Consider the following 288,358-nt stretch of genomic DNA (forward strand, 5'->3'; position numbering starts at 1 on the left):
GTTTATCAGCACATTTCTCAACCCGCTGCAAGTTGTTGAGCTGAAATTTGAATTTGTTTAAAAGATATGAAGAAATGTATCACAGCTAAAAATATTCCAGTGAAATGATCAGTCCCTTCAGGGGCACCTGTGGAATACCAACCTATCCTGAAACGCTGTGCAGACACACCCCCAGATCTCTCAGCCTCGTCTTACTGCATGTCGGGTTTGTGTCTCTGCAGAGTTTGTGGTTCAGTTTGAGGAGGACCGCTGGGAGCCCGGCAGGTGGCAGAACCTCTCCAGCTATCCCGGAGACCTCAACTCTGTCATCCTGCAGCTGGCTCCCTTTGTCAACTACCAGTTCAGGATCATCGCCATCAACAGCGTGGGTCCGAGTGAGCCTAGCCTCCCCTCGCCACGGTACAAGACCAGTGGAGCTGGTGAGCAACACCCAGATCATACGATCAACTGATACACAACTGATCCATAATCACACACATTTTTATTTTAAATTATATTAAACCAAATGGTAAATTTGCACTGGAAATTCTGCAACCAATGTTTTTCTTTTTTTTTCTGTTGTTATTATTGTTACTGTTGGTTTTTTTTTTTGCTATTGTTGTTTTTGTGCCCCCCCCTGTCTTCCCTATCCAGTCCCTGTTCTCTCTTCACTGCTGAATAGGACAGGTTTAAAAAAAAACAAAATCATACGAATACATCAAATATTATATAAATTCAAACTTTTTTCCTCCCAAATATCATAGGTGCACACTACATTTGAACATGTCGTTGTTTGGACCAGTGTCCAATATAAGAAACTTGTGTTATTTCCTCCATCAAGCCCCAGATGTAATTCCCAGAGGCCTTCGTGGTTGGGGTTCCAGCAAAGACAATATGGAGATCACCTGGGAGGTAAGACCAGTGCAGGGAGGCATATCCTACAGCATCCATCATTTATCATAGGATCACACAAAAATCCTACACTTACTTTGATTGAACTAACTGTGATAGCAGTGTCCCTAGTCTACACAGATGCATACACCTACTGAATACAGAAAGTGATATGAAGTCCTTCAAATTCTGTCATAAATGTCATACAGGTGTAGCTGCAAAACCCCACCGGTCTTTTGACTCTGCTTTAGCATTAAGAATGCGAAAGCGTAGCAATCGCTTGCTTCGGCTGAATCTGTTTTTATTATTCATTTGTTTGATCAAGCTTTAAGTTTGTTGTGGAGAGGGAGATCATTCCCAGCAAATGACAACAAAACTGAAATGAATACATTCAATATACATTTTTCATTTTCATTTATGGGACCAGAAAAACTGTTTAGAAAAAAGTTCTATTTTTTTTTCAACCTATGAGTCATGCATCTCTGATAGACAACAGCATTTTGATAGACTGGTGGTAAAATAAACATGTGGCTTTAAGTGTGGCACGTTCCAACATACTGTACTTGCACTTGTTCATGCTTCTTTTTGTATAAATGAAAAAAAATCCAATGTCAAAAATGCACAAAAACAAATTTTGCAAATTCTAATAGCACAAAAAAGTAGAAACACGACCAGCTTTAATGGATGAGAAAACTAAAATCTTTATCGCTTGCACATGACATTCATTGGGTAAATTTAATTTAATGTCTGTGCCTTCCATCTTCTTGTGAGAAACTGCTTTGACGTTCCCATCACTGCAGTTTTTTTTTGTTTTCTCATCAGCCCATCAATGACCTGGAGAGAAACGGCCCAAACCTGCACTACAAGGTGTGGTGGAGACGGAAGGACTCGGCCGACGAGTGGAGCAACGTGACCACCGTCGGCACCAAACATGTCGTCCAGAACACAGAAACCTATGTGCCCTATGAGATTAAAATCCAGGTCAGGAATGAGTTTGGATCAGGACCTGAGTCGAATGTGATCATCGGATACTCTGGAGAGGACAGTAAGTCGATACGTTAATAGCAGATGTCAATATTATCCACGCAAAATAAGTTCGTATGTTATTAATTATGTACTGACAATTAAGTTTATTTACTCCCAAATTTGGAAAACCCATAAATCATATATTAACTGCATTGTTGATGATGAGCAAAATATACAGTAAATACACACATACACACACACACACACACACACACACACACACACACACTCACGCACAGACACTTACTGTATATATGTATATATTTACTGTATATTTGCTATACTATTTCTCTTCATTTTTTTCCAGAGCCCACTGACCCTCCCACTGAGCTGCGGGTGTCAAAGGTGGACAGCACCAAAGCTAACATCCAATGGAAGGCTGTGGACCCGGCGTCTGTCCACGGAGAGTTCAAGGAGTACAGAGTGAGTCTGGATTCTGTTCTGTCCTTCCCTGTCTCTCGTTGAAGATCCTTCTCACACTTCTCTCCCCTTTGTCTCTCCCCTTCTCCCTCCCAGCTGCACTACTGGCGTGAATCCAGTTGGGTTCCAGGTCTGGTGGTCAGTAAGGAGAACAAGACCAAAGGTTTCTACAGCACCGTAGCTGAGCCGTCCGGCATCCTCAGTGACCTGGTGCCGTACTCACGTTACAAAATGTTCATGGTTGTGGCTAACAATGGCCATGAGGGTCCCCCTAGCAACATGGTGGAATTTAGCACCAAGGAAGGAGGTGAGGATGCTGAAATACTGCATATATTAATATTATATTTGTTTGTTTTTTTACAAACAAGGAAAAATTGTACAATGAACCCAGAAAGTGTCTTAAACTGAGTTCATCCTGATTGGATTTAGCTCCTCCTGCCCTCTTTGACATTTTAATATTGGAGACACAAAAACAAAATTTAAAGGAGAAGAGTTTAAAGTTTGTCCCTAATTTCCTATCTTTTGAAGTCTAAACGCTTAGTAGGATCTCAAAGGAAAAGGTTCGGTTTTGACCAAAAATGCTCGAACCAGCATCTGTGAAAGAACAGCAGTGGGGCCTATATCATCTTCAAACTCCGTCCACTAGAAGAGGCCGTTCTGCCACAGTTTTAAATTCTTATTCTAAGTCACTGGTGCGAATCTCAGCAGAGATACAGCTCTGCATAAAACAAACACCTTTGGTGGACACACGTAGACAAATGCAGGTTGACCCCTCTGATTTGACTCCTCTGCCCACACCTGTGTGTGTGTGTGTGTGTGTGTGTGTGTGTGTGTCCGCAGTGCCAGACGCTCCAAGGTTCTTCAGGATTAACCGTAGGAGTTTTGACACCCTCCACCTAGAATGGGATAAACCACTAGAGCCCAACGGCATTCTGATTGGATACACACTCAAGTACCAAACAGGTGAGTTTCCAGAAAAAATGTGCTTTTCCTGAATAACATTGATGGATAAATAACCATAAAGGTTTCTGTCAATGATCTAAATTAATACTTTGTATTAATCGTAAAGATAAGAGCGTTAACAGCTTCTTTCATCTGCTGCATTTACCCCTTGTGTAAATGTGTGTGTGTGTGTGTGTGTGTGTGTGTGTGTGTGTGTGTGTGTGTGTGTGTGTGTGTGTGTGTGTGTGTGTGTGTGTGTGTGTGTGTGTGTGTGTGTGTGTGTGTAGTCAATGGTTCCAGGGTGGGTCGTCCCCAGCTGGAGACATTCTTCCCCAACACCACTGAGTTCACGCTCCGCCTGCCTGACCGATCCACCCGCTATAGGTTCTACCTGTCAGCTCTGAGCCAGATAGGAGCAGGGGAGGTGTTTGCTGAGGAATCCCCACACTTCTCCAATGAGGGTAGGTTACACTCATAGAAAAATCACTCATTCAGACTTCAGACAGCATTGTGGTCTGTTTACATACTTTTTGGCTCATGCATTTTCTATATACTTCTGAATACTTGTTGTTCCTATAATTCATTTATTTATTTAAAATTCCATAAGCTGGGAAAGAACTTGTATCTCGAAGTAACATTTATGAAATCCTGGGGTTTTAAGACACCATTCCCCATTTTCTAATGAAACTTAATACCTGCAAACTGTGTTTGATTAAGTAAGTAAATAAGGAAAATGTTATTACATTCCACCTTTCACAAATACAAATTCACAAAATGCTTTACAGCAATGAAAAACAAAATGAGAGAACAATATAAAGTTAGATAACAGTATAACTGCTGGCACTCGTCTGGCAGACAACAGCAGCGAACAGTCACCTGGAAATACAAGAATGAGGGAATAGTCTCATGTAGCCAGTCACCCCTCGATGTTGCCGTGCCAGCACAAGTGAAACGTCCGACTGAACTTGTCATCATTCTGCTGTTGTAGAAAAAAATGTTCTGGTGTGCTTGTATTTCTGTGGGCTAATCATCGGCATCATCATCGTCACGGGCAGTGCTAACCCAGGATACAGCAGTGCCCCTGCAATAAATGTCTGGACAAACTGCTTTCTAGTCAAGAAACATATTTATTCAGATTTGTTGTATATTTTTACAACCATTCGCCAGAACAACGCAGCAGATCAACCTTATTTTATGATCCAAATCTTCATCATAACTTGGCATCATAGGCTGTTACATGGTTGATTCACAGTGAAACAGGAACAACAGGTCGCGCGCAAAAAGTGGAAATGACTGGAGAGTGACTACAGAAGTGACCAGCTGATGGAGATGCTTCTACAACAGTGTTGCTCTGTTAAACTGGACTAATAAAAATAACACTGGACTCATCTTTTACTATTTAGAAGTCAATTATTAGCTTGGAGCAACTTAAAACATCCTGACTGAAACAGTCAATCCAGCCAATAGTTCAAAAGATGGATCCAGAGTTCCTGATGTTTACCCTCCCTACAGTGTGTTGGAAGTCTACTCCAAAATCATGACACTAAGCGACAAAGCAAAAATTTCGCAGGACACCGATTGAACCTTCATGTTATTCTCTTGAAGTTCCAAAGAACTTCCCTTTCTTCTTCGCTGTATGGGAACTGTGTAGGTTTGTGTACGTGGTGAACAACAGGAGTAAATAGAAGGACAAGGATTGTACTGTAGAAAGAGTGAGGGCAGACAGGCCCCTTTGTCCCAGCGTCACATAGAGCTTGTCTTTTCTCTGACATTATCTCACTTTCACACACACACACACACACACACACACACACACACACACACACACACACACACACACACACACACACACACACACACACACACACACACACACAAGAATACATACACACGAACACACACACAATGAGTTCCAGCATGACTAGGTCCTCGTATCGCTTCATAATTAATGACAGTTCAGCAGCAGCATACACAGTTTAACAACCCCCCAAATGGTCACTAAGATTAATTTATTCTGAGCATTAGACACAGACAACTGCTGTGTTCAAGCGGCACGTTTCTCCAAAGCTTACAGATCTAGACTGAATAGACCAACAGAGATCATGGGAGGTAGAGTCAAGCAGCCAGAGGACACTGATAAAATACTAGACCTTTTGAAGGAGATGTGCCAGTTCGTGCTAAACTCCAGTGTACATATTTTTATGATATGACCACAAACAACCAGCGAGGAGTCAGATATCAATGTGTTGTCATGTTTCGATGCTGAACTGCTCTCTCGTGGATGTATGCCTCCACACAGATGTACAGACACATGAGGGAAGTTAAAGTTTCATCTGATGAAATTGTTTATTCGTGAATGGAACATAAATGAGCCTTTACAGTAGATCAACAGCCAAAAAGATTCAATAAAATCTGAACCTTAATAATCTAAATTAACAGGGGTTTTTATTATTCTGAATTAGTTTTGTGTTTGTGTAACTAATGGATTGATTTAGTGTGTATCCCTTCAACAGTCTACCAGTGACTCTGGATAATCCTAGTGTGTTCAGGCAGCTGGGAATTGGGAAATTTCCCAGTTGCAACATGGTCGCCCCGAGCAGAGCTGCATGATTTCTGCTGCCACACCGCAGACAAGTGACAATCATCTTTGTCCTCAATTAGTTCAACTAGTCGATATTTCAACTGCTTTATGTCAGGACTGAGAGGTAACGTTATGTGATGAAGGCAAACTTTTTCTTAACTGATGTGTTTGAATACCACAGTACCAATAAGTATACTTGCTGTTGACAAAGAATTATTTTGGATGGAGGAGGTATATTTCTTATCTGTTACTGCTGCGTGTCGAGTGACATCAAAATTCTCGGAGCTCTCAGAAATGACACACATCCACACAGCGGGATGTTTTGTTGTTTGACTGGTGTTGTTGTAACATTCCCACTTCCCAGTTGCTCATGAAGACAAAGTAACACAAAAAGTGCTTCTGTAGTAGAGAAGAGTTCCAATGAACACAAGTAGAGGAGAGCATATCTGTTGAACCATGCAGTTCATGTTGTCACATTCTTTCCTTTTTTTTTGGCAGAAAACTTTACTGACGCTACAGGTCTAGGTAATGGGGGAACAAAAAGCACAAATATGTCTGCCTGTTGCCCTCCCTCCCATCCTCCATGTCTCAGTCTGTATCTGTCCATTTTAACACTTTGCAGCAGTGCAGTCCACTTTTATCTACCTACGTAGTCAGTTTTATACGCAGCTCACACTGGCAGGCAGCAGAGGGTGCTGCTAACCTAGTTTAAATCCCAGCAGGATTTGATACATGAAGACTGCCTTTGAGCTGCTGTCATATTTATTAAAATTAGAATCTTTCAACATCAATTAATTACCGTTATAATTAGTCCTCTGTGTGGTTGACCGCAGTGAGCTGTTCCATGACAGGATATTCACTTACCTTGGAGGTACAATCCGTGATGTCTGAGCAACCACCTGTTATTGGAAGCCATTACTTTGAAATAGAGGTTAACGGCATGACAAAAACAAAATCTACAGTAGGTGAGAACCTCTTTTTGAACCTGCTAAAGAGCTGACAAACAGATGTATCGCATATGGTTGTTCCTTTAAAGAGAACCATATCTTGTCTTGAGCTTAGTGGCATTTCTATTGTTTCTAGATTCAGCGAAGATGAAACTCATCTGACAATGTCAAATATGAGTATCGATGTCCTTCAGTTACCCAGTCTTGTTCTTCGATGTAGATGTTTAAAGGTGTAAGGTGAAACCAGACAAGATTGTGTGGTTACAGTTGGACTGAACTGCTGTCTCTGCTGTTTCTCTCATCTGTCCATCTCTCCTGCATCCTCTCTTCATTATTTGTCCGTGCATGAGGCTGCTGTTTATCTGCTGCCATGTGCTGTCAGAGGTCGAGTACGACCACTGACAACGATCCGATTCTCACTCATGCCATTTGGCCACCTTCTAATGAACTGGTACCTGATGGTGCGCTGTTCTACTGCAGTCTCACAGCATCACTCTTCTCTCTGTCTGACACCAGTTCGCCCTCTGTACTGCTGTAACTAACTCGTTGTCACCAAATGCAAACTCACGATGGCGCTGCTGTCGGTCATGCCTTGGGTTAGAGGAGACAGAGGGAGCATTTTTGTTAAATGGCTCCAGTGGGCTGTGCAGGACGAGCAAAAAAAGCCCATCAGCAGTTGACCACCTGACTCACTCTCTGAATGGCTTGAGCATCTTGCTTCGGAGCTTTTCCCAGAGTCACGTCACTCTGCCGTGTTTGTCCAACCCTTCTGTTCTCTGGGTCAGTCGTCCATGCTGGGGATCACAGGTAAGATGGCTTGAAGCATCTGGCTGAACTAGCTTCTTCACCAGGCTGCAAACCTTTCCATCATCACGTCCTACTTCTTTTGTCCCTCACACGGTGGGTTTCGGGCATGCTTGGGGTCAATGATACAAACATGCCGAATGGGTTCCGGGAGTGTTACATGAAGGCCAGGGGGGGCCTTCACTTGCTGGCTACCTGAACTTCAAGGTAACTTCACCGAAATGGTAAATGGTAAAAAAAATACAAAAATGTGCTGAAATTTTGCTACAGATTCCAATCCAAAATCACCCAAACATCTGCTTTGAAGGATAAAGACATCTTCTCTCTCATTAAATATTTGTTTCATTTCACAACAAAAATTAGTCACAAAAATGTAAAAAAAAAAATAAATAAATAAAAATTAATGCTTGCTTTCAGTACAAATTAGTTTTCAATCCTGTGTGTTGCTGACATCTTTGGTTAACCTGAGCACAAATTCTTGTCCTCACCAGAGACTCCCTCTCACCACCTAGATAGGCACCGCATCAGGAAACTAGAACCAAAGCACATTTCAAGTTAATACAAGCAGTTCACCCCCTAAGAGTCATCCATGTTCAACTCTGTCACATGGTGAAGTATGAGAAACATGCCTGAATGCCTCCTGGTAACACACAGCAAGCCTGACCAACGACTCATAACCTTCATAGCTGGTACTATAGCCAAAGAATAGTACTCTTTTTCCTCAAGCACGTAAACTACCCTTTGCCGGGAAAGCAGTGGTCTGTCTCTTTTCATGCAACAAATTTGAAAGATGCTGATGAAAATAAAAAGTAAGATTGCTACTTTGACTTTTCAAGTCCCCTGAAATATAATAGCTTCTCAGTTGCATCTTCTTCAGGGTAAAACCACCTCAGTTTCCAAGATGTCTTGCAATATCAGTATTTGTCCTCTGGGTGGCAGCAGCACCCAAGTCTATGTCGGGTAATGATGAAAATGAGTGTGACGATCCCTCAAAGATGAGGAAACTATACACTGACTCATAATAACTTCAGTCGGGTTTGTGAGGATGAAGGCAGAGTGTGTGTGTGTGTGTGTGTGTGTGTTGATAAAGGTTCCTGCTGCCTTGTATTTAACTCTGCCCTCTCCCATCTCCTCCCTTGTAGTTGAGCTTACGGATGCCTCAGTAGCCTCAGATTTCACTCCTACTCCCACTCCTCCTCCTCTTGCTCCTCCTCCTCCCACCACCATCGCTCCTACAACCATTAGTACCTCAACTACCACCACTCCTTCAACTACAACCTCTACAACTACTTCTACTACAACTACTTCTACGACAACCACCTCAACGACCGAGGCCACCACTACCACCAAGCCTCCTGTGCTTGTCACCAACAGGCATATCAATACGAATGTGTTGGGTACATGCTGTTGTGGTTTTCTGTTGTTTTAATGTTCTTACTTGACCTTGAAACTACGTCAGGACTAAACTCTGATGAACTGTAGAGTAACTTCTTTTGAACAAAGTGGGTAGCAACTATCCTGTATGTCAGAAAGTTAGAGGCCAAACTTTTTATGGCATGCTTGATTTGGCTCAGATGTAGTGAACGGCCATGCTTGTCATTACATTTTTAAATACTGTTATCCTGAGATTATAAGTGAAATTTTTTGACATTTTCTTCAGATAACTTAGCTGGTTTCCGTGTCATTTTTATTTTTACCACAGGAAAACAAAACATCTCTTGAAAATTGGACGGATGATCTTAGGCAAAATCATTTTTTTTTAAGATAATCAATCTGTAATAATTACAAGTCTGGGTAACCTCAGCTTCCATATTTTGGATTGAGCACCCTTTAGAACTTTAGGGGTGCCTTCTTTTATGAATGGGACGATGATGATATGAACAGTGTTCACACTTATTCAGAGGTAAACATTGCAGTAGGTGTTGAATTCAAAAATCCTCTGGAATTTTTCTGTAAGTGATATTTTTGCTCCATTAACACTGAATTCACTGGTTGATGGAATCAGTTTTGATCCCAAAGATCATTCTCGGAGGAAGACTTCCTCAGTCCTTAAACCATACACAGGTCATGAAAAGGGAGCCGTGTTTGTGTTTGTTATAACTATGCCCTCTCTGACCCTGACCCTTTACCCACCATCCTCCTTGTGTAGCTCCTGGGTGGGCGATCTGGAATCTGACGGCGGTGCCTAACAATAACTACACTAACTTCAGCTGGATACACAACTTCCCGGCCAGCAGCAGCAAGTTTGTGCTAGAGTTCACACTGGACAGTAAGAAACCAGATCAAGCCCACCTGGGGCAAATGAACCCAAAGCTTGATTTGACCTCAAACATTAGAGATTAGCATCAGCTTTGTTAGGCTGTAATGGAATGAATGAAATTATAGTTGCTTGCAGGACTTGGATAGTAGGTAATATGTTTGAAAGCAGATCCAATATTTGTAAAACTACTTACATTGTCACCCAACAGACCCCAATTTTAGCTTTATTATGGTTGAAGAATTCACCAGCTCTGATTTAGAAGCTGCACTGATCGATATTTTTACACGAAAAGTGTGTGAAATGACCATTCGATGTGGTCACGTTGATGGATAACGAAGCTAGTTTTCTAGTAAGACTCAACGGCATTTAAAAAATATAGACACACTCAGCCTGTGGATGGTTGCTGAACGTTTGAAAGGTCACCAGCCTGTCGTTTGTGATTCTGTTGATAATTGCAAAGTCACACAACCTATGTTTGGGATCTCATTGTGTTTTCTGGTTAATACGTCCCAGGCATCTGCTCATATAATGTATCATAATGAAGAGCAGAATCTAATTTACTTCAGGTATTGCGAGGTAGTGTTTAAGGCAGTTTTTACTGATTACTGGGACCAATCTTATCACCATGTTTTCTTTTTTGGACCATTTCATCACCAAATTTTCTTTTTGAACCAGTCCCATCACCAAACTTATTCATTATCAGTGCAAAGGTAGAATAAAACAATAAAGCCACCCGTTCAGAAATAGACAGGTCAAATTAGCAAGTAGTTGATGAACATTGAGCAGCTTTGAACCAAAAAGTCAGATCATTTAGTCGGCAGAGACCAAAAGAAGAGTCATTGTAATGGTGCTGTGGTGCTGCTAGCTATGACGATCGATGACCCTGTCTGGGAAAATGTCAAACATTCGGGTTTTCCTCCTTCAAGTGGTTACAAAAAAGATTAGTGGAGCTGTAAGAAAGGCAATGAAATCAGAGCTGGAGAATGCTGTAAACGGCTCGTGTGAATGACAGCGTGATTCGTTTACAGGAACTCTTTGGCCCACTTTGTACATCTCAGCTGGGCAGAAATATGTTTGAGCTAATCAGTGTCTCTGGGTGGACATACAGTCCTGTTATTAACACAATTTTGTTGACAAAACCAGTTCATTCAGTGCAATGAAAATACAGCATGATGACTCATTTGACTTATTTATGGCTTTTCTACGTTAGCCCAAATTTCTGCTCTCCAAGGTTTGATCCTGCCTCATTCATTCCTAAAACAGCCTCGGCGGAGGGCCCTGTCAGCGAGCCTTTCAGCAACAAGACCAGCTAATAATGAAAAAAATAATCTGTTGTGACTAAAACAAAGATGGAGGCATATTAAATATTAAAAACAACATGGCATCACAGTTCACTGATCAAACACAGAAATCTCCAACCAGAGAGTGCGTTGGGTCGTAGCGGCGGCTCCGTTGGCCTGGATGAGATTTCATCTGAGGTTTGATAAATGTTGTTTACACAGTAGAAGGTACACCATGTCTGTAAGTGTCCGTCTGTGGTCTTCTCTGTTCATCGTGTCCCAAACTAGTGCACCTGCACCATGGTTTTCTTTAACGCACTATTCGCCAGGCTGTGGATGACTCTTGTTGAAGCAGCACTGATGTTTGAATGTGTCACTTGTTTGGCTTCCCCCGCTTCCATAACCACCTCTTGCTTTTGCTTTCAATTGAGTGCTATGCACTCTTGCAGTCTACTGTTTCTTTTGTAATAACACATCATCCCTCCTTTTCTGGAAGGACCAAGCTGGTTGAGATTCGATATTCTGCATCTTTAGGATCACTGGTCTTGCTTATCACCAACACTCTTGCTCATTCAACACTCTGGTATTTGATGGAAAGAAGGGTGGATGTATTTTTCATGTCCTCGGACAGTGGCTTTAATTCGTAATGATGTCTGAATGTGCATAGGCAGAGAAAAGGAGAAACGTGGGGGGGGGGGGGCATGGGAGATGATGAGACTGATCTAATGGTGTTCACCCCTCCCACTTCTCCTTAGTTCTGCAAGGTCAAATCTGAAAGCTTTAACGCTAAGAGGGAGTAGCCGTGACCCCCCCACCTCCATTCATCACCGACACATCTCGTCATCCTACCTCGCTCTTCCTCTGCATGTCTGTGGGAAGACGGATTATTATTTCAGCAGTTGTTGATTCAAAGAATGAGCATCTTAGTCCAGGCAAACTGTAAACCATATCACTTTAGTCAATTTAAACTGTCAACAGTCTAGTTGAGTCTAGTCGGGTTTGAAACATTGCTAATGACATGTAAAAGAAATGTTTATTCATTTTAGTTGCATTTTAGTAATTTGATTATTTCCAATTTATCAAATTTGATTCGTAAAGCCCAAACTCAAAAATCAGAATTTGCTTTGAGGGGCTTTACACAATGCAACATCGTCTGTCGTCAGACCCTTTTACCAGTAGTAGAAAGGGGCAAAAACCTCCGTGAGAGTCATAGGGATTGGATATTTTAGTTGCATTTTAATCTGTAAATGTGTAGTTGGTGAGCAGTTTTACTCTTATAGATTAGCCTGACCTCACTATCTTGATATATACTTAATGTATGAAGTTCAGCTTCAAGCCTTTTAGATCCAGATGAACCATTAGCATGTCATTCCATGTGATTAGATTAACATGTACCCATGTGAACGTTGCATTTATCCTAACCAACATACAGGTGAGGAGACTCTGGAGCTCCACATCTAGTAAATGAGACCAAATGTTCCGTGCAATGAGTAAAGCAAGATCAGAGGAAGTTTGACTTGTTAGGCAGTTGGTGGTGTTTAGGGTGGAGGGACCACCTGGGAATGGTGCTGCAGCTCTAGCAGGTCAATAATATATGGCAATGATTTGTTCTCCAGCCTTGGCCTTACTCACACAGAAGTTCTAGGGTGACTAATCCTAGTCTGGCATGTCTTCTCTCGTTACTGCACTAGAACCTTTGCTTGGCTGTTTTAAGGACTGGTACTGACAGCATGGCTTTGTAATAAAAGCTCTCGGATGACATCAACCCAGTGGAGTGGTTGATAGCATGGTGCATGACGTCACCACCTCTTTCTTCACTGCCTCCTCAGAGTCATGCTCATAGCTTGGCCATGTCATGACGGTCATGTCTTTCCGCTGGAAAGATGCAGGTTGTTGTCGCTATACTTTGTTTGTTTTTTTTTTTTGTCCTCTTGGAAGGACTCATGGGCCTGCACATAACTGAGACAAACAATGCTTTGCCACTGAAGCCCCTGATGCCCCTGACCGACATAGAGAGTTATGTAGTATTGCCCGGTGGAAACCTAGTCTGATTGTGATGTCCACAGTTGAGTGGTCTAAACTGAAGGGACCCCTGCTCTTTATGCCCACTTTTTTTTCTACAGTTTTCTCTAAAGAATTGTCTGTGAGAAATGTAAATGAGACAAAATAACTGGAATGTTGACCTGAGCTCGCCTCATTTTTTAGGTATAATATTTTAAGGCATTACAGGGCATCACTAGTTAGCTTATTTCAAGTCTATCCTGTAGAGGCAAATGATGGGGCGGTGCACTGCATTGTTATCAGTCTCAGTTCACTGCTATTACACAGAGAAAATAGTCCCCCTTCAATGTATCGTGATTGTGTGACCTTTGCTCGAAAGCACAGCCAAGCATCAAAAGCCACACCCCCTGGAGTGTGATTGGTCCCTTTCTTGTGTCTCCAAGGCGACAAGACTGTGAAAATTGTGCCGGTGACACGACAGCCCCCCATTACAGTGGCGGATTTGGTTGCAGACGCCACGTACCATGTGAGGGTTTATTCCCATGAGCTCAACAGCATCAGCAGCGGCTTTGTCACCTTTAAGACCAAACCAGGTGAGACCACACCTGGCCAGGTGGAGTTCCAGTCCCAGCCAGGTGGGCTACATGGGCTGCAAGTCAGTAGTCATATCTGCAGTAACTCAGCCAAAGCTGGGTGAGTTGTTCTTGTCGAAGTGTTTTCATACCATGAATGTTCTTGCTGTTCAGGAAGAGTAGACGCTTGGACTGTATCAGTCTTCTTTAATGGGCAATTTGTGTCTGGAAATAAAAGTTTCATTCGTTTGAGAATGGACAGCCGCAAAATGGTGAGATATACAATTTATAAGGCTTAAGTTGCATCCAGCACATCTTCATGACCAAGAGACGTTTGAGAAATTGATTAGAAATGATGACGGAAACAGATTCACTTTTTGTGACTGTGCCCAAAAATCATCAGGTGTTATTCTCAAAAATGTGCACAGAAAGGTCCCTAAACATTGTCACAAAGTGACTTGTTCGGTGTAGTTTTATTGACGCTGAACTAAATCGGAGTTAATTGTGCTTTGTATTTTTTTAGGAATGCTATATTGCAGTTAGCTAACAAGCTATGGCGGTTTGCAGATGTGTCAGGGCTTGTTGGGGGTCCTGGCTGAATTATCTGGGTAACTCTCAGTATTTTCCATGGACTTAGGAAAAGTGATACTTCACCCAATTTTTGCCTTTCCACTACTTAAAAATACGATGTGTTCACTGCATCACTTCTTTTGTGACTCAAGAAAACAGAGTGGTAGCTGCATACTAAAAAAAGCACAAATGTCCATTTACAAACTCTCAAGTGCATCGTCCAGTATAATCCACGTCTTCTTTATCCAGCTGAATGCTCAGTAATCCACAAACACTTGATTTGAGCCAAAAAACAAGCTTTCAGTTTGGCACTTGTTCACCGTGGCTCGACCGGCTTGGGCGTTTAGCGCCAAACTAGAGGTGCTTGAATCAAATGGTTTCAGGATTACTTAGCATGTGGCTGGATAGAAGTGCTGTGGATAATACCAGATAATGTGCTTTAGATTCATTGATGAATATTTTTGGACAGTTTTGCCTTTGTTAGTTGGCCGAGTGAGTTGCCGTTAGCCTCAGGTTAAATACTCTCGGCCTGCGCTTTGTGAATTCTGGAGTCACAAGGAAATGAGTGGGCTTCTCGCACTTATTTCTGAGTACTTCAATGACAAACATGCTTTTTAAAAAATTTTTTAGGTGAAGTATCGCTTGGAATCGCTAGCAACATTAATGAAAATGGTTAAGCAACATAAAGTGGTAGATTTGGTGAGGACGATGAGGACAAAATGTGAGTTTGGGCAAGCATTAAAATAAGTGGATGTGACCTTGATGTGACAAATCACCTTAAAGTCTATGGACATTCAGTATGGTGAATGCTACATTAGCTGACTGAAGCTGGAAGGCACAACACTGTTCTGCTTGGAGATGGATCAAAATATGTCAGACGTATTAAACTACTGAATATTTAAATCTGTCCTGTTGATTTGCGCTGTTGTGATTTTTATAAGTGTTGGTCCAATTCAACGCTAAACCCGTGACCTTTCCAGTAGCTGTCGTCTGATGTATTTGATTTTCAGGTTGTGTTCAGACTTCTCTGGAGGTGACTGTTCCTTTTGCAGCTGAAACTTCTGCCTCCTGCATGTCTCTGATTAAAGTTCACTCACTATGTACTTATGAAAGAGACTATGACTGTACTGTTATAGACTGTCTTTTTGTACATCCTGGACGTGACCTTGTGTGCTATGTTGTTGATTATTTTGGTTTTGTGTTGCTGACTTCAGCCAAGGCCTCTGGGCTGTAGAGAGATTGTCTGGTGTGATAGCGCTGACCTGCTGTGGCCTGAAAGAAACACTCATGGTGTCTCCCTTGTTTCTTGTGTGTGTGTGTGTGTGTGTGTGTGTGTGTGTGTGTGTGTGTGTGTGTGTCCATCTGTCTGTCTGTGTGTATGCATCCAGCCTACATAGACCAGGTTGATATTGCTACCCAAGGCTGGTTCATCGGCTTGATGTGTGCCATTGCCCTCATCATACTGATCCTCCTCATCGTCTGCTTCATTAAAAGGAGTCGTGGAGGCAAATATCCAGGTAAGACATAATACCTGCACACTGAGGAGTGTGCAGGCATAGAGATCACGTTGTGATTCATGTTAGGCCAAAAGCACACCTGATTATTACAGACTAATGACATCCCCTTTGTGCCTAGTGAGCGACGTTGCACCCAGAATATCATCAATCAGCGAATTTGAATTGATTACCCAAAGGCAGTTGCGGCGTGATCTTGCTCTTTAAATCAGTTCAATAGAGTCTTGAAGGTGTCTGTATTTATCAGGTGCAGTTTTAACCGTCACCACAGATGACAGTTTACACAGTGCATACGTTTTCTGTGTAATATCTCACCAAATGACATCAGATGCATATATAAAATGTACTTTGTTTATATTCTTAATTTAATAATTGTATAGAGTGTAATTAACGCCACATTTTCCAAGCAAAATAAAAACAGTCTTCATAGATTACTGTTAATGTTTTGCAGTTTCTATAATGTCTAGGTGGCGGTTGCCTGACTGGTTTCACAAAGCGTCTCGGTAGGTGTTGCTGTCCAGTTGTGAAGCGTTCGCACTAACGGTGGTGACTGTAACACAACAACTGAAAACAACTAATGAGAGGAGTCCACCTCCACACGGGGACTAAAACGTGATACTGACAGAAGCTCCTTCCAGCCCAGCTGGGAGCTCAACAGCTGATATATCCTCCCAGTATAATACCATTTAACATACTTGCACTGCACTCCATCCAGGACAATCCAAAGTAATGAATAAATGTAATAAATTCTTACACTGGACTACCTGCTTACAAAAATGGCTGCAGTATTCCAGTACTGCAGTTTACAGCAGCAAACTAATACTATTGTGTGCTTTATAATATTTGAGGTACATTTTAATAAAAAAGAATTAATATACAAATTTGAAATATATAGAACTAACTCAGCAAATGAGGATTAACACAAGTTTTTTTTAATTGTTTGGATTAACTCCAGGATTCTCAGGACTCACTACGATGACGACATTATAATTTGTTTACTTCTCTTCTCAGTCCGTGATAAAAAAGATCTCCCTTTGGACGCGGTGGACCAGAAAGAACAGGACGGATCCTTTGATTACCAGTAAGTATCACCAACAGGCTCTGTGTCTGACTTAAATCTACAGCGCCTCTCATTAAAACAGATTCAGTGGTTGAAGGAATTAGTGCCAACTGGAGGAGTCATGTAAAGTAGCTTTGCCACGTCTCCTACTTCATAAAGACGTCTGCACACACAGAGTTGGTTTCTACTCGGGTCATTTTGTCTTAAACTCACCGTGGATATGATACAAAATTACAAAAAAATACACAGAAGTATCAGTATTCACACGAAGATGATATTGCGTTCTATTTTAGGGCTTTTTCCAACACAGGTTAGCCATCCTGTTGGAGAGTGAGAGTTTGGAATAAGAAATGTTCCTGGTATGAAGTTCAGAGTCGCAGAATTTTGTTATGGAAAAAATTGTCACCCATTCTACTGTGGGTTTTTTTTCTCCACCATTTAGTGAATTGTGTGGGAACAGAGAAATAAAGGCTACCAGATATGAGGTGGAAAACTCACCGAAGCGTGTAATCAGAAAACCCCTATTCCACTGCACAAGAAATCATTTTCACATATTTTGTGACAAAATAGACAGGTCCAGTGTAAATGTGTACAGAAGAACAGCCATCATTCAAGACCTGCGTGATTCTGTATGAATGTTTAGTTTGAAAATTCAGATGTGGTGTGCAAGTTTGAAGATTTACAGTTGTGTGATCAGCAGGGGACACTGATTAGGGTCCTGAGCAGGGCTGCATGATTTTGTAGAAAATATCTAAATGAGATTATTTTAACTGACATTGGGATGTGATTTATGATTCCAGATCTTAATTAATGTAAATTAATGTAACTTGTTTACATCGTTAATGTAACAAACATTGAAAAAAAAATTGTAGGGAAATGCATAACCCCCCCCCCCCCCAATGTCTTAAGTCTATAGAATATAATGTTTGGAAAGGACATCTCTGCAGTAACCCTGTATTTTATTTAAAATGGTATTTTGACACACAATTAGCTTTTCACAAATATCGTGCCTTCCTGTGGTTTGACAATTGCAGTGAGCCGTGCTGCACTTTTGATTAAATTTCAACCCTAGTGCTGATCATTGAAAACAGACTGCACGTAGTGCCCCACACTAGCGTCTGACTTGACAGTTCTCACATTAACTTCTGCATTCACCAGTTTTCTGGTTTCAGTTCAGCAGCTTAGAAAAACTTAATCGGAGTTCTTTATGCTGCCTGTGGTTCAACCATCACACAGAAGCTTAGTGTTCAGGCAGACTTTTTATTTCTCAGTGAGCAGACGGCAATGAGAGGCGTCAAGCCAGTTTTTGTTTTCCCCTCTGATGTGGGCGGAACTTAAATGCGCTCAGTCTCTATATTGCTGTCACCTGGGTGAATATACAGTAACACTGTCAGTGACGTGTCTTGTGCTCCTTCCAGGTCCAACTGATTGCTGAGGCTTCATTCTTCTTTGAGGAGAATGACTCTGTCTTTTATTTTCAACCTGCCCAGTTTTGACTAAAATCAGTTTAGCATGCTTACTAAATATGAGATGTACATGTTCTAATTCAGCAGTGTGAGAGTGCTACTAAAACTCTGACCTTTAATAATTGTAGATCGTTGCAGAAAAGTCTGCATCCTTTTTTTTTTAAGTGTAAATCATACTTCAAATACATAGAGTATCAAATATATTTACAGTATAGTTTTGTTGTTGTTGTTAATGGCAATGCTAGCAGTAGAATGTGTTGGATTGACATGGCAGTGCCTCTGATGGCATTAAGATTCAACAAACAGCTCTTTATCAGTGTGAAGGGCGACATAAACGAGGTACAAGACGCATTTGTTATCACCTGCGTGGTGCATGTGTCGTCCTTGATAACCTGCAATAAGTCTAACATTAACAGCCAACCCCTCTCTTCCAGCAAGGGTCATTGCTTTCCTCTATTTCAACCCAGACCCATCACTGGTGCTAATCCCTCATGTCAAATCACCTCTGTGTGTGCGTATGTGTGGGTGTTAGCGTGCTTGTAATAATGTACGTGCATGTATCATCTGGAGCTCCTCTATCCTTCCTCCAGTCTTTCTCTCTCTTTTGCTGTCTCCCCCTGTCTCCTCACATCTCCTCCCTCTCTCTCTCTCCCACGCTGAAATGGGCCATCTGTCCGTGACAGGAACGAAAACGAGAACAGGTACTTTTGGTTTCGGCACAGCATCTCTCTTGGCCTGCGCATGTTGGGGTGGGGATGGGGGGTGGGGGGGGGGGTGCATTGTTGGCTCTTTGGTCCGTCTGCAAATACTGCACTTTTTCCATTGATACAGTCCAGCTGGCTTCCATAATTTTCCAGCCCGATTGGACTGATGATGGTTGCACTGGTGACAACATAGGAAGTAGTTGACATCATACTTATGAGCACGTTGATGGACAGGCTGCACCACTGTGCTGGGATTTGGTTCCTTTAGAGGATTAAACAGTCAATATAACAACAACATCACACTCTGTAACAGCCTACTGGTTTCAAAACTTGGCTCATTAAATAGAAACTGTGCTGATAAGACTTGTTTCCTTTAAAGTGAGTGGGCACAGTTAACACCTCAATCATCAAACTATATTATTTCCCTCTAGCATACACACTCAAAAATAGAGGTACTGGTATGTACATTAGTCAAAATGTGCATTTCTGGCCTCATGAGGTCCTTTGATCGAAACATTCTTCAAAAATGTACTTGTAGGTTCAGAAATGTTCTTGTCTAATATTTCCATTTTTGCGTGTGTATGAAAGTACTCAATCTCTAAAGTTTTGTAGCATGATATGATCTATGAAACTTGGTTATTTGTGGATTACACGTGTTTATGGTTCGAAGAAAATATGGTTTGCTGATCTGGGATACATTCTATCAGGCCTTACTCATTGAAACTTTTGTAGCCGTCAATTTGGTCTTGCGGGACAGAGGGCAAATTTCTGATGGCTGTTTGTAACTACGTTCCCCCGACATGTATTATGTGTATGCTCAAAAATTTGCAAGTCTTGGTGATTGCCAGGTACAAGAGGTACACTATGCTGTAAATGTCAGGGGAAGTTGTTAAAAAAGCTGTAGGGGTTTGCTTTCCAGTCTTCATGCTTTTTTAGGTAAAATATCATTAGGTGGCAATCCACTAAAAGTAATTACGCTAAATTATGAAAGCTAGACCAAACACATCAGTCGATAATCCGTCCATGCACATGCAAACTGAAGCCAAAGTTTGGCAGCTTTCATTGACACATGTCATTCTACCTCACACTGCATTGTTTTTATGTCTCATTTATAGGATTGTGGTCCATTGAATCTCCTTATTTTTGTGGAAAGTCACATAAATGTTAAGGTGGTCCCTCATCTCCCTCCAACGCCACTGTATCTGTCTCTATATCTGTTTGTTTAGCATCATCTAGCTGTCTCACCACTCTTTGTATTCTACCCATCCCACCTTCTGTCTTTGTCCTCTGTCTCTTTTCTGGTTCATGTTCCTCTTTGGTCCAAAGGTCTCTTAAAAGGTACGACTAGATAAAAGTCTCCTGCATCAACACCACCACCTCATATCCCATTGCTTACGTGCCGTGCTTTTATTAATCAGTTAATCGTAATACGTTTTAACATGGTCGCATTTTCATGACTTGCACCATTAATCAAAGAAAACATCAAAGCTAAGTCCATAAAATGAGTTGATAACTTTAGAAAGATGACAGGAAAAACACCATCAAGCATTTTAGTTTGTGTGACATGAATTTGATAAAAAGAGGTCCTCCTGCACTGATGTGAAGCATCTGCATTCATCCATCATGGGATGAAAATTCTCCGGAGGTGCAGTGGCAGTCTAGTAATGAGGAAGTAGTGGGTTTGATCCGTGTTGCATGTCCTTGAGCAGGATGGGGAACAAGACTTGTAAAAATTGTAAAATCAAGTATCGTGACTGGAGAAAGACCCTTTAAAAATGCTCTCAACTCATGCAAGTCCACCAAACTAAGCTGAAGTTTTAAAATGTTGACGTTCCTGTGAGTCCGCGCGAGTTGTTTCTGTTTCTTGAAGGCTGCAGGTGGATGAGGTTGCGTATTGTTATACGAGGAAGGTTATCTCCTGAAAAGTTTCTTTCACCACCTTTGCTCTTGTCCACAAAAAATATCACCTAATCAGATAATTGGATCATTCCCCACGCTGCCCTCTTTCATTCTGAAGACAGTTTGAAGTCACTGAAATAAAAGTCTTTCTCTTAAAAATCTTCGGCTCACTGAATTCGCCGGAGCAGTTCGGTCGACAAATGAAGCTTGGCAGACTCAACCAGGCCAGTCAGTTTGAAAGGGGCTCTTGCTCTTGGCCAAATGTATTTAATTAGCTGGAAGAGATGTAATCTTGAAGCATTTCAGCAGTATTGGAGCATAGAGATGTCCCTCTGATTTACTCCTGGCAGTCTCCAAAGATATCGAACGTCACAGACAGCTTTTATCTGCCGGCTGCTCACTGTGTCTGATGAAGTGATGCCTTACAAGAGCATCCTTGCCTCCACCTACAACTCACAGCCACTCTCGACATTTTTAGTGTCCGTCTCCTCCAGATGGGTTCTGTGGCACTGGCAGCACCAACAACCTTTATTTTGTTGAGTGCTTCTGTCAAGTGTTTATTGTTGCTAGGTTACAAAACCCAGCTTCAAGTAATGCATCCTGAAGGCGTGAACATCAAATCTCCACACTTAATCAAAGTACAACTAGGCTTGATCCGATTGACCATCAGAATGTTCATCAGTGATCGAAGGAATGGATCACAATCATTTTTCCCAAAGACAATCACTTAGTAACATTTACTAGGAATGTAGGAATTTAGTAGGGGTCGCCTATTCTCGACAAAGTAAAATGGAATGACTCTTTTGCTAACTATCCTGCAACTCGGCGCATCTGGTGCTACCATGCTTGCATTTTACACCTTTACCAAAAGCTGCCATTCATGAGGACAGGGGCTTGACAAGGTTAAGCAGCCTCGGAGGGACGATGAGTCTGCTGCATTAACTGCTATGTTACTATGCGACTGTAAGCGTCATTGGCTTCATATCAAACCTGACTCTAAACGGCAACCTAAAGATAACACATTGAAAAGTACAGTCAAATAGCGACTTTGAAAGTTTTATAAAAGCAACATTTAATCTGCCTGTCCGCTGGTAATAACGAACCACTGTAATCCACACCAGTTATGGACTAGGGCCCCTTCCATTGTGGCGTTTTCATTTTTATCATGGCTTCATCGTGGTGTTTTTCTTTGCCACTAACTCAGCCTCTTCGTCCACCATGTCTGCTGTCTGTCAGTGTTGTAACTCCTCTCACCCTTTGTGTAACTGGATCATAAATCCGTGATCTACATTAAACGCAATTGGACGATCTGAAAATGGAATGGATCGCCCAGTCCTAAGTACCACATGATGACTACTGGTCTAGCTTGAATTTCTTGAAGACATTTCACCTCATCCAAGAGGCCTCTTTAGTTTTTCAGTGGTCTTATAATAATAATAATAAGAAGAAGAAGAAGATATTTGCCTGATGAAGACAATATTCTGGATGAAGTACTGCCATGTAAACACATTTTGTGTTATACCCATGTATTCATCTTAACCACGGAATTTTGGGACAGTCAAATGCAGGGCCCAGCTCCCGGCAAGTGTTAAAAACTGGATTCTGAGCACATTTTTCAGTACCATTAGCGAGAAAAGGAAAGGAAAACACTCAACACAAACTCCTTAACTAAAATATTGTCTTTAATTAATTAGAATACGGTCAGTAGTCCGATTATTGGCATCCATGCAACCCTAGCCTGTGACAGCCATGATCTGTGTCCTCTCCACTATTGATGACAGTCCCGCCTCTCGATTTGATTGGTCAGTGAGAGGGCAAGACAAATTTATAGGGTCATGGTGGACAGAGGGCCTTAAAAGCAACACTTCTCTCTCTTAACTACTAGTTTTTGTTATGCCCTGACTGTGCTTAACATATACATCTTACATTTGGGATTTTTTCACAAGTTTTTTCAACAATAACATTACCTGGCCTTTTATACACAAATCTGTACTGTCAATGTCACAAAGCATATACGCTTCTAAATATTTGGATATTATTTTTCATGGCAGTAAGAATGTAATGGTTTGGAGGCAGAAACCAAAACTGCATTTAAAACCACTAATCATTGAACATAGAGGCCAAAGCAAAGAGGTCTTGTAAAATTCTTTGCTTGCTCAGTCAATCACAAGGTCTTCAAGTTACAGTACCTCTTGAGATACTATGAAAGGTAAAAATCTGTGACGGAACAGGCAGCCAGGAGGCCAGAATGTGAGAGCAAAATCAGGTGGCTGAGTCATTTCATGACTGGAGTTGTAAAAGCCGATGATGGAGGTCAACCGCTAAAATCCTGCACTTTTCAAATATAACACTGTGGGATGACTTGGCGGCTATTCTCGAACAACTGAATATTTCTCCAGCAATCATGTCGGTGCTTCAGGAGCCTCTGCTCAGCACCTCTTCATCCCATCATCATATATAAGCCTTTCGCTCTTCTCTAATTTTATGGATGGAAAAAGATCAATCCTGATGTTTGGGACAGAGCAGCGCTCCATGCTGTCTATACACATGTTAGATGTCTAAACCTTCTGTTGTGACCTGTCTGGGTCTTGTCATGTTTCACCATGAGAATCTGAGAATGAGAATTCTGTCCTTGTCTTGGGAGTCTGACTATATAGAATTAATTTGCAGTGCAATGCAAGTAGACGACCAGCAAAGGGAAATCCTTCTGTTTTGCATCTTTCTGGATGTTCAGATGCATTGTGAGTGCTGTTATGCTACTGGCTTGAACTCAGACGAGGAAGCCCTTCCTCACCTGGAGCTCTTCCTCCCTGTGCATGACGTTGTCTCTCCTCCTGAAAGAACAGTGGTCGTAGATGTGCAGCCATGTTCTGAGCTGAGATCTAGAGAACCATTGGATCTCATGTCAGAACATGGCCACCAGCAGCATGAGGATGCTTGAAGGTATATAGACTCTTTACATCTGTCCTCTACTTTGATCACATTATGGTCCATAAAACGGAGATGTATCCTTGGTTCCGGAAAACATACCTTACACAACAGCACACAACAGCGCACAACAATAACACATTCAGATGAAGTCAGTACATGTACTTACTTGCCTTGCCAAATACCTTTCGGATGAATGAAATTGTTGCCTGGATAATAGTGTGACATCATCAGGAGGAGGCCATCAGGAATGGTTCAAGCTCAGGAATAAAGGAATTGGACCCAGGACATCATGTCCCGTGTGTAACGAGTTTAAACTTTGGGCGAACAACATATTCAAAGCACTAACAAGGATGTTTCCCTTTTTTTTCATGATTCAAACACATCCGTCATCTTTCTATTTAAGTTTATTGTCATAAATACAAATGTAATCCAGGCAGCATAACATTTATCTGCTAAAGTTTTTGTATGAATGAAGATGGGACACTGATGGTCTACAGCTGTCCGTGATATCAAATGTTGCAGTTGTTCACAGTTTTTTTCTAAGCATATTACTGTGTTCGCCATATGAATGTTGACAGAACAACTGGTTGCTCTAATAAGCTGTTGGTGATGAAGCAAAACCCTCGTAATGTGACTGCACCGTAACAAAATGGGGCACAAAGTCCACAGCTCTCTAACATGACCCTGTAGCAGTGTTAGTTAGTCAAACCACCATGTTCTATGGACTATTTACAAACCAACCTCTTTGAGTACTATGTACTGGCAGGATCAGACCACTCAATGATTTCGTCTGTCACGACTGCCACTGTGTCAGATTAGACAGTCATAGAGGAATATTGGTCAAAGTATTAAAAGTCTCAAAGTCAGTGGGGTCTGTGTTTAACACGAGTTTAAGATGTTTTAACATTTGGTCGTAGCAGAGCGTGCATCAGTGAATACTACGCTCATATGTGTTCATGCGTCATCCTTCTGTTCTTCAATTATGTCAAACTAGAAGTGAGTAGGGATGGACACGAGGAATCTTTTCCCAGCTGAAGTAAATGCACAAATTACTCAAGAAGGACAGATTACATAGGGAAGTCTATTTTTAAACCTCATTCTAAAACACATGGGAGCGAGGCACAGTGTCAATTCTCAGCTGTTGGTCCGTGAGAAGGGATGAAAAGCATAACAGGTTTTTGTTCGTCAAAAAGTCAGAGGCAATTAAAAACTGGGCATATATATGTAAGATAACATGAATTAATCTGTGTCAAACCCCAAATTTTAACAAGGTACTAGGATATGGATCCTGAAGGCTGAACCAGTTCTATATCAGCAGTGGGAGAGTCATAGAAGAACATGTAGTGAGACTAGATAATATTGGAGGTGATGCAACGTTAGTTCCAGGCACAATTTTTCAAAAACCATAATCACAATAATAATAAAAAAAAATCTTTCCTGCTTTTATTTTGAAGGCAAGATCAGTGCACTAGAAGTTAAAAAGGTATCATACTTGACAAAACAAGCAAAGAAGAAAAAAAAGAGCTTACTCACAATTGATTTTCAGGGTTTAATGAAGATCAAATGAATGAATGAAAGAAAAATCGAGTTTCCCAACTGACATCTTAGGTGTTGTCAAAATGAGGCATGGGTTCCTCACACCCATTCTGCCGTCAGTCGCTCCAAACGTTCATACTCTGGCCCGATGCTGGGAATGTTTGGAGACGTCATCATTGGAGCTTGTGTTGTCTGATCCCGCCTGAGCAGAAATGAAGAAACCCACTTTGATATTTCAGCTGCATTTAAATTTATGGAGAGAACTCTTGACATTGTCCCCCATCTTTTTACTCTGATGTAACATTATGAAGAAATGGCTTTACGGCTGGTAGACCAGGAGGAATGATGGTGGCATGTGAGTTTGAATCAGTAACAACTTGAAAGCCTTTTCAAGAACAACATAGATAAGAAATGAAATTTAAAGTGCTACTCTACAAAACCCGACCTTAACTTTACCACAAGTTGTCTCTTCTCTTCCCCTTTTAACCCTGAACGTCCCTCTCTCCTGCTCTTTATAAAAATCCTGGCTGGTTTTAACCTCTAATTCTTATCTTCTTGAACATTTGCAGCAGTGACGAGGACAACAAGCCTCTGCAGGGCAGTCAAACCTCACTGGATGGCAACGTGAAGGAAAGTGACGACAGCCTGGTGGACTATGGTGAAGGTGGTGATGGCCAATTCAATGAGGACGGTTCCTTCATCGGCCAGTACACAGTTAAGAAGGACAAGGATGAGACGGAAGGCAACGAGAGCTCCGAGGCCACCTCGCCTGTCAATGCTATCTACTCCCTGGCATAGCACTCCAGCAGCACACAGGGGACTCTGTGGCAGCCTCTGGTTTTGACGGCGCCATGACAAACCACAACAGCAGACACACAAACACATACATGAATATATGAAACAAGTTCAACCGATGGCAGCGGGGCCTGTCTGGAGACTGTAGGCTCTCGTCTGCAGAGATAGGGAGGGAGTCCAGGGGTGGAATTAGACCTCAAGCCTTTATTTTATGTTTCCAGATTGAAGAGATTGGGCCTGCTGAGGCGACGTTTGGACAAAGTGAACAAGTGCTCGTTTTCCTATGCGCCCAGCCTGCCCTTTACCCACACAGACATAAAGTGTGCCTTCGGGGTAGCTTTCAGCAGTTGGAGGCTTTTTGTTTTCATTTCTGCTCTGGACATTTTCAGCGTTCCTGCACTCCTCCTTGATTCTCTCCTCTGTGTAGCATCCCAGTGAAGAAGACACAGAGGTCACACAAACACACACTCTGACCCCATCCTGTAACATATCAGCTTCCAACCGTCAACCAGATGTCGGCAGATATGTTTATCATATTGATATTTACGCAATGAAAGATTTTAGTTCCTCCACAGCTGGTAGATGAGTCATTGAATCGTAATGAATGCTGTATACAGTGCTGGCACACCTTTTAGTGCCCCGCAAAACTATGCACTATCACCTCCTCCATACCATATCCGGTTCAATCTGGTTTGTTAAGAGTTTGTTTCTTTTTTACCTCTTGAAGGGTAAACCACACGCTTCTATTCACTTTGCCTTGTACAATGTGGTAGAACTGTTTTTCGTACCTCTACTTCAATGTTGTAGTGCTGATGTTCAAAATGGTCACCTCAAGAAAAGCCATTTCTGCCACAAGCAACCAGCTCTGCAGTTAATGAATCCCATTTAAAAATAAGGATCAAATGTAACTGATGGTGGAGCATGGTAGTACAGTAGTGCAAGAAAAATGGGAAGGCAAAAGAAGGTTTAGGTAGTTTTGCTTGAGGAACTTGAGTAGACTGTAACACAGTGAGCTCCTTAGTTAGCATGCTGGCTAATGCTGCATTCATGTCAGACGAGGAGTTACAATGTTAAAATGTTCCACTTGATGATTGATAACTGATGATGATTAAGTTTGTAAAAATAAATAGGTACTACTTACATGACATGGCAGCACCATATCAACACAGCCATACATATTATAGCTCCTGCAAACTGAGCTGTGTTCCAGTCATAAGACATCAGTTACACGTTTTGGACATGAATGCAGCAGGAGAAGCTGGGATCGTCAAGGTGTGTTCAGACTAAATTTTTGCATCACACAAATTTCAGCACTGCATTGTTTTGGTTTAGTTCAAACAGATGCTACCTGCAAGCTAGCTAGCTACATATGCCATAACCTGCAGTTGCCCTTTTTTTTTTTCCCTCCGCACCTCTCCATAGCTTTATTACTTTTAAGCCTTGATTGGGGTATTTTAGTTGAAATATGTCATCTCACACAAACACGCATCCACCACATTGACAGATTTCCTTCAGCTTTGGTCTGAACCCACCTTTTACGGAACCAACGGCTTGCTGCCTCCCTCTAGTTTTTATATACTCCATTTGTAAACAATACAGATGAAAAATCTTTAGGGACATGTAGATTACTTTAAAAAAAAAAGCATGAAAGGCCAACCCACCTTTGAAATGAAACGTATCCGAGCTCCTAGTTTACTCAAAGCAAGAAAGTAAAACGAGAGTTTTTAGGAGTATGTATACTAAATATCTACTTGTCCCACAATCACTTGGTCATGTGGTCATTCTGTGAGCAGACTGACCCTCAATAATTTGCTTGAGCTATTTTGTAAACGTCCACTGAGATTTGGCACAGTAGTGACCTGCTACTCCACACTAGCACTACGAAACCCTCAGTGCTAGATCAAATAGATCACATTTTATGTCATAAATTTATTTTATATCTCTATTTATTACATTATTGTGAATAGTATTAATATATTAGTCCCTAATTTAAGAATGGTTATAAACACATTTTTCACCAACTTATTTTGTTGTTTCACACCAGAAATAGCCAAAACAAAGATGTCTCCGGAATCCTGAGAGGCATAAATCACAACAGTATGTTCAACATATTTTTGTAGCAGCTGGCTCTTCTGCTGTTAACAAACTATTACTAATACCTGTCATCATACATGAAAAAGTCATGTCGATCCTTCCATTGTGCTGCTCTTCTCGTACTCATTGTATTACTGTTATTCTGTGTTGTTATTCAGATTTATGTAACATAATGTTTCCACCACAGTAAATCAATATTATTGCTTATTATTTATTTGGCATATATTCTGTACATGTACATCCTGAAAAAAATAATCCCTTTGTAAATATTTAAAAGTTTCCCCTCCCAGAAAAATGCTTTATCTGAATAGGGAACAGAGTCACACATTTGTACCTGCCAAGAAAATGTGCATCTTTAGTCTGTCATGCACCTTTGTTACTTAGCTTTGACTAACATTTGCACTCGGAAAAAGTTCAAAAGAATCATCCCGCACTCCACGTTTCCCTTTGCTTTGACGTTGTAAAATACAGAACAGGAGTGGTTGTCCCAGTCCATTCGTCACCTGAGTGCTGGTGGTTTGGATTCTCCATCATGAAAGAAGACCAGGCTCAACTCTCGACAATGTAAATAAGACATAAATGATCCTGCAATATAACTTTTGTAGCATTTGTCGCACACAAACTGCTTGTAGGGCTAAAAAAACAAACAAACAAACATGCGTCCACTGAGGTTTTTCTTTTCACTGTTTTACATCGGTCACGTGTCAGGGTGTGTTCGAAACGGGTCACATGCTGTCATGCTTGTCAACACGACAACAAAGTGGCATCCAGGATGGTTTGAAACATCTATTTCCTGCATACTGTGATGCCTTCAAACTGCCTCCAGAACAGTCTGTATCCCTGATCTTGCTGTGCAACAGATCTCTCAGCAACAAACATGGCGAAACAGACTCAAGAAAAAAGTCAATTTTTATTGAAATATTTGTAAAGTTTTAGGGGCTTTTTTCAACTAGCTAACGTTAGAGGGCTAGCTGATGTTAGCCAAGCATGCTAGCGTCACAGGCGTGCTGATGCTATCACTATAGCGTAAATACTATCACAAAAATGCTGTGTCAAAGCAGCTTTGTAGAAGATGCCTTATGAGGTGATTGTCCTCAGACAGTGAGGCAACAAGACGGCGACCCTCGGTTTCGAACGGACCCCCACCAAAACTTCCTCACTGTTTATTTCACCAGCTAATTGTTACATGCTGTATTCCAATTCAGGTTGACCCCTGAAATGGGCTAGTACCATTTCAAGCAAAAACAGAGCTCACAACTACCTTCCTCTTATTTCACTGCAGTAGGAAAGTTTAGCGGTGCTGAATACTACAGTTTTGTGATACTTGAGCTTTCTCCCAAACATGACGTCAACACATGTTAAGCTCTGGAATGTGAATATTCTAAAGATCAAGAGCAAGAAGTTTGCAGCCTCCATTCATGGGTCCTTCTCAGTTATAGTTGACTCTGGAATATGTTGGGGTTAATTTGTATGCTGAAATGGAAGGCAGCATCAGTGACAGGCAGCCATTTACAGCTCTGGCCCTCTAACACTAAGAGATGTCTCTGTTGTGTTTCATCTTCTAAATACAACAACTTATGTCGCTCTCTGTTGGACGGCAAAGAAACATCCACTGAGTTTTAATCAGCTGGGTGTTTTCTCTGATTCTGTTGTTTTACTATGTGGTCCTGCCGAGCCGTGGTAGTTTGGGCCCTGACATCTTCACGAAAACAGGAGCCGAACTCAAAGAAATCATCATCGCTATTGTTTTCTTGAAACCTGCCTCCCACCCCCCTCTGGTGGATCATGGTGGGAAATGATGTAACCTGGCAGCATAGAGCGAAGAAAAAGCATAACATGCATATTTACTGGTATACAGTGCTTTTTCTTGTATTTTTTGTTGGTATTGAGGCGTCTCTTCACTGTCTGCATTGTGTCGGCTCACCTCTCATGTGAGAAAAGAAAATGTCAGTGTGTAGTTTTACAACTTCTGTGTTGTTCCTCATTTCAAAATGCTGCAAAGTCTAGGATCTTGCCGATGCACATGTGCAACAACTGGATTTTTTTATGCTGTTTGGCTTTTTTTTTTTAATGAATTGTCATATTAGCATCTTCTTTTTATCATGTGTATCAGAGCAGCAAAGTCTTGCTTCAACACGCAAAATAACTGCTTTTGTAAGGTAAATCTACTCAACTGAAAATGGCATAAATATATTCACCATGTATGCGTGTATGATGAGATGTTGCAACTTCTGCTAGCGACGCCTTCTTTATAGTAAAGCTATCTCCTTTTCTCTACCTACTGACTGCTGCTCTCTCATTTTGTCCAAGCCTACTATTTCTTCAGTAAACAACGAATTACGGTTGTGGCAGTAAACCTGTTTTCCATACTGTGGTATGAACATTGATGGTGAAAACCAGAGCGGTCTCACATCTAAGACCAACATTTGGTCAACTCTTCCTGAAGTCCACAGCCGACGTTGAGGGTACGTTGAGGGTACCCCCTCTGCGTCGCTTGACAACGTAGAGGGCAATGATAGATATAAATGCAAATCCCTCATTTTTGGATTTTGATGAAAAGGGATTAGCCATCCAGGCAACACGGTGTCGCCCCTATTCCCAAGCACTAACCCTTAACTACACAAAGAATATTAGATAAGCAAATTGGACCAGGCAGAATACAAAAGTGTAGGACACAGTCCTGCGTTGCTGTTTGAAAGGGATGAGAACTTTAGAGACACAACCATGGGAGGGGAACCCTCAATGTCGGCTGTGGATGTCAAGGGGAGTTGACCAAACGTTGGTCTTGACGAATGGGGTTGCGACCATGTTATGAACACTGGAGTAAAGTTCTTGAAACAGTTGGGCTCTGGTGCAGACATGCATGGTGAGTGGTGGTTACATCAGCAAACATACAACGCCTGATAAACAACAAAGCAAACCATGGAGTTGATTTGACGTGAGCATTTCCCTTAAAGTGAGGTTTCCGTCACCGACTGTAATACTAAAACTGCATGTTGAACTTGCATCCAAAAACTGCAGACAGACTGATTGGTACACTGACCATCTCAAGGTTACAATCAAGTATATTGCATTAAAAGATTCTTGTCATTACAAATAACTAAGGATATATAGTATAATACCTATAATTATATTAAAAAAAATTGCCACAGGAAGAACTTTTTTGTCTTTCAGTGGAATGTCCTCAAAATATGGCTGAATGAGCGTTGTGTAGCGTTACTTTTTAAAGTAAAGTAGTTGCATTTCTACTTTATCATAATTAACAGCAACCTGTAAAATTACAGCGTTGTCTACTGAGAAAAATAACTTCGAGTACTTCTGTGTTACAGTGGTAGGATCTGAAATTAGCTGTTGCTATCTCAGAAGTGTAACTCCTCCTGCAGGGGTGTCACCAGTCTCTAACATGTTACCCGACAACACCGACTGGTTGCATGTAACATAAATATGAAAAGAAACATTCTGTCTCCAATCAAAATCTTCTTGCTCAGAATAAGGGGAATAGCCTCATCATACCTGTCTGTGTAAATATAGCCATTAATTGATTGATTTAGGATTCCCCCCCCCCCCCCCCCCCCCCCAGTGTGTGTGACCAGGAACGCTGTGTGACCAACACTCAGCCTTCTTGAGGGTACTTCACTGTCTGAAGGTGCAGAGATGAATGTGAATCAGGAAAGTATTGCTACAAGTTCTCTTGCAGGCCAGACGTGTGCTCAACTATGTGCAGCCATATCTTCCAGCTCAGATATACAGTTCTCCTTTTCCTTGCAGGCTTCTGTTGGGTGTTGCCATCCACTGCTTTTCCTCAAAATTACTCACCCTTTACTGATTACTTCGCCATCAAAACAGTGTTGGAAAAAAACACAGTTTAGTGTCTCATCTCATCTGCATTAGGGACAAGCATATCATTTTTTTCCTGTCATGTTTCAGCCCAACGCTGGAACCAAACCACAGTTTTATTGATTTATCCCTCATGCCCTGGGATAAAGAGGATTACACCATTCCCATTAAACTGCCATAACTGTGCCTCTTATTTTTCATGGATGACACATACACACACACACACACACACGCACACACGCACACACACAAAACAAGCTCAAAGATGAATACATTTCCCCATGAGTATAAATCTTGTTTTGTGGTCATGACAGAGGTAGAGAGGAGGTAGTGACTGGCATGACATGTTTTATGGAAGATGGTCTTCTTGACCCCTTCTAGGCTGGTAAATATTAATGTCTCAGCTCTGTATAGATGCATACACACCCACCGTCTCCCTCATCAGTGAGGGAAAGCCATTAGCAACCCAATATATGAGGAGCAGCCGTGGCCCGGCGTCTCATAGGAGGCGGTGGTTAATTATTACATTCTGCTCCACACAAAAGATTCGGGTTTCTGCATCAACTCAGCCAAAGGTTGAGCAAATAAATCAAGACCACTCAGTGATGTCAGTGGAGAGCAGCGATATCTGAGTCACGGCGTCTCACATTTCCATCCTCTTTTCTGCTGCTCAGTGAAGATGTGATAATGAACTTTGGCTCACATTTTTACCACGGCTGAGATCCAGAAGGTTATCGCCATCTTACAGTACATTGATGTGAGAACTGAAATCGTTATTCAAAGGCACCGGGTGACGTAGAGCTACACAGTGAAACTTCTCTTCATATTCTCCATGGATGAGCTGCTCATCAGCCACCACAGGTGAGCTGCTAGAACACGATAGTATCTGCTCCCCCGGGAAGCCTCAGGAAATCAACCCTGTTTGAAGGAAAAAAGTTGCACCTCAACCAATGTTCCCAGTGCTCCTGACCAGTGTGTGCCAAACTGCTGTCTGTATGATCAGACCCTGGTGAGACCCCACCCCACTCCGGGGTGTGTCAATATTCAACATACCTACAACTTCCTTGTTGATGGTCTTTTGAATACAAATTGTTTATTTTGAAACGTGCATTATTATGTTAATGTTATTAACTGCAGATAGACGCCACAGCTGCTCTGCTTGTACTAATTCTGACCCAGGTGTTACGCTCATGTCTATCTTCTTGAGAGTTTTATTATTTTCATTTGTGATAAATGTCCTTCACAGCTTTTATTGAGTGACTTCATTATATTTTGTCATCGTTTTATTATGAATATTTACTTGAAACTTTGTTTCACTATTTTTTACTTTGAGTTTAATCTGATTTTAATTGGTTTTATCATGGTTTTAGGAGGCAGCTCATAAAACTTCTAAATTAAACACTACTTAATGAATTGGACAGGACAGCTGTGCTAGTTGTTTTGGTAATTGTTGTTTACTTTGCCGTGACCTAACAACATATTTTCTTTTTAGCGTGCTTCTCAGGTTGTCATGGTTACCAGAGGCTTCCGGTTCCTACTCACATATTAACCTCAGGGTTCGTTTGACCTGATCATTACTCTCACCCCTCAGTGTGAAACGTGAAGTAATTTACATTAATCATCTACAAAAGAGTATTACTGACAGATTATCACGCACTCACAATGAACTGATTCACCCAGAGCAGCAGTGTGGACCAGTGATGTACTGTCATCGTTTTTGTGGAACTGCAGAGCTCCAGGGTACAGAAACAAAGGGCGTACTAGGATCTTAACACACATATTGTTCACCATGACAAATGAAGAATACTGAATGAGACTTCCCAGCTGTGAAAATAAACCCAGCGCTGCAATCACTCCTTGTCTGAGGTTCCATCAACATCATTTTTATATGCATTTTCAAGTATGGCATTAGAACAGGCTGATGTAAAACAACAAAATTCAGGAAAAACTCCCTCAGTTTGGCAAAAAGCTTTTACCCTCATTAGAGGTTTTTTTTTTCCCCTCTTCATGAAACGAGTAAAACAAATAAAATTAGATGGAATCCTCTTTTTGGAATAAACTCTGACATAGTGATTCGTTAATTCAGGTGATCAACTGTTTCTACCACAGATAATCCCAGACTGGTTTAGTCTCTGGACAGAGCAGCAACATGTCCAGTACAAGGTGTGACTGAAGAATAACTACAGCCTCCAACCAAATTCCTCATGATGTGTTTCCTGTTTGTTAAAGTTCCTGTATGTTACATTATGCACCCCAAGTTCATTCGCATCTGCACGATAGTTAATTTGAAATCCAATTATAGGGATGAGCCCATAATGTCACACTCCAGTGTGATGGGAAAAAAAGGTGTTGCAGGTTTCTCATTTCCTCTTGCGGCCAAAATGTTCCAATAAACACTGACAGATGCTCTGTCGGCAGTGCACACCTCATGTCACTTACCCAATCACATCATCCACCTGTCTTGGGACCACATACACACACACACACACACACACACACACACACACACACACACACACAGAGTCAAAAACAACCAGTGGAGTGGCTGATTTAATCAGCTGGAGTGCTAAGGTCGACCGCCTTTCGTTGAACACAGAATCTCATTGGATTCATGGTTAGACAGTGAGGTCGCTCCAGCTCTCCCTCCTGACCTGCTCATCCAGTAAATGTGTCTGGAGAACACTTGTGTCTCCTGCTGCAGACCTTACTGAGAATGATCCGTCCATTATTATCAGACTCTTATAGGAAAGGACGTGCCTGGAGGAGATGAAAAATAACACTGTTTCTTTCCCCTCAGGAAGACAAACAATGTACCAAACTTGTGACCCCTGTGACTTGGTAATGAGCCCTTAGGTGCCGGTTCGAAGGATATAGGTGGATAGGACAGGAGCCACAACATTGAGGTATAGAAAAAAACAAGAACAAAAACACAAACATTGATAAGTATTTGCTGTATGATTCGCACCACCCTCTGGAATACCAGCTCGGGAGTCATTAGACGATTAAACCACCGGGCCAAGAACATACATACAGAGACAGCAGGGAAAGAGAACGAACAGAGACACATCCAGGAAGCCCTTAATACATGTGGCTACCCCAACTGGGCCTTTGTCAAGACCTCCAAGAGATCAAGAGCAGACCAAGAGGAGGGACAGAAAGGAACAGCATTGTCATTGCTTCTGTGGCAGAGAAACTCACGGGGATCTTCAACAAACACCAGTTCACTTCAAACCAGGCAAACCTCTGCGACAGAAGCTTGTCCACTCAGGAAAAAAAACAACCCTTCCACAAGCAAAGCGACATAGTTTATGTGGTCCAGTGGAACCAAGATTGCACTGATCTTTGCATCAGGGACACAAAACAACACTACTCATTTGGATGGCACAGCACAGGAGAGCCAATACCTCAGGTCACAACTCTGCTGTCCACTTACACCTGAAGGTGAAGGGACATTCTTTTGAGGACAGCAAGGTTAAACACCTTGGCCAGAGAAGACAAATGGTTTGAAAGATGAGTTAAATAAGCCATCTACATCAAACTGGGACCGTCATCCCTGAACGGAGGAGGTGGCCTTCATCACCACCTGTCACCCACCTACAATCCGGTCCTGAGCACCCTCCCTCAACACTCATTCACACCTCCATGCCCCTGACCCTAACAACCCACATGGATAAAGGCTGGGACAACGACTCTCACGCGACCTTAATGACCCTGAGGATGGTCACACCCACGCAGATTTTAAAGCCTGCAACTCCCCATCAATGACTTAGAACTGAAGAAGCCTGAAGAAGGAATGTCTGGAAAAAACTACAACAGTCCAGTTGACTATGACACAGCAGCAGCAGGGTGACTAAGAACCTTCACCTACGGATGAAGGTACACGTCCCCTATTGTCCCATCAGATCAGATGATGATGATGATGATGGTGATGATGACGAGTCAGTGAGTCCAGATCATAACCCACTCAGCTGTTTGCCAGTGTGTGGTGTCTACGCTGCAATCATCTGCTTCTGGTTCATTGGAGGTTTCCAGCACCAGCAGAAAGAAGCTCAGTGATGGAGCCTTTGTCAGTTACGCCCCCACTGCCCATAGATATCAGGGAGGCCAGCTCGCTCGAAATCTTCAAAAGAAAGCTTAAAACATTTCTTGCAAATAAAGTTTATTATTATTATTATCATTATTATTATTATTATTTCAATTATTGTGACACACAGACACCACAGGCTTTCAGTTAAGCTCCAGTGAGAAGGTAACTGTTGAATCGGGGTCAACGGTGCTGAGGATTCATCCTTAAGTCACCGCAGCCATAGCCTGGTCAATGTTTATATCTCTCCACGGATGTACAGGTTTGGGAGGCTAATCTAAACACTACAACCTGGCTTCTAGATAAGCAAAGACGGAATTCTGATTCTCTGATTCACATATAATTAATGTCGAACAAATCACTCCATGTTCAGATGTGACATAAAAACCATTCTGTGGCTGGATGACTGGGTCTGCCATCAGCTCTCCCGACACTCGTAGCACAGAAGAACATTTCTATCATTATCTACACTATATCAGCTTAAGCCCCTTTCACACTGCACCAAAAACATGGGTCAACACAGGTTTTTCAGCACTCTCAAAGGGTCGACTCAGCATTTCGACCTGCGTTGACCGGCTTGCCAAGCAACCCCGGTGTTTAGCGGCTCGGCTCAGCTTGGCTCTACTTGCCTGCAGTGTGAAAAGGCAACCCAAGTCGTCTCAGGTTTCACGCAACCTTCCTGTCATATCCTGATTTTGTCACTGTGCTGCCTGTCAGGCTTCGCCTGTAGCTTCTTCGGCTTCCTTCCAGACTCGCCAAAAACTCCATCTTCCTTCACTGAGTCAGCGACATTTTCCAATCTGCGCCGAGTTTGTATGCTTCGCCAAAGAGACAACATTGCAGTGCACGCAACGACAACGCTAACGTTCGACTCGGCAACGTCCATGTTGTCGTTTGTTTACATCTCAGTGTTCCAGTGCACGTTTATGTGAAATGATGACGTTGTCAGCGTGATGATGTACGAGAGAGAAAAACACAGGCACGCAGCCCTCACAGCAGGAGTTCAGACCCGGGTCTTCTGGAAGCTTGAATGTACCCTAATGCTGAGCAAACGCGGGTCCAAAAACCCGCACTGACACGTGTTTTTCAGGGTGAAAAGGGTATAAGACGGTGCTCACTGAGAGAACCTGCGATACCCACTCTTTCCAGAGTAAAAAATTCTGCATGAAACACAGCAGAAAGACTTGTGTGGCTGCACCAGAACCAGGGGGGTAGGAGGCCTGCAGCGTGGACTTCGCATCAGGCTTTAAATCACTCTGTCTTTTTATGTGTAAATGACATAAAGCCTACAGATTTTCTAAATTTCCATCAAGTAATAAGAACTGACTGACCAACAAGCACTGCAATTTGTCGTCCTCACAATACAAAGACATCATAGAAGTGAGTTAGTGTTTGAAAATATTCAGAGCGAGAGAGAGATGAATCGCTTCATGTTTGCATACGGAGTCGTAATGAGTTTGAGGCTGTTCTGGGAGCAGCTCAGAGGTGCTGCATGACAATGGAAGCAAGCTGTAAAAGGCTTCTCTGCTTTTCTGTAAATAACAGCAGTGTGATGATGATAAATAAAACATATTTAATGCTTCCAATCTGACCTCATCATGTTTTATTCAGCCTCCACAACAGGAATGTACGCAGAGTTCAGTTTGTAAAGGGACTCATTGTTTTTTTTTTTATTTGATAATAATTCATTCAAATACCTGTCTCTTGTCTTACAAGTTTGTGCCGTGCTGCCATGATCTCTTGTTGTATTTTAATCTATGAAATGTTCCTATTCATCTTACGGAAGATGCCACATCACTCATCTGTGTTATATTTCAGTCAATTAGCTGTCTTGTGTCATCCATTTGTTTCAAGTCCAGTACGTCTCTGTCAATCGTTCTCCAAAAACACACTTCTTCCAGCTTTGTAAATCTGATTAGCTGGATGTGAGCTTGCCTTGGTTATTAATGTGTCTGCCCACCTTTCAGCCATCAGTCTGTGTTATTTGTCACTTGTTGTTCATTAGTCACATGGAGAATAATAAAACGTCTCACAGCACAGCATGTAAAGCCATTAATGTTCATTTGTCATGGGGGGAGCTATTTGAAGATGGTGTGCTGGCAGCACTAGCGGTGCTTAAAAGCTCCTAAGCCACCACAGGCTCAATCTGTCAGTACTAAATTATTCATGTTGCTTAAGACGTCTGGTCACAGACAGGATGAGAGAGGTGAGACGAGCCGCCAGGGCAAACTTCCAGCAATGTATGTTGTCTCATTTGCATCTGCAGAAGTCTGGCTGCTGAACAACTTTCGACAGACTGAAAGGAGGGATTTGCTTTAAGCATCTATAAAACTTTTGTATGCTTTTGCCTGAAAACTTTCTCAGTCCAAACCATGAAGTGACTCCCGTGTGTGAATTTCAACAGGGCGGTGATGTCGCAAATGTAAATCCCATCAAATTTTAAGACTGATCCAGTTTTGTTTTGTTTTTTTGACATTGTTCTCTGACAGCTCAACTGCAAGCATACTGAAGTAAAAAACAGTGAAATCTCCTTAGCCTTTCCAATGATGCAGGCTGCTCATCTGTGAGAGGATATGTTAGTAAGAAAAAGAATGAAGAATTGAAATCAAATCAAACATGGATAATCGGTATCCAGCTCTGCATCTACCCCTGCCTCATAAATGCTTCACAATTTATTTCACCCCCATCGCGATGATACTTTCTGGTTCTTTACCATGCAGACAGAGTGTGAGCAGTGGCAGGGAAAAGCAGAATCCTCTAAAATATTTCATCTGTTCTGGAGGCACTTTTGGAGGAAATTGCTTTGCAGTTCCATTCAATAGGGTTGCTGCTGAGGTCACAGATTCTGGTCAGAGAAGAAATGTTTAATATGAAAATGGTTTGAAAATATTTTCTCCTACCCCAGCTTGAACTCCTAGTGCCCTCTACTACAGAGGATCATGCTTCTAAAACCTGCTCTACCGGGTGAAGTCAGGGGTGCCTCCAGGTCAGCACCCTTCCCGGACCCATTCTCGTGTCATTACCATCTCATGCTCACAGCCAGTCACAAGTGGATTCTCTGCTATGGTTGCTGTGGACTCCCTGGACGGATGTAGCACCTGTTGGGCCTTCATTAGTTTCTCTTTTAAGTCAATCAAGTACAACCCTCCAGATCAGTCCCATCTATCCAGTTCAATACGTCACTGAGGGAAATGAAGCTGTTACTGTTTAGGATCTAATGCTCTTGATTGAATGACTTATGAGTTGTGCTGACTTTAAATGGCAGACTTAGCATCACACATTGAAAAGTACATTCACAAAGTGACATCAATAACAGTTTTATAAAAGCAATGTTTCATCCACCTGTCCATCAGTAATCATGGTCCCCAGTAGCCACCTTTTGTTATTACTTGGACTGCTTTTGTTGCAGCTTTTTTTCGTTTGCAATGTCCTTTTTACTTGCATTGAGGTGTGCTTCTTGGCCACTAACTCAAGGTCTCTGTAACTCCTCCCACTGCTGGCATGATTGGATCGTTCATCACTAATCTCCATGAAATAGGATTTGAGAGTCTGAAAATGTATCGAATGTAAACCAGTTCAACCATGAGCACCGAACTCCTCCAGCCTGCTGAGACCCGCTGCATCAGGAACCATCAGAATAGTCTATTCAGGTCAGTTCTTCTATTCAGGTTCCAGCTGACTGTCCACTTCAGCTCCTTCTCTCTGAAACGCTGACATCATGGACATGGAAGCTCACTGTTCAAATATCTGTGTTCAATGTTGTTGTTTTTTTTAACCGGATTTGTGAAAAGACAATTTCATTAAATAAATCACAAAACTATGGTAGACAATTACAACCAGTGGTTAACTGTTGATTAAGACGGTGCTGGAACCCAAAGTGTATGAGCGCGGACAGACGAGGAAGAGGGTGCAGGTGATGGAACACACAGAAGTCTGCAGGACTGAGAACATGCCATGAATGCAGACTGAGGCTTATGAAGCTTCTGGGGCTGACATAAGCCTCAGTTTCAAACAATTTACATGACAAAACTGTTATGGCAATTATTGAATTCAGTATTTTAGGCATTCTTTTATCTTTGTATCTGTCAGCAACTCCGTCTCTGTGCACCAACGATTACAGTAGACCCCCAAAACGTTAAAGAATGAATTTAAACCATAAGAGAGAGTGAAATCGCTAAAAAACTATCATTAAATTTCAATAAATGTTTTCATTTTACTTTTTTTTTTTTTTGCTTCTACATAGCTTCCACATCTGCAGAAATGGGATCCGGAACACAGGAAGTCTAAAACAAAATGTGACAGAGAAGGACTTAAAGGAGTAAAAGCCCAGGATTTCCTGTTCACTAGACAGGCACTTTGACAGACTAAGCCAAAGCACACTGAGAGTTGTAGCCAGATACCTGGAGAGAACCCACACAGACACAGGGGGGGAACATGCAAACTCCACACAAAAAGACCTCGGCTCAAACCCAGAACCTTCTTGCTGTGAGGCAACAGTGCTAACCAGTTGCACCACTGTGCTGCCACAATAGAAATCTACATTAAAATAAAAATTGATGAGTGGCCCTAATATCATTGCATTTTACTTTGAGTGATGCAGTTGAAGTCCAAAAGACACTTTTCAAATTCAGCATTATAGTATTCAAAAGATGGAACTTGACACAGACGTATTAGAAAAAGGGACTGCTGGGATTTGAACCCAGAATTCCCTGTTTGGCACTTTGACCAACTAAGCCACGGTGCCAACAACTTTTAGGAAAGGAAATTGCCTTTTTTTTTAAGGCCAGTTGGATGACTGACTTGGCTCAAAGAGACCATGTCATCCCAGAGCGGGCTCAAACCACCGTCCTCTCGGTTAACAGGTAAGCACACTGGCCGATTGTGGAAAAAAAGTTTTCCTTTGTGGTTCTCATGATTCAGGCAGGTTCAACAAGATTGCTGGTGGGTTTTTCAATTTTTGGAACATGTCATGTTGCACATAGAAACATTCTATGAGAAAAAACATTAAATAAAATTAACCACAGTAAGGAAAATTTCATTCATGCCAGGAATGAAGGGAACCTCCCCAGTAGCTGCATTGTACTTTGGGTGTTTAAGTTAAATACCAAAGCCACTGGCCAATTTGGTGTCGTAAGGTTCAACGCATTGAAGACAAAAAATAATTCTGGGATTCCTACCAAGGATCTCCATCTCTTCGACCAGCATTCACATGAGCTTCAACACCAACACATATGTAACAAACTCCACGTTTTGGATCAGTAGAAGACGAACCGTGGAGTGAAGGTAGAAGTTCAATATCTATTGTCATTAAAATTTCATTGGGACAATATCAGATCATATTTTTAGATTTGTAGAAGCCAAAGGACAGTTTCAGGTGGATTCGGTTTTTAGTAATGCTGTCGTTACTTTTGCATGTCTTTTAAAATTCAGATCTTGCATGGAAGAAAACAAGGAAACAATTGGAAATACAGGAAAAACGTTCGTATCAGCACATTCAATTTCATGAAAGCCCTCAAAGACACCTCAGTAGAGTTTAAAGATAAACATTTCCAATATATCCGATTTTTTCAAAATTTCATTTTCTACCGTACATAAATGGTGATACAGTCTTACCCGGAAGAACTTATTACATTATTCATCATTTATTTACTAATTTATTGGATCTCTGAAAGCTCCTCCGGGGTCCCTGAAGGTCCATTTTATGTCTCACTGACTCAAAGCTGTTTGTTCCATATAAAATGAATTGCATTTTATATTTCACATTATTAATGATATTATTCAATTTCATATCATAGTATTGAGAACAAGTATTTTTTGTGTAGAGTTTGATTGCTATTCCAGTAGATAGATACATCTATCTGTTGGTCCAGTCTGGAGGAGAGAGGATGGAAGGGAAGGCGGGGTCATGGGGCTTTGTGTGTGTGTGTGTGTGTGTGTGTGTGTGTGTGTGTGTGTGTGTGTGTGTGTGTGTGTGTGAGAGAGAGAGGTGGGGGGGTGGAGGGTGGTGGGTGTTGGGGGCTCTGTGATATGAGTTAATGGCTGTCCACTGGCATCTGGCTAGTGTGTATACATGTAGCTCATTAAAGAGTCAGGGAATAAGCCCCGAGAGAGCCCAGGGGGTGGGTTGGGGGCATCACACTGCGATGACAGCAGCATCAAATTAGCTCCATTTCCTCCTTCAGTGGGACGTCTGCTCACATTGATTCTTGTCACATTGACTTCAGTGAACACTGATATTGACTGTGAAAATGATTCAGGCTGTTTATTGCTTTTCATATCGCTGGAAACTAAGCAGTGGCAGACAACACACACACACACACACACACACACATGCGTACCTTACTAATAGTGGCCTCTCAGCCATGACTGGCCAAGAGGGGACTCCTATTTCTGGTCATTGTAATAAAACAAAAACATTACAGAAAATTTTCTTTTAAGGTCTTTTACTATAATGTTACTTGAAATGTGACTTTTAATGTTTTTTAAAGAAATTGCCAAGAGGGGACCTGGATCCTTGAGTGAGATCTACCTGGGTAACAGGGGACTTCCATATAAGGCAGTGGAGCTGTCTGACCCATTCACACTGCTGAGGAGAGCTTGTTCACCACCACGACCGTCTCTGTGGCTTCAAAAGTGGCTGATTTAACCTACATGTGATCATTATTGAAACATTTCTCTCTGGAAAATATTTAGAAAATAAATGGTTTAGTTTAGTTTAGTTTAGCTCATTGTTCATTTAGACAGGATAGTGTACATTTATGGACATGTTCACAATACAGAGTACCGGTACTCTAAAAATGTAGATATACTGGAGTTAGCGTGCAGCTAAAATATATCCGTAGTCCTCAATGAATAATAATGGGTCTCAATTCAATCAAATTGAGACCCTTGTAAACACTCTGATTTTCACCACTATCCAGTAGTTCTTTGTTTTAAACGATGTGATAAACTAACTACTGAGTCCCCTCTTTGTCTGAACAGAATGACAAAGGTGCCCTGTTGAATGGTGGGGAGTGACACTCCCCCTCCCAGAGGGTAACGACTGACTCTTGTCCCTCTTTCACACAGAAACACTGTTAAAGCAGGTTTTTGTGTTACGTTTGCTCGCCATCAGGGCTCATTCAAGCTTCCAGCAGACGTGAGTCTGAGCTCCCGCTGCGTGCCTGTGTTTCTCTCTCTCGTACGTCATCGCGCTGACAACGTCATCATTACACAAAAAAGTGCACCATGCCTCAAAATGCTGGTGATGTTCCTATAAATCGCCATGTCCCGTACAGTTCAGATTTGCCGCCGGATCTCCTCTACACCCTGGATGATGAGAAGCTCGTGACTTCACCATCTTGCCAGTGTGCTGCCATGATTAATAAAAAGATGTACAAGATGGCGGTACAAGTTGTTTACCAACACGGTGGCGCCTGCTCAGGTCACGTTAGGGTTCCCGGTTGGTGGGAGTTCCCAAGCAGCGATTAATTCACGTAAGATCAAATACATGTAAAGTGTTAGAACAAAAGGAGTGAAGTGGCGTCTCAGGACATCAACAGAAGACTGATCTCATGGCAAAGGCCTAAACTTTATTGAGAGAACAAACAGAGCATGACAGAGGTTCCCTGTTGGCTGGGAACTAATGACAGAAGTTCCCTCTTAGATGGCGTGGAGCGACTGCAGCACTGCTGAAATCCATGCCATGATTTTATCTTTGACTTGCTTTGTGTTTTAAGAGTTCTTTAGGAGCTCATGAGAAATGAAATATTGAAGTTTGTGTTACTTATAATGATATTCTGGGGCACTAAAGACTCTGCCAAATATTTTAAACCCTCTATTGCGCTTACACACATAGGGCTCTATTTTCAAACCTGCCCCCTGCGTGGCACAGAGTTCCCACCCCTCGCGGTGGTCATTTTGAGCAGCGCAGCCTGGCACACAGCCAGATTGGCATTTTTGTCTGCCGATGTGCACAATTACACCAAGATGGGCGTAGTAGGAGGAGGAGGAGTCGGCAGAATCTGCCTGCAGATCCATACTTTCGGTCTCCGCTGCTGCTCGCCGATGGCGCAACAGTGCGGCGAGAGATTGCCAGATCGGACCTGGTTGAATCAGTGGCACAAAGCTGGGCAAGTGGATTTTTGTGAACCGGCATTGCTGCGTGTCACGTCACCAATACTTCACAGGCAGGTTTCCAAGGGGACGGCACAATTTCAGTAAGATCGATGTAGCCAGCTCCTTCACTAATTATTTTAGTACTCTTGAGTATTTCAAAATAATAGCCTATAAATTATATAAAATAATAAAAATAGAATAAAATAAAATAATTATTTATACTATTATTACATTCCTAATTCCTTTAAATGGGCAAATTTAATCCATATTTATGGTTACATATATTGTGCAATATGAACTGCCCCAGCACACCGGCTGGATGAAGTCCCCTCTTTACCCGACCAAAATGACACAGGGGCCCTCTTGAATGGTACTGAGCGACACTCACGCTTCTAGTTTTATGTAATCAGGACAGAAGAAGATGCAATCATTTTTATTTTAGAACATTTTAGATGATATAGCTATTGATTTGATTGTTAGGCCTAAATAAACTCATCAGACTGACTAACCTACATTTTATTACTATGGTGAAGGGTTTCCCTACACCTTCTGAAACGAGCCTCTTCACTCGAGCTGAGCTGAATGGAATTTACCTGCTACTTGCACGTTTTTCTTTCTGGTGAAAGTTGTACATCACTGTGAAAAGGTGTGTTTGCAGGGTTCCTGCAGGATCAACATATTAAATTTAAGAATCTGTAAGACAATACTGTTCGGTAGCAACTGGACAATTGTCACTGGTTTCATTATACAACAATATGTGGCAATATTATGGCGTCAGATAGCTGTCAAAATCACAAGAGCGCAAATACAAACTAAACGAGCACAGGATCAGGAATTGAGGGCATCAGAAACATAACATTGAGAGGTCAAAAATAATCTTGTGGCAGTTAAAGTTTAGTCTCAAGCGAGTAAATTGTGGCCCTCCAGGCCCTCCAGGACCCTTTGGTCTTGCTCATGCTCTTCATCCTCATCCCATTGCTCAGCATCAGTGATGCTCACTTCCTGCTCAGCTTCCTTCAGGACCTGCTCTGACTCATCACACTCTGCATTCTTGTCCTGCTCCTCGTTCCTCCACCGGGCCTCAAGGACCTCCAGGAATGCCTTCATATCCTCAAGCTCAGCCTTCCACACAGTATTCGTGGCCTGCCACTCGGCATACACTTCACTGTTCTCCATCTTCAACTTGAACATCAAGTCCTCACACTCTTTTTTTCCACACATCGGTGTACTGGACCCTCACAGGCTCGTTTGGCTTATTCTCCACCATTGCTCTCCTCTTGGCCTCCCGGAGCTTTGCTTCCTTCTTCCTCCTTGGAGCCATCTTTCTCTGGGATCAGGATCGTTGTTCAAACACAAGGCTGAATGTGGTCTTCTTGGTTGGATTATTGATCAGGCGCGAACAAGCTTGGGATGTATTAAATGACGACTTGTACTGTTGACATATACATCCTTCTCTGAATTGTGTCATCATGATGATTCAGAATATTCTTCTGACATCAATGAAGGAGACTATAAAGACTACAAAGACTATAAAGACAAGAAAATATGATCAAAGTGAGAGAGTCAGAGATGAAAGACAGAATTCCGTGATCAAAATGAAAGCTCTAAGATCAGAGTCAGAGGTGCTCTGTAAGATCACAGAACCTTCGACTGCTCAAGCTCCGGAAATCCAGCCCCTGTGTTTGTGGAGATTTAAAGAGACATGACATTTTGAACATAAGAGCCCTAAAACAGGCCAGAAGCATAAGATGATTTAAATACCAAAAGAATAAAAACCACAACACATCACATGCAATTAAGAGTGAACAGTAATACAATTTATTGAAAAAATTTGTTTTATTGTGAGATTCTAGCTGACAGACAGAAAAGAGATAAAAATCTCTCTCCAAAACGTCCATGCTTCACTTCCTTGTGTCGATGTCCTTTCTTCATGCGTTTAGTTGTGCTGGCTTGTGGCACCGCCTCTTGGGCCTCTGCTGTCTCCAGAAGCTCCTCCCCCACCACCTCCACCACCTCCTTGGGCTGTTCCTCACCCTGAAGCTCTTTGTTCAAGGCCATCAGCTCCTCATGCCCTTCCTCTTTTCCAGGCAGGTGGGTCCCCTGGACCTCCTCTTCCTCTGTATCATCTTCCTCCTTGATCTGTTGCTCCATATCCAGGACCTCCTGGGCCTCCAGGATCCTTTCTTCCTTCTCATTGCCTTTGTCCTCCTCCCACTGTTTTGCATCAGAGATGCTCACATCTTGCTGAATGTCCTTCAGGCCCTTGTCCTTAGAAAAGACGGATAAAAACCACTCTACTACACGTCCATGCTTCCCTCTCTTCTGCCGGCGTCCCTCCTTCATGAGTTCGCTTGTCCTGACTTCTCGCACTGCCTCTTGGGTCTGTGCTCTCTCCTGAAGATCCTCCCCCACCACCTCTTCGGGCTCTTCCTCAGCCTGAAGATCTTTGTCCAAGACCATCATTTCTTCCTCATGCTTCTCCTCTTTTCCTGGCAGGTGGGCCTCCTGGACCTCCTCTTCCTCTGCCTCATCTTCCTGATTCATCTGTTGCTCCGTATCCATAAGAATCACCTCCTCCTCATGCTCTTCCTCTTTTCTTGGCAGGTGGGCCTCCAGGACCTCCTCTGCATTATCGTCCTGATTCATCTGTTGCTCCGTAACCATAAGAATCACCACCACCTCATGCTCTTCCTCTTTTCCAGGCAGGTGGGCCTCCTGGACCTCCTCTACCTCTGTATTGTCCTCCTCTTTTGCCTGTTGCTCTTTATCCAGGCCCTCCTGGGCCTCCAGGCCCTCCTGGGCCTCCAGGCCCTCCTGGGCCTCCAGGCCCTCCTGGGCCTCCAGGCCCTCCTGGGCCTCCAGGCCCTCCTGGGCCTCCAGGCCCTCCTGGGCCTCCAGGCCACCCTGGGCCTCCAGGCCCACCTGGGCCTCCAGGACCTCCTGGGCCTCCAGGACCCTTTGGTCTTGCTCATGCTCTTCATCCTCATCCCATTGCTCAGCATCAGTGATGCTCACTTCCTGCTCAGCTTCCTTCAGGACCTGCTCCGACTCATCACACTCTGCATTCTTGTCCTGCTCCTCGTTCCTCCACCGGGCCTCAAGGACCTCCAGGAATGCCTTCATATCCTCAAGCTCAGCCTTCCACACAGTGTTTGTGGCCTGCCACTCGGCATACACTTCCCTGTTCTCCATCTTCAACTTGAACATCAAGTCCTCACACTCTTTTTTCCACACATCGGTGTACTGGACCCTCACAGGCTCGTTTGGCTTATTCTCCACCATTGCTCTCCTCTTGGCCTCCCGGAGCTTTGCTTCCTTCTTCCTCCTTGGAGCCATCTTTCTCTGGGATCAGGAACGTTGCTCAAACACAAGGCTGAAAGTGGTCTTCTCAGTTGGATTATTGATCAGGCGCGAACAAGCTTGAGATGTATTAAATAACGACTTGTACTGTTGACATATACATCCTTCTCTGAATTGTGTCATCATGATGATTCAGAATATTCTTCTGACATCAATGAAGGAGACTATAAAGACTACAAAGACTATTAAGACAAGAAAATATGATCAAAGTGAGAGAGTCAGAGATGAAAGACAGAATTCCGTGATCAACATGAAAGCTCTAAGATCAGAGTCAGAGGTGTTCTGTAAGATCACAGAACCTTCGACTGCTCAAGCTCCGGAAATTATGAAATGCAATTCAAAGGAGAAACAACTAAACTACCAGAACGACAAACGAGGAGTGTAGTTGATTGACATTAGTGACGCCACTTCTGCCCAACACTGCTGCGTGCACACACACAGACACACACACAGACACACACACACACACAAGAAGTCTACCATTTCAGATTTTTTTAATCCGTGGGATACAATCAATCATTTTACAATACTGGTAGGATCCTTTCTTGCCTGAGATGTAAAAGCAGCTCCAAAGAGTCATGGTTTTGCACATTAGCCACTTCTACTTTAAATCCCTAACAAATGCAATCTTCCAGTGTAACTACTTGAACTCCAGGGCTGGTCCAGGGCTGTCTAGCCTCTCCTCTTTTACCTCCGCCCTGCTGGTGTGCTCAAGCCACTCTCATTATGTTTCCTTTCATCTGGTAAGTGAATACTCCTGAAAACTCTGAAAATATTGCAAAGACCAAAGAGTTCATAATGTATTTCCCATCACCCGGTTTGGAGAGAATATAATAATTAACACAATGCTGCTGGAAGATGGAGTTATGGACAATGTCCTACATGGATGCCACTAAAGGGAGTATTAATAGTTGTAGAAGAAGAGCTACTGGCAAAACACAGAGCACGGTCTTTCTTCAGTTGGACAGGAATTAATGAATCTTATTGGACATCAGTCGTTGAAGACAGTGGTGGTGGAAACAGCTCATCCAGTCATCAAAGATACTTCAGAGCTCATTCAATAAAGGGGTTTCCATCTCAGGTTTTGTGCATTTACTCTTAAAATCCAAATCAAGCATATATGTGAAATTGTAATGTTTTTGTGAAATTTTCTGTTCAGCCTTTTCTAATGTGATTCTTCAATGTCGGAGGAAACCTAACTACTTCGACATTGTAGTGGAAGAGTGCCAGAGAGCAGCAGGAGCCAGGAGAGAACCAGTTTGTGAGGATCATGGATCAGATGATGAAAGCAACTGTAGCACTGGACTAAAAGACCCAGGGCTATCAGGGGAGAGAGGACGGACCAGGAGCGGTTAGATACAGGATCCAAGAGTCCAAGAGAAAGGCCACCAGCTGGGGGGAGGCAGAATTTTATTCAGATTTTGATTGCCTGTATGATCCTCCACATGTATGTTGATTCTTATATACCAGCATCTCATCTTTGTTAGCATGATAGCTCAAGAACCCCTTGAAAGAATTTCTTAACATTTTGCACAAACATCGAATGAGTATAAAGAATTCAGATATGACCAGATCGATTAAGGCCACTGTAACCTCCCAGGGTCATGTTGAGGCAAAGTCTTCACGTGCAGAACGAACATCCAGTGGGACGCAATGATGACCTGCAAAGATTTTGCTGGTAGTAAAAGGTCAGAGGCCACTGTTGGAGGGATTTCAGTTTGTCCTTCTGGCTCAAATGATTGTTGTGGTAAATATGAGGTGTTGTCAGATTCATGGGGTTGTTTGACAGGAGACAACCAACGGCTAACAAGTCCTGTAACTTGCTTGCGCTCATGGCAGCTTAGGTCTGCAAATCTAGCTTTATAAGATAAAATAGAAAACAGAAGAAATGAAATAAAATGGCAGCAAATTTAAGGGTTAAATGAAAGAATTAAACACTCACACTCTTGCCTGAAATTCTTCACATGCCCATGAAGAGAAATAATACAACAGCAGCAGCAGTATTAAAGCAGAGGATACTCACACACTTGGGTATAGGTTTGGGTCTGTACAGCAGAGACAGATCCCTGCCAATATTACCACTGTCCATCAGTGTCCAGCGGAGTGGAGTTCTCCTCTTCTCTCACACACACTCACAGCCTCTCAGCCCCTGTTGGGCTAAACTCTTCCTCTTAAACGATCATCTTAAAAAAAAAAACTACGAACTGAACAAAATGACATTTGAGCCAAAACATCAAAAGCACTTTTACAAAAGAATAAGAATTTGTAAAAAAAAAAAAAAAAAATTGGTTTCAGTAGCATTTTATCATTTGATGGAGCTCATCGACACTTTTAAAATGATTTATAAAATTCATTTTCAGCCAAGATGTCACATGCAAACTTTTTGCACCAAGCCCTCACAGTATAGACTGAAACCTGACCTTCATGTCAATTCCATGAAGATTTTTACATGCGCTATGATTGTTTGCTTGTTCCATCAGCTCTAGATGATGTGAACTTGTGGTCATAAATGCCCAATATGTCAGGTTTCATGGAATGCTTTTATGTCCCCACCAGTGTCAAAATCAAAGCTATGGTGACGATCTTGAATGATCCTCTGGCCAAACTCAAACTCGAGTGAAATTAGCTGAATATTGTTTCATGATTGGTGGTGACACAAGTTTAGGAGAAAGACTAAACACACTGAATAATTTAGCGGAATTAACATTATAAAATTTTAACTTGGGCGGTACAGTCGCCTCGCAGCAAGAAGATTCTGGGTTGGAGCCAAGCCTCAGGCAAGGGTCTTTCTGTGTGGAGTCTCCATGTGCTCAGTTGTACCGTATCCTGCTCAGTTGTACCGTATTCTGCTCAGTTGTACCGTATTTTAATTGCCCCTCGGGGCTAAATAAAGTAATCTGAATCTGAATCTGAATCTGAATGTTCTCCCTGTGCCTGCGTGGGTTCTCTCCGGTACTCCGGCCTCCTCCCACAGTCCAAAAACATGCAATTGGGGACTAGGCTGATTGACACTCTAAATTGACCGTAGGTATGAATGTGAGTGTGAATGGTTGTTCGTCTCTCTATGTTGGCCCTGCGATGGACTGGCGACCTGTCCAGGGTGTACCCTGCCTCTAGCCCGTTGACGCTGGGATAGGCTCCAGCCCCCCCGCGACCCTTAATGTGTAGGAATAAGCGGAAGATGACGATGGATGGATGGATGGAAATTTTAACTTGGGCGGTACAGTCGCCTCGCAGCAAGAAGATTCTGGGTTGGAGCCACGCCTCAGGCAAGGGTCTTTCTGTGTGGAGTCTCCATGTTCTCCCTGTGCCTGCGTGAGTTCTCTCTGGTACTCCGGCCTCCTCCCACAGTCCAAAGACATCAAGAGGGGACCAGGTTAATCCAGACTCTAATTGTAAATTGACTGTAGGCGTGGCTGTTAGTGTGAATGGTTGTCTGTCTCTATGTGTTGGCCCTGTGATGGACTGGTGACCTGTCCAGGGTGAACCCCACCTCTCACCCAAAGACTACAGGGATACCCTCCACCCCCCCGCGATCCTTAACAGGATAAGCAGTAGGAAATTGATGGATGGAATGTTAACTTGAGTACATTTTACAAATGGTCACTTTCATGAAAGTATAAATGGTGTTTTTTGTCCTATTTCCTGGAAAACATCTGTGCAGTCTATCCTTCTATTATTGCACTGATAAAATGAAAACCTCAGAACTCTGCGTGTCACAGTGGACAGCAGTGCACTTTGTCCAGCTCCACCTGGTCAGAGCTGTCACCCTCAGCCACTGACAGGTTTCCTATTGAGTAGGATACAAAGGCACTGCAATAAATCCCTTTGATAGCTATGCTGCTATAGGCTTAGGCTGCTGGGGGACACATCTGGTTACATGGAGCCCTTCCCTCCTCTCCTCTCCTCTCCTCTCCTCTCCCCCTCTCTCCTCCTCTCCTCCCTACACATTTTTGGAACTGTCATTACCACTACTTGTTGCACTTTGTAGTTTGGCCTTGGTGTCTCACAGTCTCTCTGTGTTTCCACAGATCCACCAGAGCCCCAACCGCCGCCTGAATCGCCCCCCCCCACCCCCCCTCTTATTCCCTACTGTTACACCGGCCTGCGCTCCCCTTCCATGAACCAGTCTGCCATCCAGTCCCCCCATCAAGCTGGCTTGCTCTCCCTGCCTCCCCTTCCAGAAGCTTCCTTCTTCAGCTGTTATTAACATTTCCATGTTGCCCACATTTTGTATTGTAAACTGTTTTCTTGTCTGTAACAACATCTACTGCACGTCTGTCCGTCCTGGGTGAGGCATCCCTCCTCTGTTGCTCACCATGAGGTTTCTCAGATTTTTCCCTGTTAAAAGGGTTTTCTATGGAGTTTTTCCTCAGTCGATGTGAGGGTCTAAGGGCAGAGGATGTTGTTATGATGCCATGTGAAGCCCTTTGAGACAAACTGTTTGTGAAAACGGGCTATACAAATAAAATTGCCTTACCTTGCCTTGCCTTTTTCATGAAGACGATATTGTTCAGTTTCCACTTGAATCTCTGAAAGGATTTAATTATTTTAGCTGTCATTTCGGAGGCTGTGATTTGTGGTGGTTTTGAAATTAACAGTGCCAGAAACTACAGCCTTTAAAATGGCCATTATCAACTCCTACCTAAAACAGATTCAATAAAAATTATAATTTTTAATTTTCATTAAGGGACGATTTAAACTCCGTAGGACAGCTGTCGATGGTTTTAACATTTTGGCTGATGGGCGTAAATCCCCCCCCCCCCCCCCATCTAAACAGAATATTTGCTTCTGTGCATCTTGTAAAAGACAGATTTTATTTAAAAAAAAAAACAAAATACTAAAAATAGTGAACTTAAATACTGTGTGAGCTGATTCTTGAAGGTGTTTATCTTCAGTAGAAGCCAGTTGGCCCGGTTTGGGTCTTTTGTTGACATAAGATAAATAGAGAATGGCCTTCAAAACTTCCAACCCGGTCTTCCCTCCAAACCCCTCTCCTCCTCCCACGTCCGCTCACATCCCTCCACCCCTCCTGCTCCTCCTTCCCCCTGTCAAGCTCCTCTGTGCCGCATGGCTAGCAGTGCCTCATGGAGCAGACGTCCAGCCCAAACATTCAGTCCCAGCTGGGAATTTCACTGTGTGCTGGCTGTCTCCTGGAGACAGGATGGAGGTGTGCGAGGAGAACAGGCGCAGCAGGGAGTGGAGGTTAAACACATCTTTTATTAATTTGGGGGAGCTTTCAAGTCATCTTTATTAATCATTCACGTTATGTTTCACTACAGCCGCTATCTCTTTAGGGTTAGTTTGGTGGGGGGGGGGGGTAGTAATTAACATTCATGACACGGACTATTATATCTATCCAGTTTGTGTGCCACAAAAACATACAAACCTGCTGAGATGGTTCAGGTTGTGGTTCCCTTTGTGAGCTGATGCATTTGTTTGCCTCTTGTTTATTGTCGCACCAAATCTCCCCTTCTTCTGCTGCAGTCTTTTGTTCTTATCTTACACAGTTGACAGCCTCTGAAGCCTTTTTTTTCCATTCAGTAGATCCTGTTCTGTTAGTATGATGGAGTATTAGGGACAGGGAAGAGGAATAAAAGTAAGAGGGGGAAGATTTGTTTCATTATGCGCTTGGAGAAAAAAGTCAAATTGCACTGAAAAAAGACAAAATGTCAAGAATAAAGGCAAAGTAAATCAGAAGAGAGAGTTTTCTCATTACTGTGCATTTTGAGAATAAAGTCAAAATGTTGGGCAGAAAGTCAACTCCTGTCCATGCAGGGAGCACAATCTGAGAGGGCCATTGTGCTGTGGGACAGAAATTTCAAGTATCTTGTCAAAACTACGTCGTTGTTCTTGAAAATCTTCTTCCTCTGAATTACTTTCACTTCTCGACATTTAATCCTTTTTCTTGATATTTGGATGTTTTTTCTTGAAGTACATAATTTTTTCCTCATCCCTGGCCACAATACTCCATCTACTCCAAAACTGATTCAGCAAATCAACATTTCTTGTTGCTCCTGTGTCTCAATGTCATATTCTGAAATTACACTTCTCTTATTTTTGTTTGTCGGTTGTTTTGTAGTGTGCAATACGTGATAACCAACAAGTCCAACACTCACAATTAAAAAAGTCAGTTGGTCCAAACTAATTCTTGGTTTTGCTGGTCTGGATAGATTTAAACACAAACACTCCTAGTTCAGGTTCGGTTAAGAGAAAAGAGAGGATGTTCACAAACGGATTTAAATGCTCTTCAAAACCTTAAATACCTTTTTGTAATTGTGTGTATTTAGAAGTAACTTTTGGAGCGTCTACAATAATTTGCGGACATGGCAATGACTAAAGAAGATCAGGCTCTTCTAGGTCCCTTCCATCCATTTTCTTCTGCTTATCTTGTTAAGTGTGTGTGTGTGTGGTGGGGGCTATCCCTGCAGTTTTCGGGCAAGAGGCGGGGTTCACCCTGGACGGGTCACCAGTCCATCACATGGCCAACGCATAGAGACAACCATTCACTCTCACAGTCACACCGACAGTCAATTTAGAGTCTGGATTAATCTCTTCCCCTCTTGATGTCTTTGGACTGTGGGAAGCCGGAGTACCAGAGAGAACCCACGCAGGCACCGGGAGAACATGGAGACTCACACAGAAAGATCCTGTGCTCCAGCTGGGACTTGAACCCGGAACCTTCTTGCTGTGAGGCGACAGTGCTGACCACCGCTCCACCGAGCTGCCCCTCCTCTAGGTATATGTATTTTCACTATGATCAAGATTTATAAGACTGTGCACACCCAAAGCTTTAAGAATCTAATGCAAAGAAGGCAAATGCACACAATTCTGCAATTGCGTGCACAAACTGATTCAGTGGTTCAGAGTGTGATACATCTGTCCAACTTAAAAATACATATAAATGAGTTCAATTTGACAGTATTTTTTATTTCAACAACATTTGGAAAAGCCTATTGCTTATTGATGCTTCCCTCTAAACAGCAATGAGTAAAATAAATGAAACTAATCCTGATTTGCCTGCATGGGTTCTCTCTGGTACTCTGGGTTCCTCCCGCCATCCACAGACATGCAATTGGGGACTAGGCTGATTGATACTCTAAATTGACCATAAGTGTGGCTGTGAGTGTGAATGGTTTTTTTGTCTCTACATGTTGGCCCTGTGATGGACTGGTGACCTGTCCAGGGTGAACCCCACCTCTCGCCCGTAGCTGCTGGGATAGGCTCCACCCCCCGCAACCCTTCATAGGAATAAGCAGAAGAAAATGGATGGAGGGATGGATCCTGATTTGCTTGAATGATATTAATATTTGCCATTATACTGATAAAGCTATTATACAAAATTTAAAATATCTGCCAATACTGGTGACAAGCTTGTGCATTATTATTCTACAACCCTACTGCATCTACATTCCAAAAACAAAACCACTGGTTACTAAAACATAACATATAAAACATATACTTGGATTTCATCATATATAAGTATCTTAGGAGAGATAAGTAAAATAACCAAAAACAAAAATCAATCAATCAATCAATCAATCTATTTGTCTATATGTATACACACACGCGCATATATATATATATATATATATATATATATATATATATATATGTATATATATATATATATATATATACACACACACACACACACACACACACACACACACACACACACACACACACACACACACACACACACACACATTATATCTGTGTCATCTTTGTTTTGACCTTTTTTTGACTTTGATCCCTCCCCAGACAGTCTGTGTTTCCAGTGAGCAACCATGGACACATGTGACTTGTTGATTTCTGACAGGGCGTAACATGATTGGGAGACACGTCCCATGTTACACACACACACACACACACACACACACACACATTTACAGACACACCTTTTTTGTAATACATTGAATGTAAAATGTACTTGGATGGATTCCAGCCGGTAGTCATGGCAATTGGAAATTCTCCATCAGACTTTAATTGACTTTAACCGTCTCAGGACACAGCGATCACACCTTATCAACAATTGTACAGCTGAAACTAACATAAGTCAGGGAAAATATCATCAAAATTAATAATTATATTAGTTACCATGGTTAAATAATACACATCCATATACAGGCTCAGAACAGAGCGTCTCCCCAAAGCTGTTAGACTGTCCATCTCGAGCGGTGCTTTGTAGCCCGCCATCCGCACCAGCCCACACACACACACACACACACACACACACACACACACACACACACACACACACACACACACCTATCTGCACTATGAACACTTTAGCACTTAAGTAATAAGCAATAATGCTGGACCACCTAACGTATGTAGCAGTGCTTAATTCGTCTTCCTTATTTTTTTACGTTGCTTGTACTTGTTTTTTTATGTTTGGCCAAATGTTCATATTTCTAGGCACATAAGGTCTCTTCCTTTTATCCTTTTCTATATATTGTTTTTCTAAGACTGGACTTAAAAACTGGATCTTGAGGGTGAAATTTCTTGTATGTACTCGTATGACAAAGTTTCTGGAATGTTATAATAAAATGGAAATTATACATAAATAATAAAAAAAAACCATTCTATTTTACTCAGAGGAAACTCTGAGAGGGATGCCCATGTTTGCAGGAGTGACCCTCACTTTTGCCCCTGAATGGCAGTAGTAAGGGCAGGTTCAGCACTTTCCCCACCCAAGTGTAACCTGCCGGCCATGGGGATTGAGCCAGTGACATTTGTATGACCAACATACACTCACTCAAACACGAAACTCAAGGAATACATACTTTTTTTTTTGTTCAAACCTCTGAAACAACATAAACATCTGTTTCCTACACAACTCAACATGATGCTTCAAGGAGTGTCAGAACCATCTAGTTTGATTGATGGAAAGATCACGTCTAATGTTCAATGAGGCATTTTTGGGGCAGCAGTGTTGATACACACAGACACACACATCTTCAGACATGTCATTCATATCAGTGGTAAAAACCAGGTGTCTGAAGTGGTCAGACATCATGTCATGATGTTTTAACCTGTCTCTGTCACAGGCCATCATTCCACCCTGCCTCAAAACCTCCACCATCATCCCCATTGCCAAGAAGGCAGCAGTGGACAGCCCCAATGACTACAGGCCTGTTGCACTTACACCTGCAGTCATGAAGTGCTTTGAGAGACTGGTCTCTCAGCACATCAGGGCCTGTCTGCCTTCCACCCTGGACCCCCTCAGTTTGCCTACGACTGCATATGACATCATCAAGTTTGCGAATGACACCACCATGGTCGGGCTCATCTCAGGGGGGATGAGTATGACTCCAGAGATGAGGTCAACAGACTGACAGGGTGGTGTTCAGTAAACAACTTCCAACTTAACACCACAAAAACTAAGGAACTAATTCTGGACCTCAGGAAGGGCAGAGCTGATCCAGCCCCACTCCATGGGACTGTGTGGAAAAGGTCCATTCTATCAGATTTCTGGGCGTGTAGATATCCGACTACGATGACGACCTCTCCTGGACTGTTGACACCACGGCGGTGGTAAAGCAGGCCCGGGAGCATCTCCTGTCACCTGAAGTAGAAGCTGCTGGTGACCTTCTACAGGGCCACCAAAGTGAGCATCCAAGCGTACCGCATCACAGCCTGGTATGCAGGGAGCTCAGCAGCGGACAGGAGAGCGCTGCAGAGGGTCATTAGCACAGCCTAGAAAATCACTGGTTGCTCCCTGCCCACCCTGGAGGACATGGCCAGCTCTCACTACATCAGCAGAGGCATCAACACCATCAAGGACTCCGTTCACCCCAGCAGTCACCTGTTGGAGCTGCTACCCTTGGGCTGGCACGACAGGTCACACAAAGTCAGGACAAACAGACTCAGAGACAGCTTCATCCCTCGATCTACAGGTGCAGTCAACAACCACAAAACAAAATGACCTGCCTCACTTCACTACACACACACACACACACACACACACACACACACACACACACACACACACACACACACACATATATATATATTGTATATGAAAAGTTATTGGTATTAGGATGTACTCCTATACTGGTATTAGGGTGTATATGCCATCTACATCCAAACTTCTTGACTTTGTTGAGTTCCCTGCAATGTGACTTCATGGCAGTTTCTCAATATCTCATCTCATCTGAGAGCTTCACATACTGAATTCTAGGGAGACGAAATGAGGAGAGAGCAGAAGCATCAGTGCCAAGAAGGAGGAGTCGGAGATAAAACTTCATTAGTGTGATGATGGTGATGTTGGATGCCAGATGCTGCTTCTTTTCTCTAAAGGAGGATGCTCCTTTGAACTCTGAAAAACTTCACAAAGTAATGACACCTGCTAATGCATACAGCATAGTAAGCTCCTCTTTCAGCATGATTCCTGGTGGGGAAGCTGTTCAGGTGATGGAGCTCAGACTTACATCAGCACTGCGAGGTGAAGTCAGGTGCAATCTGTCCAAAACCATCTCAGGAAATGACAAAATCTGGCTTTTGCAAAATAACTGACCACATCATTCTCAGGTGTATATCCTTATAGTTTTACATGTCATTATGTTATATTAGTATTACCACAATCAAGTTGAAATTCAGTTATATGTTTTTGTGACCGTCAAACGTCAAGAATTATAATTTGTCTCTTGCTGGATTTGGATCCAGCAATTTTTCGAAGAAAAAAGACAAATTTGGACACCTTAAGTCATATTTATTATTTCATCAGGAAATATTACATGAACCTTTATTTGAAAAACAAATAAATATTTCTGATATTATATAAAACGCCAGCCATGTTGATGATTTGTATTATTGCAAGGGTGGACTTGGAGGTCTGCGCTCTCTGTGTGCGTTTCATCACTGACTGACGACCACTTTGAAGCGCTAGTAAAATATTTCTTGGTGACATAACATATCCTGAGTCAAGGAGATAACTTGAATGCATCAGTAAGTATTCTTACTGCACAAGGTGATGAAACCCAGGTATGAGGTGGCCTGTTTCCTTAGGTGTCTGAGAATGTTGGTTCCTTTGAAGTCATCGTGCAAACCCCTGTAGACTGAGGAAGTCAATATGGACCATCTTCATTCGGCATTAAAGAGGCAAACCAATACATTGCGCCATAATCAATCACCCCTCAGCACCCCAAATGTCTGAATCCATCCACTCACTTGGAGAGTGACTGCTCCTAAGCAGCAGCTAATCCTGTTAGCCCCTTGACCGCTCCACTGTGTCCACCTCCCCAGGGATGCTGGACCACCAAGACTCCTTTTACTTTGAGTAAAATGAACTGACGAGTCAATCATGACTCTTTGCTCCTGCCTGCATCATGTATTTGAAACTATCTATTTTTATTTTGGAAATTTAATTCCCAGCTGCAAACAAACATTAAGTAACGAAAGAGATAAAACACTGTCTGCGAAAACTCATGTTGGCTGTGCATATTTGTTTGGACTGTTTAACCTGTGCAGCGACCCAGAGAATGAATAGAATATCAAATATGTATTCCTTTCCAAGGGAAAAGTAAATGAAGGCTGTTCTGGATGAAGCGAAAAGTTTGGCTCTGTTACTTAGCAACATTCCTACAAAATACCAAGCAGAGCTGGAGACAACCTGCGTACCCACTCCTAGTTTGTAGGACATTAATCAAAATCAAATCAATTAAAAGCCTTTATTGTCTCTCTAGTATACTCTTATACAACTAAATATATATACTAGGTTCTGGGCATAAAAAAGATGAATAGAAATAATTAAAAAGAAAGAAAACTATAAATAAATGTGTGTGTGTGTGTGTGTGTGTGTGTGTGTGTGTGTGTGTATATATATATATATACACACATATGTATATATATATATATATATATATATATATATATATATACACACACATATATATATGTCATCATGCATAATGTATGTATATATATATATATATATATACGGTATATATATATATATACACACACACACACACACGCATGCACACACACACGCACACACACGGCGGCACGGTGGTTAGCACTGTCGCCTCACAGCAAGAAGGTTCCGGGTTGCGGGTGACCTGTCCAGGGTGAACCCCGCCTCTTGCCAGTAGACACTGGGATAGGCTCCAGCCCCCCCGCGACCCTTAATAGGAACAAGGGGAAGACAGTGGATGGATGGATGGATATACACACACACATATATATATATATGTATATATACTTGTATATTAGTGCTGTTGGGCGATTGAAAAAATTAATGACAGGATTTGTCATGAATTCATCTAATTAATCGCATCTTAATCTCATGTCTATTTAAGGTCCCCAAATAAAGAATTCAAATTCTAGGACATTACAAAATTGTAGTGCATGACTAATCAAATGAATACACTAAGAAGAGAAGATCTGATGTCCACAGTTTTATAGGTGATTGCATAAAACCTTATTCAAGGCATCTTAAGGCGGAGTCTCAAACAGGCACTTTGACTTGCAACGCATGTGTGAGGTGACCAGCCACTGCCAAGTACAGGTCCTTCAATGGGCCAAGTTTAAAATGCTCGTGTCTGGGTAAAATTCACATTGAATTGACGCTCAAGTGTGCTATAATTAATCTTGCATTAATTTGCGGTGTTATTAATGAATGCATTATATATATATATATATATATATATATATATATATATATATATATATATATATATATATACATATGTACACACACACACACACACACACACACACACACACACACACACACTGTTATACTGCAGCAATGTGTTCATTCACTTGGTAAACTAAACAACCTACTAACCACCTTGGTGATGATGTTACTGTTGACAATGTTTTCTACTTTGGTCTGTGTGTGTTTTGGATGAAAGCTGGTCAACATGATTAAAAAATATGAATGATACGGTAGTAAAATAGGATTCGATCCAAGTTCTGCCTGATGGATGAGTACACACGTTACTCACTCCTGTGTTTGACCGGAGATGCTGCATTGTCCACGCCACCAATCAATGCATTGCTCTCACTCTCTATGCAGATAATGGAGGGTATTGTAGGGCTGGTCTCCTGAGACCCATCCTCTAGCAGTGGAGCAGTGGAGCAGTGGAGCAGGAGTGGTCTGGGACTGGGTGGTTATGTGTTGGTTTTGTGACAGTAACTCTGTCATAATGAAATCAGCATATTTGATTGACAGGGCTACATGGCAGTATTAATCAGAGTCAGGTTACTCTGCAGGCCATCTGTACATGGACCAAGACCTCTGTCACTCTGTACAGGAAAATCAATATGCGAGAGAGTCAGTGGATTGACACGGTGTCCTCACAGTCAAATTAGAACATCCCTACAATCTGAACCAGTCTGCAAAACACACACAGATTTCTGTCTAAGTTAAACAAACTCCAGACAAAACATGATGAAAACAAGAACAATAACTAGTTGATCTCATACTAAAATTTACTATCATATGTATATATGTATTTATTTAATAAAGACATAATACAATGTATAATTTCTCCCTCCCTCTCTGTCTCTCTCTCTCTCTATATATATGTATATGTATGTATATATATATATATATATATATATATATATATATATATATATATATATCGAAGAAGCCAAGAAATTCCACGAAGGAACCCCTTACAAGGCATACCTGTGAGGTGAAAACCATTTCAGGTGATGACATCATGAAGCTCATTGAGCGAAGGACAAGGGTTTGCAGCGCTGTCAACAAAGCAAAGGGTGGCTACTTTGAGGAATCTAAAATATAAAACATCCATTTTCTTCCACTTATCCCTGTTAAGGGTCACAGGGGGGTGGAGCCTATCCCAGTGGCTACGGGCGAGAGGCGGAGTTCACCCTGGACAGGTCGCCAGTCCATCGCAGGGCCAACACATAGAGACAAACAACCATTCACACCTACGGTCAATTTAGAGTATTCAATTAGCCTAGTTCCCAATTGCATGGTGGTGGGAAGAAGCCGGTGTACTGGAGAGAACCCATGCAGGAACAGGGAGAACATGGAGACTCCACACAGAAAGATCCTGTGCCCAAGCTGGGACTCAAACCCAGACCCTTCTTGCTGTGAGGCGACAGCGCTGACCACTGCACCACCGTGCCGCCAATAAAAAGCATATTTACAGTTATTTAACCATTTTTTCTTTGCTACACGATTCCAAATGTCCTGCTTCATATATTTGATATATTCAGTATGGATCTGCAATGTAGAAAGTATTAAATGTAAAGAAAAACGTTGAATGAGAAAGTGTGACCAAACTTTTGACTGGTAGTGTAGATTTTTTCTATATATTCCAATGTAAAGAGGTACTTTTTTTTAAACATGGAAACAATTTTTTTTGTTTTCTAGTCTGGGTGAGTGATTGTAATGTGATGGTTACTTGAGATTATGAGTGACAGTAAAACAACCATTTTTTAAGTTGCTGTTGAGTTGTGAGCTCCTATGGGGAAACTCGCTACTGCCAAAATACACCCACTTAAAGTGACTTTTTCCAAACTGAAATTGTAATTATATTTTTTTGGACAACTTGATACTGTCATTAGTAACATGCATCAAAAGCTCAAACCCTGTGGGTAAATCACAGAAGAATTGGTGTGTAGCATGAAAAAGTTTCAGAATCAAGATTCACTCTGTCAAAACTCAACGTCAACGAGTTTCAACGTCTCAGAACGTTCCCTCAGCATATGGAAAACTATTTTCTGAGCTCTATTTTCAAGGTTTCATAAATGAAAAAAAGTCCATGCGAGAAACTCTAACAGGCCAATATTCTGCGACCGAAGCAAATGAGGTTAAACTCTACGGCTCTGATGTTATCACAGTTGTGATGAGACACACTATTTCTGTCACTTGTAGATTACGCATAATAACACAGTGTTCGATGTGTTACAGAGTTGTGGGTCATTTCAAACCTTCAGTCGTGTCGTACCCCACTGCTGGTCAGGTGGCCCCACACCACTAAAGCTCACGCTGGACCACTCAAGGTGTCTGGTCACAATGTGAGTGCCTCACCTCTCTCCACAGATCTCCTTCCATCACACTGAATATTTACTCTCATTTTAAAATCACATTGAGAGTCACTGGAAAAAGCAATTGTTCATTTATTATGTGTACATGAATCATACCATATTTATGTGTGCCTCGACTTCCAGAACCTGCCAGATGGCATGTGGCCTTCATCGTCACACTCTCAGACGTTCTTACACCATGTGTCCTGGTTTCCAGATGTCCCTCACCCACCTCGCCCACCCAGCATGTTGATCAGACATCAGTTGACAATTGAAAATCGGTCTTATAAGAACATGCAGTCGACTGTGTGGGCGTTTGTGTCTCAACCTTGCTCTCCTGGCTCTCATACAGCTGCCTAGACTGTGGGTCCCTGACCAGCCCCTGCAGCTACAGCCCTCCTGTGCCTGGAGTCCCTCAGTACAACACAGCAGATTTGAAGATGTGACTGAGTCATGCTAGAGGAAAAAAATTCAGCAGGAGATGGAGGTCATCTTCAAGCAGCTGAAAGTTGGAATGGCCTTAAGCCTGCTGCTATTTAGTGCTTTTTAGCATTGATTTTAATTAATCTGCATCAATAAAAATAACATTCCAAAGATATTTGAAGCACTAATTTGTGGGTATAAATGATATTTATGAAAAACACTTGAGATTTGTTTTGACTGAACATATTTGTTATTGCCAATGAGCCTGGTGAGGAGGCATCTTGGCAACGAAAATGTGGAGAAGAAGGCGTTTGGAGTGGAAATGTTTTTATAGTGTTGCACATCACGACAACGGTAACCACAATTATTTCATATTTTGTAAGCTGCCCTGGAACTTCTGCAGCCTGGAAATATGAATATTTAAAAAGGAATAAAAGGACAGAATGGAATGCCTTCGTTCATGTTTTGTCATGCAATTCCTTAAACCCCTCAAAAAAAAATAATCTTTTTAAAAAATTGTATTCTTTTTCTGTGCAAATTTTCTGTATCAGTCTCTCGGAATTAAATTAGTGCACATACTGTTGAGTGTGGAACTGGGCCTGTTTTAGATTCAGATTCAGATTCAGATTCACTTTATTGTCATTGTAATGAGTACAATGAAAGATGAATGCATGACATACAGTAGATATATTGCACTTATTTCGTGGAAGAAGCATTTAAGGCTCTGACAGCAGTTGGGAAGAAACTGTTTCTCACACTGTTTGTCCTGGTTTTAATGGCCCTGTCTCGTTTGCCTGACGGCAGTAGCTCAAACAGTGAATGTCCCAGATGGAAAGAGTCCTTCAGGATGGTGTTGCTCTCCTGAGGCAGTAGGAGCCGTGAAGGTCCTCCAGTGTGGGAGGGCACCCAGTGACCTTCTCAGCCATTTTGGTGACCCTCTGGAGCTCCTGTTTGCCCTTGTGCCACGTGGCAAACCATGTACAGAGGCAGTATGTGAGGATGCTCTCCATGGTGGAGCGGTAAAAAGACACAAGCAGTCTCTGGCTGATGTTGCTCTTCCTGAGGGTTTCTTTGAGGGAGTCTTTGCTGTGCCATCTTGACCAGCTGTGTGGTGTTCTTATCCCAGGTCAGTTTCTCCTCTAGATGGACTCCGAGGTCACTGACTCTTTCCCCTCAGGTCCCACCGATGAGTTTGCATGCAAATGGATAAGGAGAATTCTGATTTTCTTTCGTCCTTCTTTTGGGCCTTATTGGTCAATTCAACTCTGTGAGTAAATTTGGGGAGCTGGGAGTGGAAACTGCACTTTAGATGGCTCTTTACACGTTCATATATGAATGATTGATATTCAAGGACGAGACACTATTTTTGTCTAGATGCAAGGTAATTAAACAGTGCAGCTTCTATGCAGACTCAGGTAAGTTCCAATGACATGGAAAAGCTGTGCAGGCCCGCTGGTTTCCACACAGAAAATGGATCAGTTAGGGAATCAATAAATAATCTGACCAATGAGCGGAATCAGTATTGGTATCAATCAAAACGTATCAATTCCCATTGCTAATGATAATGTTCACAAAAAAAACAGCAGGCTGTTAGTGGTGGATTCAGTCCTACAGCATGTCTACAGAGCTGAGGGCACATTAATTAACAATTTCTTTGTGAATATTGAATATCTTAGTTGTTGGTTCTGTCCACAAACAGATGCTATTCTGTGCATGCTTGATATACGTATAGCTGTAGACACAGATACAGCTCAAGAGCATCCCCGAAAGAAACCTTTGGCTGGTAGTCACTTCTTCCACTCAACTTAATTGTAAAGCGCTGCCAAAAATCTAATTTGGGAGAATGGAGGGCCAAAGTGGATTATGTCCAAAATAAATTTACAATTGGCAGAATATCCCTTTTCTGTCAGGATGAGAAGGATGAGGTTAGTGGCCATTTGGCAGATGAAGAAGGAGACAAAAGAAAAAAAGAGCACATGGCCACTTTTGGGTAAGTCATGATCGGTCTGTCGTATTCTTCCACCTCAGCAGAGACAGACAGGCCGCAAAGTCTCAGACTGCAGCAAACTTTTCCCTTCTCACCTCAACCTTGAAACTGTGTCCCGCTTATGTTATAATTCTTTTATGAATGTTTACAATGCCTGGCTGAGCCTCTTCTCTACTCTACACTTGAGTGAACAGTGCATACAGGCATACAGTTTAAAATATCGGATCATAATAATTTGTGAGAAAGACTGAAAGATGATGTTCATTTTGTAAATAACAGTCCCATTTAGAGTAACTAGATGACAAAGTATAGCATGATTTAGAGAGGCTACGCCGTGACTGACAGGGCTTTCTGTTTCTTCACTCTTCCTCCCAGCTCCTCTTACTATAATACGTTAACCTTCAAATGCTAACAGCTAAGGGTCGAAACTACTGTGCTACACTGGTGCACTTATTGTGGTGTAAGGATGGTATTACTAAACAGGAAGAAGGATGTACAAGACAGAATATGAATCCCATCTCATAATGAGGGATGTAGCAAGTGATCCACAAGGATTTTCGCAGTGGTGTAAACAGGCATTCAGGAGGGCAGATGCGTAAACGGGCGCTTCGGTTAAAGAGGCAGTTTTTTGTTTGCTGAATTATTGGCTCACAGGGAATTGTTGGACCTCTTTAAATGAATTGTTGTTCCTGACCAGTTCCGTTTTTAGTCATGAGATAAGTTGTTATGACTCTGAACAACATAAGTAAATGTGACCTGACCTCTCAAACAGCAGCCCATCTTGTGCTCACTTCCATAAAACTTCTTCAATATTCATAAACTCTTGCAGATGTTTGAATCTTTACTACTCAAAAGATTACTTCACACAGACACGATGACCTTCAGCTTTCAGTATTTATACTTCCACTTCACAAGGGAAGACATCAATGAAAACAACAAAGGACCATTGCCTTAATGTAGCTAATACATTTTGTAATACCAAATACTAATACTTCATTTCTGATTTTTTGAATCACCAAACCATAATGTGTAGTTAAAATAAATTATTGGCCTATAATTACAAATTTCAATAGAAAATTTAAAATCTGACACTGGGCTATTGTATTGACATGACAATACGTTGGCTTGCCTTCCAATAAATGTTGTATCACAGGAGTTGTCTAAGAAAACACACACTTAGGAGCATCGCAGCCCCCCCAAAAATACATAGGGGGGTCCGGGGGGTCAGGGGGGTGAGGTCTCCCATTGAAAGTGCACCGGATCAGTCTGCAAAGCCTAACATGAGAGGTGATGGTGGTTGCAGTCAGCGGTGGTAACTACTGGAGCAGCTGCAGTAACCACATCCATTGTATGAGACACAAATGTCATTGCAAATTTTCAGCAAGATGTCTGTTTTTCTCATCGCTCAGTGATAATGTCTTCCAAGCATTTAAAATGACAGGACTCGGCTCTGGTCGGCTCCATGCATGTCTGCAATGCCTGTCAACCTCGGTTTTTGTACCTGGACTCATTAAGCATTAAATCCATGATTCCATAACAGCAGTGCTAATTAGACCCTCCTCCTCTGTCAGAGTTGACTTCTTTGTGTATTGATTATTGACGACTAAATGTCAGTACAGTTCAACCCTCTCATTGCACCCTGTGGTAGGTGGACATGGAGGACTATGGACCAGAGGAACAGTTACTAGCCTTCACACAGTGACCTCCCTGTCCCTCCCCTATCTGACTCCAATCGTGACTCTGTCTTAAGCATAGCAAAAGCCTCCTCATCTTGTATATGAGGAGAACCTGCTATATTGATCAGTTATGATTTTTATTTTTTTACTTGTAAGGGGCTAGAATGCACTCACCAATAAAATATGTGGACAACCCTTCACTTCTTTATGAAAGCAGCTAAAACAAATGAAAATAAAGGTTTGTTTCAGAAAAAGAAAAGAACAACGTTGTTGATTCCAACAGTGTCGTATGAACATGCTTGAGTCTGCAATCATTATGAGGCACAAACTGGGCTTAACGGTCATTTCCCTGGGAGACCCTTTGGTCAGGTGGTCCAGTCTTCAGTGGAGGGGGACCACCAATAGCCGATCACTGTTAACTGGTGACGGTGCTCGCCCTGGGCTACAGGAGACTCTCAGGTTACTTAGGGGGCTTTTAGCCAACATTACCATCAGCACTATTGATCCTGCTGCTCCGATCAACAGATGGATGCAGCCTTAGGGGAGGCTGGAGTCTGGCCTGGAGATCATTCACCGCGCAACCATTTGGTGCACTGTAAAAGTGGGAATAGTCATGCCATATCACATAAATCCTGAAATGTAATGGCAGCCTTTTTTATTTGGTCCAGTGACTCATGAATGTAATGTTGTCTATGCCATTTGTTTGTGGGTTTGTCTGACTGCAGGACCATCAAAGACTAATGGACAATTTGATTTTGGGGACAGTTGGAGGAAAAATAAGCAACAATACAAGGAGCCAATGAGTGACTTTGGAGGTGATCGGGATCACATAGGTCCTGGACCCTCTGAATAGTTATTAACAGACTTTTGGATTTCTGCAGAACATAAGCTTTGTTGCAAACAAAATTTATGAAATTTACATGTTTTGTGCAGTAATATCATCTCCCTCAAGTGAAAGTTATTTTATAAAATCCATAATGCAGTTGTTATATAGATAGATTTATTTTTTGAAGATTAAAATGCACAAGACAGCAATAGGGTTCATTTCCATTGTGGATCGATATTACAGTACAGGATGGCAGATAAAGTATAAAGTGTAACGCTGCACAAACACCGTGGATGCGTCTCACACACACACACACACACACACACACACACACACACACACACACACACACACACACACACACATTTCTGAGAAGATGACATATGACAGTTGGTGGATGCTGTTGGCTGACTTGTATTTGGGCAGATGTAAATGATGAGGACGACAGGGAGCCCAGAGGACAGACAGGCCTGCCACTGCGGGGTCGGGTTGGGGGCTCAGACACAGACAGGGGTGATGGGTGGGCTGCTGAGTCTGTCTGGGGTAACCAATCGCCCAGAGGAAGAGCAGGGAGGGGGACAAAAATTACATTTTCATTCATGTAGTCAGCATTGTGACACTATAGGAGCCATGTCTCCTACACAGTTTGATTCTTTGTTGCTTTTAGAGGAAACATCCTTGTAAAATTATTTTTCAATGAAAATTTAAAAAAAAAAAGTTCAATAAAATATTTCCCAAATTTATCATTAGATAATATCTTTAAAAATGAGAGTGTTTCATATCTTCAAAACATAGATTCATGCTAATCTAATGTGTTACTATACAAACTCTCTCAGGACTCATGCTGTGGTGCCTAGAGACTTTTGTCTCATGTTCTTCTTATAACCACCTTACGAGCATTAGTATTTCTTTTAATTAGGGCCTGAGCCAGAAGGTACTTCTGGCGAAGACCCTATTATGTTTGCTCGGCAGAGCAACACATTAGCAGCACTAAAAACACTAAAAACACACACTAAACAGTGTCCCAGCCCCCCCAACACCCATGAGGCAACTGGGTCAGACGGCCTGGAGCCAGTTTTCACATACACACCCATTCAAAACCTGGTATTATACTGTTCTTGCTCTCAATGAGTGCGCGCTATATGCGCATAATGCGCATAACGCGCATAATCTAATTTGACCCCCTGAACATGCATGACATTCGCTGAAATTCGGCACAATCGTTCGGTATGTCTCAACATTCACTAATCAAAAACAAAAACGCCACAAAAGTCTATAGCGCCACCTAGGGAGCCACACAAAAAAAAGATTATTTTTTTAAATTTCGCGCGCGATAACTCCTCACACAAAACTCCCACAAACATGGGACCAACACCGTTGGACTCGTCTCATCAAGACGAACAATTCTTACACTCTGACCCCTCACCTATCTCCAACAGAATGTCCACAAATTGGACAAAACTGTCAAAATCAGGACTTTTTTTACTCCCCGAACAAAATCTATCTCCTCCTAAACCGTAAATGCCAGGGCTTCCAAACTTTCACACATTACTCTCCCAACTGTGCTGATTAAAAGTTCAGTAAGAATAATATACTACGCGCTCGGTTCCCATTTTATAAGCCGTCAAAGTCGGGGAGACACGTTTCACGCTTACAATGGAAGTCAATGGGGAGGCCGTGTCCTCTCATGGTACATACTCTCGAACAAATGCTTCTCACGTCTATACCATACATCGCACAGCTTTTAAAAACATATCACTGTATTCCTGACAAAAATCCCTACAAAAATATGGTATTTTGTGTTACTTTTGACCAACGTATGCCGACTTATTCAGCTTTTACACACTACATTTCTTTTAATCCTCCGCTCTCTCCACTCCAGCACAGATCAAAGAAAGTGCAGCGGGGGAGGGGTTCTTAAAGGGCCAGCTGGCAGCTCTGCTCTCAGCTCTGCTCTCAGCTCTGACAGAGATGGCAGAGAGCGAGCAGAGAAGGGAGGGGCTCTTAAAGGGCCGGCTCTCAGCTCTGCACTCACACTGTGCAGCGAACTGAGGCTGGTATCTCCTAAACTACAAGGCCTAGGGATTTGCCGATTACACCGTTGGATTCGGGCCGGTGTCAAGGACGCGGCCGTAGGCCGCGCGGGGGCTCAGGCCCTAACAACGCTGCTTGCAGCTTTAATTAGGGCCTGAGCCAGTCCCTGGCGAAGACCCTATTATGTTTCGAAGTCACACTCGCCACTTCAAAAGTTAATTTGACCCCCTAAATATGCATGAAAACTCACCAAATTTGGTAAGCACATCGGGTGCGGCGAAAAATTCGATAATTAAAAAAAAAAGATGCGCTCTACTCAATAGCGCCACCTACATACACAAAAAACCACGCCACAGACTGTAGGAATGTCCTACAGACATGGGACCAACACCGTTGGACTTGTCTCATCAAGACGGATAAATCATACACTCACACCCCTGACCTAACTGTAACAGGATGTCCACAATTTGGACACGAATGTCTAATTTTGGACAATTTTGCGCCCCGAACAAAATCTATCTCCTCCTAAACCGTAAATGCCAGGGCTTCCAAACTTTCACACATTACTCTCCCAACTGTGCTGATTAAAGTTGTTCAAGGTTAATATACTACGCGCTCGGTTTGGATTTTATGAGCCCTCAAAGTCGGGGAGACACGTTTCACGCTTACAATGGAAGTCAATGGGGAGGCCGTGTCCTCTCATGGTACATACTCTCGAACAAATGCTTCTCACGTCTATACCATACATCGCACAGCTTTTAAAAACATATCACTGTATTCCTGACAAAAATCCCTACAAAAATATGGTATTTTGTGTTACTTTTGACCAACGTATGCCGACTTATTCAGCTTTTACACACTACATTTCTTTTAATCCTCCGCTCTCTCCACTCCAGCACAGATCAAAGAAAGTGCAGCGGGGGAGGGGTTCTTAAAGGGCCAGCTGGCAGCTCTGCTCTCAGCTCTGCTCTCAGCTCTGACAGAGATGGCAGAGAGCGAGCAGAGAAGGGAGGGGCTCTTAAAGGGCCGGCTCTCAGCTCTGCACTCACACTGTGCAGCGAACTGAGGCTCGTATCTCCTAAACTACAAGGCCTAGGGATTTGTCGATTACACCGTTGGATTCGGGCCGGTGTCAAGGACGCGGCCGTAGGCCGCGCGGGGGCTCAGGCCCTAACAACGCTGCTTGCAGCTTTAATTTACTTTCTCTTTAAAGAAATATGCATATATATGCACCTGTGCAAGTAATAAATATGGAATGTGGTCTATGTCTGCCAGTGCAAAGGAGCACCAGTGATGCTGTGGTGTCCCGTGTGGAGGAAAATGCTGCAAAAAGTCAAATCTTGCCGTGTATAATTGTCTAATTTCTCATCAAATGATCTCACTCAATTTAATATCAGACAGAATTTCTTCACGAGCAGTATCTGAGTAAAATAAGTGTGTTTGTTTTTCTGATAATGTCCACTCTGTTGGCTGTGTCATTAGATAATCTGGGTTTTTGCTCTTCCCTGGACGACTGGAAGTGTTTTGCTGTCACTGTGCGCTAATATTCCGCTAAGAAAGAACACAACAGCATTCTGAATTTGATTAACGGAAATAAACAACATATTTTGGTCAGATTTTGAGAATTTCACATTTTCCAATTAAGAGATATGTGAGACATGGTGATATTAGTCGTTTTTTTAATTTTTTTAAAATTTTGTTAAAGTGTTCACATTTTACAGCAGTTTGTGACCTTGATGCTGCTCCTTGTAAAGCTGCCACACAGAATGTTATTGAATGATACAACTTGTCTTACCCTCATCAAATATATCACAACAAAGTAAGGAAACAGAAGAATTGTCAAGGTCCCATCCTGACCATGTCTAGTTCTGTTATGGACATTTAGTTTGTGTACCTGTTTTAGTCAGCTAGTGGTCAGTACCTGTTTTATTATTTTTTGTAGCTCTTCCCTCCTGTGTCATAGGCTGCATCTGAATTGCCAAGTAGGTCGGATCATAGGTCGGATCGTAGGTCGTAGGCTGTCCGAAACCACAACTGGCGTGAGTAGCGACCTACTTCGCAACCTAAATTCTAGCCTAAACACGCCCACATTGTAGGTCGGTTGAGGTGCATCCTACGGAGCAACCTATGGCCCACAATGCACCGCGGACTTCTTCTTCGTCCCCTAAAAACTTGTGGACGCGCAAGCCAAGTTTGCGCCACCAACAGTCTCCCATTGTTATGCAAATAGTCATTGTTGATGACTAAAGGTGTGTGAACCACAACCACAAGGGAAACCAGGTTTGGTGTTGGCAGGACGTGTGTGAACATACCTTTACAGGCGCGTTAATGTGCTTAATAATAAAGAATGAATGAAGGGTGCGCTCAGAGTGGAGTGCAGTACGACAGTCAGGCTAGCAGGTGGGGCTTTCGTTGGTGCTGTCTACCTATTTGTGGTATCTGTGCTCTGCCAGCAGAGGTCGTGCTTCACCACCAATCTTCTGGGGTGTCCGAATGGTACCGCCGTATTTAGGTTGTAGGAGTAGGCTGTAGTGGTAGGTCGTAGCAGGAGGACGTAGGTTGCCACTTGGCAATTCGGACGCAGCCATAGTGTACTTGTCACTTCCTGTCTTTGTCAGCTTCCTGCCTTTCTTAGTGCTTCACCTGTGTCTTGTCAATTAATCAGTCCTCCTCAGTCACAGCCTAGCCCTAGAGTCTCTTACACAATCTCTGCCCTTCTGTTCTGTAATGGAAAATTTTAGTATAACAATGTTTGTTTGTTTTTTTTAATGTTTGCACTATATTTGAACTCTGTGGTAAAGGGACCGTAAGTTCGAGACAGTCGTATGTCTGAAAAATGTCTTTCATTAGACTTCCTGTTTTTGCATTGAAATGATGTTTCCTATGTTCTTCATTTTCTAAATGTTTGGGCAGGTCTGAAAGCTGTCAAGAGTCCAACTTCTTTTTCCTCTTTTCATTTGACAGCTGACTTTCTGTTCTTAGAACCCAGTGACAAAGATGGTCATCGTTGTTGTCATCCTCCACTTATCCGGGTCCGGGTTGCAGGGGTAGCAGCCTCAGCAGGGAAACCCACACCGCCCCCTCCCCAGCCGCTTCCACCAGCTCTTCCGGGGGAATCCCAAAGCGTTCCCAGGCCAGCTGAGAGAAATAATCCCTCCAGCGTGTCCTGGTTCAGCCCCGAGGCCTCCTCCCACTGGGGCATGCCCGGAAAACCTCCTGAAGGAGGCGTCCAGGAGGCATCCTCACCAGAACTTTGAGCCTCTCAGGACAAACAGAGTGTCGATCTTGATCATTTTCCACCACAATTCTCCCACCTGTGTCCTGTTGTGTCATCAGTAGAGTGAGTTTAGGTTTGGTTGTCAGCATCAGGGGTCTCAGATCCTGGTGTGTCACTTTACACGTCCCAGTGTCTCTTTTCCTCTCTTTGTAAACTGAACTAAACTGACAGTTTCATCAAGCCCTGCCAGTCATTTTCTCCATTACCTACATTTGCATCCGGCTACAACTGCCTCTCATGACAAGAATAAAATCCCATATCAGGAGAAATTATACCTGTAAAGTCTCATACTATGTAGTAATTTAATGGGACAGGAGGGAAACAACAACATTGAACTTTTGTTCCACCCTCAGTCTTTCAGACAGGTCTAGCCAGTCGGTATTTATGTGGCTGCATGTAAAAAGGATTATTCATGAAACATTTCTTTTTTCATGGCCATGAACATAATTCAGATGGTAAACTGTCATTTTTAAAATAAACTCAAAAACATCTAAAAGTAGTTGGTGTCTGGCCAAATGAGAGGACACAATGCATAATGTCCTCAATCAGTAAAGAACGGATGCGTTGCAGTGATTTGGATGCATAGATTAGCATTTAGTCCCAGCATTAATCAGAACAAAGCCAGAGTGTGTTTCATTAAGGGCATATCAGTCTTCCTTGAGGCCGTGATTAACACTCCTCCAGGACCTATCTGGCCTGGCTAATTGGTGACACGAACATTGTGTGTCGCCTGCTCAGCTCTAATGAATCTGAGGGTGAATTATGAAATTAGTGCTCAACACACACACACAATGACCCCATAAAAACACACACACACACACACACACGCACACACACACATGCACGCGCGCACACACACACACACACAATGACTCATGATTCTGAATGGTCAAGTTCATCGTCTTATTGATCTATGTTGTCGAGGTATATTCCGGCACATTCCTGGATTTTGATCTCAACCACAAGGGAAACCAGGTTTGGTGTTGGCAGCCTTTAAACTGTGAACTATACTCTGAACAATTCAGAAGTATCAGACTCCTGTTCAACAACTTCTTTAATTCCACCCCAGCAATTAGTTTGTTATGCCAATGTCGATAAAAAGTTTTATTAATTCGACACACAAAGACTGATTTATGAAACCACAGCATCAAATCTTGTTGAATGCACCGTAGGTTGTGACGTCACGTAACCAAAGCGCTAACGCTGATGACAATTTCTCCGTATTGAAGGGTGACATCAAGATGTTGTTGCTTTTAAGTTATTAAATAACCAAAGTTCACGGTCATCTTAACCTTGGTGTTCTGCTGCTTGTATCAGTAACTCTGATGTCAACACACAGGACATTTTAACACCTTGATGGCATTTTGTCAGAGTTTAATTTCAGATCAACCTGATTTTTGTTATTAATACATTTCTACAATTCTACAATTTCATTTAGCAGATGCTTTTGTCCAAAGCAACATACAACACAAGCAAGAATTCAGACTTAAGGAAGAAACCCATAGTGAGTGCAAAAGTACTTCAGTTGTGATTTGGTCACAGGAACAAATATATAAACATTTTTATATCTAATATCTCTTTGACCTCAAAACTGATAAAGGGCTTACAACTCATAGCAAAGCGAACACATTTTGAGTCGTTAAAACACAGGCAGAATCTTTGCTGTATCGGGTAATTAGTCGTGTATGCACGCTGGCGTGTGTCTCCTTAAATTGAAATGCTATGATGTGTGATCATCCAGTCTCCATGCAGTGTTTATGTGGAGGCTTTCTGCCCCCCCGGTCCCCGGGGACCGCGGGTGTGGATGGAGGCAGGGAAACAGCACCTGCCGCCTCTCCCCTCACTTCCAAGCAGACGAGCACCCACAACAAAAGGAGGTGGAAGCTGTCGCTGCTCCATCTGACTCCTAACAAGCTGGATCAAATGTGACGAGAAGACCGAGACTATTTCCGGAAGTGTGTATATTTCCCCTTCAGAATAAAACATATACTTGACAGTCAGAGCTCCGTCTTCGGATTTGTAGCGAGACACCCCGTGTCACATATACCAACTGAGGTTTGTTTATAGACATTGTCAGTGGAAACAAACAGATTAGCATTGCAGAGAAAGCACAGGTGGAGTCAGTCCAATATATTAGTTGTTTAGTGGTTTTGGAGAGTCAAAATGTGTCTGCTTGGAAATATAAAATGAACTATAAAGAAAAGAAAAGAAACTAAGTACGTTTATAGGGCTGTACTGTTGTTGTTGTTGTTTACAGGCCCAGTTAACTCAAAAATATTACACATGCTGCATGTGTTTAACTAAAAAAAAAACATGTATATTGAAAATACAGTATGTCTGTTATTGTGAATTATTATACAAGCATATTTTTTTTCTTGCATTGATTGTACACAGTATTGTATTGAATTCTCACAGTGCAAATTTTATTCAACATATTGTTATGAATATTGGTCAATACATAGATGTCCTTTTTTAAATTAATGTTTTAATTTCAAATACTGGTAATTCAATCAACCACAGAAATTCAGTATCTTTCTGTTAACTTCCAATTTAAATTTTCAGCATTGTTTAGAATAAAGCTAATTTTGAAATGAAGTACAAATACTGATTTATGTGACCTATAGGGATGGTACAATAAAGTTAAAATTCAAAGAGAGTATGCAACCCAGTTCTTAAGTCAGAATAAAAATACTCTCAGTCAGCGATTACTCGACTTCAAGTAAAAGGGTTTCTGTTAATTTGTTTTGCTGAGTTAAAGAAAATACTCAAGTCCTCAAAAGTATCTTTGAAAATTTAGAAAAAGCACTTTTGTATTCCAGAGTGTGAGGTGAGTACTGCCAGTTGAAAAAAAAATGTGACTGAAATACTTGTACTTGGAGTGGAGTAATGTTTGACCGGGAGTATTTATCCTTTGCCTCGAGTACTGGGGTCGAGAACTTCGGCCACCATCGCTACAATGAAGCGTGCTGGTTTAAAAGTATTGGAGTTCCACCACGGAGACGTTTAATTTGGTAACACAGAAAACGGAAGTGGAGTCCAAGTCTCGTGAGATTGATAGCTGCATAGAGAGACCTGGGGGCGATCGACAGGAAGGAGGGATGTGGAGGAGAGGAAGAAACTGAGCAAGAGACAGAGAGAGAGAGAGAGAGAGAGAGAGAGAGAGAGAGAGAGAGCTGACCCGTCCTTGAATGAGGTTTGGCCAACATTTTTCAGAGACGCCAGGAGAGGGACGCCAGAACAGTCGCTTAGCCATGTTTATCTGAAACTCAGTTGCTGGTTTCACCGACGCGGAGAACAACATCACCCCGCCTGCTGCGCATCCTCCGCGGCTCCGCATTGCTGCTGCCGCTGCCTGGGGAGAAGAGCATCCGCATCACGGCAAGGTAGGTCAATAAACCCAGCGCCTCCCGCTCATCTTCTAACGAATGTTGCTAAATTCCGGTGCGCGGTCGCAGGGTTTGTTGCTGAAGCCCGGTGTTCCACCGGGGCAACACTACCTGACTGCTCTCCGGTTTATGAGATTGTTATTTTTTGACGCAATAGCACAAGTCGAGCGCGTTTACGCCGCACCAAAACTCAAGACGAAATCTGTCCGATTGAATGTTCTCACTCCTCCCGCAAACGTGCTCGCATCAAAACGTGACTCGGGGTAAACGCGAAGTGTTTGTCTCCCCGATCGTGAACCAGTAGGGGCTGGGATCCTGCTAGTTTCCCAACCACAAGTGATGATGATGATGGTGAAGTGACATTTTTCCTGAGTCGGAAGGTGCTGCGCTGGTTACGGAGCACGGCACAACAGCTCATTCCACGTCGGTTTTTTTTTTTTTTTTATCTGTCTCTTCTGGTTCCTTTCTCGTCAAAAGTTTGGAGACATGTTTCGATCAGGAGGAGACTGGTTCAGTCAGTCTGGCAGGAGCATCTGTTGTCTGGTGGACAGGAGTCTTATCAGAGGGATCCAGAACCTTCTGATAGGGGCTCCCAGCAGTTTGTATGAACCCAGAGCAAATTGTTTCGGTATTATGCTCCTCTCTCCCCTTGCACTAAGCGGTGATCTTGCTGGGTTTAACAAGGAGGGAGCCCCGAGGTTGTCAATCCGCTGAAGACAGCAGGTCCTTAAGGCTGGCAGCACCGGGGCTACAGTAGTCCGGTGTACCACAGCCTTCATGGACTAAGAAGTCATTGAAATGCAGTCTCAGTGTCATCCTGTGCAACGTTCACGCAAACAAACAAAAAAACACACAACTACTGCACAAATGCTTGAGAGATTATTGTTGGATAAAAGATATATTTCGGCATTGCTTTTTTTAAAAATAAAACGTTGCTATTTTCCAAAGAGTGCCGTGTACTAAACAGTGTACTAAAATACTGTTGGAAAGAAACATTTCAGAATGATCTGTAATTTATGTACATTTTTCTGGGTAACAAAGCTTTTTTTTTAAATGTTATCACAATGGCTGTATTATTATTTATTCTAACTTTGTCACACAAAAAAAATCATGTCATACTAAAGTAATTTATTCATAAGCAGCAGTAATCATTTGTAAAAGTACCACTATCTCCCGAGTTGGATATTTGCAGAAACCTCTCCACCAAACAGGACTCCCTGGAGTGTGCACCCCCGGAACGGCAGCCGTCACGAATCTCATCCTGTTGCAATTTTCAAGCTTGTACTTTAATATATTTGAATTTATTTGTGATATTTTTTTTGTTTTCCATTCATGACAGATTCATTCTTGGTTGTTAATTCTAGATGAAAAATGTTTCGCGGGCGGTCAAAGTGAGTGGTGGGGTGGCAGCTGTCCTTTGTTCTCCTAATGGATGATTCCACCGATTAATGGCGTAATCATAAAGGATTGGACCTAATTAAAGAGAAAGAGTCAACATCGAGAAGACACCTGATTGCTTTCATTTTTGAAATTATTTTTAATGTTTATAATACATGAAATGACTTGATATTGAAACCCTATATCCATTTAGAGCGTGAAAGTGCTATGTGACATTGTAGACTTTGAGGAAAACATTTTCTGAGAAGATAAAACGAATAATGAGGTCATTTGTTTTTATTTAAAAAGGAGCAATATTGCATTAACATAAAGACTTCAAGTTACGATAGTAGATTTATGGCTTAGGTAAGTATGTGGTGAGACGTTATCATTTCTTCCAAAGGTTTCACAGTTGCCTAGGCGATAATATTATATACGAGGAATGTAGTCTTCTTTGTCAGAGCGGTGGCTGAGAAGAGATCAAAGCCTCAGATCACAGTCTAAGTTTCAAGATCAAAGTTTGAATTACGAGCTCAGAGTTACCTCTATGAATGAGGTATCACCCAAAATTCCAGGCACAGATTTCATTGTTGTTTTTTTTCTCCTTCACTACTGGCCCCTCATTGAAAGGCATGTAGTTTTACTGGAACTTAACAAGCAAACTAGGGCAGTTATTATGAAGTTGTCATTAAGATATTTAGGCTGTAACTTAAAGAATTCTATCTACTTTATAAATCTGTCTCACAGTTGAGGGCCAGTTTATCCTCTGTCATCAAGAATGACCTGGGTAATTCTTTCCAGCATCCATGAGCCTCTTGGCGTTGAATCATCCAGTCACAAGATCAAGTTCATCTCGGCTCCTTCATCATTCCATCTTGGTGGCTGCATCATCATCACTGACATCATCCAGTGACACATCTTCAGCTTTCCACGCGCCGCTTTGCTTCGAAGTGAATGACTCAGTCAGTTCTGACTTTGATCTTTTGGTTTTAATCTCCTACTTTGTTCTCGGTGTTCTTACTGTGATTCGACAATCCTTGGTTTGGTCTCACATGCACAGATGATGTCATCTTAGTCATTCTCATGGTGACATCATCTGGAGGGAGAATGTATTTCATCTGACGATGCGTATGCACGTATGGCCTCACTTCGGAACCCATGGCTGTCTTTTGTCATCAACAAATTTTTCGAGATATTAAGGTCACATAAAATTGAGGTTACATCATGAGGCTGCACGTTGAAATTTTGCGCTCTGAAAAGTACAGTACTTTTTACGAATACACGGTACTTTTGAGAGGGCAAAAATGAAACGTTCTGAGAAATTGATTTGAACGCTGCATGTCTCATGGCGCGCCACGTGGTTCAGTGCAAGCTTTGCAATGGAACATTGCTGCTGCAGCCAAAGGTTGACAGGATGATAAGTAGAGCACGTAAAGAGTAAAAAAGGAATAGTGAAAGTAGGTATAAAATTAAAGCTGCAAGCAGCGTTGTTAGGGCCTGAGCCCCCGCGCGGCCTACGGCCGCGTCCTTGACACCGGCCCGAATCCAACGGTGTAATCGGCAAATCCCTAGGCCTTGTAGTTTAGGAGATACCAGCCTCAGTTCGCTGCACAGTGTGAGTGCAGAGCTGAGAGCCGGCCCTTTAAGAGCCCCTCCCTTCTCTGCTCGCTCTCTGCCATCTCTGTCAGAGCTGAGAGCAGAGCTGAGAGCAGAGCTGCCAGCTGGCCCTTTAAGAACCCCTCCCCCGCTGCACTTTCTTTGATCTGTGCTGGAGTGGAGAGAGCGGAGGATTAAAAGAAATGTAGTGTGTAAAAGCTGAATAAGTCGGCATACGTTGGTCAAAAGTAACACAAAATACCATATTTTTGTAGGGATTTTTGTCAGGAATACAGTGATATGTTTTTAAAAGCTGTGCGATGTATGGTATAGACGTGAGAAGCATTTGTTCGAGAGTATGTACCATGAGAGGACACGGCCTCCCCATTGACTTCCATTGTAAGCGTGAAACGTGTCTCCCCGACTTTGACGGCTTATAAAATGGGAACCGAGCGCGTAGTATATTATTCTTACTGAACTTTTAATCAGCACAGTTGGGAGAGTAATGTGTGAAAGTTTGGAAGCCCTGGCATTTACGGTTTAGGAGGAGATAGATTTTGTTCGGGGAGTAAAAAAAGTCCTGATTTTGACAGTTTTGTCCAATTTGTGGACATTCTGTTGGAGATAGGTGAGGGGTCAGAGTGTAAGAATTGTTCGTCTTGATGAGACGAGTCCAACGGTGTTGGTCCCATGTTTGTGGGAGTTTTGTGTGAGGAGTTATCGCGCGCGAAATTTAAAAAAATAATCTTTTTTTTGTGTGGCTCCCTAGGTGGCGCTATAGACTTTTGTGGCGTTTTTGTTTTTGATTAGTGAATGTTGAGACATACCGAACGATTGTGCCGAATTTCAGCGAATGTCATGCATGTTCAGGGGGTCAAATTAGATTATGCGCGTTATGCGCATTATGCGCATATAGCGCGCACTCATTGAGAGCAAGAACAGTATAATACCAGGTTTTGAATGGTGTGTATGTGAAAACTGGCTCCGGGTCGTCTGACCCAGTTGCCTCATGGGTGTTGGGGGGGCTGGGACACTGTTTAGTGTGTGTTTTTAGTGTTTTTAGTGCTGCTAATGTGTTGCTCTGCCGAGCAAACATAATAGGGTCTTCGCCAGAAGTACCTTCTGGCTCAGGCCCTAACTATAACAAAACAATTTGTAAAGAGTGGTTAAAAAAAGAGCAGCGGTGATGATAATATTTGTATTGCACAGTACAGTATTGACCAATAACGTCCAGTTGTCACTGAGAGCAGAGTTGATTGGACAGTCTGACAGCTGCAAGGAGGAAGCGATCCCGCTCCTTCACGCGCTTGGAGTGGAGGAGCCTGTCACTGAGGGAGCTTTCCAGGGCTGTCAGGGTGTTGTGCATGGGGTGGGAGTCAGTGCGCATCAGAGATGACAGCTTGGCCATCATTCTCCTTTCTCCCATCCCATCCCATTCCAGGACAGAGCTGGCCCTGCTGATCAGTTTGTCCAGTCTCTTCCGGTCAGCAGCTGAGATGTTGTTGCCCCAGCAGACTGCTCCATAAAACCTGGCTGACGCCACCACAGTGGTGAGGAAGGTCCCTCAGCCTCCTGGGCAGGTGGAGTCGACTCTGTCCCTTCTCATTATGTGCAGTGCTGTTATCAGTCCAGCCCAGTTTGTTGTTTCAGGTGAACACCCAGGCACCTGTAAGATGTTACCTTACATCCTGGTATTCGATGTGTCCCTGCAGTCAGTAGCTATGTGATTCCAATATTCCTGATTCGATATCTCATCCCTATTCTAAGTTTACTGGAATTTGAGGGGCTGTGGGATGTTACAAACCTGTGACTGATAGTCCTCTGACTTTGGTCTCAGTGTTGCGACATTTAGACTGGGATCCATACGCTGCTATGACCCACCTTGTTTTTCCTTCAAAATGCTTCTCAGTTGCTTTAATGATAAAGTACCAGTTCAACAAAGTTGAAAGTGTTCTTGGTCCAAAGGGCATCCGATCTTGCCCCTTTCATAGGGCTGCCAAGGATGGTTTTATGTTTGAATGTGCATTTGAATTATAATTACATTCATACGTCAAGGATGTGACAAAATAATACTCAATATACTTTTGAGTGGAAAAACCACGTTCTCCGTCTGGTATCGCAAGGTTCTTGCTGCACTCTCTAAATATCGGAGTCATTTCACACTCCAGAACAGAGGTTGGCAGTAATGCACCTGAAAGCTGTTTGCCAACTCCAGCCACCATGAAACTCTAAGAGAGAAGGACAGTAATCTCACTACTGCCACTGCTAATTTGGTGATTGAATGTAGGTCAAACATGAGGTCACAATCAGAGTTATGAAACCTGCCTGCAGCGGCCACAGAGAGAGATCTGTGTCCTGAGCCATCTGAAAACCCCAGTTTGAATTATTTCAGTTTTGTTTGTTTGGGTTTTGGCCTGAAACCCTAACAAGATGGTGGAAACAGGATGGATTGTGCTGATTGCGATACAGCTGAGTGCAAGATGATTCTGTATTGATGGTGTTGACATCAAGTTTTTTTTTATTGATTTTGCTCTGAGAGGCATCACATTAAGTTTCGTCTGACTGGCAGAGAGAGAGAGAGAGAGAGAGAGAGAGAGGTCTGTGGCGTAGCTTCGATGTTTATGGTGTTGATGACATAGGTTCTTGATTTTTTTTTTGTACTGTGAGGTGTGAAGATCGCATGGTCAGTAAATATTCAAATAAAGGATGCTGTTTTGTCCTGTTTTGTGCTCTCATGGACTGTGAAATGTTGACAACACCGAAGGTTTATTGATATAAGTACAAAAACCAACATTTGAATACGTCCTAATATTCCTAAATCCTAATGTTTTTTTTGAAAGTGCTGTGTCCCTAACAAAAAGAGAGTCTGAGGTCCAGGATCCAAGTTTAAATTCTGAGATCAAAGTCACATACAAGCTCTTACAATGTCACCTTGGATTGCTTTATGGTGTTTATTGAAAGCAAAAAATGAATTGTATGGTGTGTGTGTGTGTGTGTGTGTGTGTGTGTGTGTGTGTGTGTGTGTGTGTGTGTGTGTGTGTGTGTGTCTGTCCACACGTAAGCCTTTAAAGGAGCATGTGGTGGTCACGATGAAGGAAAGTGAGCATATGGGTGGGCTCCGACCTGAGGGTTGCCCTGCGCTTTGAAACTATGTTTCCTGCTGCAGACAGCAGATGCTCTGATGGATGCTGCCAGAATACACAGCAAGAACTCTGCTGCTGTTCCTGCTGACACTACCCCCCCCCCCCCCCCCCATGACAGCTGATCCTCTTTCTTGGACAGAGGCTGATCTAACAAATCCTCTTCATCACCGTTGCTGGGGTCTGATGATCTCAGTATATTCTAAAGGAACAATGTAGGGTCCTTGACTTTGGTTACTGGGTTTAGTCACGCAATGCTCGAGGCTCCGTTTTATGGCCTTCAAGGTTGAAATGTTTAAAAAGCTACATGTGCGCACACTGAGGGGTCACGATGGTTCTGGTGGCTGATTTGTACTGAACAGAAGAGTGCTGGGCTCTCAACTTTGGCAGAAGTTGGTGCTGTCTGGATGCTGTTCTAGTTTTTGACGGAAGCGCTTGGCCGTATCCAGTTTCCACTCCACAGACTGTTAACTTTTTGCCAACCATAATGTAACACTAGAACTGCATTTGCATATTTAGTTGGCAAGGTGGCAACCCAACAGAACCATAGACTCAGCAAATGCAGAAGGATGAGCATGACACAAGGAATCGACCAGTGAAAATTGTTCCCAGTTGTGGTTATTTGGTGCTGCTTTCAGAAAAAAAAGAAAAGAGTTTCATTTAATCACTTTTCTTAGTGGGACCAAAAACATTGTCCTTTTTTAGGAGTCTCTCCTGATGTAGCCTTGTATTAATAGGGATGAGAATAAAACCAGTTGAAAACCAGTTCCAAAGTCAGCGCACTGTGGAAAACAATGATTTCACACCAGTTTACAAGATGCAGTCAGCCCGTACAATAAATCAGGGCTTAATTGTGCCTATTCCGCCAAGCATTGGTCATGTCTGGAAGAGACAAGATGGAACCAAGAGCTGTAATCCCTACCGGAATTTGTAAAAACATAGCAGGATGCAGAGAGAAAGCACGGACCCAGTTGACAGCCACCTCTTCTCCACTGGATAAAGCTGGAAAATATTTCTTGACCTCCTGAAAGCTAAAGAATCATTCAAACTGTTGGGTTGCCATGTTATTGCTCTGGCAAGCTGCTGAGGTACCATCAGTCACTCATAGCTCATAGCATGCTATCGGTTGCTTGTTTTTACTTAGCACTGTGTACTCAAGGCAAATCCTGTGGTGAAAACAAATATCAAGTTTTGCAAACTCAAGGCCAATCACAGAGGTTCCTACTTAAACTGAAAAGACCTCCAAGTCTGTTCATATATACATATTATTATTATTATTATTATTATTATTATTAAGAGTTTATTTTAGGTCTTACTGTGCTTGTATGCCATCACCAAAATCCACAAAAAGGAATCGATAAAGGATTGAAATAATAAACAGATTTCATAACACCACTGATAGCAATATTTCATCCCTGTAGTTCAGAGGTACTTTTAGCTGCAGTTATGGAGAGTGAATCAAATCTGTGAGTGCTAATGAGGAGGGTGGCTGCAGCCATCGTGCGAGCTCATCATATCCCCCAGAACACTGTGAGATTCAATTATTACTGCTCACCTTTTAGTTCTAATGTTGGCCGCGTGCCGATCTACGCTCCTCTGCTCCGAGGCACCCTACGCCGTGCCTCTCTAGGCTCACTACTCCATGACCAAACGTGGAAAAAACAGACAACAGGAAGAGTTGAAGAAGTATTTATCAAACTGGAGCTGAAGTGAAAGGTCAAAGTAAATGTCTTTCAGTAAAGTGGAGTGATTTCTTTTGCTTAGAAACTGCTGTTGAATGTCAAACATCTGCAAGTAGTGAGATCTTGATATTCTACATACAGGCCGGAATGAAGTCCGAGCGTGTTTGTTTTTGTCTGATTGGACTTAAAACTAAGGGTAGGTTGTTGTTTTTTTTTTCCCCGTTATGTCTGTTTGATCTTTGATGTTTTACTGCTTTTCTTTCTTTTCCTTTATATTTATCATGATGGCAAACAAGCGGCAAGAACAAATCTGCCATCACCTTCAAAGGACCTTCATCTCGTCTGTGTGGCAACAAGGCCAATTCTCAGACCTCCCAAGCCTACCCGACATCTTTATTTACTTATGTTATAAAGGTGTGTAACAAAATATATTTGATGGCTAATTTAAGATATTGGACTCAAATGTTTGGTTTGATTACTTTTTTTTATGGACCGTTTACAACAAATTTGTTACGGTGGAGTTGGCTGCAAAGATAATATACATCTGTGGTTCCTGGGTAGGAAAATATAAATAAAAACAACATTACAAATAAGCACTTAATTTAACATAATTACATTTAGCACACCACCAACTGAAATGTAAATCATATAGTCTGAGTGTTGGAGAAGAGTCCAAACATAGATTCAAATCAGTGACCACAAGTGATCCTGTGCATGAGTGGATTTAATGATTTCAAACCGAGAGATTCCTTTCCTCCAGCTAACTAACCATTATTAATACCCTTAACACAAATTGTTACAAGTTCTTAAAAGACAGATGACAACAACAATAAACATAATGAGCCTTGACAAAAAGGGCCTATAGAAACGCAGCAGTTGTGATCATAACAGATAAAACAATGTAAAAGTGTTCTCTGAGACTGATTCAGTCCATACAGTCGGCTGCTATCGATGGTGAGTGTGGAAGAACAGACTGGGTCTATGCTTCATACATGGAGAGAACACTCACTCCTTTGACTCACACGGGATTCACGTCTGCACAGCTTGTTGAGCAGCTCTTTGTGCTCTAACAAGAGTGGAGAGCAGAGAGGTCAGCTCCTCCACAACTGAGGACTCTCCAAAGTGCCAGATAGATGTGGCGATATGCTGCTGGCAACAGGGACCAGGTTTTTGCCGGGTTCTGCGAATTCTCACTGATATCTGACCCACATCAGCACAGAAGCCCTGCAGGGGGTTGCTTCAGTTTGAAATCGCTCTGTCAGATGCCTCAGATTCACAAAGCAGTTGCTGATTCTCCTGTTATAATGTACAGGTTATGAATGAATGGAAAACAAGAGCGGCTTTTTCTGAAGTGCATCTTCCTTTGTTGTTTTACTGTGTCTATGTCCAACTGTACCAGCTGCTCCCTTTACAGCTCAGAGAGTATGCATGTGTACACACACACACACACACACACACACACACACACACATATGTACATCTGATCTGATCTCCAAACACAAATATGTTACATATATGATATGATATATTCTCTTCAGTTTCAACGAACTGTGATTATAAATTGTAACACAATAGTGAATCTTTGTTACAGTAGAATCAATACAACAATTAGGGTCTACATTACAGGGTTATTAGTGTCATACATTATCATTTTGATTCTTTGAGCACTGATATAATACTGAGAAGTCACAAATAAAACACTAACATAACATACAACATAAACTAATAACACTAAAACATCACCAAAATCAAGTTACACCAGTACCTCAGTTCTTTTAGATTTAAAAAAAATTTAAACTGGAAAGAAAGAAATAAAAACAGCAATAGACATGTTTTCCTCAGGCCACATGTACATTTGGATCAGTTGTTTTAAATGTGTTAATAAGAATTAAACCTTTGAGTGGATGACAGTGGATGATGCTTTATAATGTTTATGGAATACATAGTATTCTGGAAACGGTGATTACTCCTGACTATAAATGTACAATCTATAATTGTTTCATTGTTAATCACAAAGTCAGCCATGGTACGATTTCTAATTTGATTTTTTTCTGGGGCTTGTGATTGATATCAGATGATGTATAGCCGTTAACACCATCTTCTGTTCATCTATTCAAAACTAGGCTGAGAATATGTTTGGTCACAGTTTCGATATGTGGGACAAAAGTATTCAGATACTTGTTTCTGTCTGCTTGGGTTTTGAATTCGATGAATATTTGATTGCTTGAAAGCTGAATCTGCTTGGTCTTACTTGTCTGTGTGTGTGTGTGTGTGTGTGTGTGTGTGTGTGTGTGTGTGTGTGTGTGGGTGGGTGGGTGGTCCTCAGCCACACCTGCTCTCTTTCCTCCATGTCACATTTTCAAGCTGAGTGAAGTCTTAATATCTGCTGTAAGACTGCTGGACTTCAGCCAGGCAGTTCCTCTGTAGTTCTTCATCTTCACACAGCATCCATTCCCTTTGTTGGGATCATTTAATTTGGATTTGTACATAAAAAGCCAGAATAGCTGTTGTCATGCATAAAAGAAGTTGCTTCAAGTCAGTAAAAGATAATTGATTGACTTGACTCATTTTTATTTATGAGCTCTACCAGGATAAAGTTCTTCACAATGCATCCATGAAAATGGTCTGATGGCTGTACAGTGGAATTTTTGAGTAGCTGTGCCCCCCCCCCCCCCCGTCGGTCTGTCTGTCTGTCTCTCTCTCTATCTCACACACACACAGACAAACACACGACAAGACATCACATTCATTCACAAGTCACCACTGAATTTGTCTGCGCGCCAAACTATGTTTTGGCATGTAAGAATGGATACAGGAAATGATGCAACACCCTTTGCAAGACAGGATCTTTTGTTTCAGTCATGAAGAGCTCCATTAAACAAGTGATCTCTTTGAAATTATCCGTGATTGTTTGGGTCCAAGCACTTGAAGTCATGTTGATGCAAACCTGTTTCAAAAAGTTTCTACTATTTACAGCCGGTGTTCTGGAGGTGCAACAAAAAATGTTGCTCTGTTCTGAGTTGTAAATAAACAGCATTTCCAATTCTAACAGCCTAGACCTCCCACAGTTTTCCCTTCACATCACTTCCTGCTCTGTCATGGCTCTCTAATTCTATCTTGTCGGCATCAGATCCCTGATTTCTTGTGATTGTTGATGCAGAGTTGCCTGAACCCAAAACATCTGGTGTAAGCTCAGAAACAATCCTCTGAGGGGAAAGATCAGGGCAGCTATGGAGGACTGGAATTCATGTTTATTCAGGGCCAATCATGCTTTTGTAACTTATTACCACTGTTTCTTAAATGGAGGGAAAAGATGTTTGTCATGCTGTTCTCAATTACACACACACACACACACACACACACACACACACACACACACACACACACACACACACATATGTATTATTCTTACTTACTCTAATACCTAAGAGAAGTCATGCTCTGTTAATCATATATATGTAGTCAAGAGCCAGGAGCGAGACGGTGGGATGTTTCGTCATCGGACAATGAAACTGGGTGTTCCAAGTGAGGTTTAGTGACCACTATTTGTATTTTGAACGAAAACATAATCTTTCCTACCCTAAATCTTGCTGACCGTTACCACAGCCTTGTCTCAGCTATCGTAATCAATCAAATGTTCTGCACCTTTCATTCATGTTGCTGAAAATTTGCAGGATTGCAGATGAAAAACTGTGCATCTTTTTTCATAGGATATTTCAGGTCATTAACTGGACTGTTTATTAAGGGTGTATTGAGTGAATAGAAAGGTAGAGTGCAGGTTGCCATGCAGGCTAGTGTGTGTGTGTGTGTGTGTGTGTGTGTGTGTGTGTGTGTGTACTTCTCTCTGTCTGAGATGTGTCGCTGAAAGGCTCCTGTTGTCGTGGGAGAGCTGAGAATGTAGAAGCCTTCCAGCAGTCTAAATGAAAAGTCAGTGCAGTGCTGCAGGAGAACACTCTGCAGACTGCTAATAGCAGGAGAGCAGCACAGAGGTACACACTGATATGGTTGGGTGAGCTACACAACTAAACCCATTGAGGGGCAGGACAGTGCCGGTAATACCAGTGTACTGCTGTTGTTCTCCCGGTAGAGAACTGTCAGTTCATAATCTGCTACACCCTCCAGGACACCACCTATATCAACATCCCTCTTTATGTGCCTTTTACTGCTGCAACAGAAGCAGGTCTGAGTTTTAGTGATGCTAGTAAGTACAAGGCAGATGTGATGAAGACATGAGCTAGAAATCGTGTTTCAAACAAGGCTTTCCTGCATGATGTCATTGAAAATGTTCTGTGTCAGCTCATTGCCCCCCCCCCCAACACACGCACAGACACACACACACATAAACAGGTCAGACTGGAAATGGAAATGTTTCTATTTGATGTCAGGCCGAAGATGAGTTGAAAAATACTGCACGACTGTCAATGCAAATAGTGTCTGACCTGAAATCTTTGATAAAGCCATCTGGAGTAGATACAGCTGCCGGCAGCCAGGAACCAGGCAGAGAACCTCAAGCTAAACTGCAAAGTTTCCTGCAACAACAGTGTGTAACTGGACATAAAACAAATTCGACAGATGAAGCAGGGCCACCACGACGGCTCTCTGAATGAAGTGATTAAATGTCCCACTTTCAACATTGCAGTTTTTGTCATAAATCAACCACAGCCTCAGACTCCCAGCTGAGTTTATAAATGGCTGATGGTCTGCTTTATTCCACAAGTCTGTAGTGTTGCGATGCCTTGAAAAAAAATCTAACTGCGAATATTTTTTACCAATCTTGCATTTGCGATGTTTTTATTTTTGCGACATTAGAGATGATGTTTATTTTTTACATTATTGTTCTCACTTACATTAAAAAAAATCCAGTCGAATCAAAATGGTTTGTTTATTGTGGGGATCTTTGTTAAAGTGTTAATATTTTTTTATTTGTGTATAATCTGACGAAATGGCAGGATATCCCTGAAGCACTGCAGAATTCAACTTAAAATAGCATCTCGACACATTTATCTTCATCAAATATCTTGCCTTCCTTTGGCTTGGAAGTAGCAATAAGATTTGTGATTAGGATTGCATTTCAATATAAACCAGACGCATTGTGAGAGCCAAGTTGCCTTGCACAACCAATAAAATAATGCCTTTATTAATGGCCCTGGCCCAGCCCACTTCCCATGAATCACCAAATGTTTGCTGTATTTATATATTCTGGTTTTATGATGGTATTGGAATTTTCAGAAGTTGAAAATGCCCTAATGTCTCACAAAAACAATCAGTTCTGTCATCAAGACAGCAGCGGGAAATCTGGCTCCTGGTTCCTTGTGGTTCACAGTTAGAGGGCTTCCACAGTAAATGAATTAAAGTGCATTACATTGCGTAACTTAGAACAGCGAGTGAGAGTACAGACTCTGATCCTGCTGCTGTGAACAGAAGCCATCAAAGGGGGCTTCCCTCAGGTGTAGGAAGAGACTAAATGAATGGAAGAATTGGTCTATTTAAGAGCTTTCTCAGAATATTGCTTGTTTTTGTTTTTTAAGCCATGAAGAGCAAAGTTTTGTTTCTTCGATCTAATGTCTCTTATTAGCGCTGTCAGGTGATTAAAAAAATAATCTAACTAATTACAAGATTTGTAATTAATTAATCTATTTAACTGCATTTTAATCTCATATCTGCTTAAGGTCCCCAAATAAAGAATTCAAATTCTAGGACATTACAAAAGAAGAAGAAGTTAAAAGGTCCATAGTGGCGTATTGGAATTAGAAGGACTCTGACAGGTAAATAAATATGTGCTCCACGGCTCTTATCTTTCTCTGTCATGCCTCTTCTCACTCCATTTCTCTCAATGCTGAAGATGATACTGAGGCTGGTTCTCTGCAGGGACCCTGTTGCTGCAGATGCCTGATACCAGAGGTCACGGTGTCTGGGTTGGGGTCTCAGGAGAGCCCCTGTGCCTCCATGTGGAAAGAGTATGTGGGGAAAGTTACCTGCTCTAGAATTCCCCTGCTGGTTAAGAGATCATCTGACATCACTATATCAGCTTAAGCCCCTTTCACACTGCACCAAAAACAAGGGTCAACACAGGTTCTGCGCACTCTGAAAGGGTCGACTTGGCATTTCGACCCGCGTCAACCGGCTCGGCAAGTGACCCCGGTGTTTAGCGGCTCGGCTCGGCTCGGCTCAGCTTGCCTGCAGTGTGAAAAAGGCAACCAGCGTCGTCTCAGGTTTCACGCAACCTTCCTGTTGCATCCTGATTTTGTCACTGTGCTGCCTGTCAGGCTTCGCCTGTAGCTTCTTCAGCTTCCTTCCAGACGAGCCCAAAACTCCATCCTCCTTCGCTGCTTTAGCGCTCTGATATTTTCCAATCTGCGCCGAGTTTGTATGCTTTTCAAAAGAGACAACATTGCAATGCACGTAACAACAACGCTAACGTTCGACTCTGCAACGTCCATGTTGTTATTTGTTTACATCTCAGTGTTCTGGCGCACGTTAATGTGAAATGATGACGTCAGCGCGATGACGTACGAGAGAGAAAAACACAGGCACGCAGCTCTCGCAGCAGGAGTTCAGACCCGGGTCTTCTGGAAGCTTGAATGCGCCCTAATGCCCAGTGAACACGGGTCCAAAAACCGGCGTTGACGCGTTTTTCAGGGTGAAAAGGGTATTAGTCTCACCCAGAGCAGACAAGGCAGAGGTGCTCAGTAACAAAGTATGTCCCAAACCTTTGTATGTCACTAAAGCTCCTCTTTACATTGTGTTATTACAGTGTGTTCATGACTACAACGACATCGCTGCTTGATACCCAGAGTGGTGAGGGCACGTGTTTCACTTGCCTTTTCCTGATAGTGACTTCCCTACAGTCAATTTCCTGACTTAATAAGTTTGTGAGCTGTGAGACTGTCAGTGCTGACTTTCTCTCTCTGTTAGAGGTGAGTCAGATCAAACTAATCAGCTACGTATTGTGTTGGACTGAATGTAAGTCTCTGTCAAATCTAGATGCGAATTTTTGCTCGTTGACAGTATTATCCAACTTTTGAAGTGAGAGGACTTATAAGTGCATCGTAGCCAAGTCAAGCACGAATGTCATGTCAAGTGACCGAGAGTTGAGTGCTGTAGTTCTAGTGCGGTACTCAGCCTCAATGAGAGTGTATGCATTCTAAGTGTTGATTGCACTCCAGTAAAGAGGTCTCTGTTCAACGAGGCCAGAAGAGGCAAAAGGGACTCAAAACCCCTCTATTGTTCCCTAATCATCCCACACGCGTGCGCGCACACACACACACGGATAATAGCTGCGTGTGTGTGTCCTGATGAAGTCAGTCTCTGCGGGTATGAAGTCATCCATCTGTCAAGTGCCACCCACCCCACGTCAGCGGATGAGGAACTAATCGTTGGTGCAGGGTACAACAGCCTCACAGTGTCAACCCTACATTCGGCATATTAACAGGAATTTTGTCATAATGTTCCTAAACTTCCCACTTCCACACATTCGACCAGAGCTAAACGACAACATCTGTCAAAAGCTGTTATTATTTTTTACATATTGAACAGTGTCTCATTTACCTACAGGTCTTACGGAACACCAACCTTTTTTTATTTTTGAAATCCAAATTTTTTTAGAGCCAGACAGAAAGAACAAGACCCCTCCTCTCTGTGTGCATTACGGTGCTGCAGACCACTACCAAGTGGTTGACTGCTAGTTAGCTTAGCTGAAGTGAACACTACCAATGGGCAAGTAGACAAAGACATAAAAAAAATTGTGCAAATATACTTTCCTTCTAAATGTTCTTTGCCTTTATTAATAGAGCTAGGGTTGTGCTTCACGTTCACTGTGATGAGATGATGTCATTTTACCAGAATCATACCTGGAATTACGGAATTACGAATTACCTTAGCCTCTCATCCTGTCATCGTCTCTCAACTTCCTCAGCCAGCAGGTCCTGTTATTTGTATGTTTTGGTTCAAATTTATCAGGATCAGGGTCTTGGCTTGTCCAGAAGTAATCCTCCTCATTCTCACTTGCAAAGTTGACCATGATTGCTAGCAGCAGTCACTGTTCTGGATTTCAGCAAACATTTTGTTTTGTTGCGGCTGCATCAAATAATAAAGTCTGGTCAGAAAAGCAGTTCCGGTTCAGAATTGGACCGTAAAACATTTCATCATTTTCAAGTTCTTTCCCGTTGAATATTACACACAACCCTAGTTCGCTTAATGTTGGCATAGACAAATCTGGAGAAAATTCTATTTGGTGATTCAGCTAACTAACAGTCAGCCATTTGGTGGGGGCCTGGAGCCCTGGAATGCACCAGAGAGAAGACAAGGTCTCTATCCATCTGGCTTTTAAAAGGATGGATAATAATTGACTTTCCCAAAAAGTAAAGATTCCTGTTATTATATCCCATCTATTTTGTCCCATCCTCGTCACCAGTTGGTTGTGTATGTGGCCTATTAACACAACTATATCATCAATTAAGACGCTGGACAGATGAAGTAAATTAAGCAGCTCTTTACTAGCATATTTTAGAACACAACAGAACTACATACAGATCAGTGCGCATCCAATAGTGCACGCAACGTGTCACTCCAACACAAAGTAGTGCCCATTTATCATATAGGCTATACTTACTAGTATCGTGCCATACCATTCCATGACTGGTTTGAATGCTTGAACATGGGAGGAGATTGGGCTTGTTCTGACGGCGATCAGATTGTTACTTTTAAAACCAGCGATGTAATGGACGAATCATTTCTATTTATCAAAAGATGATTGGATCCCCTATTTACAATCAGTAGGAATTACGAAATGTGATAGGGGTCGCCAATTCGCGACAGCGTAAATGGAAACGACTTCTTTGCTAAATATCTTGCATAAGCTGTTGTGCACTCGACCCATCTGTGCCGCCGTGTTTGTATTTTACACCTTCAACAAAAGCGGCCAATAATGAAGACTGGTGATGTGCATTAGCATTCAGCATTCAGCAGCTGTGGAGGGATGGTGAGTGTGTAGCATTAATGTTGTCATATATCAAACCTGACTCGAAATGACAGACCAAATATAACACATTGAGAAGTACAGTCACATTGCAGAATTACTAAGGGTTTTATAAAAGCAATGTTCATCAGTAGTAATCAACCCTGGTTATTGATGGAGTGATCCCCATAAAACAGAATTGGTAGATCTGGAAGTAATGAAGCGGATTGGAGTGGAGCGCCCAACCCTAGTTGAGATATGTGTGGAATCAGCCTGAATGGATGAGATGCATCACGTCTAGGTTGTCATTTTCTGTTTTTTGGTTGTCTCTTTAATAAACACATATTTTGATAAATTCATGGTAATAAAAGTATTAAAGCCATGAAAATGATCCCTTTAAGGATAAACTCATCATGAACTCCAAACTCTTCAAACACTAAACCTACTGTTTGAATGTAGTTAATCAGAAGAGCATGTCAGTAGCAATTAGCGAAAATCAGATTGAAAACTCATTTCATTTTTTAGTTGTCAAATAATTAAAAAGCCTAACATATGAAATCTGCTCTTTTAAAAAAAAAGGTTCCATCTTAATAAAAGGAGTGATGATAGCCATGATTTTAGCAGTCTCAGTCACAAAATGGCACTATGAAAGTGAAGAGATAAAACAAACTTTAAGTAAGAAGGACATATTAGGCATTATAAGAACCTTGAAGGACAGTGTTCCTGGTCCGGGGGATTTAATGCTTGGTTGGAAAGTCAACACCTCCCAGCCAGCTGTTATTTATCAAACAAAGGAACTGGGTTTGTTTTTGTGAAGTACAGACAGCGGAAGAAAACTAAAAGCTCTCTGTTAACTCAAGGGTGCTCTTGTGTGCCACAGAACAAAAAGATAAATATATATAAAGAGAATAAAGCACAGACACATAAAGAAAGGTTCCAAATCACTGAGCCCTTTGACATTTAGATTCAGGCCATAGGTGCACATCTGGCTTTTTGAAATGGAGAATTAACGTATTCTCTCAAAGGTAAAAACTCAAGCTGGGAACGGTGAAACACATTAGGGCTGAATGCAGAAGAATCCTTGTTGTCTTCTTTTTAAAGGTCAAGTATTTTTCTTGGTTCTCCTTTTTGATTCCAAATGCCTTTTTCCTTCAAGCTTAGCACAATGAGAAGCTGACAATAACAAAGCCACAGTCTGTCACGTGGAGTCTGAACCAGCCAGGCACCGGCTATCATGTGGTCATTACTGCTCCGGCACTTCTGACTATCCTGTGAAATGTTATGATTGTTGAGCTGTGCAGCATGAACTGATAACCAGGATGGCCATTGTTTAGCACCTGGAAACATGTGAGATAGATGGAAGAGGTGTGTTAGAGTAGTGTCAGTGTGACTCATTAAGAGGATCAGGGCAAGCATTAAGAAATCATTAATTATGTCTATTGTTCATTCATTACTCTTATATAACTAAGCATTAAGCACTAGCACTAAGCATTGAGCAGTGAATTGTTGTCGTGAGTCATCTTTTTCTTCTTTTTTTAACCTCACTATATTTCAAAATAGCCTATTGGAAAATTTAGCATGTCTACCTCAAGTCTGGTTCTGTATCAACTGCCAAAAATAATCATTTGTTCAATGATCTTGCTTTCAAAATGACAGCAAAAATGTTTTTTTGTTGTTATGGTGAGGTCACAGCTGGCTTTGAGAGCCTTATTCTGAAAATCCCCTGATTGCAATTTGCTGCGTTATAGAACCCTTTCGTCCCAATGGCAGTGTTGGTAGGCGTGAGCATTATTGATTTTTGATTTTTGAGTGGTTAACATTTACATATAACATATATTCTGTATTCTTATATTATTCATGTTTTTTTTGTTGTTGTTTCTTTTTTGATAACTTGACAAATTCAATGACTGATTAACACTGTGCTTAGACTGGTTTGTTGGAGCACAAGCTGGGGCGCTGGATTTAACAAACTGGCACTGCAGATGGTAAGTCACTGAGTAGCTGAGTGATCAAATGTGCCATTGGTGTGGCACATGACCATTAGCTGCTCTTTCAAAATTAATCAACAGGAATTGGTGTACTGGGTGACCCTTGACGCTTAGTAGCACAGCAGGTTGAAAGTGGCAACAAAGCTAGATTTGAGCTAATTTCTGTGTTGTTACGTGAGGAATTGCAGCACTCCATGGGAGAAGGGATGGGAATGGATAACAGGTTCTGAGTCAGTCACTGGTTCCAACTAACCAATTCCATCGGCATTGTACGCCTCCAACATTATCAATTCTTCTTAACGATTCTCTCTTTTCCCTGCATGACGTTTTCCTGTTTTCCAGCAGTTTTACGTTGTGGTACATTCCGTCACACTCTGCAACGAATCAGACTACACAAGGCAGCGACATCACGTCTGTATCTACCATCTTTAGCAGCATCATGGAGAGGAGGATGCCATCGAAAGACTGGCTCCATTTCACAAAATGCGACGAAAATGCTGCCGTATGCAATGCTGTGATATTGTGCAAAGGTGGGAACACCAGCAACATGCAGAAGCATTTATCCACCAGGCACAGTATTAAATTACAAGAATGCCAAGTGTTTGACCGCCTGCGTATGGGTACGAATGTTGCTTGCCAAAGAGGCTCCTCCGTTGACAATGGTAACGTTCACATTAAATATCCTTCATTAGCACGCTGTCGCCTTGCAAGAGAAAAAAAAAAAGTGTTACTTTTGGTGCAGGAGACTTTGTAGAACTCCTTTTTACCCCTCAATGAACTACTCAGGAATTGATAAGAGAATTGGTAAGGAATTGGATTGACAGGCAGAATCGACAATGGCATCGATATTGATAAAAACGTATCAATTCACACCCCTACATGGGAGCATTCACAACCAAAGGGAAGGCTGAAGGGAAGATCTGCATGCAAAGTTCTGTCTTGGATTCATCAGTGACGGTCACAAAGTAAAGGCAATAGATGATGAACTCTCAGGGTCATACATGTTTAATGAGACTCAGTAGTCGTAGTAGCCTTTCCTTGATACAACTGGTCTCACACTTACCATCTCCTCTTGATTCATCTCTCAATATTTATCAACATTTCAGAAGATACTGATAGGTTTTTATAGTAATGTGGGAAAATACAGATTTCATCAAGATGATTTAATTGAATTGTCATTGAGAATTTTGGTAAATGTATCTGTTTGAGACTCATCACACCCAAGTGGAAAGCAAGACTGACTCAATCAAAGTGCATTCCAGAGATAAATGGTGAACTGGGTATTGGTGATTCTTCAGTATGTCAGTCATGTAGTTCATTAACTGAGTTATCCGGAACAGTGACAACAGGAGCATTGTGTTTTCCCTAAAGCAGGTTTCAGTGACTCACTGCAACAGGCAGAGGCAGCCTCTTACTTCGGGGACAGCTCCTCATCCTCTTTGTTCTTGGGTCCTGTTAGACAGATCGAGCAGTCATCTTATGGCTAGCACAGAGGAAGCCCCAGAGCTTCAGCCTGCTGTCAGACACAAGTGTTCCGATGACAGTTTGATGAGAGGAGAATATGATTGTGCTCTTGATGCAATCAGGTTCGCTGCTGAAAGCTGACCCTCAGGGGACCTTATTCTCTCTTACAAATAAGTAAATGGCATGTATGTTATACTGTCAAATTTATACTTTCTAAATGGAGATGGTTTTCACACAGCTGTGGTCATAAGGTATTTCTTGTTCTTGATGTATCATAGGGATAAGACAGAAAATTACTTTTAGTCAATTGATTTTTGATGGCTTGTTTGAATTATCTTTTCGTGTAGCCTGAAAAACATTGTACATCGTCTTTTGCTCGAATGTTAGTGGCTGCATGTTTCTTGCAGCTCTCCTCTTGTCTTTGTGTCGTGTTTATTTTCTTTGTGTTTCACTTTTCATGTCACGTATGACATTCTGGGTTCAACCAAGCGATGATTTATCACAAAAACAGTATAAACTCGTGAGATAGGGGACCAACAGGGTTTTTAGATTTAAAATGTATTGACATGAATATTCTAACTTCACTGTATTTCGCATGGGCGATTTTGGAAGATGCCTACACTGTGAATAAGATAATGGGAACATGACCTAAAAATGGGAGAGGGGTGTAAAGTAGGTGTAAATATACACTACATGAAACACACTACATAGTTAAAGAAGTTATAAGTTGCAACAATACATTACACTCCTGAACATTCATAGCTAGTGCAAAGCCTTAAGGAGGCCATGCAGAGTTCATCTTTTGAGACTGCACCAGTGAAGTCAGGCCAGCCTCGTGTATGTCTTCCACTTTGGATCACAGGTTTGGAAGACTGAGGATCTTGCCTGCCGAAAAAAGCTTTCAATTACTGGAGCGCAGCATAAGCCAAGGCACCTGCTGCTAATCATAGTAGCAAGTTCAAATGGAGCTTCCACACATATCAAAGGAAAGTTTCTTAATGTGTGACTGAAGCGCCATCTGTATCTTCTCCAGTATACTAGGATTATCATCGGACTCCAGCACCAGGGGATCAACTCTCATGGTGGAAAAAAAGCCACAAGCTATAAATGATTTAGTTTTTCTTTAATTTAATATCGCGACTTGTTTAACCTTTTTTGAACTAGCAGAGTCTTCCTCATCTGTCCCTGACTGTGAGTCACTCAGCAAATGAGCAATCTGGGACATTCACAGCCTCATCAGGAGCAATTCGTAGCTGCAGTGCAATCCTGAGGTCAAGAACTCACCTAAATGAAAACTGCACTTCAAATCCATCCATCCATCGTCATCTTCCGCTTATTCCTACACATTAAGGGTCGCGGGGGGGCTGGAGCCTATCCCAGCATCAACGGGCGAGAGGCGGGGTACACCCTGGACAGGTCGCCAGTCCATCACAGGGCCAACATACAGAGACGAACAACCATTCACACTCACATTCATACCTACGGTCAATTTAGAGTATTCAATCAGCCTAGTCCCCAATTGCATGTTTTTGGATGGTGGGAAGAAGCCGGAGTACCCGGGGAGAACCCACGCAGACACGGGGAGAACACGCAAACTCCACACAGAAAGATCCCGTGCCTGAGCCGGGACTCGAACCCGGAACCTTCTTGCTGTGAGGCCACAGTGCTAACCACTGCACCACCATGCAGCCTGCACTTCAAATCCATTCATCTAATTCAGTTTAAAACAGGGACGTTGCTTCCTATACATTTTCAAACAAGAATAGAACATGGGGGCGGCGTGGCTCGGAGTTAGAGTAGCCATCTAGCAATCGAAGGGTCGCTTATTCGATCCTCACTTCCCCTGGTGACCGTGTCAAAGTTTTGAGCAAGATAAAGAACGGTTCAAAAGACTCTTCATGAGAAAGAACAAGAGGAGGCCGTGTACCCAGACTGAAGGGTTACCGTGGCCCCTCCCTGGAGCCAGGCCGGAGGTAGGGGCCTGTGGGCGAGCACCTGGTGGTTGGGCCTTTGCCCATTGGGCCCGCTTGGGCCCAGCCTGAAATGGATATATGGACTCATCCCCCTGTGGGCCCACCACCCACAGGACGAATCAGAAGGTTTCGTTGCTTTGTGGATCGGGCAGCAGACCAAGGCAGGGGCCTTGGTGGTCTGATCCCCAGCTATGGAAGCTGGCTTTTGGGACATGAAATGTCACCTCTCTGGTGGGGAAGGAGGTGGAGCTGGTGGAAGAGGTTGAGCATTACCAGCTAGATGTAGTTGGTTTCACCTTGACACAGCTACTGTTCCAGAACCTAATCCCCGAGAGGGGTTGGACTTTGTCCTTTGCCGGAGTTGTGAGAGGCGGAGGGCCAGGGTGGGCTTTCTGATAGCCCCCAGTCTCTCTGCCTGTACGTAGGGGTTTACCCCGGTGGACCAAAGGGTTGCTTCCCTGCACCTTCAGGTCAGGGAATGGATCCTGACTGTTGTCTGTGCTTATGTGCCGAACAGCAGTTCAGCATACCCACCCTTTTTTGGAGTCCTGGGGAAGGGTGCTGGATGGTGTCCCAACTGGGGACTCCACTGTCCTACTGAGAGATTTCAATGCTCACGTGGGCTCTGACAGCATGACCTTGAGGGGTGTGATTGAGAGGAACAGCAGGCCCGACCTGAGCCTGAGTGGTTTTAAGTTAATGGACTTCTGTGTGAGTCACAGTTCATCCATAACTATCATCATGTTCGAACATAAGGATGACCAGGACATCCTAGATCGTAGGTCTTTGATCGATTTTATAGTCGTATAATTGGATATGCGGCTGTGTGTTCTGGACACTCAGAGAGGAGCTGAGCTGTCAACTGATCGCCATCTGGTGGTGAGTTGGATCAGATGGCCGGGGAGGACACCGTGTAGACCTGGTCGGCCCAAATGAGTAGTGAGGCTCTGCTGGGAAAGCCTGGTGGATCTTCATTTCCCACCTCCGGCAGAGCTTCGACCACATTCTGGGGGCAGTGAGGGACATTGATTCCAAACGGACCCTGTTCTGCTCTGCAGTTGTCGAGGTGGCTTCTTTGGGCTGCTAGGGCCGCAAGGCTGCTGGGGCCAGTAGCGGCAGTAATCCACGAATGTGTCGGTGGACACCAGAGATGAGGGGAGCCATCAGACTGAAGAAGGAGGGCTACAGGACGTGGCTGGTTGGTGGGTCTCCAGAGGCAGCCGACTGGTATCGGAGGGCCAAGTAGTGTGCAGCTGCAGCAGTCACCAAGGTAAAAACTCGGCATGGGAGGAGTTCATTGAGGCCATGGAGGATGACCATTGATCAGTTCAGAAAAGGTTCAGTCAAACCGTCTGTCACCTGGGGGGGGGGGGGGGGGGGTAAGGCAGCAACTTGCTCACACTGTCTGTCTTCACCAGGGATGGGAGACTGCTGACATCAGCCGGGGAGATTGTTGGACAGGGGAAAGAATACTTTGAGGAACTCCTCAATTTCACCAACCTGTACTCCATGGAGGAAACAGAGTCCTGGGAGGACTTGGAGAGGGATCGTCCAATCTCTGGGGCAGAGGTCGCCAAGGCAGTGAAACAACTCTGCGGTGGCAGAGCTCCAGGGTACTGGAGAGGAGGGTCAGGTTGATAGTCAAACTTCAGATCAAGGAGGAGAAGTGTGGTTTTTGTCCCGGCCGTGGAACTGTGGATCTGCTCTTTATCCTCACTAGGGTGCTGTAAGGGGAATGGGAGTTTGCCCAACCAGTCCACATGTGCTTTGTGGATTTGGAGAAGGCTTATGACCGTGTTCCCAGGAGCACCCTGTGGAGGGTACCCCAGGAGAATGGGATGGATGGCCCCTTTCAAAGGGCCATTCAGTCTCTTTACGGACGGAGTGAGAGCCTGGTTTGCGTTGCAGGCAGTTAGTCAGACTTGTTCCCAGTGAGGGTTGGACTCTGCCAAGGCTGCCCTTTGGTCTCTGGTCATGACTTTTGTGGACAGTATTCTCGGTGGACGCAGATGGTGGAGGGTGTTGAGTTTGGTGGCGGGAGGATGTCTCTGTTTTTTGTAGACAACGTGGTCCTCGTAGCTCCATCAAACAATGACCGGATGATGCAGTTCGCAGCCGAATGTGAGGCTGAGGCCCGATGGGATGAGACTCAGCACCTCCAAGTCTGAGGCCATGGCCATTAGTCAGTCAAATTGCATTTTGTGTTTTGGCACATGAATGAAGTTCACCCGTCATTTGCCTCAAGTATATTTCACACTTTCATAAAATTGCAAAGCTTTTAAAATTTCATTGAATGACATGACATAGGTTGGTCTCTGGCTTCTGTACACCAATGTCCAGCCCAGTTATAGTGCCACATAACATGAAGCAAACTTCATCATCTGAATTACAGAAAATATAAGATTGTTTAATGTCATGTAATTTAATTGTATAATTAGTGGGTTTACTGTTGTGCCACCTAGTGGACATATGAAGGCGTATTTATCTCCATATTGCACTGTTAAGTTTTCATGAAAATGTACATCCGTATATACACTTGTACAATTCATCAAATGTGTGCCAAATGTCATCTCCAGTGCCTCCTGCAAGCAGGAAGTCATATTTGACCATGCAAGCTCTGTCCAATTATCTTGAGTATTCAGAGCTGTGCCAACTACATCCGGCACTAAATTCGGGACTATAACTCCCCTCTTCAATGCTGCTTCTTGCTCAAAACTTCTTTTATTTCTCTTCCTTGCACAGACTGCACACATCACTGGCCTGTGACATCAACTCACAAGGTTCCGACCGCATTTGCCACTGATCTGTTTGTGAAGAGCAAGAAGAAGAAGATGGAGTTATTGCTGTGTCTACTGGTCCTCAGCTCAACGGCTCTGGGGCCTGTTTTTGGCAAGTCAATCACACACACATGCACACATGCATACACACACAGCAGCATGACAGAGCAACATATTCTTACTCTTTTCTGTTGAGATGCAGCTATTTCAAGAGGAATGAGGGATGGGCACAATCTTGACCCAGCATGAGTAAATGCATGAATTACTCAGGGGTGGGGGTGGGGTTGTCGATTCCTCTCGGAGGGATATCATTTGTAGAGCTTGTCTTCAAACACATAGCAGCAGGAACAAGGGACGCAAAAGCCGGTCTTATTCACTCCACAAGCATATAAAAATATATTTAAAAATTCACAAACGTCCTTCCAAACTCACTGATGAGTTAAAACTCTGTATGCATATGTCCAGGTAGCTATTAGAAAAGGTTCCTGGGTAAAGAAAGATTACATTTCTGCACAGTTGTATTGAAAATACAGTGTACGTGTATGACAGGGATACAGTGTATGAAGAGACTTCAGGGCCTGATTAATATTGCATGATTGTTATTTTAGATGGTAGTTGCTGGAAATTCCCTTTTTCTCCAAGTGCACCATTTCCTCCCTTTTGGTTGTGAACAAATGCACCAGAGTGATAAATGATACAGTAGATTGGGCCCGGCTAGACCTGGCTCCCCCAGGTCACGGCATCTGAACTGATATACTGAAGTGCTGAAGTCTGGAGAAATGATCATGTCATAAATCTGGTCTGTCCGTACAGTGGAAAGGTGCAAACATTTTTAAAATGGTGGCCAGGTTTGCAGCAGTGTACCAGTAAATCCCAGTCGAAAAATGGATTATTATGTTTTTATTATTTATTCATACCTGAATTTACTTATTTACTGTAATGGAAAAAAGTGTGTTCAGGTAGAAGGCTCACCTGCACACACTCATCTCCTCATCTTCTCAACACTTTAAAGGCTTTTTATGCATAAAAATGGATTTGATTACTGCTAGAGGAGGCAATTCTGCATAAAATACAATTTGAATATGATGTGCTGAGCCATGCAACATACAGTGGTCTAAGATTCTTTTGAGAGATTGATGCAAACTATTTCAAAATGCAATCACAACAGCAGGTATAATTGTTTTCACAGGATATAGTCATCTGCATGCATCTGTTTGTAAGGGAGAAAAAAAAATCTTGCCAGATGACGCACCTTCTATTTCAGCAATGCATTATTGGCTATTAATACAGTTGTACATTTGGGGGAATAAAACTGGGGGGATTTTACTTTGCTTTCACAGCATTGAAGAGGATCAACCTGAAAACGTTTCCCTCAGAAAAGACCCGAAACTCATATTAATCATGAACAGTGTCGTTGATATAAATAACCTTTGCAAGTACCAACACAATCGATAATTTTGAGGAAATTGATGTAATGTCAGGATCCAGCAGTGCGTCCTAGACTTCCATTGATGGAAATGAAACATCATGAAAATGCTAATGTGCATAATTCTGGGCCCCAGTTTAGGTTGTGTTACAGTTTTGGGCCATGGTTGTAATTGGGTTTCTTTTATACACCAAGGACAAGAAAAGCATCCCCAGTAAATGAGACACTTAGGCTTTGATGAAATGAATAAACCTCCGGCTGTGCATTTAGCAGTTAGGTTTTTTTGTGGTTCAGTTTGTGTGATGTGTGTGTTGTTAAAAATGTCACTTCCAGGTGGAGATGTGTGTGTGTCCGGTCATGACAGTGGGCCATTATTTGAAGAAGAGCCAAGCAGTTTGATTTACCCAGAAGGCCTGAGTGAAGGAAAGGTGGTCCTCAGCTGTCAGGCCAGAGCCAGTCCAGCTGCCTCATATAGGTGGGTAATGCATCTCTCGCTCTCTCTCTCTCTCTCTCTCTCTCTCTCTCTCTCTCTCTCTCTCACACACACACACACACACACACACACACACACACACACTGAGAGTTGTCCCATAATGAACAAAAACTGATGGATTAAAATTCTTCTCACCAGTGTAGAGAAGAGTTTGAACAAAGAGAAGACCACACAAAGACAATGTCAGGGTTCCCGCGTATCTGAAAAAATGGATTTTCGATCCAAAAAACAATAAAAAGATTTTCTGAATATAGTCCTGTTAAATGTCTTCATTTTAATTGTGGTAATAAAAAAAAAGCTTTAGTTATGATGGGTCTTTGAGGTGGCTGGAGAGCACATGTATATTCAGTCATGGCTGACAGGAAGGCTGAAAAATGTACCTTTTCTCCACTGTCTAAACGGCTTGGAAATATTCACATTTATTATCCAACCAATTGCTTTTTTCTACGGGTGTTAATGAATGGGCAAATCAGTTGCAGTCTGATGAAAAAAACTGTAGTTGCATGGACAGGAGATAACAGCAGCATAAAACAGAAATACAAGTCATCTTAAATCCTGCCTAGAAGTAATGTGCATCCTCCGAGTTACCTCACCGAGCAGAGATAAGTCATGAGTCTGTAACATATGAACATGGGAAGTTTTCTATGTGCAAGTGAGGCAGCGGTCTTCACAACCTTAATATTTACTTTTAGATGATTTCACCAGGAACTTGTCACAAAAAAGGCTGTTTCTTCCAACTCCTGGTGGCCAAAGGCATGGGTCGGCTCTGGGGCCCCATGTGGCCCTTCCATCCCTCTGCTGCGGCTCCCTGTGGCTTTGTAAAGTAAATAATGAGTATTTGATTTAAATTCATTTTATTTTACTTTGTCAGTTTTTTTTTATGTAATTCTGAATTTGAAGGTTATGGTGATCTTGTAGCATCAAAATAAAACACATTCAAATTCTAGTTTTACAAAATACTCCTTACAATGGCGGATGTGCAACACCTGTCGGCATGCAATTTGTTGAACTTTTCGTTCTCCTTTAGCCCAACCGTGGATAAATCCGAGAAACGAGCTTCTGATGAAAGGAATCAACATTTGGAATCTTTTTGACATACTGTATAGTGCATTTCCCAAACATATGCAGACCACCACCAATGCCCAGTCTTCTTTTATCCACCTTGTGTGGTTGCATATATTGCCATGTAATAACTAAGCGCAGTGGTCAGCACTGTCGCCTAAAAGCAAGAAGATTCTGGGTTTGAGGCCCAGCTCCAGCACGGGATCTTTCTGTGTGGAGTCTGCATGTTCTGTGCCTGTGTGGGTTCTCTCCGGTACTCCAGCTTCTTCTCACCGTCCAAAGACATGAAAATGGGAACTAGGCTGATTGGATACTTTAAATTGACTGTAGGTGTGACTGTGAGTGTGAATGGTTGTCTGTCTGTATGTTGGCCCTGCGATGGACCGGCAACCCGTCCAGGGTGAACCCTGCCTCTCGCCGGAAAGCTGCTGGGATAGGCTCCACCCCCCCGCGACCCTTCACAAGATAAGCAGATGAAAATGGATGGATGGATGGAACTAAATAGCTGCAATTCATAAAGTGAACAAAGAGCACTTGTTCAGTCCTGTAGGGCTTTGAAGGATTCTATGGCTCCTCCTCTCATGAAAGTGCTCCTGTAAGTCCACTATGTTATGTTCTGTCGTGTATATAATCGTTACTTTTCCATCGTGTTGCAGGTGGCTTGTGAACGGTACAGAGGTCCCGCTGGGTTTGGACATCCGTTACTCGCTGGTAGCCGGTAACTTGGTGATTGTAAGACCTGAGTCTAATCGAGACACGGGCTCCTATCAGTGTCTGGCCATCAACCGCTGTGGCACCATCATCAGCCGAGCAGCTAACCTCAAATTTGGCTGTGAGTGACGCAAGGCCTTTTTGGGCAGACACACTAGAAATCATTATTCGTCAAGAACACAGAGGATTTACTGTACACTAAATCTCCACAAACTTAATTTTGTTACTACGACTACTACTACTACTACTATGATGTATTACTTTACCTCTTTCCTGATCAATCCTTTTCTTCTTTTCTTCAGACCTTGATGATTTCCCTTCAGACAGTAGGAGCCCTCAGACAGCATATGAAGGAGTAGGAACATTCCTAGCCTGCCAGCCACCTCCACATTACCCAGGTACCCCCCTGCCCCCCACCCCCGTTCAGGAATCCTTTACATCCTGCCTTTGAGACTTTCAGATTTTTTTTTAAGGAAATTGACACCTTAATAGCATCTCAAATGATAAGCTGTCAGCTGGAAAATGGTTTTCAGTCACTGACAAATTGTCAGAGAGGCTGTAACAGCTAGTAGCTGACAGGACAAGATCACAATCAGAATGTGGAGAAGGGTGCTTTTCAGATGACACTTGAGCCCCACTCTCCCTCTCGCACCCTTCCGCCTTCCCTCTGATAAGGACAGATAACCATGGGAATCACACACACACTTATAAGTCCACTTGTATTTTGACCCTTTCACTTTCATAATTTGAGTAAATAATAACTGTCCATTACGTTGGTCAGAGATTTAATCATTTACATGTTAAACAAACACAATTTCTGCACTTAAGCTTTCTGTTTGGAGAAGTGATTAATAAATTACTTTTAAAATTAGGTTAAAAAGTGATTGTACTTTGTAAAATGAATTAAATGAAAACTATTGAGTCCCATGTCCCCTGTGAAAAGCCAACCTATGGTCTCACCCAGCTCTAGGAGACTATGGTATCAAAGTAAATGTAAGAATCAGTGAGATCTGAGCACCAGTACAACTTGGTAGCTTCTGATTTAATGACACGAAATCTGATTTGCTCTGATGTTGCCTCTCTGCAGCTCTTTCCTACCGATGGTTCCTCAACGACTTTCCTAATTTCATCAAGCAAAATGATGGCCGCCGGTTTGTGTCCCAGGTGACAGGGAACCTGTACCTAGCCAAAGCAGAGCCAAACGACACTGGGAACTACTTCTGCTTCACCACCATCAATCTGGAAATGAGCAGCAAAAGCACATTCAGCAAGCCCAACCAGCTCACTGTGCTGCCTGATGGTAGGAAGCAGCCTCAATGAGCCACTGGCAGGCTAATGGGCTCACTGCTGCAGCTAGATGTGAAAGCTCAGCTCAGTGGAACAAACAAAAACATGGTAAAATGCGAACCCTGAGGTTTCCTAGAGTGGAAAAGTTGTCATGCTTTAACAATAGCCCCTGTTTGAAATCGAAATAAACAGCACAACACTGAGACAGTGGTCCTGATTAGATCATCATGAGACACGTGAGCCTCCTGAGCAGAATTTAATTTTTGTTTCACTCTAGCCAATCCCAGGAAGTCAGCTCCAAGCATCAAACTGCGCTTCACAGCAGAGACCTATGCCCTGGCTGGAAACACTGCCCAGCTAGAGTGCTTCGCCTATGGAAAGTAAGTCTCCAGACTCATTCTTGGCTCAGTCTTTCTCCAAAATGTCTGGTAACTCTATGTCCCTTTCTCTATCTGCTGTTGTCTTTCACTTTACCTCCAATTTCTTGATGAGTGTCAACGTGTCAAAATAACTAGGCCTTTGACTTTCGTCCATCACAGGGTGATGTTCTGTCACCTCTCCTGCACTCATTACTTTGTGCTATGAATGAGACATTAAATCCAGAAGTAGGTAAGCATTGCTGAATGCGTGGTGGAAACTGGAAACAAGTTTTTTTGTTTTTTTTTAACTCCCCAATTTTGCAATTTTTTTGAGCCTGCTTGAAATTTTTTTGGGCATTTTCAAAAAAGGTCAGATGCACAGGAAATGGAAACTCAGATCTTTAACTCACAATTAAAGTGTTTTCCACCACCATTTTTTTGTCAGATAATCCCAAACTTTGTCTTCTTTGCCAGCATATCCAATACTAGCTGGCACTTAACAACAACTACAAACTGTCCAGTTTAGGGTAATACCTCAAGACTTCTCTCTACTTTTCACGGATAAACAACTTTTCTTTGCTGTGTTTGTTTCAGCCATCAGTTTTGTTTCTTATACCTCCAAACAAGCTGATGAAAACACACCTAATGCACATTTCTTCTTCTGCAATATATACGCAGTATGCTTAATGCTTGCTTGACATTTAGATAGAAGCACATTAATGATGCATTCTTCGTATACTCCTTCTTCAAACACGCACCAGGAAAAGCGTCAACCATTTAATGGAAATGGAAATCAGTGTTGAATCTCAGTGTATTGTCTTTCAGTCCAATTCCCAAACTGCGATGGAAAAAGGTGGATGGACTGATGCCGTCCAAGGCGGGTTCCAGTGCCGAGAGTCCGACCCTCATCCTGCCAGACCTCTCCTTTGATGACGAGGGCATTTACGAGTGTGAAGCGTACAACTCAGAGGGAGTTGATACATATCAGGGACGCATCAATGTGCAAGGTGGAGATCTGTTTACTTTGCAGCAATTTATCATAATTTCCATCGACTGCCATTTTCTGCCTTTCATGTCATGCCTGTCCCTGTATGTATATTTTTATCTCTTCAGCCCACCCGCAGTGGTTACAGGTGATGAGTGACTCAGAGGTGGAGATCAGCTCTGAGCTGCAGTGGAGCTGTTTGGCTGCCGGTAAACCACGACCCTCCATTCGTTGGCTACGCAACGGACAACCACTCACTACGCAGGTAACACACAAAAGACATGTTCATCTGTAAAAAAAATCCATTCGAAATATTTTTGAGTTTTACATGGCAGTAAAATGAAATGACTGACTTCGCTGAAGAACAGTCCTGAAATGCGTCCTTGCTAGCATCATGTTTTACCATCTTTTGTTCATTGTCTCATCAGTTCTGTTTTCTGTTTTCATTCGTTGTTAGATGTTTAGTTCAACCTGCCTGCTTGTCACTGGGATTTGTTTTGCTCAGCTTGGCACTGTACAGTTGTAGCCAGTTTCTGGCCCATTTTTTTGAGCTGCGTGAGTCACATGAAATTCTCAGCTAATTTTAGCATTATCTGTCATTATCTGCCATGCAGTGCTCAAGGGAGAACCGATCATGGACTCATCTGGCTGGCCAATGACCAGATTGATTTCTGACTTGTCAAAAATGTTGGTTGGCTGTAGTCATGCTCTCGCTCAGGGGAAGCAGAGTCACCTCCTTGACTTTCTAGCCTTTTTCTCAGTACATCAAGTAGGAGGTAGTGTTTGAAAGTCCGTCAGTGATATGCCGCGTACTAGGAGTACAGTTCCATTTATACAACAGCTTCTTCTTAAACAGCTGATTCAACTTGAACAAAGTCTTCTGAAAGATGCAAAGCCAAATCCTTTTTGATTGAATCTTTATTGACCGTTGTCAATCGCTGCAATGGTCTGCAAGTGCATATGGGTCTGCCAGTAGATTGCGACCACATCAAATCAGGAGCGTTAACTTACACTGAAAAGGATGTACTCATGCTGTGTATGCCCAGCTTTAGTCTGTTTAATTTATATATTTATTTTAAACTTTATTTATGTGTGTTTCTGTTTTCATTTAATTATGTGTTTATTATTTACTGCGTTATTAAAGTCAATTAATCGTTTTTTCATATTTCCTGAAAAAATAATTGATTAAGGCGGCACGGTGGTGCAGTGGTCAGCACTGTGGCCTCACAGCAAGAAGGTTCTGGGTTTGAGTCCCGGCTCGGGCACGGGATCTTTCTGTGTGGAGTTTGCATGTTCTCCCGTGCCTGCATGGGTTCCCTCCGGTACTCCGGCTTCTTCCCACCGTCCAAAGACATCAATTTGGGGACTAGGTTGATTGATACTCTAAATTGACCGTAGGTGTGGCTGTGAGTGTGAATGGTTGTTTGTCTCTGTATGTTGGCCCTGTGATGGACTGGTGACCTGTCCAGGGTGAACCCTGCCTCTCGCCCTTAGCCGCTGGGATAGGCTCCACCCCCCCGCGACCCTTAATAGGAATAATTAAGACAATGGATGGAAATAATTGATTAACTTTAATAATGCAATAAATAATAAACACATAAATAAAGTCAATCAATTATTTTTTCATATTTCCTGAAATCATAAAATCCGAATTTTCTTCACACTCTACGTGGTTTGATGTCCTCTGTTCTTAGACCCTTAATCAGTTTGATCAGGGCTTGACACTTCCTAAAAACCCTTTTAAAAGTGGAAAAAATAATGACATTAAAAAAGTACGTCTGTAATTCCTGCCATTTCTACATTCGGTATCACTTGCCTTCAAACCATAAAAACACAGAAATTTAGAGGTTTGTTTTGTTGAAAAGCTGCTGATGCACCGATTCAGTTGTGACTTCTGACTCACAGTGTCATTTAATTTGTTTGAATCATCATTTCCATCACAGTTCTTCACCGTGATTCACCAAATATGAAGGTCATCTCATCACATTGGGTCTGTATAATTCTGCCTCCCTAAGTGTGACTAATAGAGGCTGTAGTGGTAAATATTAATGAGAACTTTTGTAGCATTCGGTGTCAAAATCAGGTTGCAGAGTGAAACATTTAAAAAAAAGTCTACAAAATCTTTGTTTGTGATCAGTTCATATCTTTCCTGAACACTTGTAGTCAGTTTACCACATGAACACACAGACAGTAACTGTTCTGCTCCTGACACACCTTCACATCCCTCTTACTTCCCCTCATTCCACTTTTCTCTCCTCCCACATCCCCTCTTACCTCCCCAGGACCGAATGGAGGTAGCTGGAGCTCGTCTGAAGATCAGCAACCTGGCTCTGGAGGATTCTGGGATGTATCAGTGTGTGGCTGAGAACAAGCATGGCACCATATACTCCACTGCTGAGCTGAGAGTCCAAGGTAGGGGGGGAGGTGACGCACCGGTCGATTCCCTCTCCTGCTATTGTCAGTCTGACGCCTTCTCTCCATCCTACCTCTGACTGTCTCTGCAGTTCAGGCTCCAGACTTCCGATTGAATCCTGTACGGAAATTGATCCCTGCCGCCAGAGGGGGCCAAGTGATGATTGAGTGTCGCCCACGTGCTGCTCCAAAGCCCAGCCTTTTCTGGAGCCGTGGGACCGAGCTACTCACCAACAGCAGCAGGTATAAATGTCCTCTCCTTATAGTTTAACTGTAGCCCAGTGCAGCTGCTCAGCATCCACTTACAGTGAGTCAGCAATCTGTGCATCATACACACCACCTCAAACAACTACACACACCTGAAATAAACATGCGCTGGTGTCACACACCACACTAAGACTGCTTCATCTTCATGCCAATGTATTAATTAGAGAGAGGGAGAGGACAATATAGGCACTTTTTTGAACACGCAGCATTGCAGACAGAGTGCCTTGTTTTCTCAGTAGCCCCAGCTTTTTGTATAAAGGACAGATCTTATACAGTTTGAATGTTGAACGATAGAAAATCGATATGTTAGTCGAAAGACCCAATGAAAGAAATTCAACAAACCATGTGGGCTCGTTCCTTTAAGGCTGCTATTGCTGTCATGATGAAAGGGACATATATTTCTTTGTGCCATGTGCCATCATTCCCAGTAAAGGTCAGCCCTAATCTGTGTGTTGAACTTTCCTTGAAGGGCTATTTTTAACTAACTTGGTTATTCGTACAGTAGCAGTCTGAAGGTTAGTGGAGTGTGCTGGTACCTGACATCAGCATCCACACAGGGAAACCACGGGTGTTAAAGAGGATTAATAACATTAATAACACGCATTAAGATATGCTTTTTATCACCGGTGAGAGCTGAGATATTGTGGTTGGACACAACAACGGGAACACTTTCGCAGTACAACAAAGCAACAACAAAAAAAGGTCTTTATTTTTCCATCAAATTGGATTACCAGTGAGTGTGTTTGTGATCTGATCACATCATCTATGAACTTGGATGATTAATACTCACCTAAATGGCCGCATGCTTCTCCTCAGGGTGACAGTAACTCCAGATGGCATCTTGTGGATCTACAACATCAGCAGAGCAGATGAGGGGAAATACACCTGCTTTGCTGAAAACTATCTGGGCAAAGCTAACAGCACTGGACACCTGTCCGTCAGAGGTACATACACACACACACATGCACAGGCACGCGCGCACACACACCCAAACACACGCCATTCATACAGTTCATATTTGCTCTTTTGAGGTACACTATATGTCTGCCATGAGCCAAACTGGAGCACATCACAAATACTGCTTAAATCAATCGATCATTCTACCCATCAATTACAAAAGCCATCGATCAATCAATCAATAAAATTCATACCAAAGCAAAAAGAAAACAAAAAAACCCAGTAACAACAAAAAACCTAATTGGCTAGGACACAAACAGGGGTCATAAATCATAAATCCTGAATAAAAGCCATGACTGCACAAAATAAGTAGACTATTAATTATATGAATATAGAAATATATCACTGTGGTCAATAATAAAATGTTGATACAATGAGAATGAATAAATAAGCAATACAGCCACAAAGAAGGGCTTTTGGTCATGGCCAGTAAGTGAGTAAATATTTATTGCAGAAAAATATGTCAAATGTTTATCAAACTGTTTCTATTACATAGACACTGAAGTGTGCTGACAAAAGTGTTGTTAAAACAGGAAAACATCTTCCTAAAGACATACTGTGATCAAAAATTCAGTTATGTGTTAGTTTGAAATGATTGTGAGATGCAGAGTTCAATACAGATGGCATGAATTTGCTTGTACAGATTTGTAGCACAAACACATCGCTGCTGTTACTACTAAAAACTACAGTGAACCACGCAATTTCCCCATGAAAGTTAACCTCACAAGTGTGTCACTGGTTATTCTTCTATCAGTATTCAGATTCCGATTCAGGATCAGAATACTTTATTAGCCCCAGAGGCCAAATCATTCCTCCAGCCTATCCCATTCATCTTAATAAATAAGTAAATATGCTAACAACAGACGTCAACATCCACATACCAGCGGAAGTTTGCAGATTAACCGGTTAAAAACTCCAAACTGAAGACAAAAACAACCACAACAAAGATGTGTGGTAGTGCAGAGGGTTGGTTTCGGCAAAGTTTCTGCAAGTTGGCTTCTATCAGCATTTAGCAGCCTGACAGCAGAAGGAATAAATGAGTTTGCATCGTGATTTTATTTTTCGTACTGGCCCATAATAGTGTCGACCTGAGATATCTGGGGGAGACGAGGGATTCACATGCTTCTGGCTTTCACTTTAAACCCCCGTCTCTGGCCCACAGATGCCACTAAGATCACCCTGGCTCCCTCCAACGCAGACATCAATCAGGGTGAGAATGTCACGCTGCAGTGTCACGCCTCCCACGATCCCACCATGGACCTGACCTTCACCTGGGCTCTCAACGGGGTCCTGCTGGACCTGGAGGACTCTGCTGGGCCCTACCACCGAGTGGAGGGGGTGAGTGGTGTCACATCTGGTGGATAGCTTGCAGGCAGCACACGCACGTGTGTGTGTGTGTGTGTGGGGGGGGTCTGTGTGTGTGAGTCTGTCTGTCTTCATGGTAATGAAGACACGTGAATCTTTGGGTTTCTGATATGTTTTATTATATTGTGAGGAGAGAATATAAATTCGTTTTTCAGTTTTATGCAACATTGTTAGTTTTGGTTCTAGTGGGATTTGTTGAAAATAAACAAATATCTTTATTAATAACATAATTTCACCAAGAAAGATACTACATCATTGTTTACAAGATTGAATCAGAATTGAAGAGTTTCTTCAGTTTTACTTCTGCACCACCAGCATTTGTGGACAAAGAATCAAAAGCGTAGGAAGAAAAGTGATATTTAGAAAAACCCTATGCATGATTTTGATAAATATAGGTGTCATGACCTCACAAAGAGGATTTTCCCCAGCTGCAGACTGCAGTGCGTATATTTACGTATATTTAGCTTTAAGCTAACTGTGACTGATGGCTAACAACAGTAAAACCACCTCAAAATGTTGGACTGCCATCTCTCAAGCGTATCCTCTGGTAAAATCCACATCGTCTTTATCCAGGCTGGTAATCCACAAACTTTGATTTGAGGCAAAAAATAACCGACTATAACCCTTCCAGTTCAGCACTCCCACACAGTAGTGCAGATTGTGATGAGCTTGTGCGTTCCATTCATTTTTATTTTCTTGCTGACTTCAAATTTAACATTCACTTGACTTTTATGTGATAAAGATCAAGTTGACCTTGATTAATCACTGATGACAATGTTAACCAATGAACTATATTTGTAAAATTGGATGCACATACTGACAACACAGCTCAAACATGTTCACGGATCAAATTGTAGCTCTGCAACTTGAGCGGCAACACTTGTTGCCTGTTACACCACAACTTTCTCACCACCTGTCCCGTTTAGGTCTTGGCTTGCTCTAATCCATTTGATATCCAAGCATAATCCCCATGAGCAAGCCACAAGGTTGCCACTGATCCTTCTGTTCACATGTTTACCAGTGTTACTGCCAAGCTGACCTCCAAACCCTGACTGCTCAACGTCCCCCTGAAATCCAACATCACTTGTCTTTCCAAAACACCAGGTTCATGTGACAAAAACATAAATTCCACATTCATACCCATGCCATGGTGTTGGGGGACTGACTGAATTCATGTATGCATCTTCTCTACAGGTGAAGGGAGAATGTAAGAGTATCATACCATAGAGTTATGCCTCTCCTGAAAGTAGGCCCAGGCTGTGTTCAAAACTAATTTAAAATCAATTTTGTGAAAGTTATTGACGTTACCATAACAGTGCCAGCAAGGAAACATCGTTGTTCTTTTCCTCTGTCTCTTTATGTCACCGCCTTTCCTTTCTTCGGCTTGTCAGAAGGAGACCATTGGTGACCTGCTGATTGTGAACGCTCAGCTGAGCCAGGCAGGGACGTACACGTGCACGGCTCAAACTGTGGTGGACAGCTCCTCTGCTTCAGCCAAACTGGTGGTCCGAGGTAAGACGCATCACAGCTGCCCTCTCATCTAGTGTTCCTCCAATACAGAACATACTAATACATCAAGTTAAAGCCTGAAACCCGACAGTTTAGAAGACAAACAAGTCTCATTTAATTGATGGGAATTGATAAGATTGTTTTATACCAATGCCACTGTAGATTCTTTACTCAAGATCTTTATCAGTCCCCTAATGATCTCTTATCTACTGAACCCTGGAGTGGCCAAAGAGAGAGAGAGAAATACACATATTTTAAAGCCCCAGGAATTTAGTCCTTTTATACTTTTGGATACTTAAACAAAACACTTATCTCGTGTCCACAAATTATTGAAATTGAGGGAATATATTAAATCATGTGACCTCAAAATACCTCAAATGAGGAAGCATCAAAATGCATACATATCAGTGTCTGTCGGGGGGGGGGATAGGCCTGCATGGATTTTACATTTCAGTCATGGGATTAACTCAAAAAGTCATAGACAGTACTGGAACAATCATGGAATGGTGTTTTGCTCTCTTCCTGGAGTTGATAAAATTATGTTGCAGTCGTATCTTTCCCACGGGACTGACGTGTCTGTATGTATATGTGTGTATATGTATGTCTTGCACATGCACATCGCTGAAAGCTGTTTCAGCGCCTTGGACTCTAACGTCTGCAAGCAGCATCACTACATGTTTTTGCTCTGCTCCATGGAACATGAAGAGCAAAACCAGAGGATCTTCCTGGTCCATGAGCCCAAAAACTTTTCTGAGGGTTTTCTGACGAGAAATGTGATTTTTTTTTTTTAGAGGGAAGGATGACTGAGGTGTTTGGACTTCACGCCGCTCTTTAGTTCCCACATTGCTCCATCTAACAGTCACCATCCTGTGTTGTGTCCAGGCCCCCCAGGACCTCCTGGAGGTTTACTGGTGAAGAACGTTGCAGAGACATCGGTGGAGCTCAGGTGGAGTCGTGGCTATGACAACCACAGTCCCATCGGCAAATATGTGGTCATGGGCCGCTCGACCCTCTCGTCAGAGTGGAAGAAGATGAGGACAGGTGGGTGTGTTAGGACTCAGCTGAAACAATCCTGAGAAAATACGTTACGGAGCACATTCAGTCATTTGACAGCAGTTCAGACAAACATTTAATAGTTGTAGTGTTTTAGGAATTGATAGGCTGCTTAGAGTTTATCCAGTGTCCACATTCCATGTATAATATGTAATAGTAGAGGGAAGTAGGGAAGTCTGTCTCTTGTGTGTCGCAGACGCATGCCAAAAATTACCTCCAGGATAGTTTCAAGACCTCCTGAGCACCTGCAGACGGAACAATGAGATCTATGTCACATAAGGTTATTTTGACCCCAGAAAACTGCATATTCTCATGTTGAGTTTTTACTTGAATTCATGGAAAGCCCAGATTTATTTTCACATCCTGATCCGTGTTTACGCATTTCAGCCCCCTGTTCGTTAATCCAAAAGAATGTCAGCGATATTTGAGGACGCAGATATTTTCAACAATGGTGATGGCGATCGGTTACAACATGGCTCGTCAGCAGCAACACAACAGAGGGGAAGCATCAGAATGGGCATGGTTATGGTTATGTCTGAATCTCATCTCTATGGTTACCTTTCGTGATGGCATGTTGTTGTCACACACACTGTGTAACAGCGCAGGTGTTTCCCTGTTGGCAGTGAGCTCAGCGCAACATCAGCAGTATTGGTGGTGATGCTCTAGTATAGCAAATATATTCAAGCGCACTTGAGGGCTTCACTTTAGAATCCTACAAGACATGGCCAGACTGACTAGGCTGTCATTTACACGTTCTATGTATTATTAATAAACAACAGCTGAGGTCGATTATTCACATGTCTTTGCTCGTCAAAAATGCACGCTCTCCAGAGCCGGTGAACATCGAGGGGAACGCAGAGTCGGCTCGTGTGATGGGACTGATGCCCTGGATGGATTATGAGTTCCAGGTCATCGCCAGCAACATCCTGGGCAGCGGAGAGCCCAGCATGCCCTCACATACCATCCGTACTCAGCAAGCAGGTGAGGTTTGACCACACACACATGCATGGATGCATGCACGCACACACACACACACACACACACACACACACACACACACACACACACACACACACGTTCTGAGGTTAATCATCACTTGGTTTCAATGAGCGTAAGGTGAACTGTACTGATCCAACAAGGGAAATTCAGTTCACTGACCTTTTTAAACAAAGTTCTACAAACTTGTTATGGACTCTAGGCAGGAATGTTGTTCCAAGAGTCTTAGAGAACGTTCCACAGTTCTCTAGATTTACACTTATAAATAGACATTTATATGTGTGTGTATGGTGCTGATCATCATGCAGCGGCAACAAAGCTGTTACTAGGGAGGTTGTGTCACTTTAAATACCTGCACCATCACATGACAGAGTGTGGCTGATGACTGCAGCGACTGTCACTACGCTCAGGTTACACGTCTCGAGTGTCAGGCTTTAGTCTCTGCTGCTTCTGTCGCTTCGTGTGACCCAAGCTGAAGGTTTAGGGTTGTGTAGTTTGCATCCAGGCCATTTTCCGTATCGGCGCAGTTTGTTAGGGCAGATGTGAACACAGTAGGTGTACTTAGGCTCACAACATGAGTCTGAAACTTGGATCTGTTTGGTGTTTGCTCTCTTGCTCTTCCCCAGACTCATCCGACTGATTAACACAGTGAATTTTCTCATGTTTCTTCTCTTATTTTGGGTTACTTGGTATCTGACATTTCTGCGGCATAACAATTTTGGGAAGTTTTGGTTCACTTGTTAGGGTGGGTAGGTTTTCTCTGTATAAACAAATTGTACAAAGGACAGCTGACGGACTCCTAAACCAATTGGGAGTATGTTTAAAAAACATCATTTTTACAGCCAATGCCTCTCTATCAAGCATATATGCTGTGTGCCCTGTATATGATTTTGTTTCCATGTGTCACTCAGCTCCCACAGTGGCTCCTAGTGGACTTGGAGGAGGGGGAGGAGACCGCAGTGAGCTCATAATTACCTGGACGGTAGGTGAAGCAAAGTGTGGTGAGCACATATTGCATGGAGGGAGGCAGTAGACTCATTACTTTCATTTCAGTGTCAGGGTGCCAAAACAGTGTTTTCACCATTGTTTTATGACCAGGCTGTTCTTACATCTAAAATTTATTGTTTGTTATCCAACACATATCTCCTGTTGGTTTTACCTTAAGGACTGGAAGACAAGTGTATCTAAAGGCCTCTTGAGCTCTTCGAGGGACGAGCAACTTAGCATTTGCTGCTAGCACGATGAGACTTATATTTTGTAGTTGTTATGTATGCATCTTGCAGTATATTCTGTAACTGTCCCTTTCAAATAAACCATACATAAATCATGTCTGTGAGTCAGTCAGTGAGGATTTTAGGATTGATTTCACAACTCCCATTCTACTGACCTCTCCAGCCCATGGCCAGGGAGTACCAGAACGGTGATGGCTTTGGCTACATCTTGGCATTCAGGAAGAAAGATACTTTGTCATGGACAGTGGTGGGCATTCCCCATGTGGAGTCATCCCGCTATGTGTACTACAATGACACCCTGACGCCGTACAGTCCCTTTGAGGTGAGGATCAAGGCTTATAACCGCAGAGGAGAAGGTCCCTTCAGCCAGATCGCTGTGGTCCACTCTGCAGAGGAAGGTGAGTTACTGACAGGTTGTTCCAATCGCTCTCCAACAAGCCTCCCATTACTCAAATACGAATGTTTACCATCTAAATATGCCAAGATCTTTATATGATGACTCTTTGGCTGTCATCCAGCGAGATCTCACAAAATCACACCCAGTTCTCCCAGAACTTGATGTGAGGAGTTAACGTAGGCCAAGATGGAAACCCTTGTGTGTTGCCATTTTGGGGCAGATCAGTTGACCGTACTGATAAACTATTTATGGAACTAAGGTGATGACAACGAGATGATTAGATGATGAAGAATGTTATCGAGCAAGGCAGCACAGTAACAGCCCGGTCACAGTTTCCACTGTAGATTCTGGTCCTTTATCACAGCGAGTATCTCAGGCCCTCAAAAATGTAGACCGCTCTTCCATTTTCTGTCTGTCTGGCAATTGTTGCACAAGCAAGACACGTTTGTTATTTTTGAATTTCTATTTGTTATCTATTGGGCTGTTTAGCAGATGACTAAAGAAGGCAGTAATGATCATGTTCATTCGTATATGGGGACTATGGAAATTATGAATTAAATGTTAAGAGACAAATATAATGTGGTTGCAATTTTTGTTACTTTGCAACTTGTCACATCCGACTCTGGTCATAAAAGGGTTAAAGCTGCCAGAATAAATAAAACACTGAATCCTACATACATCCTTTATTCTCACCTCCTTCTTTCATCACTGTTTCACCTTCCATCCAAGCAGCCGTGATGGTCTTCTCATTCATAAACGGCAGCATGCTGAGGCGGTCAAACCGTGTGTATGGGTTTATTGCTGGGATGCTTCTGTAATTTGGTGGGGAACTCCACCTGCAACATTTGTTGTCACCACTAGAGAGCAAACCCAGCATGAAGTGGATTGATCTCAGTAAGCTCACTGGTATTCACCTTCATTGTAGAGGAGCTGAAAATATTGATATTTTTCCACATAAACTAAAAACATCTGTTTAGACTGGCTTTTTATGACGGGCTTTATGATTCATGGTTTTATGTTATTTTTATGTATGTTTTGTCTATTGTTTCATCATTATTTGACTTGACCCTTTGAATTTATTCTTTTAAGATATTGTTATTTTACTTCATCTATTTTGTGGAGGATTTCATATTTTTTATCGTAGTTTTTGTAATTGTTTAGTGTCTTGTATTTATCTTCAACTCTCTTAACAATGCCTCTTTTTTGTCTTATCTTTTTTGATTGATGTCTTTGCTTTTCAGGATTTGCTGTGCATTGTCCTATTTTGTAACACAAACGTCCAAAACCGCTTTTGTTGTAATGTATTCCATTTAAAAGATGCAGCAAATGGAAAGCTAGATTGATTGGAAATGCTCGTTTTCATGTCAACACCGCGAAGCATGTCATTGAACCATACTGCCAATATACTTGCATGAATGTTTTCCTCTTGACCTCTTGCCGCCTCCTCACAGAACCAACGGTGGGACCGTTGAGCATCAATGCCACAGCACTGACGGCCTTTGACATCCAGGTGTCATGGGACCCCGTCCAGCAGCTCAGTGCCAACGGCATCCTGAGAGGATACGAGGTGGGGAAGGGCTGCAAGATCAGAGTCTAATGGTGTTTTCTGCGCTAATAGAATTCAGCTAAAACCATATTCAAAACCAACAGGAAATAACCAGTAGAGGGCAGCAAACTGCCTTCAGAAGTTAAGAGATTTGAATATTATTCATTATCTGGGTTTATGCATCCATACATGTGAACCATGCATGCATTGTTTGCTAGCATACATGGTTCTTACCTTTTACATGTTCCTTTGATGTAGTATGTTATCTATTTAATTCATTCATGTTCCTGATGAATTGTAATGTTTTGTTGCTGTTTTTAGACATAAATTTGATTCATGATTTTATTTAAATTTGGTTGGTAATGATGTTTTCCATGTTTTTCATTAATATAAAGTAACCACATATATATTTTTTTTGCCGTGAGAAGCTGTTGGAATCACATTTTGGAAAAGAAAGTAAAGAAATCAACAAGAAGATGAAAGGGATGAATTTCAATGACCTGACAGAAAAAAAGCTCAAGCTTTAGTCTCAAAATTGCTCAAACTGACTTAGATTGTTTAAATCTACCAGCTGATACCAGCAAGTTCCTTATGTATGTTGGTGAAGTTGATTCTAGATTTTTATTGACTATTGGTGATCAAGCTTGATCGCCTCATTCGACCAAGTCAGACACCAAAAGGAAATATATCAGTACGTTTACATTAGTGCACATAACTCAAATAATCTACATGGCTAATTTGCATCTGCAACCCCAGAGCAGAAAACAACAACTGTAACCATAATTATGCACAGTATAGACCAAAAAAACCTATAGAATATACACATATACAGTCCACATGTTGGAGAGCAGTGGTGCTTTAAATCAATGGCAAAGTCATGTGTGTATGTAGTGTTTCTGATTCCTTTCACGTTAGAAATAAAGGTTTCAAAAGAAGGATTCAAGGCTGTTATTCCAATAAAGTCATACTTGGGAATTATGTGTGTCCTCAGATCCGCTACTGGCGGCAGCACGAACGTCAGGAGGCAGCAGACCGAGTGCGGACAGCCGGACTGGAAACAACAGCCAGGGTGTCCGGACTTCGACCCAGCACGCGATACTACGTCGCTGTTCTGGCGTACAACAGCGCAGGCACTGGGCCGCCTTCGCCGCGCACAGCTGTCACCACCAGAAAACCACGTAGGCTGCAGTCCAAACACACACACACACACACACACGCGTGAAAAACGGGGAGTAACACAGTCTGAGTAGTTTATGGGCATTTGGAAGTCAACTCTATCTTTGTTACTGTGCTTTTGTCCTTCCTAATCAGAACTTTTCATTGATAAAAGCAAAGGTTCATCACAGAAGGTGCTGACAGTGCTTGGAGTCAGTGTGTGTAAAGTAGGAGATTACACCGTTTCACTACGATTACAAGTAGTTTTTTCTTCATAATCTTCCATAAAATAATAAAATGACAACATGGATGCTGATACAGATATACTTGTGAAAGGCTGAAGACATCCAGTTAAAACTGGCTAATGGAAGTGTTGGTCAGCTCCTAAACATCAGTGAGGCCATCTAATGATTGCAATTTACCTGTCAGTCATTGTCTTCTGTCTGTAAGTCAGTGGTTACATAAACGTTCCAGAACTACAAAGAAACATATTATTCATTGCAGACTGCCAGCCCAAATCAAATTTTTGGCATATCCACAATACATCCAGACAGAATATAGACAGTCTCATGAAATCTGATTTTTGTAGATCTGATCTAAACGATGTTGGAGGTGGTCTGAAATCGGTTCCAATCAGATTTCTACAGTTGTGTTTCTGTCTGGAAACATCAATTAGGATTTGAAAAGTGTCACAACCAGGTTCTTCATGGATATAAGAGATAGGTTGACAATGTGTGGGTACAACAAATCAGATCTCATTATTTGCAACCAGTGTGAGCAGACCAAGATCTGATTTGAGAAAGAACTCTGATTTGCCAGCAGTCTCAAGTAAACTGATTTATAGGGCTCGGGTACACAGAACCAGCCGATGGTAAGTGGAGGACTTTGTCTTGCTCTGATTTACATGTGAGGGATGCAAACTGAGTGAGAGCTGCTTGGATGATCATTATCTTAAATCATGAAATCTTCATTCACGCTCTGGAAAACTGGTTCTGTGTTTGCAAATCTCACTCTTGGCTCACAACTTGAGTGACTTCGCTTGCACCTGCAGAGACATCTCCTTGGGCATGTCCTGTCTCCGTAACCGTGCCAGTAATGTGATGAAGTTCAGTAACATCCCTCCGCCTGTCCCTCTGGCTCACCCTAGCATCTGGTAGTCTTTCCAGAATTCAGAAAGGAAAGCACGTAACATGCACCTCCTGGGCCGTCGGGTAGCAATCATACACCTGACAGATAATGTCGGAGCAGCACGCACGCCTCTGCCTGCAGTCACATCTGCATGTACATGTGAAAAACAGGATATCTTACCAGAGTGCAGCTCAGATATCAGAGTATTTTATCATTTATTTTGCGATAATAGTTGTGTGTCAGTCTGGATGCTCACTATCACACTCATGCTTCTCAGAGGCAGACAGGAAGACAGATACCCTTCTCTCCTGTGTGAGTGCACTAGAGAGACCCATGTGGACCAGATGATCACTAGTTAGCTTAGCACAGTGAACGGTAGAGGTTAGCTAGGTGTTTCTGTGTCGTCTTGGTTCAAATGGATCAGGATCAGGAACTTGGTTTGGTTTGGTTCTCATCCCCTTCCAAAGGCAGCTATGACGGGTAGCAGCAGTCACTCTATCAGTCATCAACAGAGGTTTTTGTTGACTGATCACTGCACCCTGTCAGGAAAAGCGTGACAACTATGTATCTATTTCTAAATTACAAATTGTCGTCGGTGGTGCAGTGGTCAGCACTGTCTTCGCACAGCAAGAAGGTTCTGGCTTTGAGTCCCGGCTCGGGCACAGGATCTTTCTGTGTGGAGTCTGCATGTTCTCCCTGTGCCTGCGTGGGTTCTCTCTGGTACTCCAGCTTCTTCCCACCGTCCAAAGACATCAAGAGGGGACGAGGTTAACTGGATACTCTAAATTGACCGTAGGTATCAATGTGAGTGTGTACAGTTGTCTGTCTCTATGTGTTGACCCTGTGATGGACTGGTGACCTGTCCAGGGTGAACTCCACCTCTCACCCGTAGCTGCTGGGATAGGCTCCAGCCCCCCCGCGACCCTTAATAGGAATAAGCGGAAGACAATGGATGGATGGATGGATTGATGGATGGACAAAATGTCCTAGTTCTACAGATGGTTTTGGAGAAAAGTGTTTTTGATGACTTTTGACAGAGGTATGCTACCATTTATTGTGTCAAGGTAACTTGGAGTTTGCTGGTCTGTGTGGGTCTCAGCAGAGGAGAGAGGAGAATATGTCTTGTTGTCTGGCTCTGGGAACAATGATACATGTATTTCCCCAAAAAAGGATTTGGTGTGTTCCTTTAAAGTTTGAAAACGGTTTTAAGTACCTTAGCCATATTGCTCCTCTGCTCGGGTGGAAGTCACCAAACTAAGTGCAGTTGTGTCTGGGTCAGTGACTTTATCCAGAGGCAGTAACTGATACAGCACATGTAGCTCAGACAGCTTGACAGTCGTCTGTAGGAACTCTGTCTACAGCTGCCCCCCCCCCCCCAACTGTGTTTTAAACACAATCAACAGATCCACATGATACTGAAGTATCATAACGTCAATAACAGCAAAGTCTGATGCTTTTGCAAGGAGCAAATTTTGTATTGCATCCCTTGATCGCTGTAGCAGTTTCATGTGATTAGAATGGAAGTGCTCCATTACCAGGTCATCATGTTCATATTTCTATAATCTAATCTGACTGGAAGTTTCATCCTTGTGTTTTTCCCATGTGTCAGTCTAAAAATTATTTATAAAACTTGTCTGTGTCTGTCTCAGCTCCAAACCGACCACCTGGCAACGTGTCGTGGAAGACTGAGGGCTCGTTGGTGATGGTGCGATGGGACCATGTGCAGGCCATGCACAACGAGTCTGCTGTACTGGGCTACAAAGTGAGTGTCTTCCAGATTATTGTGAGGTAAAGGGAGTGCAAATGTTAATCCTTAAGTCATCTAATGTTATTATGATAAAGTGAATATTCTCAATCATCCACATCATCTTCTTCACTGAAGAAGCTTTTTGGACAAGAGATGAAAGGTCTTCAAGTTTATCATTTTATCATCATATTTTTATATTAAATTGTGGTGCAGTGGTCAGCACTGCTGCCTCACAGTAAGAAGGTTCTGAGTTCGAGCCTCAGCTCATCAAGGACGGGATCTTTCTGTGTGAGTCTCCATGTTCTCCCTGTTCCTGCTGGGTTCTCTCTGGTACTCCAGCTTCCTCCCACAGTCCAAAGACATCAAGAGGGACCAGGTTAATCCAGACTCTGAATTGACTGTAGGCGTGACAGTGAGAGCCAGTGGTTGTCTGTGTTGGCCCTGCCATGGACTGGTGACCCGTCCAGGGTGAACCCCGCCTCTTGCCCAAAGGCAGCTGGGATAGGCTCCCCCCCCCCCCCCCCGCTTAACAGGATAAGCAGTAGACAATGGATGGATGGCTATTAACTTGTAAATAAAATCAAGTAAATAAATTAAGTAAAATAAAATATAACACAAACTAATGCTTTTCAGGTAATAACAATGTAATATAGCATATACAAATATGCAGATAATTACGATCGTTTTGCCTGGCATTCTTTGATTGGAATAATCAAAGGTTTTGTTCCTGGCTGTTTTGTAGCGTAACTTCTGTAGCATAACTTCTGTAGCGTAACTTCTGTAGCGTAACTTCCGTAGCAACGGTTCTTGGAGACCAACAGTTGTGAGAAGTTGACGTGCTCTAAAAGTATATACTGATTAAAATCAGAGGAGACTTGATGAGGCATGTAAATGCATCTATTTGATTTTGTTGATGGCAGGTTCTGTACAAGCATGAGGGCCAGACAGCTTTTAAGGTTCTGGACAAGGGGAAGACGTCGGTGAACTTGCCACTGCCAAAAGACAATGGTTACGTGGTGTTGGAAGTTCGATCCTGGGGCGAGGGCGGGGACGGGCCAGCACATGAAATCATTGTGTCACGGGATTCAGGTGAGTGATGATAAAGAAGCAGATACCAAAGAGACGAGGCCAACAAAGATAGGAAACAGGTCTCAGGAGCTGTGCAGACAATAGCAGACAGGGTTGACTGGGTTTGGCTTCCAGTAAATATATCATCAAAGTTTTACATCACATTCTTATAGTGACCAATAAAAAAACACCCAGCATACTGCAGGATTGGCATCATGGCTGAGCGACCACAACCACATTATACCCCTGCAAAATGACTTGTAATGAATTGTAATCTACATAATGAAGGTTTTGGAAATATGTTTCTAAGTGCAGATCAGAATGTTCTGATAGGACCGTATGTGTTTTATTGCTTCTTCGTTAAAACTGTGTTGCTCCAGGTGGGTCATTTATATATATATACATTACAATATATACATTTTTTTATGCTGGGTTAAAAATATTTGAATCAGGTAATATTTGGTGCATATAGATAGATAGATAGATAGATAGATAGATAGATAGATAGATAGATAGATAGATAGATAGATAGATAGATAGATAGATAGATAGATAAATAGATAGACAGATAGATAGACAGACAGATAGATAGACAAATAGATAGACAGATAGATGGAGAGACTAAAGAAAAACACACCTGTCTTGTTGCCTCTTTGGTATCATCATAAAACACATTAGAGAACCATTGAGCTAGAAAGAATCTAAAAAACACAACCAGTGTGACTTTGAAGGTGTACTGATGCAGAAGATCACATCAGTGGATTGTTGCATCACATTCAATCAATAAAACTCAATTCAAGTGATTTGGTGTCCCTGTCAGGAACTGGAATGATGGTGCAGAATGAGGCGTCCTCCAACCGCTCCAGTCCTCCTCTCCACCTCCTAGCTGGCGTGGCTCTCCTCACGCTGGTGTCGCTGTCAGGCATGTGACTGGGCTCTTGAGACTTTTGACTCTACTGGCTTGAAACTAAAGCTCTCCTGTGTCTTAGGCTGTTTGTTGGTAGAGCACTGCAGGGATTGGATGGCTGGGAAAGGGGAGGGGGAGGGATTTCAGGGTTGTTGTTTTTTTTTATAAATAACAATAAAAATCAAAGATGGTCTTTTTTTAGAAAGGTCTGGCTGGGTTGAAGAGGGGAAGCTGGGCAGCCCTGTCTGATTCATTGTTGATGTCAGTGAAAACCATGCCTTATGGGGACCATCGCATCTCACACCCCCCCATCCTCCCAGTGACATCAGACTTCAGGTGTAAATTACTCATAGATCACTGGTGTGTGTATCCTGTGTGTCTGGGTGTCTTCGTGTTCACACTGTGAGCAACTTGACCAGGCTTGTTTACCTCAGCATTCTCAATTAATTTTACGAACAAGTCATGCATTTACAGTATTTCTTTTCACAACTGGACATTCATGTTCATGTTTGATTGACAGAAGAAGAAAGCGTCACTAATATAATCGACCTTCGAAAAGTCGCCCTTCTCGCCCGGAACGGAGGAGAGGGGACTTGCCTCCTCATACCGTCTGTACACTGGTCCCCTCTGTCGTAGCAAACACAACATAACTGTATGACTGCCGTTGTCTCTCTTGTCAACACTCTTGTCAAGTGTGTGCAGGGTGACAAGCAAACAACTTCTAAAACACTTGTTTTTTAAATGAAGTTCCATTTAGATTAACCTCAGAAAATTAGTCTCATTGTCACATCGGTTTCTCCTTATTGTCATCGTTCACCTGATTCATGCTACATGTTTCTTATTGTGAATTTGCATAATTACATATTTTTCCCTTTTTTGCGAGAGAAAACATTTTGTGATATGCTGTAGTTCTTATGTTGTGTTCAGTTATGTTTTAATTTAAAGTCTATTGTTGCAGTCTACACTGAATTTGGACTCCACAACATGCTCATATTTTCTTCGGTCCATATTGACTGTTACATTTTTTGAACAAGTGATATCTTGAATCGACTGCAAGTGACAGTATGTATTGGGAAAAACCTGTAAAGTCATTGGAAACAGTTGGAAAAGTTTTTGAAAAACAGATTAAGCCAGGAATTATTGGAAAAGTAATGGAAATCTTCTTCAAAAATATCTGCATTTTAGAGTGTATGTAGTTCAGCTCAGATCACTTTGATGTTGCATCAAAGCATGTAGCTTGTCATTTACTTGAAATGGGCAGTGGTAAATTTTGCCCTGGATTTCTTGGCTTGTTTTTCATGTGTAGAGACGTTTCAGAAAAAGTATGATCTTGAGAATTCTCCTCAACGATGTGGAACAGTCATGGAGCTCTCTTGGTGCCTGGACTCCTCATGACTTGTTGGTCTGGTTGCTCACAGTGTGCACACAACAACTCACCAACTGAACTAATGAGGGAATTTTATTGTTGAGTTGCAGCTCCTCCCAACATCTATCTGCTCACTTGTGTTTTTTCCTCAGTTGTAATTATAACAAACTGTCATGAATGTTTACGGTTTTATATTTTTTTTAAGTTGAAGCAGCTGAAACAGGATGAATGAAATGAGTATGAGTAAGTTATTTGTTAACAATGAATGTGCCTGGATTGTGTTTGTGTTCGTGCAGGTTTTTCACAGCTGCTGCTTGTGCTGATTGGTTGATACGACCCCGCTGTAGCAGCAGCGATGAAAGCACTGGTCACCAAAGCGATCAGATACTGTGGTGCAGTAAACAGTGTCATATATCCTCCTCATTGTAATCCTGTCAGCATCTATCAGCTCTTACATAACTACTTTATTACAGTTTACAGGAAGAATGTGACCTCTAACAGACGCTTTGTGTCTGAAACTCATTTTTTTTGCAGTGGCTTGTCAAAAGATATTCAGTACATCAAGTGCTTTTAATGATTTTGTTGATATCATTGCCTTACCGTTGTCCTGATTTTTAATTTCGGCTTTCATCATTGTAATATTACGATAACTGATGCTTTGGGTTAAGATTGATGTCTAAAAGCCTCAAACCAAAGCACCGCGGGAAGGTGAATCTCCCAAGACGATTCCAAATGTATTTATTAGATACAGATTCACCAGTTTATTCTCTGGTCTGCATCAGTGAGTTTTCAGCACGTGCAGGAAACCTGGGAACGGTTAACATTACTGCATGCAGGCTTTTTTTTCTCTTTTTTTTTTACATTATGTCGTATTTCACCGTTTTAATGGTCTAGACAACCCAGATTGTTGTGTTACTGCAGTATTACGCTTTGTGGTTGAATGATGGACCACTTGATTGTACAATTCTGTGCTTTATTATTTTGAGAAACGTGTCAACTAGCTCTTCATACTTAACTCTTATTGGCCGGGACATAGCTAACCTGTGTACAGTGGGAGAAACACTGCAAAGTTAAATATCACTACAGTAAGAACAGTATAACTATGTAGGCAGGTAGCAGTACACAGTTCGATAGAGTGGTGCAGGAGTTAGTCCTAAAGCCTGGAAGTGTGTTAGTATTGTTAAATGTCACTTCCCTCGTCTTAAAGCCGGTGGGTGTGACACAAGGTCTGTGTCAAGTTTAAAGTGACACTGAGGCTAAAAGTGTGTTTTGCCTTTCAAGTACTCACAAATAGGTGGCTCGAGCCCACAAAGCCATTTTTCCTTTGTGTGTCTTTTCTTTTTGACTACAGAATGCACATAAAGCCAGTTATGTATATTTGGTATATTTGGCTTGATGTTATAGGCGACCGCTGGCTCATCAACTCAAACCTTCCAACAGATCAGAACTAAAAAACAAACAATAGCAATTCTGGGTCAATGCTATGACGAACAAAGGCGCGCGAGCGTGACTAGTTGGTTCCTCAGATGAACCAGCTAGTCAGCCTCTACGCCACCAAGAACAGTCACCGAACCAAAAGAGTGATGTTGCGCATATTTGTGCTTGAAATGCAAATACACTTTTTGGGTGGTGTATCAGTGAAGAAATGTTGAAATACCTCAATGAATGCTGCACTCAGTAATGTCCGAGCGTTTATGCATACTAAAAACAGTGGTTGACTGACTTCAAGAGGTTGCCATCACGAGCACAAAGTCAGGTGTAGTGGTTTGTAGTTCATTCAGAGCAAAACATTAGCTTTGCTTTGCTATTTGATTGATGCTTCAAAAATGGTAAAAGCTGTGTTCATTTGTAAAGATAATCTCAGTTAACAAAATGTGATTTGTAACCATTTGTCACGGAACCTGTTTTTGACAAATTCAATGTAAATATCCATTTAGCTTTTGGTTGAGGGAACCCATGGAGATGCTAATGTGCAGGTGTGCCTGCAGAAGCCCTGCAGCATATGTTGGTAAACAGTGAAATTCTAATTCAGTCTGTTTGCATTCATGATTTCATGGACTTTTATTGTTCCGTGATAGTCCCAGTGCTTACTGTTAATATTGTATCAGGAGCTTGAGTTGTAAAGTCCATCACGATCTTTCACTGAATATCACGCGGCTGCTTCAACTCCTCACAAACACAAACGTTGAAGCCCGAAATGTTTTCACAGGCTTTGAATGCTTCAGTTTTGTGTTTTTGTGCTTTACTTTGGTACTTTGGATAAAGTGTTGTTGTTTTTTAAATCCTTTAGTTACTCATGAATTATCCATGAAGTCCTTTCAATGTAACACAGTTACACCACTTCTGGATGAAAGTTCAGGTTTACTGGTGGACGGGTTTCATCACTGGAAGTAAGACTGTCAGGTGACAGGGCTGACACATGATGGCGCTGACACTTAGGGGCCTTTTCCAAATTCTGATCAAATGGAAATGTTGGGCGGGTTGGTAGGGTTGCTACTTGTAAATATGATTTAAAATAAAATACAACACCATGCCATTGTATTTTATGTGTTTAATTACTACATTCACAATGTCATTTATTGACCAAGTACACAGACTCGTACACTCCAGCCGCAGTAGGTCATGACAGTTGGAGAGAAAATAATATCCTGCCTTACAGAGTCACTCTTGCGCTGAAAATGGATCCGATGCCATCATGTCAGCTGGCTTTGGCTCCAGCAGCCTAGCGCAGGGTAGAGATATAAAAAAAACAACATTTTACTATTTATTAACGATACATTGTTGATTGCGACTGCACGGTGGTGCAGTGGTTAGCACTGTGGCCTCACAGCAAGAAGGTTCCGGGTTTGAGTCGGGTGCGGGATCTTTCTGTGTGAGTCTCCATGTTCTCCCCATGCCTGTGTGGGTTCTCTCTGGTACTCCGGCTTCCTCCCACAGTCCAAAGACATGCAATTTGGGGACTAGGCTGATTGATACTCTAAATTGACCGTAGGTATGACTGTGAGTGTGAATGGTTGTTCGTCTCTGTATGTTGGCCCTGCGATGGACTGGCGACCTGTCCAGGGTGAACCCCACCTCTCGCCCGTAGATGCTGGGATAGGCTCCAGCCCCCCCGTGACCCTGACTAGTAAGGAATAAGCGGAAGATGACGATGGACATTTTTGATTGCACCACAGAAAAGGACATCAGGATTCATCCTCTGATAGCCATGAACATCAACTTGAAATTTTCAGTAGATTTTGCTGTATGACAAATGTATTTCATGGGAATTTATTATCAGTGCTAGACAAAATGTCAAACTCGTTCTCATCCCACACATTCAAAAACCAGGGCATAAGACAAGAAAAATAATTAGAGGTGCAATTTTGAAAAGTGCATTTGTTTCCTCAAAATTACAATGTGAGTCATACGGAGGCCAGAGGTGCACCGAACAGTCATGCTGTCACAGTCATTCACATCTATAAGAGCCACTCAGATCAACCGCCATGCGGGAAACGCATGTGACCTGGTTTAACAAAACAATATATTTCAAACAAACAAGACATTTCTTCATCTTGTTCCTGAGAGACTGAAGATTTCTGCGCCAGAGATCGGCGATTACCTGACGACGACAAGTTGATCTTGGGCTGATTTACGATCAACGTTACGTAGCAGATTCAAAGACAATCTTAGTGAACACAGAGAGAGCACAAGGGTAAGTAGCACCATGGCATCGAGAATTCCTCAGTATTCTATGTCCTGCTGTCTGAAGGGGTTCTCCTTGTAACCTCTCAGGAATAATAATTAAAAACTCATTTAAGGTTGTCTAGGGATTCTCATTGACTCCAGATGTAACCTTCTTGAACATACAACCTTTGGCTTATTATGCACTCAACACTCAATTGTGTTAGAACGGCTTTATGATAACTTGACCATGACCTTGACCTCTGACCACCAAAATTGATTCAGCTTTGTGTCTCAGTGCACATTTTTGGCAAACTGGGAGAAATTCTCACTATGAGGTTAAGACATGTGCAAATGTTTGATGGAAGATCAAAACTCAAATCTTTTTGGTTCATTCTTGAGTTCCAGTGGACACTTGAGCCAAATCTGAAGGAAATTTGAAATTTGAAGGGGTTCCAGAGATACCGCATTAACAAGAATGGGATGTACATACAGATGGACGATCTGAAAGTATCATTGCTCCAACCTACAGCTGTGACAAGTGCACAGGCTTAGAAACAGGCTTTATTTCTGGTAAATGAGTGTGTGAGGTGGCCAGCTTCCACTTCCTGGCGTCATCGGCTGGTACAGTAGCACTCCTCACTTGTCTGCTGGCTCGTTTACCAACAAGCTAACTGATGCCCTTGACTACTACCATGATTCAGAGTTTCTTGCTCTTACTGAATTACAGCTTGTAGAAAAAGTATCGTAAAATTATGGGCAGTGAATCAAATCCATAAGATGTTCATGTTGAAGAAGGTGAGAGTGTTAATTGAAATAGATGGATATATGATGATGTTTCCAGGGGCGGCATGGCTTGGAGGTAGACTGGCTGTCCAGCAACTGAGGGGTCGCTGGTTCGATCCTCACTTCTCCCGGTGAACGTGTCGAAGTAGCCATGAGAAAGATACTGAGCCCCTAATTACTCCTGATGGCCCTGCGCCCTGTCCAGGGTGAGCCCCGCCTCTCACTCGATGTCAGCTGGGAATGGCTCCAGCTCCCGCGACCCTCAACAGATAAGGGATGGATGGGGATAATTGTAATAATAATGTAATGTAAATGTAATAATAAGGGACAATTGGATGGATGATTGTCTCCCCCTACCCTCCTTCACCATTATTAATCATTATTTCACGTTATTGCGTCCTACAGATGAACACACTACTGTTGTCACGACACTTGGGAGCTGCCTGATAAATTGCACTGATAGCCTGTTCGAGTGTACTGTATAGACCCAAGTGCTCCATGGTCTGACCTGGCTGAGAGATTAGCATGAACATAAATTCCTTCAGGCTTATCAGCTGCACTTTGCCACCAGCCATTAGTCATTAATGAGCAAAATATAAATCTGACTCAGCTCCACCAAACTGTGGATTCTGCTGCTGCTGTTCCTCTTGAAGAAAGGTAATGAGATCATCAACGTGAACACTGCATTTTAAAAGGAGGAACCTCTACATTAACAGATGAATTCTACTGTAATTACTTGCTATCGTGGCATTTAACCAATAGTTACTGTCTGAACTAAACAACTGTATACATTATTTATATCATTTATTTATGATTTACTACTTCTACTTCTAATTCCTGTTTCATTTGCAAATTAATGCAATTATTCATTCTCAGTAGTGAGTGACTGTATGAAATCTGCTATTTGTCATCATTCGTGGTTTCATTTTCCCACAGCACAATGGCGAAACTCCTGACTGGTAGGTATCTCTCGTCAGTCTATCTTTCTTTATTTGCACATTAGAAAACTAGTAACAAGTTTTAAAAAAGCAGTAGAATCTCATCCAAAACAAAATTTGGTGGCGGAGGAAAGGAAGAATCCAGTGAATCTGGGGGCAGCGCTTTCAAATTTCATGTCATCAAGTTTGGCTGAGGTTTTTAGTCTCCATGCAACGTACATCTGTCCATAAGATGCAAAGGTCAAGTAATCTGTTCTCTGAAGGCTCCCTCGCTCTGATGTGTATTTACATGACTTCAAATGATGCCAACAACTGATCATGACAAAATTATATGTTACTTTATTTTATTCTACAGCTTTTGGCATAACTGAAATATCTCTCATGTACAGTGAAATGTTTTCTGTGAGGTAAGAAGGAAAATACTGGAAAGATGCACAAATTACGTTTTAACATCATTAAACATCGAATGCATTGAAAAAAAAGCATCTGTTTTTCACAACCTGAAAAAAATGACATAGCAAACGGATTTTTCCTGTTTGAGTTGCATCTACTTTTCCATCTTGTGGCAACGTTAAGACTAAACTTTTTACAGTGAACTTATAATGTTACCAGTTGAATGAATTTTCTGCTCTGCAATCTCAAAAGAACAATGTCGTTTTTCCAAAAGTTCACCTTTCTCTTCCGTTTTTGTGTTTTGCAGCTCTGGCCTTCTTGCTCACTCTAAATATAGGTAAGCACTTATTTGTCCCTCTTTACCCTGGAACGCTATTGTTAAAATTAGTCACACCATCGCTAATGTTGGGTATATTTTACCTGATATAATATTCCTGATGAATATATTGTTTTCATAAAAATATAATAAGTACAACACTGCATGCCAAATTGAAGTACTCTTCTTTCATTTCCCAAAATGCAACGTCATATAAAATGAAAAAAGGGTACCATGAGGGAACCTAGAAAATGACATGACAAGAATTGTGTGGGTGAAAATCACCTGATGTTAGTGTTCCAGGGTTAAATCCTGTTTCCTGCAGACTGTCGGACTGATTGAACAACAAACATAAATGTAGCATGAAGGTACTAAACTGACATTTTAAGCCGGTTACTCATGCAATACATCTTTGGATAGCTTAGTCTCTTGTGGTTCAAATCATCTCAAGATACAACCACATGACTTTTATCAGGTCATCAATAAGTGAACACTTACTGAATTGAAGCAAATGAACACTGAGGCCAAAAGGTTATCAGCCCATCTGTTAACCTCAGAGAAGAAATGGTCGTGTACAGTGGCAAAGATCAAACAGACTGTTTTCCTACCTCTACGTATATACCCTCATGCCAAAGCTGCATTTACACTGCTGGTCTTTATGCCTGGATCTTACCCTCCTCCCACGACTGTTGTTTGATTTTTTTGGGGGGGGGGGCGGGGGGGGCGGGCATGCACTCTGCTTGCTGGTGAGCGTGCTTGCAATGAAGAGAAACAAGACTGAGGAAATAATTCTAGCTTTAAAAAAAAAGCAAAACGTTTGAGCTGTGTTGTCTTCAACAGCGCTGCAGGATTCAACCCTGCATGCTGGAGAGTTTGCTGCGATTATGGCCATCAACAACATACTGTACAGTGTTTTTTTTTTCTTTTCCTTGTAAATTATATTTCAAAAAATGGAGGCTGGTAATTGCAGGGATTTTATTCATCATATTTCAGAAGGACAACGTGATAAGAGAGGGAAAACATGAGTGATCAAAACTAGGGATGGATCGACATACCAATTTAGCATATTTTATTAGATCGGTGATCCGCTGATTTGCGTTCGCAATCCCTGATCCGATCTTGAAAAATATATCAATAACGTCATACATTTATAGCCCGCAGTGTATAAATAAAAGGCGCATTTCTGCCCTCTACTAGTCATCACTGCTGTGCTCCGAACAGACGTGACATATTGAGGCCGAAGGTTTCTGCCGGCGGCACGTCTCCACATTTGTAAACAAAAACAAAAATGTATGGTGTGGCGACTCCACAAGTTGGAAGACGAATGCAGACCTGCAGCAAAATGCCCAGTCTGCTAGCTAATGGTTTCACGTGGTGGCAGCAACAGAGCTTCCTGTAACACAACTAATTTAATTTGGCATCACAAGAAACACAAAGCAGAATATAAGGAATAAAGCGCTGCTACCCAATCAAAAGCTGGTCTGAAGCAGCAGACACTGCTCGCTAGTTTAAGAAAAGACAAGTTTCCTCACGGTGGAGGGACGGCCAGGATGATTGCCCAAAGGCTCACAGAGTTTATTGCTTTAGACGACCAGCCCATTTCCGCGGTAGAGAACACCAGCTTTCGTTGGCTTTTGGAATTCTTGGAGCAATGGCACAAGCGCCCATCTAGGCCCTTCATAACAAATACAGCAATACAGAACTTTACAACAAAGTTCGGACTCACGCACGGGATCTTCTGTGTTCTTTGATTTGTAAAATAAACAAAATGGTGAGGAAAAGACAAGCATGGATTGACCACTGAAGCAAACAATCCAATTTATTTTGCAATGCACCAAGAGAAAAGTCTGAATCCAATGGATTCAGTTTATTCAAGGAAAGAAAAAAGATCGGCTCGGTCAAAAATTGAGATCGGCAATTACTCATCATTAAAAAATCGGAATCAGATCGGGACCAAAAAAAGTGATTGGGACATCCCTAATCACAACCCCTTTCCTTATGTTCTTCAATTAGATATTTTCTTCATGTCCACCATTGCTATACATTGAAACTGTCTTATTTTCACGGCGATAATTCTGAGTTTTTCGGTCTGATGAGATGCTGCTCAGCATCATTTATAAAGCAACAGGTGGAGAGACAAGAGTGTGTCCTTTTAAAGGGTAACTCCTGCAGGTGTGTGGATGATTTTCATGTCCATGTGGATTTATCACTATTGGCCATTGATCAATGATGACAGTCATAGGTAGGTGACTTCAGTGGGGTCTGTTCACCTGAGTTGTTGTCCTCTGATGTTTCTTGTGCCCGTTTCTCAGTGTTATATTACAGCTACACACCGTAACCATAGTTACGGAAGTACCATGTGCATCAACATCATCCAAATGCTATGATGGTCACATTTTTCATTCAAGTCACAATGCTAAGCATATCCAGTCTGTCCATTTCGATACCACATCATGAAGAAATATTCACTTCATATTTGATTCATTTCCAATTTCCACTCCATTTTATGATACACACATTAAAACTGCATATATGTATGTATATGTATGTGTGTATATATTTATATTCATACATTGCACACACGCATATATATATATATATATATATATATATATATAGAGAGAGAGAGAGAGAGAGAGAGAGAGAGATAATAGACTTAGTTTCTTGCATATTTTTTGTCCTAAAATTGATGATAACGTGGTGCTGATGTGCCAAAAGATGAAGTATTTCCTGATTTATGAAACCAATACTGACATACAATTTCTCAAACACTCAATGACCCTCATTTTCACACAAGGGACTTTAACTGACTAAAATTACAACTATATTCATATGAAAACATAATTTTATTGTTGTGGTATTTCAACTTTACTTAAATCTCAGCATTTTTCCCCAGTGTGGCCACAAAATCCTGTGGTAGATTTGAGTCCCATGAAAAAAAAAAAATTTTGGGTCACTTGGAGCAGGCAGTGTAAATGAGGCCTGGGATAGACCTTCACTCTTCTCTTCTCTTCTCTTCTCTTCTCTTCTCTTCTCTTCTCTTCTCTTCTCTTCTCTTCTCTTTGTCCTTGACACCTTCAGATAGTGGAAGGAAGATGAAGACTCATGTTGTTTCTTGCTGCCAACAACAGTGAAACTGACATGCCTTGCTTTAACCAGCTTACTATGCTCCACAGCAACCAGCACCATGACAAAGTGTGTAATAATCCCTCCAGTCCACAAGATCATGCTGGGTTTGAGTCATTTGTTTACCCTCACAAGGTGATAACTCAATTCCTGGGAACAATAAAAGAAACATTGCTGCTGGAGTTCAAACTCCCTGTGGTGGAAGCGGAGTAGTACTTTTATCTCTACCCTATCAGAGTAGTGAAGATGTACTATTATAAACAGAATAATATGGCCATTTTAATCGTGATGATAGTTTTAGAATAATCACTCAATGACTCTGCTCTCCTTCTGTCCCTCCTCAGCTTCATCCAGTAAACTGGTGTGCCATATGACCAACTGGGCCCAGTACAGGCCCAGCAGTGCCAAGTTCACCGCGGACAGCATCGACCCTTTCCTGTGCACACATGTTGTCTACAGCCTGGCCACCATCAACAGCCTCAACCAAGTCAGCATCATTGAGTGGAATGATGAGCAGCAGTATGCCAGGCTCAACACCCTTAAGAATGTGTGAGTGAGGGAACATGGGTGGGGGTGTGGGGGTGGCAGCCGAGGAGAGGAGGGGTGAGTCAGCTTGTATAAGATTTCTGAGTGATTCCAGGGAGTTTTAAGTGGATTTGTTGGGGGAGCCAGTGGAGGTTTTGCAGGTTTAGCAATGGGTGTAGAAGTGGTTTGGCAGACAAGGAGGAGAGTTCTGGATATATCGAAGGATTTTGAGCCATCCAACACTGTAGCAGCGGTCCAGTCTGGTGATTAATCATGGGTTGGTTTCTTCTGCTGGAAAGAAATTGACAAAGGCTGAGAATGTTGTAGTGGTGGGCAGGATTTGACTAAGTTGAGCTGGAGTTCAGCAGAGACACAGATGGTGAGGGAGAAGTTGTGGATGGATTTGGAGAGACCTTAAAGAGCGATGACAATAATTTCTGATTAGTCACAGTTTAATATAAGAACATTTGAACCATTTATATCAGTGATGCAGTTGGTGAGGGTTGAAGTGTCTGCATTGACAGATTTGGTGGCCATATAGAACAGGATATTATCAACAAAGCAGAGGAATTTAAGACCAAGAGGACAAATTACGTGCCTGGAGGTGGGGGCAGTAACTTGAGGGTATCCAGGAAGGTCGGCAGATAGGACAAAACATCTAGGAATTGGATTTGAATGTTGGATGTTGAGTGTTTGGTGTGTCAGAGCTTCATCCAATTCAGATTTGGAACTCCAATCACAGACTACCCTTCATCACCCCTGTTATCAATGTAGGAGGCTCAAACAGTGTACAAGATCGCAGTATCAGTCAGAGAGACAGAGCCCATGGCATGGTCCTCGGTCAAATCCCTTGCATAATCTGTTATAGATGCTACATCCCTCTTAGTTAATCAGTTGTGGCCCGCATGCTTGTCATCACTGTGTTGCGGGGAAAAGAAGCAGGTTTGAACGCCTGCAGACACACGGCAGTTCCACTGATGTTCTCTGATCAGCAGACAGACAGACGGACAGATGAGATACATTTGCTCTCTATATGGTTCTAGCTATAACTCATGTCTTATAAATAAAACCATGCTTCATTCACTGCTTTTCTATTGTCAAACAGTAATCGAACATAAATTAAAATAAAAAACAGAATAGATATAGTGTACAGTATCCTGTAGAAAACGGAATATAGAACTATGTCATAAGGATAAGCTTATACTGAGTTTAACCATGATTGGTAACATCCAGTAAGGTTTTTTTTCTCTCTCTCTCTCTCTCTCTCTCTCTCTCTCTCTCTCTCTCTCACTCTCTGGTTTTAGCAATCCAGCACTAAAGACTCTGCTGTCTGTTGGAGGCACTGTCAATGGCATAAGCCCGTAAGTTCAAATATTACAGCCGCTTTCAAAATCCTTGTCAAATCTGCCTCTGTATATGTCAACAGGAGTCCACAGTTCTTTTTTTTTGTGTCCCACCAGATTCATCGCCATGGTAGCTCGACCTGAGAGCCGTGCCGTCTTCATCAAGTCGGCCATCAGCTTTCTACGCAGCCACAACTTTGATGGGCTGAACCTGGCATGGGAATACCCAGCACACAATGGCAGCCCAGATGGGGACAAGGAGAGGTTCACACTGCTGGTCAAGGTTAGCATGCCGCTTTTTTAACAAAAACGGTCTCATTGTGTGAATATCAAATCATTTGCAATACAATTTTTCTTATAAATAAGAAAGTAACATGGTGAAAAAGGTTTTCAGCTCAGTTTATCAGTGGCATGTTAATGTTCATTGCTGTGTGTCCATCCACTGCCACCCTGCAGCACACTAGCTAGGCTTTTCATGTTATTTGATTCAGGATACAAAAATATTTACTGCACTTTGAACAGAACAAGTGCAGGTACTTCAAATTTATTGTGTATTTCCCTGGGGAGATTTGAGCCAATGAGCTTGACTTGAGCTCAACTAGGTTGCACATAGGGGAATGGCATCTTGGGGAGAATTCCAGGCATTAGTTGTATTTTTTGTCCTCGAGGTAGCACTCTGCATTGGTTCTTGTAGTAGAATGACAGCAAACCTTGGGGGAGTGGCTTGTCACCAAATAATGAGAGGCTGGACTGTACTTCCAGGTCTGCCATCATAAGTGCACCCAAGCTGAGGATGTCGCTACTAATTTTTAAAATTAATTCATTTAGTTTTGACAGTACCAACCACATGTGAGAGGGTGGTTTGTGTTTGCTCTCATGAGCACAAGTTTGGGGATACAAAAGAGGAGGGAAAGAAAATAAAGCCACTTAGATCAGCAGGAAAAGATGAAATAACGAATGAGTAAATGAAAAGTTTCTGGCAGGAAAAACACAGCAATAACGAAGGAATATGGAGGATGTGATATGTTTTGGGATTGACTCTGTCTGCAGGAGTTGTCAAGAGCTTTTGAGGAAGATGCCAGAGACACCAGAAAGACTCAGCTTCTGTTGTCAGCCAACGTTGGTGCATTCCGTCCCACCATTAACAGAGCCTACGAGGTCAACAAGATTGCAATGTGAGTTTGTTTTCACCCAACGGCATGTTTATTTATCCTATTTTTATCTACAGACAGATATCATGCAGTGTGCAGCAAGGACTTCTCTCTACCGATGTGCCCTATGATGTGCCCGTTTACCTTTAGTGTTAAACCAAATATATTTGTACGTATTAAATGTGGAGAAAAGTTCTGGTGATGATCTGAAAGAAAACCTGTCAAAATCTATAGGCATCTTGACTTCCTCAACGTCATGACCTATGACTTCCATGGATATTGGGAGGCAGCTACTGGACACAACAGCCCACTGTACCGCAGCGGTGTGGACTCTGGCTCACACATTGATCATAACATAGTAAGACCCCCCCACACACACACACACACTAAAGCCTGGTTTATGCTTCTGTGTTGTGTCGACGCCGCGCAGACCCTGAGGGTCACGTCAGGCTAATGTGCACCTCCAAAAAATCCTGACTACGTGTCGCGTCAATGCGTTGTGACGTGAACATCAAGGACTGTGATTGGCCCGCACAGAGAAAGTTGCCGAATGCATGAAGAGGTGGAAGAACCTCCGTGACAAGAAAATGGCCACAAGAAGTCATTTTTGTCATGTTCAAAGCTTCCAGATTGATTCATGAAAGCAAACACTCTTTCAAGGAAAAGCACTGGACTTTCTTCTGTAAATAGTTTTGTTTTGGAATCTGACAAGAGCCCCCAAAACCATACATACATACATATAATGGGGACGGTCTTCTGCTTTGACCAATTTCAGTGTATTTTCAAAAAAATCATTCTCATAATAGACAATTAATTCTCATAATTCATCTTTAGAACTCTTCTATGTCTCACTGGCTGGCTCTGGGAGCACCGGCGGAGAAGCTGCTGCTTGGTTTCCCTACGTATGGTAGAACCTACCGGCTTCACACTGCTGCTTCTGGACTGGGAGCCCCTGCTAATGGGCCAGCTGAGGCTGGGCCCTACACCCGCACTGCTGGCTTCTGGGCCTTTTACGAGGTGCGAAAGCTAAAGCGATCCTATTAGATGGATGGATGACTGTGTCGTGAACAGTCCAATTTTATTCAGTTTATGTTTGTGGTCTGTCAGATCTGTGACTTCATCTCCAGCGCTACTGTTGAATGGATCGCTGAGCAGCACGTTCCATTTGCCACATTTGGCAGCTCCTGGGTGGGCTATGATGACAGGCGTAGCTACTCTAGCAAGGTAAGGAGAACCAGGCGGAGGGTTCAGAACGGCCCTTGAGTAGTGCTGTTGTTGCTACTAGTCTAATCTTCTGAGACTAATGCCGTCATGGTGCCCTGTAGGTGGAATGGATGACAGCCAACGGTCTGGGAGGAGCTCATGTATGGACGATGGACATGGATGACTTTGCTGGATCCTTCTGCTCAGCTGGAGTGTATCCTCTCATCAACCACCTCAGGATCTCAATGGGTGAATAGAGAACCTCAGCTACCAACAGCAACAATATGTTTGCAATTCATTGCTAATGTTCAGTGGTGCGAACCAAACTCACCCATCTAAGAAAACCTCTCCCAAGTGATCTTAGTACATTTCCATGCGAATCCAAGAGTGGTTTGATTACATTAAGAACAGAATCTGACTCTGACCCGACACAGGAAGTGAACCAAAATGCAGACTATCTACACTAAATGGTGATGAGGGGGTAGACTTCTGCTAAAAACTAAGGTTTGCTAGACCTGAGCTGAAGAGTTTTACAAACCTAAATTTCTGACCAATTAGAGACTTCAGTGAGCTAATTTCCAACTCTTTACATCCCCTCATATGTGCCCCTGAGCAAAGGCGTTTTTATTTATTTGGTCCACTTGAACTGAAAATTCATGAGTCTAAATGGGACTAAATTGGAAATGAACCAAACGGATCAATTTCCATTTATTCAGACTCATCAAACAGATTATTGGGGGCTTTTACAATTACTGTCCATTTGACAGCTGATGAGACTGCTTGTCTCAGAACAGTTGTTTTGTCTGTACCAGAGTGTCATCACTGCTTTCAGAATTGCACAAAAGAACTACCCTACTGGTTGAACCACAGCAGGGTTCTGAAGGTTCTAAAGTATGTTACGGTTAGTCTCACAGCAGTGTGTCATCTATGATCTTTATTCTTTCACATCTGACGCTACAGGCTTTCCCCCAAAACCAACCACCACTCCGGCTCCCACCACCACCAGGGACCCCATAGCTGACTTCTGCCGTGGCAGGCCCGATGGTCTGTATGAGAACCCTGCTGACAGCTCCACCTACTTCCAGTGTTTCCAGGGAAACACCTACCTGCACCGCTGCCAGCCTGGCCTCATCTACTGGGACTCCTGCAAGTGTTGCAACTGGCCCTGAATCACACACACACACACACACACACACACACACACACACACACACACACACATACACACACACACACACACACACACACAGTGGACTGTTGGCTTGCACTGCTGGACTTTTGTGTGCTGGGATGAAACAGCAACAGAGAATCGACCGATCAGAAGTTTGCCCTTTGATTCCAGTGTTCTTGTTTACACTTAATCACTGAACACAATAAAACATCATTGGATGAACCAAGACAAGTGTGATTGCTTGAGTTTTTTTTTAAACTTGACTGCATAATGAAATACAATTGGCACTCTGTTTCTCTACATTCATTTTCAATCCCGTTATACTACAGTAGAAGAAGAAGATACATCAGAACATTCAGCTGTAATATTTTGTATTCGTAGGTATGGATTTCCGACTGACGAATTATAGATAAAGAAATGGTCACTGTTTGAACTATGCAGACAACAATTTAACCCAATCTGAGAGCAGCTACAACACAACATACTGTACACTCCACCATGGACATTTAGACACAACACAAAAATAACACAACAGCTTCACCAGAAGATGACAAGAGCAAGACAGTTTCATCAGCTCATCTTACCTCCATGTGAAGTTACTTTTCCTTAAATATGCCAGATAAAACTATCATCAGTTTCCAGGTCCAATAATTTCTCTTTCTCTGTCACAATCAGCACAATATTCTAATATGCTGTGACATTCTGACCTGGGGGCAATGCTAGATAAACTTAAATGTGGAAAAAAAGTCTTTGAGTGAAGGAAAGAGTCAGTGTAAACTCAAAGTTCACCGTTGTTGCATGTTGCACATCTTATGCTCTCTTCATCATCAGACTGGCCTCTACCGCAGCTCAGGTTGGGACAGCCTGACCATTACATTTTGAACTGGACAATCAAACTGTTTTCAAATGTTTTGGGCCATGAGCATTTACTAAAAAAAACCAAACTGAAACCTTCGCATAAATTTTGTATTCTTATTTTGACCCACCCATTGTGAATGGCTCTAGTGTCATATTGTAAGGTGGCCGTTCTGGCATTTGCCCAGATTGCCAACCCATCATTGATGTAGTGTGATAATCTCTGAAGAAGCAGGTGGAGAAGAGGACGATTAGATGTGGTTTTTTTAATTTTATCATTCCAAAACAATTACTTTGAAAAGAATTAATCTTTTGGGTGAATGACGTCAAGTCAAGTCAGTTTTATTTGTATGGCGTCAAATCACAACAAAAGTTATCTCATGACACTTTCCAAGTAGAGCAGGTCCAGTACCACACTCCTTCAATGAATTTACACCCAACAATTCTTCATCAGTAAACACATCCTGTAACAGCGGCGGCGGAAACCTTCCTTCTTACAGGCAGGAACGTCGAGCAGATCCAGGCTCAATGGGGACGGCCTTCTGCTTTGACCGGTTGGAGGGAAAGAGAGCAGGAGAGCAGGACAGAGACAAAGACAGATAATGGAGGAAGACTGATATACAGAAGGAAAGAGAGGGACAGAGATAAAGAGAGAGAGAAAGGGAAGAGACTGATGGACAGACGGGGACGTGAGCAGGTGCAGCTACAGGTGGCAGCTTGAATGAACTGAATTAGATCATAAAAAAGATCTGTTTTAGTTCATCTGTTCAGTGCTCCAGGGGGGCTGGAGCTTTTGAATCAACTCTCTGCCCTCTCATGATGCGTCACCATCTCCTCCTGGATCAAATCTACATTGAACTCTTCCATATGAGGTCTCCTCCGATAAGGGATCTTATCATGAGAGCTCAATTCTGTGGCTCACCAGCTTTGTGCTTTGTGCCCACTCTTCTGGAGAATTCCCCTTTGTGTCATTACAATGATTTATTATGATAATTTGTATACGATCTTCATAAAAGGGCACTGGGGACACAGGTCAGAGTATTGTTTGTTCTCTCAGGGGAATTTTTATTGGGCTTTGCTTTCGTGGATATGGAGGTTATAGTAAGTTCTGAAGGACTAGAGGAGGATTAAATGAAGTTGAAGATGAAGGGATTTGTCAATTGCAATTTGTACACTAACGGGCATCGAGCCAGCTTGATGGGAGGACTGGATGGCAGACTCGTTCTTGGGAGGGGAGCGCAGGCCAGTGTAACAGCAATGCAGGTGGCGGTTGGTGCAGAGAGATGGTGGAAACACAGAGAGACTGCGAGACACCAAGGCCAAACTACAAAGTGTAACAGGTAATGAGGTGAGAGGTGAGGAGGAGATAGGAGAGGAGAGGAGAGAGGAGGGGAGGGGAGAGGAGAGGGCTCCATGTAACCAGATGTGTCCCCCAGCAGACTAAGCCTACAGCAGCATAGCTATAAATGGTTCAGAGCTACCTGAACCAGTCCTAACTGAAAGCTCCGTAATAGGGGACGGTCTTAAGCCTGGACTTAAATGTAGTTAGAGTGTCTGCCTCTCTGACCCATGGAGAGAGCTGGTTCCACAGTAGAGGAGGAATCACTAAAAGACCTGCATTCTGGGAGCAGAGTGCTCTGGTAGGACAGTAAGGAATAATTAGCTCTTTCAGATAGGATGGAGCTTTATCATTGAGAGCCTGAGAAGTCAGCAGAAAGATTTTGAAGTTGATTCTAAATTCTACAGGAAGGCAGTGGAGAGAAGCTAAAGTGGGAGAGCTTGTTGCTGTGCAGATGTTCATGTAGCTGCTCCAGGACAACCGTCTCACGGATCTTGGAGTTGTAGGGGAGGTTGGATATAGGCCTATACTTGGCTAACACATCTAGGTCAAGAGAAGTTTTTTTTTTTATGTAACGGATTAATGACAGCCACCTTAAAGGCTTGTGGCACATAACCTGTGACTAAGGAAAGATTAATTTGGTTCAATCTAGAAGTGTTGATTAAGGGGAAGGCATCCTTAAGTAAGCTTGTCGGGATGGGATCCAGCAGACAAGTGGCTGACTTGGAGGAACCGACTGCAGAAGTTATGTAAGTCTGACAGGTCGATGGGGGAGAAGCTGTCCAAGTATGCACCAAGTCTGGGAGGTGCTTCGATGGGAACTGTAGTCTGTCCTCCATTACTGGCAATCTTTGTTCTAATATTCACAGTCTTTTCAGTAAAGAAAGATAGGAAGTCGTTACTGCTGAGAGTTGGGGGGATGCATTGCTCAACAGCACTATGGTTCTTTGTGAGCCTGCCCAAGGTGTTGAAGAGGAACCTGGGGTTGTTCTTATTCTTGTCTATTAAGGATGAGTAGTAAGTGCTTCGAGCATTACGAGGTTCTTTTTTATATACAGTATTAATAAATTATCCTTCCAGGCTTGGCGGTCTTCCTCATGCCGGCTGGAATGTGTCTTCCATTCCAGTTGTCTGGTCTTCTGTTACAAGGCACGCAGCTTTGGGCTGTACCAGGGAACTATTCTTTTTGGTTGATAACCTTCTTTTTCAGGGGAGCTACGGTATCAGGTGTTCCAAGGAGTGCTGCTGCAGTGCTGTCCACAAGATAGTCTACCTGCGAGGGGGTGAAATCAACATAACTGCCCATTATAGTACTACAAGATGTGGCAGCAAGCTCTGCTGGAATAAGCTCCTTAAATCTAGAAACAGCAGTGTCAGACAAACATCTGCTGAAGCGGGATTTTTTTCCCAGGTAGGATATAATTTGTTAAAGTAAATTCAAATGTAATTAAGGAGTGATCAGACAAGACGGGGTTCTGAGGAAGAACTGTGATGAGGTCAGCTTCTATTCCATAAGTGAGTACTAAATAAAGGATGTGATTAACAGTGTGGGTGGGTTTGTTTACCCTCTGAGAGAAGCCAACTGAATCAAGAAGCAACTTAAACGCAGTGGCCAGACAATCATCATCAACCTCCACCTGGATGTTTAAGTCACCCACTATAATGACTTTGTCTGAATTCAGTGCCAAGTTTGACAGAAAGTCAGGGAATTCTTCTAAGAACTCAGAATAAGGTGCAGGAGGATGACACACAACTGCAAGTAAGAGTGGTTTCTCTGCTTTCCAGTCTGGGTGGGAAAAGCTGACAGTCAGGCTCTCAAATGAATTAAATGAACAATCAGGTCGGGGTGAATAAGCAAATTTGACTGATAAATTGCAGCTACTCCTCCTCCTCTGCCAGTGGTATGAGGTACATGGTAGTTCATGTAACTAGGAGGGGAAGAAGAAGTGCTCTTCTGTAATTTGCCAATATTGTCACCTTCAGTCATTTTTTGACAATTTCTTCTTTGTCTAACACAACTCCTTATATTATAAATGTTTATTCTCCAGTTTTTTTGTGTTTTCTAAAAAAACTTGAAAAAATGGCTTAGGTGACTATTTTAAGAAGGTGATGATAAGCAGAGTCACATAAAATGAAAAAAAAGGTACCATGGGGGACCCTATAAAATGACATGCAGGTGAAAATCTCCCAATATTTGTGTTCTAGTGTTAAAATACTATGAGAAGGTGCAGCCATAAAAGCATCACGTCTGAGTTTTGGAGCATTACATAACAGAATATTTTGAATATATGAGACCGCCACCTGCAACCGACTGGTGGCCCATTCAAGTTGAACCCCGCCTCTCATCCAATGTCAGCTGGGAGAGGTCCCTGTGACCCTTAACGGATAAGCAGTATAGAAAATCGATGGATGGATGATTCCACCAACAGGAAGTTAACTGAGAAAATCAAAAGCCTTCACTACCCTCAAGCTACTCGTTAAGGGACTGGTCACACTGACCACATAGAGCGGGGAAAAAAAACAGAATGAAAAAAACAAAATTCGTCATTTATTCGTCAACTTTCGCATCATCTAATCTGTGGTGGCTGAGCTGGCCAAGGCATCAACTTTCAAACAACTGAAAGAAAATCGTAAGCCATGAGCAACTGTGCAGCGTCAATGGTTTACATAAGAGCAAATGAAGCACGAAATGATAAGACAGCTCTTTTCCTCTGTCTTTGAAGACCTTGACAGCTTGTCATTATGATAGAGAAACCAAATACACGTTTATAAGCAAAGGTTAGTTTTATAACTGTCAAGAGTTGATTAATAATTTATTTGTACTCCAATACAGTATGTTATCTGGTATCAGCAACATTCACATCTAAACCTTTATGTTCAGTGTTGGCTAGCATTTGACTACAGAGCAGAGATAAAGGAATCTAGATATTAGCTCCAAACCTTCAGCAATTTCGTGTAATATAGAAGGAGGGACAAAGTGTTCAGCAAGAACAACATTTAGATTACCAGGTGTTATATATCTACTGACTTTTAACTGCAATAATACTCGGGAGGCAGGAGTATGCTCGAACGTGTGCTTTTACTGAACTTCGCTGTTGCCACACAGAACAATACATTCGGGTTACCCATCATGCCCAGACCCAACTATGGTGAACGTGTGGGAACAAACATAACACCAGGTATAACAAAGGTATGAAGAATTCAGCTTTGTATAATAACAGGGAATGATTTGGATCTCACACATTTGAATGAAACATGATGCACTTAATTTAACTGGAAAACAAAGGAAACCTTGGATGCACAAATTTGGTCCAGCATTGGGGGAGGGGCCTAATTAAGTCCTGCTAAAGTTTCTCAGTGGCTCATGAGGCCAAAAACTTTGGCTTCTAATAGGGCATGCTTTGGCTTCTAAGTGGGCATGCTCTATGGGCCACACGGGCCACAGAGCATGCCAGTGTCCAGTTTAACCCTACGTCAACTGGAACGGTGATAAGATTATTTAATGTTATGGCTCTACTAGACTTTCTAAATATTATTCAACCAAATATATCAATTTATGATAGTTAAGTGCATGAGATCTTACCATTTTGTTCATGCTGTAACTGTAAAGAAATGCAGTGCAACACTTGACGCACATCATATACTACTTGTAATTACACAGTTTACCACAACATGTAAAATTGGCTTTGATGTCTGGTGTACTTCCTGCATCCAGGTGTTATTATAACTATCAGTGCTGGTAACTGACAGTCCCACCAGTATTAGAGCAGAGTGATGCAATAAAAACTTGGTGCTTGTACTGTGTCAAGTAAAAGTTAATAACTTGATTCGTACTCTAACAAAGCAGAAATGTAAAATGACTGAGTTCGATGGGATGACTTATAACTTTACACAACCCAAAGAATGTAAGGTAACTCATCCCAGCAGGCTCCTTCTGTGAGATTTCTTCCGTCTTTATCAGCCTCCCTTTAAATCAGTTTCTAAGCTGCAAAACTCAGTTAAATGAACATGTCTTCTAATCTGTCACATCTGAATGCCAATATTAAATAGCTGCCTTCATTATTCTGGAAGATTATATAACATTCATTATACTGTGAGAGGCAGACACTTTAACTACGTTTAAGTCCAGGCTGCATCGCCCCCCCCCCTTTTATTCCCTACTATTACACCGGCCTGCGCTCCCCTTCCATGAACCAGTCTGCCATCCAGTCCCCCATCAAGCTGCCTTGCTCTCCCTGCCTCCCCTTCCAGAAGCTTCCTTCTTCAACTGTTATTAACATTTCCGTGTTTCCCACATTTTGTATTGTAAACTGTTTTCTTGTCTGTAACAACATCTACTGCACGTCTGTCCGTCCTGGGTGGGGGATCCTCCTCTGTTGCTCACCCTGAGGTTTCTCAGATTTTTCCCTGTCAAAAGGGTTTTCTATGGAGTTTTTCCTCAGTCGATGTGAGGGTCTTAGGGCAGAGGATGTTGTTATGATGCCACGTGAAGCCCTTTGAGACAAACTGTTTGTGAAAATGGGCTGTACAAATAAAATTGCCTTGCCTTGCCTTGTCAGGTCATGACACAGAACCTATGATGAACACTTTTAGGTGTTGCACATGTCCAACATGTCTGCTCGCCTTTATATAACACACCTCCACTCCTACAAATCGGTTTGGGCTGCCACTTAAATGTCCCCCTCATGGTCATTATAAACACAACATTCATTCAAACTGGGCCCCTCCTCCCAGAAGCACACAAGCTCACAAGCTAAGCGAGCTAAGTGGACAAGCCAAACCTGGCTAAAAGCAGAAAGCCAGCAGATAACAGACCAACTGCACACGTCTCTTCAGGCCCAGCCTCTCCTTTAGTGGGTAAAAGTCGGGGAAAGCCAACACTCCCATTACTCGCCCAGAAATGTCAAGACAAAACAAAATCATTGAAATACAATTACTGCAGTATTAAATCTCTTCTTGCAGATTAATAATCATTGGACCCCAGTGTTTTGAATACACTTGCACACAGTTACCCTGCCAAGTGTTTATTTCCACTGCCTCCTCAGGATTGTACCTGGTGATGTTCCAGCTGTGTGAAAGGATCCTCGCGCATACCTTAAAACATTGTTCAAAGATCCTTAAAACGCTCAATTCTTTTGAGTTTCATAATACACATTTGTATGCTTTGCCAGTGTGTACTTTCTATCACACACGTGTTTTTAGTAATATGTAATTTGTTTTATTTTGCCGGAAACATTTTTCAGAAGTTAAATCAACACTTTCTCCTGGGGTGAACTACAAAAGCAGCTTGAAGTAACCTGAAGTGGCTCTCTTATCTTGTAGAGATATAAAGTGAGCTCTTGTTTTGCACTGCTTTTAGTGTACATCATACAGTATGGCTTATCATAATCTGTCTGCTTAAGTCACTTATCTTATCCCTTCCTGTACCAACAACATGCTTATTATACCTCCAGCACCTTTTAATTATGTGAGGACCAAAATCAGACTGTTCAGTGATACACAATGCTGCTGAACTCTCGAGGTAAGCACAAATTCAGCAGTTTAAGTTCACCTGTGGAGAGGACATTTACCTTTTAACTGCACGATATTGCTGGACATGAGTGACAGTCGAGTCTGCATGAATTTAAAAAGAGAGTTCTGTTGAAGGACACACACACTCTTTGCCATCTTATCTCACATCTTGAACATACGCATTGATTTTTTTTAATGTTAAGGTAAGACTAAAATGAAGTACAAAGCACCGCAGAAAATTCTCATTATACAATACAAAGTCAAAATATACTCAAGCGTAAGACTAATATTGAATTTCTAATATCAATAAAGAGTACAAGTGCAACCTATTCATACGTGCCAATTTTTTTTTCAAATACATAGGAAGTATTTTCTTTAACAGAGTTTTCACATGTGTATGCTTATCTTTGGTCTTCAGTGAGCCCAATACTGTACTTGATTGTTCTCTTTGTAGATTCTCTTGTACAGACATTTAGTCTCTTTCCTAAAATGGTAGAAATGGTCCTGGATAAGCAGTTAAAAAAATGGAGTGTTGAACCAGTTTTAGTAGGTTTCAGTGCATTTTTAGGAAGTAGGTGTGTTTGCTTTGGTTTGTGATGTTTTCAGTTATGGGCATTAATTGCTTAACAAAAGATGTAATAAACTCGAAGGGTACCCAGAGAGCACAGACACCAGCTGAGGCTAACAGTCCCAGATTAAAGACTGATCAGAATCTATTAAAATTCCTACACATTCATAGATATAATCACTGCAAATTTCCTAGATTGCCATATTTCCTGAGGAATTCACAAGATGTCTAAAAATGCTTCCTCCTTGGCTCTGCACCTTCCTCTCCTTCCTGCATGACTTTGATACACAGAAAATAATACACAGAAATGATTCTACAGATTGATGTATTTATGTATACAGGTCTTTTTGAATACAGTACACCTGTAAACTCAAACTGTTCATGTTGTTTTGTACACCCTAACACACACACCCACCCATGTGCCACACAATGCCTTAGCCATGTCCGCACTTATCTCTGATTATGTGGAACGGAAAGCAGCCAGTCGTGGAACATCTTGATGGTCAATGGTCACGGCCGCTGCTCAACAAAGCACAGAGATAAAGTAATCAAAGTTGTTAATCTCAGAACTAGAGCAGCACAGTCTCATGCTATTTCACAAGGCATCTTAGTGTATGTGCACCTGCTTTGATTATTGTCGCAAATTAGTTTCAGTTGAGATTTTAGCACCTAATCTTCACTTGAATTGTGAGATATGTGTCATCGCCTGCAGACAAATATTATTATTCTCCCTAGAAAGTTTATACTTTGTACATTTCATGTATCTGGAAAAATAAATCCTTTAGTGAACATTTAAACAAAGTAAATGTAACTGAAATGCCATAGAATTGTACTTATGTATGGATTTTTTAAATTCATGTAATGATAAATTGAAAGAGTTGTGACTGTAAAAGGAATGTATGATTGATATTTGTTGAAGAGACTAAAACCTCAAAAATGTTTTAGTTCCTGGCATAAAGACTTGGCAATCAAGCACAAGTTCATTTGCAGTCACTTGTAATTATATGAAACAGAGAACAGCAGTGAAACTATGAATCTACATCTTAACTATGATAATTAAAATGGTTTTAAATGATTTTTTAAATGACTGAATTTTAAATCAGAATGTTTACCAAGTCAAAAATTTGTTTTTCTTCTTATTTGAGCTGCACTTTAGCGTGTGTATCTATCTATCTATCTATCTATCTATCTATCTATCTATCTATCTATCTATCTATCTATCTATCTATATCTATATATCTATATATCTATCTATATATATATATATATATATATATATATATATACATATATATAAAAATCTTTCTTCACTTGGACGTTTAAACTTTCTCGCTGAAAAAAACATAAGCACATTGTTTGGAAGCCAGACCTGCCTCAGTATTCAAGACACACATGAGGAAACAAGCCTCTATGTCACTCAGAGTACACTCCATTGTGTAGGGGAGCACTGGCTGTTCTCAGAAATAAACTTAACCATGGTGAAACTGCTTGAAGCCCGCCTCTCGCCCGTTGACGCTGGGATAGGCTCCAGCCCCCCCGCGACCCTTAATGTGTAGGAATAAGCGGAAGATGATGATTTCCTGACAATTCACCTGTGTTTTGACTGCATGCATATTGATCATTTTGTTTTGTTTGTAATTATTTGACTTTTTTCTTGTTTTAACCCAGTCCTTGTTTTTTTTTTGTATGAAACAATTTGAGTTGTTCTATACATGCAATTAGTCATCTTGTGATTAGCATTTAAACCTATAAAATTAAAAAAGTATTTTGCATATATTCCCATGTTTTGGTGTTCTATAACAGAGAAGTAGTAGGTGTCCTTTTTGATGTGGTAATTCTATTTGTTTCTGAAAAAAAACCAAGTCAGATTATAATATTTATTCAGAAGATCTTTCAAACAAATGAAATAGAATACAGGCACTTTCATCTCCTGTCAACATTGAGACAATTCCATACATGAAACAAATGATCAGGATTATGATCCACAGTCATTGAAGGACATTTGGGATGGTAGCTTATATAATACGGTCACTGACCTAATTTATAGCCGGCTCATGTGTTGACTGCATGCATGCAATTCTGTGCTGAGTAAATTATTGCCTGCTATGCCTCAAACTTTACAGGATCTTATCAAAACTAATATTAATATTCATGACATTTACAACCCCTTCTTATCAGGAGCTCGGCTGCCTCCCCCCATCAACAGTATAAAAGGTGAAACCCTGCTGCAGATAAATTGATCTCCCATCCGATCCCAGGGTGAGTTTACAGGGGAAATTATATTTGTTATTTATTTGAATTATTGTGATAATTATGATAATCTTGACAGTGTTTATGTTCTGTTGTTAAGAGCCTGTGTTACTTTTCGTTCCAAAGCATTCCAAGCAAAGTTGAAACAAGTGAGGTTAAGATGACCCGGCTCACAATCCTTGCAGGTTTGGCAGCATTTTATAGATTCATACTACATGTTCATGTCATTTTAGCACTTATTTTCTGTGAAATGTGTTTCATTACTCACATTTTCAATCTTTCTTAGGCTTATGCCTGGTGATTTGCCAGCTGGGTAAGTTGTGAAAATTTGGAAACCAATTTTGAAAATTTATTTTGCGCTTCCATAACTTGAGTGGGTTTCACTAAAACTCCTTTACTCCCACACAGGATCTGCCACCCAAATGGTGTGCTATTTCACTAACTGGTCTCAGTACAGACCAGGTGAGGGGAAATACACACCACAGAGTGTAGACCCCTTCCTTTGCACCACCCTCATCTATGCTTTCTCCATCATCAATCCTAACAATGAGCTGGTTACTTACGAGTGGAATGATGATGTCCTCTACAAGTCTTTCAACGCACTGAAGACCAAGTAAGCAGACGATGTTGTTCAGTGTCCTCCACCACACAAAATCCTCAGTGAGGCTAAAATAATGTCTGAAGCTTGACAAATGTGAGATCGTATCTTCATCCTCCGGCTCTGTTATTTCCAGGAACCCTCATCTGAAGACTCTGCTGGCTGTCGGTGGATGGAATTTTGGATCACAACAGTGAGTCATTTTTGAAATTGTAAACATGCATGTACAACTTTGCTTTAGAAAAAAAAAACAGCAATTCGATGTCAACAGCATTGATACAAAAACCACAAGTCCTAATTATGGCTACATATATTATTTTGTGGTTTGTAAAGACGTAAAAAGACTATATTCTGGTGGGTGGGCTGAAAGCCAGCTGCTGAAGGCAAAAGGGCTGAAAGCCTACTGCTATGAAAATAATTCTGAATTCTAACTAGTTTAATAAAAGCCCTAAATAATGTTCCCTGTAGGTTCTCCATTATGGTATCGACTCCAGCCAACCGTCAGAAATTTATCCAGTCCTCTATCAAATTCCTGAGGACTCATGGATTTGATGGTCTGGATCTGGACTGGGAGTACCCTGGAGCCCGGGGAAGTCCTCCAGAGGACAAGCAGAGGTTCACTCTGCTCTGCAGGGTGGGTACACTAAAACATATCAGATTATTTTCTCAGCTGCGACTCAAACAGTGTTGACTTTGCTATGTGGTTTATGCAATGCGGTTGTTATTCTCACTTCATCTTTGGTACATATCTTCAGGAACTTGTGGCTGCCTACAAAGCTGAGGCAAAGGCCACTGGTAACCCTCAGCTCATGCTGACTGCTGCAGTGTCTGCTGGGAAGGGAACAATTGATGGAGGATATGAAATTGCTGAGATTGCTGAGTAGGTTCTGGGTTGAGTTAATCATCGAGCAACGTCAGAGAAGTCAGTAGTTAAACAACTAGTTAAATTATTCTCCGTCTCCAGGCAACTGGACTTCATCAATGTGATGACCTACGACTTCCATGGAACTTGGGAGCGATTCACTGGCCACAACAGCCCTCTTTTCCGTGGCTCAGAGGATTTTGGTGACCTGATCTACTTTAACACTGTAAGTAACATTTGCTTTGGGAAAAAATAACTTGGACAGATTGCTGTCCAAAAACTCTAGCTTAACTTTTTCCATCCACTTTTTAGGACTACGCAATGAGGTACTGGAGAGACAACGGGACCCCAGTGGAGAAGCTGAGGATGGGCTTTGCTGCATATGGTCGTACCTTCCGTCTGACTTCTGCAAACACTGGTGTTGGAGCCCCAGCTAGTGGCCCTGCATCAGCTGGACCATTCACACGTGAAGCTGGATTCTGGTCTTATTATGAGGTTAAGAGTAAATCCATTATAATTTGATGAGTTATTAATTGCACTGTCATTGTATTGTCTGTGAAAAGATGAGCTGTAAAACGTGACCAGATTGTCTGTGGTCCAGATCTGCAGCTTCATGAAAGGCACTACCACGCAGTGGATTGAGGACCAGAAAGTTCCCTATGCCACCAAGAACAAAGAATGGGTGGGATTTGACAACAAGGACAGCTATGAGACCAAAGTAGGTTCCGTGTCTCCTGCGTATAATCTTTGCTCTTGCTATTTATCCAAGATAGTCATGCCAATTCCTGTTAATTTTCTTCCTGGTAGGTACGCTACCTGAAGGAGAATAATTTTGGAGGTGCCTTTGTGTGGGCCCTTGACCTGGATGACTTTGCTGGGCGATTCTGCGGGGAGGGCAAACACCCTCTGCTGTCACATCTTCGCAAACTGCTGAATATTGGTAAGTTAAAGGGATACCTTTCAGCCTGGGTCCTATATTATTATCGGTTTAGGCTGCAGGGACTGATAGGACCAAAACATGGATAGGCTACTCTCTCATGTGACCCAGTGATCTCTTTTGTTTTATTTGTGGATCTGGAAAGACTGTTTCAAGCAAAGCAATAGCCAACAGTGCACAGCTTCCGTCTGAATAATAAAACATGTATGCAGCTCACTTATTGATCACATCCTGTAATTGTACACTGCAGATGCAGAGAGGGGTCTGAAAAACAAAATTAAAAAATGATCATTTTAATAATCTGAAACATAGTTTCTTGTAACTTCTTAATTAAGAATTCAAGTAAATCTGGAACAAATAATTATGAGTTACAACAGAAATACATCGCAATTTCAAATTCAAATTGGTTAATGCAAAGTCAACTTAGGGATTCAGAAAATGAAAAAGTTGTTAATTTCTTTGCTTTAATCAGTAAACTACATGTATTTCTCCCTCAATCATGCAGAGCTGCCCCCACTTCCTCCTACCACCACCCCCAAACCTGGCGCTAGCACTGTTTCCCGCCCAACCACCACTACCACCACCACCACCCACGCTCCAGGATCTGGCTTCTGCAGTGGCAAAGCTGACGGCCTGTATCCCCACCCCACAGACAAGGCCAGCTTCTACATGTGTGCTGGGGGCGTGACCCATGTGAGGGCCTGTGGAAGTGGATCAGTCTTTGATGACAGCTGCAAGTGTTGTGTGTGGCCATGAGCACAAGTGTATAACAGCTGATTCAAATGTCATCTATTAAACAGCCTGAAGTTCTCTTATATCCATTGTGCATACAATCATTCACCTAAAAGTGTTGATAGTGTTAAGTGTTGTGTTGATATTATTTTCCTGTGAGATATGTAAATTGTAAAAACTGTATTGAAAAACTTTGGTCCAAATATTTGAGCCTTGGCCTTCATTTAATCTCACTGCTAAACACTTGACAGTAAGTGTACATTATCAAAGGTTAGATAATGCTTAGTTAACCATTAGTGATACTTAGTTAACCGTACGTTAACAGCACAATAATGCACTGGTCCTCAAATGGGGGTATGTGTACCCCTGGGGGTACGTGGAGGTACTCCAGGGGGTACATGAAGCTTTACAAAAATATATATATATTTTTAAAAAAGCAGTAACCCTAATAATAATTAAGTCTTGAGAAATAATTATATTTTAAAAAGTTTGATAAAATACAAATGTATGTTCATACATTGAATTTTATATTCAGTATTCAATTTTAATATCCTTACAAAAACGGACTCTCCCAAAACCAAGTTAGTTGGACCCATTGATCCAGCATCACTCGTCAATAACCTGCCGTTGCCATGACAACGCACTGTAACGATGGAGATGTGGCTAAAGTGCAGCAGCAATGCGACTGAAAATACGAGAAACAAGTGAAAAAGAAGGCGAAACCAGAGCTGACGAAGTACCGGAAGTAGGCACCCAAGGCACTGTGTTTTTTTGCAGGGAGCAAATAGCCAACGCTAGCAAATCATTGCTATTAGTTGTTTAACTTTAATAAATCAGACACTGATGGCACAGCATAAGCATCTTAAAACATCACTTTTTGGACTTTATTCTATAATTACATCAAAGCTAACCTGGTGAGCCCACTAGTGTTCTGCTATTCTGTGAGGTTAGAATCAACATGATGTTCAAACATAGCGGATCCGATTGTGTATTACAGACCATTGTTGTTGTTATGTTGCGGAGAGCAGTCAGAAACATTCAGCTGAAGATGACCCTCCAGATTTACCTCAAAAGAGATCATGTTGGTTAGCATCTGATAAAGAAAGATAAAACCAGAGTAAATATTTGTCACCTCTCCAAGGTTGAGAACCCTGCGGGTTCTGATGGGACTCCAGTTTTAGTAGGACTTAACTCTTCTATTTTTGGACAAGTAAGTAACTCAATGAGTACATAATGTCATACTTCTGTTTTAATAAATATTAGAGTAAAATCAGGCATATTTCATATGTCATGGTCATTCAGTTAAATCTACTGTTACTAGCATGGGCTGATGGCTGGGGCTTGAGCTGCTGACTCTCCAACATTAGCAGGCTTAGACAAGGCCATCTACAGCACTCAGACTCTGTATGGGATGGTCATGGGTGGACTAGCATTCAAACAGAAAGTTTGACATACACTATCAACAGCTGGCAGTTGTAGGTAAGGTTATAATTATGTTCATGTGTAGTATCACCTCAGTCAGCCATGCCAGCATAGCTAATGGAAGCAATTAAAATTGCAAAACAGCAACAAACTTACTGTAATGCTCATTTGATGTCACAAACTGCTGTGTGTTATAACGTAAAATCGTCACTGGTAGGGGTGAGCAAGTACATCGTTATCTGTATCTTTATCTGTACAAACTTGTTACTTTCAGGATCCAGTACAAGCTATTACTGTTCACCTACAAGGCTATCCACGGCTCTGCTCCCAGCTACATCTGTGACCTCATACACCATCATACCCCCAGTCGCTCTCTGCGGTCAGCTGACCAGGGGCTCCTCCTGGCAGTGCCCCGCACTAAATTGAAAACCAAAGGTGATCGGGCCTTTGCAGCAGTGGCACCACGCCTCAGGAACTTGCTTCCTCAGGCGCTAAGAGCTGCCCAGTCCGCGGATAGCTTCAAAAAACAGCTAAAAACCCATATGTTTCGGCAAGCCTTCCTAACGTAGGCCTGAGGTTACATCCTCTCCAGGGCTCCATTATTCCTTTTTTTTGCACAGCTATATGGTCTTCTTATCTATTTATTGCTGGTGGAATTGCACTCACATCCAATGTTGGCCGTCCTCTGTCACAAGGCTATGGTTTTTATTAATGATGTTGTTTTGTGTTGTGTCAGTGATATCAGTCACCTGATTGTTTCTGTTTTATCTGTTTTTATTGTAAAGCACTCTGTGTATTAGTACTGCGAAGAGCGCTATACAAATAAAATTTTACTTACTTACTTTACAAACACCAAAATTATCTGTTTCTGTGTCTGTGTCTGTAATCGGAGGGGACAGGGCTTGACACAGAAATGGGTGGGGCTTAATGCAGAGGTAAGTGAGGAAATGTGTGTTATTTGTTGAATTGGTTTCCAGAAATGAACAGGGATTGATCAGACGATGATATGTTTATCATTTATTTGAATGTTATTTAAAGATATAGCTTGTTATAGCTTTATTGTTTTTTTTCTAGAATTCTGAGTGACATGGTCCAAAAATGATAACACATCAGAAATTTTATAGATCTGCATTATAATGATGAGCACAAATGAAAAGAACCTACAGGATATATAAGACAGTGATGGCTTTCAGCTGAAATGCATTTGTTTTTTAGTTTTTGTTTTGTGTTCACAATGATACTTAAGTACAATATCTGCTTGTGAGTACAGATACTTTGTTTCTTTTCAAACGCTGTTATGAATAAATTGAAATCAGACTGTAGTGAACTTTGAATTTGTGATACCTCAGAATTAGATGCATAAATAACAGTATCATCAGCATACAGATGAACATTACAATCAGAACCAATACATGGGAGATCATTAATAAAAAAATTTAAAAAAAATTAGAGGACCTAAAGTGGAACCTTGGGACAGCCTTTTCCAGAGCTAAATAATCGGATTGCATACCTTTAAATACAACACAACGACAACTGTTGCGTAAATATGCATTAAACCATAGTAAAGCTTGTCGAGATAAACCAGTGGTGTAGAGCTTGTCAAGGTGTAGGTAGTGATCAACCATGTCAAAGGCTTTGGTGAGATCAATGAAGATTGAGCAGACCCTTATCAAACACAGACGATACAATATTAGTACATTTAAGGAGAGTTTCTTTATCAGTTGTAGTAGTAGAGAAGTTTCGTCTGAAGCCAGATTGTGACAGAATATTAAAATCATTAATGTACTGAGATTACTGATTAAAAATGAGTTTCTCAAATGTTTTAGTGATTACACTTATAATAGAAATAGGTCTGAAATTATTGAGATCAAGGGGATCATCCCCTTTATGAAGTAGGGTTATTTTAGCACATTTCCAGATGGAGGGAGACACACAAGAAGACAGACACAGATTGAATAAATTTACGAGAGGATACATTAAAATATGAGTGGCAAACTCAACTGAGCTGTCAGCAGTAGTTATATGACAAAAAGTGACAGAAGTGCTACAGGGATCTGAAAAGAATGAACTACAAATAGAAGAAAAATTATCACTCAATGCTTTGGAGACTGCAAAATAATGGTTTACAATTTCATAATTGATCCTAATTGTTTTGTCGAATTTTGTTAGGTTTATTAAAAATATTATTGATTTGTTTCCAAAACTGTATACTATATATATATATATATATATATATATATATATATATATATATATATATATATACATATATATATATATATATATATATATATATATATATATATATATACACATATATATATATATATATATATATATATATATATATATATATATATATATATATCAGGATGACTCAACTGCTCTGTGTTGTTAGATCTCTCTGCTGAGGGAGCTCCTTCATCTCCAGGCTCACCGTACAGTTGAAGACGTGCTGTAGCAATGGTAACTGAGAGAGGGGTGAGTCACAAGACACACAAACGCCTGCCCATAATGAAGCAGAGAGTAAAGATATTGGTTTTTACTTCAGTGTGAAGCCTGTGGGAGTTAGAGCTGCAGCGCTTCGATGAGGACCAAGCAGAGCCCCTGCTCAGCCTGGTGAGATCAGAATCATAGAAAGACACCGAGTTTGGATTTTATATTCCTAAATTCTGATTCAATCCTTTAAATAGTTTCAAACCTGCACTTCAAATCTGAGTCCATATTGGTTTCAAGTGTGGAAGATGAACAACTGGAGGAGATGCTGTGAGTCATGTGTGACATTGTTTAATCAACTGCCATCATTCTATCAACTTTGTAGTATTCTTGAGGGTCCCTTAATATTGTGATGAATGAACGTTCAAAAATCATGACCCCTTCTACTAAACTTTCCTTTTGTTGATGAAGCTGCAATTCTCTGTTTGCTGCACCTGCTGTAAATCCATCCATCCATCCATCCATTTTCTACCGCTTATCCTGTTAAGGGTCGCGGGGGGGGGGGTGTGGGGGTGGAGCCTATCCCAGCTGCCTTCAGGCGAGAGGCGGGGTTCACCCTGGACAGGTCACCAGTCCATCACAGGGCCAACACATATAGACAGACAACCATTCACACTCACAGCCACGTGTCCGGTCAATTTAGAGTCTGGATTAACCTGGTCCCCGATTGCATGTGTTTGGAATTGATGGAGGTAACTGGAGTACCTGGAATGAACCCACGCAGACACAGGGAGAACATGCAGACTCCACACAGAAAGATCCCATAAATGAGCTGCGGCTCAAACCCAGAACCTTCTCGCTGTGGGGTGACAGTGCTGACCACTGCACCACCGTGCTGCCACCCAAAAATACCATACATTGCAAATTTATGCTAAAACAATGTTTAAAACTTAAAAAAACAACATTGATAAAAGTAATAATAATAATAAAAATAATGCTGATAATAATTATACTAATAATATATTTTATTCAATTTATCCTATCAGGGCACTCAAGGTCACCCTAACAATGGTTAAAAGGTCACAACAATATAACATTTTTACAGTGTGAGCTGAGTTCTAGTTGATATTCAAATATTGTAAACTCTGAACACCACATTCTCATGTTTCAAGGTCAAGTCTCAAGTTTAAAGTTTGTTTGTCATTCCAATCATGCAAAATACTCGTGGAGGAGCAGAATTACATTTCTAAGGATCTGGATGCAACAGAGCAATAACAAAATCACGTACTTAAAAAGAACATTACGCATAAAAGCAGTTAAAGGAGAAAAATTAGAAGGTAATGCAGGTGTAACAGGCTCTAATTATCTCTAAATTACAATCAGTGGATCCATTTCATTCTGCAAAACCTGCACCTCATCTAAAACCCTTCATTTATGTCTCTAAACTAAATATTGATGTCGATGAACATGTCAGCACCTGAGAATGAGAAGTCCTTAAGTCACAGTCCACAGAAAGGTGGTCCAAATGTTTCACTATAGTTCTCAGTAAACCAGTGCAGTTTCTTGATGTAAACTATAGCTACGATTTTATTTGTTTGTTTTCATCTTTTGGTATCACAGACTTTGAACTTTTTTTAATTAAAATTGTTCATTTTCTGATTTGTGTGAGATTTTGAGTCGCAAATGGTACAGCAGTTCTTCCCATGTCTTTGCTGCTCCTCTGTTGCCTCGGGGGAAAAAGCGTCTCACTACAGTGTGACGTGTTCTTTGTCTGGCAACTGTGTTGTTCCTGTCAAGCGCCGCAAGCAAAACTGTATCCTTATTACATCGATGGATATTAAAAGAAGCAGGGATGGTTCATAGTTGAGTTGCAAACACAGGTTTCATGTCAAAAATGCTTTAGGTGCGAATCTGGAAGTGGGACACTCAATGTCATGGGCCTGAAACTCAAAACTCCTGTGGGCTACTGGTTGCCAAGTCTTGTCACGAGGAGCCCCTTCAAGTATTCCAACAAATAAAATCCACTTATTTGATTCTACTGGCTTTTGGAATAGACAGATTGGATTGATGATGAGCCGCAGAACTAAGAGAAAACAACAAAAGAGAATATTTTCGTGATTCTACTCTTAATTAATTGACAAGACAGATGTGATGTGGACAGATGCTGATGATCGGTTGTTTGTTTTCAGTTTTTATTTTCTCATTTATATGAAAATCTAATGCTACTACGACTGATTGGGTGGTCGGATAAAGCGCTGCATTAAAGTGTTGCTGGGAGTTTGAGCTTCCTGCTTTAAATTGTTGAATCAATTAAATAATACCAGTATCACATCTTTTCTGCTCATAGTATCCTTTATTTTATTCCAAAAACAAAAAACCCTGCAGTTGACTACATTATACTCTCATGTTTCCAGATGAGTGACAAAAAAAGCACAGTCTCAGGTTTATCCATTTTTGTATTTCGTTTTAACTTGACAGGTCTATTTTGGGGTAAGTAAGTAAGTTAGTTAAAGGCATTGAAATGCATAGTAATTTGAGACAGTATATCCAACTGCAGTGACGTTATCCCACACAGCTCCAATTTTGCTGTCTGTCTGAGTGAGCTGCCATACCAAGATAGACTAACACCTGGAGCAGATCGCGAACAGCTGACATGAATGCAGGAGTAGCAAGTATGATTGGTGAGAAATCCCTTCTTTTATATTTATTTCCTTTTTAATTTAACATTTCATTCAGATCTAATGACAGTTTCACTTTTGCCTCATACAGTGGTCCTGCAACTCTTCATTCAGATTGGTGAGCAATGCAGCAATAGAAGGAGATGTTATTGAGGATATAAGAACATTTATAAGCTGTTTTATTTTCTCTCCATGAGCAGCAACCACAGCCAAACTGGTGTGTTATTTTACCAACTGGTCACAGTACAGAACTGGTGTGGGGAAATTCCTTCCAGAAAACATGGACCCCTTCATGTGTACTCACCTGGTTTATGCTTTTGCCGTCATCAACCATTCCAATGAGATCACGGAGTACGGGTCGAATGAGAGAAGCCTCTACAGATCATTCATTGAGCTCAAGAAGAAGTAATAATTGGTTCACGGAAATAATATGTAATTATGTTTTCTGTTCCGTCAGCCAGTTATTTTTCTTCTGTGTTCATGATCAGAAGCCCCCACCTGAAGACATTACTATCAGTCCGAGAGGAAAGCGCTGGATCTTGGTGAGTGGAATAATAATTAAAACTCCTATATAAAAAGTAAAATACAGAATGCATAAATACATAAATAACCAGTGTGCAGAAGTGCAAGAGTGCACAGCAATAACTGACATCTGGAGCTCAGAGGTGTCTGATGGCAGGAAAGAGTTTCTGCTGACCCCGCACAAACCTCAGTAAACCATGACTGATTGAGTGATTTATTAAAATACTCTCCACTACACTTTAAGTAACATGTCCACGACTTTCCAGGGCTAATTTTGGTTGCCAGTCTTTACTAAATCCTGACAGAAATGTTCTTTAATCCTGACACACACTGGCTGTATCTGAGATGTGAAATACGAGCATCAGGCACTGCTGTCAATAATAACTGTGATCAGTTGACACTGAACAGGGTGATGTTCATGTCCCTATTTCTTCGACAGTTCTGTTCTTTTGTCATCATGCGGCGGTCCTTTAGGCATTTAGAATGCCAGGTTCTCTGTAGAAACAATTGTTTGTTTTAAGTGGCAAGAGTGAATGAAGTCAGTGTGCTTGGTTATTAACTCTGATACACACTGCTGATGGAACACATCTGCAAGGGGTTTCAGGCTTAAATGCTAAATTCCATGTCCTGTTAATCCACAATCTACAATCCATCCATCCATCCATCCTCGTCTTCCGCTTATTCCTTACTAGTAAGGGTCGCAGGGGGGCTGGAGCCTATCCCAGCATCTACGGGCAAGAGGCAGGGTACACCCTGGACAGGTCGCCAGTCCATCGCTGTGGCAACATACAGAGACGAACAACCATTCACACTCACATTCATACCTACGGTCAATTTAGAGAATCCAATCAGCCTAGTCCCCAAATTGCATGTCTTTGGACGGTGGGAAGAAGCCGGAGTACCCGGAGAGAACCCACGCAGGCACGGGGAGAACATGCAAACTCCACACAGAAAGATCCCGTGCCTGAGCCGGGACCTTCTTGCTGTGAGGCCACAGTGCTAACCACTGCACCACCGTGCAGCCCCAATCTACAATCTATCATTGTTATTTGATCCCAGTGTCAAAGATTCAGTGACATCTAGTGGTCACAGTGGACATTGCAGCTCATGTTAAAACATAGGAAATAGGAAGGCATTGTTCAGTCTTCATAATAGTAACAAACATCATCCACTGCAGGTTTTCCCTCATGGGCTTGACTCCAGCCAACCGTCAGACATTCATCCAGTCTACTATCAAGTTTCTGAGGGCTCATGGATTTGATGGTCTTGATCTGGACTGGAGGTACCCAGGAGTTTACAGAAGTCCTCCAGAGGAAAAACTATGGTTCACACTGCTCTGCAAGGTACAGTGGATGGTGGCATTATTACCTTTACTCATCGTGAAATACCAGCAAGAGAGGTAGTGTTGTTGTTTTTTTTTTAATCTCGTGGAAGGTACCCCAACTGGTAGGTACAATTGTACAAAGGCATTTTTGTCAGGTTTTGACTTAGAACACAGATAAAGACATTGATGGACCACCTAATGAGAGACACCAAAATTTGGGGAAAAATAATTTTCATCATGTTATTGACTTATGAAATGACCTGTAAGAGTTGAAGACACCACAAAATGTACTCTTACATTAAAGTTCATAAGGAAAGCTGCACTTTTAGAGCAACCTTTTCTATAACGGAATAAAGAAAAACAGATATAAAAATAAAACTTTTTAACATATTTTTGTATGTTGTGACCCTCCATCCTTTATACTCAGGAAGAGTTAGACCATTTACCAATAGAGCAGCCTTTATCCTTAAGGAATTAATATATTTGCTTGCTGCTGTGTCTGTCATTCTCTGAATTACCTGAGGGAGTGCAGGGAGTTCTCTCTTCTGTGCTGGTTTTGTTTTTTGAAAGTTGAACCAGTTCCTCTTGGTTAATTTTATATTATATTACATACCAGTGGGGTTTTTTTTGTTATTCAGAGTTATGAGGTATCATTTATAAAACTTAACTTGTGTTGATTTTTGCAATTTAATACTGTTCCCTTTATTTCTTGCAGACAAAGGTTTGCGCCTCAGTGACATACCTGAAATTTATCTGAATTACATAATCCATCACGGAGCTAAGTGTCATAGTTTAACACTACTGTGCGTGACACTGCATTTGCTCCAACTGTTAAAATTCTTTACCTAAAATGTGTGCTGAAGTAAAACTGCATTAACTCCAATTTAAAAATTCAAGTAAAGCAGTGGCTCTACTCTGAGCTCCTCCTGGATGGCAGAGCTTCTCACCCTGTAAATGAGAGCCCAGCCACCCTCTGGAAGAAGCTCATTTCGGCTGCTTGTACCAACGATCTTGTTCTTTCAGTCATCACCCAAAGCTCGTGATCATAGCTGAGGGTAGGAATGTAGACTGACTGGTAAAATGAGAGCTTTGCCTTTGGGCTTAGCTCCCTCTTCAACACAACAGACAGATGCAAAGGTTATGAACAGAATTGGTGAAGAAAGGCAACCCTGGCAGAGCCCACCCTCACCAGAAATGAGTCTGACTTACTGCCAACAATGTACCTTGCTCTGGCACCTGTCATACAGGGAGCAACCCGCCTGAATCTGGCGGTCCAATACCCCACATTCCTACTCCCCCCACAAGATTCCTCAAAGGACACTGTCGAATGTCCTCTCCAAGTCCACAAAACACATGTAGACTGGTAGGACAAACTCCATTACCTTCAAAGACCCTGCTGAGAGTGTAGAGCTGGTCCACAGTTCCACCGCCAGGATGAAAACCTCTTCCTGGATCCAAGGTTCAACTATCCGATGCACCCTCCTCGATAGACCTTACCAGGAAGGCTGAGGAGTGTCATCCCATGATAGTTTGAACACACCCTTCGGTCCCCCTTCTTAACATCTCAAGTTGAGGTCAGCACCACACCACCTGCACCATACATGGTGTTGACATTGTGTTGCTTCCCTCTCCTGAGATGGCGGATGGTGGTCCAGAATCTCTTTGAAGCCATTCGGTCTCTATGCTCTATCCAAACTCCTCCCATATCTGAGTTTTGCTTCAAGGACCACCAAAGCTGCACACCATTTGGCCTGCTGGTACCTGTCAGCTGCCTCCGAAATCCCAAGGGCCAAAAAGGCCTGATAGAACTCCTTCTTCAGCTTGATGGCATCCCTCAACACTGGTGTCTACCAATGGGTTCTGGGATTACTGCCATGACAGGCAATCACCACCAGCCAAAAAATAAATTGTCACTGACCTACTGTAACAGTAACGCACTGAATTATCACATATGCATGGGTCTCCATCAGATTCTATCATGATATATTGTGGCATGAAATCAACATGAAGGACTTGAATGAATATCATTACAGCACTGTCACTAAGTTATTTCCTTGCGCAGCGCTAGAAACCATACTGGTACCTGTTCTTGTACTTCTTGTTGATCCATGGTGGACTTGTAGGAGCTGAGGAAAGCCTATGAAGCAGAGAGTGAAGGACAGAAGAACACACAGCTGATTCTCTCTGCCACTGTAACAGCGGGAACAAAACTCATCGATACAGGATATGAAATCTCGGAGATGTCAAAGTGAGATTCACATTCATGTCAGCTTTGCACCAATACGCTGTCAATGAGATGATCATTCTATCTAATAAATAACGCATTTCTATCTCCTTTTCTCTGGTTAGGTACCTGGACTTCGTAAGTGTGAAGACATTTGACCTCCATGCTGGTGAAGATGGAGTGACAGTCCACCACAGTCCACTGTACAATGAGAACAGTGCTAACATAGTAATTATTCAATTTTTAATTCAAGATGTACCTTCCATGTACTCGTCAAACCTGTACGATACTGATACAAATAATCACTATTATTGTTTTTACGTGCATAAATGGCATTAGCTGGGATCACATGAAAGGTTTCAATAATTACTGCAGCCAGTCCAGCGTGTTTGTCATCACATCTTCTTCACATGTAGTTCAGTTTGGACCACCACCTTGATCCTGGTCAACAAATATTTTAAGCAGCTTAAATATTTTCATAAACGCATTTATTTTGGTGTGTTATGGAGAGAAGAACAAGCTCAGATCACATTTACATTTTCACAACAGTTCCCCTCTTGATGATGTTTTTCAGTTCATTTGACATTTTTAAAGGATTTTGTAACCAAACCTGCAACAGCATCAGTAACCCCCTTACAGAAACTCAACACAGGACACCACTTTTAAGAAAAAAAACAAACAAGCTCAGGATCTGTTCTTTGATAGTTATCATAATCTCACCAACCAGATAATAATTCACCACCAAAATTCAATTAACAATTCTCCACTTCTGTCCTGCAAGGATTCTGTTATTCAGTACTGGATGGAGCGAGGTGCTCCGGCCAAAAAGTTGCTGCTGGGATTCCCCACCCACGCCCGTGCCTTTACACTCTCTACCACGGCCACAGGTCTGGGTGCTCCAGTGAGTGGTCCTGCCACCCCGGGGCCCTTCACCCAGCAGAGTGGCCTCTGGTCTTACTATGAGGTAAGACAATATGTATAAATTAATTCCAGTAACTTGAAATGAAGCACACATAATGTAAGAAGCCAAATCAAGACTTCTGATCACACAAAGTTTATTTTATGAAAGAGAGTTTTAAAATGGATATTTTTTGTGCCTGTGTCCATATTTCTGCATGTCTTGTGCCTGAACTGGGTATTTTTATTGTTCATGACACACTTTTTTGTTTTATTTATCTATTTACTTACATCATTTACTATTTACATGAATTTAATGCAACAGTGCTTGGGAAACGGTGAGGCTGATCCAGATCATTTCCAATTCTACAAATTTGTTTATTGATGAAAGTAAATGACACACATGGATGCACAGATTTAAATCAACTTACCCAAAAATGATTAACTACTGTAACAAGCCATCACCTCAAATCCTGCCAGCTTGTCACCTCTTCCCATCCATCATCTATGTTGGATCAGTGAATCATGGGTTAATCTGGGCCACCATGCTACAAAATCTGTCAGAATGCATTTGACCAAAAGCATCAGAAAGAGGCATGCACCAGCCATGGAAATGGCATGGAGGACCAAACATTTTCATGCTCATTTCACTCTTGATGCATCTGAATGTGGAGAAAGAGTGTACTACATGTTTTGGTGCATATAGGCACCCTTTGTAGAGGAACACCTTCCCCAGTACTGGCTATTTTTCAGGTTATTATTGTCATGGTATGAAGAATGGAGGCAGGAGACTCAGCAGAGGCAGGATGGATATTAGTTATAATGTGATTTATTAATCCAGCAATAAATAAATAAAAACTTTAAAAACAAATAGACTCAGGAAACACAGTGACCCACAGGCAAAACAGAAAAGATTAATAACAACAGTTCTCATAAAGGACTGACTGAAATATAAACTTAACTAATCACACAGGTGAGAGAACACGAGGGCAGGAACAGAGCTGTAGCCGATGAGCACTAATGAACAACCGAGACACAGGAAACCTGATCATGTGTTCCCAGTGCTGGCTTATTAAAACTGCTTATTAGAATTCCGTATTACTGAGACAAAAAACTGCAAACACAGAATAATCACAATGACACATATATGTATGTTGATGTTTCTATGCCAGACGTGTTCATTCCTGAAGGGCACGTCAGTTCATTGGGCTGACAGTCAGAAAGTTCCCTTTGCTGTCAAAGGTAATCAATGGGTTGGCTTCGATAACCAGAGGAGCTACGATGGCAAGGTATGAACCAGTGTCTGCTGTGGAAGTGTTCATATTTTGACCAGAATTTAAGCATGTGCATCCAACTGAGTGAACTCTGTCTGTCAGGTGGATTATCTTAGGAGCATGCAGTTGGGAGGAGCTGCTGTGTGGACACTGGATATGGATGATTTCTCTGGACAATTCTGTGAACAGGGCAAATTCCCACTTATATCACATCTAAAATCCAAACTTGAAGGTGAGGCTACTGCAGTGAGCACACACTCATTCAAGATTCAATAGTTGCCGTTTTGATTAAAGATTAATACGACACAAATATATCAAAAACCCACAAGCAGTGGGTCTTTAGGTCAAAGAAATATGCAACATTGTCTAGTGCATGAAAAGACCTGCTAGGAGACTGATGAGAGGAGTTAGAGGTCCTCACTACCTTAGGATATTAGCAGTAATAAAACAGATGGTTCCGCTCTTGATACTCCCCTTTTCCTGAGCACAGGTAGCAGAAAATACATTATTGGATCATAATTGGAATTTTCAATATTTTTTAAGCTCTTTCCTATCCATACCACACTGACAATATTAGAAAACTGTCTATTCTGACTACAGAAATAATACATCCCTGCCAGTGATACCCCAAATGTTCCTAAATTGTTGCATTATCACAATATGGTTAACATTGATATTCCATTTGAGAGCATAATAAAATGGTGGCTTACAAGCATTTGAAGTTTTCTTCTCCTGAGGTGATTTGCAGGAGCTCCCTCTGGAGATGGCACTATCCAGTTTCATCCCATTCTGGCACCTGTTCCTCAGTAGATTCCATCTTCTCTCCCAACTCATGTGGAAAGCCTCTCACAATTGTAGGGTCCAATCGCTATGGATTTATTGCACAAAGACTTGAAAAGGCTGTGAAGTTGTAGGCTGGATAATACAGCATCTGAGAGGGATACTTTAAGACTTAAAATTATGGTGTGTGAATATAAAGCCATGACTTCATGTAAAGTAAGAGTTCTTTAGACATTAGTCTTTTCTGTTCTTTTAATATATTTGCTGTCAATCATTTAGTTTGCTTGTATTTATTTATGTTTTTTTTTTTTTTTAAATCATGTCACTATCCTGGCACCAGAGTTTGCCACTTGGGGCACTGTTGTGTAAGTGGGAGATATCTGAGAAACCAGAACGTGGACTCATTTATTTCCTCATACAAGCACCTGACACATGAAATATATTCACCCTGGACCAGACAGGGTACTTTTACTGTAGAGTAACTGGTGAATATAAACCAGTTACTCTATTGCAAAATAAAGCTAATGTGGTAACAATTTACTGGAAACGATGACTAAATTTTATTTGAAACACGTTATATTTCTCTTTTACAGCCTAAAAGTAATATATTATTAACCTCCAACACTAAACAAGACATCTAAGTCTTGTTACTACTCCCCATGGCAACTAAGCAGAACTTTACATCTTAAAATGGTGGAGTACACCTATGACATCTAAATTCTGTCTCTCATTCTTTCTGACTTAAAGAGTGGACACTTCCTACTGTGTCCTTACCTTCAACCTCTGCCTCTGAAAAGACACAACCTACACAAGAGCACGTGACCCCAGCCGGCATCACGACAGTAACGCCAGACTACAGCTGCTCCCTGAACATCACAGTTGTGTACACTGACAGTGGATTCTGCACACACAGAGCTGATGGACTCTATGCCAGATCAGACAATCCAAAGCTATTCTATAGATGTGAGCAGTGGAAAACATACCTCACAAGGTGCCACACTCTGGAGCACAGCAGAGGAGTGCCAACTATACCATCAAAGAATGTATGTATGGTGAGCCTTTTACTTGCCTTGCTTGCTAGTTTTTTATGTATGTGGAGCAGCATGTGATTTTGCTTTTATGGACCAACTTTAAAGTAAATGTAGCTCCTGCTTGACTGTGAAAAAAGCCCTTGCTGTAATTTTTACATTATAGACATTTATTTTTTTTGTCTAGCCTTTGATTCAGGAAAAATGGGACTTGAAAACCTAAAACAAACTGAACAATTGATGATTTTGTTTTTACTGGATTTTGCACCGAAATTTGCTGATAGTGTTTAAAAGGCATAAATACCAAATACCCTAGAATTGCAAATACTGCGTCAATCCCTCACATTAAGAAGAAAAAAGTGCAGCCCACATTTCTCCCTTGGTGCTATCAGTGTGTTGCCTTAGATCAAGTATGAAATCCTGAGTTGCGCAAATGTCTCCCTGTTAAAGCTACAATGCACTTCAGTGGCTTCCATTTTTGTCCACAGTTCTTACACAACTGTTGGGACACGATTGCCTAATGAGCCTTCTACATCATTACATGCTTCAAACAGGCCACCTCTTTAGCATCTTTAAAGTCTTTTCTGAAAACATTTCTTTATCAGAAAGCATTCTTGAAAAGTTAATAAGTGACAGTTTTATCTCTATTATCGTGAATAAATTGGGATATTTTAATTTATTTTATTCTAATATTTTCATATTGTTATCATGGCTGTTGTGTCATTATTGACTATGATTTTATCTGTTCTTTTTCATTTTATTACATTTTATTAAAGCACTCCATAACTTTTTTTTAGATAACTGCCATATAAATAATGCTATGTAATCATTATCAGCCTACTGTTGCAGTTGTAAATAAATTGTTGGATAAATTCTTTGACTATCACAAGACTACCGTGAAATGTTTTATTATGCTATTAGAATGTCATCCATTTGGCAAATAAAGAAGAGACACACAATTCCATCCATCCATCCATCCATCCATTCTCTACTGCTTATCCTGGTAAGGGTCGCTGGGGGGCTGGAGCCTATCCCAGCTGCCTTCCTGCGAGAGGCGGGGTTCACCGTGGACGGGACGCCAGTCCATGGCAGGGCCAACACATATAGACAGACAACCATTCACTCGCACAGTCACAGTTTAGAGTATCTGATTAACCTCGTCCCCTCTTGCATGTCTTTGGCCTGTGGGAGGAAGCTGGAGCACCCAGAGAGAAACCATGCAGGCACAGGCAGGACATGCAGACTCCACACAGAGAGACCCCGTGCTTGAGCTGGGGCTTTTACCCCGGAACTTTCTCCCTGTGAGGAGATAGTACGAACCACTGCACCACTGTGCTGCCCCACAGTTTAGTTATTAATCCATTTTCAATTTAGCAGAGGGTTAACAGAAAGTTCAGCCAGTGTGTGTCTCTGGTGTGTATGTTCTGCCCATTGAGCATGTGCAGTTGAATATGCATGCTCATGGCAGCCAGGAATATTGACACATACATTAAAATTGGACCAGTCTGGTTTAACTGCTCCTACATTGTCACAAAAAAAAAAAAATCATTCAAACATAATCATCACCAAACCCTATTTAACACCTTTTAATGCTGTAAACATTGTCTCCAACATGTGGACGAGTGGCCGGGAAAGTAGCTGGGGCTTACAGACTCCTAACCAGTCTGGCAGAGTCTGGTGTGCAGGGAAGGTGCTGTCATAGTTGAATGAGATGAATCACAAAAGCTTTCCCAAGCTCTCCCAGGAAGACTTACTTTTGAAGCATTTCTCCCAATTCTAGGCTGGGCTGATTGCCATCCAATCCATCCATCCATTTTCTTCCGCTTACCCTGTTAAGGGTTGCGGGGGGGTTAGAGACTATCCCAGCTGCCCTCGGCGAGAGGTGGAGTACACCCTAGAAGGATGGATGGAGGATTCCTTTTCACTGTGGTGCTGACAGTATCGTATTTGTGCAGCGTGCTCATCAGGATGACATTTCCATTCTTCTCGGGAACATATGATAGAAGACTATGTCTTAGTGGGAAGAAATTTTGATGACAGTGCCCCTCTCTCTGGTTGACAACAGCCAAGGGGGAAGCTCAGGCTTGTTCTTTCACTCTGTCCTCAATATGGTGAACTTTTTTTTCAGCAGCTCCTGACCAAGTGCAAATGATGTGTAAAGTTATCATGTAATATAACGCCCCCTGAGACCAGCTGCTAGTCCAGTACAACACAAATGTACTGGCTTTTTCTGGCCTTCCATCAATAGGTTTCCCTGTGTAGACCTGCATATTCTAGGCATAGCTGCCCCTGGCATCACATGCTGACCAGATCTTGAGTCCATACTTGCCTGGTTTGCTTGGCATGCTTGATGCTTAATGCTTGAAGGGATAGTAGGCTCTTAAAGGGACCAAGCAAATATCGACTGTCACCTCAGGGCAAGGATTGTGCATCGGTGGTAGGGGATTTATTTTATTTAGAAAACTTATACATATTATACATATGTCATGTTAATGTACAGGATATCATGGATGGGGGGGGGGTGGTTGGTTAGGTGGGTCAGCCCCAGAACTGGTAACAAGAGGAGCGACGAGAGGACCTGAAAGGCAGAAGAGCAGGTAAATAGTGAGGGTCAACATATACAGACACTGCCTGCAACAGATGTTTCAATGGTGGTAGTTTTTTCCAACCAGCTGATGCATTGTAAATATTTGCTTCATATTGTAGCCTACTCTTGAACTGGTGTATCATTTCGAGATGGGACTTCTCGTAGGCGGCGGAAATACACTGCTTAATTGTCCCTCATTGACAACAGTGACAACAGTGCGTCTTGGTGCAGCGTGATGTGCCCCGGTGTCTCTCAGTGGGAGAGAGCAGAGACCTTTCTACTGCACATATTACACTTAATGGCCATTTATACCTTACCACACAACGGCATATTAAAAAGCTGAACTATCGCCTTTACAGTCTGTGTGTTGCCCATTCAAACCTCTACCCATTCAATAGCATTAGAAAAAAACATTGTTGACTAGTTGCTAACCTTAAAACCAGCAGTCAGACACAGTCATGCATGCTGACTAATCTTGTACAAACCACACCGCAAACACATTTCAGGGCAAACCCTTCTTACCGGCAGTTCTACGTTTTAGATCAGTTATGTTTGTTTCTCCATGCAGCGATTTGTCCGGGCAATGAAAAAGCTGTGGTGCCGCCAGGGACAGATTCAAACTTTCGTTTCAAGTAACGGCACGTAACACAGACGCACGCCGAATACAAGTGAGGTGGAATATTTCATCATTTCATAAATTACCATTTGCATTTGCACTATACACAGCAATAGCTGTACGTAAATAGCTTACCTTAATTTCTGCAGCTCGACAGCAGCAGGAGCAAGAGGAAGATATCAGTCCAGTTTGTAGAGTTCACTGTACCGCTTGCTCAAAAACGTGGTCTAACACATGAACAATTTGGAGCACAGGACTCACGGCTTTGGCATATCTTTTACCCTATTATCTATATTTTTTACTGTTAACGAATACGTAAAATTTACCCATTACTTTGTAATTCCTTGGCTGCCTGCAATAATGGCTGCACGGTGGTGCAGTGGTTCGCACTGTTGCCTCACAGCAGGAAGGTTCCGGGTTGAAGTCCCAGCTCTGGCACGAGATCTTTCTGTGTGGAGTTTGCATGTTCTCCTTGTGCCTGCGTGGGTTCTCTCTGGGCACTCCGGCATCTTTCCACCATCCAAAGAATGTCGGAAAGCGGTGCCGTCACCGGCGATGGACATCAGCAAGCAAGATTCAGACTACCGTAGCTCCTCGACCGTTTGCGTTATCAACGTAATTCAAACGGATTTTGGAAGCTGAGAAGCAGAGGTATGGTACATGAGAGACGTTATTAGGAAAAGTTTGGAGTGGTTAGTGGATCATTTTGGCACTTTTAAATGTACAGCCACTGGTCCTCTGTGTAACGAATGGGAACTAGCAACAGGGCTAACAGCTAGACTGGGCTGGACCCCCCAAAGAACGGGCTTTAGGGGACTTTTCAAAACTCAGGTATGTATCATCTGACATTACTCTCTGGAAGGGTTTGATCGAGCATATTTTAAAATAAGTTGGTGTTTTCCTTTAAAAATGTACAAATCTTCCTCTGTATTTAGTTTTAATCTTGTTTCAAATGTGCCTAGGTGAGTGCAGAATTCACATGCATTACAACCATCCCGCTCATCCCGAAGTTTATGTCGAAGCTGGATCATTACATGGACAGGTTATCCAGTGTGTTCCGCAAGAAAGGAGGAGCAGCGGGACGCAACATCACAAACATTATGGCTGTCATTGACCAGGTGTGTGAATAGTTAATTGTATATTATTACATGGCTCTACATAATGCTGCTCTCCTGATTGGTCCATTGGAGAGTGGAGGCTCCTTCCACATCATAGGGCTGAAAATCAAACCTTCCGATCAGAGTCTGACCAAACGTCACAGCTCTCCGCTTGTCTCAATGGTGATGCAAGTCGGCTACACAAACGCACCCCATAATCTCTTGTTTATGTCATATTTTAAGTGGTATTTTGAGCAGCATTATGTTTCAAATTAATTATTTCACTCGTAACTGTGTAATAAGCAGGATAATTTTAGATGGCCGGTTGTTATGGAGGAACAAACCCCTTCAGGATATATGAAACCCCATGTTGGGGTTCCATATATCCGGAAGCGGTTTATGTTTTGTTTTTTTTAAAGGAATTAGAGGCATGATTAAGAAATGAGACTTGATTGCGACACAGCCTCGGTAAGTGTAAATGCAGCCGGCACATGGGAGCAAGGGTGAAGTCTAACCCTAACAGTTGTAATCTCTTAAATTTTATAATGCAGACAAAACCCTGCACTCTCCTGTTACCGCAGTAACACTGTATTGCAGTCATTGTCATTGTCCATGGAGTGGACCGCTGGTATCATTAATTCCTTTTGATACAGTTTGTTTTGATATTACATGTTTTATCTAGTTTGAGTCCACCGCTATCTGCCAGCACGTTAAGGGAGCTTTGTTTTGACACTTAGACCGAACGAAAGGCCTGTATTCTAGGGCAAAAACGCTTTAATATACACACAAAATGTTATCAGTATAGTAGATATGCCTTTGTGTGTATTACTTTCTGGGATTCTTGTCAGTGTATTTCCTGTTGTGTTTTGCAGAATGACTCCATGACAACAAGGAGAGCTTGCAGCCTCCAGGCTGTAGCTGTGTATCTCAATGAAGACCCTGAAAAGTTCGTGAAGGAGTATAATGTAAGTGTATTGATTTTTTTAAACCTATATTTTCATTTCCTTGCCAACATGTAATGCTTCTGTGATGAAGGGGAGGTATTGACTCTTATCTCCACGTTCACTGTGCATACAAATACCGTAGAGCAGGGATACTCAAATATGTTTGTTGAAGGGCCACAATTTTTCTGAACAGACATCATGGTGGCCGTACATTAAAATAGGCCTTGATTGAAATTAAAATCACCTTTTTTTGCCTAATAGTCATGGTTCCCATGTGGTCTTAAAAAGTGCTAAAAGTCTAAAATCCCAATTTAAGGCCCTTAAAGTCTAACATTTTAGTGTTAGGTCTTAAAAATGAGGTGGCAAGTCTTGAATTGACATTTTAGGTCTATGGTGTTAAATGTTTTGTGGGAGTGTTTTGTGTGTTTGGACCAACCATTTCATTGATGACCAAAAGCTATCATATGGTGCCACGAAAAGCTCTAAAATTTCATTCAAAAAGTCTTTTTAAAAAAGTCTTAAAATGTCTTTTATTTTACTTGTTGAAACTTGTAGGAACACTGAATAATTTGGTTGGTTATTCTTTTATAAAATATTTGATTATACTTTGAAGCACATCATTTTCATGCATATTTGGGGTTTTGTAATGAAAGATTTTGACATATGACTTACATATGCACTGCAAACTGTCCTGAAACATATCTCTACATCTTGGAGGTATGCTTGGGCGATAGGACGAATGTATCACCAGTGGACCACCGGCTAAGTCCGTCACGTTTGATTTAATTTTTGACAATTGCCTGCCCCCCCCCCCTACCAAATTAATGGTCTGCCTCCACAGAATTCAACTCTATTTCACATGGAGCACAATTCTAAGTGTGTCTAAATTGCATTTGGCTGCTGTGTAGGCTAAATTATTCACTCTGATTTCCGACGGGTCTGACAAAAAGCTCTTCCCTCATATTGCAAGAGCCGACACCTGCACTCCGCACAAGTGTCATAACTACCGAATATATCATTAACCGCAAATTTAAAGGGATGACGTGGTCATTTTGAATTTTTCACTTTTCATGTTTTTTGTTTTTTGTTTTTTATTAGTCCAGCTCACTGGAGCTGTGGTTTGACTTTATTGCAGTAACTGTGCTACTGTTTGTATTTTATTGTTATCGTGATTGTTCTGTGTATACCAATAGGTATTTGAGTCAGTAAGCCACCCCTTAAAGCCACTGTTAATAAGATTCTAGTAAAGGCTATGCAATTCAATATTTTAAATAATTTGCTTGAGGCCATGGTTGGAGCTAAAAGTGGGTTCGAGCTCCAAAATGTTTTATTGGAAACTTATTAGAACTTGGTCTTTGGAAGTACCTGCTGCATGTTGTGGTCTGGGTTGCCTCAATTGTTTTTGTTTTTTTTGTTTTTTTATGCAGCTCACTGGAGCTGTGGTTTGACTGGCTGTTGTGTACACCAGTAGGTGTTTGAGTCAGTAAACCACCCATTATAGCCACTGTGAACATGATTTTGGTAAAGGCTATGCAATTCTATAGTTGTAACATTTGCTTGAGGCCATGGTTGGAGCTAAAAGTGAATTTGGGCTCCAAAATGTTTTATTGGCAACTTAGTAGACCTTGTACTTTGGAAGGATCTTTTGATACAGTGTTTTGCACATCTTGAAAGTGCTGCTTTGAGAAATTTTGCACTGTATACATTGCAGCCTCGTTCATTTTGTCAGATATGTATGTCGATTGAACTTAGCTTTGTAAGTCATCAGTTTAAAACAAAAGGTGGAAAAATAGAATTTAGATTCATTGTTGACTGATCATTTTAACTATTTCTTTATATATTTATTGAACTTGGGTTTGCAAGTCATCAATTGGGGGGAAAAAGCGGGAGTGGTACAGAAAAAATATTTGCGGTGACTATAGGTTCACACATTTTTCGTAAACCAAGGCAAGGGTTAAACACAACAGAGTTTGACTGTAACAAAGGTGGAGAATATAGAGGGATACAAAAATAGGGAAATTCAAAAATGGAAAAATTAGAGAAATTATTGTATTTTTTTAACATGACTTATGCAAGTGGTGTTCACAGACATGATAGACATTTCCAGTATTTTCAGTTTGTAAGAAAAGTATGTTAATTGTAAAGTTGAATCAAAGATAAACCTCAAATTGAGTTAACTTGCATTTGTAAGGCAACAGAGGAACTTTTGTTTGCAAGTTTAATTGGCCTGAAATGTTTTACAGTGTGTTTAACAGTTCAAACATGAAAAAGATTTGTTGAATTTACGTAAAAATGTTTCTTCAAGTGGTTCCACATAACTTTGTTAAGTAGATATTAACGAAGACGATTGAGTATACGTTACTCTGTGTTGTTTAGTAGATAAACTATTGAGTATAATTCACTAGTTCTAATATACACCTTCTGGTGCAACCTAGACACATCATCAGTGTTGTATCCTGGGGTCACGGGGTGTTTCGGGTCTCACAACAGACACCTTCGCCTAGGCAACCCAGCCGGGGTGATCAAGTCCCGGCTTGTGTCTAGGTAGCTTTTGTGGTCCACGGATCGCCCCGCTTGATCCACAGCCATCTGGACGCCTTCTCTGCTGCGTCGGAGATGTTCTTGATGGCTTTTCTGTGCTGCAGTCCCTTTACTCCCAGCATCTTGAGTGCCCTGCTGAGAGACTGGCTGGCAAATCCTCTGCAACCGACCTCGATGGGGTTGCATCGGGTCCTCCATCCCTTGCTTCGGCATTCACCTGCCAGCTCCTCGTACTTGGCCCTCTTCCTCTCAAAGGCCTCCTCCATCCGGTCTTCCCAGGGGACAGTCAACTCCAGCAGGACCACCTGTCTTGTTGACTCTGACACTAGGACCATGTCAGGCCTGAGTGTGGTCACTGCAATGTTCTCTGGGAACTTGAGCTGTCTCCCTAGGTCGACCTTCAGCTGCCAGTCCCGAGCTGTTGCCAGCAGCCCCCCTGCCTGACTCCGGAACTGCTGGGGCTTCTCCCCAGCCCTAACAAAGGCGATGTACTGCCTTGATGGTTGCTGGCCTTTACTGGTGGAGATCCCTGTGCAGATGGCCTCTGCGATGACCCGCAGCACTTGGTCATGGCGCCAGCGGTAACGGCCATCCCCCAGTACCTTAGGGCAGCAGCTCAGGATGTGCTCCAGCGATCCAGTTCTTTGGCAGAGGGGGCACAGTGGGTTCTCGGCCAAGCCCCAGCGGAAGAGGTTGGACGGACTCGGGAGGACGTCGTACACCGACTGGATGAGGAACTTAATCCGGTGTGGCTCAGATCGCCATAGTTCTGTCCACGTTATCTTCCGGTCAGCTGCCTCCTCCCATCGGGTCCACGCCCCCTGCTGCCGCATCCCTACGGTCCTACTGCAGCGGGCTTCCTCCACCCCTGTTTGGACCTCCTCCTGGATCAGCAGCCACCTTTCCTTCCCCTGGGTCTTGTTGTAGGAAGGTCTTGGGTTACTCCCAAGTCCTGCCCGTCCAGAAGCCACTTTTCCAACCAGCTCGCTGTGCCACAAGCGGGATTCAGCCTGGTCAACCGCCTCTTGAGCCCTCCACTTCCTGCCGGTCCTCACTTCTATGCCTGCCGAGGAGACTTTGGTGTCACTGGAGTCTATGTACAGCAGCACCTCTCTTGCTCGGGTGACCATAAACTCCTCCATCAGACTACTGAAGGGCAGTTTCAGCTTGTTGTTCCTCCCGTACAAGGCGATGCTGCTGAGGCTTCGTGGAAGGCCCAACCACTTCCGTAGAAAGGAGCTGACCTTCCTCTCGAAGCACTCGACAGTGGTCATCGGCACGTCGTAGACCAGCAGTGGCCAGAGGAGTCGTGGCAAAATGCCATGCTGGTAGATCCAGGCTTTAAACTTTCCTGGTAACCCTGACTTATCCACTGCTTTCAGCCAGGTTCCCAACTCCTCAGATGTTGCTTGGAGTGCTGCGGTGTCCTTCAGGGTGCAGTCGTAGATATTGCCTAGACTCTTAACTGGCTTCTCTCCCACAGATGGAATCTGGGTGGCCCCTATTGAGACGCGAAACTGGTCTGTAACCTTCCCCTTCCTCACCACCAGGGACCTGGACTTGGCTGGCTTGAAGTTCATTCGGGCCCAGCTAATGAGGCGCTCAAGGCCTTGGAGGATCCATCTACAGCCCGGGACTGATGTTGTGGTCACTGTCAGATCATCCATAAATGCTCTGATGGGGGGCTGCCGCATATCTGAGTTGGTTAGTGGGCCTCTGCACTCCACCTCTGCTGACTTCACCAACATGTTAATGGCCAAGGCAAACAATATCACAGAAATGGTGCATCCTGTGATAATGCCCTTCTCAAGCCGGTGAAATGTGGATGTTACTGATCCAGAAGTGACTCTCAAACTGAAGCAGCTGTAGTAGTCCAGAATGACGTCTTTGATCTTTCCTGGAATGTGGTGTCGGTCAAGCGAGGTTTCCACCAGCTTGTGTGGAATGGACCCGTAGGCGTTGGCAAGGTCGAGCCAAAGGACTGCCAGATCTCCTTTGCCCTCACGTGCCTCCCGGATCAGCTGGGTGACGACTCCGGTATGCTCGATGCATCCTGGAACCTTTGGGACTCCCCCTTTCTGCACTGAGGTGTCGATGTACCTGTTCCTCAGGAGGAACTCCATCATGCGCCGGGCAACAATACTAAAGAATATCTTGCCCTCGACGCTGAGGAGTGAGATGATACGGAACTGCTCGATCGTAGTTGAGCTCTCCTCCTTCGGAATCCAGACACCCTCTGCATGCCTCCACTGCTGGGCCACTTTCCCTCTTCTCCAGATGACTTTGAGGATCATCCATAGTCGCTTCAAGAGTCTAGGGCATCTCTTGTAGACAACATATGGCACTCCACTGGGGCCTGGTGCTGAATTGGATCTAGCTGCCTTGACAACCTCCTCAACTTCTTTCAAAGTTGGCTACTTGGTGTTAAATGCTTAATGTATTTAAGTAGATATTAATAAAATATATTGAGTGTAATTTACTTTATATTGATAAGTTGCTGTTAATAGAAATTATTGAGTAAAGTTGACTCTATATTGCTGAGTAAATGTTAATAGTAATTACTGAGTATGACTTACTCAGTACTTTCTAGTAATATCTACTTAACAATATAGAGTACATTATACTCAATCGTCTTCGTTAATATCTATTTAACAAAGTTATGTGGAACCACTTGAAGACCACCATGAAGCTGAAAATATAAAGTAACTGAGGCCCAGGCCCCGACTGCTTTGAGAGTCTGTCCGTGTATGTGCCAGTGTAAGTCATTGTGGTGGGTGTCTGTCAGCGGGTTTTTGTTTTAACTCTATAAACCGTGCATAATTTCCCCACACAGGAAAAAATTGACCAATGTACTGTGTTGTCTAACATTTCACAGAACAATCTCAGACAAACACATTAAAACACAAAAACAAAGTGCACCAGTGAGGTGATGGGGTTAATCAGCTGGGTAACCTCCTTGCATTTGAAATTGAGTAAAAAAAAAAAAAAAAAAAGAGTAAAGGAAAAAAAAAAACACCAATCTCTCTGATTGGCAGTGTTTAAAGGGCATCTCCAGTCATAATCAAGGTCCTTCCAAATGATAAATGCCATCTGTCTTGTTGGCTCCAACTTGTAGGCTCTGTAGTGTTCCCAATACCATGCAAAAAACTTTTGGACGATGAGGCTTAATTCACCATGTAAGATACAGAACTGCATTATTTCAGAGAAGTCTGGAAGACCCCCACAAGACCCATGCACAACTATCATGCCTTTCTTGTAGTCAATGCCATTAATAGTGACACTATTAGCAAGGTTCACAGCAGAGACTTCAGGGTACTGAAGAGTGAGAACATGTACAATGTCTTCATTTAGGACATCAATGGGGACTTTTGAGACTTGTGCTACTTTTAAAGGTGATTGTTCACTCTCAGGTATGTTCATGTGATAGCCCACCATTAACTGATGTCTTTTGGCCAATGACAACGTTATGTTCCGAAAATTCTTTGTATTTCTAACAATTTGCTTAAAAAAACTGTTTTGCCTCAAATTGTAAGGTCCATAGAGCCACAAGGGGACTGAAACATTTAATCATTTCTGGATAATGTTCCAGAAAATGATGTTTTGGCAATAACTTTTTTATCAGGACAGACTTCCCGTAAACGTTATTGGTGCTCTGAGATTTTTAACTCCAAATAGTCAATTGTCTCTGCACAATGAACGGGAGCAACAGCTAAATCCACAATATCTTTCAGATCCAAAATCAACTGCCATGCAAGTTCATCATCAGGAATAAGTGTGCCACCCATCAAAGGAAGTAACCCAAGGAGACACCAATTTTCGTGGGCATTGCCACCAATCGTTTGAATCTTAGGGTTTTTTTTTTGCAGCAAGGTTTTTGGGAGCAAATGAAGCTTGTTTGTTTTGTCCCCCCCCCCCCCCCCCACTTGTATGGGAAAGATACAATCAGATTGTTGATGTGATCAAGAGTGAAAAACTTCTTTGAAAAGAGCACAGCAGTGCACAGTTCAACTGGAACTATGCCCTCGAAAAGGTCATGCACAATGTCTGGGGGAAAACCACTAATGACACTGAAGTGAGCTAGACTTTGAGTTAAAACACAAGGTCCTTTCACAGCAAAGCAGCTTTCCCCTTTTTCCTGAGCTTGTGCAATGTGATTCTGATGAACTTCTTTAGTTCTGCGCTGAAATGCTCCTGATCTCACTTCTTTTTCATTAACTTCAAAATTCTCAGCTGTACAGAAGCGAAAGTAATACTTCCCTGAGAAACTCTCAATAAACCCCGCTAGCCCATGTGCCCCAAGATTATCTGCAATAACACACTGTACTGTGCCCTTAATAAATGACCCCAGTTGTGGTATAAACAGTCCGTGCTGCTCCAACGTCACTAGATCATGCAAAAGAGGCTGTAGTATTTTCTCATAGCGAAACACTCTGACATGGTTACTTTTGCACAACAATGCAAGGTAAATTGAGGACAAGGCTGAGTTACTACCATGGAGTAAATAGCCTAGAACCCAGTAAACAGCGCAAAGCTTGTGCTTCTTGCATGATGTTCCTAGAGGATTACACAGTTCGAAGTCATCTACATCCAAGCACAGGGAGATTCTTAAATCTTCTCCTGAAAGAAACAGATTTTTCTTGCACTGTTCATCGTCCAGAAATGAACAGTACAACTGTTGATTTACATTACGGACTGCATGACTGTCAACAACCTTATCAACTACATGCTTATGCTCAAGCAGCTGTAGTAGACACTTGAGTAAGGGAACGTATTGATAGGTTTTGTTTGCCCTAGCATCAAGTACGTATTCAACAGGTTCCACAATCTTAAAATGCTCCTTATATTATTGTTTTCGTTTGAATGATGTAGCTAGTGGACCATCCTTAGCTACTGCTTTTACCACAGGATTTTGAGTAGAAATGGCAGTGATAAGCTCATCAATTATTGACTGGTCAACATGAAGGTCATGCTTTTTTAAAACATTACAGGTTACACTATTTGCTATAGGGACAGCAGCAGAGGAGAAAATGAAGTGGTCTTCAAGTACCACGTCAACTGTTGAGCTTGGGACATGTGAGGTGATCTCCAACTTTAGAAGAAAAGACACCAATTTATTAATAATTTTATCTTCTAGATTCTCATTTTTGTCTGTTTCAATTGATTGCTGAAAGTCTAAATCAGAAGCTGTTTCTGCATGATCAGTGTGAAATTCATCAGGTGAATGATCCTCATTTGTAGTATGACTTGTCACTACCCCAAATTTTGGGTCGTTCACTGAGCAAGTGCTGTGCTCCTGTTTTTGTGGGATTTGAATGTAGCATATATGTTTGATTTAAAAGAACAATCTTTATACACACATGTAACAGTCTCGAATCGTTTCAGATGGTTGTAAATGTGGGAAAAGTACTCTCTGTTTGAGGATATGGCACTTCCTGGACACAAAAAGCATGTGTATGTTTTTATCTCCCGATGTTTTGGTGCAGCATGTGATCTACTTAAATGTGTTTTAAGAGCATTCCAGGTCTTGAAAGAAAATGGGCATTCAGAATATGTGCATGGGTATGGGTGCCTTCGGCCGAAATGACCATGTGCTAATTTGTAGTGCTTTCGCAGCTCGTACCTTTTATTAAAGCTTTCAGAGCACTCCTTTGCATTTCCACATAACCTAAAGAAATAGAGGAAAGAGTAATCAACATTTAGAATAATTTGTTGCTACTTTACATTTCTGAGATAGTCAAAACACAGTGAAACACTGTCCTATCATATCTAAAGCAATCACAAATTTATTAACTTGAGAATGATACTCACACAACTACCACTTTTGTATTGCTGGCTTTTTACTCCTCTCCCAGCAGGCAGTCACACCTTGAAAGCAGGACGTCTGTTTTGAGAACATAATGACACAAATATTGTGAATAGAGTTCAGAAGAACAGAACATGGAGTTTTAGTGTTGTGAGATGTATAAAACTGCCAATATATAATTCTACTGGCAATGCAAAAACAACATGCTATTTCTGAGTGAAAGGCTTTTGTAACATTCACCTAAAACAAAACACTAAAATTACTGTTGACAGGCCCGGTGGTTCTCCACTTATTTAACAGATAATTCAGTGTTTTAAAGTGCATTTGTATGAGGTACAAATAGCCTCCAAGTAAATAAGATGCAGCACATTGCACTCTGCCCTTCCTCAGTCAGTCACAGCAGTGAGAGTGCTGAACAGAGAAACAGCATTCTGCGCTGCTGTGTCTTACTGGGGAAACTTTTTACAAAATTTAAACACCTGTACTGTTTTTTAACTATATTTTTAAAATTTTAAACTTCTGCTGTTTTTTTAACTTATATTTTTACACATTTTAAACTTCTGTACTGTCACGATCCCTGTCTCGTGTTTCCTGTTTTATTTTGTAGTCATGTCCTGTCTTCCTGACCTCCCTCCTGTGATTACCTCATGTGTCTCACCTGGGTGATTGCACCACCTGTGTGTCGTTTCCCCTCTTGTATTTAACCTGTGTCTCCTTAGTTCCTTGTTGGGTTTGGGGGTGTTGGACAGGAGGGAGGATACAGGTGGGATTATGGATGATAGGTTCACGATGGCAGAGTTGGTGAGGACTATAGGTAGGGCTAAGCACACGGCTCCAGCGGCGGATCAGGTGGGGTATGTTATGCTGAAGCACTTGGCTGAAGGAGCACTGGAGGCACTTCTGGGGATGTACAATAGGGTCTGGGAGGAGGGCAGGATACCAAGGGTGTGAAAAGAGGCAGTGGTGATTCCGGTTAGGAAGCCAGGGAAGAATCCCACTCAAACTTCAGGATATAGGCCCACAGCCCTTACCTCCAACCTGGGTAAGGTTATGGAGCGGTTAGTGTGTGATAGATTAACGTATATGTTGGAGAGGGGAGGGGGGTTAGCTGGGTATCAGAGTGGCTTTAGGAAGGGTAGGAGCACTATGGATGCAGTGGTGAGGTTGGACAATGAGGTTAGGAAGGCTCAGGTAAATAAGGAGTCAGTTGTGGTGGTGTTTTTTGATATTGAGAAAGCATATGATATGATGTGGAGGGAGGGGGTGTTAATTAAACTGCACATGCTGGGGGTAGGAGGTAGGGTGTTTAACTGGGTGAAAGATTTCCTGTCCGAGAGGGTGATACAGGTTAGGATAGGGTCTGAGGTGTCAGGTGAATACACAGTGAGCAATGGCACACCACAGGGCAGTGTAATTAGTCCACTGTTGTATAGTGTTATGATTAATGATGTGTTTTCACGGGTAGGTGGGGATGTAGGGAGAGCACTGTTTGCTGATGATGGGGCGCTATGGAAGAGGGGTAGGGACTTAGCACATGTAGTGGGTAAAGTACAGGAGGCTATAGATGTGGTGGTTGAGTGGGGCTATGAGTGGGGGAGCAGGTTTTCCGTAGATAAGACGCAGACAGTGTTCTTTACTAGGAAGAGGGATGTGGGTGGTGAAAAGCTTAGGATGTATGGTAGGGAGTTAGAGAGATTGGGGTCCTTTAAGTACTTGGGAGTAGTTTTTGATAGTAAGTTGACTTGGGTGGAGCACATTAGGAGGGTTGAGGGCAGGTGTAGGAAGGTGATAAATGTGATGAGGTGTTTGTCAGGTAGGGACTGGGGGCTAGCTGTGCGGCACTGAAGACGATTTGTATTTCGATGGTGAGGGCGGCACTAGATTATGGGTGTATAGTGAATGGGTCGGCTGCTAAGTGTCACTTGCGGGTTCTGGGTGTGGTATACAATAAGGCACTGAGGGTGTGTTGTGGGGCACTAGGAACGACACTGGTGGTAGCACTGCAAGTGGAGATGGGTGAGATGCCCCTGGAGCTAAGAAGGAAGCAATTAATTGTGAGGTATTGGGCTAACCTGCAGGGTCACTCAAGGGTGCCTCTGACCAACAGTGTGTTAGATGAGTGTTGGGAGTACGGGAGGGGGGGGGGGCACAGGGAGCACTTTGGGAGGATAGGGAATGTACTGGCTAGGGAGCTAGGAGTAGGGCACATTAGGGTGAAGTCTAAGAGAGCAGGTAAACGCCTTGCAGCACGTGGGGGAATTTAAGGGGAAAGCTGCAACACATGAAGACTGAGAGAAACTAACTAAAAAAAAAAAGCAAGGGTTTTATTTCTAATTTGTGGTTCAGAATTGTCAAGTGGACTCAACAAGACTGCTGGGGTGTTGTTAGGCTTTGAAAAACGTCATGCAGCAAGGTGCAACATGCCATGAAACTCGATAAACTTTTAGTGGAAATGCTAACAGGGATGCATAGTACTTGGAGCACTGGATTTACATCCCAGCGCTCAATTCAGTCTGGTCGGCTTCAACACATGGAACCTGAAAGAGACATGCTTGAAGGCAAAAGGCACTACTGGGCTTTGAACCCAGGATCTCCTGTTTACTAGGCAGGGACTTTGACCAACTAAGCCACAGCGCCACGAGAGTGTGCACGCGCAATTGGGCTGTTCTCAAGTTTCTTTGAAAGTGATCAGAATACACAGCTCAAAAACTTGAACATCAAAATGAGGATGCCAGTTCACCATAAAGTCAAAAATAAAAAACAAATTAATCAAAAATGAATGCCCTGAACTCATAAGGACACACTTGGGTTTCATCGTGAGTACAATAAACAAGCATCTTTCCGCTGAAAGCCATGGACGCTCTATGTACTCAAGGGTTTTATTTCTCATTTGTGGTTCTTAATTGTCAAGCGGGCTCAGAAAAACTGCTGGGGTGTTGTTTGGCTTTGAAAAACAACAGGCAGCAAGGAGCAACGTGCCATGAAACTGTATAAACTTTTAGCGGAAACGCTAACAAAGATGTACAGCACTTGGAGCACTGGATTTACATCCCAGTGCTCAATTCAGTCTAGTCAGCTTCAACACATGGAACCTGACAGAGACATGCTTGAACACGACAGGCACTGCTGGGATTTGAACCCAGGATCTCCTGTTTACTAGACAGGCACTTTGACCAACTAAGCCACAGTGCCTACGGAATTCTGAAAGGGAATCTCCAATTCTTTCGACTTTAGTCCGAAATAAATAACAATAACAACAACAACAAATACAACCAAAACAATAATAATAACGAGATTGTCGAGCAAACATAATAGGGTCTTGGCGCCGGAGTACCTCCGGGCTCAGGCCCGAATGAAAACAACAGCAAGTGTTCAGAGGACCAATGCTGAGATCAAGGAGCAGCTGTCTCTTCAGCGCCTTTGTCTTGGCTGGCTCAGCCCATGAAATAGACTATGTGTTCCAAGTTTCAGAAGTCTTCATTTCAACATACGGTGTTGCCGGTGTCGGGACAACTGACAAACTCAGAAGAACCTCGACTGCACGCATTAAATGTTTCCCTCGCTTTACATTTTGGCGCACCCATGGCTCAAAAACATATCTGGTTTGTCTTTCATGTTCGGAGAATGTCATACAGTGTTGAAGGGCATTCCATCGAAAAAACAATTCAGTAAATGCAGACCGTGATGAAAATCTTTCTGTAAATCTCCCCGAAGGATGGGTAATCTTATTGTGCGGATGTAAGCTCACTGACAAACAAAGACACACCCCCAATTTAATGTCTTGCTTCGAGACGATCACGCTTTGTGCATACTTCCTCCGCACAGCTGAACAGCCCAGGGCCCGCGTTTCAGACGTGTCACGTTTGGCAAAACCTGCGATGGACAATGTGCCCAGACTGCTTCTACAGTGGATTTCCCATGGCTATGGTGTTTGGGTCATGTGAATGTTCGATTACATTGTGGTGTTGTCCGTACCTTTTTAGCAGCCCGTTGACTGCAAACGCTGTCTGTTTTGAAAATTGACCGTAGTCATTGTGCCATGCCAGTTCCGACTCTCTGCATGGCTCAATCTGCCCTCTACAGGGTAATGAACCTTTTGTGAGAAAGAAAATGCCTGTCCATTTTTTGGGAACAGAGTGTCAGGCTTAGAGGGAGCCATCGTTATTGTGGAATCCCAAGCATTTTCTAGGAAAGCCAGGCAACACCTTTCTGCATGTGGGGGAATTTAAGGGGAAAGCTACAACACATGCAGACTGAGAGAAACTGCCTCAAACATGCAGGCACCGCTGGGATTTGAACCCAGGATCTCCTGTTTACGAAACAGGCACTTTGACCAACTAAGCCACAGCGCCACGAGACCATGCACGCGCAGATGGGCTGTCCTCAAGTTTCTTTGAAAGTGATCAGAATACACAGCTCAAAAACTTGAACATCAAAATGAGGATGCCAGTTCACCACACAGTCAAAAATAAATAACAAATTAACTCATAAGGACACACTTGGGTTTCATCGTGAGCACAATAAACAAGCCTCTTTCCGCTGAAAGCCATGGTCGCTCTATGTACACAAGGGTTTTATTTCTCATTTGTGGTTCTCAATTGTCAGGCGGGCTCAGCAAGACTGCTGGGGTGTTGTTAGGCTTTGAAAAACATCAGGCAGCAAGGAGCAACGTGCCATGAAACTGGATAAACTTTTAGCGGAAACGCTAACAGGGATGCATAGTACTTGGAGCACTGGATGTACATCCCAGCGCTCGGTTCAGTCTCGTCAGCTTCAACACATGGAACCTCACAGAGACATTATTGAAGACGAAAGGAACTGCTGGGATTTGAACCCAGGATCTCCTGTTTATTAGACAGGCACTTTGACCAACTAAGCCACAGCGCCTACACAACGCCCAACGGGAATCTCCAATTCGTTCGACTTTGGTAGAACGGCAGCTGGGATGAGTGAAACCGACTGTACCCGGACCTTTTCAGTCTTGTCTGGCATGGACAATTTGCCAACGAAACAGTTGCTCTTTCCTCCTTGAAGGAACGGTAGCTAAAAAGACAGCAATGTTGATGCTTTTTCAGGGAAATGATGGAATAAACACCACTCCTATCAGAATTTAGACATGGTGGGGGGGGGGGGAGCAGCACGTCTAACCTGAGGGGAAAGAGCAAGAACCGTCCCTGGACGGGCTCGAACCACCATCCTCTCGGTTAACAGCCGAGCGCGCTGGCCGATTGCGCCACAGAGACCATCGTCCACCTTGCCATCTTTACAAGAAATCAAATAATTCTGTGTTCACATAAGCCTGAGCGAAATGGTGCATTAGTCTGAAATAATAACAAGAATAACAACAACAACAACAATAATAATAACGAGAGTGTCGAGCAAACATAATAGGATCTTCGCGCCGGAGTACCTCTGGGCTCAGGCCCGAATGAAAACAACAGCAAGTGTTCAGAGGACCAATGCTGAGATCAAGGAGCAGCTGTCTCTTCAGCGCCTTTGTCTTGGCTGGCTCAGCCCATGAAATAGACTATGTGTTCCAAGTTTCAGAAGTCTTCATTTCAACATACGGTGTTGCCGGTGTCGGGACAACTGACAAACTCAGAAGAACCTCGACTGCACGTATTAAATGTTTCCCTCGCTTTACATTTTGGCGCACCCATGGCTCAAAAACATATCTGGTTTGTCTTTCATGTTCGGAGAATGTCATACAGTGTTGAAGGGCATTCCATCGAAAAAACAATTCAGTAAATGCAGACCGTGATGAAAATCTTTCTGTAAATCTTCCCGAAGGATGGGTAATCTTATTGTGCGGATGTAAGCTCACTGACAAACAAAGACACACCCCCAATTTAATGTCTTGCTTCGAGACGATCACGCTTTGTGCATACTTCCTCCGCACAGCTGAACAGCCCAGGGCCCGCGTTTCAGACGTGTCACGTTTGGCAAAACCTGCGATGGACAATGTGCCCAGACTGCTTCTACAGTGGATTTCCCATGGCTATGGTGTTTGGGTCATGTGAATGTTCGATTACATTGTGGTGTTGTCCGTACCTTTTTAGCAGCCCGTTGACTGCAAACGCTGTCTGTTTTGAAAATTGACCGTAGTCATTGTGCCATGCCAGTTCCGACTCTCTGCATGGCTCAATCTGCCCTCTACAGGGTAATGAACCTTTTGTGAGAAAGAAAATGCCTGTCCGTTTTTTGGGAACAGAGTGTCAGGCTTAGAAGGAGCCATCGTTATTGTGGAATCCCAAGCATTTTCTAGGAAAGCCAGGCAACACCTTTCTGCATGTGGGGGAATTTAAGGGGAAAGCTACAACACATGCAGACTGAGAGAAACTGCCTCAAACACGCAGGCACCGCTGGGATTTGAACCCAGGATCTCCTGTTTACGAAACAGGCACTTTGACCAACTAAGCCACAGCGCCACGAGACCATGCACGCGCAGATGGGCTGTCCTCAAGTTTCTTTGAAAGTGATCAGAATACACAGCTCAAAAACTTGAACATCAAAATGAGGATGCCAGTTCACCACACAGTCAAAAATAAATAACAAATTAACTCATAAGGACACACTTGGGTTTCATCGTGAGCACAATAAACAAGCCTCTTTCCGCTGAAAGCCATGGTCGCTCTATGTACACAAGGGTTTTATTTCTCATTTGTGGTTCTCAATTGTCAGGCGGGCTCAGCAAGACTGCTGGGGTGTTGTTAGGCTTTGAAAAACATCAGGCAGCAAGGAGCAACGTGCCATGAAACTGGATAAACTTTTAGCGGAAACGCTAACAGGGATGCATAGTACTTGGAGCACTGGATTTACATCCCAGCGCTCGGTTCAGTCTCGGCAGCTTCAACACATGGAACCTCACAGAGACATTATTGAAGACGAAAGGCACTGCTGGGATTTGAACCCAGGATCTCCTGTTTACTAGACAGGCACTTTGACCAACTAAGCCACAGCGCCTACACAACGCCCAACGGGAATCTCCAATTCGTTCGACTTTGGTAGAACGGCAGCTGGGATGAGTGAAACCGACTGTACCCGGACCTTTTCAGTCTTGTCTGGCATGGACAATTTGCCAACGAAACAGTTGCTCTTTCCTCCTTGAAGGAACGGTAGCTAAAAAGACAGCAATGTTGATGCTTTTTCAGGGAAATGATGGAATAAACAGCACTCCTATAAGAATTTAGACATGGTGGGGGGGGGGGGAGCAGCACGTCTATCCTGAGGGGAAAGAGCAAGAACCGTCCCTGGGTGGGCTCGAACCACCATCCTCTCGGTTAACAGCCGAGCGCGCTGGCCGATTGCGCCACAGAGACCATCGTCCACCTTGCCATCTTTACAAGAAATCAAATAATTCTGTGTTCACATAAGCCTGAGCGAAATGGTGCATTAGTCTGAAATAATAACAAGAACAACAACAACAACAACAATAATAATAACGAGAGTGTCGAGCAAACATAATAGGGTCTTCGCGCCGGAGTACCTCTGGGCTCAGGCCCGAATGAAAACAACAGCAAGTGTTCAGAGGACCAATGCTGAGATCAAGGAGCAGCTGTCTCTTCAGCGCCTTTGTCTTGGCTGGCTCAGCCCATGAAATAGACTATGTGTTCCAAGTTTCAGAAGTCTTCATTTCAACATACGGTGTTGCCGGTGTCGGGACAACTGACAAACTCAGAAGAACCTCGACTGCACGTATTAAATGTTTCCCTCGCTTTACATTTTGGCGCACCCATGGCTCAAAAACATATCTGGTTTGTCTTTCATGTTCGGAGAATGTCATACAGTGTTGAAGGGCATTCCATCGAAAAAACAATTCAGTAAATGCAGACCGTGATGAAAATCTTTCTGTAAATCTCCCCGAAGGATGGGTAATCTTATTGTGCGGATGTAAGCTCACTGACAAACAAAGACACACCCCCAATTTAATGTCTTGCTTCGAGACGATCACGCTTTGTGCATACTTCCTCCGCACAGCTGAACAGCCCAGGGCCCGCGTTTCAGACGTGTCACGTTTGGCAAAACCTGCGATGGACAATGTGCCCAGACTGCTTCTACAGTGGATTTCCCATGGCTATGGTGTTTGGGTCATGTGAATGTTCGATTACATTGTGGTGTTGTCCGTACCTTTTTAGCAGCCCGTTGACTGCAAACGCTGTCTGTTTTGAAAATTGACCGTAGTCATTGTGCCATGCCAGTTCCGACTCTCTGCATGGCTCAATCTGCCCTCTACAGGGTAATGAACCTTTTGTGAGAAAGAAAATGCCTGTCCGTTTTTTGGGAACAGAGTGTCAGGCTTAGAAGGAGCCATCGTTATTGTGGAATCCCAAGCATTTTCTAGGAAAGCCAGGCAACACCTTTCTGCATGTGGGGGAATTTAAGGGGAAAGCTACAACACATGCAGACTGAGAGAAACTGCCTCAAACACGCAGGCACCGCTGGGATTTGAACCCAGGATCTCCTGTTTACGAAACAGGCACTTTGACCAACTAAGCCACAGCGCCACGAGACCATGCACGCGCAGATGGGCTGTCCTCAAGTTTCTTTGAAAGTGATCAGAATACACAGCTCAAAAACTTGAACATCAAAATGAGGATGCCAGTTCACCACACAGTCAAAAATAAATAACAAATTAACTCATAAGGACACACTTGGGTTTCATCGTGAGCACAATAAACAAGCCTCTTTCCGCTGAAAGCCATGGTCGCTCTATGTACACAAGGGTTTTATTTCTCATTTGTGGTTCTCAATTGTCAGGCGGGCTCAGCAAGACTGCTGGGGTGTTGTTAGGCTTTGAAAAACATCAGGCAGCAAGGAGCAACGTGCCATGAAACTGGATTAACTTTTAGCGGAAACGCTAACAGGGATGCATAGTACTTGGAGCACTGGATTTACATCCCAGCGCTCGGTTCAGTCTCGGCAGCTTCAACACATGGAACCTCACAGAGACATTATTGAAGACGAAAGGCACTGCTGGGATTTGAACCCAGGATCTCCTGTTTACTAGACAGGCACTTTGACCAACTAAGCCACAGCGCCTACACAACGCCCAACGGGAATCTCCAATTCGTTCGACTTTGGTAGAACGGCAGCTGGGATGAGTGAAACCGACTGTACCCGGACCTTTTCAGTCTTGTCTGGCATGGACAATTTGCCAACGAAACAGTTGCTCTTTCCTCCTTGAAGGAACGGTAGCTAAAAAGACAGCAATGTTGATGCTTTTTCAGGGAAATGATGGAATAAACAGCACTCCTATAAGAATTTAGACATGGTGGGGGGGGGGGGAGCAGCACGTCTATCCTGAGGGGAAAGAGCAAGAACCGTCCCTGGGTGGGCTCGAACCACCATCCTCTCGGTTAACAGCCGAGCGCGCTGGCCGATTGCGCCACAGAGACCATCGTCCACCTTGCCATCTTTACAAGAAATCAAATAATTCTGTGTTCACATAAGCCTGAGCGAAATGGTGCATTAGTCTGAAATAATAACAAGAACAACAACAACAACAACAATAATAATAACGAGAGTGTCGAGCAAACATAATAGGGTCTTCGCGCCGGAGTACCTCTGGGCTCAGGCCCGAATGAAAACAACAGCAAGTGTTCAGAGGACCAATGCTGAGATCAAGGAGCAGCTGTCTCTTCAGCGCCTTTGTCTTGGCTGGCTCAGCCCATGAAATAGACTATGTGTTCCAAGTTTCAGAAGTCTTCATTTCAACATACGGTGTTGCCGGTGTCGGGACAACTGACAAACTCAGAAGAACCTCGACTGCACGTATTAAATGTTTCCCTCGCTTTACATTTTGGCGCACCCATGGCTCAAAAACATATCTGGTTTGTCTTTCATGTTCGGAGAATGTCATACAGTGTTGAAGGGCATTCCATCGAAAAAACAATTCAGTAAATGCAGACCGTGATGAAAATCTTTCTGTAAATCTCCCCGAAGGATGGGTAATCTTATTGTGCGGATGTAAGCTCACTGACAAACAAAGACACACCCCCAATTTAATGTCTTGCTTCGAGACGATCACGCTTTGTGCATACTTCCTCCGCACAGCTGAACAGCCCAGGGCCCGCGTTTCAGACGTGTCACGTTTGGCAAAACCTGCGATGGACAATGTGCCCAGACTGCTTCTACAGTGGATTTCCCATGGCTATGGTGTTTGGGTCATGTGAATGTTCGATTACATTGTGGTGTTGTCCGTACCTTTTTAGCAGCCCGTTGACTGCAAACGCTGTCTGTTTTGAAAATTGACCGTAGTCATTGTGCCATGCCAGTTCCGACTCTCTGCATGGCTCAATCTGCCCTCTACAGGGTAATGAACCTTTTGTGAGAAAGAAAATGCCTGTCCGTTTTTTGGGAACAGAGTGTCAGGCTTAGAAGGAGCCATCGTTATTGTGGAATCCCAAGCATTTTCTAGGAAAGCCAGGCAACACCTTTCTGCATGTGGGGGAATTTAAGGGGAAAGCTACAACACATGCAGACTGAGAGAAACTGCCTCAAACACGCAGGCACCGCTGGGATTTGAACCCAGGATCTCCTGTTTACGAAACAGGCACTTTGACCAACTAAGCCACAGCGCCACGAGACCATGCACGCGCAGATGGGCTGTCCTCAAGTTTCTTTGAAAGTGATCAGAATACACAGCTCAAAAACTTGAACATCAAAATGAGGATGCCAGTTCACCACACAGTCAAAAATAAATAACAAATTAACTCATAAGGACACACTTGGGTTTCATCGTGAGCACAATAAACAAGCCTCTTTCCGCTGAAAGCCATGGTCGCTCTATGTACACAAGGGTTTTATTTCTCATTTGTGGTTCTCAATTGTCAGGCGGGCTCAGCAAGACTGCTGGGGTGTTGTTAGGCTTTGAAAAACATCAGGCAGCAAGGAGCAACGTGCCATGAAACTGGATAAACTTTTAGTGGAAACGCTAACAGGGATGCATAGTACTTGGAGCACTGGATTTACATCCCAGCGCTCGGTTCAGTCTCGGCAGCTTCAACACATGGAACCTCACAGAGACATTATTGAAGACGAAAGGCACTGCTGGGATTTGAACCCAGGATCTCCTGTTTACTAGACAGGCACTTTGACCAACTAAGCCACAGCGCCTACACAACGCCCAACGGGAATCTCCAATTCGTTCGACTTTGGTAGAACGGCAGCTGGGATGAGTGAAACCGACTGTACCCGGACCTTTTCAGTCTTGTCTGGCATGGACAATTTGCCAACGAAACAGTTGCTCTTACCTCCTTGAAGGAACGGTAGCTAAAAAGACAGCAATGTTGATGCTTTTTCAGGGAAATGATGGAATAAACAGCACTCCTATAAGAATTTAGACATGGTGGGGGGGGGGGGAGCAGCACGTCTATCCTGAGGGGAAAGAGCAAGAACCGTCCCTGGGTGGGCTCGAACCACCATCCTCTCGGTTAACAGCCGAGCGCGCTGGCCGATTGCGCCACAGAGACCATCATCCACCTTGCCATCTTTACAAGAAATCAAATAATTCTGTGTTCACATAAGCCTGAGCGAAATGGTGCATTAGTCTGAAATAATAACAAGAACAACAACAACAACAACAATAATAATAACGAGAGTGTCGAGCAAACATAATAGGGTCTTCGCGCCGGAGTACCTCTGGGCTCAGGCCCGAATGAAAACAACAGCAAGTGTTCAGAGGACCAATGCTGAGATCAAGGAGCAGCTGTCTCTTCAGCGCCTTTGTCTTGGCTGGCTCAGCCCATGAAATAGACTATGTGTTCCAAGTTTCAGAAGTCTTCATTTCAACATACGGTGTTGCCGGTGTCGGGACAACTGACAAACTCAGAAGAACCTCGACTGCACGTATTAAATGTTTCCCTCGCTTTACATTTTGGCGCACCCATGGCTCAAAAACATATCTGGTTTGTCTTTCATGTTCGGAGAATGTCATACAGTGTTGAAGGGCATTCCATCGAAAAAACAATTCAGTAAATGCAGACCGTGATGAAAATCTTTCTGTAAATCTCCCCGAAGGATGGGTAATCTTATTGTGCGGATGTAAGCTCACTGACAAACAAAGACACACCCCCAATTTAATGTCTTGCTTCGAGACGATCACGCTTTGTGCATACTTCCTCCGCACAGCTGAACAGCCCAGGGCCCGCGTTTCAGACGTGTCACGTTTGGCAAAACCTGCGATGGACAATGTGCCCAGACTGCTTCTACAGTGGATTTCCCATGGCTATGGTGTTTGGGTCATGTGAATGTTCGATTACATTGTGGTGTTGTCCGTACCTTTTTAGCAGCCCGTTGACTGCAAACGCTGTCTGTTTTGAAAATTGACCGTAGTCATTGTGCCATGCCAGTTCCGACTCTCTGCATGGCTCAATCTGCCCTCTACAGGGTAATGAACCTTTTGTGAGAAAGAAAATGCCTGTCCGTTTTTTGGGAACAGAGTGTCAGGCTTAGAAGGAGCCATCGTTATTGTGGAATCCCAAGCATTTTCTAGGAAAGCCAGGCAACACCTTTCTGCATGTGGGGGAATTTAAGGGGAAAGCTACAACACATGCAGACTGAGAGAAACTGCCTCAAACATGCAGGCACCGCTGGGATTTGAACCCAGGATCTCCTGTTTACGAAACAGGCACTTTGACCAACTAAGCCACAGCGCCACGAGACCATGCACGCGCAGATGGGCTGTCCTCAAGTTTCTTTGAAAGTGATCAGAATACACAGCTCAAAAACTTGAACATCAAAATGAGGATGCCAGTTCACCACACAGTCAAAAATAAATAACAAATTAACTCATAAGGACACACTTGGGTTTCATCGTGAGCACAATAAACAAGCCTCTTTCCGCTGAAAGCCATGGTCGCTCTATGTACACAAGGGTTTTATTTCTCATTTGTGGTTCTCAATTGTCAGGCGGGCTCAGCAAGACTGCTGGGGTGTTGTTAGGCTTTGAAAAACATCAGGCAGCAAGGAGCAACGTGCCATGAAACTGGATAAACTTTTAGTGGAAACGCTAACAGGGATGCATAGTACTTGGAGCACTGGATTTACATCCCAGCGCTCGGTTCAGTCTCGGCAGCTTCAACACATGGAACCTCACAGAGACATTATTGAAGACGAAAGGCACTGCTGGGATTTGAACCCAGGATCTCCTGTTTACTAGACAGGCACTTTGACCAACTAAGCCACAGCGCCTACACAACGCCCAACGGGAATCTCCAATTCGTTCGACTTTGGTAGAACGGCAGCTGGGATGAGTGAAACCGACTGTACCCGGACCTTTTCAGTCTTGTCTGGCATGGACAATTTGCCAACGAAACAGTTGCTCTTACCTCCTTGAAGGAACGGTAGCTAAAAAGACAGCAATGTTGATGCTTTTTCAGGGAAATGATGGAATAAACAGCACTCCTATAAGAATTTAGACATGGTGGGGGGGGGAGCAGCACGTCTATCCTGAGGGGAAAGAGCAAGAACCGTCCCTGGGTGGGCTCGAACCACCATCCTCTCGGTTAACAGCCGAGCGCGCTGGCCGATTGCGCCACAGAGACCATCGTCCACCTTGCCATCTTTACAAGAAATCAAATAATTCTGTGTTCACATAAGCCTGAGCGAAATGGTGCATTAGTCTGAAATAATAACAAGAACAACAACAACAACAACAATAATAATAACGAGAGTGTCGAGCAAACATAATAGGGTCTTCGCACCGGAGTACCTCTGGGCTCAGGCCCGAATGAAAACAACAGCAAGTGTTCAGAGGACCAATGCTGAGATCAAGGAGCAGCTGTCTCTTCAGCGCCTTTGTCTTGGCTGGCTCAGCCCATGAAATAGACTATGTGTTCCAAGTTTCAGAAGTCATTTCAACATACGGTGTTGCCGGTGTCGGGACAACTGACAAACTCAGAAGAACCTCGACTGCACGTATTAAATGTTTCCCTCGCTTTACATTTTGGCGCACCCATGGCTCAAAAACATATCTGGTTTGTCTTTCATGTTCGGAGAATGTCATACAGTGTTGAAGGGCATTCCATCGAAAAAACAATTCAGTAAATGCAGACCGTGATGAAAATCTTTCTGTAAATCTCCCCGAAGGATGGGTAATCTTATTGTGCGGATGTAAGCTCACTGACAAACAAAGACACACCCCCAATTTAATGTCTTGCTTCGAGACGATCACGCTTTGTGCATACTTCCTCCGCACAGCTGAACAGCCCAGGGCCCGCGTTTCAGACGTGTCACGTTTGGCAAAACCTGCGATGGACAATGTGCCCAGACTGCTTCTACAGTGGATTTCCCATGGCTATGGTGTTTGGGTCATGTGAATGTTCGATTACATTGTGGTGTTGTCCGTACCTTTTTAGCAGCCCGTTGACTGCAAACGCTGTCTGTTTTGAAAATTGACCGTAGTCATTGTGCCATGCCAGTTCCGACTCTCTGCATGGCTCAATCTGCCCTCTACAGGGTAATGAACCTTTTGTGAGAAAGAAAATGCCTGTCCGTTTTTTGGGAACAGAGTGTCAGGCTTAGAAGGAGCCATCGTTATTGTGGAATCCCAAGCATTTTCTAGGAAAGCCAGGCAACACCTTTCTGCATGTGGGGGAATTTAAGGGGAAAGCTACAACACATGCAGACTGAGAGAAACTGCCTCAAACATGCAGGCACCGCTGGGATTTGAACCCAGGATCTCCTGTTTACGAAACAGGCACTTTGACCAACTAAGCCACAGCGCCACGAGACCATGCACGCGCAGATGGGCTGTCCTCAAGTTTCTTTGAAAGTGATCAGAATACACAGCTCAAAAACTTGAACATCAAAATGAGGATGCCAGTTCACCACACAGTCAAAAATAAATAACAAATTAACTCATAAGGACACACTTGGGTTTCATCGTGAGCACAATAAACAAGCCTCTTTCCGCTGAAAGCCATGGTCGCTCTATGTACACAAGGGTTTTATTTCTCATTTGTGGTTCTCAATTGTCAGGCGGGCTCAGCAAGACTGCTGGGGTGTTGTTAGGCTTTGAAAAACATCAGGCAGCAAGGAGCAACGTGCCATGAAACTGGATAAACTTTTAGCGGAAACGCTAACAGGGATGCATAGTACTTGGAGCACTGGATTTACATCCCAGCGCTCGGTTCAGTCTCGGCAGCTTCAACACATGGAACCTCACAGAGACATTATTGAAGACGAAAGGCACTGCTGGGATTTGAACCCAGGATCTCCTGTTTACTAGACAGGCACTTTGACCAACTAAGCCACAGCACCTACACAACGCCCAACGGGAATCTCCAATTCGTTCGACTTTGGTAGAACGGCAGCTGGGATGAGTGAAACCGACTGTACCCGGACCTTTTCAGTCTTGTCTGGCATGGACAATTTGCCAACGAAACAGTTGCTCTTTCCTCCTTGAAGGAACGGTAGCTAAAAAGACAGCAATGTTGATGCTTTTTCAGGGAAATGATGGAATAAACAGCACTCCTATAAGAATTTAGACATGGTGGGGGGGGGGGGGGAGCAGCACGTCTATCCTGAGGGGAAAGAGCAAGAACCGTCACTGGGTGGGCTCGAACCACCATCCTCTCGGTTAACAGCCGAGCGCGCTGGCCGATTGCGCCACAGAGACCATCGTCCACCTTGCCATCTTTACAAGAAATCAAATAATTCTGTGTTCACATAAGCCTGAGCGAAATGGTGCATTAGTCTGAAATAATAACAAGAACAACAACAACAACAACAATAATAATAACGAGAGTGTCGAGCAAACATAATAGGGTCTTCGCGCCGGAGTACCTCTGGGCTCAGGCCCGAATGAAAACAACAGCAAGTGTTCAGAGGACCAATGCTGAGATCAAGGAGCAGCTGTCTCTTCAGCGCCTTTGTCTTGGCTGGCTCAGCCCATGAAATAGACTATGTGTTCCAAGTTTCAGAAGTCTTCATTTCAACATACGGTGTTGCCGGTGTCGGGACAACTGACAAACTCAGAAGAACCTCGACTGCACGTATTAAATGTTTCCCTCGCTTTACATTTTGGCGCACCCATGGCTCAAAAACATATCTGGTTTGTCTTTCATGTTCGGAGAATGTCATACAGTGTTGAAGGGCATTCCATCGAAAAAACAATTCAGTAAATGCAGACCGTGATGAAAATCTTTCTGTAAATCTCCCCGAAGGATGGGTAATCTTATTGTGCGGATGTAAGCTCACTGACAAACAAAGACACACCCCCAATTTAATGTCTTGCTTCGAGACGATCACGCTTTGTGCATACTTCCTCCGCACAGCTGAACAGCCCAGGGCCCGCGTTTCAGACGTGTCACGTTTGGCAAAACCTGCGATGGACAATGTGCCCAGACTGCTTCTACAGTGGATTTCCCATGGCTATGGTGTTTGGGTCATGTGAATGTTCGATTACATTGTGGTGTTGTCCGTACCTTTTTAGCAGCCCGTTGACTGCAAACGCTGTCTGTTTTGAAAATTGACCGTAGTCATTGTGCCATGCCAGTTCCGACTCTCTGCATGGCTCAATCTGCCCTCTACAGGGTAATGAACCTTTTGTGAGAAAGAAAATGCCTGTCCGTTTTTTGGGAACAGAGTGTCAGGCTTAGAAGGAGCCATCGTTATTGTGGAATCCCAAGCATTTTCTAGGAAAGCCAGGCAACACCTTTCTGCATGTGGGGGAATTTAAGGGGAAAGCTACAACACATGCAGACTGAGAGAAACTGCCTCAAACACGCAGGCACCGCTGGGATTTGAACCCAGGATCTCCTGTTTACGAAACAGGCACTTTGACCAACTAAGCCACAGCGCCACGAGACCATGCACGCGCAGATGGGCTGTCCTCAAGTTTCTTTGAAAGTGATCAGAATACACAGCTCAAAAACTTGAACATCAAAATGAGGATGCCAGTTCACCACACAGTCAAAAATAAATAACAAATTAACTCATAAGGACACACTTGGGTTTCATCGTGAGCACAATAAACAAGCCTCTTTCCGCTGAAAGCCATGGTCGCTCTATGTACACAAGGGTTTTATTTCTCATTTGTGGTTCTCAATTGTCAGGCGGGCTCAGCAAGACTGCTGGGGTGTTGTTAGGCTTTGAAAAACATCAGGCAGCAAGGAGCAACGTGCCATGAAACTGGATAAACTTTTAGCGGAAACGCTAACAGGGATGCATAGTACTTGGAGCACTGGATTTACATCCCAGCGCTCGGTTCAGTCTCGGCAGCTTCAACACATGGAACCTCACAGAGACATTATTGAAGACGAAAGGCACTGCTGGGATTTGAACCCAGGATCTCCTGTTTACTAGACAGGCACTTTGACCAACTAAGCCACAGCGCCTACACAACGCCCAACGGGAATCTCCAATTCGTTCGACTTTGGTAGAACGGCAGCTGGGATGAGTGAAACCGACTGTACCCGGACCTTTTCAGTCTTGTCTGGCATGGACAATTTGCCAACGAAACAGTTGCTCTTTCCTCCTTGAAGGAACGGTAGCTAAAAAGACAGCAATGTTGATGCTTTTTCAGGGAAATGATGGAATAAACAGCACTCCTATAAGAATTTAGACATGGTGGGGGGGGGGGGGGGGGAGCAGCACGTCTATCCTGAGGGGAAAGAGCAAGAACCGTCCCTGGGTGGGCTCGAACCACCATCCTCTCGGTTAACAGCCGAGCGCGCTGGCCGATTGCGCCACAGAGACCATCGTCCACCTTGCCATCTTTACAAGAAATCAAATAATTCTGTGTTCACATAAGCCTGAGCGAAATGGTGCATTAGTCTGAAATAATAACAAGAACAACAACAACAACAACAATAATAATAACGAGAGTGTCGAGCAAACATAATAGGGTCTTCGCGCCGGAGTACCTCTGGGCTCAGGCCCGAATGAAAACAACAGCAAGTGTTCAGAGGACCAATGCTGAGATCAAGGAGCAGCTGTCTCTTCAGCGCCTTTGTCTTGGCTGGCTCAGCCCATGAAATAGACTATGTGTTCCAAGTTTCAGAAGTCATTTCAACATACGGTGTTGCCGGTGTCGGGACAACTGACAAACTCAGAAGAACCTCGACTGCACGTATTAAATGTTTCCCTCGCTTTACATTTTGGCGCACCCATGGCTCAAAAACATATCTGGTTTGTCTTTCATGTTCGGAGAATGTCATACAGTGTTGAAGGGCATTCCATCGAAAAAACAATTCAGTAAATGCAGACCGTGATGAAAATCTTTCTGTAAATCTCCCCGAAGGATGGGTAATCTTATTGTGCGGATGTAAGCTCACTGACAAACAAAGACACACCCCCAATTTAATGTCTTGCTTCGAGACGATCACGCTTTGTGCATACTTCCTCCGCACAGCTGAACAGCCCAGGGCCCGCGTTTCAGACGTGTCACGTTTGGCAAAACCTGCGATGGACAATGTGCCCAGACTGCTTCTACAGTGGATTTCCCATGGCTATGGTGTTTGGGTCATGTGAATGTTCGATTACATTGTGGTGTTGTCCGTACCTTTTTAGCAGCCCGTTGACTGCAAACGCTGTCTGTTTTGAAAATTGACCGTAGTCATTGTGCCATGCCAGTTCCGACTCTCTGCATGGCTCAATCTGCCCTCTACAGGGTAATGAACCTTTTGTGAGAAAGAAAATGCCTGTCCGTTTTTTGGGAACAGAGTGTCAGGCTTAGAAGGAGCCATCGTTATTGTGGAATCCCAAGCATTTTCTAGGAAAGCCAGGCAACACCTTTCTGCATGTGGGGGAATTTAAGGGGAAAGCTACAACACATGCAGACTGAGAGAAACTGCCTCAAACACGCAGGCACCGCTGGGATTTGAACCCAGGATCTCCTGTTTACGAAACAGGCACTTTGACCAACTAAGCCACAGCGCCACGAGACCATGCACGCGCAGATGGGCTGTCCTCAAGTTTCTTTGAAAGTGATCAGAATACACAGCTCAAAAACTTGAACATCAAAATGAGGATGCCAGTTCACCACACAGTCAAAAATAAATAACAAATTAACTCATAAGGACACACTTGGGTTTCATCGTGAGCACAATAAACAAGCCTCTTTCCGCTGAAAGCCATGGTCGCTCTATGTACACAAGGGTTTTATTTCTCATTTGTGGTTCTCAATTGTCAGGCGGGCTCAGCAAGACTGCTGGGGTGTTGTTAGGCTTTGAAAAACATCAGGCAGCAAGGAGCAACGTGCCATGAAACTGGATAAACTTTTAGCGGAAACGCTAACAGGGATGCATAGTACTTGGAGCACTGGATTTACATCCCAGCGCTCGGTTCAGTCTCGGCAGCTTCAACACATGGAACCTCACAGAGACATTATTGAAGACGAAAGGCACTGCTGGGATTTGAACCCAGGATCTCCTGTTTACTAGACAGGCACTTTGACCAACTAAGCCACAGCGCCTACACAACGCCCAACGGGAATCTCCAATTCGTTCGACTTTGGTAGAACGGCAGCTGGGATGAGTGAAACCGACTGTACCCGGACCTTTTCAGTCTTGTCTGGCATGGACAATTTGCCAACGAAACAGTTGCTCTTTCCTCCTTGAAGGAACGGTAGCTAAAAAGACAGCAATGTTGATGCTTTTTCAGGGAAATGATGGAATAAACAGCACTCCTATAAGAATTTAGACATGGTGGGGGGGGGGGGGGGGGAGCAGCACGTCTATCCTGAGGGGAAAGAGCAAGAACCGTCCCTGGGTGGGCTCGAACCACCATCCTCTCGGTTAACAGCCGAGCGCGCTGGCCGATTGCGCCACAGAGACCATCGTCCACCTTGCCATCTTTACAAGAAATCAAATAATTCTGTGTTCACATAAGCCTGAGCGAAATGGTGCATTAGTCTGAAATAATAACAAGAACAACAACAACAACAACAATAATAATAACGAGAGTGTCGAGCAAACATAATAGGGTCTTCGCGCCGGAGTACCTCTGGGCTCAGGCCCGAATGAAAACAACAGCAAGTGTTCAGAGGACCAATGCTGAGATCAAGGAGCAGCTGTCTCTTCAGCGCCTTTGTCTTGGCTGGCTCAGCCCATGAAATAGACTATGTGTTCCAAGTTTCAGAAGTCATTTCAACATACGGTGTTGCCGGTGTCGGGACAACTGACAAACTCAGAAGAACCTCGACTGCACGTATTAAATGTTTCCCTCGCTTTACATTTTGGCGCACCCATGGCTCAAAAACATATCTGGTTTGTCTTTCATGTTCGGAGAATGTCATACAGTGTTGAAGGGCATTCCATCAAAAAAACAATTCAGTAAATGCAGACCGTGATGAAAATCTTTCTGTAAATCTCCCCGAAGGATGGGTAATCTTATTGTGCGGATGTAAGCTCACTGACAAACAAAGACACACCCCCAATTTAATGTCTTGCTTCGAGACGATCACGCTTTGTGCATACTTCCTCCGCACAGCTGAACAGCCCAGGGCCCGCGTTTCAGACGTGTCACGTTTGGCAAAACCTGCGATGGACAATGTGCCCAGACTGCTTCTACAGTGGATTTCCCATGGCTATGGTGTTTGGGTCATGTGAATGTTCGATTACATTGTGGTGTTGTCCGTACCTTTTTAGCAGCCCGTTGACTGCAAACGCTGTCTGTTTTGAAAATTGACCGTAGTCATTGTGCCATGCCAGTTCCGACTCTCTGCATGGCTCAATCTGCCCTCTACAGGGTAATGAACCTTTTGTGAGAAAGAAAATGCCTGTCCGTTTTTTGGGAACAGAGTGTCAGGCTTAGAAGGAGCCATCGTTATTGTGGAATCCCAAGCATTTTCTAGGAAAGCCAGGCAACACCTTTCTGCATGTGGGGGAATTTAAGGGGAAAGCTACAACACATGCAGACTGAGAGAAACTGCCTCAAACACGCAGGCACCGCTGGGATTTGAACCCAGGATCTCCTGTTTACGAAACAGGCACTTTGACCAACTAAGCCACAGCGCCACGAGACCATGCACGCGCAGATGGGCTGTCCTCAAGTTTCTTTGAAAGTGATCAGAATACACAGCTCAAAAACTTGAACATCAAAATGAGGATGCCAGTTCACCACACAGTCAAAAATAAATAACAAATTAACTCATAAGGACACACTTGGGTTTCATCGTGAGCACAATAAACAAGCCTCTTTCCGCTGAAAGCCATGGTCGCTCTATGTACACAAGGGTTTTATTTCTCATTTGTGGTTCTCAATTGTCAGGCGGGCTCAGCAAGACTGCTGGGGTGTTGTTAGGCTTTGAAAAACATCAGGCAGCAAGGAGCAACGTGCCATGAAACTGGATAAACTTTTAGCGGAAACGCTAACAGGGATGCATAGTACTTGGAGCACTGGATTTACATCCCAGCGCTCGGTTCAGTCTCGGCAGCTTCAACACATGGAACCTCACAGAGACATTATTGAAGACGAAAGGCACTGCTGGGATTTGAACCCAGGATCTCCTGTTTACTAGACAGGCACTTTGACCAACTAAGCCACAGCGCCTACACAACGCCCAACGGGAATCTCCAATTCGTTCGACTTTGGTAGAACGGCAGCTGGGATGAGTGAAACCGACTGTACCCGGACCTTTTCAGTCTTGTCTGGCATGGACAATTTGCCAACGAAACAGTTGCTCTTTCCTCCTTGAAGGAACGGTAGCTAAAAAGACAGCAATGTTGATGCTTTTTCAGGGAAATGATGGAATAAACAGCACTCCTATAAGAATTTAGACATGGTGGGGGGGGGGGGGGAGCAGCACGTCTATCCTGAGGGGAAAGAGCAAGAACCGTCCCTGGGTGGGCTCGAACCACCATCCTCTCGGTTAACAGCCGAGCGCGCTGGCCGATTGCGCCACAGAGACCATCGTCCACCTTGCCATCTTTACAAGAAATCAAATAATTCTGTGTTCACATAAGCCTGAGCGAAATGGTGCATTAGTCTGAAATAATAACAAGAACAACAACAACAACAACAATAATAATAACGAGAGTGTCGAGCAAACATAATAGGGTCTTCGCGCCGGAGTACCTCTGGGCTCAGGCCCGAATGAAAACAACAGCAAGTGTTCAGAGGACCAATGCTGAGATCAAGGAGCAGCTGTCTCTTCAGCGCCTTTGTCTTGGCTGGCTCAGCCCATGAAATAGACTATGTGTTCCAAGTTTCAGAAGTCTTCATTTCAACATACGGTGTTGCCGGTGTCGGGACAACTGACAAACTCAGAAGAACCTCGACTGCACGTATTAAATGTTTCCCTCGCTTTACATTTTGGCGCACCCATGGCTCAAAAACATATCTGGTTTGTCTTTCATGTTCGGAGAATGTCATACAGTGTTGAAGGGCATTCCATCGAAAAAACAATTCAGTAAATGCAGACCGTGATGAAAATCTTTCTGTAAATCTCCCCGAAGGATGGGTAATCTTATTGTGCGGATGTAAGCTCACTGACAAACAAAGACACACCCCCAATTTAATGTCTTGCTTCGAGACGATCACGCTTTGTGCATACTTCCTCCGCACAGCTGAACAGCCCAGGGCCCGCGTTTCAGACGTGTCACGTTTGGCAAAACCTGCGATGGACAATGTGCCCAGACTGCTTCTACAGTGGATTTCCCATGGCTATGGTGTTTGGGTCATGTGAATGTTCGATTACATTGTGGTGTTGTCCGTACCTTTTTAGCAGCCCGTTGACTGCAAACGCTGTCTGTTTTGAAAATTGACCGTAGTCATTGTGCCATGCCAGTTCCGACTCTCTGCATGGCTCAATCTGCCCTCTACAGGGTAATGAACCTTTTGTGAGAAAGAAAATGCCTGTCCGTTTTTTGGGAACAGAGTGTCAGGCTTAGAAGGAGCCATCGTTATTGTGGAATCCCAAGCATTTTCTAGGAAAGCCAGGCAACACCTTTCTGCATGTGGGGGAATTTAAGGGGAAAGCTACAACACATGCAGACTGAGAGAAACTGCCTCAAACACGCAGGCACCGCTGGGATTTGAACCCAGGATCTCCTGTTTACGAAACAGGCACTTTGACCAACTAAGCCACAGCGCCACGAGACCATGCACGCGCAGATGGGCTGTCCTCAAGTTTCTTTGAAAGTGATCAGAATACACAGCTCAAAAACTTGAACATCAAAATGAGGATGCCAGTTCACCACACAGTCAAAAATAAATAACAAATTAACTCATAAGGACACACTTGGGTTTCATCGTGAGCACAATAAACAAGCCTCTTTCCGCTGAAAGCCATGGTCGCTCTATGTACACAAGGGTTTTATTTCTCATTTGTGGTTCTCAATTGTCAGGCGGGCTCAGCAAGACTGCTGGGGTGTTGTTAGGCTTTGAAAAACATCAGGCAGCAAGGAGCAACGTGCCATGAAACTGGATTAACTTTTAGCGGAAACGCTAACAGGGATGCATAGTACTTGGAGCACTGGATTTACATCCCAGCGCTCGGTTCAGTCTCGGCAGCTTCAACACATGGAACCTCACAGAGACATTATTGAAGACGAAAGGCACTGCTGGGATTTGAACCCAGGATCTCCTGTTTACTAGACAGGCACTTTGACCAACTAAGCCACAGCGCCTACACAACGCCCAACGGGAATCTCCAATTCGTTCGACTTTGGTAGAACGGCAGCTGGGATGAGTGAAACCGACTGTACCCGGACCTTTTCCGTCTTGTCTGGCATGGACAATTTGCCAACGAAACAGTTGCTCTTTCCTCCTTGAAGGAACGGTAGCTAAAAAGACAGCAATGTTGATGCTTTTTCAGGGAAATGATGGAATAAACAGCACTCCTATAAGAATTTAGACATGGTGGGGGGGGGGGGAGCAGCACGTCTATCCTGAGGGGAAAGAGCAAGAACCGTCACTGGGTGGGCTCGAACCACCATCCTCTCGGTTAACAGCCGAGCGCGCTGGCCGATTGCGCCACAGAGACCATCGTCCACCTTGCCATCTTTACAAGAAATCAAATAATTCTGTGTTCACATAAGCCTGAGCGAAATGGTGCATTAGTCTGAAATAATAACAAGAACAACAACAACAACAACAATAATAATAACGAGAGTGTCGAGCAAACATAATAGGGTCTTCGCGCCGGAGTACCTCTGGGCTCAGGCCCGAATGAAAACAACAGCAAGTGTTCAGAGGACCAATGCTGAGATCAAGGAGCAGCTGTCTCTTCAGCGCCTTTGTCTTGGCTGGCTCAGCCCATGAAATAGACTATGTGTTCCAAGTTTCAGAAGTCTTCATTTCAACATACGGTGTTGCCGGTGTCGGGACAACTGACAAACTCAGAAGAACCTCGACTGCACGTATTAAATGTTTCCCTCGCTTTACATTTTGGCGCACCCATGGCTCAAAAACATATCTGGTTTGTCTTTCATGTTCGGAGAATGTCATACAGTGTTGAAGGGCATTCCATCGAAAAAACAATTCAGTAAATGCAGACCGTGATGAAAATCTTTCTGTAAATCTCCCCGAAGGATGGGTAATCTTATTGTGCGGATGTAAGCTCACTGACAAACAAAGACACACCCCCAATTTAATGTCTTGCTTCGAGACGATCACGCTTTGTGCATACTTCCTCCGCACAGCTGAACAGCCCAGGGCCCGCGTTTCAGACGTGTCACGTTTGGCAAAACCTGCGATGGACAATGTGCCCAGACTGCTTCTACAGTGGATTTCCCATGGCTATGGTGTTTGGGTCATGTGAATGTTCGATTACATTGTGGTGTTGTCCGTACCTTTTTAGCAGCCCGTTGACTGCAAACGCTGTCTGTTTTGAAAATTGACCGTAGTCATTGTGCCATGCCAGTTCCGACTCTCTGCATGGCTCAATCTGCCCTCTACAGGGTAATGAACCTTTTGTGAGAAAGAAAATGCCTGTCCATTTTTTGGGAACAGAGTGTCAGGCTTAGAAGAAGCCATCGTTATTGTGGAATCCCAAGCATTTTCTAGGAAAGCCAGGCAACACCTTTCTGCATGTGGGGGAATTTAAGGGGAAAGCTACAACACATGCAGACTGAGAGAAACTGCCTCAAACACGCAGGCACCGCTGGGATTTGAACCCAGGATCTCCTGTTTACGAAACAGGCACTTTGACCAACTAAGCCACAGCGCCACGAGACCATGCACGCGCAGATGGGCTGTCCTCAAGTTTCTTTGAAAGTGATCAGAATACACAGCTCAAAAACTTGAACATCAAAATGAGGATGCCAGTTCACCACACAGTCAAAAATAAATAACAAATTAACTCATAAGGACACACTTGGGTTTCATCGTGAGCACAATAAACAAGCCTCTTTCCGCTGAAAGCCATGGTCGCTCTATGTACACAAGGGTTTTATTTCTCATTTGTGGTTCTCAATTGTCAGGCGGGCTCAGCAAGACTGCTGGGGTGTTGTTAGGCTTTGAAAAACATCAGGCAGCAAGGAGCAACGTGCCATGAAACTGGATAAACTTTTAGCGGAAACGCTAACAGGGATGCATAGTACTTGGAGCACTGGATTTACATCCCAGCGCTCGGTTCAGTCTCGGCAGCTTCAACACATGGAACCTCACAGAGACATTATTGAAGACGAAAGGCACTGCTGGGATTTGAACCCAGGATCTCCTGTTTACTAGACAGGCACTTTGACCAACTAAGCCACAGCGCCTACACAACGCCCAACGGGAATCTCCAATTCGTTCGACTTTGGTAGAACGGCAGCTGGGATGAGTGAAACCGACTGTACCCGGACCTTTTCAGTCTTGTCTGGCATGGACAATTTGCCAACGAAACAGTTGCTCTTACCTCCTTGAAGGAACGGTAGCTAAAAAGACAGCAATGTTGATGCTTTTTCAGGGAAATGATGGAATAAACAGCACTCCTATAAGAATTTAGACATGGTGGGGGGGGGGGGGGGAGCAGCACGTCTATCCTGAGGGGAAAGAGCAAGAACCGTCCCCGGGTGGGCTCGAACCACCATCCTCTCAGTTAACAGCCGAGCGCGCTGGCCGATTGCGCCACAGAGACCATCGTCCACCTTGCCATCTTTACAAGAAATCAAATAATTCTGTGTTCACATAAGCCTGAGCGAAATGGTGCATTAGTCTGAAATAATAACAAGAATAACAACAACAACAACAATAATAATAACGAGAGTGTCGAGCAAACATAATAGGGTCTTCGCGCCGGAGTACCTCTGGGCTCAGGCCCGAATGAAAACAACAGCAAGTGTTCAGAGGACCAATCTAGGAGCAGCTGTCTCTTCAGCACCTTTGTCTTGGCTGGCTCAGCCCATGAAATAGACTATGTGTTCCAAGTTTCAGAAGTCTTCATTTCAACATACGGTGTTGCCGGTGTCGGGACAACTGACAAACTCAGAAGAACCTCGACTGCACGTATTAAATGTTTCCCTCGCTTTACATTTTGGCGCACCCATGGCTCAAAAACATATCTGGTTTGTCTTTCATGTTCGGAGAATGTCATACAGTGTTGAAGGGCATTCCATCGAAAAAACAATTCAGTAAATGCAGACCGTGATGAAAATCTTTCTGTAAATCTCCCCGAAGGATGGGTAATCTTATTGTGCGGATGTAAGCTCACTGACAAACAAAGACACACCCCCAATTTAATGTCTTGCTTCGAGACGATCACGCTTTGTGCATACTTCCTCCGCACAGCTGAACAGCCCAGGGCCCGCGTTTCAGACGTGTCACGTTTGGCAAAACCTGCGATGGACAATGTGCCCAGACTGCTTCTACAGTGGATTTCCCATGGCTATGGTGTTTGGGTCATGTGAATGTTCGATTACATTGTGGTGTTGTCCGTACCTTTTTAGCAGCCCGTTGACTGCAAACGCTGTCTGTTTTGAAAATTGACCGTAGTCATTGTGCCATGCCAGTTCCGACTCTCTGCATGGCTCAATCTGCCCTCTACAGGGTAATGAACCTTTTGTGAGAAAGAAAATGCCTGTCCATTTTTTGGGAACAGAGTGTCAGGCTTAGAAGAAGCCATCGTTATTGTGGAATCCCAAGCATTTTCTAGGAAAGCCAGGCAACACCTTTCTGCATGTGGGGGAATTTAAGGGGAAAGCTACAACACATGCAGACTGAGAGAAACTGCCTCAAACACGCAGGCACCGCTGGGATTTGAACCCAGGATCTCCTGTTTACGAAACAGGCACTTTGACCAACTAAGCCACAGCGCCACGAGACCATGCACGCGCAGATGGGCTGTCCTCAAGTTTCTTTGAAAGTGATCAGAATACACAGCTCAAAAACTTGAACATCAAAATGAGGATGCCAGTTCACCACACAGTCAAAAATAAATAACAAATTAACTCATAAGGACACACTTGGGTTTCATCGTGAGCACAATAAACAAGCCTCTTTCCGCTGAAAGCCATGGTCGCTCTATGTACACAAGGGTTTTATTTCTCATTTGTGGTTCTCAATTGTCAGGCGGGCTCAGCAAGACTGCTGGGGTGTTGTTAGGCTTTGAAAAACATCAGGCAGCAAGGAGCAACGTGCCATGAAACTGGATAAACTTTTAGCGGAAACGCTAACAGGGATGCATAGTACTTGGAGCACTGGATTTACATCCCAGCGCTCGGTTCAGTCTCGGCAGCTTCAACACATGGAACCTCACAGAGACATTATTGAAGACGAAAGGCACTGCTGGGATTTGAACCCAGGATCTCCTGTTTACTAGACAGGCACTTTGACCAACTAAGCCACAGCGCCTACACAACGCCCAACGGGAATCTCCAATTCGTTCGACTTTGGTAGAACGGCAGCTGGGATGAGTGAAACCGACTGTACCCGGACCTTTTCAGTCTTGTCTGGCATGGACAATTTGCCAACGAAACAGTTGCTCTTACCTCCTTGAAGGAACGGTAGCTAAAAAGACAGCAATGTTGATGCTTTTTCAGGGAAATGATGGAATAAACAGCACTCCTATAAGAATTTAGACATGGTGGGGGGGGGGGGGGGGAGCAGCACGTCTATCCTGAGGGGAAAGAGCAAGAACCGTCCCCGGGTGGGCTCGAACCACCATCCTCTCAGTTAACAGCCGAGCGCGCTGGCCGATTGCGCCACAGAGACCATCGTCCACCTTGCCATCTTTACAAGAAATCAAATAATTCTGTGTTCACATAAGCCTGAGCGAAATGGTGCATTAGTCTGAAATAATAACAAGAATAACAACAACAACAACAATAATAATAACGAGAGTGTCGAGCAAACATAATAGGGTCTTCGCGCCGGAGTACCTCTGGGCTCAGGCCCGAATGAAAACAACAGCAAGTGTTCAGAGGACCAATCTAGGAGCAGCTGTCTCTTCAGCACCTTTGTCTTGGCTGGCTCAGCCCATGAAATAGACTATGTGTTCCAAGTTTCAGAAGTCTTCATTTCAACATACGGTGTTGCCGGTGTCGGGACAACTGACAAACTCAGAAGAACCTCGACTGCACGTATTAAATGTTTCCCTCGCTTTACATTTTGGCGCACCCATGGCTCAAAAACATATCTGGTTTGTCTTTCATGTTCGGAGAATGTCATACAGTGTTGAAGGGCATTCCATCGAAAAAACAATTCAGTAAATGCAGACCGTGATGAAAATCTTTCTGTAAATCTCCCCGAAGGATGGGTAATCTTATTGTGCGGATGTAAGCTCACTGACAAACAAAGACACACCCCCAATTTAATGTCTTGCTTCGAGACGATCACGCTTTGTGCATACTTCCTCCGCACAGCTGAACAGCCCAGGGCCCGCGTTTCAGACGTGTCACGTTTGGCAAAACCTGCGATGGACAATGTGCCCAGACTGCTTCTACAGTGGATTTCCCATGGCTATGGTGTTTGGGTCATGTGAATGTTCGATTACATTGTGGTGTTGTCCGTACCTTTTTAGCAGCCCGTTGACTGCAAACGCTGTCTGTTTTGAAAATTGACCGTAGTCATTGTGCCATGCCAGTTCCGACTCTCTGCATGGCTCAATCTGCCCTCTACAGGGTAATGAACCTTTTGTGAGAAAGAAAATGCCTGTCCATTTTTTGGGAACAGAGTGTCAGGCTTAGAAGAAGCCATCGTTATTGTGGAATCCCAAGCATTTTCTAGGAAAGCCAGGCAACACCTTTCTGCATGTGGGGGAATTTAAGGGGAAAGCTACAACACATGCAGACTGAGAGAAACTGCCTCAAACACGCAGGCACCGCTGGGATTTGAACCCAGGATCTCCTGTTTACGAAACAGGCACTTTGACCAACTAAGCCACAGCGCCACGAGACCATGCACGCGCAGATGGGCTGTCCTCAAGTTTCTTTGAAAGTGATCAGAATACACAGCTCAAAAACTTGAACATCAAAATGAGGATGCCAGTTCACCACACAGTCAAAAATAAATAACAAATTAACTCATAAGGACACACTTGGGTTTCATCGTGAGCACAATAAACAAGCCTCTTTCCGCTGAAAGCCATGGTCGCTCTATGTACACAAGGGTTTTATTTCTCATTTGTGGTTCTCAATTGTCAGGCGGGCTCAGCAAGACTGCTGGGGTGTTGTTAGGCTTTGAAAAACATCAGGCAGCAAGGAGCAACGTGCCATGAAACTGGATAAACTTTTAGCGGAAACGCTAACAGGGATGCATAGTACTTGGAGCACTGGATTTACATCCCAGCGCTCGGTTCAGTCTCGTCAGCTTCAACACATGGAACCTCACAGAGACATTATTGAAGACGAAAGGCACTGCTGGGATTTGAACCCAGGATCTCCTGTTTACTAGACAGGCACTTTGACCAACTAAGCCACAGCGCCTACACAACGCCCAAAGGGAATCTCCAATTCGTTCGACTTTGGTAGAACGGCAGCTGGGATGAGTGAAACCGACTGTACCCGGACCTTTTCAATCTTGTCTGGCATGGACAATTTGCCAACGAAACAGTTGCTCTTACCTCCTTGAAGGAACGGTAGCTAAAAAGACAGCAATGTTGATGCTTTTTCAGGGAAATGATGGAATAAACAGCACTCCTATAAGAATTTAGACATGGTGGGGGGGGGTGCAGCACGTCTAACCTTAGGGGAAAGAGAAAGAACCGTCCCTGGGTGGGCTCGAACCACCATCCTCTCGGTTAACAGCCGAGCGCGCTGGCCGATTGCGCCACAGAGACCATCGTCCACCTTGCCATCTTTACAAGAAATCAAATAATTCTGTGTTCACAAAAGCCTGAGCGAAATGGTGCATTAGTCTGAAATAATAACAAGAACAACAACAACAACAACAATAATAATAACGAGAGTGTCGAGCAAACATAATAGGGTCTTCGCGCCGGAGTACCTCTGGGCTCAGGCCCGAATGAAAACAACAGCAAGTGTTCAGAGGACCAATGCTGAGATCAAGGAGCAGCTGTCTCTTCAGCGCCTTTGTCTTGGCTGGCTCAGCCCATGAAATAGACTATGTGTTCCAAGTTTCAGAAGTCTTCATTTCAACATACGGTGTTGCCGGTGTCGGGACAACTGACAAACTCAGAAGAACCTCGACTGCACGTATTAAATGTTTCCCTCGCTTTACATTTTGGCGCACCCATGGCTCAAAAACATATCTGGTTTGTCTTTCATGTTCGGAGAATGTCATACAGTGTTGAAGGGCATTCCATCGAAAAAACAATTCAGTAAATGCAGACCGTGATGAAAATCTTTCTGTAAATCTCCCCGAAGGATGGGTAATCTTATTGTGCGGATGTAAGCTCACTGACAAACAAAGACACACCCCCAATTTAATGTCTTGCTTCGAGACGATCACGCTTTGTGCATACTTCCTCCGCACAGCTGAACAGCCCAGGGCCCGCGTTTCAGACGTGTCACGTTTGGCAAAACCTGCGATGGACAATGTGCCCAGACTGCTTCTACAGTGGATTTCCCATGGCTATGGTGTTTGGGTCATGTGAATGTTCGATTACATTGTGGTGTTGTCCGTACCTTTTTAGCAGCCCGTTGACTGCAAACGCTGTCTGTTTTGAAAATTGACCGTAGTCATTGTGCCATGCCAGTTCCGACTCTCTGCATGGCTCAATCTGCCCTCTACAGGGTAATGAACCTTTTGTGAGAAAGAAAATGCCTGTCCATTTTTTGGGAACAGAGTGTCAGGCTTAGAAGAAGCCATCGTTATTGTGGAATCCCAAGCATTTTCTAGGAAAGCCAGGCAACACCTTTCTGCATGTGGGGGAATTTAAGGGGAAAGCTACAACACATGCAGACTGAGAGAAACTGCCTCAAACACGCAGGCACCGCTGGGATTTGAACCCAGGATCTCCTGTTTACGAAACAGGCACTTTGACCAACTAAGCCACAGCGCCACGAGACCATGCACGCGCAGATGGGCTGTCCTCAAGTTTCTTTGAAAGTGATCAGAATACACAGCTCAAAAACTTGAACATCAAAATGAGGATGCCAGTTCACCACACAGTCAAAAATAAATAACAAATTAACTCATAAGGACACACTTGGGTTTCATCGTGAGCACAATAAACAAGCCTCTTTCCGCTGAAAGCCATGGTCGCTCTATGTACACAAGGGTTTTATTTCTCATTTGTGGTTCTCAATTGTCAGGCGGGCTCAGCAAGACTGCTGGGGTGTTGTTAGGCTTTGAAAAACATCAGGCAGCAAGGAGCAACGTGCCATGAAACTGGATAAACTTTTAGTGGAAACACTAACAGGGATGCATAGTACTTGGAGCACTGGATTTACATCCCAGCGCTCGGTTCAGTCTCGGCAGCTTCAACACATGGAACCTCACAGAGACATTATTGAAGACGAAAGGCACTGCTGGGATTTGAACCCAGGATCTCCTGTTTACTAGACAGGCACTTTGACCAACTAAGCCACAGCGCCTACACAACGCCCAAAGGGAATCTCCAATTCGTTCGACTTTGGTAGAACGGCAGCTGGGATGAGTGAAACCGACTGTACCCGGACCTTTTCAGTCTTGTCTGGCATGGACAATTTGCCAACGAAACAGTTGCTCTTACCTCCTTGAAGGAACGGTAGCTAAAAAGACAGCAATGTTGATGCTTTAGGTAGGCTCGAAACACCATCCTCTCGGTTAACAGCCGAGCTCGCTGGCCGATTGCACCACAGAGACCATCGTCCACCTTGCCATCTTTACAAGAAATCAAATAATTCTGTGTTCACATAAGCCTGAGCGAAATGGTGCATTAGTCTGAAATAACAACAACAACAAAAAAAACAACAACAATAATAATAACGAGAGTGTCGAGCAAACTTTTTTTTTTTTTTTTTAAACCAGTCCTGTTCAGTCGCTGGGGCAAGCAGCATCAATGTTCCTGGTGCCTTGTTGTACTGAAGCAGTTTTATTCTGCATAGGAGGAATCTGATAAACTCCTCCTATTGCCATTCATGTTTAACTTTATTAGGAATGGTATTGGTTCATTGATAAAGCGACCGGACTGAGGCTCAGGAGTGGATAGGAAGAGAGAACAGGTATAGGATAAGGAAGACAAGGGGGAGGGGGGAGACAAAAACAACAACAGCAATAGCAGAAAACTACAACAACAACAAAAAACACAAACAAACAAACAAACAAACAAAGAAAAAGTAACAACAACAACAAAAAAAAAGAAAAAACATTGGTTGCAGAATTTCCGGTGTAGGCTTACCATTTGGTTTTACATAATTTTAAGATAAATGTCTGAGTGTGTGTTTATGGGTCAGTTGTGCGCTCCATTTGTGTATGTGTGTATACGCGTGTGTGTGTGTATGTGTATGTGTGTGTGCTACGGTTTGTCTTGGATGCTGTGCGTTGCTGGCTGTAGCTGATGTGGGGGGGCCAGGACATCGCACCCCCAGTCCAGGATAGCAGGTAGGTCAGGACCAGGCCACCAGAGCAACCAGAAACCCCCAGGACACGGGGAGCCCCAGGCCACCCATCCCCCAGGAAACAGCCACAGGCCCAACCCATGCCAGGACCCATAGGAAAGCATCGGAGCAGCAACCCCCACCCGGAAGTAACCCACAGAGAGACGGGGCAGAGATGACCCTAGTCCTGTCGGGCACCCTCCCCCCCATAGCATGAGCAGAGCCCAGGGGCACAGGGCCCCTCTGGCCCGAGACCCGACCAGAGCCCCCAAAGAGGCCCGCCAGCGGCGAGGCCGATACCCACCCACACCCCACACCCAGGCGGGGCAGCCACAGCCCACCACAACGACCAGGCCCATCGCCCCTAAACAGAGCTATCCCCCCGCCAACCCACGATCCCCATCCCCTCTACTCATCCCCTGTTCTCCCCCTCCCCCCAGAGCAGGCGGGCTTCAGGCTATAGGGCACCACCAGCCAGCCAGCCGGGACCCCCCACTCCCCCGAGAGGCCCAGCCCACCCGCCGGGGTGAGTCGAAGGCACGCACGCCCAAGACCGCCACCCCCGGACAAAACAATCATACTCTCATCTTCCTCCATACAGGGGCTGAGTACTCCATAGATGCTGATACGGTCCAGGGCACCTCAGACTTAGTGAAACCGCCAGCAAGCGATCCACCGCACAAAAGCAGGGCCCATGACCAACCCCAGCCCAACCACCACGCCGGGAAGAGGACCACCCCCCTCCCCCCAAAGAGCCCCGGCCAGGCCCCCAGGCTTGCAATGGTGCAGTTAGCAAAGGAGGCAGCACTGGACCCACTCCCTGCCCCAGCTGCCCCCCCCCCCATCCCAACAAGTGTGCAGGGTGCGTGTTGTGCATGGGAATGTAGATGTGATGATGTGGATGACTAGAATGTAGTTAAAATTGGCGGAGGCACCCAGGGCATGGGAGCCCCACCGGTTGCAGACAGCAGAGTCTCCCAGTACATCCTCATGCACTCCCCCAAGCCCTAAATGTCTACGATGTGATTAAAATTGGGGGGGCCAGCCCCTCAAGGCCTAGTGACACATAAGATGTGATGTGATGGGACAGAGAGGCAATGAGAGGGGCTGAGGAATGGGCCAGACCTGCAGGGGGCCAACTTCCAGAATGGCCCCGCTGACCACTGCGTCACCACTGCAACCAGCCGACAGGGAGTCTAGCCTTCCTGGTCCGATTGGGGTCAGATTGGAGCACCAAGGGGCACTGTCCGGAGATCTGGGCAGAGGGCCCACCACCGCGCAGTGTGAGGGCAGGGAGGGCCCAGGCCCCCAGTGCACAGCGGAACCCCCAGCCAGCAGCCTGTGGTCAGGGCCCCCAGTTCGATCAGCATCAAGGAGGTCAGCCCCCATCCCTCAGACGTCCCCCAGCATCCTCCCTTTGTCCGGAGTGGCGGTAGTCCAGGACACCGTGCCAGGGCCCAGCCTGCCCGAGGATGGGCCGAGGTTAGCAAACCCTCCCAAATGTGGGTGCGACCCCCCGGGGGAGCGGCAGGGCCCCAGGCCAGCAAGTCCCAGGCGCCAAGCAATCCACCTCTACCTCACTCTTCACCCCCTTACCTCCCTCCTCCCGTCGTCCGGGGGCAAATATGCCCCAGCCGCCACGGCAGGCCCCAGCACACCCCTCCAGTGCCCGGTGTCACGTCCCCATGGTCACGGGCATGGGGGCGTGGCATCATTTGTGACTTCCTTCCCTTCACAGGTTCGAGCTTTATGGGGCGGAGCTGCTGACTAATTGGGAGCACCTGGGCCCAGCGTCTCCCAGCTATAAAGCAGGCGGCCAACCTGGCCGGCTGGCTCTCGCTCACTCCTCCTGGCCCACGTTGGAGCAATGGTTGTGTTACTTGAGTCATGTCTTGTTTAGTTCTCTGCAGCCATCACACCGCACACATACACCCCCTGTACACTCATGCACACACTCGCACTCACCACTGACAATACTGATAACCACACTCCATTGTACGTTATGGTTTGCCTTGTGTTGATTTTGCGTTACTAATAATAAATTGTTAGTTGTGTGTCACGGTGACTCCGCGTCTCCCTCCTTCGATGTCACGATCTCTGAGCCGAGTCGTGACACCGGGGACCGTGTGACCACAGCCCCCCCACCACAGGACCCCACTGGGGGACCGGCGCGAATCCCCGGCACCAGAGCCCAGGGCCCCCGACCCCCCCATGTCAGGTGGAGGCCCCGACCCAGCCCAAGGACCCCCAACCCCCAATCCCATAGGGTGCCCCCATGCCCCCCACACCGTACCTCAACAGGCAAGACCCAAAGCCGCCCCAGAAGGCAGTAACCCCGGGCCCACGAGCCCAGCAAGCCACCGGACACCCAAGGCAGCCAGCATCCATAGCCATCCGCCCCAGGGCCGGAGCCACGAAGCCCAGCCCCCCCATCAAAACTATGTGATGGATTTAATTATCAGGGACCAGATTTGTTCGAACTCTGACGATCGACTTTCCTCCCTAGCAGACATTCTCTCCATGGAAATTTGGTCTAATTAAAGGTTTCTATATTGAGTTATGCTTAGGTTGTTCTTGGATTTCCAATTAATCAGGATGGCCTTCTTTGCGATGCTTAGAGCAGTGAGAAGCATGTAGGATTTGTTTACTTCCATATTAACATTAGTGAGGTCACCTAGCAGACAAAGTGAGTGGGAGATGGGGATGGGGTACCCTAACCACCATGATAGGTCTTTACAAACCCCCTGCCAAAAATTGTCAACAGGTGTACAAAGCCATATAGCATGCAGATAGCAGTCTGGTGAGCCAGTCGCACAATATGGACAAATGTTCGTTTGTGCGAGGCCCATCTGGAACATCCTCTGTCCTGTGTAGTGTGTTCTGTGGAGAACCTTGTAATTTATTAATTGTAGGTTACCACTGCAAATCATTCTAAATGTGTTGGAGCAGATTTGTTTCCAAAAGTTAGGGTGTGGGTTGATCGACAGATCTTTTTGGAGGAAGGAATAGAGATTATAAGTTCTGTTGTTGAAACTATTGAGTTAATTTTAGACAGTAGCTTAGGGGGTGAAATTTGGAAAAAAAAAACTGTTATTCTAGGTGGAAGCTCTAAGTCTAACTGGGTAAGGTCAAACCGTGCCTGTATTATAGATTTGAGCTGAAGATATTCCAGAAATTTGTTTTTGTTAATTCCATAATTTGCTGTAATTTGGTTAAATTCTATGAATTCTTTGTCTTGCAAGATATGCTCTAGATTTTTAATCCTTTTATTGGCCCATGCAGCAAAATGTATTGTTTTTTTTTTATTTTGCAGGATGTCAGGATTGTTCCAGATAGGTGTGAGCCTGCAAGGGGTGTTCGAGAGCCCATTGCTTTTGAGAAATTCCCTCCAGGCTATGAAGGTGTTGCTGATGCTAATGTGCTTAAAGCAGCTGTGATGCTTGATAAAAGGGCTGATAAAAGGGAGATCAGAGATTTGGATTTCTTTGCAGAATGTTTGTTCAATATCGTGCTATGCTTGGTCTAATGAGTTTGTCTTTAACCATTTTAGCATGTATTGTAATCTATTGGCCAAGTAGTAATTATAAAAATTTGGTAGTTCCAAGCCACCATAGTCTTTACTCTTTTGTAAAGTCTTTAAGCTTATACGTGGTGGCTTAGCTTTCCAGAGAAATTTTGAGATGTTAGAGTCGAGTGTTTTGAACCAAGTCCGGGGAGGTTGGGTTGGAACCATCGAGAAAACATAGTTGATTTTTGGCAAGATCATCATTTTCACTGTTGCCATTCTTCCCATAAGTGATATGGGTAGTGTGCGCCACCGGGTGAGGTCGTCTTCTATTTCTTTGATAAGGGCGGTATGATTTAGCCGTGTCAAGTCAGACAGTTTGGCAGAGATGTTGATGCCCAGGTATTTAATGTTTCCTGGCCGTAGTGGTGCGGCGAGCGTACTCTGAAAACCTGAGTTGATGGGAAGAACAGTTGACTTACTCCAATTAATTGAGTAGTCAGAAATGGTTGAGGATTTGTCAATGAGTGCTATCGTTTCAGGGAGAGATGATTGTGCATTCCGTAGAAAAAGTAATACATCATCAGCATAAAGGCTTATCTTATGGTTCACATTTGTAGTATCAATTCCCTTGATGTTGTTGTTTTGCCAGACTGCAGCTGCGAGTGGCTCTATGAATATAACAAAAAGGGAAGGGGAAAGTGGACAACCCTGTCTGGTTCCTCTTTGGAGAGAGAAGCTGTTCTGACACAAGCACTGGGAGCGCGGTAAAATGTTTTGATCCAGTTCACAAAGTTATCTCCGAACCCAAACTTTTGTAATGTGGTGAGGAGAACATTCCAATTTACCCTGTCGAATGCTTTTTCTGCATCTAAGGAGACAATTATGGCAACCTTGCTCTGACTGTTACAGTAGTCTATCAGGTTGATAAGTCTACGTGTGTAGTTGGTAGAGTGCCGTCCTTTAATAAACCTGTTCTGGTCAGGATGTATTATGTGCGGTGTTACTTTTGAGAGCCTTCTAGCTAGCGCCTTGCAGATGACTTTAATATCTGCATTTATAAGTGATATTGGACGATAGCTTGATGGAAGTGCTGGGTCTTTGTCTGGTTTAAGGAGAAGGCTAATAATCGCACGGTTCATGTCGGGTGGAAGGGTCGAGGTTTCCTGTATTTCAGTGAACATTTTGTAGAATATTGGTGCAAGCTCAGGCAAGAACTCTTTGTAGAGTTCTGCAGGAAAGCCATCCGGTCCCGGGGCTTTCTTGTTTGGCATATGTTTAAGGGCTTCTTGAAGTTCCTCAATTGAAATAGGTGACTCCAGAGCCATTATTTGGTCTTGATTTAATTTTGGCAAGTCAATTGTGCTTAGAAAGGTTTCAATGCAAGATTTGGATGGGTTAATCTCAGGTGAGTAAAGTTTTTTATAGAATTCCCTAAAAATGTAATTGATTTCTTGTGGGTCACAGGTTGTTTCCCCAGTGGAATCCTTAATGGAGGATATTGTTGTTCTTTCTTTGTTCTGTTTTAGTTGGTTCGCTAAAAATCTGCTGGATTTATTGTTATGTTCAAAGTTCTCCAAGCGTAGTCTCTGCAGCTGAAATTGTGTTTTGATGTCGAGTAAATCATTTAGTTTTAGTTTTAATTCCCTTCATTCTCTCAGTTGGTGTTCCTCTTGGGAGGCGGCATAAGTTGTCTCCAAGGCTTTAATTTTTTCATTTAATTCTGTTTCGAGAGCCTTCTCCTGTTTTTTCTTATATGAAGAGTAAGATATTATTTTGCCCCGCATGACTGCTTTTGCCGCCTGCCACAGCACACAAGCTGAGACATCAGGCTGGTCATTTATCTCACAGAATATTGTCCATTCCCTCTTGAAGAATTTAATAAAATTGGGGTCCTTGAGCAATGATGTATTAAATCTCCATTGTTTAGAAAGCGGTGTTCTAGTTTTTTTTGTGAGTGTCAGAGTGACTGGTGCATGGTCACAAATGGCAATAGGGTGAAACTTGGTGTCAAAGACATCCTTCACAATTGAGTTACTAATTAAAAAGTGGTCCAAACGAGAGTAGGAGTGGTGCACTGGCGAGTAGTAGGTGTATTCCTTAAGCGTGGGGTGGCGTGAGCCCCAAGCATTGCAAAGACCGAAATCACTCATATACTGCTTAATTATATAGTATGATTGGCAATTGCATTGACTAACTGCTCTACTGATTCTGTCCACTTGTGGGTTGAATACCAGGTTGAAGTCCCCTCCTACTATGAGTGTTGTATCTGAGTGGGCTGAAAGTGCAGTGAAGAAGCTGTGGAAGAAGGAGGGGTCATCAACATTTGGACCATATATACTGGCCATGCATACCTCTGTGTTGTGTGTGGATATGGTGACTATTACAAACCTACCTTCCGGGTCTAGGATGGTGTTTTTACAAGTGAACCTGACGTTTTTGTGAATCAGAATGGCTACGCCTCTTTGCTTGGTGTTATAACTCGCTGTGTATGTGTGCAGGAACTGTGGGCTTAACACATGATTACCTGTTTTAGGTAGATGGGTTTCCTGTAATAGGACAATGTCTGCTTGTAAATTTTGTAGGTGTGTTAAAATTTGTAGCCGTTTTTCACGTGACCCAATTCCACGTACATTCCAAGTGACAAACCCTAGTTTGTTCATATCTAAACTAATCTACTGAGTGTAAATTGTAATAAGTAGGTGAGTGAGCAAGAGAATGTGTACCTGTATCTTTGTGCATGCGTGTGTGTGTGGTGGCGCCAAAGAGGATGAGAGTGCCTGTGTGTGGCAAATGTAACAATATTATATACCTGCACTACAAACCATATAAACATCACATTTAAAAATAACATGTAAAACAAAACAACGACAGGAAAGACAAAGGGGAGACATAAATACTCACATAAATACACACTCGTGAGTAAACTCGGCATGTAGCAGTCTACCACGTGCGTTTTTATGTTTTAGGCTTAACACAGTATTGAAAGAGAAAGAAGAAAAAAAAACAGCAACGAATGAGAGAAATTGGTGTTACCTTAATCCATGACCTTAATACCGTCCTCGGCTGAATCCGGTGAGTTCCGGGTGGAGAGAGGAGACGCGCTTTAGTAGAGCCAAGGGGTGCAAATGGTTCTTCCGGGTCGTGCGGTCGACCGATCAGTCAGCTGAGCAGTTATTGTCATCGTCATCTTCCGCTTATTCCTACATATTAAGGGTCGCGGGGGGGCTGGAGCCTATCCCAGCGTCAACGGGCGAGAGGCCGGGTACACCCTGGACAGGTCGCCAGTCCATCGCAGGGCCAACATAGAGAGACTAACAACCATTCACACTCACATTCATACCTATGGTCAATTTGGTATTCAATCAGCCTAGTCCCCAATTGCATGTTTTTGGACTGTGGGAGGAAGCCGGAGTACCCGGAGAGAACCCACGCAGAGACGGGGAGAACATGCAAACTCCACACAGAAAGATCCCGTGCCCGAGCCGGGACTCGAACCCGGAACCTTCTTGCTGTGAGGCCACAGTGCTAACCACTGCACCATGTGCAGCCCCAGTTATTGTGTTCTTTTTAAATTTTTTCTTTAACTAAATGCCTTTTTTTTCGTCGTTTTCTTATCGCTGAGTACTCAGCACTTTTTACTCCTTTTATCCTTTACTCTTTTTTTTTTTTCTTCTCCCTTTCTCGTGGAGTTTCGGACTTTGCGCTACGACATGGCCCCACGGCTCAGCTACACGAGTGACTCTCTCATACAGCTGTGGCCGCAGCCCGGACTTCTACTTTTCGTCTCTGCTCCTACGGACTACTTTCCGAAGGAAATACTTCGTGGAGACTCCATAACACACCATCAGAACGCAAACCGTAAACCCAGCAAAACCAGGAGGGGATTAAAGAAGGGCGGTGTGAGAGCTAGACTCAAACGGGAGACTCACAAACAACGAGCGCTCCCGTCCATCATTCTGGCGAACGTGCGCTCTTTGCGCAACAAGCTGGACGAGCTGCAAGCCTGCGTCAACCACCAGCACGAGTTCAGAACGGCCTCCGTTCTGGCTTTTACAGAGACGTGGTTAAAGGACAACGACGGCGATGGCATGCTTCACATCGACGGCTTTTCACCACCCCTTCGTCTGGACAGAGACAGTGAGCGCACCGGTAAACAACATGGCGGCGCCGTGTGTCTGTATGTAAACAACAGCTGGTGCTCTACAGTCACTGTGAGGGAGAAGCTGTGTACTACAGACATTGAGCTCCTGGCTTTTTCCCTGCGCCCTTACTACCTCCCCAGGGAATTCCCACAGATTTTCCTCATCCTGGTTTACATTCACCCCAGAGCTGATGCAGCTAAAGCCACAGAGCACTTTACCAACACTCTACACAAACTAGAACTATTATCACCGGACTGTCCCAAGTTCCTACTGGGTGACTTTAACCACTGCTCCCCTGACAAGTCACTCAAAGGTTTCCAGCAATACATTACATGCAGCACCCGACAGGGGAAGACTCTGGACAAATGCTATGGTTCTGTACCAGATGCATTCAAAGCCCTCCCCCTCCCCCCTCTTGGCTCAGCAGACCACCACACCATCCTGCTGGCCCCTGCTTACACCCCAGTCATCAAGAGGATGAAGAAGGTCACCAGGAACATCAAGCAGTGGACAGCGGAAAGTATCTCCACTCTTCAAGGATGCTTCGAATCCACTGACTGGGACAGCCTCCTTTCTCCCTCTGATGACATCAACGACCAAGTTGACACAGTAACATCGTACATCTCCTTCTGTGTGGATAGCATCATCCCCTCAAAAACAGTCACCATCTACCCCAACAACAAACCCTGGATCACCAAGGAGCTTAAGGAAATCCTTAACAAGAAGAAGAGGATTTTCTTCACCGGCTCTGCACTAGAAAAAAAGGAGGTCAACAGGGAAGTTAAGAGGGCCATAAAAACTGCTAAGCTGGAGTACAAAAACACCGTGGAAAAGAAATTCACCACAGGGGACCTCCGCTCAGCCTGGCAGGGCCTCAAAACCATGGCCTCTGTGAACACTGCGGTCACCACCCCCAGAGCCATCCAGGTGGAGAGCAGTGACCCCTCCTCCCTCCCTGACGACCTCAACTCATTCTACACAAGGTTTGAGTCGGACAACATCATCCAGCTTGAGGAGACCAGATCTTCATTCAAACCTGGCAGCTCCGCACTCACCTTCACGACGGAGGACGTGGTGAGAGCCCTCAGGAGGACCAGGGAAAGGAGCTCACCCGGCCCCGACAACATCAGCAGCAGAGTCCTGAGGCACTGTGCGGGGCAACTAGGCAATGTTTTCCGGACCCTATTTCAACACTCCATGGACAGTCACACAGTTCCCCAGCTGTGGAAACACTCCACAGTCATCCCCATCCCCAAAAAAAACAACCCTAAGTCTCTGAACGATCTCCGCCCCGTGGCCCTCACCTCCCTGGTGATGAAGGCCATGGAGAAGATCTTGGAACAGCACATCATCAGAGCAACCGACCCCCTGATGGACCCACTCCAGTTTGCTTATCGCGCACGCAGAGTTGTCGAGGATGCAAAAATCTTCATCTTGGACTCGATCCACAAGCACCTGGAGCTTCCTAACTCCTCCACCAGACTTCTGTTCGCTGATTTCTCATCAGCATTTAACACACTGCAGTCCCACATCCTGGCCACCAAACTCTCCTCCTGCTTCCATCTGGACGACCAGCTTATACTGTGGATTCTGGACTTTCTGACCAACAGGACTCAGAAAGTTCAGGTCATCAACTCCCTTTCGGACCTCCGCTTCACCTCGACTGGCTCCTCCCAGGGCTGTGTGCACTCCCCCCTGCTCTTCATCCTCTACACAGATGACTGCCGATCCACACAGCCCAACTGCCACCTGGTGAAATATGCTGACGACACAGTTCTCCTGTCACTGCTGTTAGGCCCAGCACAACATCATGGACCCGCTCTTCAGGAGTTTGTAGAATGGTGTGACAGCTCCAAACTAGAACTGAACGTCAGCAAGACCAAAGAGATGGTGGTGACCTTCTCCAGCAAGCAGAGGGATCTGGCTTCTGCTGTCATCACCACCATCCACGGGAAGCCAGTGGAGGTGGTCGAGGAGTACAAATACCTGGGCACAATCTTTGACAACCTCCTGAACTTTTCTGCCAACACAGAGGAGATTCTCAGGAGGTGTCACCAACGACTGTTCCTCCTCAGGAAACTCAATTCCTTTGGAGTCAGCGCACCCATAATGATGACTTTCTACTACGCCTTTGTGGAAAGCATCATCACATCCTCCATAACCTGCTGGTTCCACTCCCTCAGCCTCCAGAACCGGAACAGACTGCAGCGCACTGCATCAGTGTGCTCCAAAATCATCGGCCTGCCTGTCAGAACTCTTTCACACGTTTACACACAACACACGACCATCAGGCAGCCAGGAGAGTGCGAACGAGCTGAACTGTTTCTTCAACAGGTTTAGCTCACAGCCTGCTGTCTCCTCCACACCTTCAGACCCGCACACACCCCCACTGGGCCAAACACCCCTACCCCCCCACCCCCCTCACTCCCCTGTGGTGAACTCTCCTACACAGCACCTCTCCTCCTCCACTGACAACACCAGCACCCTCCCCCTCCCCCGCATGACTGTGACTACAGACCAGGTTAGGAGACAGATGGAGAGACTCCACCAACGTAAGGCGGCAGGCCCCGACGGCATCAGCCCCAGGGTCCTGAAGACCTGTGCCAGCCAGCTGTCTCCTGTCCTGCAACACCTCTTCAACCTGAGTCTCAGTCAGGAGAGGGTACCAGCACTGTGGAAGACGTCCTGCCTGGTTCCTGTCCCTAAGAAGTCGATGCCATCGGATCTTAACAACTACCGACCAGTCGCACTGACATCACACGTGATGAAGGTGCTGGAGAGACTGGTCTTGGACCACCTGAGGCCGCAGGTGAAGATGTTTCTGGACACTCTGCAATTTGCCTACCAGCCCCACTTGGGAGTTGACGACGCAGTCATCTACCTGCTGCAGCGAGCTCATTTGCACCTGGATGGTGGTGGGAGCACTGTGAGAGTCACTTTCTTTGATTTCTCCAGTGCTTTCAACACCATCCAGCCACTGCTACTGGGGAAGAAGCTGCGAGTGATGGATGTCGATACCTCCATTGTCTCCTGGATCACTGACTACCTGACAGGCAGGCCACAGTTCATCTGTCTGGGCGGTGTCCTGTCTGATGTGGTGGTGAGTGGGACAGGAGCTCCACAGGGGACTGTGCTATCTCCTTTCCTTTTCACCTTATACACCACTGACTTTCAATACAACTCCGGGTCATGCCACCTACAGAAGTTCTCGGATGACTCGGCAGTTGTTGGGTGTATAAGAGAGGGAAGGGAGGAGGAGTACAGAGCACTGGTGGATGACTTTGTAGAGTGGGCTGGACGGAATCACCTGCAGTTGAATGTCAACAAGACCAGAGAGATGGTGATTGACTTCAGAAGGAAGAGGACAGCTTCACAACCACTGCGTCTTCTGGGAGAGGATGTGGAGGTGGTGGAGGACTATAAGTACCTGGGAGTCACCATCAACAACAGACTGGACTGGAAATCCAACACGGACACTGCATACAAGAAGGGGATGAGCAGGCTCTACTTCCTGAGGAAGCTCAGATCCTTCAACGTGTGCAGCAAGATGTTGGAGATCTTCTACCAGTCTGTTGTGGCCAGCGTACTTTTCTTCGCTGCAGCTTGTTGGGGCAGCAGCGTCGGAGCCAGGGACTCTAACAGACTTAATAAACTTATTAAGAAGGCTGGCTCCGTCATTGGCTGTAGGCAGGACACTGTGGAGGCGGTGGTGGAGAGGAGGACACTGAACAAACTGTTATCCATCATGGATAATCCTGACCACCCTCTCCACCACACACTGGACAGACAACGGAGCTCCTTTTCTAAGAGACTTTTGCAGCTTCGTTGTCGCACAGAGCGGTACAAAAAGTCATTTCTGCCGCAAGCAATAGCTCTGTACAATAGTCACATTTGGTTTGATTTGATGGTCACTTCACTGTACTTGTTTGTAAATATCCTGTACATCTCCTAACTCTTCTCATTTTGCACACTTACTTTTTGTGTAATGTACATTATTGCACATTACTCATACAAATGACAAGTTTACAGTATTTCCTTATTTAATTTTGCTCCATATTCTGGCACATTGTAGATTTTAATTTTATGGTTATTTTATTTAATTTTTGTATATTTGTATTTTTTGTACTTTTATATTGCTGCTGCAATAAGAGAATTTCCCAGTTTGGGACAAATAAAGTACCAATCTTATCTTATCTTATCTTACAGCCAACAGGCCCTGAGACAGGCAGCCAAGATCATCAAAGACCCCTCACACATACTCCACTCTGCATTTGAATGGCTCCCCTCTGGGCGACCCCTCCGCTGTGTGGCCTGCAGAACTGAGAGGAGGAAAGGCACCTTTGTCCCCAAAGCCCTTCTTCTCTTTAACTCCAGCTGCTAACACCTTCCCCACACCAACTCCCTACACACACACACCTACATACTCTCCCCGGGCTACTCGATATCCTGTCTTCACTGTTACACTGTTTATACTGATTACATTGTCTGCACTTTATTCACTCACTCCAGTCACCTTACTCTTCATTTTACATTGTGTACATACTTTATGTAGTATATTTATTGTATTTTATCTTTAATCTTATTTTTATTCTCTTATTTATTCCCACTGTCATGTCCCTTTTTTTTCTATTGATTTTTAATGTCATGCTGCTCAGTTGTACCGTACTTTAATTGCCCCTCGGGGATAAATAAAGTCATCTGAATCTCCGGATCACGAAACAACTGGCCGTTAACATACAATTTATCAACCGCGATGACAGTGCAGGATCCACTGTTGATGAACCTCTTCCTGACAGGGAACAGGCGTTTGCGGCGCTCCAGCATCTCCTTAGGGAATTGATCGTTCACGCTGAAGACCGTTCCTCTCAGCTCCCTGCCCCGGCTCTTCACCAGCTTCTTCTGCATGAAGTGTTCGAACTTCACAATGATGGGTCTGGGCCGCCAGTTCTCTGGCCCTTTTCTAGGACAGCCAGGCAACGCCTTGCTGCATGTGGGGGAATTTAAGGGGAAAGCTACAACACATGCAGACTGAGACTGCTTCAAACGCGCAGGTACCGCTGGGATTTGAACCCAGGATCTCCTGTTTACAAAACAGGCACTTTGACCAACTAAGCCACAGCGCCACGAGAGCGCGCACACGCAATTGGGATGTTCTCAAGTTTCTTTGAAAGTGATCAGAATACACAGCTCAAAAACTTGAACATCAAAATGAGGATGCCAGTTCACCATACAGTCAAAAATAAATAACAAATTAATCAAAAATGAATGCCCTGAACTCATAAGGACACACTTGGGTTTCATCGTGAGCACAATAAACAAGCATCTTTCCGCTGAAAGCCATGGACGCTCTATGTACACAAGGGTTTTATTTCTCATTTGTGGTTCTTAATTGTCAGGTGGGCTCAGCAAGACTGCTGGGGTGTTGTTAGGCTTTGAAAAACATCAGGCAGCAAGGACTAACGTGCCATGAAACTGGATAAACTTTTAGCGGAAACACTAACAGGGATGCATAGTACTTGGAGCACTGGATTTACATCCCAGCGCTCAGTTCAGTCTCGTCAGCTTCAACACATGGAACCTCACAGAGACATTATTGAAGACAAAAGGTACTGCTGGGATTTGAACCCAGGATCTCCTGTTTACTAGACAGGCACTTTGACCAACTAAGCCACAGCACCTTCAGAACTCCCAAAGGGAATCTCCAATTCTTTCGACTTTGGTAGAACGGCAGCTGGGATGAGTGAAACCGACTGTACCCGGACCTTTTCAGTCTTGTCTGGCATGGACAATCTGCCAACGAAACAGTTGCTCTTACCTCTTTGAAGGAGCGGTAGCTAAAAAGACAGCAATGTTGATGCTTTTTCAGGGAAATGATGGAAAAAACAGCACTCCTTTAAGAATTAAGACATGATGGGGGTGGAGCAGTACGATAGTATTCTTCGTTTTAAATGTTTTCGACTTCCCAGAGTTTTTGAAAATATATTTTGGGGTTCCTCCATGTACCACCTGAGGGAGCTCAAATACCACAGTACTGGAACACACCCATCAGGAACTGCCTCCTTTTGTTAGAAATAAATCATTGTATTGAATAATTTTCTACCTTCCATGAAGCCTGGACTAATTCATCCTAAATTCATAACCATTTTCTCTCCAGATTCTTCATCAATCATTAATAAATTGACTTTTCTTTTGGAATCATGTCTCTATCCTAATTTAGATATTGAACTTGCATAGCTTGGTGTAATTAGGTGTTCGTCTGAAGTTAAAATGCCTCCTTGGGCAAAATAACCCAGGTAGCATTGTTGGGTTAAGTTCTGGTTGCTCTGGTGCCCTAGTTGGCCCTGCCACAAAGATTGACCTCTCATATAATGTCCATATATTCTGGTTTGGCTTTTGTGAGGAGGGCCGCTTCTGGAATTGATGCTTTATATTTTCAGATGGAAAGAGAATTTATACCACAAAAACAGGTAAAAAGGAGGTCCAAAAATGGTAGTAGAGAGGTGTCGCTACTAAAGTGGTCAGCTAACAAAACTGAGTTTAGAGTTTCATACATTATATCACATATATGGCAAAAAGCTGCCTATGTAGGCATCCAGTAGACGCAGAGAAGCACACTCTGTATTTGGGTGAAGAATGTGTGTTTTCATGTTCTTGGTCAAGCACTGAATGTCCTTTACTCAGTTTTGGTCTCTTCTAAATGACAGAGTGCTTCCTTTTGTGTTGAAGTTTCAGATAGGAAAATCAACTCTTCATGTTGCATTGACTAAATGCACACACACACACACACACACACACACACACACACACACACACACACACACACACACACACACACACACACACACACACAAGTATGAGCAGCAGGCGGACAAGGGAAGTGGAGACCATCAAGACCAAAAGGAGCCCATCCAGCAGCTGACGTGACAGGCTATTAGTTTGACAGGAAAGTGAAGTCACATGAGTTCTTTGTGGGGGGGAAGAGTTGCTTTAACAGCCATGTAGAGGGATGTTTAAAATCATAATGCTGATGAACACTCGAAATTGAGAATTCTCCTGTATTTTAGTGCCACAGTCTTAAAGTTTTAGATCCAGTTACATTTTCTTCAATTTCAAAACCTGAAGACACAAATATATCAGAACGTGTATACACTGGCCTGAGAATGGAGCAGTTGAGTCCCAGTATCACTGCATTATTTTTATGTTCTTATGAAGAAGGCAAGTCCTTGAAACTTTGTGTAATTAAACATGTTTTATTTATCGGATATGTCTGCCATCATCCACTCTCATGTCACACACTTATGATTGTGGCTTTTCTAAAGTTACTGATGGATGGATTATAGCCAGTGTAAGTAATGTGTTGATTCTCTTCAGCAAGATTCTCTGGATCTTTGCTGGAGGCTACCAGCAGATTGTTGCCATCACATAGACCCGTCAGTTACATCCTCAGATGATTAAACTTGTGCCAAATAGAGTTTTACACTTTTATTCTAACATGTTGGTCCAAACCTCCCACCGATGTTTGTTATGATACCCACTGACTGCATGAAGGATGAAGGCTCTAAGTCAGGGGTGTCCAAACTGGTCCAGTAAGGGCCGTGTGGCGGCAGGTTTTCATTCCAACCAAGCAAAAGCAACACCTGATCCAACAAATGAGCTGTGTGGACACAGCTTAGTTGATTTAAGTAGAATCAGGTGTTGCTTTTGCTCAGGTGGAATAAAAACCTGCCGCCACACGGCCCTTACTGGACCAGTTTGGACACCCCTGCTCTAAGTGTTTGATTGATGTCATGGTGACGCTCATCAGAACACTTATCAAGCCCATGTTCATTATGTCTTCCCTTTCATTTGTTCATTTTCATTTATAGTATGAAATTGAAGCGTAAAGTAAAATGAATGTTTTTTGTTTGTGTTTTGCTTTTGATGTTAATTATCTCAACCAACTCTCTCCCTTTTATTTTTGGAGAGAGCAAGTCCGTCAAATCTCACTTCTGGAGAGGCAGAACAAATAATTCAGTGTTTCATTTTATTATTGCACTTTGAAACTCACAAGGCAAAAGAACAAAAACAAAACAACAACATGGTCAAAATGCAGCAGACTTACACCTTGTATTGAATGACCTCTATGTTATGTTGCACATCTGCCGCCTCTGAGATACCATCAGGGTCAGCTCTCCTCCACATGATACTTTCCTACTTCCATCATTCAGGAACCAGACACTCCCAGTATTTCACAATACCTAATAATGTTGTTTGCCATGTGTGACTGTGGTGAATAAATAAGACCATCAGAGTTGAACAATAGGTCTTCCACATTAATTCTCCAGTGTGAACATCGATAAAGGGTTCGTGGTGACATCAGTTACTCTGAGGAGCTGACGTGACAGTCAACTCTCTGGTACTGTGAGGAGGTGCGTCTTTGGCTGATGGTGCCACAGCACTCCACATGGTGGTAAAACCTATAAAACAGGTACAAGAACAGACACCAATGTGTCAGCAAGGCAACTGTCTGAGTGTCTGTAGCTTGTAGAGCACAGTGGTGCCTACCTGTTCAGACGCAGCTCCTTGTCTATCTCCTCGAGAGTCTTGCCTTTGGTCTCTGGGAGCAGGAAGTAAAAGAAGACTGCAGCCAGCACAGCGGTCAGTCCGTACAGGAGGAAGGTCCCCGACAGACCGATGGCATCTGGTGATCAAAAACACAGTTAACCCTCAAATGGCCATCTTTAGATTAGTTATTACATACTGAGTAGAAAATATGCCAAAGTTTTGAGAATTTGAAGCATTAATGTAAAGTTCTGTCCTGGGTGAACCCCGCCTCTTGCCCAATGTCAGCTGGGATATGGGATAGGCTCCAGATCCCATGACCCTTAACGAATAAACTGTAAAGAAAATGAATGGATGGACAACGGGACTGTTTCACTGGATTTTTGGTTACTGCAGATAAGAAGTTCTATGGCGAACTGACTCAAAATGTTTTGTTCAGCAAGACCATCTTAGGTAACCAACGCCACTCTGATGATCTTTGAAGTGTAAATACAATTTCTAGAGGCAAAAGGCTATAATTGGGCTATAAACCAACTACACCACAAACACATGACTTCATTCTAATCTTTGCACTTTTGTGTTTTGTGAGGTGATATTTCATTTCTTTAACCATAGAAAAAAACATTAAAATTTCTTGTGATTGAACTAATTCCACTGACTAAATGAGGGAACATGTTTTTGATTCATTCCTGCACCATAGATCTCAATGGTATAAAACCACATGTGAAAAGAATAGAAATATATTCAGTGCTGTCCACTGAAGGAACACAGGTACACCAGTGATTTCCTCCTGTGATGAATAAAAAGTGTACATACAGTTATATTATGGATCCTTACCAATCACATCCAAGAAAGTGAACGTGACTAACAGGTTAGCAGCCCAGTTGAAGCAGTTGGTGAATGCGAAGGCCCTTCCTCTGACAGCAGCGGGAAAGATCTCACTGAGGAGAAGCCAGGTCACTGGAACAAACAAAGAGCATCATAATAGCCAATTAGAAACGTTACATGTTGCAAAGATATTTCAAATACAGTGACACTATTCTGTAGTCCCAACATGCTGATCTATTCAGGGCAATAACATGGTTGTGTTTCACTATGTAGTTGTAGGTATCTGAATTCTAATAATAGTGAAAGTTAATATACAAACTTGGTCCAAATCCAACGGCGTAAGCGCTGACAACAGCCATCATACACACCAGAACGACCCAGTTCAGAACTCTCGCACGGATGCTTGGAGAAGATTCAAGAGCAGGTTCAAGTAGTTTGTGTGTACTTGTATTACCTAGTACACCTGTAGTCTGTGTGAAGTCATTGAGGAGTGTGTGGCTGTTGTTAAAAAAAAGCGACTGATTCCCACCAGTTAAATGAGGTAGATTTGTTGCGTTAGTCACAAGGTCCTCTACATTACAAGGTCTCTTAGCATCCATCAGTGAATGTCCACTGAGAAGTCCAATGGATATCATACATAGTGCCATAACAGAGCATCCGCTGATTAACAATGGCCTCCTGCCCAGTCTGTCTGCGAACACCATGGAGGTCAGCGTGGCTACCACTTTAACCAAGCCTAACCCAACAGTTGCCAGCACAGCCGAATCGTTGCTCTGAAACCCTACAGCGTGAAAGATGGTAGAGGCGTAGAAGAGAACGTTGGGCTGGCCTGTGAACTGCTGGAAGAGTACAAGCCCCAGCCCAATGGCAGTTCGAGTCCTCATGTTGTCTTTACGCTGGAAAAAGTACATGCTGCCGTACAGCCCCTTCTTGTTTTCCTTGCTGGAGCTGATATCTTGGATTTCTGTGGTGGACATTAGGTCTGTTTCAATTTGAGCGCGGTCCTGCCTTGAAGACGTACCAGGCTTAGATGGAAAGCACCATATAGTAGGCAGCTGAATGAAGGCTGGTACTACAGCTAATCCAAACATCCACTTCCAGCCTCTTTTCAGGTCAAACAGGATGTAGTTCATACCGTAGGCAGCCAGGATGCCCACAGTGATCCCAGCTTCATACAGTGTTACCAGGAAGCCCCTGCGGTCTGGGGCGACCATCTCAGACACGAATATGCAGCAGGACATCGAGGAGATACACATGGCAAAGCCCACTGTCATCCTCCCAAACACCAATGCTGCATAGGAGCTGATGAGCAGGACCAGGCTGCCAATTAGGATCAGGAGGTTACTGAGGAGGATGGAGTTCCGGCGGCCATAACGGTCAATCAAGCAGCCACCCACCAGAGAAGCCAGCAGAGCTCCAATCAACAAAGAGCTGACCAGAGCCTCTTGCTGGACACACGAGAGCCCGAACTCACCCTTGAGCTGGAGCAAACTACCTGAGATGATGCCCAGCTCATAACCGAAGATGAGACCCCCCAGAGAGGACACTACACTGGCCAGCAGGAGGACGGTGCAACCTACAAGAGGGCAAACATAAACACAAGACATCCATTTAGCTACCACAATGAAATATGAATTGCAACAATGCTTTGATTAATTAATGATCATCTCTTAAGGTAGGAACAAAATACAGCTTGTGACTGGAAATTAATTAAAGCATGGGGAGCAGTTATCTGGTGACCACAAATGATTCAGATTTTTGTAATAACTTAGAACTAGTGACAAGGACGTATCAAAACATTGAGAGTTATATTTTTTCTATCAGCTTTCCAGGGTTCCGTATGGGTGGATACATAGTAGTGAGACTGGTTTAAAGTCAGGGAATAAAGCCTGGAGATGCGGTACCACACATGTCCACAAGATGGTGTCTCTAAAAGATATTCAGAGATATGCAGCGAGGCTCTAGCCACGACATCTATGGTTGAATAGTAGCAATGCAACTGTAACAAAAAGCTTGTTTTGGAAGGGGAAAAACAAGTACAAAACCTGATGATAGTTGCAGCTGCTAAAAGAGATAACATTTTAATTGCAAATGCAATACATTTTTAATCAATCCACATTTACATCATGTGAGGAACATGTATAGTATTGTACCCAGATCTTTGCAGTTTAACATCTAATCTAAAGATTTTTTCATTGGTTTTCTACTATATTTTAATACTGTAGCTTTACAATGGAAGGCTCTACATGTTTGCTGTACAGCTGCACCTCGCATCAGCCCGGGCCTCTTTGATGTGAAGGATCTATTGAAATTCATGCAAATTAAACAGACTGACACCCACTGGCTTCTTCCGTTTAACCAGAAAATAGAAACTGTAAACAATTTTTTTTTAAATTTCCGTAGCAATAATACTGTGATCTGTGTTGATATTAAAAGAGCGCACGCAAACCTTGAACATAGTGCACATAAAACAATTTATGACGTTCCAGTTCCAGTAGCTGTACAAAAAAGAAACTCTCATTTACCAAGTACTTACCCATTGTCTCTAGCCAGTTAAATGTTCAGTTGAGTCATGTTATCAGTCCAGTCTGTTCCTTAGAAGACATGATCTGTGATACACACACATAAAATTAAAAAATATCACACACAAACCAAATATCTCCAATCCCCGTTGAGCTCTCTTGGTCTGGAACCCACAGGGAGTCTTGTGTCCGGCTCACAGAGAAGACAAGGGAGCCCACAAGTGCCTGTAGCAGAACTGTCGCCATGACAACCCTCTTGTTGAATTCTAGTGATTTCATTATGGAGCCCACTTGAGGTGGGCTAAAAAAAAAAAAAATGTGTAGAAATCAGTCATCCTGTTTATTTTTTTTTTCCAGAGTAAAACAACATATGGATTGTTATAAGGATAGCAACGCAAACCTCTGTGTGTGTGTGTGTGTGTGTGTGTGTGTGTGTGTGCGTGTGTGTGTGTGTGAGAGAGAGAGAGAGAGAGAGAGAGAGTGACGGAAGAATGACAGCAAGTTGTTTTTGGACAGACTGCGATTCCAGCTAATTGGAGATATATTGACACACACCATTTGGGGTTTTGAAGTATCCTTGCCATTTGTTATACATATCATTTTGTAAAGGGCGGCACGGTGGTGCAGTGGTCAGCATTGTCGCCTCACAGCAGGAAGGTTGTTGGTTTGAGCCCCGGCTCCAGCACAGGATCTTTCTGTGTGAGTCTCCATGTTCTCCCTGTGCCTGTGAGGGTTCTCTCTGGTACTCCGGCTTCCTCCCACAGTCCAAAGACCTCAAGAGGGGACGAGGCTGACTGGATTCTCTAAATTAACCGTAGGTATGACTGTGAGTGTGAATTGTTGTTTGTCTCTATGTGTTGGCCCTGCGATGGACTGGTGACCCATCCAGGGTGAAACCTGCTGGGGTAGGCTCCAGCCCCCCCACGCCCCTTAACAGGATTAGTAGTCTAAAATGGATGGATAATTTTGTAAAAAAAAAAATTAAAAAGGATTTGCGATTTTTACCAGGGTCTGTGACCCCCCTGACGTACGTAGCGTCACAGTGCTTCATTTATAGTTGTACATTTCACATCCATCAAAAAAAAACTGTGGCTCCTGTGACACCATTTGTCATTACAATAACACGTCAATGACCGAGTAGCTCTGTTATATGTGCATCATTATATGTTGATAGGTCAGTGCCAGCTCTTCTGACATTAACATGCTGCATGCACCTATAAATAAAGAAATATGTGAGAATACAATATTATGTATTTTGCATAATGAGTACATTTATTTTTGATATTTTAAGTGCATGTTGCTGACAGTACTCATGTACTTTAGCTCGATATTTAAAGAATATTTCATATCAGGAATGGAGGGTTATTTACATTCTTTACTCAAAATGTTAAATACTCCATTGCAAGAAAGAACAAAAGTATAAGTACTTTTTAAAGTACCATATTGTTAATGCATAAACCTGTCATTCTGATTTCATGACAGGTCGGACTTCAGCTTCTTTCCCCTGCTGACCTTCACTATAAAAAAATAAAATAAATTCAGTACGTGCTATTGTACTTGATGTGAATATATCGCCAGACTACAGAAGCATCTAACGGAATTGAGTTTCTTGCCATCACTGCAACTCCAAATTGATCTATCAAGGCTAGTTTGCAGTCCTAAATGTGGTCTAGTAACACTTCCTTCCTGCAGGGACGAGTTAGAACCGTTAGTGACGAGTCTCCACTCAGAGAGCGTCCGGACGGACGGATGCAGCGCTCATTGTTATCAACTTTGAAACCACTGTAAAGCATTTTAGGAGTCAGGATGAACGATGTTCTTTGGGACGTCCAGGAAAGCGAACAAACGGACTCACCATGAGAAGGAGAGTGTGATGCTCCGCGAAAAGTGCAGGCGCTGCCTTCAGGAAGTTAGGAGCTACGTGGCAGCAGCCGTGTCAAGTTGCAGCAGTTCTGAACGGAGCAATGACGTCAGAGAGCGACATCTGGCTCACATTCCCGGGACATCCCAACCCAGCGCTCAGGACACTGTTATAGAACCAAATATGTTATGATGAATAAACTTCCCGTACAGAATAATACGTCAAAGGTGTCCTCTCAGACAACTGTCTTGTTATTATTATTATTATTATTATTATTATTATTATTATTATTATTATTATTATTATTATTATTATTATTGGACAGTAAAGATTGAGGCTGCTGTGATGAACGAGATACTCGGCTAAAATACAGCCTACATAACTTTTTTATATAATTTTTCTTTTTTTTTAAATTTGTTTTGAAGGTTCGACTGAACATGCTGCTGACACGAGACCCAACGATGAGAGGCAATGAGCCGGCTACCATCCTTCATCACACACTGGCAGTTCTTATTTAGCGAGTTCTTTTATTTATTCTTTATGAGAACAATACAAAATTTCATCTATGTTCATTTAATTTTATATTAGTTTATTTTCTCATTTCAGAGTACGATTAAATGACAATCACCCTTTTTTTTCACCAAACTTTTTCGCACAATAATTGTAAGCATTCCATGACCAAAAAAGGAGCAGGAAGAAGAAAGCATTATAATACATTTCCCTTAATAATAACGTGAATTAAAGACGTAGATGGCCAACCCTCCTGTGTTCACTCGTATTTTTGACCATTCATATTGAAGAGAGCAGTACACACCCAAACAAGTCCTGCTATCTCACCAATAATATTAACTTCTTATAAATGCCCCACTATTTTCTCTTCACACATTGTTTTGAATTGCATTATATTTTAACAGAATTTAAAATTCTTCATTCAGTATATTGAGATACACATCTGCTTTAATGTTTTACAGGCATGCAGACTTTTAAAATTATATTTCCATCTATGATCCTCATCATTTGATCTAAATGTAAACCTCCTATGTATACTGACAGGTAATAAACTATAATTCTGCATTTAAACATGACTAATAATGTTTTCAAATCAAATATTTACGAGTCTTTTATGTTTTCTTCCACCTACCTTGTTTATTAATCACATTGCTCCTTTCCATAACTCAGATATTTAGTATGAGTCTTGTCTGTGCTGCCCCACACCTCTGTGCAGTCACCAAAATATGGATGAAAAAGTGAATGGTGGAAAATATGATGAGACGAGGAATCTAAACGAGCCTTTGTTTTGTTTATATAATTAAAACATGAACACTCTTTTCTCTTCATTTATTCTATGTGAAGTTTCCAAATGATATCATCAACAAAGAAAGTTTGTGTTTGGCAGTAAATGTTTCATTTCCACGTCATAGCCGGTATCAGCAAAAAAAAAACGCCAGTCCATGTCAGTGCACCAGTTAGCTGCGTGGAGTGCTGTTGCGTGGAGCAGACACAGATGTCAAAGAAGAAAGGAACACGAGTAAATACAGTTTGTCTACAAATATTTACACTGAAAACTGGACTTGGAAAAAAGACAACCACTGAAACCAGTCTAAACTGCTGCTTTTCAATTCAAAATCCCACTGTGCAAAAATGCAACAGGAGGCAAATTCAAAACACAACATTTGAGAATCCAACCTTTCACAAGACCTGCAGGACTTGATTATAAAGACTTGCAACTCTTGGCAGCTGTAAAACAAAGACCAGGTCCAACCTATGGAACTGAGAACTGAGATCAAGTGTTATTGACCACTGGGACAGGACTGGGATGGACAGAAGGGACCAGTAACCACCTGTATGTGGTGTGCATGTTGACTTCTACTCATCTTTATCTGTGGAGGGGCAGCGTCTGATATTAACATGAAATATAATTGCTGTTGAATTGCTGGGACAAAGCAGCAGGTGTGAGATTCTTGGTCCGTCTTAAAGAAGCAACTGGACAGAGGAATCTGAGCTGAAGTTTCTGTGAATGTGACGTTGGTGCTTTTCAGGTGATTTAATTTATAACCAGTAAAACTAATGGGGCCGTGTCAGTGACATTTCCCTCTGTAGTTTAACTGAGTGGCCAATAGATGGCAGTTTGTGAACAGAAAATGGAAGAAGCAGTACTTCAGTCAGGATACTCTAGGGACTGCTACGACCTGTACGACGCGCTACCACAACCTCTTGGTCAAAAAATGGGAGCAAAATTAAATTGAAGTCAGGGAGGAAATCACGATGCTTCACAGTTTAAATTGAATCCTCCTTCATTAAGGCACGTCATCCTTATCTATGCATTTACACATACTTGTAAATCGGGTTTTACTCTTTTGCAACCCCTCAACTGATACAAATCTCTAGCGCCGTTTAAAAACTCATAAAAAAAGACCCGTGAGAGGTCTGTGAGATGGAACAGCTGCAAAGCCAACTGTAATGTAAGCAGGCTGTGCTCGGTCAGCCCGATTTGTCATGTGACCCTTGTAGGTCATAACAGTCTACCGAGACCGGAAGTAAACATATCAAGCAACAGCAGCATGGCGTTGCAGGAGTATCTGAGTGGAGCAGAGCTGTTAAAACAAGGAGCAGAGGCCCGGGTTTACCGGGTAGAGTTCTTGGGAAGACCGACAATTGTAAAAGAAAGGTTTCCGAAACGCTACAGACACCCGCTATTGGACGAGAAGCTGACGCACCGTCGGACGGTGCAGGAGGTTCGCTCCATACTCCGCTGCCGGAGAGCAGGTGAGTCAGCTGGGAGCGATGGATCGTAACAGGCTTTTAATAGGAACCGAACTGTATTGGTAGTTAGTTATATATCACATTAAAGATTGAATACTGCAGCTAGTGTGCAGCTCATTTACAAGGATGGTCTGGTGCCTTGTTCACGACTGTCACTAGATGGCGACACAGCGCGACAGCGCTGCTAGCCAATTTGGATTTAGATTGCAACAGGAACAGAATAAAAACAGAATATTTCGTCATGATGGCTAACAGGATGACTGTGATTGGAGTAAAAGATAACAGTGTTCATTGAATTAAGTAGGTGAAGAGTAGCTGCAGCCGAAGCCAGGAGGGAAAGCAAATTATAAAGAAAATATCCTTTGTGTAATTTGATAGTCTTTTTTCACGAGTGGCCCCCTTTAAATCATTAATGAGTTGAAATGTTTAATTTAAATGGAACAAATTACAATTCCAAGCCCATTATGACCCCCAAAACGACCTTTTGTTTCCGTCTAAAAAAAACTAAACACAATCACTCTCCATTGAAAATACGTAGTTATTTTCAACTCTGAAGTTATAAGTCCCTTTAAAGAACATTTGAACTTCTGTAAAAGAGCAGCTGAGCATCATCAGGTGATTCATTGAGGTGAATGTATACTCTAGTTTATCTGATAGTATTACCTGTATATATCAGGTTATTCTATGCAGCATCAAATAAATGGAAAGATAGTGTGTATGTGTATATATTTAACCCAACTCTTGCCTGAAGGCAGCTGGGATAGGCTCCAGCGCCCCCGTGACCCTTATCATAATAAGCTGTAAAAAATGGATGGAAGGGCAGAGCTGTAGCTCCAGTTGCGATGGTGGGACCTGTTGGTTGTCACCTCTTTGGTTAAGGGACTTTAAGCATTACTTTCCCATTCTGGATTGCCATAAGCCCCCTTTTTTTTTTTTTTTGACCTTCTTGTGTATGTTTAGAGGTTAACAGCATCACAATCCTACGGCTTCTAACTTTCAGACTTTGTCATTTTCCCTTGCTGTCAGGCATAGCCACCCCTGTAGTCTACTTTGTGAACTACAACTCCCACTGTATTTTCTTGGAGGACATCGTAGGGTCCCTGACTGTACGGGACCACATTGCCTCAACTCAGCAGTCTGGTTCGTGTCCTGAAGTGGAGCTAGGGCACCTGGCTGAGAGGGTGGGCCAGATCCTGGCCCGAATGCACGACGAGGATGTCATCCACGGAGACCTGACCACCTCTAACATGCTGCTGCAGCTCAGCGCGGAGGACGGCGATTCCAACCTGGTCCTCATCGACTTCGGCCTGAGTTACATCTCGGCACTGCCTGAAGACAAGGGAGTGGACCTGTACGTGTTGGAGAAGGCCTTCCTCAGTACACATCCCAACACAGAGGTGCTGTTTGAGAAGCTGCTGAAGAGCTACGCAGCTTCATCCAAGAAGTCGCCGGCAGTCATTAAGAAGCTTGATGAAGTTCGACTGAGAGGGAGGAAGAGGTCCATGGTGGGATGATGAGACGCTCAGGAACTACACCTGTACCTCTGATGCTATCTCACATTAATAAGATGGTTTCATGCAAGTTTTCTGCTAAAATAAAGTATTTTATGTAATGAACATATGTAAATTGAATGCATATTTTATTGACGTGGGTGCTGATGTTTACTAAAATGGACACTCATGAACATGACAAATCCACGAAAAGTACCTGAATTTATCAGTATTTGTGAAGCATTACTGTATAAATTTTAAGTGCCATTTTTATAAAAAGTCAGTGTATTGTCTCAGAGGTTAAGAGTGCCTCTGAGAAACTGATTATATTACAGAAGTGCCCTTCAGATGGCTTCAGTCAGAGTGGATTGAATCCATCTTAAAGGCACCTCTGTAATATGATCAATAAACATCAGGGCGGCACTGTGGTACAGTGGTTGGCACTGTCGCCTCACAGCAAGCAGGTTGGGATCTTTCTGTGTGGAGTCTCCATGTTCTCCCTGTGCCTGCGTGGGTTCTCTCTGGTACTCCGGCTTCCTCCCACAGTCCAAAGACATCAAGAGGGGAGGAGGCTGATTGATACTCTAAATTGACCGTAGGTGTGGCTGTGAGTGTGAATGGTTGTCTGTCTATATGTGTTGGCCCTACAATGGACTGGTGACCTGTCCAGGGTGAACCCTGCCTTGGCTCCAGCCACCCCACGACCCTTAAGCGGTTGAAAAAAAATGAAACAGTGTAATTTAGTATCCCTATAAGAGCCAAGTAGTTAGACAGATAGTTTTATTTGTCAAAGTTGAGGTCATTTCCAGAATCTAATTGAATGTTCTATGATTATTAATAAACTGGTCGAGAGACAAACATTATATGAACAAAATAGTGGAGACTCTGAAACTTTGTGAGGCCTCCCCGACCCTGATAAAGGAGTCACAAACTTTAACCTTCCACAAAAGTGTTCAACCACAATGCAACGCAAATCTGCAGCTTTAATTTTTATAATCCCACAAACATGGTAGCAGTTGCTTGACAAACATAATTCACAATTTCCTGCTGCTTCTTGCAAATGTACCATCTTACTATAATCAAAATATGCAGCTCTTATGTGTTGCTGACTTCAAAAGTCTTCAACAGTCAATAACTTTTTTTTCCCCCAGATAACCACTAATCACCAGTCTGCTCAATACAGCAACACTTCAGTGTAATTTAAAGTCAAATTCTAATCAGAATCTGAAATTGCAGCTACACAAGACGCGCTCCCCCTCTAAGCTGCAGGTATTCAGTCAGCACGGTGGTTCCACATTGCATCACCCACCAAAAGCTCTCAACCTGTGGGAAAGACCCAGCCATGTATAATCCCTCATGTAATTGATGTTGTCAGTTTAGCAGAGGTACTGTGGGGGACTACGGTCCCATGATCTGACTGTTTCAAATTGGATGATCTGTGACTTGCATGACCATTAATTACAGAAAACTTGTTCATTGACAAAACTTAAGACTGATGACCTGAGAAGGACTTTATACAGGGGCCAAGCAGCCCAGCTGTCAGCCTTGCGTTAGCATTTCTCCTTTCTTCGTCTTTCTCAAGTCATACATGTAAATGAACTGAAGTTTGCACAGAGGTCCGCTACCAAACTTCCTCAAATGGATTTGTAGGCCAGTAGTTCTAATAATGACAATACGGCGGCTGTCTTGACATTCTAATTCTGGAAAAAGTATTTCTGGGTAGTGCCCAACGTTAGAAGTATGACTGTTTACAAGGGTCAGACACAGATGTTCTGGGGGAGCTGATTCAACATCAACTCACAGCAAATCTTGTTCACCACAGGTGTACAAGGTTTGCTGAAGTGGTCCTATGTAAACCGTCTCTGAGTCTCCAGCCTGTTTCTTGTGTCTGACAAATGCCTTCATCACACAAATGTCCTTCACACAGTGGCATCATGAACAGGATCTCAATGGAACAACAAATGAGGTAAGTGCAATTTATTCATTATCCTGCCTTACACGGTTGGTTGTTTGATGAGATCTATAGAAGCTGTGTTGCGCTGGCCCACAGAAAGTAAAACCAATGAAACTGTGATAGTTAAAAGTTGTCCTAAATGCATCTAGTGTGAACTATTCAAATTGATCAGTTGATTGGAGAACAGACACAAGCATTTTGAGCTCTGTGACAAAGGAGGGAGGATGAAGCATTCAATTATTGTGTGGCTTGAACACACTGATTCCAAGCTCCGAGGCTGGCATATGGCCGAGCCTCGTCAAGGACAAAATCTCATGCCATGAGTGTCCATGGGGAAAATTGTCCCAGGAACGAGGGAGAAGAATCTGATAAGGCCCCAGGAAGAGGTGCGTCCTTGGCCAGAGGGAGAGACAGAAAAGTTGTGTTGGGGATTCCCTATGTCCCAAGGGTGAGACTCAGTTCCTGATCACCCAGTTATGGTAGACTGAGAACAGACACACAGTGACAACTTCTCTTTCAAACAACAACACTTGCAAGGGGAGAGCGAAGCTTCCAAGTCTCTTCAGCAAGGCGACAGGAACGGTCTCCGAACCCCCAGTGGTTCGTGTGTGTCTTTATTCAATTTCAAACAAGTGGGTGTTCACCAGTTACACAAGCATAATATTTCAAACACATCCCTTCATGTGACTAATGCAAGATAGTTACAGGCGTGATCGAAAACGTGGTTAACATAGAAGCTCCTCTATTTCCATATAAAGTGTTGGCTATGCAGGAAACCTGTCTGAGACACAGGTGCTTCTCTTCATGTGGGGTGTTGAGTTTTCGTTGTTTCCATATACGGTGTATGTCCGAGATGTCTGAGACCAGCACTTGGAGCCTAGGACATAAATCTTAATGCATACATAAACAGTGTGTGTGTGTGTGTGTGTGTGTGTGTGTGTGTGTGTGTGTAGTCACTTTAAAAGGAAGTTTGTTACAAAATGTGAATATATAATGAGATAAAATACGAATCACATGTGAACACATAATGTGATAAAATACGAGTCACTCTAACAAGTTGTTTTGTGTCATGTGAGAGAGAAACCTGGCAAAGTCTTCACGGTGCTGACTGTTTTTACTTAGCTTCTTGTTAGTAAATTCTAATTCAAGCTAATAGTTGTGGCAGCTCTCTGTCTCCACTCTGTAGCTAAAATTAGGACTGAGAAGACCTTAGATGCAGCTTCACGCTTATAGGTGCAAAGCTGCTTCCTTTTGTGCTCGTGTGTGCATTGTTGTTTCCTTTAGCGTCGTTGTATGTGATGTCTAATCTTAGTCACTACAGGGAGTCATCAGTCCAAAGTAGACTGAAAGCTTAGAGAAGTTGTAAAAAGTATTACCAAAAAGAAATCTAAGAAAAAGGATCATGAGCATGCTGATAATGCTGTGTCAAACAGCACCTATTCAGCTACAGCTGACAGATTTGACCAGGTGTTTCCTAGCAACACAATTGGAGTGGTAGGTAGAAGAAAAGGCTGGAAGTATGTGGTGCCTTTCTCCAATAAAATGCATAAATGGACTGATGAGTGGCTACATGAAGGAACATTTGATCTGAACTGGCTGTCTGAGTGGTGTGTGTGTGTGTGTGTGTGTGTGTGTGTGTGTGTGTGTGTGTGTGTGTGTGTGTGTGTGTGTGTGTGTGTGTGTGTGTGTGTGTGTGTGTGTGAGTGAATGTCTGAAAGGGAGAAGTCCATGCCTGGGGACAGAATACATGATGAATTGCATAGCAGAAAGGATGGATGTGGCAAGGAGTGAGAGAGAGAAGAAAAAGAGCAAACCCTTAGGCACCTTTATAAAAAAAAGGGAGGGGAAATGCAGGAGGTGTACAGTAGATGGTAAAACGGGAAATTCTGAATTTGAGGTGTGTAAGACTGTATTTTCTCGATGTGAATAAAAGCAGGAGTTGGTGCTTGTGTGTAAAATATAAATGCAAAGAGGGCATCGTTTACGTGTGTGTCTATCACAGCTGCCTTCAAGTGAGAGGTGGGGTTCGCCCTGAACAGGCAACCAGTCCTTCGCAGGGCCAACACATAGAGACAGACAACCATTGGCTCTCACAGTCACACCTACGGTCAATTTAGAGTATCAATCAGCCTCGTCCCCTCTTGATGTTTTTGGACTGTGGGAGGAAGCCAGAGTACCAGAGAGAACCCACGCAGGCACAGGGAGAACATGGAGACTCCACACAGAGAGCGATGTGTCAGGCAGCAGTGCTTACCAGTGCACCACTGTGCTGCCTGTGCAAAGACAGAATCTTCTTGCATTTACATTTAAGGGTATGCAGTTGACATGGACACTGTGGCAGGGATGCACCAGCAAAAAACACCCCTTAGCACACACATCACTGCTAATGCTGCCCCAATCTGCCTGTCAATCTACCCTCCATCCTTCGCTCACTTGTGAGAAAATCCTGAGATACTCGAACTCTCCCACGTGAGACAGGACAACCCCCCCCCCAGCCTAGAGTGGGCAGGCCATCCTCTTCCAGCTGAGGACCATGGCCTCGGACTGCACATTCTCCCAGCGGCTTCACATTTGCCTCTGAACAGCCCCAGCAAGAGATAGAGGTCATGGCTTGATGGGGCTAAGAGGACCACATCATCAGCAAAAGGCAGAGACGACATTCTCCTGCCACCAAACTCAACCCCCTCCACCACCAGGCTGCTCCTAGAAATTCACCAGCCACCAGGGGCTTGCCCACGGGCCCCTATCCAGGGCCTGGCTCCAGAGCAGGGCCCCGGTAACACCTCAGGCTGCGTACACATTCTCTTTTTCTTTCTTCCCATGAAGGGTTTTAGAACCATTCTTTACCTGGCCCTTCGCCTACAACCAGTCTGCCTTGGGTGACCCTAACAGGGACAAACTATCCCCAACAGTATAGCTCATAGGATTCTTAGGGCACTTAAACTCCTCCACCACGATAAGGTGATGGTTCCAGGAGGAGGCGACTATTTTGAAGAACCTAAAATATAAAACATGTTTTGAGTTATTTCACACTTTTTGTTTATATCTATGTATGTGAGAAGCTGCAATGTAAATAGCCATGAAAATAAAAAAAAAACATTAAAAGACAAGGTTTGTCCAAACTTTTGACTGGTAGTGTATATCTTAAACTTTTTTATGTCAATCAGGTACAGTTGACATTTACGAGGAAATGAAAGTGAAACATTTACTCATTAGTTGAGCATGGAGACAGACTTGGCAGTAGCAGTGCTGCTGCCTCTTTAGAGCAAGTGGCTCTTCTTCTAAGGTGCAATGAAATTACTTTGTTACAATTTTGTTACTTAATAAATGAAACAGGCTTGAGTCTGTGGACCTCCCAGTTGTGAGTGTGCCTGCAGTTTAGCCGGGCAGCCAGTCAAAAGTGTTGACTGTCTCAAAATTGTTAAAGACCCAGCAAAGCCATGTGTTCAGCTTTAGCGAGGGCAATAAATTATAAAAAAAAATATTAGCTGGAACCGCATCAGGCAAGAGATAACAGCGAGCAGGATGGTAATATGACAAAACTTATTACACAACTTTATTCTTTTCAAGAATTGAACAACTGCTTAACTCACAAGTTTGAATGCACCGAACCTGCCGTAAAGATCCAGACTGCCTCGTTAAAACTTAAAATTACATCAAAAACCTCCAGCAACCTCATATTAGCACACTTCTGAAATGTCATGAGGGAATACTACAGCGTACAGGATCAAACCCCTCTTTAACTGTCAAGTACTGAAATTCCATTTTATCAGTTGTTATTAAATATGATCATTTTCTTCACTATCAATATGTATTTGCTTAAGTTTCAAAGCTTTTTTAGAACTTTCTCAATATGAGGAAGCAATAAATCATGGGACAAGAAATTCATTTAGATGAAGAGGATTTTTACGAGCTGCGAGATTCTGAGCTTTAAATGAAGATAGTTTGTACACAGTTGTGCACATTTTCTCCCTGAAAAAAAAGGAAATGTACATGATTGTCAACTTAATATGTAACATAGCAAAACATGGCTTACAAGGCATCTGGTCAGTGTTGATGTCTTACATCTGTTTGATTCATACACTAAACATAAAGTATTTTACAACTCAAAAAATCAATAAACGCAACACTTTTAGAGCAATATGCTTAAAAATATTTCACAAAAAGATGAGATTCCTTTCAAGTACAATCATGAATACTACAGTTAGTATTTCGGTGTGTGGTGAACAGACATCAATTCAATATTGTGATATTGTGTTCATTTGCGATACTGTGAGACACCTTGATATCCTTGACTGTGAATATTTGGCAAACGTAAGGCATCGACAGTGTGAACAGCATATTAACAACCCTCATTATCAGTGCAGTAACGGGAAAGACAGTTCAAAACAGTTAAATTTCTTAGTCACCTTGACAATGTGGGAATGATTCATATGGTTAAATCTGAAGACTTTGGAACAGCAGGAATTACTTCAGTCATTCACACAAACATGAAACAGAGAGAAAATTATTGGAGTGTCTTCATGTCTCCAGAGAAAATAGGTCATTGTCTTTGAATGCCCAAGCAGCTGCTACTGACTTACTGGTATAAAATAACTACAGCAAACATCAGTGCCTGAAGCAGCTGTCATGGCACCTCTGAATCAGTTAATCAGTTCAAAAGCTAAGTGTATAAAATGAGAGTTCTGACGGAGAGGTAAAGGCATTACAAGGTTTGTGTAAAGAAGAACAGGTTTGTAGAGGCGATACTGATCAGCTGAAGTCCCGGTTGGTGAGGATCATGGGGGCCACCAGAGTCCAGATGTACAGTGCCAAACACACCCAGCTGGAGGTAATCTTCACCCACACCGCTGGCCACTTGCTGGTTATGGTGTAATCTGCGTTGGGGCTGTAAGACGGAAAACACCACAACATTTTTATCAGGCGACATTCACTTCCTGGTCACTTCTAAATATGGGATTATCAAAAATGGTGCTAAAGAGGAATATGAACCAAAATGGAGGGAGTTAACATTTATGTGACACATTTCCGATTCTGGTAGGAAAGAAGGTTTGGTCTTTCATGAGATTTGTTGACAACGTGTAGAACATTTACAGAAAAAAAAGGCTGCGTTTGAATTTGTGTAAATTAAGGTCTGCTGTTACCTCCTGCCAATATCCAAGAAAAAAATACTGTATAGCAGTTCAAATGCTGCCTTATCAGATACTCTGACACATTTACCTCGGCATCAGCTACACTTGTGATTTGCTGGAACAACTACTTTAACACAGGTCGTCAATTTAAGATGGAGGCTTTCACAGTGATGCTGAAATAATCGGTCAGTGAGCACTGAGGATTAAATCTTTTGTTGGATGCAGCAGCATAATTTAACATCAGTCAGTGTTGGTGCTGCCATGCTTAATATGTTTAATATGGCTAAATTTACAGGAAGGCACGGCAATAAACTGACTACTGACCTTATCCTAAGTAAGACAATAGTTCCACAAAGGTGTTTGCATGGATCTCTTATGCAATATTCCATTCATATTGCTGTATGCATGTGTAATGAAAATATACAGTGTAATATGTCATCTGTTCTTCGTCACATATGGGTGTTTATCACAGGCCTGAATCGAGACACAGTCTGGACCACTTCTAGGGGTGTGAAACTATTTGCTTCAATAAAGAATCCACTGTCTTTCTCCTGCGACCTTCGATTCAAGATAGGCGCACCAGCTGCTGAAGGAAACATCTACTGTATGAGGGGATGGTTCCTGATGTTCACTGTGAATATGCGTCTCTCTACGTGTATTATTCTTGGCTCATTCTAAGACTCTACAGTGGTGGGAGACTTGGGCCCTTTCTGCAGAGAGCTTAAAATAAGAGTCTGAAGACAGATCATTTGAGCCATCTCTTTATTTCCAGATTTCCACCACACACGCTACACAGCAAAGTGAGATGAATGACCCAAGACCCACATTGCATCGCTAAGTTATATGCAAAGTTTTCTTATGGACTTTGACCTGAAAACATTTCGCTATGTTGTTGCTGTGGATATTTTGTGTGTTTTCTTGTGTATCATGCAGAAAACTAAACCAAGAGCCGAGTTACTAACACTCACTGGAAAATGGACAATGCTTTGTTTGTTTCACAACTTGTTTTGAAAACTCTAAAGAAAATGAAAAAAAATGTCTTAAATAGATGGGACCAAGATCAGAATACTGCATGAATATTGAGTAGATTATTGCTTACATCAATTAGGATCAAATTCAGTTTAAGGCTATTATAAAATGCTGTTTACATGGCAGCATGTTCTTCAGAGTATTGTCCTCAAATGGTTAACATCAGAGCATTGGTGTCTATGTAAACACAGCCAATGTGGTGAGCCCTGCAGCCCTGGTAGCAGACAGGGTGGAGGGGTATAAGTGCACACGGAGCATTAAATCCAGCCAAATCAATTCTGTTTTTGTTTAGGCATCAACCGAGGAGGAGGAAACCCCCAATTGTCCTTGGGATGCGAATGCCATTCGTGTGCTGGAGTACTGACCTATACCAGTTGGTGAGGGTCATCATGATGTAGAGTGAGGCCAGGAAGAGCATGAAGTGGAAGAAGGAGTAGCTGTACTGGACCATGTCCTGCTCATTATCCTGCACTCGCCTGGGCCCTGTTACCTCCTCTGAAGAGTCCAGGCTACTCCCGCCTTCAGCCAGGATGGCCGAGTCTTTGGAGGCCATGGTCAGTTTGTTCACCTGGCTGGTGCTGGATGAACGAATGCTGAGGGACAAATAGAGATAAATGAATACAGCAGGACAGGTATACTCTCATGTTATGTTATGATTAAGGCTACATTTAGTCACAATGTGATGACTGAAACAGCATTCTGCCTCTCGCAGGAGTACCGACATTCAACTGACCTTCCCACTGATGCATACGTGTTCATGGGAGGGAAAAGTGGTTTCATGCAAAAACATGTGCTTCTGTTCTGAGGGGAAATTTCCCCTGAAGTTCCTCCAGAAAGCATCAAGGATAAACAGTTCTTTCAGGTTCAGTGTTAAGTTAGACACAACAGAGATGTCCGTCATCTGACCTGTTATGAAAGCCTAACCACAAATTGATTAACGGTCCAAACTGCAACCTACATATTATGAAATGTACAGTATGCCTGATACATATCTTTATGTTAATTTATGCTTTATTCGGTAAATTAAAATTGTGAGAACTGTTTTGCCATCCGAAACACACCTGTAAGTGTATGAAATCTCACTATATATTCACATTTTTGTCACCAGAACAAAGCCAGTGAATATCTGAATGTGTCACTCCTCCTGGCTCACAGTTACCTGGGTTATACATGAATTATACTGCAGCTGTGTCTGTAGTTCTAACTAGGAGCAGTGAGTGAGAGGCTGCAGGAGGACACTGACTGATCGCTCCCCAGGAGGCCGGTCCTGCTGTCAGCTGTCAGCGCACTCTTTGGCCTTGCTGAGGCGAATCAAGTAACTCTTCATTAAGGACATGAACTCTGTCTCTCCTTACCTCTCTGACTCTCTCACATAAATAGCTGTGTGCTGTGCTAGTGCTTCTTTCATTTCCACCTCTCTGCCAAACCCGTTATATTTTCTGGGAAGGTGTCCTGAAACCAACCAAGCACTGCATCATTACTGAATATTGTCTCTACCTTCTTATTTACCTACAAAATGGCCCGTTTTCTTGAGTGACCATCTTACGACGTAGAAGTAGAGTGTTCTGGTAAAGTGAGGTTTGTGGCTTATGCCTGAGTTTACATGAGCTTTGCATATCATCCGTGGTGAGTAATATGATTAACTCTGGTGCTCAAGAGATCCGCTCAACAAATGAATTTGAACCTCCTAGGTCTTGGAGGATAAGACATCAACTAGTTTGTAACACTGATACCATAAAAATGAGAGAAAAAAGATGAACTAAATCCTTTCAGTTCAAATGATTGGGTTGTTTTATCAGTATGGTCTGTCTAAGGGCTTTTGTTCTCATGTGCGTCACAGGACCAGCACCTCCCAGCTCAGTTCAGCACTCTCCTCGGAGGCCTGCACACATCACATGCAAGCCTTCTTCACTCCAATAAGCAAATACAATATATGATGGACAAATCATGAAATCAACAATTACCGCGTTAATATGGAAGGGCTTTCTTTGGTCAGTGAAAATGTATCTGAGCAACAGTGATTCACTGCTGGTGGCCCAAACAATAATCAATTCAGAATTGTCAGATTCTGTGTATAATTGCCGGCTTGAGTGCAAAAACACCACCTGACGCAGGACCAACCTTCCTCCAGCTACTCTTGAAAACCTGGCAGTTAACAGTTGGTTTGTCAATAAAACCTTTCAACCCAGGAAATGTAATCTTACCTGGAGTAGATTATGCACAAGACAAAGATGGCGAGCCCTACGATGCTCTGTGCGTCCCACCACTGCAGATACGGTGATGTCAGGACAGGTTCCTCTGTGCCGATGATCACCACAGCTGTCTGGTTCTCAATCTCCAGAGGAGCCAATGTAGGAGCTGCAATATGCTGGAAAATACTCAGCAGGCTGGGGTTACATGTCTGATCTGTAAAAAAAAAAAAAAAAAAAAAATGCCACAAATATTAGAGAATACAAAATCTCATTTGCAGCTTTATTCTTAGATTTTACAACGTTTAAAAGTTGTTGCTTGGAAGCAAACGACACGAGATCTCTCAATTTTCAGACTGCACATTGAACTGATAAAGAAAAATCTAAGTACAACCAGAAAAAAACATAACACACACAGTTTCTTCAAAAAGGACACACGCAGTCTACAAGAACAAAGATGGAGCAGCTTCATTCCACTGATTCAGGAATCATGGCAATTTTTCAGCTCAGGCTGGATAAGAATGTCACTTGCACATGGTGACGGTTTGTGATATCAAAGTGTAAAAAGAATGAGCTGTTCAATACACAACCCCTTGTTTAATTTGATACACAAGCAATATTTTGGCTCCACAGACTGTGACTGAGAAGATTGTGCTTATCTGCTGAGTGTGCAGCATGCATGCACGCGCACACACACTCACATTCACTCACACACACACACACACACACACACACACACACACACACACACACACAGATGGCTTCAGCAGCTTGATCCTTGCTGAAAAACTACAGAGATGAGTATACGAACTCACGTAACAGCTACTGTGAATGACAGCAAAATGCAGTTGTGAGTTTGTAACTCATGCTGGAGATTTTTTTTCCTCATTACAATATATAAATCAAAAACAAAACAAACGGAACTCTTCCAACCTTAATGGAGTGCCTTACAAACTTAATCTCAACTGTAATCTGCCAAACAGATGTTTATTGTATAAGCAAAAGAATCAGTCTTGTCATTATATATCTATGTGATCTAGACCCCTTTGTTCTCTCTCTCTCTCGCTCTCTCTCCCTCCCTCCCTCTCTCTTCCTCTGTAATTCCCTTTCTCTGTGCTGCTAACCAGAGGGCAAACATAATAACCATAAAGAAGATTAATCTAATAAAATGCAAATGGCTTAAATTCAAGTAAATTCCATCCATCCATCCATCCATCCATCCATCCATCCATCCATTTTCTACCACTTATCCTGTTAAGGGTCGCAGGGGGGCTGGAGCCTATCCCAGCAGCCTTCAGATGAGAGGCAGGGTTCACCCTGGATGGGTCACCAGCTACAGTCACAGCGATGCTGATGGTCAGTTTAGGCCATGTTTACACATAGCCAGGTATTTACAAAAACGGATGTTTTCCCCCTCTACGTTTCCAAAAATATCATCGTTGACACCAGACCGTTTTCAAAATATCTCCATTTACATGAGCCCGCATAAATACGCTGTTAAGAGCTACTATGAGCATGCCAGACCTATAGGCAGCAGTGTAACAAGAAGCGTAAAGTCATGCTAGCCAATCAGAATCCTACAAAAAACGACAACAACAAATGACACGAGTTAGTTAGTTAGACGTTCTAAAGCCTAAACGTCCGTTGCCCCTGTTTACATGCCAACATGAAAACAGAGTTTTTCAAAATCTCCACTTTGGCCGGAGTTTTCAGAAATGATCGTTTTCTGTGACTTGAAGCTTCGTTTTCATGTAAACGAAAGGCCAAAACACTTGGAAGCGTCAACGTTTGTGCATCATGTAAACAGGGCCTAAGAGTATCAATCAGCCTCGTCCCCACTTGATGTCTTTGGACTGTGGGAGGAAGCCGGAGTACCAGAGAGAACCCACACAGGTACAGGGAGAACATGCAGACTCCATGCAGAAAGATCCTGTGCCAGGCCGGGGCTCGAACCCGGAACCTTCTTGCTGTGAGGCCACAGTGCTGACCACTGCACCATCGTGCTGCCCATTCAAGTAAATTCTAACTGAATATTTGATTTCTGTGGACAATTTAGTCCTCATTGTCTTATCTAAAACAAACTTTTTTTGGTTCCATCCATTGTCTTCAACTTATTCCTACATTAAGGGTCACGGGGGGGCTGGAGCCTATCCCAGCGTCAACGGGCAAGAGGAGGGGTTCACCCTGGACAGGTCGCCAGTCCATCGCAGGGTGAACATACAGAGACAAACAACCATTCACACCTACAGTCAATTTAGAGAATTCAATCAGCCTAGTCCCCAATTGCATATCTTTGGATGGTGGAAAGAAGCCAGAGTACCAGAGAGAACCTACACAGACACAGGGAGAACATGCAGACTCCACACAGAAAGACCCCATGCCCAAGCCAGGACTCGAACCCGGAACCTTCTTGCTGTGAGGCGACAGCGCTGACCACTGCACCACCGCGCAGTCTTCTTCAAACCCATCCATCTAAAAATTTTTAGAGTTATGAAATTGAACAGAGCCAACATTTTCGTGCGAATAATTTAATTATTCTATTCTATAAAGAAAAATTGTAACTAAAATTATCATCTATCAACAGGTGTTAGTTTGTAAGCAGCTAGCAAACAATGTTAGACAATGTTTACTGATGAGCTGTGACTGACACCACAGAATTATAGTGACTAGAGTCCAGATGGTGTTCCTCCACTCATGTCTCTCCAGGGCAGCGCTCCTGTTCCCTCAGAGTTGTTCCTGTGTTTGCAGTCATTTATATTCACACTACTGATGAAGTGAAGAGAATGTTAGTGGAGTTGACCACAACCTGCTAAATTACATGCACTAAAAGCTTCCAAGAGAGAACAAGAGTGAGTGTTCAAGCAAAACAAAAGCAGGAGAGGAATCCTGGCCAATATATATCATCACCGTCTTAAAGTAATTGCCTAAGTCATTTTTCTCATCAAAAATCAATTCAATCAAACAATCAGTTCAATTCAATTCATCCATTCTCGATGTTTTGTCTCCAGTTTTTTGTTTTCTGAAAAACTTGAGAAATTACTTATTATTTTAAGAAGGTGAAGATATGTGATTCTTAAAAGCACCCAGTGTGAATCTGGTAACCTTTCTTATTTGTTTAGGGGTACTGAGATGAAATTGGGTGCTTGAGCACTCCAGGAAAGTGTCTAATGTCAGGATTATTTCAACAACCTTCCAACAAGCTTACCTGGTTCATTGCTCATTGCAGACCAGGTCAGAAACATGGTGTACAGAGTGATGATGGAAGACTGCAGAAGACCAGACCGTGGCTGGGACTCCTGAGACACAGAGAGAGAGGCAGAATCTACTGATTTTCAACACACATGTTAAACTTGATTCCTACAGCAGGTGCAAACAATGCGATGCTTAAAGACCTGTAAAGAGCTCTAAAACATCACAACTTTACTTTTTCACACTTCAGGGGAGATGGAAAAACAATATGGAGGTGGAGGAAGAGGTAATTAGATTTTTTGGGGGGGAGGGGGTGATTTTATTTTAAAATGAAAGCCCAACCTGGTGCTTGAATTACAGATACTGAGACTGTGTATCTCCTAAGCTTTCATCCCATACCTGTACTTTATGCAACACAGAGACAACAGAGGCCACGATGCAGAACAGCATGTTGAAGCTGATGAAGAACTTGTTGATGGCGCATCCATCAGGCTTGGTATAGAAGATGTAGAGCAACACAACCACAATGAAAGACAGGATATAACTGATGACTGTGACCACCACCAAAGCTAAAAGAAAAGAAAAAAGAAAAGAACAGAAAAAATAATCACCAAATTTGAACATCTACTTTTCCTGAAATTGAACCTCAGCTTGAGTCACTGACCTGCATACCAGCCCTTGGAGTTGCCGCTCTCCATTTTGTCCAGCCAGGACTCGTTCCAGGAGTGGGCGAAGTCCACCAGCAGCACCAGCTGGATCAGAATGAAGAAGAAAGCTCCACCAGAGCCCACAATGAACCAAGCTGCAACAGCAGAGGCACACAGCTTACTGATTTACTCATCGTAACATCCCACACACTTTATTTTGGATGTGAGGTGACGTATATGGATCTTACTGTAGGTAAAAGGCTGGTCCGGAATGTAAAAGGCACCCACTATAATTGCCACCAAGGCAGCAAACTTAAAGAACCAAAATCTGGAAACAAACAATGAATGGCACATTCCATGCTTTAGTAAAAGAAATTTAAAAATGGTTGTCACAAACACAGTTTTGGTCATTTGCTACATTTTCTAATTGTGGTTGTAAAAAGAGTATACAGGGTGTAACAGATTTAAGAGATTGGTTGCCAAATATAGGTTTTTCTATGTGTAATTATGATAATTGACAAGGTTTCAAATAGGGTTGATGAATCAACGACCAACCACTGAGAATTTTATGTATCGTATCGCATTTTGATCGACCTGACACGTGGTGTGTCATCTTGTAGCAATGAAATAAATTTCAGTGAACAACACGGCAGCAACCAGCTGGGTCACACTTTACCTATCAGATTTCATGAAAATAGCTCATGTCAACGCTACAGTTCTGTCAACACCTGGCGGTGGTTAGTGGATCCTCCTCCACTGTCTCTCAGTCTCAGCATTCTGTCTCCTCACAGCAGCACAGAGGAGCTGCGATGCACAACCAGCAGAAACATGACCGAAGGTATCTACATATTGACTCAGACACAGGTTCCTTTTTTAAGAGGGCTGGCTCAGAGTTTAACCTCTGCTGCGATATCAGCAAGCCCTCATTCATTTATTTATAATGTTTAACAATCACAAAAACATTTAACAGCCTTTTTTAAACGGATTTTTGTCCTGAATGATCAGTTGAGTATTCCTCAGAGGTCCGTTGCTGGTTTCAGTATTCATTATCCAGAGTATTGGTATCTCCATGCCCTCATAGATACAAGTGGGTAGAAAATTAGAAACAATCAGGAAGTTTGACAAAACCCATGTCTTCAGAAGTAATCCCTGGTCTTTAGGGTAAACGCTGTCCGACTGTGTGTGTGCACCGTAGGAGGACTCAGTGACAGCAAAGAAAAGTCCTTCAAGCTGGTGTTTGTTTGGTTTGCAGTCAAACGTACTCATCGTTTAAAACCATCAATCTAACATTTTTAATGTTTGAAAAACTGTCTCGTTTTACAAAGTGATTTGCTGTGTGTCCGGTTACTTTCACTACGGAGGACAACTGAGGGTGAGCATCCTCTCCTGTAGCTTGGTTCTTGATACAGTGTAATGATATGATACATGGACATTCATCTAGAGAGGGTCGAGTTCAGCAAATATTGAAAATGTCTGTAGAGTCCTTAAAACAGATGTCTTATCTATTAAGCTCTTGGTTTTTGCTGATTTTAAAAAAAATTCTGTTGTACTTTTTGAACCAGTGGCTCATCAAATAATGATACTCCGAATCAAGAGAATAGTACTGCATTGTATGCATCATTCGGGAGGGACTCAGAGTAGAACTGCTGCTCCTCCACGTCGAGAGGAGCCAGTTGAGGTGGTTTGGGCATCTGGTGAGGATGCCTCCTGGGCGCCTCCCTCTGGAGGTTTTCCAGGCATGTCCAACTGTGAGGAGGCCTCGAGGCCGACCCAGGACACGGTGGAGGGATTATATCTCTCGGCTGGCCAGGGAATGCCTCGGGATCCTCCCGGAAGAGCTGGTTGAAGTGGCTGGGGAGAGGGCAGTCTGGGCTTCCTTGCTGAGACTGCTGCCCCCGCGACCCGGACCCACCGGATGAAGCGGAGGACGACGAAGACGAAGACGAAGTACTGCATTGTAGATTCATCATATATCACCATATTTATTTGAGTGGTGAGAAGGGGACGAAGGCCGTCTACTGAACAACGTATTAAAGACACAGCTGACCTTGTATTACAGTGTGGGGGGGTGATTATTTGAGGTCAAGATTGGATCCAGAAATTATTCATATATTTTTTTTCAAAAAATAATAACCTTCTTTCAGTAAAACTGATAAATGCTAAGGTCTGTGTAGCCCCCATACATGTGACATTTCAGTATGAATATGTATCTTGCATATGAGTATGAATCTGGGAGCAGGTGGCTTTTGAAACAAGAAGCCTGAGACAAGTAAAGACAGGGAAGACAGAACAAAGGCCTGACAATTGCACATTTCTGTTCTTACTGCGGCACTTACCCATTATGGATGGCAGCACGGTGGTCTCTGCTGTTTTTGATGTTAATCATAAGAATGGAAAAGCCAAGGAACCACATGCACATGCCGAAGCAGACGCGGTAAACTGCCTTGTATCCCACAAACATTTCACAGTTGAAATCCGCCTGGAGGCCAGGGATCGAAGAGCCTGCTCCATTTTCACAAAACCCAGGAATCTAGATCATATAAATAAATAGATAGATAGATAGATAGATAGATAGATAGATAGATAGATAGATAGATAGATAGATAGATAGATAGATAGATAGATAGATAGATAGATAGATAGATAGATAGATAGATATTGTTGGAAATTGTTATTTTCATATGCTACATCATTCTTAGAACTGTTAGAAATTGTTATGTTCATGTGCTACGTCATGCTTAGATAAGCTTAGCTGCTTGGACTGTACGAGCAAAGAAGGTTCAAGGTTCAGTAATAAAGTACAAAGTGTCGATGCTTTTTATCTCAAGCAGGAGTTGTCAACAGTCAAGGACAGTTCACATGAGGATGAGCCCATCGCAGAGAGGTACTATCAGTCTGCAGAGTGTGCAAAGAGGGAGTGACTTATAACTGTTGTGTACTCTTGAGCTTCGACAGATAAAGAAGCAGGTGTGGGGAAATGTGTGTGTGTGTGTGTGTGTGTGTGTGTGTGTGTGTGTGTTTGTGCCAGATAATTATGCTTCTCCACAGATCATCTCAGCAATGTTAGAGTATAAGGAGATGTCCAACCAATCAGAAGAGGGAACCGCCCTGTGATTCATCTTGCATTGTGGAAATAAATACTTTTGATTGTACTCATTGGTCTCCTGCCTGTTTGTGGTTCTCAGCTCCCACCATCAACAAACACGCCAGGCTAATGTAGAGCGAGGTCCTGTGGTCTAGCCTGACAATATACAAGTATACACACACATTTATGGGCATAGCTGCTCATTTGTAAATAAATTGTGTTTTGTTTTTAGATTCATGAGTATATGACAATGCAACAAAGCCTGTCAACTATTTGATTTGATTATTTTATTAAAATAACATAATTTTGCTTTGCTATAGAATTATTCAGACTACTATGGAGAAAGAGGAAATTTTTAACAGATGAATCTATTTCAACAAGGGAAAACAAACATCGTTTTAAACAATCTTTCTGGCCATTCAAGAGAATATTTCTAGGTTGAGAGTCACAGTCTAAGTTTCAGAGTTTAGGGGGTACACCTTCATGAAGGAATGGTCTTGTTTTTAAGGTGAGATGTCAGCTCTAGATGAGGTGCCCTGCAAGGTGAAAGAGTTTGAGAGCAGCAGGAGTCTGCGGCTGTAGAACTATCAGCCGGTGCACGCCTCCAAAAATGTAACACAACCAGGAGCCCAGAGATGGTCTCTGGCTGGAGTTCCCCATCTAATCAGACCTTTATGATCCATTAATTTCCAAGCATAACACAAATGGATGCTTGTGAAGATGTTTTAAACTGGGGCAAAGTGGTCATGCTCCTCATGTTAGTTCGCAGTTTATGCCAAAAAGACACATTACTAGATTTCTTAACCAAAAGTGACTTGCCTCAGAAACCCTGAGTGAACATGATGTGATGACTAATGCAAAATCACTTTCATTTTTTTAAAATAGAATAATAAACATCTAAATCTCAATTCAAGTTTCTAATAGTTGCTAAATAATACAAATATGAACAACTACAACATGGATTGATAACAGTTTAATTCATTCTTCTTGACACAGAATTAGGATGTTCCTTTGAACAATGCATGTTTATAACACGTATGCTGCATTTTCATGTTCCGTTTCGTACCCTTTTGAGCTGCTGGTCTACGCCTGGTGACAGCATGATGCAGGCAACGATGGTCCCCAACAGCAAGATGAAAGCGTAGATGATCCGGGTCACCGTGGAGTTTCTGCTGATGGGACAGCAGCTGCACATCAGACACGTAGCGCTGCTGCACAGGCATGGCATCTGGGAAAGACAAAAACGGACATGAACGGTAGAGTTGAGGGAGACAAACAGCCTTTTTCCTACAAGGCCAAGACATGCAAACATTTTTGAAGCAAAAGATGGTGGTTTTCCTCCTAAGACAAAGAACCAGTGCGTTCTCATCATGTATTAAGAGCAGTAAAAGAGACATTAGAGCGATAAAATGTCAGCCGCGTGTTGTATTACTAATAAGCTTGAGGTTAACTGGCTTTTCAGACTGTAAAAACATAATATCAGACATTGTGAAAGCATCATCTGAAAGTCACAGTCAGCTGAAAATAATTGATCTTCTGTTTGAATAAAAAGCTTGAGTGAATCTTCAAATTACATGCTCAAACTCAGCTCTTGAACCAATCTACCAATCTCGCTCAGTTAGTCAACACCACGGACTACAAAGCTGTTTTCTTTCACTGATAAAATGAGCTTAGTTTTAGATTACATCACATCACATTAATGCAATCAATAAATCAGCCAGTGTTCATGTATGAGACTGATGTATTAGTTTCACAGTGCACACTATTGTGCAATTATTACCTGTTACAATGGCAGAGGTTTTGGTTTTTGTTTTGGTTGAATTCTAGTTTTGGTGTATTAAAAAAGTAAAAGCATTAAATTATCTCAGTCCCTGCATGCCATCTGACTTGTACTGCTTTTGGTTTCACTTTCCTGCAAAAAACAAAACGTGACACTACAGACTCGCGATGAAAATGATTCCTATTTTCCAGCATAAAAATGCATCATGGAAATGAATGACAAAACCGTCTACTATATCCAAAAAAAAAAAAAAGTGTCTCTATACCACTAAATTCCTCTGGAAGTTCTGGTGGTGGCAGTATTTTATAAATTAATTTTGAAACTTTATCACCTATTTTACACTCTTTAAAATGCTGTAGAATCCTGATATTTCTACACTGGCTTGAATCCCTCTGAGATCTTTTAGTAGCTGCAACACAACAATGAAACACAACACCGACATCCTGTACCGGTCCCCTGCACGGGAAGTATTCTGTCTAAAACCAGTGGTGTACTGCGTTGCTGTGGTAACATGTCAAATGTGTCTGTGCAGCCAGGAGATGTTGATTTTTCTACCAATGTAGAAGCTTGCTTTTTTTCTTTATTTGGTTATGCAGTTCCTTTATTATGGTTATGTATTCTTTTCTTTTTATTACATGTGAGTTTCCAAGTAATGAGCTACTGGTTATGTATCATACCTATGAACTGTGTAGTTCATAAGAAATATATAACCTGCTTTCGCTATTTTAGACCTGTTAGTTTCTGTGCTTCTCCATAAAAGGTCAGGAAGGATGTTCATATGCTGACTTTATAAACATATGTGGAAGGACCAACCACAGGTGTCCACATGTGTACTATATGGTCTGGTTGTAAAAGTCTAAAAAACTTATTTTGTGGCTTCTGGGCGACAGATTGAAGATTGTCTCTGCTGGTTCTAGAGACTGGAACCATTTGGCTCCAACCTGATTTGCCACCTCACAAATGGCCAGGAACTCTTTTCAACTTCTGTTCATAACCTGTGTTTGACCCCAATCTGCATGCCCCCTCCCCAGTGAATGTGAAGAGATGTATAAATACCTGACAGTTTCTCAGAACAACAGAGAACTTCTGATGCTCCATGAGTGTGTTGTAACTTCTCTCTCATGCATGAGTTAACTAGAATATAAGCTTTGGTATTTGAGTTTCTAAGCCTCCTTTCTGGTCACTGCTCCACTGAACAATCACCTCAATCCGGGACACACCACCACACCAACAACTTGAGCTAATATGAGCGTTATTCATGACTGTAATGTGATTTGTATGAATTTAACATGCCTGTTTATTGAATTTCCTTGCTCCCTTCTCAAAGGAAAATCTCTTTAAATATATCCAGTGAAATTTTTATTTACAGGACATGGACACTGGTATATTAGGGTGAAGCCACTGTGATTTGCCAGTCTATTAATAGTGTTAAATGTGAAACTATACTGCAAGTTGCACATTGATTTCTCATTCGACCAGATCGGATTTCCGACTTAAATCTTACATGCTGTTCTGCTCAACGTGACCATGTTCTCAAAACCTTTACCTTCCACCACCCCTCTCCTACCATCTTTACACTATCATTTCATAACCACTGGACCACTATCACCTGCCCAGGGGTCCAGTGTGCGGGCTAGCATTAGCCAGCTAACCACTTGGTTATGGTAATCCAAACATCCTCCCTTGATGCAACTTGCAAATACAGTTTAATGAATCTACCAGAGGTGTTACACAACAGAATATCTCTGACTGACTGAGACTTTCACACAACACTATAACTGATGCCAAACAAACCAATCAGGTGTTAGCATGGGACTTAACCAATCAGGAGTTAGCATAAAACTTATTTGGTAGAGGCACATTTTTTTGGAGAATAACTGTAAACGAAATAAAATCCGTGATATTTGAGGTGAAGGGAGCATTTGTAATATAAGTGTGGCAGCCTCTTGTGCCTTTTACTTCTTGCATTTGCAAGCGTCTTATCTGCTGAGAGTTACAAGAGGAACACGATAGCTGTCAGGAACAAGGAGCTACACATAGCTTTAGGGTGTTGTTTCCGGTCTGCAAAACAAAATTCAATAATATTTTAGATAAAATGTATGTGTGACAACATTGTTATTGTTTGTGGTGTCACAAATAGGTTAGATACATATCAGGGTCTTTAAGATAAGTTTAATCAAGCAGAATATGCAAGGTTTTTTTTTGCTTGGATTTAGTGACAGAAGACAAATTTGTTTGTTTTTATTTTTATTTTTTTTACAGTTTATCCCCATTATGTGCCATGTTACCAACATTCTGTTACACAGATGTCACACAGTTGTACAAAGAACAAGAACAGTTTGTGTATCTGTGGTGACTAGTGATTCCTCTACAAATGTAAGGGGTTTTCATTGTCCAGGCTCCACTTCTTCATGAGGTTGTAGGAAAACCACCAAAGTCATTATCCTGTTGATCCCCTGACAGACAGACGGAGACACACAACTTCCTTGCTGCAGGTAAAAATAGAACTTCCTCAAACAGTAAGCCACTTGAGTTTTCCGCAAACTCAAAGAGTGAGACAGAATGTATTTTGGTGGCTTTTTTAGGGCTCTTTTTCAGACAGCAGTATGTGTGAAACCAGTGTGCGTTCATGGGCATTATGCAACATCAGCGGAACAACGACAGCACAGTGTATGCCTTTTTACGCAGCCCTGGAGTGGCCATGGATTTTTAGAAATACATATTTTAACACAGGAGATAGAACTTGTTCCCTCAATTTAGTTATTCTAAATTTCTGATCATCTTACAAATTAATTAAGGGGGAGAACATATCGGATCTCATGACCATAAAAGAACTAAACTGAGGGAACATTATATCTTGTGGCCTTATTTTCTCTCCATGCCCGCAATAACAAAAATAAATTACTTAACCTCTATACCCACTCCAGGGCTCGCCTTTAGACAACCGCTGACTGGCGAGACGGAATATCAAGCAGGATCAACAGAAACCACTTGATAGTGGGATCATTGCTGGTTTTGGTCATCAGAGATTTGATGGTGTCAACTCACGAGGAAGACAGGAAGGACAGGAAGACCTAGACTGTCTCCTGCTACCATCGATTTCACCTGCACAGTTAGCCAGCAGTGACCAACCTGTCGTAGCTCTTCATTTCCACTCCTTCTCCGTGATGAGGACAGGACACCAGGTTTTTAATAAGGGAACAACCTGAGCGGGTTTTTGAAAAGCCTTTGACATGTAACCCGTGGTTACAAGAATGAACTGTGGTTATCATGGCACGTTCACAACAACACACACAGGTGCACAGCAAATTCTGTAGTGTTAAAATTCCAGTGTTAGGCCAGTTCAGAGTAAAGTGTTGAGGTCTTGGTGTTGGTTTTAACATCTCTAGCTCTATGCTGGTGTGAAACCATACTGCTGCAGGCATAACTTTTCAGTGTTGACAGCAAGTAACACCAGGCAGTGTTACTTGCAACATCCGGCATTTGAGCATGTGCGTTAGTCGAGACATTGAAGAGGCGCCATTTTCATTTGCTCGCTTCAAGTATGAACAGCGAAGATTGGTAAGTACAATTTTGGTTATTCTCCTCATTTTTTAACAATTTAGTTATAGTTTTGCACAATTTTCTTATTTTGTTTTAAATTTTGGCAACGTAGTCACACTTAGAGTGTTTTTTTGGCAGCTTTCCTAGTCATAGAATCTCCTCGTGTTTTGACGTGTTTCTCTTTGGGCAGCAGCCTACCTAAACACGAGAATTTAGACTCTTCTTCTCGGCCATCTGGTAAGTGGGGATTGTCAGAACTTTTACAAAGTGTTTGTGAATGTGTACAGTGTCTTATTTCTTAGGAAACATCGTTGTTTAAGGTTATTATGACCTGCGAACGTTTGCATGTGTGCATTCAGGGGCGTAGCTCTCAGCCTTCTTTATTTTATCAACAAATTCCATTTTATATGAAGCTCATTCTCTCAGTGTTGAAATCTAAACTAAATTCTGTAAAAAATTATCGTTATAATTGGCGCAGGAGAAACGTAACATGTCCAGACGTGTCTGTTGCTTAGCGTATTTTTTTCTGTGTACCTGTCGTGTGTGTCTGCACAACTCGTGGATTAGATGTCCGTTTTCAAACTGGAAAAGGGAATTATATGGCAAAAGAGCTATACTTTGTTTATGTGGAGTAAATGTTTCATTATTTAAGCTGTTCAAAGACAAATGTTTACATGAAAGGGTGGGATGTCTCCATAATAACCTGCCGCTGTTACCTATTTTTTCAGAGACATGCTGTAGATGACTCTATGATCGTTAAGGTGTAGTATCAAAGCCGCAAGAAATACATCAAGTTGCAAGCTGCCGACTTTGAAGAATTCACTGCTGAGGGTAAGTTTTGCATCTGGCATATGACTCTACAGAAATTCAGACTAAGTAGAGGTCATTATATTGTAAGGTTTTCACTAACTCCTCTGCCATGTTGTTGTTTAACCTCATTAGAGAAGTTTTCTATCCCTGTGGGAAGCATCACTGTGGAAGATGACACTGGTACCGAGGTGGATGAAACTGTCTTTGCTGAATTAGCTGCTGTGGAGGGGATGTGTTTCATCATCAAAAACAGTCATGATGATGGTAAATGCAAAAAATGTCATTTCTTGAATTTTCAGCAGTGCTCATATTAAAACATTAATTTCTTTTATCCTGTATAAAATATCAACAAAAGTAAATGTAAAATACCCTTTGGTTTTACTGACGGGTAATAATTGATCACTTAAAAAACACAGCAGTAAGCCTCCACAACAACGAATGAGCAAATATTTTTGACATATAATTACACTTATTAGTCAATACGCATGGTTTTAACTCTCAAGTCGCTGGATTCTTACTTTATAGAGTAATAGCCATAATATCTAGAATTGATTTCGATGCAGTTTCTGTATTGATGAATTGATGAATCCTTTGTTCAGTGTAGCCTTTAGTTTAATACTTGCATAACCTCAAATATTTCCAGGAATTTTACATTTTCAATAATTAGTTGTCATGGTTAAATTTTGAGTTTGATTAATTTAGCTAAAATCATTATGACACAAAATGACATGTTGCTTGTTGCTGGGAAAACAGTGGCTCCTGCATCAAGAACTGCAACATGACTAATTTATTGTTGTGGAATGAAGGCTGTTCAATGAAAATGCACAACATGAGGTGCATGTATAGGAGGATAAGCCACTGTTTTGTTTTCAAGGATTAATTTCACATAAAAAAGGCTGTTAAAAAAGGACATGGGTATATAACTGTGAATGATCCCAGATTGCCACTAGCTACTTGCAAAGCATTCTGGTTTTACCTTGCACAAACTGGGAACAGTATTTTTCCTCCCTTTTGATGTAGAATTAGATGTAGAACATCTTATTGGAGTTTTTATCAGTCAGTCCTCAATTGAGAACAAAAGAAGCTTGAGATATTTACTTAATGTCATTACCTTTGATGTTGCATGAAGTGTTAAAATCAGAAGATAGCAGTGACTGTGGGTTACAAGAGCGATATCATTGGTTCTGATTAAACTCTGGACTTGGGTTCTTTGATTCTTTCAGAGTGGGACAGTGATATGGCGTCTTTCCTCCTGCTGCTGCATATCCTACCACCTCAGCCTACTAAAAAAAAACCACAGAAGATCAGCGCAGCTCAGGCAATGGATCACCTTGTTGTCTTTCACAAGGTATGCACTTGACTTTAGTATGTTAAGTGGAAAAGTTGCAGTACAAAATTGAATAAAATGTATGTATTATGCCAGTCTTGCAGGAGCCTAGACGAACACCTGAAGACCCTCGAGGGACACCGGCAACCTCACCTTCTTGCTTGTGGAACCAGCAAACAGGCCATCAGCACATACTACATTACGATGGACAAGAAACTCATCCCCTGCCAGGGAACCACATCATTGGCAGCATTGGATGAACTCTTTAAAATTCACTTCGTACTGAGCATAAGCTATGATGACGCACTCAGAACACATTCACACATTCCTCCAGACAACAGTCTATGGTATAGATGTTGAAACAACTAAAGAAAGCCCAAAGGTGAAGGAATTGAGAGCCAGGTTCAAGAACAGGAGTTAAGTGCCATGTCCTCAAATCCTGTCTGTTTATTTGTACACAGTGTGCATCATGGCACAATGTACCTGATACAATTAAGCAGCACCCTTTTCTAAAGTTTTTCTTTGTGCTCTGTCTATAATATGTTTGTTGGCACAACAAAAATAGCAGAAGAGCAAAGTTAAGGAAAAGATGCCATCATTTCAAGTTCATTAACAATGTTCAGGTGCTACATTTGTAGGTCTTTACATGATGTACCTGGTGCATTAGTTCAGCACCTTAAATTTTTTCATGGGTTATATCCTGGAAAAAAATGTTGTTCTTCTTTGTGCTCAAGATGATTGTTCATGAGAGTTTAAAAGTTTTGCAGGTTTTAGAAAGCACTTAAATGGTTTTCATTGTACTGATAACACTGGCACAGGCAATGTTATTGATACGGAACCATCCCATCAGTCAGATTTGGCTGAACAAGACTCACAAAGAGATGGGTCTGACATGGACTTGGATGACTTAAATCAGCCTTCAACATCTCATATGTCAAAAGACCAGGCAAAAGATACGTGTGCTTCCATTATAGCAAAGTTACAAGGCAGTGGTGTAGCGAACAATGTTGTGTTGTCTGTTGTTGAAAGCATGGAGGAGTATGTGAATGAGGTTCATGCAGATCTGAAAAAACAAGTGTTAAATGTAGTGCCTGCTGATAATCCCAGTAGAAGTGCAGTGATAGAAGTCTTCAGCAATACTTCAAATCCCTTTAGTGATTTAAATACAAACACCAAATGGACAAAGTATTTTTGTAAGAAATGGGGTGTTGTTGAACCGGTTGAAATTATTTTAGGAGTGAGATATGACACAAAGAGAAATAAAGTCAGTGGAGTGTATGAGCAGGTACCAGTAAATGACACTTTCATCTATATACCCTTGTTGAAGACACTAGAATTCATTTTTAAGAATGAAGAAGTGTGTTGTCAAATTAAGAAGTCTGTTGTTCTTAGCAACTTGTACCAAGACTTTTGTGATGGAAAATATTACAGAAATCACCCGTTCTTTTCAGAATCTGAAAATTCATTGCAAATTCAAGTTTATTATGATGACTTTGAAACATCAAATCCCCTCGGGTCAAAACAAGGCATACATAAGCTTGGATGTTTATATTTTACACTTCGAAACTTGCCACCACGTCTAAACTCATCCTTGATGAATATTCATCTCATTTCTTTGTTTCACTCCCAAGATGCAAAAAAATACGGCATTGATCAAATACTAGCTCCTTTTGTAGAGGACATAAAAATACTAGAGCAGAGTGGAATGAAAGTGTCATTTACTGAGCAACCCCTCTATGGAACCATTGCACAAGTAACAGGTGCCAATTTAGGTTTGAACTCAATACTTGGTTTTGTTGAGTCCTTCTCTGCAAATCACTACTGCAGAATGTGTCTTATTGACAAAGCAACTGCTCAGTCAGTGTTTAGTGAAAGTGATCTACGTGTGATGTTGCGCACCAAATTAACCAATGAGCAACATTACAGTTATCTTGTTGAAAATCCAAGGGAAAATTCTTATTTTGGCCTCAAACGCAACAGTATACTCAATTCCCTGTCATACTTTAATGTGTCTGACAACTTTGTTTTTGATATCATGCATGATATTTTGGAAAGTGTAGCACAGTATGAAATTAAGCTGTTGTTTGAATATATGAGCCACAGCTTTATTTCAAATGAAAGCATACTCCAAAGAGTATATGCATTTAATTATGGATTTATGGATAAAAAGAACCGGCCAACACACATAAACATGCTTTGTACTGGAAGTGGTTTGGGACTTAATGCAAGTCAAACATTGTGCCTGATTCGCAATCTCCCTTTAATCTTTGGTGATGTTGTCCCAGAAGGTGACAGACACTGGCAGCTGTTATTACTTTTGCTGCATATTGTCAATATTGTATTTTTCCCCTTGTATTACAGAGGGCATGACTGTATTTTTAAAACATCTCATTCAAGAACATCACAAGTTATTTACAGATCTATATCCCCAAAAGAATTTCATACCAAAACACCACTTCATGATCCACTACCCTGAGCGCATACGCCAAATTGGGCCTTTGGTACATGTTTGGAGTATGCGCTATGAGGCAAAACACAAGTTCTTTAAGTCCAACATTAAAAACTTCAAAAACATAACAAAATCCCTTGCGAAAAAACACCAAATTGCTGTTGCCTATCATTGGGAGTCATTGTCTGCCAAAGGTATTAAGTGTGGGCCTGTAAAATCTAAAGTTCTGTCTGATGTTGAAAATGGGGACTTGATATCAGAGCATTTTCAAATTGATATGTCCAGTGAAATAAGTGTCACACCTTGGGCTGAACATAATGGTATTGAATTTCAAACTGGTCTTGTTGTTTGCACTGATTTTGTTAATGAGATGCCTGTTTTCAATAAGATTGTGTGCATCTTTTTGAAAAAGTGAAGTTTATTTTGTTGTATCAGAAATGGATACCACATTTGTAGAGCATTTTCATGCTTTCCACATTGTTGAAAAACGTGCATAATTTTTCAGTTGTCAAACCTAATGACTTGAGATATTTCAAGCCTTTTGATCTCCAAATGTCTTATGGTGATGACTCATTTTTCTATGTTGTGCCGGACACGTGCATTGTATAAGGCATACAGCAGTTATGGGCTGCCTTTTGTTTAGAAAGTCTCTAATAGACAAGGTCATTGTACAGGTTTTTTTTTAGTTACCCTATTCCTTGTCCATTTTATTTTATGGACTTGTTGAGAACAAAATAAATGTTTTCAGTATCAATTCAGTCTGTTTTGGGGTGATTATTACACATGAGAGCGTTAACGCTAGAAGATTGCACACTTAAACTCCAACTGTGTTAATTCCTGGTGACAAACTACGATTGCAAATTTCAGCTTAAATTGAAGGACATCGACAAATGTTAACACTAGTTAAGTGTAATTTTCTTACTCAGATAGTGTTGGAATTCTGGAACAATGTACACCAACTTAGTGTTCTTTAAACCTGTTTTGGTGTGATTATTTTACACTTTGAGAGTTTATTGGGTGACACTGTCATAGTGTTAAAATTTTAACTCTTTGAAAAGTGTTAAATTAACACTTTTCCAGTGGTTCCCATATAAACCCCAAAGAAGTGTTCATTTGAACTCTGATGGAGTTGAATTTGCGATTTCAAATTTGCAAATTTGCGACCTTAGGGTCGATTCTGCTTCTTCACATGTGAAGGAGCAGAATCGACCCTTAGGTTGCACTGACTCTGATGCTGTTGGGATCAGGCCCACAGACGACTGAGGACCATGGTGGTGAGAGGTTTAGCCGAATCTCTTCTGAGAAGGCGATTACTGGCCTACATTCAGGCAGCTTCCCATGATGAAAAAACAGGCAGAGGTCACTGACCTACTTACACAACCTTGGTATTCATTTACAATAAGCCGCTATTTGATAAGTGTCTCTTCTCTGAGTGAGAGGACTCAAGAGATATGGAGGCACGAAAGACTGTCAACAAGTTAATACCCCAGGCCGCCAGCCAGACAGGGTCAGCTTAGTGCAACCACAGACAAGGCCGTGCTAATGTGTGCCAGATAACATGACGCCGGCACATGACCAACCACCCTGTGCTGCTCCGTCCTGACCCGAATCAAAATTACACTCATGGAAATGAGTTTATCAGTGGAAAATGGATAAAGCATGGTCTTCACTCAGTTTGAGCCATGCAGGCCTTTGACACTCTTACAGATGAGTAGATGTTAGACAGTGCTAAAACTAACCAGAGCTATTTACTGTTAACAACTGTTGGATCTGTTCTCGCATATATTTGTCAAACAATTGTATGCTAATTACAGATTAAGGAACTGTGTTCTCACTCTGTCAGTTTTACAATAAAGTCTATACCTGTATTATTGTTTTTTTTAAATTTCAATCATTTATATAAATGTTTAAGGTTAATAAAATGGAAAAAAACAAAAAAAACATTTGTCCTGTTCCAGTCATTTATCTCAAATGTGTACTGGTTTATAGACAGTATTCCAGATTATTAATCCTGTTGTGGTTTTCCAACATGGTAACAAAACAGAGTTAATCTAATTAATCACGTGTGAGCAGTTGACCGACAGGGTTGAGATTAACCCTTTGCTACTCGGTGGGGTTCAGTGTTGTAGTTCAAACAAACTCCATGAATATCTGGATTACTGTATCACTTTCGATGTGGCTGACTGTCAGCGTCAGTGTATTCATGCATTTACATAAACGAATCAACAAAAGTCACATAAAATAAACTGTCTGCGACGTCTGTAACGCAACTTTCAGGAATATTTGATCCACTGGGGGAGTAAGTAATAAAAACACAAAACAGCAGTCCAAACTTCAATGCAGACAGTTTATGCGTGACGTGAATAAAGTTTTTGAACAGACTTTTCAAAGACTGTCGTCTTCTTTGGACAAAACGTCGAGCTGAGGACGGGTGAATGGGATCAGAAACTATTCGATGACACAAAAGTAACCGAAATAAGTGCTTTATTCACCAAGAAAGCCGAGCAGCGAGTTCCAGTGTTGCATGTTCAGAGGCAGGTGGACAATTATATCCTGACATTTCGATAGCTCGGTTAATTTATTTTATAGCGACATCACCCGTTGCTTTACACTTCCTTGGCATTTCTCATATTAAATTATAAACAATATATATCAGAACTCACCCAGCTAGCGAGGGAAAAAGCCCCCAGAACAGCTCCCATGACTGTCTGGTATCAGGAGCGGACAGTCGGTAAAGCTGTGCTCTTCCTTGCGTTACTTTTCCTCCGACCTTCCAGGATGGATTTAATACAATAAAATAACAAACTCTAAGGTCCTTGCCGTGAGGCTGCTGCACAAGTTCCGACATAAACGATGAAAACTGCTAGATGTGACCCTCCGCTCAGGGAGTCAGTGTCATACTAAGAGGAGGAAGGAGTACCGATGTGTGACGATAGGTGGCGACAATGCTCCATCTGGTTGCTCCTCGCTATTATTACATCATGAAGAACAGGGCAGGGGTTTGACCTGGAAGCTTTCTGCCATTGTTCTAACAGAAAGCCTTTGTGAAAGGTTCTATTTTGAACTGACCCAGTACATGTTCCTAAACCTCTTTCTCTGACAAACAGAGTCAAACTGGGTTTTCTGACAATAACGCCTGGAATGTTCGAAAGAATGATGTGCAGGAGTGACTGGAAGATATGACGGTTCTGAAAAAGTAAGAAAACATCACATCTGTATTGTTGAAATAAAACACACTGCTGAGGGTCTTACCAGATAGAATAGCAACATAATTAACTTGGGCAGTCCCTTCTTACTGTTGTCACGGTTTCCTGTCAGCGGATGATGTAGTATCATAATGACGTGGACCTCAAAGTCTTGACTCTGAAGGTGAAGTGAAACTGATGAGCAGAGGCAGCAGTACAGTTTAGACAGGCAAACTAAGGCTAACAGGAACAGTATTTAAATTTTCACGTAGTTTGTTTCCTGTCTTGACATACATTTTTAAAGAGCCCAACACATACATACATACATACATACTCAAATACAACATTGTGGCAATGATGATAACCTTTCATTAATTGGGCAGAGGAGATGAAGAGCTGAACGTTTTTAATGAAAACGTCAAGGAGAGAGTTGTATACATGCAACATGGGACTGCAGCATCACATAAGAAACATGCAGATGTTTCATCGGAGCAGAAAATGTTACAGTTTCAGCTTTTCAAATAACTTGATATTGAGACCTGAAGTTGTGTGTAAATACTTTGATGTGAAGAGGAGCATGATTATTTAAGAAAAAACACAAATATGGGTGCTAATGAAAGGAAAAAGGTAGCGCATATCAATTCCCATACTTGATCAATAAATGCAAAAAAAAAAAAGTGTGGCAAGCTGAGAGCTGTGGTGAGAAAAAAAGAAGGAGTTAATGCTTACTGTCTCGCCATGTCTCTTGTTATTGTATCCGCAGATGTGTTTGTATATGTTCGGCTGAGTGAGGAGTTTCTGTTTACATACTCTCTGCTAAATCATGCCAAAAGCTATTCTTAGTGCCATGTGGTTACACTGGTGGTCTGTCTGTGCTCACCAGATGTGGAGACATTGACTCAGAAGGGAAAGACACCTGTGATGCTGAAAACAGAAAGACTGATCATCTTTGATGGTTTTGCCTTTATTCCACCTGCTAGACTTTCTCTCTCTCTCTCTCTCTCTCTCTCTCTCTCTCTCTCTCTGAAATTTGATAAATACGAGAGAGAAAAGAAAGGAGGAGAGAAACTTTCCAGATGTGCTGCATGAACAACAGAGGGAGTCACTCTGGTCACTTTCCTTCAGAGGAGCACAGGACACTTTGTTGTTGTTTTTGACATTCCTCTCCACTCAACCGAGAAATGTGATGGGATCCACTCAGTTTATGAAAAGTGCCGGTGGTGATAAAAGAAGACTGCCAACAACAGAGACGCATGTAAAAAAAAAAAAAAAGTATTTTTAATTTCAATTAGATGAACTTTGTCTAACTTTTAGTTTCAATTAAAAATGTGGTACTAATGATTTGTCTCCCCTCAACTGTGAGCTCATGCTGTCTATTTTCCATCTTTGTGCTAAAAAATCCCCATCAAGTGCTGGTGTTCCCATCTAAAAAGTAAGTCTCTTGGTTTTCAAGCAAGTTAAGCTTCACGGAATCCATGTAATGGAAATTTTTGTTTTCATTTCCTACCACATTTAACTGTTAATCAATTAGTCAAGCCGTGCAGCACTGACATTTTGTGTATAATGTAATACTATTTATGTCTTCTCTTTATTATTTACTCGTTCTATTTACTTTGTATTCATTCTACAAGAGCTATGGTTGTCACTGTCATCGCTGCTTTGTACCAGCTGTCCAGAGAGGGCCAAACACCGAACCTGTACTGGGTACTGCTACACCAGGTTCTAGTTGTGTCAGCGGATGCTCATTATTTGAAAGAGGTGTAAAAAGCTCAGTGAGTTACCAATTTTTGAGATAATTGAGGCGTTTCATTGTCATCAGGCAATCAACACTGATTGGCTGTCAAGGGATATGTCCCTGAAGTTGAATATTTTGAACTTGGATGTGATATTCGCCTCTATTTCATGACATTGTTGCACCATTTCTTCTGTCATGCATGTTATCCCACTGACTTGCGTTTGGTGTGAACATAAAAGGCATTGCCTGGTGCAGATCTGAAGCTGTCATTCTATTCACATCTAGCTGTTTTCCCACAGACCCCAGATAGCCTATGTTACTAATTTGAAAAGGCTAAAACTGGTGCAACAAGTCTGACTTATTTAAGGATAGGAACTGATACTATAATTCTGCTTATCCGTCAAATTGTCTGTGTGGAAACTCAGCTTATCAGCATCAAGGATATATTTGTAAAGCACTATTTCATTCCAGCTGTCACAGTCAAAACCAGGTCTCACAGTTGGTGCAAATTTGATATTCAATATATCTCTTTGGTAAATGGATGTGCTCCTCTCTTCTATACCTGTAAGAGCAGACTTAACACCGTCCTTTTTGATCAGGCTTAGAGTCAGGACTGCTTAGGCTGGCCCTTAGATATGCTGCTATAGGCTTAGACAGCAGAGGGATCTGCCATGGTGCACTGGGCTTTTCTCTCCTCCTCTCTTCCCTCTCTGTCCTCCTATATGTGTCATATATAAATCTTACTCATATGTGTTACTAACTCATCTTCTTTTCTGGAACCTTCGGGCTCCCCGCATCCCAGATCCCGGGTGCTGCTGGAGGAGGCTACAGACCTGAAGAGGATCAAGCTGACACCCGTAGCTCCACCTGCTCATGTCTCCGTCTGTCCATCAGTCTCTCCTCTTTTCTCTCTCTCTTTATCTCTGTCCCTCTCTTTCCTTCTGCATATCTATCTTCCTCCATTATCTGTCTTTGTCTCTGCCCTGCTCTCTGCTCTCTTTCCCCCCAGCCGGTCAAAGCAGAAGGCCGTCCCCACTGAGCCTGGATCTGTTCCACGTTCCTGCCTGTTAAAAGGAAGGTTTTCATCGCCGCTGTTGCAGGATGTGCTGCTGATGGAGAATTGTTGGGTGTAGATTCATTGAAGGAGTGTGGTACTGGACCTGCTCTACTTGGAAAGTGTCATGAGATAACATTTGCTGTGATTTGGCGCAAGACAAATAAAATTGACTTGACTTGACTTGACACTGATGTTGATATTGTTTCCATTTACACCTTGACCTGAAAAGATAATTTTATATACATAAGTTCTACACTGTTGGCATCTTCTAGTGTAACATGTGGCCACACTTGAGTTTCCAAATGCTGGAAGTCTGTCAGCTTCCAAACAGACATGAATATCTTACAATTAGCTCATTTTTCTATAGTGTATTTTATTTAGTGTTTATTTGATAGGGCAAAATGCAGTATGCATTAAAAAATAAAACATTAAGAACTGCACAGCATTCACAGCTGTTGCTAAGTTCCATCGAGGTTCAATAAATTAGTAATGCATTTTTTGACCAATAAAAACAGTAGTAGCTCTTAAAAGCATCCACAAACAAACTTCCTGTACATACAAATATGTTCATATGAATGAAAAGCAATCATTTAAAATGAAGATGAGAAATCTGCTTCTCAGCTGACAAATGTTTCAAAGTGGTTTGTCCCAGAGCAGAGACAGGTGATCAAGCATGAGGAATGGTCGATTTTATGTGGTGCAGTATGACGTCTCTTATTGTTGGGGCATAGTTGTACAGCCCATATAATGATGTCACAAAAGAAAAAAAAGATATAAAAATGTATCAAAATAGAATCAGAGACATCAAGACAAGTTCATGTCTTCATTCTGACACATTGCTTAGTTGTGTTAAATGTGAACATCTGTACGCCTCTTTAAGAAGGCATTATCGCCATCTCTTGATAATGGTGGAAATTATCTCCGTCTGTTGACGGACAGCACAGAGTCAGGCTTTGCTCAATCGTAATGTCAAGCCATTGCATGCTCTTTAATTTCTCCTGCATACACCACACCACACACATTTCAACACATACACGATGTGTGTGCTAGCGCAGTCGATGGAAGAGCTGATCTTGAAACTTTTCCCTGTGCTGTGTGCACTCTCACACACGAAGCAGAACATTTCTTTTCAAAAGACGGCAGTCAAATAAGAGGCCAGCTGGAACTCAACACTGTGGGAAAACTTAAAATGGCCAGTAACTTTAATGGAGACATTTGGAGGCACTTAGGATTCTAAATGCCTTCATAAATTATCTGAAAACATTAAGTCAAGTAAGAGTAGGTCTATTAATGTATTGATTTTTTTTTTTAGAATACAATGTACACTTTATATTCCTTATACATTTAAGCTGATTGTGTTCCTCACGTACTGTACTGAGCCATTTAAGTCAGGTGAGAAGAATCTTGATGCACTGTATTTTCTAGACACATGAGGCACTCAGGTTTTAAAATGCGGTTTCAGTGTGTGGGTCAGTCACACTGCATTTGACATTTCCGTTGTGTTCAGAGGACAATAAGAATAATGCACACTGCACTTTTGCAGTGTGTTTCAGTGTGTTGTTCACGTAGATTAAATTCATTAAAAAATATAATAAATTAGATAAGATATTTTGAGGGCTCCAGGGTGGTGCAGTGGTTAGCACTGTGGCCTCACAGCAAGAAAGTTCCGGGTTCGAGTCCTGGCTCGGGCGTGGGATCTTTCTGTGTGGAGTTTGCATGTTCTCCCCGTGCATTCTCTCCGGGTACTCCGGCTTCCTCCCACCGTCCAAAGACACGCAATTTGGGGACTAGGCTGATTGATACTCTAAATTGACCGTAGGTATGAATGTGAGTGTGAATTGTTGTTCGTCTCTGTATGTTGGCCCTGCGATGGACTGGCAACCTGTCCAGGGTGAACCCCGCCTCTCGCCTGTAGATGCTGGGATAGGCTCCAGCCCCCCCGTGACCCTTACTAGTAAGGAATAAGCGGAAGATGACGAAGATATTTTGAACTATAAAGTTTTGACTCAGTTTTCCTCTGAATTATCTCATCTGATGTACATATAGACAGCAACCATATTTTAGTGCTTTATTTTAATTTTTCAGTGAATAATGTAGAATATTGTGATATTCTGACACATATCCTGACACGAGGTCTTTACCAGTAGTACCCAGCTCCAGAAATACGTTTTGGTGGGATTATGAACAAAGGGTAACATTTGTAAAACTTGTTAAACCAACTAGTATGTCCACTCTGGGAGAAGCCCCATCATGATGTGTGGTTAGAGTCACGGGGACTCCCTTTGTTCTCCAGTTTGTGGTAACAAATTACTTGTGTCAAATTCCTGGGTTGTAGGTCCCCAGATGGTGTTGGGCTTCCATTTTATACACCCATTGATTACAGTTGGCTCCCTGCCCTCATCCTGCCACACTCAAAACTATTCCGTTTCAGCCCTAGTTCAGTGTAGCGCTACCTCTAACCACCAGGGGCGTCTCATTAAACCAACTCAAACTCATCATGGATCCTTCCACAGTCCAAAGACATTAAGAGGGGACTCGGCTAATTGGATACTCTAAATTGACCGTAGCCGTGGCTGTGAGAGCCAATGGTTGTCTGTCTATATGTGTTGGCCCTGCAATGGACTGGTGACCCGTTCACGGAGAACCCCGCCCCTTACCCAAAGGCAGCTGGTATAGGCTCCAGCCCCTGGCGACCCTTAAAAGGATAAGCGGGAGAAAATGGATGGATTCACCGTAGTGCGGAACTGCAGTGTTATAGTTCATATGTTTCACCTAAAATGAAGTGTCTGTGGATTACTGGGCATACAGCTGGGATTATGTGGCTGATGGTCTTAAATTTGTAAATGTACATTTTACTGCTAGCAGTCAGTGCAGCAGCAGCAGGAGAGAAAGAACTTTATGGACTAAAGACATATTTTGGAATATTAGGAAATCTTAAGATCACCTTTTGGGTGACGTATCACTTGTATCCCTGATCCAATGTACTCAGAGCCATTTAGAGTTCCACACAGCAGCATGAGGCCCCAGTGGACACGGGTCATTTGTGGTCTCAAATTGAACCGATGTTCCTGATATTTCCGCCATGAGAGGCAGCTGTTATTGATGTGCTAATGTGTTTGTGGGGAGGAGCTCATGCCAATCCTGTGTATTTACTGTTGGACCAGAAATCGAATGTAATTTTTCGTTTTACATCCTGGTGTATAAAAACTGGCTAACAGGCTCTCAAGAGTATCAATTATATGCCGCCATTTCTGATTTAGCTCACTCATTGGCTCAACTAGATTACTATCAGATGATTTCTGATAAATTATATAATCCCAGAACAGTTGTTGCATGGTTTACTGGCACAGAGGCCTAATGAAGTCATCTAATAAACCCTATACACTAGCCAGCTGGTACACATTTATACCAAACAGAACATCTTTTCTTACAAATAATGCCATTTATGTTTAAGGAGTTTAAAAATATCAAAATACTGTAGTTTCCCTATAACATATTTTCATGTATTTTCACACACAAAAATACACGTGAAAAATGTTCTTTGTGTTTTACTGTTTGGGGCTTTTGAGTACTAGTATTTAAAAGGGAATATGAACAAATCTTGAGTATGTGAAAACACATACCGAGTTCAACAGTGCGATATCCAGAAGTAGAAATGGGATAAATGCACATAGACAGAGGTAGTTTGAGTCTTACCACCACAGGGTTGATTATCTTATGAATGGGAAAGGGACTGATGCACCTGGGTGCCAGCTTATTGGATTCGAAAAAAAGGGGTTCAACAAAAACTTTTGACAAAACCTCAAACCTCTCAGGGCCAGAGACGGAGAAGAATCTTCCTTTGGGTGAGGACGTGCTGGGAAGGATTTTGATGACACAATCATAGGGGCAGTGAGGAGGCAGAATGGTGGCCTTGGCCTTGCTGAAATACGTCATGGAGGTCATTGGAATTGGCTGGAACTCCTGGAAAGATCAAGCTGGCAACTAGGAGGTGTGAGGAATGAATGGTGCCGTGGCTTGTTTCACACACCATCAGACACATTGACCCAGGTGACCAAGCTTGGTTTTTATCATGCAGCATTTGACCACAGATCTCCTGCCTTTATCTACACTATCAGAGTACTGTGAAAAACATCCTGGGCCCAAGGTAATATATTCTGAGTTCTTACATTTTTCAATCAAAGGTTGTTACCTGCTATGTTCACTCTTCAATTCACACATAAGTAACTGGATTGAAGTAATCTTTGGCATTTTAGCTAGAAACTATGACGGTGCAGTCTCCGTCATGATCACAAAGTAACAAGCATTTGAGACCCTCTGAGTCGGTGTACTCACTGGAGCTTTGAACAGCTGCGTCCCAAGTTCCAGTGATTGGCCGGATGTCAAATCCAGCCATTCAAACCATAAACACTTTGAGGATTTAACCTAGTTTGTTTGAGCATATTTCTGTCATTACATATCCATGTTAGTTATGGACCAGAATTGTGCAACCTTTTGGCCACTGCTGTATATTGCCAGATGTTGAACCAGGTTCTGCTTTATGGTGGCTCTCTAGTCTCAGTCACTGAGTAAGATGAGGGTCAACTGATGCTCCAACAACTAAAGACATATAAGTTCCAACCCTCTGACAATTGCAATATCAATATTTTTTTGCAACCTCTACAACTGAAAAATCCCTGTTTTTATGTACAGAAGCAGCTGGAGGTGTCTCGTCCCGTGACGGTTTCCAGTTTGAGTCATGGTTCAGCAATCTGATGAATTTAATGTGATGCTCCACCCAAACACTTGTAATTTTCCTTTCAGGCACTCACAGCTTGGTGTCTTGATCTTGGCCTGTTGAGACCATCCAGATGTTGCAAGTTCAAATCTGGTCTGAAGAACAGCAATAATGTTTTCTGCTGAGGTGAACCCTCCTGTTCTTCTGAGTGTGCCAGAACTACTCTTCCAGCTGTGTTTATTCTACCATCACTGTGACTGTTTTTAGGGAGATGCCATTTTTGACTTCTCTGTTTTGCCTGTGGTGTCATCAACTACAATATTACTTTGGGTGGCAGAGGAGCAGTTAGAACAGTTCTGATTGGTTAGATAGTTTTCCAAAATTCTCATTAGGTTTGAGACAGCAGGGGGTCCAGATGTGGCTGCAGGGCTAAACTCTTCAGGTTTGAAGATGGACTCATGGTAAATGGACTCAGTTTTATAGAGCGCTTTTCTTCCTTAGCGGCACTCAAAGTGCTTTACAGTGTCATCTCATTCACCCATTCACACACTCACACACTGATGGTGAAGCCTACCATGCAAGGCGCCAACCCACTCATCAGGAGCAATTATGGGTTCAGTTTCTTGCTCAAGGACACTTCGACATGGTCACCGGGGTCGAGGATCGAACCAGCGACACTTTGGGTGCTAGACAGCCACTCAACCCCTGAACCATGCAGCCCACAAGATATGGATGGTCTCGCCAGACTGTCAGGAACTCATAACAATATTTTGTTATATTACTTCCTGATATCTCCAGTATGCACTAAAGGCCAGTCACATATCATATGCATGAAGTACTGACAAGGCAAGAGTAAAACTGTCCAAAAACATCAAGTTTCAATCATCCCAAGTCTCTGTCTTCCAGTTGTATGCTCAGAAACCCACAGACAGTTGATTTGAGCTATAAAAAACAACAACAACAAAAAAAAACAACAACCCAAACTAGATCACCTCCTTTTTGGCGCTACCATGAATGAGCCTAAACAAGATCAACGGAATTCATCAGCTGGTCGCACCGAATGAAAGTCCATCCATCCATCGTCGTCTTCCGCTTATTCCTTACTAGTAAGGCAAGGCAAGGCAAGGCAAGGCAATTTTATTTGTATAGCCCGTTTTCACAAACAGTTTGTCTCAAAGGGCTTCACATGGCATCATAACAACATCCTCTGCCCTTAGACCCTCACATCGACTGAGGAAAAACTCCATAGAAAACCCTTTTAACAGGGAAAAATCTGAGAAACCTCAGGGTGAGCAACAGAGGAGGGATCCCTCACCCAGGACGGACAGACGTGCAGTAGATGTTGCTACAGACAAGAAAAACGTTTACAATACAAAATGTGGGAAACATGGAAATGTTAATAACAGTTGAAGAAGGAAGCTTCTGGTAGGGGAGGCAGGGAGAGCAAGCCAGCTTGATGGGGGACTGGATGGTAGACTGGTTCATGGAAGGGGAGCGAAGGCCGGTGTAACAGTAGGGAATAAGGGGGGGGGGGGCGATGCAGGCGGCGGTTGGGGCTCTGGTGGATCTGTGGAAACACAGAGAGACTGCGAGACACCAAGGCCAAACTACAAAGTGCAACAAGTAATGGTAATGACAGTTCCAAAAAGGGTCGCGGGGGGGCTGGAGCCTATCCCTGCATCTACGGGCGAGAGGCGGGGTTCACCCTGGACAGGTTGCCAGTCCATCGCAGGGCCAATATACAGAGACGAACAACCATTCACACTCACATTCATACCTACGGTCAATTTAGAGTATCAATCAGCCTCGTCCCCAAATTGCATGTCTTTGGACTGTGGGAGGAAGCTGGAGTACCCGGAGAGAACCCACGCAGGCACGGGGAGAACATGGAGACTCACACAGAAAGATCCCGCGCCCGAGCCTGTGAGGCCACAGTGCTAACCACTGCACCACCATGCAGCCCCCAAATGAAAGTGTTCTACTTTATTTGTTTCTGCTGGACTCACCAAGAAGAGCGAAAAAAAATCTTTGTAAGTTTGTTAAACCTAACTGCAGGTTAACAAAGACCACACAATTAGTTGGTGTAAGGAAATAAAATTATACTACTTAAGAATTAAGAGAGGAAAGGGATGAAGGCAGTAAATGGAGAAATGATTGGGTACAAGAGTCAATAAAGAGGGGAGACAAGAGGAACAGTCAGTTATTGTTAAGAAGAACAAGGAAATTAAGAATCAAAGTGGGGGCCATGTCTCATGAGCGTTAATTCAGCATTTCCCATTGTTCTTGTACTGAGAAGGACTCGGTCTTGTACTGAGAAGGACTAGGTCAGTCAGGTTTATGGCCTGACGTTCATGCTTGGGTGGGAGGGAGGAAACCGGAGCACATTAACTCATGCGACATAGGAAGAACATGCAAACTCCACGCAGAACAGACCTGGGATGACTGTGGCTGGGATGAGGTCTGTGCCTCAGTCCTAACCTCCACGCTTCAGTTCTGCCTGATGTAAGTGGAGGCGGTTGGGTAAGGTGGGTTAGGGTCCAGGGCCTGAGACTGAGGCTCTTCTCAGGTGATTTGAACAAAGAGGCACAGGCAGTTGAATTTGTGAGACCGAGAGAACTTCATTATTTGAAAGGGATATTATACATTTTGGGTAAAGTATTACATTAAAACCAGTATTCATTAAATGCTTGACTATGTTTATGATCTATTTGAGGGTTGGTGACAGTGAAGCAAAACACTAATGATGCAAGGCATGAATGAAAACAATGAGCTAAAAGAGGCTGAAGGAGGGATGAGGGAAACTGCAGATTTGGGTGGCATTTTTTGATACATTAAATGAAATAAAATAGTCACGATTTGGAGTCTAGGTTGTTTAGGTTGTATGTCAGATTTACTTTATTATTCAGCGCTTGTTTTAAAACTGTAGGCAAGTTTAAATGTTGCTATATATTCCTGTTCTGCACCAAACAACCAAAGTTAGCAGCTAGCAAGTAAAGAGAGTGTAATAGAGCCTAAATCAGTGTTAATGTTTGACTTTGATTTGTCAAGTGAAGACATAGTGGTTAGGTCGTGCATGGACCAGTCCTAAAACCCCCAAATCCTAAATTTGTATTTGGATTTTCAGTACCTGAAATAAGGATTGTGAATAACAAAAGTTTGATAGACTGATATTTTTTCGACAGCATAAAATACATCGGTACTGCACTTGTGGATTTCAAAGCATTCACTTTTAGAACGGTGGTTGCTAACAAGCGGCTGCAGAAGTTTTTATGAACATTAAAAATGATTATTGGATAGTTGCTTAACTTTGTAGGCTTGGTACTACTAGCAATTGCAGTTAAGTTTAACAAAAAATATCCCTCATCATCCCTGCAGCATAATGTTGAGTCAGCAGGATGAGACAATAATAAACAGTTTGTGAGCATATAGCTTGAACTAATAAGTTTATTACAGAGCACTAATTATAATACTATTAAGCGGTGTAGAAAATGAATGGATGAATGAAAAAGTGATTGATGTTTTAATGTCATCCATTTGGTTATTATAGTTTTTGTTCTGACCTTTAGTGATGCCTCCTTGAGTCTTGTGTTCACTGTAGATTGGATTGAATTGAATAACGGGAGGAGCTGTGTTTTTTTTTCCCCCTTTTTCAAACACTGACAGACAGGAATTACTTATCCCCCCAAAAATTGACGTTAAAAGTACAAAATTGTTACCAAACTTCCGTTTTCAATTAATTACACTTTGTCCTTCAACAGAGGAAAGACCTCACTCTTCTTGAGCTCCCCCACATCACAACAGGTTGTCGAACTAAACATTTGTCACCATACTGCAGGCTAACAGTGTCCAGGGTGTTGCGTTGCATGGAAAATGGATTCACTACAGGAATGTGGAGACAGACCTAAAAGTTTTCATTCTTCTTCTGTAACTATTTACATTGCAGGCCAGCACACGTGACATCAGAGGCCAGACTATATAAATGAATAGGGGTATGCAGCTTTGATAAATACATGGAAGCTCTCATTCGAGCAGGAGAAGAGAGAGCGAGAGAAAGAGAGAGAGAGAGAGGGATTAGAAAAAAAGGACTACAGAGACAGGGAGGATGAAGATGGACAAAAGAGGCACCGAGCTGGTTTGCTCCTTAATGATATGTATCGTCACTCAGGTGAGACCTGCCAAAATAAGAGACTATTAATATCCTGAAGCCAGTTTTTTAGGAAAGTAATTCTGGAAATTGCAGCTATCACAGAAGTACCGAGCAGGTGTGTGTGACATGTGGATGCCTGCTTTTGTACCTTTGACAAAGCCTGGGCTGAGGATGCCCTTGCTATTTTCAATGCTATCATAGATCATGATTGTTACAATAGTAACTTATGGCAACCGTAGTGCAGTGCGAGATTTCTTACTTGGTTGTCCTTTCAGGGTCCTTACTAAATCACATTTTCATAGATACTTAGGCCTCCACAGTGGCTCATATCATGATTATTACATTAATATCTAGAGATTCTTGTTGAAACAGCAGATGAAGCTTGAGGTCATTTGTAAAAACAAGAACTTTGAAGGATAAAACTGCTAGAAAACTCATTTACTGGCCAGGTTTGAGAGCCTCTGAAATATTTATTTCAGTTTAAAACAGTGTTTATAATCGTGCATATGTAAATGGATATGCACCAACGCTGGCTGTAGCTGGCTCACTGGAAGATGATATGTAGCCTGATACCATAACAGTAGCCAGAGGGAGAGGTACTCATTTGGGACAAACAAATCAAGTTGACGAACATTTTTGTTTCACATCTGTCGGTTTGATGAGATTTGGGTGAGAGTTGCAAGACTACAACTCATCTGTATTGAAAGACTGTGTTTGTAAGAGTGGGCTAATGATATACAGTATATAAGAATGGGCTAATGGTACATTTCACAATAGTAAAACTGTATGATATGATACAGAATGACATATATATGATATTGAGAGCTATGTTTTGTATGATTTATCTAAGAGGCCGATCCTGCCCAGTTTCCCAGACGTCCATGTGGAAACTGGACAGTTGCCTAGAAGAAGAAGAGTGATTCGTTCAGTGTGCCATCACAATCATGTAGAGAACGTACTTCTATTTTCCAGTGTCTGATTTCACTGTAAAACTGGAATTCTTAAAGGAATAACACATAAAACAAATCGGGTATAAATCTGAAACCTTAAAATTGAATATATGATGACATAAATATATGGGGTTCATAGAGTGGGGTCCAGAGGTCATTAACAATGCCCTCAACAAAATAAGGGATGATTCAATGTCACTTTCGTTTAATTCTCTTATACCTTAAATCTGACTCATACTCGCTGATCTGACCTGTAAAGATTTATTTTAAACTTTCAAAATATTTTATTGATTTTTCAGGTAATCTTGCACCTTCACATTCCTGGTCTTGCAGTAGCTGCATCATGTTTGTTCTACTGGAGTTGCACCCTTTAAATTTGATACAGTACAATGTTATGAACATGAATGTGTGGCTGATTTTTATTAGCAAATCTTATTTTGCTTACTATGGCCTGAAAGATTACAGGCAATTCCCTCATGTATTCACTATATATATATATATATATATATATATATATATATATATATATATATATATATATATATATATATATATATACACACACACACACACACACACACACACACACACACACACACACACACACACACACTGTCGTCTGCGATCACAAATCTCACTATTGCAGGTCTCGTTCTCTCCATCGTGAAACGTACATTTAGTAGGAACCTTAGATTCTCTTGAGAGAAGCACTGCTAAATTCTGTTTGGTGGCTGCCAGTGAGCAAGAAATGCTGCCTTTTATAGAAAAGGATTGGCTTCTGGCTGTGGTAAACGACAAAAACAAACAACATAATCCTACTATTAATTCAGCAAACTGGTGTTGCCGGGCCATCAGACTGGTTGCTGTGGTGGTATGGCCACACAGCTGCTCATAACAATGTATGTTTGTGTTTAAGCGGCAGGTGCCCTCTAGAGGCTGTAATAATTATGACCAGTGCATAGGACTGAAATCTGATTTTTGTGAGACTGTCTGCTCAAGCACCAGATTTATGAACAGGAAGCCACTGTTGGTCCCAGCCACAACTTTCACCTTTGTTTCTAAAAACACGACATGTGTCCTGACCTTAAACATGATAATCACTATAATCACGTCAAGGAAAAAAAAAAAAAAAAAAAAAACACCAGGAAGTAAGAAACTTAAACTTGAGCCACAATGCATCTCTGAAAAAGTCCCTTTTTTAGTGCGATTTGTTATAGCAGAGAAACCAGATAATCAAACCAGGTGTTGGGGGTTCCCTTCATATATATCAGGTATTTCACATGATTCACACTGGAATCTCTCTATACTCATTGATGGAAATTTGTCGTACTTGAAATATCATGATGGTTTTACTTAGATAACCCAAGTAGCATCTTTTGAAACAGTTGGTTTCTGCTTCATAGACTGAGCATCTAAGATCATGCCATCTTAAAACTTCTTCCTTTATGGGAATGGAAAATGGCCTGATGAAGTATCTAAAATTACATTCAGTGTCACTTTCACCAGAAAACATTCCGAGGCTCCTAACTTATTGATGTTGGATGAACACTTAGAAATAATGCCTGTGTCAGTTTTCATGTTATCAAATTTTGCTTTGGCACCAAAAACAGCTCCTAAATTTATGTAAAGTTCATGTTTGTTAGAAGAGGACTCCTAAATCACTAAAACCAAATTGAAAAGACAGTCCGCCTGATAAATTTCATCAGCATTTTAGAGGCATTCAGTAGAACTGAGCTGTGGAAAGGGATTCACTTTAATCACCTTGTGACGTCATTCCAGTTCCAAATGTTCCTTTCGTGATGCTCTCCATTTCATCCACAAGTTGTGTATCCATTTCAGACAGTTTTATTAGTTGGTGTATCATCTTATTTAACATCCTTTTGATTATAATATGCTGTCTTACTGTGAAATATATCAATTATCATATTTTTTTCTCTAATTCATTCATTTCTTTTTTATCCACTATTTGGTGATTGACAGATTTTTGCCCTTCATCTCAGGTTTTATCCTGCCTCTGGTGCATCCTCACTCATGATAATGTTTCTTCTGCTCCAATTTCACGAGCACTCTTGTGTTGTTAACGAAATCATACTTTTGATGTATGAATAATGCTACACAATTAAGTCCGATTGATGGATTGAAGATTAATTCATGAATTCATCAGACCTGAGATCAGGATTAAAGGGATGCTTATACACATTTCTGCCAATTGTTTAGTGAGACAGACGTGTAAAAGGCCGCTGAAAGTCTATAAGTACAGTAAATTATTCTCACTTTTATGTTTGATCAGTGATTTTTTTTTAATTCTAAAATGTTAATTTGAAAAGGCAACAGGACACCTCTTTCAGGTGTTCAGTACCTCTATGAACAAATTACTCACCTGCAGTATTTCAGCCATTACTGAGGGCAAACATGACAGGATCCAGCTTTTTCTTAACTTAAGATTTTCCCCGGTAAAAGCTGCTCTCACCACCCGATTAAGTTTTAAGAGGAAACTCTTCTCTGGGAAGGTTTTGTGCCTTTACGGAGAACTGTTAGTAGTAAGATTCAGAGTTTTATGAATAAAGGCCCTGGTTATTCTGTGAGCAACTGAAACATTGATGAGGGTTCACAGTGAGCCGCTAGGATTAGTTTTACAGTACATCTGTAGTGCCAAAGCAACTCTGAAGCGAGAAGCTTGTTTTTTAGGAGCCTGATGGCTGAGGTGAAGAGAACAGGAACCATCAGAGTGACAGTGTAAACAGCCACTGTTTTATAACTCTCACTTTAGGTATGGTGCCAGTTGTGTACTGGACCATGTCATTGCCCACCCACCATGCCGCGCTGCCCTGCCGGTGTTCCTCTGATGTTAGACAGCTGCGGCTGCTGCCAGGTGTGCGCCAGGCAGAAGGGTGACTCCTGCACCAACCAACTACCCTGTGACACCCACCAAGGCCTGCAGTGTGACTACAGTGCCAGCTTCCCAGGAGGTCCGGGACAGTGTGTCAGTGCGTACAGACTGCTCTTCTTTAAACTTATGAGTTCGGATTGGAGCTGTAAATGCTTACGGAGCACTGGCTATCACCAGGTTTTCATGAAGTGTCACATGAAAGCTTCAAGCTAACGGGCTCCATTCATGAAATCTTCTACACAGTTTTGTTTATATACTTTCTTTAAAACCTTAATTTAGTCCTATGGACAGGAAGCAAAACCTGAGGGCTACAGCTGTTGTTACTGCTTGCCCCTGACATTTCTACCTCTTGTAACTGTCAACTTCAAACTCATTCTCACACTGATAAGAGTGCCACTGCTATTATTACTCCACATATACGACTATGTTGTTGTTACAACTCTTTTTTGTCAGTAGAATTCTTTTTACACAGAGAATCCAGGAAAGAAATTCCAAGCCTATTTTCTCAAACCTTTTCACTTCTGCAGCACTAACCACTGTTGTTAAAGTACTCAAAGATTCCTAAAGGCTCCTCTAAGCCCCAGTTCCACTAACATGGCTTATGCCCCATCTCAACTAAATCAGTCGCAACCTGCTGACCTGCTATTTAGTCAGTCAGTAAGATTTGACTTAATGTAAATGGCGTGAATTCTGGCTCGCTCGGTTGGTGGAGTGCTTGGAGTGTGTGTCACATTCGCAGCCGACACTGGTTTGAATCCCAGCTGGAGGTCCTTTGCTGCATGTCGCCCCCCCCCCCCCTTGTTTCCTGTCTGTCTACTGGCAATGACGGTGTCTATGCTGAAAAATTTCTTTCGAAAAAAATGGCGTGAATTCAGTAGAGAGCGGGCATTAAGTGAAAATTTAATCCGTATGAATGTTACTGTTCTTGCAACCAAATAACCATA

General features: G+C 42.7%; 9 protein-coding genes, 1 long non-coding RNA gene, 40 other non-coding genes and 1 pseudogene across 80 annotated transcripts in view; 8 read left to right on the top strand and 43 right to left on the bottom strand.

Moving 5' to 3' along the window:
• The window catches only part of nfasca (neurofascin homolog (chicken) a), a 150,707-nt gene extending 120,165 nt beyond the window's left edge, over window positions 1-30,542 (top strand). For 7 of the 24 annotated variants that reach the window (XM_086198335.1, XM_086198336.1, XM_086198349.1 and 4 more), the window contains 16 exons: window positions 222-419; window positions 821-891; window positions 1,693-1,915; window positions 2,204-2,319; window positions 2,413-2,623; window positions 3,157-3,279; window positions 3,546-3,719; window positions 6,338-6,364; window positions 8,733-8,987; window positions 9,740-9,859; window positions 13,575-13,724; window positions 15,662-15,790; window positions 16,255-16,290; window positions 16,799-16,868; window positions 18,973-19,014; window positions 25,953-30,542. In XM_086198335.1, coding sequence (XP_086054461.1) covers window positions 222-419; window positions 821-891; window positions 1,693-1,915; window positions 2,204-2,319; window positions 2,413-2,623; window positions 3,157-3,279; window positions 3,546-3,719; window positions 6,338-6,364; window positions 8,733-8,987; window positions 9,740-9,859; window positions 13,575-13,724; window positions 15,662-15,790; window positions 16,255-16,290; window positions 16,799-16,868; window positions 18,973-19,014; window positions 25,953-26,181 — 2,174 coding nt within the window. In that variant the 3' untranslated portion in view covers window positions 26,182-30,542. The other 17 variants (XM_086198354.1, XM_086198352.1, XM_086198353.1 and 14 more) reach the window with 15 other exon arrangements.
• A 45,438-nt stretch (window positions 30,543-75,980) lies between these two features.
• cntn2 (contactin 2) lies at window positions 75,981-129,186 on the top strand. 4 transcript variants are annotated; one of them, XM_086198357.1, is made up of 24 exons: window positions 75,981-76,271; window positions 80,689-80,827; window positions 101,193-101,339; window positions 102,987-103,128; window positions 104,865-105,040; window positions 105,222-105,317; window positions 106,007-106,219; window positions 106,484-106,586; window positions 107,391-107,572; window positions 107,679-107,815; window positions 109,833-109,962; window positions 110,055-110,205; window positions 111,046-111,173; window positions 112,349-112,524; window positions 113,943-114,063; window positions 114,943-115,101; window positions 115,945-116,094; window positions 117,021-117,091; window positions 117,505-117,739; window positions 119,190-119,305; window positions 120,276-120,462; window positions 123,217-123,329; window positions 124,235-124,403; window positions 125,203-129,186. In XM_086198357.1, exons 3-24 carry the CDS (start codon window positions 101,282-101,284, stop codon window positions 125,310-125,312), a joined length of 3,123 nt encoding a protein of 1,040 aa, XP_086054483.1. In that variant the 5' UTR covers window positions 75,981-76,271; window positions 80,689-80,827; window positions 101,193-101,281; the 3' UTR covers window positions 125,313-129,186. The 4 variants fall into 4 exon arrangements, with proteins under 4 accessions (XP_086054483.1, XP_086054484.1, XP_086054482.1 ...); XM_086198358.1 differs by having other exon boundaries at window positions 80,689-80,797; XM_086198356.1 differs by lacking the exon at window positions 80,689-80,827.
• Window positions 129,187-136,048: 6,862 nt separating this feature from the next.
• chia.1 (chitinase, acidic.1) lies at window positions 136,049-141,423 on the top strand. Its single transcript, XM_086200583.1, has 9 exons — window positions 136,049-136,426; window positions 137,707-137,763; window positions 137,863-138,028; window positions 138,796-138,920; window positions 139,131-139,254; window positions 139,731-139,913; window positions 140,004-140,120; window positions 140,222-140,348; window positions 141,060-141,423. Exons 1-9 carry the CDS (start codon window positions 136,191-136,193, stop codon window positions 141,266-141,268), a joined length of 1,344 nt encoding a protein of 447 aa, XP_086056709.1. The 5' UTR covers window positions 136,049-136,190; the 3' UTR covers window positions 141,269-141,423.
• Window positions 141,424-151,675: 10,252 nt separating this feature from the next.
• On the top strand, window positions 151,676-155,026 carry LOC147267448 (acidic mammalian chitinase-like). The gene is made up of 12 exons (XM_086200584.1): window positions 151,676-151,802; window positions 151,920-151,978; window positions 152,080-152,106; window positions 152,202-152,406; window positions 152,528-152,584; window positions 152,860-153,025; window positions 153,147-153,271; window positions 153,356-153,479; window positions 153,566-153,748; window positions 153,855-153,971; window positions 154,061-154,193; window positions 154,696-155,026. Exons 2-12 carry the CDS (start codon window positions 151,954-151,956, stop codon window positions 154,944-154,946), a joined length of 1,413 nt encoding a protein of 470 aa, XP_086056710.1. The 5' UTR covers window positions 151,676-151,802; window positions 151,920-151,953; the 3' UTR covers window positions 154,947-155,026.
• A 252-nt stretch (window positions 155,027-155,278) lies between these two features.
• LOC147267449 (chitinase-3-like protein 1) lies at window positions 155,279-176,199 on the top strand. The gene is made up of 12 exons (XM_086200926.1): window positions 155,279-155,304; window positions 156,619-156,779; window positions 161,659-161,863; window positions 161,947-162,000; window positions 162,520-162,522; window positions 163,158-163,323; window positions 165,428-165,552; window positions 165,654-165,756; window positions 166,310-166,492; window positions 173,673-173,828; window positions 174,680-174,772; window positions 176,179-176,199. The coding sequence occupies exons 1-12, from the start codon at window positions 155,279-155,281 to the stop codon at window positions 176,197-176,199; spliced, it is 1,296 nt and encodes a 431-aa protein (XP_086057052.1).
• A 1,074-nt stretch (window positions 176,200-177,273) lies between these two features.
• On the bottom strand, window positions 177,274-218,377 carry LOC147267450 (uncharacterized; annotated as a pseudogene).
• Window positions 185,659-185,732, bottom strand: trnat-agu (transfer RNA threonine (anticodon AGU)). The gene has a single exon. It is a non-coding gene; the product is annotated as a tRNA-Thr (tRNA).
• Window positions 186,214-186,287, bottom strand: trnat-agu (transfer RNA threonine (anticodon AGU)). Its single transcript has one exon. It is a non-coding gene; the product is annotated as a tRNA-Thr (tRNA).
• trnat-cgu (transfer RNA threonine (anticodon CGU)) lies at window positions 187,374-187,447 on the bottom strand. Its single transcript has one exon. It is a non-coding gene; the product is annotated as a tRNA-Thr (tRNA).
• trnai-aau (transfer RNA isoleucine (anticodon AAU)) lies at window positions 187,909-187,982 on the bottom strand. Its single transcript has one exon. It is a non-coding gene; the product is annotated as a tRNA-Ile (tRNA).
• trnat-cgu (transfer RNA threonine (anticodon CGU)) lies at window positions 189,450-189,523 on the bottom strand. The gene has a single exon. It is a non-coding gene; the product is annotated as a tRNA-Thr (tRNA).
• trnat-agu (transfer RNA threonine (anticodon AGU)) lies at window positions 189,985-190,058 on the bottom strand. Its single transcript has one exon. It is a non-coding gene; the product is annotated as a tRNA-Thr (tRNA).
• Window positions 190,341-190,414, bottom strand: trnan-guu (transfer RNA asparagine (anticodon GUU)). The gene has a single exon. It is a non-coding gene; the product is annotated as a tRNA-Asn (tRNA).
• Window positions 191,526-191,599, bottom strand: trnat-cgu (transfer RNA threonine (anticodon CGU)). Its single transcript has one exon. It is a non-coding gene; the product is annotated as a tRNA-Thr (tRNA).
• Window positions 192,061-192,134, bottom strand: trnat-agu (transfer RNA threonine (anticodon AGU)). Its single transcript has one exon. It is a non-coding gene; the product is annotated as a tRNA-Thr (tRNA).
• On the bottom strand, window positions 192,417-192,490 carry trnan-guu (transfer RNA asparagine (anticodon GUU)). Its single transcript has one exon. It is a non-coding gene; the product is annotated as a tRNA-Asn (tRNA).
• trnat-cgu (transfer RNA threonine (anticodon CGU)) lies at window positions 193,602-193,675 on the bottom strand. Its single transcript has one exon. It is a non-coding gene; the product is annotated as a tRNA-Thr (tRNA).
• Window positions 194,137-194,210, bottom strand: trnat-agu (transfer RNA threonine (anticodon AGU)). The gene has a single exon. It is a non-coding gene; the product is annotated as a tRNA-Thr (tRNA).
• Window positions 194,493-194,566, bottom strand: trnan-guu (transfer RNA asparagine (anticodon GUU)). Its single transcript has one exon. It is a non-coding gene; the product is annotated as a tRNA-Asn (tRNA).
• Window positions 195,678-195,751, bottom strand: trnat-cgu (transfer RNA threonine (anticodon CGU)). The gene has a single exon. It is a non-coding gene; the product is annotated as a tRNA-Thr (tRNA).
• On the bottom strand, window positions 196,213-196,286 carry trnat-agu (transfer RNA threonine (anticodon AGU)). The gene has a single exon. It is a non-coding gene; the product is annotated as a tRNA-Thr (tRNA).
• On the bottom strand, window positions 196,566-196,639 carry trnan-guu (transfer RNA asparagine (anticodon GUU)). Its single transcript has one exon. It is a non-coding gene; the product is annotated as a tRNA-Asn (tRNA).
• On the bottom strand, window positions 197,748-197,821 carry trnat-cgu (transfer RNA threonine (anticodon CGU)). The gene has a single exon. It is a non-coding gene; the product is annotated as a tRNA-Thr (tRNA).
• On the bottom strand, window positions 198,283-198,356 carry trnat-agu (transfer RNA threonine (anticodon AGU)). Its single transcript has one exon. It is a non-coding gene; the product is annotated as a tRNA-Thr (tRNA).
• Window positions 199,826-199,899, bottom strand: trnat-cgu (transfer RNA threonine (anticodon CGU)). Its single transcript has one exon. It is a non-coding gene; the product is annotated as a tRNA-Thr (tRNA).
• Window positions 200,361-200,434, bottom strand: trnat-agu (transfer RNA threonine (anticodon AGU)). Its single transcript has one exon. It is a non-coding gene; the product is annotated as a tRNA-Thr (tRNA).
• Window positions 200,722-200,795, bottom strand: trnan-guu (transfer RNA asparagine (anticodon GUU)). The gene has a single exon. It is a non-coding gene; the product is annotated as a tRNA-Asn (tRNA).
• trnat-cgu (transfer RNA threonine (anticodon CGU)) lies at window positions 201,904-201,977 on the bottom strand. The gene has a single exon. It is a non-coding gene; the product is annotated as a tRNA-Thr (tRNA).
• Window positions 202,439-202,512, bottom strand: trnat-agu (transfer RNA threonine (anticodon AGU)). Its single transcript has one exon. It is a non-coding gene; the product is annotated as a tRNA-Thr (tRNA).
• Window positions 202,800-202,873, bottom strand: trnan-guu (transfer RNA asparagine (anticodon GUU)). Its single transcript has one exon. It is a non-coding gene; the product is annotated as a tRNA-Asn (tRNA).
• On the bottom strand, window positions 203,982-204,055 carry trnat-cgu (transfer RNA threonine (anticodon CGU)). Its single transcript has one exon. It is a non-coding gene; the product is annotated as a tRNA-Thr (tRNA).
• On the bottom strand, window positions 204,517-204,590 carry trnat-agu (transfer RNA threonine (anticodon AGU)). The gene has a single exon. It is a non-coding gene; the product is annotated as a tRNA-Thr (tRNA).
• On the bottom strand, window positions 204,875-204,948 carry trnan-guu (transfer RNA asparagine (anticodon GUU)). The gene has a single exon. It is a non-coding gene; the product is annotated as a tRNA-Asn (tRNA).
• trnat-cgu (transfer RNA threonine (anticodon CGU)) lies at window positions 206,060-206,133 on the bottom strand. The gene has a single exon. It is a non-coding gene; the product is annotated as a tRNA-Thr (tRNA).
• On the bottom strand, window positions 206,595-206,668 carry trnat-agu (transfer RNA threonine (anticodon AGU)). Its single transcript has one exon. It is a non-coding gene; the product is annotated as a tRNA-Thr (tRNA).
• Window positions 208,136-208,209, bottom strand: trnat-cgu (transfer RNA threonine (anticodon CGU)). The gene has a single exon. It is a non-coding gene; the product is annotated as a tRNA-Thr (tRNA).
• trnat-agu (transfer RNA threonine (anticodon AGU)) lies at window positions 208,671-208,744 on the bottom strand. Its single transcript has one exon. It is a non-coding gene; the product is annotated as a tRNA-Thr (tRNA).
• On the bottom strand, window positions 210,207-210,280 carry trnat-cgu (transfer RNA threonine (anticodon CGU)). Its single transcript has one exon. It is a non-coding gene; the product is annotated as a tRNA-Thr (tRNA).
• trnat-agu (transfer RNA threonine (anticodon AGU)) lies at window positions 210,742-210,815 on the bottom strand. Its single transcript has one exon. It is a non-coding gene; the product is annotated as a tRNA-Thr (tRNA).
• On the bottom strand, window positions 212,279-212,352 carry trnat-cgu (transfer RNA threonine (anticodon CGU)). The gene has a single exon. It is a non-coding gene; the product is annotated as a tRNA-Thr (tRNA).
• Window positions 212,814-212,887, bottom strand: trnat-agu (transfer RNA threonine (anticodon AGU)). The gene has a single exon. It is a non-coding gene; the product is annotated as a tRNA-Thr (tRNA).
• Window positions 213,167-213,240, bottom strand: trnan-guu (transfer RNA asparagine (anticodon GUU)). Its single transcript has one exon. It is a non-coding gene; the product is annotated as a tRNA-Asn (tRNA).
• trnat-cgu (transfer RNA threonine (anticodon CGU)) lies at window positions 214,352-214,425 on the bottom strand. Its single transcript has one exon. It is a non-coding gene; the product is annotated as a tRNA-Thr (tRNA).
• trnat-agu (transfer RNA threonine (anticodon AGU)) lies at window positions 214,887-214,960 on the bottom strand. The gene has a single exon. It is a non-coding gene; the product is annotated as a tRNA-Thr (tRNA).
• Window positions 218,378-228,643: 10,266 nt separating the features above from the next.
• Window positions 228,644-228,717, bottom strand: trnat-ugu (transfer RNA threonine (anticodon UGU)). The gene has a single exon. It is a non-coding gene; the product is annotated as a tRNA-Thr (tRNA).
• Window positions 228,718-229,198: 481 nt separating this feature from the next.
• trnat-agu (transfer RNA threonine (anticodon AGU)) lies at window positions 229,199-229,272 on the bottom strand. Its single transcript has one exon. It is a non-coding gene; the product is annotated as a tRNA-Thr (tRNA).
• Window positions 229,273-231,227: 1,955 nt separating this feature from the next.
• slc2a10 (solute carrier family 2 member 10) lies at window positions 231,228-237,426 on the bottom strand. 5 transcript variants are annotated; one of them, XM_086200590.1, is made up of 6 exons: window positions 237,341-237,426; window positions 235,500-235,572; window positions 234,459-234,539; window positions 232,973-233,095; window positions 232,139-232,274; window positions 231,228-232,050 (listed from the first exon to the last, which is right to left on the bottom strand). In XM_086200590.1, exons 2-6 carry the CDS (start codon window positions 235,501-235,503, stop codon window positions 231,954-231,956), a joined length of 441 nt encoding a protein of 146 aa, XP_086056716.1. In that variant the 5' UTR covers window positions 235,504-235,572; window positions 237,341-237,426; the 3' UTR covers window positions 231,228-231,953. The 5 variants fall into 5 exon arrangements, with proteins under 5 accessions (XP_086056716.1, XP_086056715.1, XP_086056711.1 ...); XM_086200589.1 differs by having other exon boundaries at window positions 234,438-234,539; XM_086200585.1 differs by having other exon boundaries at window positions 233,283-234,539.
• A 2,419-nt stretch (window positions 237,427-239,845) lies between these two features.
• tp53rk (TP53 regulating kinase) lies at window positions 239,846-241,727 on the top strand. Its single transcript, XM_086198360.1, has 2 exons — window positions 239,846-240,112; window positions 241,136-241,727. The coding sequence occupies exons 1-2, from the start codon at window positions 239,908-239,910 to the stop codon at window positions 241,621-241,623; spliced, it is 693 nt and encodes a 230-aa protein (XP_086054486.1). The 5' UTR covers window positions 239,846-239,907; the 3' UTR covers window positions 241,624-241,727.
• Window positions 241,728-246,657: 4,930 nt separating this feature from the next.
• On the bottom strand, window positions 246,658-271,635 carry serinc3 (serine incorporator 3). Its single transcript, XM_086198359.1, has 10 exons — window positions 271,397-271,635; window positions 259,891-260,052; window positions 258,076-258,269; window positions 255,988-256,067; window positions 255,757-255,894; window positions 255,492-255,661; window positions 255,109-255,199; window positions 251,919-252,120; window positions 250,080-250,307; window positions 246,658-248,441 (listed from the first exon to the last, which is right to left on the bottom strand). The coding sequence occupies exons 1-10, from the start codon at window positions 271,433-271,435 to the stop codon at window positions 248,306-248,308; spliced, it is 1,440 nt and encodes a 479-aa protein (XP_086054485.1). The 5' UTR covers window positions 271,436-271,635; the 3' UTR covers window positions 246,658-248,305.
• LOC147267494 (uncharacterized) lies at window positions 265,089-266,919 on the top strand. The gene is made up of 3 exons (XR_015112253.1): window positions 265,089-265,221; window positions 266,181-266,305; window positions 266,381-266,919. It is a non-coding gene; the product is annotated as an uncharacterized LOC147267494 (long non-coding RNA).
• Window positions 271,636-287,219: 15,584 nt separating the features above from the next.
• LOC147267495 (CCN family member 5-like) overlaps window positions 287,220-288,358 on the top strand; it is a 7,640-nt gene continuing 6,501 nt past the window's right edge. The window contains exons 1-2 of the mRNA XM_086200927.1: window positions 287,220-287,252; window positions 287,295-287,511. Coding sequence (XP_086057053.1) covers window positions 287,220-287,252; window positions 287,295-287,511 — 250 coding nt within the window. The remainder of the gene's footprint in view (window positions 287,253-287,294; window positions 287,512-288,358) is intronic.

Source organism: Aulostomus chinensis, chromosome 3 (genome assembly GCF_037954235.1).
Source record: "Aulostomus chinensis isolate RoL2024-O1b breed Wild chromosome 3, RoL_Achi_v1.0, whole genome shotgun sequence".
NCBI classification, from domain to species: Eukaryota; Metazoa; Chordata; class Actinopteri; order Syngnathiformes; family Aulostomidae; genus Aulostomus; species Aulostomus chinensis.

Excerpts from the sequence above, each read along its gene's own strand:
- cntn2 (XM_086198355.1), top strand. Across the intron at positions 105,318-106,006 it reads GCCACCTCCACATTACCCAG|CTCTTTCCTACCGATGGTTC; the intron begins GTACCCCCCTGC and ends GCCTCTCTGCAG. Across the intron at positions 106,220-106,483 it reads GCTCACTGTGCTGCCTGATG|CCAATCCCAGGAAGTCAGCT; the intron begins GTAGGAAGCAGC and ends GTTTCACTCTAG.
- chia.1 (XM_086200583.1), top strand. The coding sequence starts at position 136,191 with ATGACTCTGCTCTCCTTCTGTCCCTCCTCAGCTTCATCCAGTAAACTG. Across the intron at positions 137,764-137,862 it reads ACTGTCAATGGCATAAGCCC|ATTCATCGCCATGGTAGCTC; the intron begins GTAAGTTCAAAT and ends GTGTCCCACCAG. Across the intron at positions 140,121-140,221 it reads GGCGTAGCTACTCTAGCAAG|GTGGAATGGATGACAGCCAA; the intron begins GTAAGGAGAACC and ends GGTGCCCTGTAG.
- LOC147267448 (XM_086200584.1), top strand. The coding sequence starts at position 151,954 with ATGACCCGGCTCACAATCCTTGCAG. Across the intron at positions 153,749-153,854 it reads GATTCTGGTCTTATTATGAG|ATCTGCAGCTTCATGAAAGG; the intron begins GTTAAGAGTAAA and ends TCTGTGGTCCAG. Across the intron at positions 153,972-154,060 it reads AGGACAGCTATGAGACCAAA|GTACGCTACCTGAAGGAGAA; the intron begins GTAGGTTCCGTG and ends TCTTCCTGGTAG.
- LOC147267449 (XM_086200926.1), top strand. The coding sequence starts at position 155,279 with ATGTGTACCCCTGGGGGTACGTGGAG. Across the intron at positions 163,324-165,427 it reads GGTTCACACTGCTCTGCAAG|GAGCTGAGGAAAGCCTATGA; the intron begins GTACAGTGGATG and ends GTGGACTTGTAG. Across the intron at positions 174,773-176,178 it reads AGTTCGTGAAGGAGTATAAT|CTCACTGGAGCTGTGGTTTG; the intron begins GTAAGTGTATTG and ends TTTTTTATGCAG.
- slc2a10 (XM_086200585.1), bottom strand. Across the intron at positions 233,096-233,282 it reads CGCCGTTGGATTTGGACCAA|TGACCTGGCTTCTCCTCAGT; the intron begins GTTTGTATATTA and ends TGTTTGTTCCAG. Across the intron at positions 232,051-232,138 it reads AAGGAGCTGCGTCTGAACAG|GTTTTACCACCATGTGGAGT; the intron begins GTAGGCACCACT and ends CCTGTTTTATAG.
- tp53rk (XM_086198360.1), top strand. The coding sequence starts at position 239,908 with ATGGCGTTGCAGGAGTATCTGAGTGGAGCAGAGCTGTTAAAACAAGGA. Across the intron at positions 240,113-241,135 it reads ACTCCGCTGCCGGAGAGCAG|GCATAGCCACCCCTGTAGTC; the intron begins GTGAGTCAGCTG and ends CCTTGCTGTCAG.
- serinc3 (XM_086198359.1), bottom strand. The coding sequence starts at position 271,435 with ATGGGAGCTGTTCTGGGGGCTTTTTCCCTCGCTAGCTGG. Across the intron at positions 258,270-259,890 it reads TAGACCAGCAGCTCAAAAGG|ATTCCTGGGTTTTGTGAAAA; the intron begins GTACGAAACGGA and ends TATATGATCTAG. Across the intron at positions 255,662-255,756 it reads CTCCAAGGGCTGGTATGCAG|CTTTGGTGGTGGTCACAGTC; the intron begins GTCAGTGACTCA and ends CTTTTCTTTTAG.